Raw genomic sequence first — 288,358 nt, 5'->3', positions numbered from 1 at the left:
GGGCTCATATATAGTATGCAGCATCAGGGGCTCAAGTACAGTATGCAGCATCAGGGGGATCATATACAGTATGCAGCATCAGGGGCTCATGTACAGTATGCAGCATCAGGGGGCTCATGTACAGTAATCAGCATCAGGGGATCATATACAGTATGTAGCATCAGGAGCCCCATATACAGTATGCAGCATCAGGGGGCTCATATACAGTATGCAGCATCAGGGGCTCATGTACAGTATGCAGCATCAGGGGGCTCATATACAGTATGCAGCATCAGGGGGCTCATGTACAGTATGCAGCATCAGGAGGCTCATGTACAGTATGCAGCATCAGGGGCTCATATACAGTATGCAGCATCAGGAGCCCAATATACAGTATGCAGCATCAGGGGGCCCATGTACAGTATGCAGTATCAGGGGGCCCATGTACAGTATGCAGCATCAGGGGGCCCATATACAGTATGCAGCATCAGTGGGCCCATGTACAGTATGCAGCATCAGGGGGCTCATATACAGTATGCAGCATCAGGGGCTCATGTACAGTATGCAGCATCAGGGGGCTCATGTACAGTATTCAGCATCAGGGGATCATATACAGTATGTAGCATCAGGGGGCTCATGTACAGTATGCAGCATCAGGAGGCTCATATACAGTATGCAGCATCAGAGGCTCATATACAGTATGCAGCATCAGGGGGCTCATGTACAGTATGCAGCATCAGGGGGCTCATGTACAGTATGCAGCATCAGGAGGCTCATGTACAGTATGCAGCATCAGGAGGCCCATATACAGTATGCAGCATCAGGGGGGCTCATGTACAGTATGCAGCATCAGGGGGTCCATATACAGTATGCAGCATCAGGGGGCCCATATACAGTATGCAGCATCAGGGGGATCATATACAGTATGCAGCATCAGGAGGCTCATGTACAGTATACAGCATCAGGGGGCCCATGTACAGTATGCAGCATCAGGGGGATCATATACAGTATGCAGTATCAGGGGCTCATGTACAGTATGCAGCATTAGGGGGCCCATATACAGTATGCAGCATCAGGGGGCCCATATACAGTATGCAGCATCAGGGGGCTCATATACAGTATGCAGCATCAGGGGGCTCATATACAGTATTCAGCATCAGGAGGCTCATGTACAGTATTCAGCATCAGGGGCTCATGTACAGTATGCAGCATCAGGGGGCTCATGTACAGTATTCAGCATCAGGGGATCATATACAGTATGTAGCATCAGGGGGCTCAAGTACAGTATGCAGCATCAGGAGGCTCATATACAGTATGCAGCATCAGGGGCTCATATACAGTATGCAGCATCAGGAGGCTCATGTACAGTATGCAGCATCAGGAGGCTCATGTACAGTATGCAGCATCAGGGGGCTCATGTACAGTATTCAGCATCAGGAGGCTCATGTACAGTATGCAGCATCAGGAGGCCCATGTACAGTATGCAGCATCAGGAGGCTCATGTACAGTATTCAGCATCAGGAGGCTCATGTACAGTATGCAGCATCAGGAGGCCCATGTACAGTATGCAGGATCAGGAGGCCCATATACAGTATGCAGCATCAGGGGGGCTCATGTACAGTATGCAGCATCAGGGGGTCCATATACAGTATGCAGCATCAGGGGGCCCATATACAGTATGCAGCATCAGGAGGCTCATGTACAGTATGCAGCATCAGGAGGCTCATATACAGTATGCAGCATCAGGGGGGCTCATGTACAGTATGCAGCATCAGGGGGTCCATATACAGTATGCAGCATCAGGGGGATCATATACAGTATGCAGCATCAGGAGGCTCATGTACAGTATACAGCATCAGGGGGCCCATGTACAGTATGCAGCATCAGGGGGATCATATACAGTATGCAGTATCAGGGGCTCATGTACAGTATGCAGCATCAGGAGCCCCATATACAGTATGCAGCATCAGGAGCTCATGTACAGTATGCAGCATCAGGAGGCTCAAATACAGTATGCAGCATCAGAGGGCTCATATACAGTATGCAGCATCAGGGGGCTCATATACAGTATGCAGCATCAGGGGGCTCATGTACAGTATGCAGCATCAGGGGGCTCATGTACAGTATGCAGCATCAGGGGGCTCATATACAGTATACAGCATCAGGAGGCTCATGTACAGTATGCAGCATCAGGGGGCTCATATACAGTATGCAGCATCAGGAGCTCATGTACAGTATGCAGCATCAGGAGGCTCATATACAGTATGCAGCATCAGGGGGCTCATATACAGTATGCAGCATCAGGAGCCCCATATACAGTATGCAGCATCAGAGGGCTCATATACAGTATGCAGCATCAGGGGGCTCATATACAGTATGCAGCATCAGGAGCCCCATATACAGTATGCAGCATCAGGAGGCTCATTTACAGTATACAGCATCAGGAGGCTCATGTACAGTATGCAGCATCAGGGGGCTCATGTACAGTATGCAGCATCAGGGGGCTCATATACAGTATGCAGCATCAGGAGGCTCATATACAGTATGCAGCATCAGGGGGCTCATATACAGTATGCAGCATCAGGGGGCTCATATACAGAATGCAGCATCAGGAGGCTCATGTACAGTATGCAGCATCAGGAGGCTCATATACAGTATGCAGCATCAGGAGCCCCATATACAGTATGCAGCATCAGGGGGCTCATATACAGTATGCAGCATCAGGGGGCTCATATACAGTATGCAGCATCAGGAGCTCATGTACAGTATGCAGCATCAGGAGCTCATATACAGTATGCAGCATCAGGAGCTCATGTACAGTATGCAGCATCAGGAGGCTCATATACAGTATGCAGCATCAGGGGGCTCATATACAGTATGCAGCATCAGGGGGCCCATATACAGTATGCAGCATCAGGGGGCCCATATACAGTATGCAGCATCAGGGGGCTCATATACAGTATGCAGCATCAGGGGGCCCATATACAGTATACAGCATCAGGAGGCTCATGTACAGTATGCAGCATCAGGGGGCTCATATACAGTATGCAGCATCAGGGGGCTCATATACAGTATGCAGCATCAGGGGGCCCATATACAGTATGCAGCATCAGGAGGCTCATGTACAGTATGCAGCATCAGGAGCCCCATATACAGTATGCAGCATCAGGGGGCCCATATACAGTATACAGCATCAGGAGGCTCATGTACAGTATGCAGCATCAGGGGGCTCATATACAGTATGCAGCATCAGGGGGCTCATATACAGTATGCAGCATCAGGGGGCCCATATACAGTATGCAGCATCAGGGGGCTCATATACAGTATGCAGCATCAGTAGCCCCATATACAGTATGCAGCATCAGGGGCTCATGTACAGTATGCAGCATCAGGGGACCATATACAGTATGCAGCATCAGGAGCCCCATATACAGTATACAGCATCAGGAGGCCCATATACAGTATGCAGCATCAGGAGCCCCATATACAGTATGCAGCATCAGGAGGCCCATATACAGTATGCAGCATCAGGGGGCTCATATACAGTATGCAGCATCAGGAGCCCCATATACAGTATGCAGCATCAGGGTCTCATATACAGTATGCAGCATCAGGAGGCTCATGTACAGTATGCAGCATCAGGGGGCCCATGTACAGTATGCAGCATCAGGGGGCTCATATACAGTATGCAGCATCAGGAGGCTCATGTACAGTATGCAGCATCAGGGGGCCCATGTACAGTATGCAGCATCAGGGGGCTCATATACAGTATGCAGCATCAGGGGGCTCATATACAGTATGCAGCATCAGGAGCCCCATATACAGTATGCAGCATCAGGGTCTCATATACAGTATGCAGCTTCAGGAGGCTCATGTACAGTATGCAGCATCAGGAGGCTCATATACAGTATGCAGCATCAGAGGGCTCATGTACAGTATGCAGCATCAGGGGGCTCATGTACAGTATGCAGCATCAGGAGGCTCATATACAGTATGCAGCATTAGGAGGCTCATATACAGTATGCAGCATCAGGGGGCCCATGTACAATATGCAGCATCAGGGGGCTCATATACAGTATGCAGCATCAGGGGGCTCATATACAGTGTGCAGCATCAGGGGCTCATGTACAGTATGCAGCATCAGGAGGCTCATATACAGTATGCAGCATCAGGAGCCCCATATACAGTATGCAGCATCAGGAGCCCCATATACAGTATGCAGCATCAGGGAGCTCATGTACAGTATGCAGCATCAGGGGGCTCATATACAGTATGCAGCATCAGGGGGCTCATATACAGTATGCAGCATCTGGGGGCTCATATACAGTATGCAGCATCAGGAGGCTCATATACAGTATGCAGCATCAGGGGGCTCATATACAGTATGCAGCATCAGGGGGCTCATATACAGTATGCAGCATCATTAGGCTCATATACAGTATGCAGCATCAGGAGGCTTATGTACAGTATGCAGCATCAGGGGGCTCATATACAGTATGCAGCATCAGGGGGCTCATATACAGTATGCAGCATCAGGAGGCTCATATACAGTATACAGCATCAGGGGGCTCATATACAGTATGCAGCATCAGGGGGCCCATGTACAGTATGCAGCATCAGGGGGCTCATGTACAGTATGCAGCATCAGGGGGCTCATGTACAGTATGCAGCATCAGGGGGCTCATGTACAGTATGCAGCATCAGGGGGCCCATGTACAGTATGCAGCATCAGGGGGCTCATGTACAGTATGCAGCATCAGGGGGCTCATGTACAGTATGCAGCATCAGGGGGCTCATGTACAGTATGCAGCATCAGGAGCCCCATATACAGTATGCAGCATCAGGGGGCTCATATACAGTATGCAGCATCAGGAGGCTCATATACAGTATGCAGCATCAGGGGGCTCATATACAGTATGCAGCATCAGGAGGCTCATATACAGTATGCAGCATCAGGGGGCTCATATACAGTATGCAGCATCAGGGGGCTCATATACAGTATGCAGCATCAGGAGGCTCATGTACAGTATGCAGCATCAGGGGGCCCATGTACAGTATGCAGCATCAGGGGGCTCATGTACAGTATGCAGCATCAGGGGGCTCATGTACAGTATGCAGCATCAGGGGGCTCATGTACAGTATGCAGCATCAGGAGCCCCATATACAGTATGCAGCATCAGGAGCCCCATATACAGTATGCAGCATCAGGGGGCTCATGTACAGTATGCAGCATCAGGAGCACCATGTACAGTATGTAGCATCAGGAGGCTCATATACAGTATGCAGCATCAGGGGGCCCATATACAGTATGCAGCATCAGGAGGCCCATATACAGTATGCAGCATCAGGAGGCTCATATACAGTATGCAGCATCAGGGGGCCCATATACAGTATGCAGCATCAGGAGGCTCATGTACAGTATGCAGCATCAGGAGGCCCATATACAGTATGCAGCATCAGGGGGCTCATGTACAGTATGCAGCATCAGGGGGCTCATGTACAGTATGCAGCATCAGGAGGCCCATATACAGTATGCAGCATCAGGGGGCTCATATACAGTATGCAGCATTAGGGGGCTCATATACAGTATGCAGCATCAGGAGGCTCATGTACAGTATGCAGCATCAGGGGGATCATATACAGTATGCAGCATCAGGAGGCTCATGTACAGTATGCAGCATTAGGGGGCCCATATACAGTATGCAGCATCAGAAGGCTCATGTACAGTATGCAGCATCAGGGGGATCATATACAGTATGCAGCATCAGGGGGCCCATATACAGTATTCAGCATTAGGGGGCTCATGTACAGTATGCAGCATCAGGGGGATCATATACAGTATGCAGCATCAGGAGGCTCATGTACAGTATGCAGCATCAGTGGGCTCATGTACAGTATGCAGCATCAGGGGGCTCATATACAGTATTCAGCATTAGGGGGCTCATGTACAGTATGCAGCATCAGGGGGATCATATACAGTATGCAGCATCAGGGGCTCATGTACAGTATGCAGCATCAGGGGCTCATGTACAGTATGCAGCATCAGGAGGCTCATGTACAGTATGCAGCATCAGGGGCTCATGTACAGTATGCAGCATAAGGGGGCTCATGTACAGTATGCAGCATCAGGAGGCTCATGTACAGTATACAGCATCAGGAGGCTCATGTACAGTATGCAGCATCAGGGGCTCATATACAGTATGCAGCATCAGGGGGCCAATATACAGTATGCAGCATCAGGGGGATCATATACAGTATACAGCATCAGGGGGCTCATGTACGGTATGCAGCATCAGGAGGCTCATATACAGTATGCAGCATCAGGGGGCCAATATACAGTATGCAGCATCAGGGGGATCATATACAGTATACAGCATCAGGGGGCTCATGTACAGTATGCAGCATCAGGGGACCCATGTACAGTATGCAGCATCAGGAGGCTCATATACAGTATGCAGCATCAGGGGGCCAATATACAGTATGCAGCATCAGGGGGATCATATACAGTATACAGCATCAGGGGGCTCATGTACAGTATGCAGCATCAGGAGGCTCATGTACAGTATGCAGCATCAGGAGGCTCATGTACAGTATGCAGCATCAGTGGGCTCATGTACAGTATGCATCATCAGGAGGCTCATGTACAGTGTGCAGCATCAGGGGCTCATGTACAGTATGCAGCATCAGGAGGCTCATGTACAGTATGCAGCATCAGGGGCTCATGTACAGTATGCAGCATCAGGAGGCCCATATACAGTATACAGCATCAGGAGGCTCATGTACAGTATGCAGCATCAGGAGGCCCATATACAGTATACAGCATCAGGAGGCTCATGTACAGTATGCAGCATCAGGGGCTCATATACAGTATGCAGCATCAGGGGGCTCATATACAGTATGCAGCATCAGGGGGCTCATGTACAGTATGCAGCATCAGGAGGCTCATGTACAGTATGCAGCATCAGGGGGCTCATATACAGTATGCAGCATCAGGGGGATCATATACAGTGTGCAGCATCAGGAGGCCCATATACAGTATGCAGCATCAGGGGGCTCATATACAGTATGCAGCATCAGGGGGCTCATATACAGTATGCAGCATCAGGGGGCTCATATACAGTATGCATCATCAGGGGGCCCATGCACAGTATGCAGCATCAGGGGGCTCATATACAGTATGCAGCATGAGGGGGCTCATATACAGTATTCAGCATCAGGGGGCCCATATACAGTATGCATCATCAGGAGGCTCATGTACAGTATGCAGCATCAGGAGGCCCATGTACATTATGCAGCATCAGGAGCTCCATGTACAGTATGCAGCATCAGGAGGCCCATATACAGTATGCAGCATCAGGGGGCTCATATACAGTATGCAGCATCAGGGGGCTCATGTACAGTATGCAGCATCAGGAGGCTCATATACAGTATGCAGCATCAGGGGGGCTCATGTACAGTATGCAGCATCAGGGGGTCCATATACAGTATGCAGCATCAGGGGGCCCATATACAGTGTGCAGCATCAGGGGGATCATATACAGTATGCAGCATCAGGAGGCTCATGTACAGTATACAGCATCAGGGGGCCCATGTACAGTATGCAGCATCAGGGGGATCATATACAGTATGCAGTATCAGGGGCTCATGTACAGTATGCAGCATCAGGAGCCCCATATACAGTACGCAGCATCAGGGGGCTCATATACAGTATGCAGCATCAGGAGGCTCATATACAGTATGCAGCATCAGGGGGCTCATATACAGTATGCAGCATCAGTGGGCCCATATACAGTATGCAGCATCAGGGGGCTCATATACAGTATGCAGCATCAGGGGGCTCATATACAGTATGCAGCAGCAGGGGGCTCATATACAGTATGCAGCATCAGGAGCTCATGTACAGTATGCAGCATCAGGAGCTCATATACAGTATGCAGCATCAGGAGCTCATGTACAGTATGCAGCATCAGGAGGCTCATATACAGTATGCAGCATCAGGAGGCCCATATACAGTATGCAGCATCAGAAGCTCATGTACAGTATGCAGCATCAGGGGGCTCATATACAGTATGCATCATCAGGGGGCTCATATACAGTATGCAGCATCAGGGGGCTCATATACAGTATGCAGCATCAGGGGGCCCATATACAGTATGCAGCATCAGGGGGCCCATATACAGTATGCAGCATCAGGAGCTCATATACAGTATGCAGCATCAGGGGGCTCATGTACAGTATGCAGCATCAGGAGGCTCATATACAGTATGCAGCATCAGGAGCTCATGTACAGTATGCAGCATCAGGAGGCTCATATACAGTATGCAGCATCAGGAGGCTCATATACAGTATGCAGCATCAGGGGCTCATATACAGTATGGAGCATCAGGAGCGCCATATACAGTATGCAGTATCAGGGGGCCCATATACAGTATGCAGCATCAGGGGGCCCATGTACTGTATGCAGCATCAGGGGGCTCATATATAGTATGCAGCATCAGGGGCTCAAGTACAGTATGCAGCATCAGGGGGCTCATATACAGTATGCAGCATCAGGGGCTCATGTACAGTATGCAGCATCAGGGGGCTCATGTACAGTATTCAGCATCAGGGGATCATATACAGTATGTAGCATCAGGAGCCCCATATACAGTATGCAGCATCAGGGGGCTCATATACAGTATGCAGCATCAGGGGCTCATGTACAGTATGCAGCATCAGGGGGCTCATATACAGTATGCAGCATCAGGGGCTCATGTACAGTATGCAGCATCAGGAGGCTCATGTACAGTATGCAGCATCAGGGGCTCATATACAGTATGCAGCATCAGGAGCCCAATATACAGTATGCAGCATCAGGGGGCCCATGTACAGTATGCAGTATCAGGGGGCCCATGTACAGTATGCAGCATTAGGGGGCCCATATACAGTATGCAGCATCAGGGGGCCCATGTACAGTATGCAGCATCAGGGGGCTCATATACAGTATGCAGCATCAGGGGCTCATGTACAGTATGCAGCATCAGGGGGCTCATGTACAGTATTCAGCATCAGGGGATCATATACAGTATGTAGCATCAGGGGGCTCATGTACAGTATGCAGCATCAGGGGGCTCATGTACAGTATGCAGCATCAGGAGGCTCATATACAGTATGCAGCATCAGGGGCTCATATACAGTATGCAGCATCAGGGGGCTCATGTACAGTATGCAGCATCAGGGGGGCTCATGTACAGTATGCAGCATCAGGGGGCTCATGTACAGTATGCAGCATCAGGGGGGCTCATGTACAGTATGCAGCATCAGGGGGTCCATATACAGTATGCAGCATCAGGGGGCCCATATACAGTATGCAGCATCAGGGGGATCATATACAGTATGCAGTATCAGGGCTCATGTACAGTATGCAGCATTAGGGGGCCCATGTACTGTATGCAGCATCAGGGGGCTCATATATAGTATGCAGCATCAGGGGCTCAAGTACAGTATGCAGCATCAGGGGGCTCATATACAGTATGCAGCATCAGGGGCTCATATACAGTATTCAGCATCAGGGGATCATATACAGTATGTAGCATCAGGAGCCCCATATACAGTATGCAGCATCAGGGGGCTCATATACAGTATGCAGCATCAGGGGCTCATGTACAGTATGCAGCATCAGGGGGCTCATGTACAGTATGCAGCATCAGGGGGCTCATGTACAGTATTCAGCATCAGGGGATCATATACAGTATGCAGCATCAGGGGCTCATGTACAGTATGCAGCATCAGGGGCTCATATACAGTATGCAGCATCAGGAGCCCAATATACAGTATGCAGCATCAGGGGGCCCATGTACAGTATGCAGTATCAGGGGGCCCATGTACAGTATGCAGCATTAGGGGGCCCATATACAGTATGCAGCATCAGGGGGCCCATGTACAGTATGCAACATTAGGGGGCTCATATACAGTATGCAGCATCAGGGGCTCATGTACAGTATGCAGCATCAGGGGGCTCATGTACAGTATTCAGCATCAGGGGATCATATACAGTATGTAGCATCAGGGGGCTCATGTACAGTATGCAGCATCAGGAGGCTCATATACAGTATGCAGCATCAGGGGCTCATATACAGTATGCAGCATCAGGGGGCTCATGTACAGTATTCAGCATCAGGAGGCTCATGTACAGTATGCAGCATCAGGAGGCCCATGTACAGTATGCAGCATCAGGAGGCCCATATACAGTATGCAGCATCAGGGGGGCTCATGTACAGTATGCAGCATCAGGGGGTCCATATACAGTATGCAGCATCAGGGGGCCCATATACAGTATGCAGCATCAGGGGGATCATATACAGTATGCAGCATCAGGGGCTCATATACAGTATGCAGCATCAGGAGGCTCATGTACAGTATACAGCATCAGGGGGCCCATGTACAGTATGCAGCATCAGGGGGATCATATACAGTATGTAGTATCAGGGGCTCATGTACAGTATGCAGCATCAGGAGCCCCATATACAGTATGCAGCATCAGGAGCTCATGTACAGTATGCAGCATCAGGAGGCTCATATACAGTATGCAGCATCAGAGGGCTCATATACAGTATGCAGCATCAGGGGGCTCATATACAGTATGCAGCATCAGGGGGCTCATATACAGAATGCAGCATCAGGAGGCTCATGTACAGTATGCAGCATCAGGGGGCTCATGTACAGTATGCAGCATCAGGGGGCTCATATACAGTATACAGCATCAGGAGGCTCATGTACAGTATGCAGCATCAGGGGGCTCATGTACAGTATGCAGCATCAGGGGGCTCATATACAGTATGCAGCATCAGGGGGCTCATGTACAGTATGCAGCATCAGGGGGCTCATATACAGTATGCAGCATCAGGGGCTCATGTACAGTATGCAGCATCAGGAGGCTCATGTACAGTATGCAGCATCAGGGGCTCATGTACAGTATGCAGCATAAGGGGGCTCATGTACAGTATGCAGCATCAGGAGGCTCATGTACAGTATACAGCATCAGGAGGCTCATGTACAGTATGCAGCATCAGGGGCTCATATACAGTATGCAGCATCAGGAGGCCCATATACAGTATACAGCATCAGGGGGCTCATGTACAGTATGCAGCATCAGGAGGCTCATGTACAGTATGCAGCATCAGGGGCTCATGTACAGTATGCAGCATCAGGAGGCTCATGTACAGTATGCAACATCAGGAGGCTCATGTACAGTATGCAGCATCAGGGGCTCATGTACAGTATGCAGCATCAGGAGGCTCATGTACAGTATGCAGCATCAGGGGCTCATGTACAGTATGCAGCATCAGGAGGCTCATGTACAGTATGCAGCATCAGGGGCTCATGTACAGTATGCAGCATCAGGAGGCTCATGTACAGTATGCAGCATCAGGGGCTCATGTACAGTATGCAGCATCAGGAGGCCCATATACAGTATACAGCATCAGGAGGCTCATGTACAGTATGCAGCATCAGGAGGCCCATATACAGTATACAGCATCAGGAGGCTCATGTACAGTATGCAGCATCAGGGGCTCATATACAGTATGCAGCATCAGGAGGCCCATATACAGTATACAGCATCAGGAGGCTCATGTACAGTATGCAGCATCAGGGGCTCATATACAGTATGCAGCATCAGGAGGCCCATATACAGTATACAGCATCAGGGGGCTCATATACAGTATGCAGCATCAGGAGGCCCATATACAGTATACAGCATCAGGGGGCTCATATACAGTATGCAGCATCAGGAGGCCCATATACAGTATACAGCATCAGGGGGCTCATATACAGTATGCAGCATCAGGGGGCTCATGTACAGTATGCAGCATCAGGGAGCTCATATACAGTATGCAGCATCAGGGGGCCCATGTACAGTATACAGCATCAGGGGATCATATACAGTATGTAGCATCAGGGGGCTCATGTACAGTATGCAGCATCAGGAGGCTCATATACAGTATGCAGCATCAGGGGCTCATATACAGTATGCAGCATCAGGGGGCTCATGTACAGTATGCAGCATCAGGGGCTCATATACAGTATGCAGCATCAGGGGGCTCATGTACAGTATGCAGCATCAGGGGGCTCATGTACAGTATGCAGCATCAGGAGGCCCATATACAGTATGCAGCATCAGGGGGCTCATATACAGTATGCAGCATCAGGAGGCCCATATACAGTATGCAGCATCAGGGGGCTCATGTACAGTATGCAGCATCAGGGGCTCATATACAGTATGCAGCATCAGGAGGCCCATATACAGTATGCAGCATCAGGGGGCTCATATACAGTATGCAGCATTAGGGGGCTCATGTACAGTATGCAGCATCAGGGGCTCATATACAGTATGCAGCATCAGTAGGCTCATGTACAGTATGCAGCATCAGGAGGCTCATGTACAGTATGCAGCATCAGGAGGCTCATATACAGTATGCAGCATTAGGGGGCCCATATACAGTATGCAGCATCAGAAGGCTCATGTACAGTATGCAGCATCAGGAGGCTCATGTACAGTATGCAGCATCAGGAGGCTCATTTACAGTATGCAGCATCAGGGGGATCATATACAGTATGCAGCATCAGGAGCTCATGTACAGTATGCAGCATCAGGGGGATCATATACAGTATGCAGCATCAGGAGCTCATGTACAGTATGCAGCATCAGGAGCTCATGTACAGTATGCAGCATCAGGAGCCCCATATACAGTATGCAGCATCAGGAGGCTCATGTACAGTATGCAGCATCAGGGGCTCATGTACAGTATGCAGCATCAGGAGGCTCATGTACAGTATGCAGCATCAGGGGCTCATATACAGTATGCAGCATCAGGAGGCTCATGTACAGTATGCAGCATCAGGGGGCCCATGTACAGTATGCAGCATCAGGGGCTCATATACAGTATGCAGCATCAGGAGCCCCATATACAGTATGCAGCATCAGGGGACCATGTACAGTATGCAGCATCAGGAGGCTCATATACAGTATGCAGCATCAGGGGGCTCATGTACAGTATGCAGCATCAGGAGGCTCATGTACAGTATGCAGCATCAGGGGCTCATATACAGTATGCAGCATCAGGAGCCCCATATACAGTATGCAGCATCAGGGGACCATGTACAGTATGCAGCATCAGGAGGCTCATATACAGTATGCAGCATCAAGGGGCTCATGTACAGTATGCAGCATCAGGGGGCTCATATACAGTATGTAGCATCAGGGTCTCATATACAGTATGCAGCATCAGGGGGCTCATGTACAGTATGCAGCATCAGGAGGCCCATATACAGTATGCAGCATCAGGGGGCCCATATACAGTATGCAGCATCAGGAGGCTCATATACAGTATGCAGCATCAGGAGCTCTTATACAGTATGCAGCATCAGGGGGCCCATATACAGTATTCAGCATTAGGGGGCTCATGTACAGTATGCAGCATCAGGGGGCTCATATACAGTATGCAGCATCAGGGGGCTCATATACAGTATGCAGCATCAGGGGGCTCATATACAGTATGTAGCATCAGGGTCTCATATACAGTATGCAGCATCAGGGGGCTCATGTACAGTATGCAGCATCAGGAGGCCCATATACAGTATGCAGCATCAGGGGGCCCATATACAGTATGCAGCATCAGGAGGCTCATATACAGTATGCAGCATCAGGAGCTCTTATACAGTATGCAGCATCAGGGGGCCCATATACAGTATTCAGCATTAGGGGGCTCATGTACAGTATGCAGCATCAGGGGGCCCATATACAGTATTCAGCATTAGGGGGCTCATGTACAGTATTCAGCATTAGGGGGCTCATGTACAGTATGCAGCATCAGGGGGCTCATGTACAGTATTCAGCATTAGGGGGCTCATGTACAGTATGCAGCATCAGGGGATCATATACAGTATGCAGCATCAGGAGGCTCATATACAGTATGCAGCATCAGGAGCCCCATATACAGTATGCAGCATCAGGAGGCCCATATACAGTATGCAGCATCAGGAGCTCTTATACAGTATGCAGCATCAGGGGGCCCATATACAGTATTCAGCATTAGGGGGCTCATGTACAGTATGCAGCATCAGGGGGCTCATATACAGTATGCAGCATCAGGGGGCTCATATACAGTATGCAGCATCAGGAGGCTCATATACAGTATGCAGCATCAGGAGGCTCATGTACAGTATGCAGCATCAGGGGCTCATATACAGTATTCAGCATCAGGAGGCTCATGTACAGTATGCAGCATCAGGAGGCTCATGTACAGTATGCAGCATTAGGGGGCCCATATACAGTATGCAGCATCAGAAGGCTCATGTACAGTATGCAGCATCAGGGGGCTCATGTACAGTATGCAGCATCAGGGGGCCCATATACAGTATGCAGCATCAGAAGGCTCATGTACAGTATGCAGCATCAGGAGCCCCATATACAGTATGCAGCATCAGGAGCTCATATACAGTATGCAGCATCAGGAGGCTCATATACAGTATGCAGCATCAGGGGGCTCATATACAGTATGCAGCTTCAGGAGGCTCATGTACAGTATGCAGCATCAGGGGGCCCATATACAGTATGCAGCATCAGGGGGCTCATGTACAGTATACAGCATCAGGAGGCTCATGTACAGTATTCAGCATCAGGGGGCTCATATACAGTATGCAGCATCAGGAGGCTCATATACAGTATGCAGCATCAGGAGGCTCATGTACAGTATTCAGCATCAGGGGGCTCATATACAGTATGCAGCATCAGGGGGCTCATATACAGTATGCAGCATCAGGGGCTCATATACAGTATGCAGCATCAGGAGGCTCATGTACAGTATGCAGCATCAGGAGGCTCATGTACGGTATGCAGCATCAGGAGGCTCATGTACAGTATTCAGCATCAGGGGGCTCATATACAGTATGCAGCATTAGGGGGCTCATATACAGTATGCAGCATCAGTAGGCTCATGTACAGTATGCAGCATCAGGAGGCTCATGTACAGTATGCAGCATCAGGAGGCTCATGTACAGTATGCAGCATCAGGGGGCTCATATACAGTATGCAGCATCAGGGGGCTCATGTACAGCATGCAGCATCAGGGGCTCATATACAGTATGCAGCATCAGGAGGCTCATGTACAGTATGCAGCATTAGGGGGCCCATATACAGTATGCAGCATCAGAAGGCTCATGTACAGTATGCAGCATCAGGGGGATCATATACAGTATGCAGCATCAGGAGGCCCATATACAGTATTCAGCATTAGGGGGCTCATGTACAGTATGCAGCATCAGGGGGCTAATATACAGTATGCAGCATCAGGGGGCTCATATACAGTATGCAGCATCAGGGGGCTCATATACAGTATTCAGCATTAGGGGGCTCATGTACAGTATGCAGCATCAGGGGGATCATATACAGTATGCAGCATCAGGAGGCCCATATACAGTATTCAGCATTAGGGGGCTCATGTACAGTATGCAGCATTAGGGGGCCCATATACAGTATGCAGCATCAGAAGGCTCATGTACAGTATGCAGCATCAGGGGGCCCATGTACAGTATGCAGCATCAGGGGACCCATATACAGTATTCAGCATTAGGGGGCTCATGTACAGTATGCAGCATCAGGGGGCTCATATACAGTATGCAGCATCAGGGGGCTCATATACAGTAAGCAGCATCAGGGGCTCATATACAGTATGCAGCATCAGGAGGCTCAAGTACAGTATGCAGCATTAGGGGGCCCATATACAGTATGCAGCATCAGGGGGCTCATATACAGTATGCAGAATCAGGGGGATCATATACAGTATGCAGCATCAGGGGGCCCATATACAGTATGCAGCATCAGGAGGCTCATATACAGTATGCAGCATCAGGGGCTCATATACAGTATGCAGCATCAGGAGGCTCATATACAGTATGCAGCATCAGGGGCTCATATACAGTATGCAGCATCAGGAGGCTCATATACAGTATGCAGCATCAGGGGGCTCATATACAGTATGCAGCATCAGGGGGCTCATATACAGTATGCAGCATCAGGGGGGCCATATATAGTATTCAGCATCAGGGGGCCCATATACAGTATGCAGCATCAGGAGGCTCATATACAGTATTCAGCATCAGGGGGCTCATGTACAGTATGCAGCATCAAGGGGCTCATGTACAGTATGCAGCATCAGGGGGCTCATATACAGTATGCAGCATCAGGGGGCCCATATACAGTATGCAGCATCAGGGGGCCCATATACAGTATGCAGCATCAGAGGGCCCATATACAGTATGCAGCATCAGGAGGCTCATATACAGTATGCAGCATCAGGGGGATCATATACAGTATGCAGCATCAGTGGGCTCATATACAGTATGCAGCATCAGGAGGCTCATGTACAGTATGCAGCATCAGGAGCCCCATATACAGTATGCAGCATCAGGAGGCTCATATACAGTATGCAGCATCAGGGGGCCATGTACAGTATGCAGCATCAGGGGGCCCATGTACAGTATGCAGCATCAGGAGGCTCATATACAGTATGCAGCATCAGGGGGCCATGTACAGTATGCAGCATCAGGGGGCCCATGTACAGTATGCAGCATCAGGAGGCTCATGTACAGTATGCAGCATCAGGGGGCCATGTACAGTATGCAGCATCAGGGGGCCCATGTACAGTATGCAGCATCAGGAGGCTCATATACAGTATGCAGCATCAGGGGGCTATGTACAGTATGCAGCATCAGGGGGCCCATGTACAGTATGCAGCATCAGGGGGCTCATATACAGTATGCAGCATCAGGGGGCCCATATACAGTATGCAGCATCAGGGGGCCCATATACAGTATGCAGCATCAGAGGGCCCATATACAGTATGCAGCATCAGGAGGCTCATATACAGTATGCAGCATCAGGGGGATCATATACAGTATGCAGCATCAGTGGGCTCATATACAGTATGCAGCATCAGGAGGCTCATGTACAGTATGCAGCATCAGGAGCCCCATATACAGTATGCAGCATCAGGAGGCTCATATACAGTATGCAGCATCAGGGGGCCATGTACAGTATGCAGCATCAGGGGGCCCATGTACAGTATGCAGCATCAGGAGGCTCATGTACAGTATGCAGCATCAGGGGGCCATGTACAGTATGCAGCATCAGGGGGCCCATGTACAGTATGCAGCATCAGGAGGCTCATGTACAGTATGCAGCATCAGGAGGCTAATGTACAGTATGCAGCATCAGGGGGCCCATATACAGTATACAGCATCAACGAGCCCATATACAGTATGCAGCATCAGGGGGCCCATGTACAGTATGCAGCATCAGGGGGCTCATGTACAGTATGCAGCATCAGGGGGATCATATACAGTATGCAGCATCAGGAGGCCCATATACAGTATTCAGCATTAGGGGGCTCATGTACAGTATGCAGCATCAGGAGGCTCATGTACAGTATGCAGCATCAGGAGGCTCATGTACAGTATGCAGCATCAGGGGGATCATATACAGTATGCAGCATCAGGAGGCCCATATACAGTATTCAGCATTAGGGGGCTCATATACAGTATGCAGCATCAGGGGCTCATATACAGTATACAGCATCAACGAGCCCATATACAGTATGCAGCATCAGGAGCCCCATATACAGTATTCAGCATCAGGGGGCTCATGTACAGTATGCAGCATCAGGGGGCTCATGTACAGTATGCAGCATCAGGGGGCTCATGTACAGTATGCAGCATCAGGGGGCTCATGTACAGTATACAGCATCAGGAGCCCCATATACAGTATGCAGCATCAGGGGGCTCATATACAGTATGCACCATCAGGGGCTCATATACAGTATGCAGCATCAGGAGCCCCATATACAGTATACAGCATCAGGAGGCTCATGTACAGTATGCAGCATCAGGAGCCCCATATACAGTATACAGCATCAGGAGGCTCATGTACAATATGCAGCATCAGGGGGCACATGTACAGTATGCAGCATCAGGAGGCCCATATACAGTATGCAACATCAGGGGGTCCATATACAGTATGCAGCATCAGGGGGCTCATGTACAGTATGCAGCATCAGGAGGCTCATATACAGTATGCAGCATCAGGGGGCTCATGTACAGTATGCAGCATCAGGAGCCCCATATACAGTATTCAGCATTAGGGGGCTCATGTACAGTATGCAGCATCAGGAGCCCCATATACAGTATTCAGCATCAGGGGGCTCATGTACAGTATGCAGCATCAGGAGGCTCATGTACAGTATGCAGCATCAGGGGGCTCACGTACAGTATGCAGCATCAGGAATCTCATGTACAGTATGCAGCATCAGGGGGCTCATATACAGTATGCAGCATCAGGAGGCTCATGTACAGTATGCACCATCAGGGGCTCATATACAGTATGCAGCATCAGGAGCCCCATATACAGTATACAGCATCAGGAGACTCATGTACAGTATGCAGCATCAGGGGGCACATGTACAGTATGCAGCATAAGGAGGCCCATATACAGTATGCAGCATCAGGGGTCCATATACAGTATGCAGCATCAGGAGCCCCATATACAGTATTCAGCATCAGGGGGCTCATGTACAGTATGCAGCATCAGGAGCCCCATATACAGTATGCAGCATCAGGAGGCTCATATACAGTATGCAGCATCAGGGGGCCATGTACAGTATGCAGCATCAGGGGGCCCATGTACAGTATGCAGCATCAGGAGGCTCATATACAGTATGCAGCATCAGGGGGCCATGTACAGTATGCAGCATCAGGGGGCCCATGTACAGTATGCAGCATCAGGAGGCTCATGTACAGTATGCAGCATCAGGAGGCTAATGTACAGTATGCAGCATCAGGGGGCCCATATACAGTATACAGCATCAACGAGCCCATATACAGTATGCAGCATCAGGGGGCCCATGTACAGTATGCAGCATCAGGGGGCTCATGTACAGTATGCAGCATCAGGGGGATCATATACAGTATGCAGCATCAGGAGGCCCATATACAGTATTCAGCATTAGGGGGCTCATGTACAGTATGCAGCATCAGGAGGCTCATGTACAGTATGCAGCATCAGGAGGCTCATGTACAGTATGCAGCATCAGGGGGATCATATACAGTATGCAGCATCAGGAGGCCCATATACAGTATTCAGCATTAGGGGGCTCATATACAGTATGCAGCATCAGGGGCTCATATACAGTATACAGCATCAACGAGCCCATATACAGTATGCAGCATCAGGAGCCCCATATACAGTATTCAGCATCAGGGGGCTCATGTACAGTATGCAGCATCAGGGGGCTCATGTACAGTATGCAGCATCAGGGGGCTCATGTACAGTATGCAGCATCAGGGGGCTCATGTACAGTATACAGCATCAGGAGCCCCATATACAGTATGCAGCATCAGGGGGCTCATATACAGTATGCACCATCAGGGGCTCATATACAGTATGCAGCATCAGGAGCCCCATATACAGTATACAGCATCAGGAGGCTCATGTACAGTATGCAGCATCAGGAGCCCCATATACAGTATACAGCATCAGGAGGCTCATGTACAATATGCAGCATCAGGGGGCACATGTACAGTATGCAGCATCAGGAGGCCCATATACAGTATGCAACATCAGGGGGTCCATATACAGTATGCAGCATCAGGGGGCTCATGTACAGTATGCAGCATCAGGAGGCTCATATACAGTATGCAGCATCAGGGGGCTCATGTACAGTATGCAGCATCAGGAGCCCCATATACAGTATTCAGCATTAGGGGGCTCATGTACAGTATGCAGCATCAGGAGCCCCATATACAGTATTCAGCATCAGGGGGCTCATGTACAGTATGCAGCATCAGGAGGCTCATGTACAGTATGCAGCATCAGGGGGCTCACGTACAGTATGCAGCATCAGGAATCTCATGTACAGTATGCAGCATCAGGGGGCTCATATACAGTATGCAGCATCAGGAGGCTCATGTACAGTATGCACCATCAGGGGCTCATATACAGTATGCAGCATCAGGAGCCCCATATACAGTATACAGCATCAGGAGACTCATGTACAGTATGCAGCATCAGGGGGCACATGTACAGTATGCAGCATAAGGAGGCCCATATACAGTATGCAGCATCAGGGGGTCCATATACAGTATGCAGCATCAGGAGCCCCATATACAGTATACAGCATCAGGAGACTCATGTACAGTATGCAGCATCAGGGGGCACATGTACAGTATGCAGCATCAGCTGGATCATATACAGTATGCAGCATCAGGGGCTCATATACAGTATGCAGCATCAGGGGGCCCATATACAGTATGTAGCATCAGGAGCCCATGTACAGTATGCAGCATCAGGGGGATCATATACAGTATGCAGCATCAGCTGGATCATATACAGTATGCAGCATCAGGGGCTCATATACAGTATGCAGCATCAGGGGGATCATATACAGTATGCAGCATCAGGGGCTCATATACAGTATGCAGCATCAGGGGGATCATATACAGTATGCAGCATCAGGGGCCCATGTACAGTATGCAGCATCAGGGGCTCATGTACAGTATGCAGCATCAGGGGGATCATATACAGTATGCAGCATCAGGAGGCCCATATACAGTATGCAGCATCAGGGGGATCATATACAGTATGCAGCATCAGGGGCCCATGTACAGTATGCAGCATCAGGGGTCATGTACAGTATGCAGCATCAGGGGGATCATATACAGTATGCAGCATCAGGAGCCCCATATACAGTATGCAGCATCAGGAGCCCCATATACAGTATGCAGCATCAGGAGGCCCATATACAGTATGCAGCATCAGGGGGCTCATATACATTATGCAGCATCAGTGGGCTCATATACAGTATGCAGCATCAGGAGCCCCATATACAGTATGCAGCATCAGGGGACTCATATACATTATGCAGCATCAGCGGGATCATATACAGTATGCAGCATCAGGGGCTCATATACAGTATGCAGCATCAGGGGGATCATATACAGTATGCAGCATCAGGGGGATCATATACAGTATGCAGCATCAGCTGGATCATATACAGTATGCAGCATCAGGGGCTCATATACAGTATGCAGCATCAGGGGGATCATATACAGTATGCAGCATCAGGGGGATCATATACAGTATGCAGCATCAGCTGGATCATATACAGTATGCAGCATCAGGGGCTCATATACAGTATGCAGCATCAGGGGGATCATATACAGTATGCAGCATCAGGGGGATCATATACAGTATGCAGCATCAGGGGGATCATATACAGTATGCAGCATCAGGGGCCCATGTACAGTATGCAGCATCAGGGGCTCATGTACAGTATGCAGCATCAGGGGGCTTATGTACAGTATTCAACATCAGGGGGCCCATATACAGTATTCAGCATCAGGGGGCCCATATACAGTATGCAGCATCAGGGGGCCCATATACAGTATTCAGCATCAGGGGGCCCATATACAGTATGCAGCATCAGGGGCTCATGTACAGTATGCAGCATCAGGAGGCTCATGTACAGTATGCAGCATCAGGGGGATCATATACAATATGCAGCATCAGGGAGCTCATGTACAGTATGCAGCATCAGGGGGATCATATACAGTATGCAGCATCAGGGGTCTCATGTACAGTATGCAGCATCAGGGGGCTCATGTACAGTATGCAGCATCAGGGAGCTCATGTACAGTATGCAGCATCAGGGGGCTCATGTACAGTATGCAGCATCAGGGGGCTCATATACAGTATGCACCATCAGGAGGCCCATATACAGTATGCAGCATCAGGAGGCTCATGTACAGTATGCAGCATCAGTGGGCTCATATACAGTATGCAGCATCAGGGGGATCATATACAGTATGCAGCATCAGGGGGCTCATATACAGTATGCAGCATCAGAGGGCCATGTACAGTATGCAGCATCAGGAGCCCCATATACAGTATGCAGCATCAGGAGCCCCATATACAGTATTCAGCATCAGGAGGCTCATGTACAGTATGCAGCATCAGGGGGCCCATATACAGTATGCAGCATCAGGGTCTCATATACAGTATGCAGCATCAAGGGGCTCATTTACAGTATGCAGCATCAGGGGGATCATATACAGTATGCAGCATCAGGAGCCCCATATACAGTATGCAGCATCAGGGGACCCATGTACAGTATGCAGCATCAGGGGGCCCATATACAGTATACAGCATCAGGGGCTCATATACAGTATGCAGCATCAGGGGGATCATATACAGTATGCAGCATCAGGGGCCCATGTACAGTATGCAGCATCAGTGGGCTCATATACAGTATGCAGCATCAGGAGCCCCATATACAGTATTCAGCATCGGGGGGCTCATGTACAGTATGCAGCATCAGGGGGCTCATGTACAGTATGCAGCATCAGGGGGCTCATATACAGTATGCAGCATCAGGGGGATCATGTACAGTATGCAGCATCAGGGGGCTCATGTACAGTATGCAGCATCAGGGGCCCATATACAGTATGCAGCATCAGGGGCCCATATACAGTATGCAGCATCAGGGGGCTCATATACAGTATGCAGCATCAGGGGGCTCATGTACAGTATGCAGCATCAGGGGACCATATACAGTATGCAGCATCAGGGGGATCATATACAGTATGCAGCATCAGGGGGCTCATATACAGTATGCAGCATCAGGGGGATCATATACAGTATGCAGCATCAGGGGGCCCATGTACAGTATGCAGCATCAGGAGGCTCATGTACAGTATGCAGCATCAGGAGGCCCATATACAGTATGCAGCATCAGGGGCTCATATACAGTATGCAGCATCAGGAGGCTCATGTACAGTATGCAGCATCAGGGGGCCCATATACAGTATGCAGCATCAGGGGGCCCATATACAGTATGCAGCATCAGGAGCCCCATATACAGTATGCAGCATCAGGAGGCCCATATACAGTATGCAGCATCAGGGGGCCCATATACAGTATGCAGCATCAGGAGCCCCATATACAGTATGCAGCATCAGGGGGCCCATATACAGTATGCAGCATCAGGGGGCCCATGTACAGTATGCAGCATCAGGAGGGCCATGTACAGTATGCAGCATCAGGGGGCCCATATACAGTATGCAGCATCAGGAGCCCCATATACAGTATGCACCATCAGGGGTCCCATGTACAGTATGCAGCATTAGGGGGATCATGTACTGTATGCAGCATCAGGGGGCTCATGTACAGTATGTGACGCGCCCCTGGGCCTGTGTCGCGCTGCGTTGCGCACGTGGGAGCTTACCCGGAGCCGGATCTGTTGAGGGTTGTAGTCTCGTGGCGGTGATCCGGTCCGTGCCCAGGGAGTCAGACTAAGTGGCGCTGTTTTAGCGGTAGATGTTGGACGACTACGCCACCCGTTGAGTGCAGCCAGGGAGCTGCTGCTGCAGGGCAGACCGCTGAGGCCGGTGGTAGGATTGTGCAGCGTGATAGTATAACCCCCAACGGGAGGGGTATGGCCTCAGGGCAGCCGACGTAGATGATGGGGGTAGCAGGAACCACTCGGAGACGGTACTGTGTAGTTCAGGGTCTTTACTGGTGACAAAGATAGACCCTCCCGGAGTACTGGCTAGCGATTGGGGCCTGGTCAGTCCTTGAGCAGATGGGATCTCCCCTGGCCAGGCAAAGTTGTAGGCCTCCCAAACTAACGATACTCTTCTGGCTACCTTGCTAGAGGCGGGTATAAGTAGCCCACGTCCCTGAGTGTACCGTGTGGTGCTCACCCGTATGGCCGGTGACTCGGGGCCTTCTAGTAGCTTCCGCTCCACGACGGCGGTGCTGGTCCCATGCGTGTGACCGTGCCTTCGGGTTTCTGGGCCAGAGGACCTGCAATCCCCTGCCGGTCGGTTTCTGCTGCTGGATAGGAGTTAGTCCCCACAGCCTCGGACTCTGGGTCCGGTGATAGCTTCCCAGTCAGGGCGAGCTCTGCAGCTGCCAGCCCCTGACTCCTTGTAACACTGCTCCCACAGAGCTCCTGTTGTTTCTTCCTATATTTGCTTCTTTTCTCTGCTTCTTCTCTACTCACTAACCCTGCCTCAGCCCTAGGTTTATATAGGGGAAGTTCTTCCCCTCCCAGGACTGGGCAGGAGGTGTGGCATGCATAGGATCCCTGACCAAGAGACCTCCCACCTGCTCTCAGACATAACATGGCTGTTACTGTGGAAACCAGACCCCTGGGGTGCCACATTCCCCCCTAGTGAAATTTAGTACTCCGGGACTAAACATATTTTAGAAAAACATAACAAGATATAACAATAACAATACAATAAAGAAACACATAAAGGTGGTCACGGCATGTCCGTAACCATGTGCATTCTTTGAAGAAAGCAAGGTGTCCATTTCACCAAAACAGGGAGACGTAACCAGGTAGGGGTCTGTCCTGCCCCGAGTCCTTAACAGTCTTTAGTCCGTCCTGGGTTACGCTCCAACTATGTACACAGGATTCCCGGTAAATCCACCAAAGACTCCTATAAACAACTAGAAACACATAATTATACACAAGCAACAAGAAAAACAGGTAACCACAAATAAAACAATTTATACACTTCAAATCCTCCAACGTGTGGGTAACTGGCCTCTAGTGGCCCTAGTGGACCTACGGAGCTGACTGTCTGGCCCTGAACTACAGGGTGTAGGAGCTGTTAAGGGTAAACTGGGCAGCGGTCTACGGGCCCTTTGGCTCACTAGGGATATGGCAGGCTCACTGCAAGCAGAGGGTTGATCCTCCTGGTCTGCTGGTGTGGGGTCTTCTGCCTCCTGGACCGGCTGTTCTTCCAGCTCTACCTGTTGCTCCGTAGGTGCTTGGGATGCTGGTTGGAGGAAGGTGAGTACGGGTACCACAACTGCACCATTGACTTGAGTCCAAGACCGAGGGAAGTCTCCGAGCACAGTACTAACCATATCTTCCCTTTCCTCTACGGGTCGATGGTCTTCTTGTTCCTCTTCAGGGTTCCGTAGCTGTTCAGGACACTTCTTCAGGTGATCCCGGGATACAATGGCTGTGGTCTCCCCTCCGTCTTTACTGATGGTACAGACCTTCGGGTTGTCGTGGCTTGAGGGCAGTACGGTGTACGGGTCCTTCTCCCACTGGTCGTCCAACTTGTGGAGCCGTCTTTTTCTCCTCAAGACCTGCTCTCCGGGTACCAGGGGAACAGCGGGAGCATACTGGTTGTAAGTTTTCTCTTGTCTTTCCCTAGCCTGACAGAGACTTCGCTCCACGCTCTCCTGTACTCTCCGGTACTGCTGCTGCCTCTCTGTGTCCCAGTCTGCTTCTGGTGAAGTGTCCTCGGGTGTCAGGACTCCCATTTCCAGGTCAACAGGTAACTTACCAGGTCTCGCCCTCATTAGGTAAGCCGGGGTACAGTTGGTGGAACCTACCGGTATGTGGTTGTATAGGTCCACCAGATCGGGCAGCTTCTCAGGCCACAGACTGCGTTCTTCCAGGGGCAACGTTTTCAGAAGATCCATTACCACCTGGTTCATTTTCTCACAAAGTCCATTAGTTTGCGGATGATAGGGTGTCGTCCTTATCTTCCGGCAGCCATACAGAGTGCAGAATTCTTGGAAGACCTCCGCTTCAAAGGCAGGTCCCTGGTCTGTCAACACTTGGTCCGGGTACCCGTGTGGACGGCAGAAATGCTGCTGGAAGGCTCTAGCTGCTGTTCGAGCTGTTAAGTCCTTGACGGGGACGACAACCAAGAACCGGGAGTAGTGATCCACGATGGTTAGTGCGTAGACGTAGCCACTTCTGCTTGGGGTCAGTTTTACATGATCCAAGGCTACCAGTTCCAACGGCTGCCGGGTGACGATGGACTGCAGGGGAGTCTTCTGGCTGGCACGGTCCTTCCTTCTTAGGTTGCACGGGCCACAGTCTCTGCACCACCTCTCGATGGTTCCCCTCATGCCTACCCAGTGGAACCGCTCGCGCAGCAGGAACTCCAGCTTCTTCCATCCGAAGTGTCCAGCCCCGTCGTGGTATGCCTCCATCACCATGGCTGCGTCTCTTCGTGGCACCACTACTTGCCAGATTAGTTCATGCGTCCGGGAGTTAACCATTCTGCGGCACAACTTCCCCTTGTAAAGGAACAGTCGACTCTTCTCAGCCCACAGTTGCTTGGCTTCCTCCGGAGCGTCTGGGTCAAGGCGAGCCTCTGGCCGAGTCAGCATCTCCTTCACCAGTCGGACGGCAGGGTCACTGTCTTGCGTTTCCTCCCAGTTGTAGTGAGGCAAGGGGTTAAACGTAGCGGCTTGCTTACTCCTTACCCGGTGGGAATACTGGATAGTCCCATGCCGGTGGAACGCGGGGAGTTCGACTTCTTCCAGTCCCTCTGGATCTTCTCCTACGTCCGGTAGGTTTGGCATCCTGGACAGGGCGTCCGCGTTGGTATTGGAGCGTCCTGCCCGGTATTTGATGGTGAACTCGTAGTTGGACAGGCGGGCCATCCATCTCTGCTCTAGGGCACCGAGTCTTGCCGTGTCCAGGTGTGTCAACGGGTTGTTATCCGTGTACACGACGAACCGGGAAGAAGTGAGGTAGTGCTTAAAGCGTTCGGTGACTGCCCACACCACTGCCAGGAACTCCAGCTTAAATGAGCTGTAATTCTCAGGGTTTCTCTCGGTGGGTCGCAGTTTTCGGCTGGCGTAAGCGATTACTCGTTCTTTCCCCTGCTGGATCTGGGACAGCACGGCTCCTAGCCCGATGTTACTTGCGTCGGTGTAGAGGATAAAGGGCTGGCTGTAATCCGGGTACGCCAGGATTTCATCCCCCGTGAGGGCCATCTTCAGCTGGCGGAACGACTCCTCTTCCAACTTCTCCCATCTGAAGGGCGGCTTCTGGTTCTTGGCTTTCCGGGACTGGCCTATCAGGAGGTCCTGCATAGGAGCTGCCTTTTTGGTGAAACCGGGGATGAACCTGCGGTAGTAGCCTACCAACCCGAGGAACTGCCGCACTTCCTTTACACTGGAGGGACTTGGCCATTCCTTAATTGCGGTGATCTTATCAGGGTCGGGAGCCACTCCGTCAGCGCTCACCACGTGTCCCAGGTACTGCACCTTTGGTTTCAGGAGGTGACACTTGGAGGGTTTCACCTTTAGGCCGTAGCTTGCCAGAGCTTCGAACACTTCCGCCAGGTGTTTCAGGTGGTCCTCATAAGTCTTAGAATATACGATGACATCGTCCAGGTACAACAGGACCGTCTCGAAGTTTCTATGGCCCAGACAGCACTCCATTAATCGTTGGAAGGTTCCTGGTGCGTTGCAGAGTCCGAACGGCATGCAGGTAAACTCGCTAAGTCCCATCGGGGTGGTGAATGCGGTCTTCTCCCGGTCCGCCTCTGCTACAGGAACCTGCCAGTACCCACTAGTGAGATCCAAGGTAGAGAAGAAGTTAGCAGATCTTAAAGCAGCCAAAGACTCCTCTATCCTTGGTAAGGGGTACGCATCCTTGTGTGTGATACGGTTGATTTTCCAGTAATCTACACACATCCTCATGGTGTTGTCTTTCTTTTTGACTAAGACTAGTGGAGCTGCCCAGGGGCTACAGCTATCCCTGATCACCCCAGCCTCCTTCATGTCTCTAAGCATTCCCTTGGCGTGTTGGTAGTGTGCAGGGGGTACGGGTCGATACCTCTCTTTTATGGGAGGATGGTCTCCCGTGGGGATGTGGTGTTCTACCCCCTTGACTCGCCCGAAGTCTAACGGGTGTTTACTAAACACTCTCTCGTACTCTTGAACCACCCGATAGACTCCCTGTTTCTGATGTGAGGGAGTGAAGTCAGTACCCAAATGTAGTTGCTGACACCAGTCCTCCATTGTTTTCTTAGAGCCGTTACCTTCCTCCGGGTGAGATGGAGGCAAGGGTTCCACAGATTGTATAGCATTTTGGTTAATGGTATATAATTTGGCTAGCGTGGCATACCGGGGCAGGTACACTTCCCTCTTCCCGATATTGATTATGCGAACGGGCACCCTCCCATGGCATACATTAACCACCCCCCGTGCTGTCAAGATGGTGGGCCTACTGTCTGAGTAAACTGGTTCTACCATTGCCTGGTAATCTCTACCTCTCAGACCAATAGCTGCCCGGCACCAAATCATCATTTCACTTTTTGGGGGCATGGCAATAGGGAAAGGGTCACACATTCTCACGCTACCAATCTCACCGCCGGAGAGTTCCACCTGTTGCCGTCGCATCAGTGCCCGGATCTCTTTTTGGAGCACTCGCTGCTCGCCGGAGCTGGCGTTCTTGGCAACCTGCTGTAAAAGGAAAATCACCTCTGCAAGACAATTTTCAATTACATTAGTTCCTAGAGTTATCTTTGGGTGACTCTCGTGTTTGTCAATGTCTACAATGATCAGTCCCTGTGCTGCCAGTTCAACTCTACCAATTTTAATGGTCACCTCTTTAAATCCGATCTGTGGCACGGGCTGACCATTGCTGGCGATGATACTCAAGTCGTCGTCAGGGTAGCGGGTAATATCCGAGTCATTCCAGTACTGCTTGAAGAGCACGTACGGGATGGTGGTGACCTGTGACCCGGTGTCCAGTAGGGCACTCATAGGAATGCCATCCAGTACCACAGGCAAGACTGGACGTCCTCCCACATATTTGTCGCGCCAGTTCGATGGGCCTGATGATCTTTTTCCTAGGGGTTGGCCCTCTACCCTAGGTTGTGCCAGTTTAAAGGACAGTACCTTGCCATATGTCCGGGTTGATTACAGCGGCGGCAGATGGGTCGTCCGTCCTCGTTGTATCGGTCGCTGGGTCTTCCTCTGGCCGGTGGGGTCCTCCTTGGTCGACACCACGGGATGTCCTCCGGTCCGGATGCCAGCTGGATCTTCCTTGGAGTGGAAACCTGTAAAGACTGCACAGTTCGGGTTAGCGCAGCAACGCTTTTAGCTAGCTCTTGGACCTGATGGTGCAGGTCTGGAGCCGAGTCATTGTTCAAAGCCTGCGCATCAGCTCCCACAGGCCCTGCCGACAAGGGCGCCGCCTCCTGGTGGTAGGTGGTAGTGGGGCGTCTGTGGGTCACAACGCCACCTGGTGCCGGTTCTCGGAGCACCCGGATGGCTCTGTCCTTGAACTGTGCAAATCCCAGATGAGGGTCCTGTAAGGCCATTGCCCGCAACTGGGTTCGGTGGGCATTGCAATATAAACCCTCTATAAATTGTTCAGTTAACAGCCTGTCCTCGTCTCCCACGCCGTCAGGGTCGGTCTGCTTAATGGCTCTCAGGGCCTCTTGTAGGTTCAGGGCATAGTCCCTTATACTCTCATGTGCCCGCTGTTTGCACCCGTAGAATCTAAGCTTGATCTCGGCTGAGGTGCGGGTATCAAAGGTGTCCCTCAGCCGGGTTAGTATCCCTGCGACAGTCCTCCCCCCAGGTGGCCAGGACTTTACCTCCCTTTGGGCTGCCCCGGTTAATTGGGCCACCAGGATGCTTACTTTTTGCTCTTCTGTGAGGGGGTACACCTGGAAGAGGCTATCCAGTTTTTCTCTAAAGTCCTGCAGGGTATGTGACTCCCCTGAGTACTGGGGTAGCCAGGCTGCTCCCGGGATATAGGGCATGGTGAAAGGCATGACCGCAACAGCGGTGGCGCTGGCGGGGGTTGGAGCGGTGTAGCTCTCCTCCGTATCCGACATCCTTCTCCCCCCTAGTGGACCGTGGCCTACCTTGCGATGATCCTCTTCCGTAGGCCGCGGCTCCGCAGTGGATCGTCAGGGTTGAGGACCTTCCGTCGCGCTCCTGTGACGTCGGCGTCTGCTGGGCTCCTTCCAGGACCTTACGCAACGTCCGGACGTGAGGCGGGGCTTCAGTTCTCGTGCGTTTTCGGAGTCCACGCCCCTCTTCTTACCGCGCGGCGTCCTCAAGATGGCGTCCAATGGCGGGAAAACTCCACGGATGGCGGGAAGAAGGCCGAAGATGGCGCCGGATGGCGGGAAAACTCCACCGATGGCGGGAAGAAAGCGGAAGATGGCGCCGGATGGCGGGAATCTTCACCACGGGTAAGTTTTCACAGTCTTTTTCAGGCACGCAGTACCCGGTGGTTGCGGGCACGAGATCCTGCCGACTACGCCAAAAGATGACGCGCCCCTGGGCCTGTGTCGCGCTGCGTTGCGCACGCGGGAGCTTACCCGGAGCCGGATCTGTTGAGGGTTGTAGTCTCGTGGCGGTGATCCGGTCCGTGCCCAGGGAGTCAGACTAAGTGGCGCTGTTTTAGCGGTAGATGTTGGACGACTACGCCACCCGTTGAGTGCAGCCAGGGAGCTGCTGCTGCAGGGCAGACCGCTGAGGCCGGTGGTAGGATTGTGCAGCGTGATAGTATAACCCCCAACGGGAGGGGTATGGCCTCAGGGCAGCCGACGTAGATCATGGGGGTAGCAGGAACCACTCGGAGACGGTACTGTGTAGTTCAGGGTCTTTACTGGTGACAAAGATAGACCCTCCCGGAGTACTGGCTAGCGATTGGGGCCTGGTCAGTCCTTGAGCAGATGGGATCTCCCCTGGCCAGGCGGAGTTGTAGACCTCCCAAACTAACGATACTCTTCTGGCTACCTTGCTAGAGGCGGGTATAAGTAGCCCACGTCCCTGAGTGTACCGTGTGGTGCTCACCCGTATGGCCGGTGACTCGGGGCCTTCTAGTAGCTTCCGCTCCACGACGGCGGTGCTGGTCCCACGCGTGTGACCGTGCCTTCGGGTTTCTGGGCCAGAGGACCTGCAATCCCCTGCCGGTCGGTTTCTGCTGCTGGATAGGAGTTAGTCCCCACAGCCTCGGACTCCGGGTCCGGTGATAGCTTCCCAGTCAGGGCGAGCTCTGCAGCTGCCAGCCCCTGACTCCTTGTAACACTGCTCCCACAGAGCTCCTGTTGTTTCTTCCTATATTTGCTTCTTTTCTCTGCTTCTTCTCTACTCACTAACCCTGCCTCAGCCCTAGGTTTATATAGGGGAAGTTCTTCCCCTCCCAGGACTGGGCAGGAGGTGTGGCATGCACAGGATCCCTGACCAAGAGACCTCCCACCTGCTCTCAGACATAACATGGCTGTTACTGTGGAAACCAGACCTCTGGGGTGCCACATATGCAGCATCAGGGGGCTCATGTACAGTATGCAGCATCAGGGGGCTCATGTACAGTATGCAGCATCAGGGGCTCATGTACAGTATGCAGCATCAGGAGACCCATATACAGTATGCAGCATCAGGGGTCCATATACAGTATGCAGCATCAGGAGCCCCATATACAGTATACAGCATCAGGGGGATCATATACAGTATGCAGCATCAGGGGGATCATATACAGTGTGCAGCATCAGGGGGCCCATGTACAGTATGCAGCATCAGGAGGCTCGTGTACAGTATGCAGCATCAGGGGACCCATATACAGTATGCAGCATCAGGAGGCTCATGTACAGTATGCAGCATCAGGAGGCTCATGTACAGTATGCAGCATCAGGAGGCTCATGTACAGTATGCAGCATCAGGGGGCTCATGTACAGTATGCAGCATCAGGGGGCCCATGTACAGTATGCAGCATCAGGAGGCTCATGTACAGTATGCAGCATCAGGGGGCTCATGTACAGTATGCAGCATCAGGGGGCTCATATACAGTATGCAGCATCAGGGGGCTCATGTACAGTATGCAGCATCAGGGGGCCCATGTACAGTATGCAGCATCAGGAGGGCCATGTACAGTATGCAGCATCAGGGGGCCCATATACAGTATGCAGCATCAGGAGCTCATATACTGCATACAGCATCAGGAGCCCCATATACAGTATGCACCATCAGGGGGCCCATGTACAGTATGCAGCATCAGGGGGATCATGTACAGTATGCAGCATCAGGGGGCTCATGTACAGTATGCAGCATCAGGGGGCTCATGTACAGTATGCAGCATCAGGGGGCTCATGTACAGTATGCAGCATCAGGGGCTCATGTACAGTATGCAGCATCAGGAGACCCATATACAGTATGCAGCATCAGGAGCCCCATATACAGTATACAGCATCAGGGGGCTCATATACAGTATGCAGCATCAGGGGGCTCATATACAGTATGCAGCATCAGGGGGCTCATGTACAGTATGCAGCATCAGGAGGCTCATGTACAGTATGCAGCATCAGGGGGCTCATATACAATATGCAGCATCAGGGGGCTCATGTACAGTATGCAGCATCGGGGGGCTCATATACAGTATGCAGCATCAGGAGGCTCATGTACAGTATGCAGCATCAGGGGGCTCATGTACAGTATGCAGCATCAGGGGGCTCATATACAGTATGCAGCATCAGGAGGCTCATGTACAGTATGCAGCATCAGGGGGCTCATGTACAGTATGCAGCATCAGGGGGCTCATGTACAGTATGCAGCATCAGGGGGCTCATGTACAGTATTCAGCATCAGGGGGCTCATGTTCAGTATGCAGCATCGGGGGGCTCATATACAGTATGCAGCATCAGGAGGCTCATGTACAGTATGCAGCATCAGGGGGCTCATGTACAGTATGCAGCATCAGGGGGCTCATATACAGTATGCAGCATCAGGAGGCTCATGTACAGTATGCAGCATCAGGGGGCTCATATACAGTATGCAGCATCAGGGGGCTCATGTACAGTATGCAGCATCAGGAGCCCCATATACAGTATACAGCATCAGGAGACTCATATACAGTATGCAGCATCAGGAGGCTCATATACAGTATGCAGCATCAGGGGCTCATGTACAGTATGCAGCATCAGGGGCTCATGTACAGTATGCAGCATCAGGGGGATCATATACAGTATGCAGCATCAGGGGGCTCATATACAGTATGCAGCATCAGGGGCTCATGTACAGTATGCAGCATCAGGGGGATCATATACAGTATGCAGCATCAGGGGCTCATGTACAGTATGCAGCATCAGGAGCTCCATGTACAGTATGCAGCATCAGGGGGCTCATGTACAGTATACAGCATCAGGGGGCTCATGTACAGTATGCAGCATCAGGAGGCCCATATACAGTATGCAGCATCAGGAGGCTCATATACAGTATGCAGCATCAGGGGGCTCATATACAGTATGCAGCATCAAGGGGCTCATATACAGTATTCAGCATCAGGGGACCCATATACAGTATGCAGCACCAGGGGGCTCATATACAGTATGCAGCATCAGGGGGCCCATGTACAGTATGCAGCATCAGGGGGTCCATATACAGTATGCAGGATCAGGGGGCTCATATACAGTATGCAGCATCAGGGGGCTCATATACAGTATGCAGCATCAGGAGGCCCATATACAGTATGCAGCATCAGGGGGATCATATACATTATGCAGCATCAGGGGGCTCATGTACAGTATGCAGCATCATGGGCTCATGTACAGTATGCAGCATCAGGGGCTCATAGACAGTATGCAGCATCAGGGGGCCAGTGTACAGTATGCAGCATCAGGAGGCCCATGTACAGTATGCAGCATCAGGGGGTCCATATACAGTATGCAGCATCAGGAGGCCCATGTACAGTATGCAGCATCAGGGGCTCATGTACAGTATGCAGCATCAGGAGGCCCATATACAGTATGCAGCATCAGGGGGCTCATATACAGTATGCAGCATCAGGGGCTCATGTACAGTATGCAGCATCAGGGGGCTCATGTACAGTATGCAGCATCAGGAGGCTCATATACAGTATGCAGCATCAGGGGGTCCATATACAGTATGCAGCATCAGGAGGCTCATGTACAGTATGCAGCATCAGGGGGCTCATGTACAGTATGCAGCATCAGGAGGCTCATATACAGTATGCAGCATCAGGAGGCTCATGTACAGTATTCAGCATCAGGGGGCTCATGTACAGTATGCAGCATCAGGAGCCCCATATACAGTATACAGCATCAGGAGGCTCATGTACAGTATGCAGCATCAGGAGCCTCATATACAGTATGCAGCATCAGGAGGCTCATATACAGTATGCAGCATCAGGAGGCTCATGTACAGTATGCAGCATCAGGAGCTCATGTACAGTATGCAGCATCAGGGGGATCATGTACAGTATGCAGCATCAGGAGGCTCATGTACAGTATGCAGCATCAGGGGGCTCATATACAGTATGCAGCATCAGGGGGCCCATATACAGTATGCAGCATCAGGAGGCTCATGTACAGTATGCAGCATCAGGAGGCTCATGTACAGTATGCAGCATCAGGAGGCTCATGTACAGTATGCAGCATCAGGAGGCTCATGTACAGTATGCAGCATCAGGAGGCTCATATACAGTATGCAGCATCAGGAGGCTCATGTACAGTATTCAGCATCAGGGGGCTCATGTACAGTATGCAGCATCAGGAGCCCCATATACAGTATACAGCATCAGGAGGCTCATGTACAGTATGCAGCATCAGGAGCCTCATATACAGTATGCAGCATCAGGAGGCTCATGTACAGTATGCAGCATCAGGAGCTCATGTACAGTATGCAGCATCAGGGGGATCATGTACAGTATGCAGCATCAGGAGGCTCATGTACAGTATGCAGCATCAGGGGGCTCATATACAGTATGCAGCATCAGGGGGCCCATATACAGTATGCAGCATCAGGAGGCTCATATACAGTATGCAGCATCAGGGGCTCATGTACAGTATGCAGCATCAGGGGGCTCATATACAGTATGCAGCATCAGGAGGCTCATGTACAGTATGCAGCATCAGGAGGCTCATGTACAGTATGCAGCATCAGGGGGCTCATATACAGTATGCAGCATGAGGGGGCCCATATACAGTATGCAGCATCAGGAGGCTCATATACAGTATGCAGCATCAGGGGGCTCATATACAGTATGCAGCATCAGGAGGCTCATGTACAGTATGCAGCATCAGGAGCCCCATATACAGTATACAGCATCAGGAGGCTCATATACAGTATACAGCATCAGGAGGCTCATGTACAGTATGCAGCATCAGGGGGCTCATGTACAGTATGCAGCATCAGGAGCCCCATATACAGTATACAGCATCAGGAGGCTCATATACAGTATACATCATCAGGGGCTCATGTACAGTATGCAGCATCAGGGGGCTCATATACAGTATACAGCATCAGGGGCTCATATACAGTATGCAGCATCAGGGGGCTCATGTACAGTATGCAGCATCAGGAGACTCATGTACAGTATACAGCATCAGGGGGCTCATATACAGTATGCAGCATCAGGAGGCTCATATACAGTATGCAGCATCAGGGGGATCATGTACAGTATACAGCATCAGGAGCCCCATATACAGTATGCAGCATCAGGAGGCTCATGTACAGTATGCAGCATCAGGGGGCTCATATACAGTATGCAGCATCAGGAGGCTCATATACAGTATGCAGCATCAGGAGGCTCATGTACAGTATGCAGCATCAGGGGGATCATGTACAGTATACAGCATCAGGGGGCTCATATACAGTATGCAGCATCAGGGGGCTCATATACAGTAAGCAGCATCAGGGGACCCATGTACAGTATGCAGCATCAGGGGGCACATGTACAGTATGCAGCATCAGGGGGCCCATATACAGTATACAGCATCAGGGGGCTCATGTACAGGATGCAGCATCAGGGGGCCCATATACAGTATACAGCATCAGGGGGCTCATATACAGTATGCAGCATCAGGGGGCTCATATACAGTATGCAGCATCAGGGGGCTCATATACAGTATGCAGCATCAGGAGGCTCATATACAGTATGCAGCATCAGGGGGCTCATATACAGTATGCAGCATCAGGAGGCCCATATACAGTATGCAGCATCAGGGGGCTCATGTACAGTATGCAGCATCAGGAGGCTCATGTACAGTATGCAGCATCAGGAGGCCCATATACAGTATGCAGCATCAGGTGGCTCATGTACAGTATGCAGCATCAGGGGGCCCATATACAGTATGCAGCATCAGGGAGCCCAAATACAGTATACAGCATCAGGGGGCTCATGTACATTATGCAGAATCAGGGGGCTCATGTACAGTATACAGCATCAGGGGGTTCATGTACAGTATGCAGCATCAGAGGCTCATGTACAGTATGCAGCATCAGGGGCTCATGTACAGTATGAAGCATCAGGAGGCTCATGTACAGTATGCAGCATCAGGGGCTCATGTACAGTATGCAGCATCAGGGGGATCATATACAGTATGCAGCATCAGGGAGCCCATATACAGTATACAGCATCAGGGGGCTCATGTACAGTATGCAGCATCAGGGGCTCATGTACAGTATGCAGCATCAGGGGCTCATGTACAGTATGCAGCATCAGGGGGCTCATGTACAGTATGCAGCATCAGGAGCCCCATATACAGTATACAGCATCAGGGGGCTCATGTACAGTATGCAGCATCAGGGGCTCATGTACAGTATGCAGCATCAGGAGCTCCATGTACAGTATGCAGCATCAGGAGCCCCATATACAGTATGCAGCATCAGGAGGCTCATGTACAGTATGCAGCATCAGGGGGCTCATGTACAGTATGCAGCATCAGGGGGCTCATATACAGTATGCAGCATCAGGGGCTCATATACAGTATTCAGCATCAGGAGCCCCATATACAGTATGCAGCATCAGGGGGCTCATATACAGTATGTAGCATCAGGAGCCCCATATACAGTATGCAGCATCAGGGGGCTCATATACAGTATGCAGCATCAGGAGGCTCATATACAGTATGCAGCATCAGGGGGCCCATATACAGTATGCAGCATCAGGGGGCTCATGTACAGTATGCAGCATCAGGGGGCTCATATACAGTATGCAGCATCAGAAGCCCCATATACAGTATGCAGCATCAGGGGGCTCATATACAGTATGTAGCATCAGGAGCCCCATATACAGTATGCAGCATCAGGGGGCTCATATACAGTATGCAGCATCAGGAGCCTCATATACAGTATGCAGCATCAGGGGGCCCATATACAGTATGCAGCATCAGGGGGCTCATGTACAGTATGCAGCATCAGGGGGCTCATATACAGTATGCAGCATCAGGAGCCCCATATACAGTATGCAGCATCAGGGGGCTCATATACAGTATGCAGCATCAGGGGGCTCATATACAGTATGCAGCATCAGGGGGTCCATATACAGTATGCAGCATCAGGGGGATCATATACAGTATGCAGCATCAGGAGGCCCATGTACAGTATGCAGCATCAGGGGGATCATATACAGTATGCAGCATCAGGGGCCCATGTACAGTATGCAGCATCAGGGGGCTCATGTACAGTATGCATCATCAGGGGGCTCATATGCAGTATGCAGCATCAGGGGCTCATATACAGTATGCAGCATCAGGGGGCTCATATACAGTATGCAGCATCAGGGGCTCATGTACAGTATGCAGCATCAGGGGGCTCATATACAGTATGTAGCATCAGGGGGCCCATGTATAGTATACAGCATCAGGGGGTCCATATACAGTATGCAGCATCAGGGGGATCATATACAGTATGCAGCATCAGGGGTCCATGTACAGTATGCAGCATCAGGAGGCTCATGTACAGTATGCTGCATCAAGAGGCTCATGTACAGTATGCAGCATCAGGGGGCCCATATACAGTATTCAGCATCAGGAGCCCCATATACAGTATTCAGCATCAGGGGGCTCATATACAGTATGCAGCATTAGGAGCCCCATATACAGTATGCAGCATCGGGGGGCTCATATACAGTATGCTGCATCAGGAGCCCCATATACAGTATGCAGCATCAGTGGGCTCATATACAGTATGCAGCATCAGGAGCCCCATATACAGTATGCAGCATCAGGGGGCTCATATACAGTATGCAGCATCAGGGGGCTCATATACAGTATGCAGCATCAGGGGGCTCATGTACAGTATGCATCATCAGGGGGCTCATATACAGTATGCAGCATCAGGGGCTCATATACAGTATGCAGCATCAGGGGGCTCATATACAGTATGCAGCATCAGGGGGCTCATATACAGTATGCAGCATCAGGGGCTCATATACAGTATGCAGCATCAGGAGGCTCATATACAGTATGCAGCATCAGGAGCCCCATATACAGTATGCAGCATCAGTGGGCTCATATACAGTATGCAGCATCAGGAGCCCCATATACAGTATGCAGCATCAGTGGGCTCATATACAGTATGCAGCATCAGGAGCCCCATATACAGTATGCAGCATCAGGGGGCTCATATACAGTATGCAGCATCAGGAGGCCCATGTACAGTATGCAGCATCAGGGGGCTCATATACAGTATGCAGCATCAGGGGGCTCATGTACAGTATGCATCATCAGGGGGCTCATATACATTATGCAGCATCAGGGGCTCATATACAGTATGCAGCATCAGGAGCCCCATATACAGTATTCAGCATCAGGAGGCTCATATACAGTATGCAGCATCAGGGGGCCCATATACAGTATTCAGCATCAGGGGGCTCATGTACAGTACGCAGCATCAGGAGCCCCATATACAGTATTCAGCATCAGGAGGCTCATGTACAGTATGCAGCATCAGGGGACCCATATACAGTATGCAGCATCAGGAGCCCCATATACAGTATGCAGCATCAGGGGGCCCATATACAGTATTCAGCATCAGGGGGCCCATATACAGTATGCAGCATCAGGGGGCCCATATACAGTATTCAGCATCAGGGGGCTCATGTACAGTATGCAGCATCAGGGGGCTCATATACAGTATGCAGCATCAGGAGGCTCATATACAGTATGCAGCATCAGGGGGCTCATATACAGTATTCAGTATCAGGGGGCTCATGCACAGTATGCAGCATCAGGGGGCCCATATACAGTATTCAGCATCAGGGGGCTCATGCACAGTATGCAGCATCAGGGGGCCATGTACAGTATGCAGCATCAGGGGGCTCATATACAGTATGCAGCATCAGGGGGCTCATATACAGTATGCAGCATCAGGGGGCTCATATACAGTATGCAGCATCAGGAGGCTCATGTACAGTATGCAGCATCAGGGGGCTCATATACAGTATGCAGCATCAGGGGGCTCATATACAGTATGCAGCATCAGGAGGCTCATGTACAGTATGCAGCATCAGCGGGCTCATGCACAGTATGCAGCATCAGGGGGCCATGTACAGTATGCAGCATCAGGAGGCTCATGTACAGTATGCAGCATCAGGAGCCCCATATACAGTATGCAGCATCAGGGGGATCATATACAGTATGCAGCTTCAGGGGGCTCATATACAGTATGCAGCATCAGGAGCCCCATATACAGTATGCAGCATCAGGGGGCCCATATACAGTATGCAGCATCGGGGGGCTCATATACAGTATGCAGCATCGGGGGGCTCATATACAGTATGCAGCATCAGGGGGATCATATACAGTATGCAGCATCAGGGGGCTCATATACAGTATGCAGCATCAGGAGCCCCATATACAGTATGCAGCATCAGGGGGCCCATATACAGTATGCAGCATCGGGGGGCTCATATACAGTATGCAGCATCAGGAGGCTCATGTACAGTATGCAGCATCAGGGGGCCCATGTACAGTATGCAGGATCAGGGGGCTCATGTACAGTATGCAGCATCAGGGGGCTCATATACAGTATGCAGCATCATGAGGCTCATGTACAGTATACAGCATCAGGGGCCCATATACAGTATGCAGCATCAGGAGCCCCATATACAGTATGCAGCATCAGGGGGCTCATGTACAGTATGCAGCATCAGGGGGCTCATATACAGTATGCAGCATCAGGGGGCCCATATACAGTATGCAGCATCAGGAGGCTCATGTACAGTATGCAGCATCAGGGGGCCCATGTACAGTATGCAGCATCAGGGGGCTCATGTACAGTATGCAGCATCAGGAGCCCCATATACAGTATGCAGCATCAGGGGCTCATGTACAGTATGCAGCATCAGGGGGCTCATATACAGTATGCAGCATCAGGGGGCTCATATACAGTATTCAGTATCAGGGGGCTCATGCACAGTATGCAGCATCAGGTGGCCCATATACAGTATTCAGCATCAGGGGGCTCATGCACAGTATGCAGCATCAGGGGGCCATGTACAGTATGCAGCATCAGGGGGCTCATATACAGTATGCAGCATCAGGGGGCTCATATACAGTATGCAGCATCAGGAGCCCCATGTACAGTATGCAGCATCAGGGGGATCATATACAGTATGCAGCATCAGGAGGCTCATGTACAGTATGCAGCATCAGGGGGCTCATGTACAGTATGCAGCATCAGCGGGCTCATGCACAGTATGCAGCATCAGGGGGCCATGTACAGTATGCAGCATCAGGAGGCTCATGTACAGTATGCAGCATCAGGAGCCCCATATACAGTATGCAGCATCAGGGGGATCATATACAGTATGCAGCATCAGGGGGCTCATATACAGTATGCAGCATCAGGGGGCTCATGTACAGTATGCATCATCAGGGGGCTCATATACATTATGCAGCATCAGGGGCTCATATACAGTATGCAGCATCAGGAGCCCCATATACAGTATTCAGCATCAGGAGGCTCATATACAGTATGCAGCATCAGGGGGCCCATATACAGTATTCAGCATCAGGGGGCTCATGTACAGTATGCAGCATCAGGAGCCCCATATACAGTATTCAGCATCAGGGGGCTCATGTACAGTATGCAGCATCAGGGGACCCATATACAGTATGCAGCATCAGGAGCCCCATATACAGTATGCAGCATCAGGGGGCCCATATACAGTATTCAGCATCAGGGGGCCCATATACAGTATGCAGCATCAGGGGGCCCATATACAGTATTCAGCATCAGGGGGCTCATGTACAGTATGCAGCATCAGGGGGCTCATATACAGTATGCAGCATCAGGAGGCTCATATACAGTATGCAGCATCAGGGGGCTCATATACAGTATTCAGTATCAGGGGGCTCATGCACAGTATGCAGCATCAGGGGGCCCATATACAGTATTCAGCATCAGGGGGCTCATGCACAGTATGCAGCATCAGGGGGCCATGTACAGTATGCAGCATCAGGGGGCTCATATACAGTATGCAGCATCAGGGGGCTCATATACAGTATGCAGCATCAGGGGGCTCATATACAGTATGCAGCATCAGGAGGCTCATGTACAGTATGCAGCATCAGGGGGCTCATATACAGTATGCAGCATCAGGGGTCTCATATACAGTATGCAGCATCAGGAGGCTCATGTACAGTATGCAGCATCAGGGGGCCATGTACAGTATGCAGCATCAGGAGGCTCATGTACAGTATGCAGCATCAGGAGCCCCATATACAGTATGCAGCATCAGGGGGATCATATACAGTATGCAGCTTCAGGGGGCTCATATACAGTATGCAGCATCAGGAGCCCCATATACAGTATGCAGCATCAGGGGGCCCATATACAGTATGCAGCATCGGGGGGCTCATATACAGTATGCAGCATCGGGGGGCTCATATACAGTATGCAGCATCAGGGGGATCATATACAGTATGCAGCATCAGGGGGCTCATATACAGTATGCAGCATCAGGAGCCCCATATACAGTATGCAGCATCAGGGGGCCCATATACAGTATGCAGCATCGGGGGGCTCATATACAGTATGCAGCATCAGGAGGCTCATGTACAGTATGCAGCATCAGGGGGCCCATGTACAGTATGCAGCATCAGGGGGCTCATGTACAGTATGCAGCATCAGGGGGCTCATATACAGTATGCAGCATCATGAGGCTCATGTACAGTATACAGCATCAGGGGCCCATATACAGTATGCAGCATCAGGAGCCCCATATACAGTATGCAGCATCAGGGGGCTCATGTACAGTATGCAGCATCAGGGGGCTCATATACAGTATGCAGCATCAGGGGGCCCATATACAGTATGCAGCATCAGGAGGCTCATGTACAGTATGCAGCATCAGGGGGCCCATGTACAGTATGCAGCATCAGGGGGCTCATGTACAGTATGCAGCATCAGGAGCCCCATATACAGTATGCAGCATCAGGGGCTCATGTACAGTATGCAGCATCAGGGGGCTCATATACAGTATGCAGCATCAGGGGGCTCATATACAGTATTCAGTATCAGGGGGCTCATGCACAGTATGCAGCATCAGGGGGCCCATATACAGTATTCAGCATCAGGGGGCTCATGCACAGTATGCAGCATCAGGGGGCCATGTACAGTATGCAGCATCAGGGGGCTCATATACAGTATGCAGCATCAGGGGGCTCATATACAGTATGCAGCATCAGGAGCCCCATGTACAGTATGCAGCATCAGGGGGATCATATACAGTATGCAGCATCAGGAGGCTCATGTACAGTATGCAGCATCAGGGGGCTCATGTACAGTATGCAGCATCAGCGGGCTCATGCACAGTATGCAGCATCAGGGGGCCATGTACAGTATGCAGCATCAGGAGGCTCATGTACAGTATGCAGCATCAGGAGCCCCATATACAGTATGCAGCATCAGGGGGATCATATACAGTATGCAGCATCAGGGGGCTCATATACAGTATGCAGCATCAGGAGCCCCATATACAGTATGCAGCATCAGGGGGCTCATATACAGTATGCAGCATCAGGAGGCCCATATACAGTATGCAGCATCAGGGGGCTCATATACAGTATGCAGCATCAGGAGGCCCATATACAGTATGAAGCATCAGGAGGCCCATATACAGTATGCAGCATCAGTGGGCTCATGTACAGTATGCAGCATCAGGAGGCTCATATACAGTATGCAGCATCAGGGGGCTCATATACAGTATGCAGCATCGGGGGGCTCATATACAGTATGCAGCATCGGGGGGCTCATATACAGTATGCAGCATCAGGAGGCTCATATACAGTATGTAGCATCAGGGGGCACATATACAGTATGCAGCATCAGGAGCCCCATATACAGTATGCAGCATCAGGAGGCTCATATACAGTATGCAGCATCAGGGGGCTCATATACAGTATTCAGCATCAGGGGGCTCATATACAGTATGTAGCATCAGGGGGCTCATATACAGTATGCAGCATCAGGAGCCCCATATACAGTATGCAGCATCAGGAGGCTCATATACAGTATGCAGCATCAGGGGCTCATGTACAGTATTCAGCATCAGGGGGCTCATGTACAGTATTCAGCATCAGGGGGCTCATGTACAGTATTCAGCATCAGGGGCTCATATACAGTATGCAGCATCAGGAGCCCCATATACCGTATGCAGCATCAGGAGCCCCATATACAGTATGCAGCATCAGGGGCCCCATATACAATATGCAGCATCATGGGGCTCATATACAGTATGCAGCATCAGGGGGCTCATATACAGTATGCAGCATCAGGAGGCTCATGTACAGTATGCAGCATCAGGAGGCTCATGTACAGTATGCAGCATCAGGGGGCCCATATACAGTATGCAGCATCAGGGGGCTCATATACAGTATGCAGCATCAGGGGGATCATATACAGTATGCAGCATCAGGAGGCTCATATACAGTATGCAGCATCAGGGGGCCCATATACAGTATGCAGCATCAGGGGCTCATGTACAGTATTCAGCATCAGGGGGCTCATGTACAGTATGCAGCATCAGGGGGCTCATGTACAGTATGCAGCATCAGGGGCCCATATACAGTATGCAGCATCAGGAGGCTCATATACAGTATGCAGCATCAGGAGGCTCATATACAGTATGCAGCATCAGGAGGCTCATATACAGTATGCAGCATCAGGGGGCTCATATACAGTATGCAGCATCAGGGGCTCATGTACAGTATGCAGCATCAGGAGGCCCATATACAGTATGCAGCATCAGGAGGCCCATATACAGTATGCAGCATCAGGAGGCTCATGTACAGTATGCAGCATCAGGGGGCTCATATACAGTATGCAGCATCAGGGGCTCATGTACAGTATGCAGCATCAGGGGGCTCATGTACAGTATACAGCATCAGAGGCTCATGTACAGTATGCAGCATCAGGAGGCTCATGTACAGTATACAGCATCAGGAGCCCCATATACAGTATGCAGCATCAGGGGGCTCATGTACAGTATACAGAATCAGGGGCCCATATACAGTATGCAGCATCAGGAGCCCCATATACAGTATGCAGCATCAGGAGGCTCATGTACAGTATGCAGCATCAGGGGGCCCATGTACAGTATGCAGCATCAGGGGGCTCATGTACAGTATGCAGCATCAGGGGGCTCATATACAGTATGCAGCATCAGGAGGCTCATGTACAGTATACAGCATCAGGGGCCCATATACAGTATGCAGCATCAGGAGCCCCATATACAGTATGCAGCATCAGGAGGCTCATGTACAGTATGCAGCATCAGGGGGCCCATGTACAGTATGCAGCATCAGGGGGCTCATGTACAGTATGCAGCATCAGGAGCCCCATATACAGTATGCAGCATCAGGGGCTCATGTACAGTATGCAGCATCAGGGGGCTCATATACAGTATGCAGCATCAGGGGGCTCATATACAGTATTAAGCATCAGGGGGCCCATGTACAGTATGCAGCATCAGGGGGCTCATATACAGTATGCAGCATCAGGGCACTCATATACAGTATGCAGCATCAGGAGCCCCATATACAGTATGCAGCATCAGGAGGCTCATGTACAGTATGCAGCATCAGGGGGCTCATATACAGTATGCAGCATCAGGGGGCCCATGTACAGTATGCAGCATCAGGGGGCTCATGTACAGTATGCAGCATCAGGAGCCCCATATACAGTATGCAGCATCAGGGGCTCATGTACAGTATGGAGCATCAGGGGGCCCATATACAGTATGCAGCATCAGGAGGCTCATGTACAGTATGCAGCATCAGGGGCTCATGTACAGTATGCAGCATCAGGAGCCCCATATACAGTATGCAGCATCAGGAGGCTCATGTACAGTATGCAGCATCAGGGGCTCATGTACAGTATGCAGCATCAGGGGGCCCATATACAGTATGCAGCATCAGGAGGCTCATGTACAGTATGCAGCATCAGGGGCTCATGTACAGTATGCAGCATCAGGGGGACCATATACAGTATGCAGCATCAGGGGGCTCATGTACAGTATGCAGCATCAGGAGCCCCATATACAGTATGCAGCATCAGGGGGCTCATATACAGTATGCAGCATCAGGAGCCCCATATACAGTATGCAGCATCAGGGGGCTCATATACAGTATGCAGCATCAGGAGGCTCATGTACAGTATGCACCACCAGGAGCCCCATATACTGTATGCAGCATCAGGGGCTCATGTACAGTATGCAGCATCAGGGGGCCCATATACAGTATGCAGCATCAGGAGGCTCATGTACAGTATGCAGCATCAGGAGCCCCATATACAGTATGCAGCATCAGGGGGCTCATATACAGTATGCAGCATCAGGGGGCTCATGTACAGTATGCAGCATCAGGAGCCCCATATACAGTATGCAGCATCAGGGGGCCCATATACAGTATGCAGCATCAGGGGGCTCATGTACAGTATGCAGCATAAGGAGCCCCATATACAGTATGCAGCATCAGGGGGCTCATATACAGTATGCAGCATCAGGGGGCTCATATACAGTATGCAGCATCAGGGGGCTCATATACAGTATGCAGCATCAGGGGGCTCATGTACAGTATGCAGCATCAGGAGCCCCATATACAGTATGCAGCATCAGGGGGCTCATGTACAGTATGCAGCATCAGGGGGCTCAAATACAGTATGCAGCATCAGGAGGCTCATATACAGTATGCAGCATCAGGGGGCTCATATACAGTATGCAGCATCAGGGGGCTCATATACAGTATGCAGCATCAGGGGGCTCATGTACAGTATGCAGCATCAGCGGGCTCATATACAGTATGCAGCATCAGGGGGCTCATGTACAGTATGCAGCATCAGGGGGCTCATGTACAGTATGCAGCATCAGGGGGCTCAAATACAGTATGCAGCATCAGGAGGCTCATATACAGTATGCAGCATGAGGGGGCTCAAATACAGTATGCAGCATCAGGAGGCTCATATACAGTATGCAGCATCAGGGGGCCCATATACAGTATTCAGCATCAGCGGGCTCATATACAGTATGCAGCATCTGGGGGCTCATATACAGTATGCAGCATCAGGAGGCTCATATACAGTATGCAGCATCAGGAGTCACATGTACAGTATGCAGCATCAGGAGGCCCATATACAGTATGCAGCATCAGGGGGCTCATGTACAGTATGCAGCATCAGGGGGCTCATGTACAGTATGCAGCATCAGGAGGCTCATGTACAGTATGCAGCATCAGGGGGCCCATGTACAATATGCAGCATCAGGGGGGGCTATATACAGTATACAGCATCAGGGGGTCCATATACAGTATGCAGCATCAGGAGGCTCATGTACAGTATGCAGCATCAGGGGGCCCATATACAGTATGCAGCATCAGGAGGCTCATATACAGTATGCAGCATCAGGGGGCCCATGTACAATATGCAGCATCAGGGGGGGCTATATACAGTATACAGCATCAGGGGGTCCATATACAGTATGCAGCATCAGGGGGCCCAAATACAGTATACAGCATCAGGAGGCTCATGTACAGTATGCAGCATCAGGGGGCTCATATACAGTATGCAGCATCAGGGGGCTCATATACAGTATGCAGCATCAGGGGGCTCATATACAGTATGCAGCATCAGGAGGCTCATGTACAGTATGCAGCATCAGGAGGCTCATGTACAGTATGCAGCATCAGGAGCCCCATATACAGTATGCAGCATCAGGGGGCCCATATACAGTATACAGCATCAGGAGGCTCATGTACAGTATGCAGCATCAGGGGGCTCATATACAGTATGCAGCATCAAGGGGCTCATATACAGTATGCAGCATCAGGGGGCCCATATACAGTATGCAGCATCAGGGGGCCCATATACAGTATGCAGCATCAGGGGGCTCATATACAGTATGCAGCATCAGGAGCCCCATATACAGTATGCAGCATCAGGGGCTCATGTACAGTATGCAGCATCAGGAGGCTCATATACAGTATGCAGCATCAGGGGGCCCATATACAGTATGCAGCATCAGGGGCTCATGTACAGTATTCAGCATCAGGGGGCTCATGTACAGTATGCAGCATCAGGGGGCTCATGTACAGTATGCAGCATCAGGAGCCCCATATACAGTATGCAGCATCAGGAGGCTCATGTACAGTATGCAGCATCAGGGGGCCCATATACAGTATGCAGCATCAGGAGGCTCATGTACAGTATGCAGCATCAGGGGGCCCATATACAGTATGCAGCGTCAGGGTCTCATATACAGTATGCAGCATCAGGAGCCCCATATACAGTATGCAGCATCAGGAGGCTCATGTACAGTATGCAGCATCAGGGGGCCCATATACAGTATGCAGCATCAGGAGGCTCATGTACAGTATTCAGCATCAGGGGGCTCATGTACAGTATGCAGCATCAGGGGGCTCATGTACAGTATGCAACATCAGGAGCCCCATATACAGTATGCAGCATCAGGAGGCTCATGTACAGTATGCAGCATCAGGGGGCCCATATACAGTATGCAGCATCAGGAGGCTCATGTACAGTATGCAGCATCAGGGGGCCCATATACAGTATGCAGCGTTAGGGTCTCATATACAGTATGCAGCATCAGGAGCCCCATATACAGTATGCAGCATCAGGGGGCTCATGTACAGTATGCAGCATCAGGGAGCCCATGTACAGTATGCAGCATCAGTAGACCCATATACAGTATGCAGCATCAGGGGCTCATGTACAGTATGCAGCATCAGGGGGCCCATGTACTGTATGCAGCATCAGGGGGCTCATGTACAGTATGCAGTATCAGGAGGCTCATATACAGTATGCAGCATCAGGAGCCCCATATACAGTATGCAGCATCAGGGGGCTCATATACAGTATGCAGCATCAGGGGGCACATGTACAGTATGCAGCATCAGGGGGCTCATATACAGTATGCAGCATCAGGAGGCTCATGTACAGTATGCAGCATCAGGAGCCCCATATACAGTATGCAGCATCAGGAGGCCCATATACAGTATGCAGCATCAGGGGGCACATGTACAGTATGCAGCATCAGGGGGCTCATATACAGTATGCAGCATCAGGAGGCTCATGTACAGTATGCAGCATCAGGGGGCCCATGTACAGTATGCAGCATCAGGGGGCTCATGTACAGTATGCAGCATCAGGAGCCCCATATACAGTATGCAGCATCAGGGGGCACATGTACAGTATGCAGCATCAGGGGGCTCATATACAGTATGCAGCATCAGGAGGCTCATGTACAGTATGCAGCATCAGGGGGCCCATGTACAGTATGCAGCATCAGGGGGCTCATATACAGTATGCAGCATCAGGGGCTCATGTACAGTATGCAGCATCAGGGGGCCCATATACAGTATGCAGCATCAGGGGGCCCATATACAGTATGCAGCATCAGGGGCTCATGTACAATATGCAGCATCAGGGGGCCCATATACAGTATGCAGCATCAGGGGGCTCATGTACAGTATGCAGCATCAGGGGGCTCATATACAGTATGCGGCATCAGGGGGCTCATATACAGTATGCAGCATCAGGGGGCTCATGTACAGTATGCAGCATCAGGGGGCTCATATACAGTATGCAGCATCAGGGGGCTCATGTACAGTATGCAGCATCAAGAGCCCCATATACAGTATGCAGCATCAGGGGGCTCATGTACAGTATGCAGCATCAGGAGCCCCATATACAGTATGCAGCATCAGGGGGCTCATGTACAGTATGCAGCATCAGGGGGCTCATATACAGTATGCAGCATCAGGGGGCTCATATACAGTATGCAGCATCAGGAGCCCCATATACAGTATGCAGCATCAGGGGGCTCATGTACAGTATGCAGCATCAAGGGGCTCATATACAGTATGCAGCATCAGGGGGCTCATATACAGTATGCAGCATCAGGGGGCCCATATACAGTATGCAGCATCAGGGGGCTCATATACAGTATGCAGCATCAGGGGGTTCATGTACAGTATGCAGCATCAGGGGGCTCATATACAGTATTCAGCATCAGGGGGCTCATATACAGTATGCAGCATCAGGAGCCCCATATACAGTATGCAGCATCAGGGGGCTCATGTACAGTATGCAGCATCAGGGGGCTCATATACAGTATGTAGCATCAGGGGGCTCATGTACAGTATGCAGCATCAGGAGGCTCATATACAGTATGCAGCATCAGGAGCCCCATATACAGTATGCAGCATCAGGGGGATCATATACAGTATGCAGCATCAGGGGGCTCATGTACAGTATGCAGCATCAGGGGGATCATATACAGTATGCAGCATCAGGAGGCTCATGTACAGTATGCAGCATCAGGAGCCCCATATACAGTATGCAGCATCAGTGGGATCATATACAGTATGCAGCATCAGGGGGATCATATACAGTATGCAGCATCAGGGGGCTCATGTACAGTATGCAGCATCAGTAGCCCCATATACAGTATGCAGCATCAGGGGGATCATATACAGTATGCAGCATCAGGAGCCCCATATACAGTATACAGCATCAGGAGGCTCATGTACAGTGTGCATCATCAGGGGCCCATGTACAGTATGCAGCATCAGTTGGCTCATATACAGTATGCAGCATCAGGAGCCCCATATACAGTATGCAGCATCAGGAGGCTCATATACAGTATGCAGCATCAGGGGGCCCATGTACAGTATGCAGCATCAGGAGGCTCATGTACAGTATGCAGCATCAGGAGGCTCATGTACAGTATGCAGCATCAGGAGGCTCATGTACAGTATGCAGCATCTGGGGACCGATATACAGTATACAGCATCAGGAGGCTCATATACAGTATGCAGCATCAGGAGGCCCATACACAGTATGCAGCATCAGGGGCTCATGTACAGTATGGAGCATCAGGGGGCCCATATACAGTATGCAGCATCAGGAGGCTCATGTACAGTATGCAGCATCAGGAGCCCCATATACAGTATGCAGCATCAGGAGCCCCATATACAGTATGCAGCATCAGGGGGCTCATGTACAGTATGCAGCATCAGGAGGCTCATGTACAGTATGCAGCATCAGGGGCTCATGTACAGTATGCAGCATCAGGAGGCCCATATACAGTATGCAGCATCAGGGGCTCATGTACAGTATGGAGCATCAGGGGGCCCATATACAGTATGCAGCATCAGGAGGCTCATGTACAGTATGCAGCATCAGGAGCCCCATATACAGTATGCAGCATCAGGGGGCTCATGTACAGTATGCAGCATCAGGGGGCTCATGTACAGTATGCAGCATCAGGAGGCTCATGTACAGTATGCAGCATCAGGGGGCTCATGTACAGTATGCAGCATCAGGAGGCTCATGTACAGTATGCAGCATCAGGAGCCCCATATACAGTATGCAGCATCAGGGGGCTCATGTACAGTATGCAGCATCAGGTGGCTCATATACAGTATGCAGCATCAGGAGGCTCATATACAGTATGCAGCATCAGGAGCCCCATATACAGTATGCAGCATCAGGGGGCTCATGTACAGTATGCAGCATCAGGAGGCTCATGTACAGTATACAGCATCAGGGGGCTCATGTACAGTATACAGCATCAGGGGGCTCATATACAGTATGCAGCATCAGGGGGCTCATATACAGTATGCAGCATCAGGGGGCTCATGTACAGTATGCAGCATCAGGGGGCTCATATACAGTATACAGCATCAGGGGGCTCATATACAGTATGCAGCATCAGGGGGCCCATAAACAGTATGCAGCATCAGGGGTCCCATGTACAGTATGCAGCATCAGGAGGCCCATATACAGTATGCAGCATCAGGAGCCCCATATGCAGTATGCAGCATCAGGGGGCTCATGTACAGTATGCAGCATCAGGAGGCTCATGTACAGTATGCAGCATCAGGGGGCTCATATACAGTATGCAGCATCAGGAGCCCCATATACAGTATGCAGCATCAGGGGGCTCATATACAGTATGCAGCATCAGGAGGCTCATGTACAGTATGCAGCATCAGGAGGCTCATGTACAGTATGCAGCATCAGGGGGATCATATACAGTATGCAGCATCAGGGGGCTCATATACAGTATGCAGCATCAGGAGCTCCATGTACAGTATGGAACATCAGGGGGCCCATATACAGTATGCAGCATCAGGGGGCCCATATACAGTATGCAGCATCAGGGGCTCATGTACAATATGCAGCATCAGGGGGCCCATATACAGTATGCAGCATCAGGGGGCTCATGTACAGTATGCAGCATCAGGATCCCCATATACAGTATGCAGCATCAGGGGGCTCATGTACAGTATGCAGCATCAAGAGCCACATATACAGTATGCAGCATCAGGGGGCTCATGTACAGTATGCAGCTTCAGGAGCCCCATATACAGTATGCAGCATCAGGGGGCTCATGTACAGTATGCAGCATCAGGGGGCCCATATACAGTATGCAGCATCAGGAGGCTCATATACAGTATGCAGCATCAGGAGGCTCATATACAGTATGCAGCATCAGGGGGCTCATGTACAGTATGCAGCATCAGGGGGCTCATATACAGTATGCAGCATCAGGAGGCTCATATACAGTATGCAGCATCAGGGGCCCATATACAGTATGCAGCATCAGGGGGCTCATATACAGTATGCAGCATCAGGGGGTTCATGTACAGTATGCAGCATCAGTGGCTCATATACAGTATGCAGCATCAGGGGGCTCATATACAGTATGCAGCATCAGGAGGCTCATGTACAGTATGCAGCATCAGGGGGCTCATGTACAGTATGCAGCATCAGGAGGCTCATATACAGTATGCAGCATCAGGAGCCCCATATACAGTATGCAGCATCAGGGGGCTCATATACAGTATGCAGCATCAGGAGGCTCATGTACAGTATGCAGCATCAGGAGCCCCATATACAGTATGCAGCATCAGGGGGATCATATACAGTATGCAGCATCAGGGGGCTCATATACAGTATGCAGCATCAGGGGGCTCATATACAGTATGCAGCATCAGGGGGCTCATGTACAGTATGCAGCATCAGGGGGCTCATATACATTATGCAGCATCAGGGGGCTCATGTACAGTATGCAGCATCAAGAGCCCCATATACAGTATGCAGCATCAGGGGGCTCATGTACAGTATGCAGCATCAGGAGCCCCATATACAGTATGCAGCATCAGGGGGCTCATGTACAGTATGCAGCATCAGGGGGCTCATATACAGTATGCAGCATCAGGGGGCTCATATACAGTATGCAGCATCAGGAGCCCCATATACAGTATGCAGCATCAGGGGGCTCATGTACAGTATGCAGCATCAAGGGGCTCATATACAGTATGCAGCATCAGGGGGCTCATATACAGTATGCAGCATCAGGGGGCCCATATACAGTATGCAGCATCAGGGGGCTCATATACAGTATGCAGCATCAGGGGGTTCATGTACAGTATGCAGCATCAGGGGGCTCATATACAGTATTCAGCATCAGGGGGCTCATATACAGTATGCAGCATCAGGAGCCCCATATACAGTATGCAGCATCAGGGGGCTCATGTACAGTATGCAGCATCAGGGGGCTCATATACAGTATGTAGCATCAGGGGGCTCATGTACAGTATGCAGCATCAGGAGGCTCATATACAGTATGCAGCATCAGGAGCCCCATATACAGTATGCAGCATCAGGGGGATCATATACAGTATGCAGCATCAGGGGGCTCATGTACAGTATGCAGCATCAGGGGCTCATGTACAGTATGCAGCATCAGGGGCTCATGTACAGTATGCAGCTTCAGGAGCCCCATATACAGTATGCAGCATCAGGGGGCTCATGTACAGTATGCAGCATCAGGGGGCTCATGTACAGTATGCAGCATCAGGGGGCCCATGTACAGTATGCAGCATCAGGGGGCTCATATACAGTATGCAGCATCAGGAGCCCCATATACAGTATGCAGCATCAGGGGGCTCATGTACAGTATGCAGCATCAGGAGGCTCATGTACAGTATGCAGCATCAGGGGGCTCATGTACAGTATGCAGCATCAGGGGCTCATATATAGTATGCAGCATCAGGGGGGCCATGTACAGTATGCAGCATCAGGGGCTCATGTACAGTATGCAGCATCAGGGGACCCATATACAGTATTCAGCATCAGGGGGCTCATATACAGTATGCAGCATCAGGGGGTCCATATACAGTATGCAGCATCAGGAGGCTCATGTACAGTATGCAGCATCAGGAGGCTCATATACAGTATGCAGCATCGGGGGGATCATATACAGTATGCAGCATCAGGGGGCTCATATACAGTATGCAGCATCAGGGGCTCATGTACAGTATGCAGCATCAGGAGGCTCATGTACAGTATGCAGCATCAGGAGGCTCATATACAGTATGCAGCATCAGGGGCTCATGTACAGTATGGAGCATCAGGGGGCCCATATACAGTATGCAGCATCAGGAGGCTCATGTACAGTATGCAGCATCAGGAGCCCCATATACAGTATGCAGCATCAGGAGCCCCATATACAGTATGCAGCATCAGGGGGCTCATGTACAGTATGCAGCATCAGGAGGCTCATATACAGTATGCAGCATCAGGAGGCTCATATACAGTATGCAGCATCAGGAGCTCATATACAGTATGCAGCATCAGGAGCCCCATATACAGTATGCAGCATCAGGAGTCCCATATACAGTATGCAGCATCAGGGGGCTCATGTACAGTATTCAGCATCAGGGGGCTCATATACAGTATGCAGCATCAGGGGGCCCATATACAGTATGCAGCATCAGGAGGCTCATATACAGTATGCAGCATCAGGAGCCCCATATACAGTAAGCAGCATCAGGAGACCCATATACAGTATGCAGCATCAGGGGGCTCATGTACAGTATGCAGCATCAGGAGGCTCATGTACAGTATGCAGCATCAGGAGGCTCATATACAGTATGCAGCATCAGGGGGCCCATATACAGAATGCAGCATCAGGGGGCTCATGTACAGTATGCAGCATCAGGGGGCGCATGTACAGTATGCAGCATCAGGGGGCTCATATACAGTATGCAGCATCATGGGGCCCATATACAGTATTCAGCATCAGGGGGCCCATATACAGTATACAGCATCAGGGGGCCCATATACAGTATACAGCATCAGGGGGCTCATATACAGTATGCAGCATCAGGGGGCTCATGCACAGTATGTAGCATCAGGGGGCCCATATACAGTATGCAGCATCAGGGGGCTCATGTACAGTATGCAGCATCAGGAGCCCCATATACAGTATGCAGCATCAGGGGGCTCATATACAGTATGCAGCATCAGGGGCTCATGTACAGTATGCAGCATCAGGAGCCCCATATACAGTATGCAGCATCAGGGGGCTCATGTACAGTATGCAGCATCAGGAGCCCCATATACAGTATGCAGCATCAGGGGGCTCATGTACAGTATGCAGCATCAGGGGGCTCATATACAGTATGCAGCATCAGGAGGCTCATATACAGTATGCAGCATCAGGGGGCCCATATACAGTATTCAGCATCAGGGGGCTCATATACAGTATGCAGCATCAGGGGCTCATATACAGTATGCAGCATCAGGAGCCCCATATACAGTATGCAGCATCAGGGGGCTCATGTACAGTATGCAGCATCAGGAGGCTCATATACAATATGCAGCATCAGGAGCCCCATATACAGTATGCAGCATCAGGAGCCCCATATACAGTATGCAGCATCAGGGGCTCATATACAGTATGCAGCATCAGGAGGCTCATATACAATATGCAGCATCAGGAGCCCCATATACAGTATGCAGCATCAGGGGGCTCATGTACAGTATGCAGCATCAGGGGGCCCATATACAGTATGCAGCATCAGGGGGATCATATACAGTATACAGCATCAGGGGGCTCATATACAGTATGCAGCATCAGGAGCCCCATATACAGTATGCAGCATCAGGAGGCTCATGTACAGTATGTACATCAGGGGGCCCATATACAGTATGCAGCATCAGGGGGGTCATATACAGTATGCAGCATCAGGGAACCCATATACAGTATGCAGCATCAGGGGGCTCATGTACAGTATGCAGCATCAGGGGGCCCATATACAGTATGCAGCACCAGGGAACCCATATACAGTATGCAGCATCAGGGGGCTCATGTACAGTATGCAGCATCAGGGGGCTCATATACAGTATGCAGCATCAGGGGGCTCATATACAGTATGCAGCACCAGGCAACCCATATACAGTATGCAGCATCAGGGGGCTCATGTACAGTATGCAGCATCAGGGGGCTCATATACAGTATGCAGCATCAGGGGGCTCATATACAGTATGCAGCACCAGGGAACCCATATACAGTATGCAGCATCAGGGGGCTCATGTACAGTATGCAGCATCAGGAGGCTCATATACAGTATGCAGCATCAGGAGGCTCATATACAGTATGCAGCATCAGGGGGCTCATACACAGTATGCAGCATCAGGGGGCCCATATACAGTATGCAGCATCAGGGGGCTCATATACAGTATGCAGCATCAGGGGGCCCATATACAGTATACAGCATCAGGAGGCTCATGTACAGTATGCAGCATCAGGGGGCTCATATACAGTATGCAGCATCAGGGGGCTCATATACAGTATGCAGCATCAGGGGGCCCATATACAGTATGCAGCATCAGGAGGCTCATGTACAGTATGCAGCATCAGGAGCCCCATATACAGTATGCAGCATCAGGGGGCCCATATACAGTATACAGCATCAGGAGGCTCATGTACAGTATGCAGCATCAGGGGGCTCATGTACAGTATGCAGCATCAGGGGGCTCATATACAGTATGCAGCATCAGGGGGCCCATATACAGTATGCAGCATCAGGGGGCCCATATACAGTATGCAGCATCAGGGGGCTCATATACAGTATGCAGCATCAGGAGCCCCATATACAGTATGCAGCATCAGGTGCTCATGTACAGTATGCAGCATCAGGGGGCCCATATACAGTATGCAGCATCAGGGGCTCATGTACAGTATTCAGCATCAGGGGGCTCATGTACAGTATGCAGCATCAGGGGGCTCATGTACAGTATGCAGCATCAGGAGCCCCATATACAGTATGCAGCATCAGGAGGCTCATGTACAGTATGCAGCATCAGGGGGCTCATGTACAGTATGCAGCATCAGGAGGCTCATGTACAGTATGCAGCATCAGGGGGCCCATATACAGTATGCAGCATCAGGGGCTCATGTACAGTATTCAGAATCAGGGGGCTCATGTACAGTATGCAGCATCAGGGGGCTCATGTACAGTATGCAGCATCAGGAGCCCCATATACAGTATGCAGCATCAGGAGGCTCATGTACAGTATGCAGCATCAGGGGGCTCATGTACAGTATGCAGCATCAGGAGGCTCATGTACAGTATGCAGCATCAGGGGGCTCATGTACAGTATGCAGCATCAGGAGGCTCATGTACAGTATGCAGCATCAGGGGGCCCATGTACAGTATGCAGCATCAGGGGGCCCATGTACAGTATGCAGCATCAGGAGGCTCATGTACAGTATGCAGCATCAGGGGGCCCATATACAGTATGCAGCGTCAGGGTCTCATATACAGTATGCAGCATCAGGAGCCCCATATTCAGTATGCAGCATCAGGAGGCTCATGTACAGTATGCAGCATCAGGGGGCCCATATACAGTATGCAGCATCAGGAGGCTCATGTACAGTATTCAGCATCAGGGGGCTCATGTACAGTATGCAGCATCAGGGGACTCATGTACAGTATGCAGCATCAGGAGCCCCATATACAGTATGCAGCATCAGGAGGCTCATGTACAGTATGCAGCATCAGGGGGCCCATATACAGTATGCAGCATCAGGAGGCTCATGTACAGTATGCAGCATCAGGGGGCCCATATACAGTATGCAGCGTCAGGGTCTCATATACAGTATGCAGCATCAGGAGCCCCATATACAGTATGCAGCATCAGGGGGCTCATGTACAGTATGCAGCATCAGGGGGCTCATATACAGTATGCAGCATCAGGAGGCTCATGTACAGTATGCAGCATCAGGGGGCCCATGTACAGTATGCAGCATCAGGGGGCTCATGTACAGTATACAGCATCAGGGGGCCCATGTACTGTATGCAGCATCAGGAGACCCATATACAGTATGCAGCATCAGGGGCTCATGTACAGTATGCAGCATCAGGGGGCCCATGTACTGTATGCAGCATCAGGGGGCTCATGTACAGTATGCAGTATCAGGAGGCTCATATACAGTATGCAGCATCAGGAGCCCCATATACAGTATGCAGCATCAGGGGCTCATGTACAGTATGCAGCATCAGGGGGCTCATATACAGTATTAAGCATCAGGGGGCCAATGTACAGTATGCAGCATCAGGGGGCTCATATACAGTATGCAGCATCAGGAGGCTCATGTACAGTATGCAGCATCAGGGGGCCCATGTACAGTATGCAGCATCAGGGGGCTCATGTACAGTATGCAGCATCAGGAGCCCCATATACAGTATGCAGCATCAGGGGCTCATGTACAGTATGCAGCATCAGGGGGCCCATATACAGTATGCAGCATCAGGGGGCTCATGTACAGTATGCAGCATCAGGGGGCCCATATACAGTATGCAGCATCAGGGGCTCATGTACAATATGCAGCATCAGGGGGCCCATATACAGTATGCAGCATCAGGGGGCTCATGTACAGTATGCAGCATCAGGATCCCCATATACAGTATGCAGCATCAGGGGGCTCATATACAGTATGCAGCATCAGGGGGCTCATGTACAGTATGCAGCATCAAGAGCCCCATATACAGTATGCAGCATCAGGGGGCTCATGTACAGTATGCAGCATCAGGAGCCCCATATACAGTATGCAGCATCAGGGGGCTCATATACAGTATGCAGCATCAGGAGGCTCATGTACAGTATGCAGCATCAGGGGGCCCATATACAGTATGCAGCATCAGGGGGCTCATATACAGTATGCAGCATCAGGGGGTTCATGTACAGTATGCAGCATCAGTGGCTCATATACAGTATGCAGCATCAGGAGGCTCATGTACAGTATGCAGCATCAGGGGGCTCATGTACAGTATGCAGCATCAGGAGCTCATGTACAGTATGCAGCATCAGGGGGCTCATGTACAGGATGCAGCATCAGGGGGCTCATATACAGTATGCAGCATCAGGAGGCTCATATACAGTATGCAGCATCAGGGGGCTCATGTACAGGATGCAGCATCAGGGGGCCCATATACAGTATTCAGCATCAGGAGGCTCATGTACAGGATGCAGCATCAGGGGGCTCATATACAGTATTCAGCATCAGGGGGCTCATGTACAGTATGCAGCATCAGGGGCTCATGTACAGTATGCAGCATCAGGAGGCTCATGTACAGTATGCAGCATCAGGGGGCTCATATACAGTATGCAGCATCAGGGGGCTCATGTACAGTATGCAGTATCAGGGGGCTCATATACAGTATGAAGCATCAGGGGGCCCATGTACAATATGCAGCATCAGGGAGGGCTATATACAGTATACAGCATCAGGGGGTCCATATACAGTATTCAGCATCAGGGGGCTCATGTACAGTATGCAGCATCAGGAGCCCCATATACAGTATGCAGCATCAGGGGACCCATATACAGTATTCAGCATCAGGGGGCTCATGTACAGTATGCAGCATCAGGGGCCCATGTACAGTATGCAGCATCAGGGGGATCATATACAGTATGCAGCATCAGGGGGATCATATACAGTATGCAGCATCAGGGGGCTCATATACAGTATGCAGCATCAGGGGGCTCATGTACAGTATGCAGCATCAGGAGACCCATATACAGTATGCAGCATCAGGGGCTCATGTACAGTATGCAGCATCAGGGGGCCCATGTACTGTATGCAGCATCAGGGGCTCATGTACAGTATGCAGCATCAGGGGGCTCATATACAGTATTAAGCATCAGGGGGCCAATGTACAGTATGCAGCATCAGGGGGCTCATATACAGTATGCAGCATCAGGAGGCTCATGTACAGTATGCAGCATCAGGGGGCCCATGTACAGTATGCAGCATCAGGGGGCTCATGTACAGTATGCAGCATCAGGAGCCCCATATACAGTATGCAGCATCAGGGGCTCATGTACAGTATGCAGCATCAGGGGGCTCATATACAGTATGCAGCATCAGGAGGCTCATGTACAGTATGCAGCATCAGGGGGCCCATGTACAGTATGCAGCATCAGGGGGCTCATGTACAGTATACAGCATCAGGGGGCCCATGTACTGTATGCAGCATCAGGAGACCCATATACAGTATGCAGCATCAGGGGCTCATGTACAGTATGCAGCATCAGGGGGCCCATGTACTGTATGCAGCATCAGGGGGCTCATGTACAGTATGCAGTATCAGGAGGCTCATATACAGTATGCAGCATCAGGAGCCCCATATACAGTATGCAGCATCAGGGGCTCATGTACAGTATGCAGCATCAGGGGGCTCATATACAGTATTAAGCATCAGGGGGCCAATGTACAGTATGCAGCATCAGGGGGCTCATATACAGTATGCAGCATCAGGAGGCTCATGTACAGTATGCAGCATCAGGGGGCCCATGTACAGTATGCAGCATCAGGGGGCTCATGTACAGTATGCAGCATCAGGAGCCCCATATACAGTATGCAGCATCAGGGGCTCATGTACAGTATGCAGCATCAGGGGGCCCATATACAGTATGCAGCATCAGGGGGCTCATGTACAGTATGCAGCATCAGGGGGCCCATATACAGTATGCAGCATCAGGGGCTCATGTACAATATGCAGCATCAGGGGGCCCATATACAGTATGCAGCATCAGGGGGCTCATGTACAGTATGCAGCATCAGGATCCCCATATACAGTATGCAGCATCAGGGGGCTCATATACAGTATGCAGCATCAGGGGGCTCATGTACAGTATGCAGCATCAAGAGCCCCATATACAGTATGCAGCATCAGGGGGCTCATGTACAGTATGCAGCATCAGGAGCCCCATATACAGTATGCAGCATCAGGGGGCTCATATACAGTATGCAGCATCAGGAGGCTCATGTACAGTATGCAGCATCAGGGGGCCCATATACAGTATGCAGCATCAGGGGGCTCATATACAGTATGCAGCATCAGGGGGTTCATGTACAGTATGCAGCATCAGTGGCTCATATACAGTATGCAGCATCAGGAGGCTCATGTACAGTATGCAGCATCAGGGGGCTCATGTACAGTATGCAGCATCAGGAGCTCATGTACAGTATGCAGCATCAGGGGGCTCATGTACAGGATGCAGCATCAGAGGGCTCATATACAGTATGCAGCATCAGGAGGCTCATATACAGTATGCAGCATCAGGGGGCTCATGTACAGGATGCAGCATCAGGGGGCCCATATACAGTATTCAGCATCAGGAGGCTCATGTACAGGATGCAGCATCAGGGGGCTCATATACAGTATTCAGCATCAGGGGGCTCATGTACAGTATGCAGCATCAGGGGCTCATGTACAGTATGCAGCATCAGGAGGCTCATGTACAGTATGCAGCATCAGGGGGCTCATATACAGTATGCAGCATCAGGGGGCTCATGTACAGTATGCAGTATCAGGGGGCTCATATACAGTATGAAGCATCAGGGGGCCCATGTACAATATGCAGCATCAGGGGGGGCTATATACAGTATACAGCATCAGGGGGTCCATATACAGTATTCAGCATCAGGGGGCTCATGTACAGTATGCAGCATCAGGAGCCCCATATACAGTATGCAGCATCAGGGGACCCATATACAGTATTCAGCATCAGGGGGCTCATGTACAGTATGCAGCATCAGGGGCCCATGTACAGTATGCAGCATCAGGGGGATCATATACAGTATGCAGCATCAGGGGGATCATATACAGTATGCAGCATCAGGGGGCTCATATACAGTATGCAGCATCAGGGGGCTCATGTACAGTATGCAGCATCAGGAGACCCATATACAGTATGCAGCATCAGGGGCTCATGTACAGTATGCAGCATCAGGGGGCCCATGTACTGTATGCAGCATCAGGGGCTCATGTACAGTATGCAGCATCAGGGGGCTCATATACAGTATTAAGCATCAGGGGGCCAATGTACAGTATGCAGCATCAGGGGGCTCATATACAGTATGCAGCATCAGGAGGCTCATGTACAGTATGCAGCATCAGGGGGCCCATGTACAGTATGCAGCATCAGGGGGCTCATGTACAGTATGCAGCATCAGGAGCCCCATATACAGTATGCAGCATCAGGGGCTCATGTACAGTATGCAGCATCAGGGGGCTCATATACAGTATGCAGCATCAGGAGGCTCATGTACAGTATGCAGCATCAGGGGGCCCATGTACAGTATGCAGCATCAGGGGGCTCATGTACAGTATACAGCATCAGGGGGCCCATGTACTGTATGCAGCATCAGGAGACCCATATACAGTATGCAGCATCAGGGGCTCATGTACAGTATGCAGCATCAGGGGGCCCATGTACTGTATGCAGCATCAGGGGGCTCATGTACAGTATGCAGTATCAGGAGGCTCATATACAGTATGCAGCATCAGGAGCCCCATATACAGTATGCAGCATCAGGGGCTCATGTACAGTATGCAGCATCAGGGGGCTCATATACAGTATTAAGCATCAGGGGGCCAATGTACAGTATGCAGCATCAGGGGGCTCATATACAGTATGCAGCATCAGGAGGCTCATGTACAGTATGCAGCATCAGGGGGCCCATGTACAGTATGCAGCATCAGGGGGCTCATGTACAGTATGCAGCATCAGGAGCCCCATATACAGTATGCAGCATCAGGGGCTCATGTACAGTATGCAGCATCAGGGGGCCCATATACAGTATGCAGCATCAGGGGGCTCATGTACAGTATGCAGCATCAGGGGGCCCATATACAGTATGCAGCATCAGGGGCTCATGTACAATATGCAGCATCAGGGGGCCCATATACAGTATGCAGCATCAGGGGGCTCATGTACAGTATGCAGCATCAGGATCCCCATATACAGTATGCAGCATCAGGGGGCTCATATACAGTATGCAGCATCAGGGGGCTCATGTACAGTATGCAGCATCAAGAGCCCCATATACAGTATGCAGCATCAGGGGGCTCATGTACAGTATGCAGCATCAGGAGCCCCATATACAGTATGCAGCATCAGGGGGCTCATATACAGTATGCAGCATCAGGAGGCTCATGTACAGCATGCAGCATCAGGGGGCCCATATACAGTATGCAGCATCAGGGGGCTCATATACAGTATTGAGCATCAGGGGGTTCATGTACAGTATGCAGCATCAGTGGCTCATATACAGTATGCAGCATCAGGAGGCCCATATACAGTATGCAGCATCAGGAGGCTCATGTACAGTATGTACATCAGGGGGCCCATATACAGTATGCAGCATCAGGGGGGTCATATACAGTATGCAGCATCAGGGAACCCATATACAGTATGCAGCATCAGGGGGCTCATGTACAGTATGCAGCATCAGGGGGCCCATATACAGTATGCAGCACCAGGGAACCCATATACAGTATGCAGCATCAGGGGGCTCATGTACAGTATGCAGCACCAGGGAACCCATATACAGTATGCAGCATCAGGGGGCTCATGTACAGTATGCAGCATCAGGGGGCTCATATACAGTATGCAGCACCAGGGAACCCATATACAGTATGCAGCATCAGGGGGCTCATGTACAGTATGCAGCACCAGGGAACCCATATACAGTATGCAGCATCAGGGGGCTCATGTACAGTATGCAGCATCAGGGGGCCCATATACAGTATGCAGCACCAGGGAACCCATATACAGTATGCAGCATCAGGGGGCCCATATACAGTATGCAGCACCAGGGAACCCATATACAGTATGCAGCATCAGGGGGCTCATGTACAGTATGCAGCATCAGGGGGCTCATATACAGTATGCAGCATCAGGGGGCTCATATACAGTATGCAGCACCAGGCAACCCATATACAGTATGCAGCATCAGGGGGCTCATGTACAGTATGCAGCATCAGGGGGCTCATATACAGTATGCAGCATCAGGGGGCTCATATACAGTATGCAGCACCAGGGAACCCATATACAGTATGCAGCATCAGGGGGCTCATGTACAGTATGCAGCATCAGGAGGCTCATATACAGTATGCAGCATCAGGAGGCTCATATACAGTATGCAGCATCAGGGGGCTCATACACAGTATGCAGCATCAGGGGGCCCATATACAGTATGCAGCATCAGGGGGCTCATATACAGTATGCAGCATCAGGGGGCCCATATACAGTATACAGCATCAGGAGGCTCATGTACAGTATGCAGCATCAGGGGGCTCATATACAGTATGCAGCATCAGGGGGCTCATGTACAGTATGCAGCATCAGGAGCCCCATATACAGTATGCAGCATCAGGGGGCCCATATACAGTATACAGCATCAGGAGGCTCATGTACAGTATGCAGCATCAGGGGGCTCATGTACAGTATGCAGCATCAGGGGGCTCATATACAGTATGCAGCATCAGGGGGCCCATATACAGTATGCAGCATCAGGGGGCCCATATACAGTATGCAGCATCAGGGGGCTCATATACAGTATGCAGCATCAGGAGCCCCATATACAGTATGCAGCATCAGGTGCTCATGTACAGTATGCAGCATCAGGAGGCTCATATACAGTATGCAGCATCAGGGGGCCCATATACAGTATGCAGCATCAGGGGCTCATGTACAGTATTCAGCATCAGGGGGCTCATGTACAGTATGCAGCATCAGGGGGCTCATGTACAGTATGCAGCATCAGGAGCCCCATATACAGTATGCAGCATCAGGAGGCTCATGTACAGTATGCAGCATCAGGGGGCCCATGTACAGTATGCAGCATCAGGAGGCTCATGTACAGTATGCAGCATCAGGGGGCCCATATACAGTATGCAGCGTCAGGGTCTCATATACAGTATGCAGCATCAGGAGCCCCATATTCAGTATGCAGCATCAGGAGGCTCATGTACAGTATGCAGCATCAGGGGGCCCATATACAGTATGCAGCATCAGGAGGCTCATGTACAGTATTCAGCATCAGGGGGCTCATGTACAGTATGCAGCATCAGGGGGCTCATGTACAGTATGCAGCATCAGGAGCCCCATATACAGTATGCAGCATCAGGAGGCTCATGTACAGTATGCAGCATCAGGGGGCCCATATACAGTATGCAGCATCAGGAGGCTCATGTACAGTATGCAGCATCAGGGGGCCCATATACAGTATGCAGCGTCAGGGTCTCATATACAGTATGCAGCATCAGGAGCCCCATATACAGTATGCAGCATCAGGGGGCTCATGTACAGTATGCAGCATCAGGGGGCTCATATACAGTATGCAGCATCAGGAGGCTCATGTACAGTATGCAGCATCAGGGGGCCCATGTACAGTATGCAGCATCAGGGGGCTCATGTACAGTATACAGCATCAGGGGGCCCATGTACTGTATGCAGCATCAGGAGACCCATATACAGTATGCAGCATCAGGGGCTCATGTACAGTATGCAGCATCAGGGGGCCCATGTACTGTATGCAGCATCAGGGGGCTCATGTACAGTATGCAGTATCAGGAGGCTCATATACAGTATGCAGCATCAGGAGCCCCATATACAGTATGCAGCATCAGGGGCTCATGTACAGTATGCAGCATCAGGGGGCTCATATACAGTATTAAGCATCAGGGGGCCAATGTACAGTATGCAGCATCAGGGGGCTCATATACAGTATGCAGCATCAGGAGGCTCATGTACAGTATGCAGCATCAGGGGGCCCATGTACAGTATGCAGCATCAGGGGGCTCATGTACAGTATGCAGCATCAGGAGCCCCATATACAGTATGCAGCATCAGGGGCTCATGTACAGTATGCAGCATCAGGGGGCCCATATACAGTATGCAGCATCAGGGGGCTCATGTACAGTATGCAGCATCAGGGGGCCCATATACAGTATGCAGCATCAGGGGCTCATGTACAATATGCAGCATCAGGGGGCCCATATACAGTATGCAGCATCAGGGGGCTCATGTACAGTATGCAGCATCAGGATCCCCATATACAGTATGCAGCATCAGGGGGCTCATATACAGTATGCAGCATCAGGGGGCTCATGTACAGTATGCAGCATCAAGAGCCCCATATACAGTATGCAGCATCAGGGGGCTCATGTACAGTATGCAGCATCAGGAGCCCCATATACAGTATGCAGCATCAGGGGGCTCATATACAGTATGCAGCATCAGGAGGCTCATGTACAGTATGCAGCATCAGGGGGCCCATATACAGTATGCAGCATCAGGGGGCTCATATACAGTATGCAGCATCAGGGGGTTCATGTACAGTATGCAGCATCAGTGGCTCATATACAGTATGCAGCATCAGGAGGCTCATGTACAGTATGCAGCATCAGGGGGCTCATGTACAGTATGCAGCATCAGGAGCTCATGTACAGTATGCAACATCAGGGGGCTCATGTACAGGATGCAGCATCAGGGGGCTCATATACAGTATGCAGCATCAGGAGGCTCATATACAGTATGCAGCATCAGGGGGCTCATGTACAGGATGCAGCATCAGGGGGCCCATATACAGTATTCAGCATCAGGAGGCTCATGTACAGGATGCAGCATCAGGGGGCTCATATACAGTATTCAGCATCAGGGGGCTCATGTACAGTATGCAGCATGAGGGGCTCATGTACAGTATGCAGCATCAGGAGGCTCATGTACAGTATGCAGCATCAGGGGGCTCATATACAGTATGCAGCATCAGGGGGCTCATGTACAGTATGCAGTATCAGGGGGCTCATATACAGTATGAAGCATCAGGGGGCCCATGTACAATATGCAGCATCAGGGGGGGCTATATACAGTATACAGCATCAGGGGGTCCATATACAGTATTCAGCATCAGGGGGCTCATGTACAGTATGCAGCATCAGGAGCCCCATATACAGTATGCAGCATCAGGGGACCCATATACAGTATTCAGCATCAGGGGGCTCATGTACAGTATGCAGCATCAGGGGCCCATGTACAGTATGCAGCATCAGGGGGATCATATACAGTATGCAGCATCAGGGGGATCATATACAGTATGCAGCATCAGGGGGCTCATATACAGTATGCAGCATCAGGGGGCTCATGTACAGTATGCAGCATCAGGAGACCCATATACAGTATGCAGCATCAGGGGCTCTTGTACAGTATGCAGCATCAGGGGGCCCATGTACTGTATGCAGCATCAGGGGCTCATGTACAGTATGCAGCATCAGGGGGCTCATATACAGTATTAAGCATCAGGGGGCCAATGTACAGTATGCAGCATCAGGGGGCTCATATACAGTATGCAGCATCAGGAGGCTCATGTACAGTATGCAGCATCAGGGGGCCCATGTACAGTATGCAGAATCAGGGGGCTCATGTACAGTATGCAGCATCAGGAGCCCCATATACAGTATGCAGCATCAGGGGCTCATGTACAGTATGCAGCATCAGGGGGCTCATATACAGTATGCAGCATCAGGAGGCTCATGTACAGTATGCAGCATCAGGGGGCTCATGTACAGTATACAGCATCAGGGGGCCCATGTACTGTATGCAGCATCAGGAGACCCATATACAGTATGCAGCATCAGGGGCTCATGTACAGTATGCAGCATCAGGGGGCCCATGTACTGTATGCAGCATCAGGGGGCTCATGTACAGTATGCAGTATCAGGAGGCTCATATACAGTATGCAGCATCAGGAGCCCCATATACAGTATGCAGTATCAGGGGCTCATGTACAGTATGCAGCATCAGGGGGCTCATATACAGTATTAAGCATCAGGGGGCCAATGTACAGTATGCAGCATCAGGGGGCTCATATACAGTATGCAGCATCAGGAGGCTCATGTACAGTATGCAGCATCAGGGGGCCCATGTACAGTATGCAGCATCAGGGGGCTCATGTACAGTATGCAGCATCAGGAGCCCCATATACAGTATGCAGCATCAGGGGCTCATGTACAGTATGCAGCATCAGGGGGCCCATATACAGTATGCAGCATCAGGGGGCTCATGTACAGTATGCAGCATCAGGGGGCCCATATACAGTATGCAGCATCAGGGGCTCATGTACAATATGCAGCATCAGGGGGCCCATATACAGTATGCAGCATCAGGGGGCTCATGTACAGTATGCAGCATCAGGATCCCCATATACAGTATGCAGCATCAGGGGGCTCATATACAGTATGCAGCATCAGGGGGCTCATGTACAGTATGCAGCATCAAGAGCCCCATATACAGTATGCAGCATCAGGGGGCTCATGTACAGTATGCAGCATCAGGAGCCCCATATACAGTATGCAGCATCAGGGGGCTCATATACAGTATGCAGCATCAGGAGGCTCATGTACAGCATGCAGCATCAGGGGGCCCATATACAGTATGCAGCATCAGGGGGCTCATATACAGTATTGAGCATCAGGGGGTTCATGTACAGTATGCAGCATCAGTGGCTCATATACAGTATGCAGCATCAGGAGGCTCATGTACAGTATGCAGCATCAGGAGGCTCATGTACAGTATGCAGCATCAGGAGCTCATGTACAGTATGCAGCATCAGGAGGCTCATGTACAGGATGCAGCATCAGGGGGCTCATATACAGTATGCAGCATCAGGAGGCTCATATACAGTATGCAGCATCAGGGGGCTCATGTACAGGATGCAGCATCAGGGGGCCCATATACAGTATTCAGCATCAGGAGGCTCATGTACAGGTTGCAGCATCAGGGGGCTCATATACAGTATTCAGCATCAGGGGGCTCATGTACAGTATGCAGCATCAGGGGCTCATGTACAGTATGCAGCATCAGGAGGCTCATGTACAGTATGCAGCATCAGGGGGCTCATATACAGTATGCAGCATCAGGGGGCTCATGTACAGTATGCAGTATCAGGGGGCTCATATACAGTATGCAGCATCAGGGGGCCCATGTACAATATGCAGCATCAGGGGGGGCTATATACAGTATACAGCATCAGGGGGTCCATATACAGTATTCAGCATCAGGGGGCTCATGTACAGTATGCAGCATCAGGAGCCCCATATACAGTATGTAGCATCAGGGGACCCATATACAGTATTCAGCATCAGGGGGCTCATGTACAGTATGCAGCATCAGGGGCCCATGTACAGTATGCAGCATCAGGGGGATCATATACAGTATGCAGCATCAGGGGGATCATATACAGTATGCAGCATCAGGGGGCTCATATACAGTATGCAGCATCAGGGGGCTCATGTACAGTATGCAGCATCAGGAGACCCATATACAGTATGCAGCATCAGGGGCTCATGTACAGTATGCAGCATCAGGGGGCCCATGTACTGTATGCAGCATCAGGGGCTCATGTACAGTATGCAGCATCAGGGGGCTCATATACAGTATTAAGCATCAGGGGGCCAATGTACAGTATGCAGCATCAGGGGGCTCATATACAGTATGCAGCATCAGGAGGCTCATGTACAGTATGCAGCATCAGGGGGCCCATGTACAGTATGCAGCATCAGGGGGCTCATGTACAGTATGCAGCATCAGGAGCCCCATATACAGTATGCAGCATCAGGGGCTCATGTACAGTATGCAGCATCAGGGGGCCCATATACAGTATGCAGCATCAGGGGGCTCATGTACAGTATGCAGCATCAGGGGGCCCATATACAGTATGCAGCATCAGGGGCTCATGTACAATATGCAGCATCAGGGGGCCCATATACAGTATGCAGCATCAGGGGGCTCATGTACAGTATGCAGCATCAGGATCCCCATATACAGTATGCAGCATCAGGGGGCTCATATACAGTATGCAGCATCAGGGGGCTCATGTACAGTATGCAGCATCAAGAGCCCCATATACAGTATGCAGCATCAGGGGGCTCATGTACAGTATGCAGCATCAGGAGCCCCATATACAGTATGCAGCATCAGGGGGCTCATGTACAGTATGCAGCATCAGGGGGCTCATATACAGTATGCAGCATCAGGAGGCTCATATACAGTATGCAGCATCAGGGGGCCCATATACAGTATGCAGCATCAGGGGGCTCATATACAGTATGCAGCATCAGGGGGTTCATGTACAGTATGCAGCATCAGTGGCTCATATACAGTATGCAGCATCAGGGGGCTCATGTACAGTATGCAGCATCAGGAGCTCATGTACAGTATGCAGCATCAGGAGGCTAATGTACAGGATGCAGCATCAGGGGGCTCATATACAGTATGCAGCATCAGGAGGCTCATATACAGTATGCAGCATCAGGGGGCTCATGTACAGGATGCAGCATCAGGGGGCCCATATACAGTATTCAGCATCAGGAGGCTCATGTACAGGATGCAGCATCAGGAGGCTCATATACAGTATTCAGCATCAGGGGGCTCATGTACAGTATGCAGCATCAGGGGCTCATGTACAGTATGCAGCATCAGGAGGCTCATGTACAGTATGCAGCATCAGGGGGCTCATGTACAGTATGCAGTATCAGGGGGCTCATATACAGTATGCAGCATCAGGGGGCCCATGTACAATATGCAGCATCAGGGGGGGCTATATACAGTATACAGCATCAGGGGGTCCATATACAGTATTCAGCATCAGGGGGCTCATGTACAGTATGCAGCATCAGGAGCCCCATATACAGTATGCAGCATCAGGGGACCCATATACAGTATTCAGCATCAGGGGGCTCATGTACAGTATGCAGCATCAGGGGCCCATGTACAGTATGCAGCATCAGGGGGATCATATACAGTATGCAGCATCAGGGGGATCATATACAGTATGCAGCATCAGGGGGCTCATATACAGTATGCAGCATCAGGGGGATCATATACAGTATGTAGCATCAGGGGGCTCATGTACAGTATGCAGCATCAGGGGGCTCATATACAGTATGCAGCATCAGGGGACCATGTACAGTATCCAGCATCAGGGGGCTCATATACAGTATGCAGCATCAGGAGCCCCATATACAGTATGCAGCATCAGGGGGATCATATACAGTATGCAGCATCAGGGGGCTCATGTACAGTATGCAGCATCAGGAGCCCCATATACAGTATGCAGCACCAGGGGGCTCATATACAGTATGCAGCATCAGGGGGCTCATATACAGTATGCAGCATCAGGGGGATCATATACAGTATGCAGCATCAGGGGGCTCATGTACAGTATGCAGCATCAGGAGCCCCATATACAGTATGCAGCATCAGGGGGATCATATACAGTATGCAGCATCAGGGGGCCCATATACAGTATGCAGCATCAGGGGGCTCATATACAGTATGCAGCATCAGGGGGCTCATGTACAGTATGCAGCATCAGGGGGATCATATACAGTATGCAGCATCAGGGGGCTCATGTACAGTATGCAGCATCAGGAGCCCCATATACAGTATGCAGCATCAGGGGGATCATATACAGTATGTAGCATCAGGGGGCTCATGTACAGTATGCAGCATCAGGAGCCCCATATAAAGTATGCAGCATCAGGGGGATCATATACAGTATGCAGCATCAGGGGGATCATATACAGTATGCAGCATCAGGGGGCTCATGTACAGTATGCAGCATCAGGAGCCCCATATACAGTATGCAGCATCAGGGGGATCATATACAGTATGCAGCATCAGGAGCCCCATATACAGTATACAGCATCAGGAGGCTCATGTACAGTATGCATCATCAGGGGCCCATGTACAGTATGCAGCATCAGGAGGCTCATATACAGTATGCAGCATCAGTGGGCTCATATACAGTATGCAGCATCAGGAGCCCCATATACAGTATGCAGCATCAGGGGGCTCATGTACAGTATGCAGCATCAGGAGGCTCATGTACAGTATGCAGCATCAGGAGGCCCATATACAGTATGCAGCATCAGGGGGTCCATATACAGTATGCAGCATCAGGAGGCCCATATACAGTATGCAGCATCAGGAGCCCCATATACAGTATGCAGCATCAGTTGGCCCATATACAGTATGCAGCATCAGGGGGCTCATGTACAGTATTCAGCATCAGGGGGCTCATATACAGTATGCAGCATCAGGAGGCTCATGTACAGTATGCAGCATCAGGGGGCTCATATACAGTATGCAGCATCAGGGGGTCCATATACAGTATGCAGCATCAGGAGGCCCATATACAGTATGCAGCATCAGGGGGCTCATATACAGTATGCAGCATCAGGAGCTCCATATACAGTATGCAGCATCAGGGGGCTCATATACAGTATGCAGCATCAGGAGCTCCATATACAGTATGCAGCATCAGGAGCCCCATATACAGTATGCAGGATCAGGGGGCTCAAATACAGTATGCAGCATCAGGAGGCCCATATACAGTATGCAGCATCAGGGGGATCATATACAGTATGCAGCATCAGGGGGCTCATGTCCAGTATGCAGCATCAGGAGGCTCATGTACAGTATGCAGCATCAGGGGGCTCATATACAGTATGCAGCATCAGGAGCTCCATGTACAGTATTCAGCATCAGGGGGCTCATGTACAGTATGCAGCATCAGGGGGCTCATGTACAGTATGCAGCATCAGGAGGCCCATATACAGTATGCAGCATCAGGAGGCCCATATACAGTATTCAGCATTAGGGGGCTCATGTACAGTATGCAGCATCAGGAGCCCCATATACAGTATGCAGCATCAGGGGGCTCATGTCCAGTATGCAGCATCAGGAGGCTCATGTACAGTATGCAGCATCAGGGGGCTCATATACAGTATGCAGCATCAGGGGGCTCATGTACAGTATGCAGCATCAGGAGGCCCATATACAGTATGCAGCATCAGGGGGATCATATACAGTATGCAGCATCAGGAGGCCCATATACAGTATGCAGCATCAGGGGGCTCATATACAGTATGCAGCATCAGGGGGCTCATGTCCAGTATGCAGCATCAGGAGGCTCATGTACAGTATGCAGCATCAGGAGGCTCATGTACAGTATGCAGCATCAGGGGGCTCATATACAGTATGCAGCATCAGGGGGCTCATATACAGTATTCAGCATCAGGAGGCTCATGTACAGTATACAGCATCAGGAGGCTCATGTACAGTATGCAGCATCAGGAGGCTCATGTACAGTATTCAGCATCAGGAGGCTCATGTACAGTATGCAGCATCAGGGGGCTCATGTCCAGTATGCAGCATCAGGAGCTCATGTACAGTATGCAGCATCAGGAGGCTCATGTACAGTATGCAGCATCAGGAGGCTCATGTACAGTATGCAGCATCAGGAGGCTCATATACAGTATGCAGCATCAGGGGGATCATATACAGTATGCAGCATCAGGGGGATCATATACAGTATGCAGCATCAGGGGGCTCATATACAGTATGCAGCATCAGGAGGCTCATGTACAGTATGCAGCATCAGGGGGCTCATGTACAGTATGCAGCATCAGGAGGCTCATGTACAGTATGCAGCATCAGGAGGCCCATATACAGTATGCAGCATCAGGGGGATCATATACAGTATGCAGCATCAGGGGGCTCATGTCCAGTATGCAGCATCAGGAGGCTCATATACAGTATGCAGCATCAGGGGGCCCATGTACAGTATGCAGCATCAGGAGGCTCATGTACAGTATGCAGCATCAGGAGCCCCATATACAGTATGCAGCATCAGGGGGCCCATATACAGTATACAGCATCAGGAGGCTCATGTACAGTATGCAGCATCAGGGGGCTCATGTACAGTATGCAGCATCAGGGGGCTCATATACAGTATGCAGCATCAGGGGGCCCATATACAGTATGCAGCATCAGGGGGCCCATATACAGTATGCAGCATCAGGAGCCCCATATACAGTATGCAGCATCAGGAGCCCCATATACAGTATGCAGCATCAGGTGCTCATGTACAGTATGCAGCATCAGGAGGCTCATATACAGTATGCAGCATCAGGGGGCCCATATACAGTATGCAGCATCAGGGGCTCATGTACAGTATTCAGCATCAGGGGGCTCATGTACAGTATGCAGCATCAGGGGGCTCATGTACAGTATGCAGCATCAGGAGCCCCATATACAGTATGCAGCATCAGGAGGCTCATGTACAGTATGCAGCATCAGGGGGCCCATGTACAGTATGCAGCATCAGGAGGCTCATGTACAGTATGCAGCATCAGGGGGCCCATATACAGTATGCAGCGTCAGGGTCTCATATACAGTATGCAGCATCAGGAGCCCCATATACAGTATGCAGCATCAGGAGGCTCATGTACAGTATGCAGCATCAGGGGGCCCATATACAGTATGCAGCATCAGGAGGCTCATGTACAGTATTCAGCATCAGGGGGCTCATGTACAGTATGCAGCATCAGGGGGCTCATGTACAGTATGCAGCATCAGGAGCCCCATATACAGTATGCAGCATCAGGAGGCTCATGTACAGTATGCAGCATCAGGGGGCCCATATACAGTATGCAGCATCAGGAGGCTCATGTACAGTATGCAGCATCAGGGGGCCCATATACAGTATGCAGCGTCAGGGTCTCATATACAGTATGCAGCATCAGGAGCCCCATATACAGTATGCAGCATCAGGGGGCTCATGTACAGTATGCAGCATCAGGGGTCTCATATACAGTATGCAGCATCAGGAGGCTCATGTACAGTATGCAGCATCAGGGGGCCCATGTACAGTATGCAGCATCAGGGGGCTCATGTACAGTATGCAGCATCAGGAGACCCATATACAGTATGCAGCATCAGGGGCTCATGTACAGTATGCAGCATCAGGGGGCCCATGTACTGTATGCAGCATCAGGGGCTCATGTACAGTATGCAGCATCAGGGGGCTCATATACAGTATTAAGCATCAGGGGGCCAATGTACAGTATGCAGCATCAGGAGGCTCATGTACAGTATGCAGCATCAGGGGGCTCATGTACAGTATGCAGCATCAGGAGCCCCATATACAGTATGCAGCATCAGGGGCTTATGTACAGTATGCAGCATCAGGGGGCCCATATACAGTATGCAGCATCAGGGGGCTCATGTACAGTATGCAGCATCAGGGGGCCCATATACAGTATGCAGCATCAGGGGCTCATGTACAATATGCAGCATCAGGGGGCCCATATACAGTATGCAGCATCAGGGGGCTCATGTACAGTATGCAGCATCAGGATCCCCATATACAGTATGCAGCATCAGGGGGCTCATATACAGTATGCAGCATCAGGGGGCTCATGTACAGTATGCAGCATCAAGAGCCCCATATACAGTATGCAGCATCAGGGGGCTCATGTACAGTATGCAGCATCAGGAGCCCCATATACAGTATGCAGCATCAGGGGGCTCATGTACAGTATGCAGCATCAGGGGGCTCATATACAGTATGCAGCATCAGGAGGCTCATATACAGTATGCAGCATCAGGGGGCCCATATACAGTATGCAGCATCAGGGGGCTCATATACAGTATGCAGCATCAGGGGGTTCATGTACAGTATGCAGCATCAGTGGCTCATATACAGTATGCAGCATCAGGAGGCTCATATACAGTATGCAGCATCAGGGGGCTCATATACAGTATGCAGCATCAGGAGGCTCATATACAGTATGCAGCATCAGGAGGCTCATATACAGTATGCAGCATCAGGGGGCTCATGTACAGGATGCAGCATCAGGGGGCTCATGTACAGTATGCAGCATCAGGAGGCTCATATACAGTATGCAGCATCAGGAGGCTCATATACAGTATGCAGCATCAGGGGGCTCATGTACAGGATGCAGCATCAGGGGGCCCATATACAGTATTCAGCATCAGGAGGCTCATATACAGTATGCAGCATCAGGGGGCTCATGTACAGGATGCAGCATCAGGGGGCCCATATACAGTATTCAGCATCAGGAGGCTCATGTACAGGATGCAGCATCAGGGGGCCCATATACAGTATTCAGCATCAGGAGGCTCATGTACAGGATGCAGCATCAGGGGGCCCATATACAGTATTCAGCATCAGGAGGCTCATGTACAGTATGCAGCATCAGGAGGCTCATATACAGTATGCAGCATCAGGAGGCTCATATACAGTATGCAGCATCAGGGGGCTCATGTACAGGATGCAGCATCAGGGGGCCCATATACAGTATTCAGCATCAGGAGGCTCATGTACAGGATGCAGCATCAGGGGGCTCATATACAGTATTCAGCATCAGGGGGCTCATGTACAGTATGCAGCATCAGGGGCTCATGTACAGTATGCAGCATCAGGGGGCTCATGTACAGTATGCAGCATCAGGGGGCCCATGTACAATATGCAGCATCAGGGGGGGCTATATACAGTATACAGCATCAGGGGGTCCATATACAGTATTCAGCATCAGGGGGCTCATGTACAGTATGCAACATCAGGAGCCCCATATACAGTATGCAGCATCAGGGGACCCATATACAGTATTCAGCATCAGGGGGCTCATGTACAGTATGCAGCATCAGGGGCCCATGTACAGTATGCAGCATCAGGGGGATCATATACAGTATGCAGCATCAGGGGGATCATATACAGTATGCAGTATCAGGGGGCTCATATACAGTATGCAGCATCAGGGGGCCCATGTACAATATGCAGCATCAGGGGGGGCTATATACAGTATACAGCATCAGGGGGTCCATATACAGTATTCAGCATCAGGGGGCTCATGTACAGTATGCAGCATCAGGAGCCCCATATACAGTATGCAGCATCAGGGGACCCATATACAGTATTCAGCATCAGGGGGCTCATGTACAGTATGCAGCATCAGGGGCCCATGTACAATATGCAGCATCAGGGGGATCATATACAGTATGCAGCATCAGGGGGATCATATACAGTATGCAGCATCAGGGGGATCATATACAGTATGTGACGCGCCCCCTGGGACATATTCCTTTTTGAGGGGAATACCCGGCACCGGATCAGATGGGGGGTTGTAGTCTCCGAGCGGCTGTGACCCGGCCCCGTGCCCAGGGCGTCAAGCTCAGTGTGATGTGTCAGTTCTACAGATGTTACTAAAGTTCTTTTGTGTCGACTACGCCACCCGTTGTGATGCGGTCACTGTGGCCGCCGCTGCAGCAGGGTCCGCTGAGGCTGATGGTGGGTGCGCAGCTTGGTGAGATATCCCCCAACGGGAGGGGTATAGCCTCAGAGGGGACAGGCGCAGAGGATGGGGGTTGTGGTGGTGTAGTGCAGACGGCAGTGAAGACAGAGTCGGGTTGTGCAGTTAAGGGTGTTTACTTACTGCAGATGTTGTACCGGTCACTCCAGCTGCTAGTGACCACCCGAGCCGTGCTGCGTCCACCAGGTCCTGGATCCAGCCAACCCCCAAACAAGTCCGGAGCGTGGCCCTGAGCTCTCCCTCTGTCCTTTCTTCAGCCGTCCCCACCAGTGATCCACCTAGGTCCAGCTCCCTCGGGCCTTCTGTTGGGACACCCTTGGCCCTGGGTTCCCTGACCCTTCATGTGGTGTGCCTTCGGGGTGAATGTGGTGGGTGACCGTGACAGACACTGCCCACGGTCTCCGGTCTCTGGCTGGGGATTGTTTTTACCCCCACCAGTTTGGGTTCCGGTACCCTTTTGCTGACTCCTCACCCGGTGCTCTGATTTGGGTTCTTGGGTCCCTTCTCTTCTGTGCTCTGGGTCTTTCTCTTTTCTCCTCTCTCACTCTGGGTCTTGGTCTTTCTTCTCTCCTCTCCTAACTTGTTTTCTGCAGCTGATCCTCTCTGCATCTGACTCTCTGCGTCTGACCCTGATTCTAGTTGGTGCCCACCTTATATATCCCTCTATGTGTGAGCTCAGGTGACCAGCACCCAATGAGCTCCTAACTTTACCCAGGCTGCTCCCCCTATCTGCCCCTACACTACATGGGATGTACCACCCCCCTCCCACTCCAGCCAGGAACAGACTCGGTCGTACCTGCACATTTCTAAGTGGGAGTACCGTCGGTCTGTTCCTCGGAAATGGGATGTATGTAGTGCATGCAGCCTACCGAGCTCAGTCCCACACTCCATCCTTACCCGGGAGTGGAATATCACACCTCTGGGTTGAGGTGCAATACCCCTGTAGCAGCCGAATCCTCAGGGTGCTACATTCCCCCCTGGTAAATCACAGCACGTCCTCGGGCTGTAAAGACAAAAACACCAAAACATACAAAATTTTTCATATAAACATAATAAAACATATAAAACATTATATATATAAAACTTTTCATGTAAACATTCTCGTCGTCTCTTGTTTCAGGTTCCTCCTCCGGCCACTGTGCAACGTGTGTCCGGGAAAAAGTGCGACAGTCTCTTAGAAAAACTGGTTTTCTATAAAACCGGTAGGGGGCGCTTTAGGACGCGCAACTATATACAGGGGAAGTTGGCCGCTCTCAGTCCTCGGCCAGGTAGAGGGAAGGGAATGGCTGCTCACAGTCCTCAGCCTGTAGGATGAAGGGGTTAACGGGTAAACAGTTCACTGGTCCCAACGGGGACTATTTTAGCAGCAACGGTTCACTGTGCCCCGACGGGCAACTATATACAGTCTCTATTCCCGTCCTCAACGACGGCTCCCTCCTGCTTTTTCTTGATATGGTGTTGCTTCAGACCCGTCCGGGTCCTCTGGCTCCTCCTCCCCGTACCGCAACTCCTCCTCCGTCAAGCGGTGTACGTGGAGGGCGTAAGGTCCTTTGGCACACTTGTGCCGGGTGAAAGTGACCTCGTCTCCGACGTAGAGGTCACGGCCTTTGTGACCTTCCGGCAGGTGGGACTCGACGTCTCTGCGGGTCACAAAAACGTCACCGCGGTTGTTACGGTCCCGAATAAAGCCCCACCCATGCTGCGGGTTGAACTTTATCACCGTCCCGATGGTGCGGGGACAGTGCGCTGCACGGGGGTTCCTCCTAGTCCGGCTCTTCTGCTCCGCGCTCCGGATTTGGGCCTGTTGTTCTCTGACCCGCCTCTCCTCCCGTTCTCTCGCAAACTCTGCTAGCTGCTGACGACAACACTCAGTACGTTCAGCGGCGACTGCCCGAGTTTCCTGAGTGAACCCCATTAGATCTTCACCGGTGGGGTCCCACTCAAACTGCGCTTCCGCTAGCGGGGGCGAGATCCGTGCCACGGGCTTCGGAGCCGGAATCAGGGGTTCATCCAGGGGTCTTAGTCTCTGCTGCCGTTCCAGCTCATGGTATCCTTCGGGCCAGATGAAGGGCCGCCCGTCCGGCCATGTGAGCTGGCTGAACAAGTCCTCCCCCAGGTGTGGCACCCTTGGTTTTACGGGCGCGGGCGCGGTGGTGGTGGCGCCCGGGTTGCCCAGGCCTTGCGGCCAGGCCTGGGGCACCTGGAAGGTGAAGGGCACCGTTAGGACGGCGGCGCCCTGGGCTACCTGGCCTTGCGGCCAGGCCGGAGGCTCCGCGGAGGTAGGGGGCGCTGTTGGTGATGCGGCGCCCGGGGGTACTAGGCCTTGCGACCAGGCTGGTGGTATTTCCTGCTTTGTCACGCTCCGGGTCGAGGCGCGTGACGTCACAGGGGTCGCTGCGGCGGCTTCCGGTCGGGGCCTAGTCCATGGCGGTGACATGGCGGCTACGGGCACAGCAGGGGGACTTTCGGGCTCTGCGACGGGGAGCTGGGGCAGGTAAGCGGTGTCACGGCTTGGGGTATAGGCGTCCCCTTTACCTGCCTCCATGCGTTCGACTCCCTTCTCGGCGCCGTCTCCGGCCTTGGGTCCTCCCGCGCCATCCTCAGAGGCGGTCTGCTTCCTCTTCCAGGGTAGCGTGCTCCGTTGACTGGTCTCTGCTTGCTGGGTCATCTCCCGGCTCCACTCCGTCAGTATCTCACGCTGTACCCGGGCCATCCTCCGTGCGAGGCCCTCCAGGGCAGTTTGTGCACACTCCCGGTCTCGGGGGAGCTGCGCTAAGATCTCCGCTAGACCTAGCGGGGTTGTGGACTCTAGCAGGCTCCTGACCATCGGGTCGGTGCTGCTCTGCTCTTCTTCCGGCAGGCTCCTGGCCAGCGGGCCGGTGCTGCTCTGCCCTCCTTCCTCGGTCTCTAGCAGACTCCTGGCCAGCGGGCCGGTGCTGTTCTGCTTTCTCTCCATCTCCGGGTGAGCTCCTCCGCTACTCCTCGTTAGACCTCTTGCCTCCGGGTGCGCTCGCTCTAGACTGCTCCAAGCGACACCCATCTTTTCTCTTCTCTTTCGTCTCCTCCCACTTCGAGGGCGGTCCCGGGGCAACTCGGTGACTGTCAGCTCCAGGGGCAGTTCTTTCACGCTGACAGACACCTCCAGCATCACAGTCTCTGTTGGTGGGGGCGGTTTCCACTTTTGGCGCCATTTTCTGTCCTGGCCCACGATGGGAGGTGGCCTCTTGCCCTCCTTTGGCACGCCCATAATGGCGTCCGCTGCTCTTCCAAGGCGGGAAATCTGCGGTTTTGGCGGGAAGCGTCGCCCAGTGGCGGGAAACTCTGCAGATGGCGGGAACAAGCTGGAAATGGCGGACAATCGGCGGGAAACGACTGGTGATGGAGTCCGATGGCGTGGACCCTCCGGAACCGGCGGGAGACTTCTTTCTGAGGTAAACTTGCACTTTTCTTCAGGCACGCAGTACCCGGGTGTTGCGGGCACGTAATCCTGCCGACTACGCCAATGTTGACGCGCCCCCTGGGACATATTCCTTTTTGAGGGGAATACCCGGCACCGGATCAGATGGGGGGTTGTAGTCTCCGAGCGGCTGTGACCCGGCCCCGTGCCCAGGGCGTCAAGCTCAGTGTGATGTGGCAGTTCTACAGATGTTACTAAAGTTCTTTTGTGTCGACTACGCCACCCGTTGTGATGCGGTCACTGTGGCCGCCGCTGCAGCAGGGTCCGCTGAGGCTGATGGTGGGTGCGCAGCTTGGTGAGATATCCCCCAACGGGAGGGGTATAGCCTCAGAGGGGACAGGCGCAGAGGATGGGGGTTGTGGTGGTGTAGTGCAGACGGCAGTGAAGACAGAGTCGGGTTGTGCAGTTAAGGGTGTTTACTTACTGCAGATGTTGTACCGGTCACTCCAGCTGCTAGTGACCACCCGAGCCGTGCTGCGTCCACCAGGTCCTGGATCCAGCCAACCCCCAAACAAGTCCGGAGCGTGGCCCTGAGCTCTCCCTCTGTCCTTTCTTCAGCCGTCCCCACCAGTGATCCACCTAGGTCCAGCTCCCTCGGGCCTTCTGTTGGGACACCCTTGGCCCTGGGTTCCCTGACCCTTCATGTGGTGTGCCTTCGGGGTGAATGTGGTGGGTGACCGTGACAGACACTGCCCACGGTCTCCGGTCTCTGGCTGGGGATTGTTTTTACCCCCACCAGTTTGGGTTCCGGTACCCTTTTGCTGACTCCTCACCCGGTGCTCTGATTTGGGTTCTTGGGTCCCTTCTCTTCTGTGCTCTGGGTCTTTCTCTTTTCTCCTCTCTCACTCTGGGTCTTGGTCTTTCTTCTCTCCTCTCCTAACTTGTTTTCTGCAGCTGATCCTCTCTGCATCTGACTCTCTGCGTCTGACCCTGATTCTAGTTGGTGCCCACCTTATATATCCCTCTATGTGTGAGCTCAGGTGACCAGCACCCAATGAGCTCCTAACTTTACCCAGGCTGCTCCCCCTATCTGCCCCTACACTACATGGGATGTACCACCCCCCTCCCACTCCAGCCAGGAACAGACTCGGTCGTACCTGCACATTTCTAAGTGGGAGTACCGTCGGTCTGTTCCTCGGAAATGGGATGTATGTAGTGCATGCAGCCTACCGAGCTCAGTCCCACACTCCATCCTTACCCGGGAGTGGAATATCACACCTCTGGGTTGAGGTGCAATACCCCTGTAGCAGCCGAATCCTCAGGGTGCTACATATGCAGCATCAGGGGAATCATATACAGTATATAGCATCAGGGGGCTCATGTACAGTATGCAGCATCAGGGGGCTCATATACAGTATGCAGCATCAGGGGACCATGTACAGTATCCAGCATCAGGGGGCTCATATACAGTATGCAGCATCAGGAGCCCCATATACAGTATGCAGCATCAGGGGGATCATATACAGTATGCAGCATCTAGGGGCTCATGTACAGTATGCAGCATCAGGAGCCCCATATACAGTATGCAGCACCAGGGGGCTCATATACAGTATGCAGCATCAGGGGGCTCATATACAGTATGCAGCATCAGGGGGATCATATACAGTATGCAGCATCAGGGGGCTCATGTACAGTATGCAGCATCAGGAGCCCCATATACAGTATGCAGCATCAGGGGGATCATATACAGTATGCAGCATCAGGGGGCTCATATACAGTATGCAGCATCAGGGGGATCATATACAGTATGCAGCATCAGGGGGCTCATGTACAGTATGCAGCATCAGGAGCCCCATATACAGTATGCAGCATCAGGGGGATCATATACAGTATGTAGCATCAGGGGGCTCATGTACAGTATGCAGCATCAGGAGCCCCATATAAAGTATGCAGCATCAGGGGATCATATACAGTATGCAGCATCAGGGGGATCATATACAGTATGCAGCATCAGGGGGCTCATGTACAGTATGCAGCATCAGGAGCCCCATATACAGTATGCAGCATCAGGGGGATCATATACAGTATGCAGCATCAGGAGCCCCATATACAGTATACAGCATCAGGAGGCTCATGTACAGTATGCAGCATCAGGAGGCTCATATACAGTATGCAGCATCAGGGGGCCCATATACAGTATGCAGCATCAGGGGGCTCATGTACAGTATGCATCATCAGGGGCCCATGTACAGTATGCAGCATCAGGAGGCTCATATACAGTATGCAGCATCAGTGGGCTCATATACAGTATGCAGCATCAGGAGCCCCATATACAGTATGCAGCATCAGGGGGCTCATGTACAGTATGCAGCATCAGGAGGCTCATGTACAGTATGCAGCATCAGGAGGCCCATATACAGTATGCAGCATCAGGGGGTCCATATACAGTATGCAGCATCAGGAGGCCCATATACAGTATGCAGCATCAGGAGGCTCATGTACAGTATGCAGCATCAGGGGGCTCATATACAGTATGCAGCATCAGTTGGCCCATATACAGTATGCAGCATCAGGGGGCTCATGTACAGTATTCAGCATCAGGGGGCTCATATACAGTATGCAGCATCAGGAGGCTCATGTACAGTATGCAGCATCAGGGGGCTCATATACAGTATGCAGCATCAGGGGGCTCATATACAGTATGCAGCATCAGGGGGTCCATATACAGTATGCAGCATCAGGAGGCCCATATACAGTATGCAGCATCAGGGGGCTCATATACAGTATGCAGCATCAGGAGCTCCATATACAGTATGCAGCATCAGGGGGCCCATATACAGTATGCAGCATCAGGAGCTCCATATACAGTATGCAGCATCAGGAGCCCCATATACAGTATGCAGGATCAGGGGGCTCAAATACAGTATGCAGCATCAGGAGGCCCATATACAGTATGCAGCATCAGGGGGATCATATACAGTATGCAGCATCAGGGGGCTCATGTCCAGTATGCAGCATCAGGAGGCTCATGTACAGTATGCAGCATCAGGAGGCTCATGTACAGTATGCAGCATCAGGGGGCTCATGTACAGTATGCAGCATCAGGAGGCTCATGTACAGTATGCAGCATCAGGGGCCCATATACAGTATGCAGCATCAGGGGGATCATATACAGTATGCAGCATCAGGGGGTCCATATACAGTATGCAGCATCAGGAGGCCCATATACAGTATGCAGCATCAGGGGGCTCATGTACAGTATGCAGCATCAGGAGGCTCATGTACAGTATGCAGCATCAGGAGCCCCATATACAGTATGCAGCATCAGGGGGATCATATACAGTATGCAGCATCAGGGGGTCCATATACAGTATGCAGCATCAGGAGGCCCATATACAGTATGCATCATCAGGGGGCTCATATACAGTATGCAGCATCAGGAGCTCCATATACAGTATGCAGCATCAGGGGGCCCATATACAGTATGCAGCATCAGGAGCTCCATATACAGTATGCAGCATCAGGAGCCCCATATACAGTATGCAGGATCAGGGGGCTCAAATACAGTATGCAGCATCAGGAGGCCCATATACAGTATGCAGCATCAGGGGGATCATATACAGTATGCAGCATCAGGGGGCTCATGTCCAGTATGCAGCATCAGGAGGCTCATGTACAGTATGCAGCATCAGGGGGCTCATGTACAGTGTGCAGCATCAGGAGGCTCATGTACAGTATGCAGCATCAGGAGCCCCATATACAGTATGCAGCATCAGGGGGATCATATACAGTATGCAGCATCAGGGGGCTCATGTCCAGTATGCAGCATCAGGAGGCTCATGTACAGTATGCAGCATCAGGGGGCTCATATACAGTATGCAGCATCAGGAGCTCCATGTACAGTATTCAGCATCAGGGGGCTCATGTACAGTATGCAGCATCAGGAGGCTCATGTACAGTATGCACCATCAGGAGGCCCATATACAGTATGCAGCATCAGGGGGATCATATACAGTATGCAGCATCAGGGGGCTCATGTCCAGTATGCAGCATCAGGAGGCTCATGTACAGTATGCAGCATCAGGGGGCTCATATACAGTATGCAGCATCAGGAGCTCCATGTACAGTATTCAGCATCAGGGGGCTCATGTACAGTATGCAGCATCAGGAGGCTCATGTACAGTATGCAGCATCAGGGGCCCATATACAGTATGCAGCATCAGGAGGCTCATGTACAGTATGCAGCATCAGGGGACCATGTACAGTATGCAGCATCAGGAGGCTCATGTACAGTATGCAGCATCAGGGGGTCCATATACAGTATGCAGCATCAGGAGGCTCATGTACAGTATGCAGCATATGGGAGCTCATGTGCAGTATGCAGCATCAGGGGGCTCATATACATTATGCAGCATCAGGAGCTCCATGTACAGTATTCAGCATCAGGGGGCTCATGTACAGTATGCAGCATCAGGAGGCTCATGTACAGTATGCAGCATCAGGGGGCTCATGTACAGTATGCAGCATCAGGAGGCTCATGTACAGTATGTGACTCGCCCCCTGGGCCTGTGCTGCTGCTGCTGTGCAGGGGGAATATCCGGAGCCGGATCGCTGGGGGTTGTAGTTCTCCGTGGCGGTGACCCGGTCCGTGCCCAGGGTGGTCAAACCAGTAGCAGTCTATTTGTATGGTAATAAGTGTCCGACTACGCCACCCGTGGATTGTGGTCAGTGGGGACCGCCGCTGCGCTGCAGACCGCTGAGGCTGATGTTGTTTGCTCAGCTGAGTATGGGATGACTCCCCACGGGAGAAGTATTGCCTCAGGGCAGCTAATGTGGAAGATGATGGGAGTGATGGTGTGAGGGTCCCAGTGCTAATGGTGCAGGAGCGGCAAGGAACCACAGAGACGTGAGGTGCAGTTCAGGGTCTTTACTGATGGTACAAGGCAGACCCTCCCGGGAGTACTGGCTAGTATAAGGAGCCTGGTCAGTCTGCGAGCAAGCAGGAGTTCCCCTGGCCAGGTGGAGTTGTAGGCCTCCCCGTTAACCTGCACTCTTCCTGGCTACCTTGCTGTCAGTGGTTACAAGTAGCCCACGTCCCTGAGTATACCGTGTGGTGCTCACCCATATGGCTGGTGACTTGGGGCCTTCTGTTAGCCTCCGCTCCTGGATGGCGGCGCTGGTCCCTTCTCTGTGACTGAGCCTCCGGGCTTCTATGGCCAGAGGACCTGGAATCCCCTGCCGGCTGGTTTCTGCTGCTGGGTGTAGATCAGTCCCCACAGCCTCGGACTCCTGTGTCCGGTTTTAGTGTCTTCGTCCAGGGCGAGCTCTGCTCAGCTCCAGCCCCTGGACTTCTGCTACTGCTCCTCCAGAGCTCCTGATCTCACTTTCCCTCTCCAGACTCTGACTGCTCTAATCCCGCCCCAGACCCAGTTTATAAGGGCAGATTCCTCCCCTCCCAGGTCTGGGCGGACCGTGTTGCATGCTTAGGGATCCTGACCAGAGAAACCTCCCACTTGCTCTCAGACATAATATCTCTATTACTGCAGGCAACCAGACCCCTGGGGTGTCGCATTCCCCCCTAGTAAATTTTAGTACTCCGGGACTAAACACATTTTTGAAGAAACATAAATACAAGGTATAACAATAACAAGACAACATATTTACAAGAAGCTTTAGTCTGTAGAGGTCACGGCGTTTCCGTGACCGGGTGTCCATATCACCCAAGGTGAAGTTTATGAAACAAAGGGGTGTCCATGTCACCCAACAAGGCAAAGTCTTGGCACAGAATAGGGGACCTGTCCAAAGCAAACCCCTTGCGTTGTCCTTGGACGTGGCTGCAAGGCTAGAGCTAGCTACTTTGGGCCGCAAGTAGGCCACGCCAGACAGGTTTTCTCTTCTGCGACCGTCTTCGCAAGAGGCACCAAGGTGCAACTATCTACAAAACTGTTCCGGTTATCCAGCGTCCATAACCTGTTAGTCCAAATAAATCTGCAGGGTAACTGAGAAACATAATTAGTAACAGGCAACACACATAAACCATAAACATTTTTCAATAAACAGTCAACTTTACAGTGCATTGGTTTAGATTCTCCAGCGAGCGGGCATCTGACCTCTAGTGACCCTAGTGGACCTACGGAGCTCACTAACTGGTTCTGCACTACAGGGTGTAGGAGGTGTTATGGGCAAGCTGGGCAGCTTTCTGCGCACTCTTTGGCTCACTAGGGGCACGGCAGGCTCACTACTAGCAGAGGGTTGATCCTCCTGTACTGCTGGTGTGGACTCTTCTGCCTCTTGGGCCGGCTGCTCTTCCAGCTCTACTGGTTCCTCTGTAGGCACTTGCGGGGCTGGCTGGAGAAAGGTGAGGACGGGTACCACGACAGCGCCGTTTACTTGTGTCCAACACCGGGGGAAGTCTCCGAGTACGGTACTGATCATTTCTTCCCTTTCCTCTGCGGGTTGAGGGTTTTCTTGATCTTCTTCAGGGCTTTGCAGCTGCTCGGGACACTTCTTCAGGTGGTCTCTGGAGACAATGGCTGTGGTTTCTCCTCCATCCTTACTGATTACGCAGATTTTTGGGTTCTCATGGCTTGATGGCAGTACGGTGTACGGGTCCTTCTCCCACTGGTCGTCCAACTTGTGGAGCCGCCTCTTCCTCTTCAAGACCTGCTCTCCAGGTACCAGGGGAACAGCGGGAGCATACTGGTTATAAGCCTTCTCTTGCCTTTCTCTAGCTTGAGACAGACTTCGCTCGACGCTCTCCTGTACTTTCCGATACTGCTGCTGCCGTTCTGTATCCCAGTCTGCCTCTGGCGAGGTGTCCTCAGGCGTCAGGACTCCCATATCCAGGTCAATAGGCAGCTTACCAGGTCTTGCTCTCATTAGGTAAGCCGGGGTACAGTTGGTGGAACCTACAGGGATGTGGTTATACAGGTCCACCAGATCGGGCAGTTTCTCAGGCCACAGACTGCGTTCTTCCAGGGGCAATGTTTTTAGCAGATCTATCACCACCTGGTTCATCTTCTCGCAGAGTCCATTGGTTTGAGGGTGATAGGGCGTTGTTCTTATCTTCTTGCAGCCATACAGGTTGCAGAACTCCTGGAAGACCTCCTCTTCGAAGGCTGGTCCTTGGTCTGTCAACACTTGGTCCGGGTACCCGTGTGGACGGCAGAAGTGCTGCTGGAAGGCTCTAGCTGCTGTTTGAGCCGTTAAGTCCTTGACCGGGACCACCACCAGGAACCGGGAGTAATGATCTACGATTGTGAGGGCGTAGACATACCCAGATCTGCTTGGAGCCAGTTTCACATGGTCCAGGGCTACCAGTTCCAGTGGCTGTCTGGTGATGATGGGCTGCAGGGGGGTCTTCTGGCTGGCATGGTCTTTTCTTCTCAGGTGGCACGGGCCACAGTCTCTGCACCACCTCTCGATGGCTCCTCTCATGCCTACCCAGTAGAACCGTTCACGCAACAAGAACTCCAGTTTCTTCCATCCGAAGTGTCCTGCTCCGTTGTGGTATGCCTCCAGAACCATAGCCGCGTCTCGTCTTGGGACCACTACCTGCCAGGTCAACTCATGTGTTCGAGAGTTAACCATTCTCCGGCACAGCTTTTCCCTGTAGAGGAACAGCTTACTTTTCTCCTTCCACAGTTGCTTGGTCTCCTCCGGAGCGTCTGGGTCAAGACAGGCATCGGCTTGGGTCAGCATTTCCTTCACCAAATGGACTGCGGGATCACTGTCTTGCGTCTCCGCCCAGTTGTAGTGGGGCAAGGGATTGAATGTCATGGAGCGCCTGTCCTTCACACGGTGGGAATACAGGGTAATCCCATGACGGTGGAACGCAGGGAGCTCAACTTCTTCCAGATCTTTTGGATCTTCCCCTACGTCCGGTAAGTTCGGCATTCTAGACAGGGCATCCGCGTTGGCATTTGATCGTCCTGCCCGGTATTTGATGGTGAATTCAAAGTTGGACAGGCGGGCCATCCATCTCTGTTCCAGGGCACCGAGCCTTGCAGTGTCCAGGTGTGTCAACGGGTTGTTATCCGTGTACACGGTGAATTTGGAGGAGGCAAGGTAATGCTTGAAACGTTCGGTCACTGCCCACACTACTGCCAGGAACTCCAGCTTGAATGAGCTATAATTCTCAGGGTTCCTCTCCGTGGGCCGTAGCTTTCGGCTGGCGTAAGCGATTACCCGTTCTTTCCCCTGCTGGATCTGGGACAGTACGGCTCCTAGCCCGATGTTGCTTGCGTCCGTGTGGAGGATAAAGGGCTGGCTGTAGTCTGGATATGCCAGGATTTCATCCCCCGTGAGGGCCATCTTCAGCTGGCAAAAGGACTCCTCTTCCAGCTTTTCCCACCTGAAGGGCGGCTTCTGGTTTTTGGCTTTCCGAGATTGACCTATCAGGAGGTCCTGCATAGGGGCTGCCATTTTGGTGAAACCGGGAATGAATCTTCGGTAGTAGCCTACCAACCCGAGGAACTGCCGCACTTCCTTTATGCTGGAGGGTCTTGGCCAGTCCTTAATCACGGTGATCTTATCAGGGTCAGGAGCCACTCCGTCAGCACTCACCACGTGTCCCAGGTATTGCACCTTTGGTTTCAGGAGGTGACACTTGGAGGGTTTCACCTTTAGGCCGTAGTTTGCCAGAGCTTCGAACACTTCTGCCAGGTGTTTCAGGTGGTCCTCGTAGGTCTTGGAATAGACGATGACATCGTCCAGGTATAACAGGACCGTCTCGAAGTTCCGGTGTCCTAGACAGCATTCCATCAACCGTTGTAAGGTTCCTGGTGCGTTGCAGAGCCCGAACGGCATACAGTTAAATTCGCTGAGACCCATCGGGGTGGTGAATGCGGTCTTCTCCCGGTCCGCCTCTGCTACAGGAACCTGCCAGTACCCGCTAGTGAGGTCCAAAGTAGAGAAGAAGTTAGCAGATTTAAATGCAGCTAAGGACTCTTCTATCCTTGGTAACGGGTACGCATCTTTGTGTGTGATACGGTTGACCTTCCTGTAGTCTACACACATTCTCATGGTGTTGTCTTTCTTTTTCACTAAGACTAGTGGAGCTGCCCAGGGGCTACAGCTGTCCCTGATTACCCCAGCCTCCTTCATGTCTCTAAGCATCCCCTTGGCGTGTTGGTAGTGTGCAGGGGGTACAGGTCGGTATCTCTCCTTTATGGGAGGATGGTCTCCCGTGGGGATGTGGTGTTCTTCCCCCTTTACTCGCCCGAAGTCTAGCGGGTGTTTACTAAACACTCTCTAGTACTCTCGAACCACCCGATAGACTCCCTGTTTCTGGTGTGAGGGAGTGGAGTCAGTACCCAAATGCAGTTGCTGACACCAGTCCTCCATTGGTTTCTTAGAGCCGTTACCTTCCTCTGGTTGAGATGGAGGCAAGGGTTCCACGGCCTGTACAGAATTCTGGTTTATGGTGAACAATTTGGCTAGCGTGGCATACCGGGGCAGGTGCACTTCTCTCTCCCCGATATTTATGATGCGAACGGGCACCCTCCCATGGCGTACATCGACCACCCCCCGTGCTGTCAAAATGGTGGGCCTACTGTCTGAGTAGACGGGTTCTACCATTGCTTGGTAGTCTCTACCTCTTAGACCAATAGCTGCCCGGCACCAAATCATCATCTCACTTTGGGGGGCATGGCAATAGGGAACGGGTCACACATTCTCACGCTACCTATCTCACCACCAGATAGTTCCACCTGTTGCCGCTTCATCAGTGCCCGGATCTCTTTTTGGAGCACACGCTGCTGGCTGGAACTGGCGTTCTTGGCAACCTGCTGTAAAATGAGAATCACCTCTGCAAGACAATTTTCAATCACATTAGTTCCCAAGGTTATTCTAGGGTGACTCTCATGACGGTCTATGTCCACTATTATCAGTCCTTGTGCCGCCAGTTCGACTTTACCGATCTTAATGGTCACCTCTTTGAATCCCACCTGCGGCACGGGCTGACCATTGCTGGCGATGATACTCAGGTCGTCATCTGGGTAGCGGGTTATGTCCGAGTCATTCCAGTACTGCTTGAAGAGCACGTACGGGATGGTGGTCACCTGTGACCCAGTGTCTAGTAGGGCACTCATAGGAATGCCATCCAGTACCACAGGCAAGATTGGACGTCCCCCTACGTATTTATCACGCCAGATTGATGGGCCTGATGGTCTTATGCCTGGGGGTTGGCCCTCTACCCCAGGTTGTGCCCTTTTAAATGACAGTACCTTGCCACATGTCTGGGTTGATTGCAGCGGCGGCAGATGGGTCGTCCGTCCTCGTTGTATCTGTCGCTGGGTCTTCCTCTGGACGGTGGGGTCCTCCTCAGTCGGCGCCACGGGACGTCCTCCGGTCCGGAGGCCAGCTGGATCTTTCCTGGAGAAGAGACCTGTAAAGACTGCACAGTTCTGGTTAGCGCGGCAACGCTCTTAGTCAGCTCTTGGACCTGATGGTGCAGGTCTGTAGCCGGGTCACTGTTTAAAGCCTGCGCATCAGCTCCCACAGGCCCTGCAGACAAGGGCGCTGTCTCCTGGTGGTAAGTGATAGCAGGGTGCCTGTGGGTCACAGCGCCACCTGGTGCCGGTTCTCGGAGCACCCGGATGGCTCTGTCCTTGAACTGTGCAAAGTCCAGGTCAGGGTCCTGTAAGGCCATTGCCCGCAACTGGGTTCTATGGGCATTGCACAGTAGACCCTCAATAAATTGTTCAGTCAACAGCTTATCTTCATTTCCCACGCTGTCAGGGTCTGCCTGCTTAATGGCTCTCAGGGCCTCTTGTAGGTTTAGAGCATGGTCTCTTATACTCTCATGTGCCCGTTGTTTGCACCCATAAAATCTTAGTTTTATTTCGGCTGAGGTGCGGGTGTCAAATGTGTCTTTCAGCCGGGTTAGTATGTCTCTGACAGTCCTCTTCCTCCCAGGTGGCCAGGACTTTACCTCCCTTTGGGCTGCCCCGATTAATTGGGCCACCAGGATGCTCACTTTTTGCTCTTCTGTGAGGGGGTACACCTGGAAGAGGCTATCCAGTCTTTCTCTATAGTCATTTAGGGTATGTGACTCCCCTGAGTACTGGGGTAGCCAGGTTGCCCCCGGGATATAGGGCATGGTGAATGGCACGACTGCTGCAGTGGTTGCGCTGGCGGTGGCTGTGGCAGTGGAGCTCCCCTCGGTATCCGGCATCCTCCTCCCCCCTAGTGGACCGTGGCCTAACTTGCGATGCTCTTCTTCCGTAGGCCGCGGCTCCGCAGTCGATCGTCGGGGTTGAGGACCTGGCGTCGCGCTCCGATGACGTCAGCGTCGCTCTTCCTCCCTTCCAGGACCTTGCGCAGCGTCAGAGCGTGGGGCGGAGCGTGGGGCGGAGCTTCGGATCTCGCGCGCTTTCGGCGTCCACGCCCCTCTTCTTCCCGTGCGGCGTCCCGAAGATGGCGTCCGAAGGCGGGAAGCAGCTGCGGATGGCGGGAAGAAGGCAGAAGACGGCGGGAAACGCTCCAAGATGGCGTCTGATGGCGGGAATCGGCTCCGGATGGTGGGAAACGACTCCGGACGGCGGGAAACTTCACCACAGGTAAGTATAAAAGTCTCTTTTTCAGGCACGCAGTACCCGGTGGTTGCGGGCACGAAATCCTGCCGACTACGCCAAAGTTGACTCGCCCCCTGGGCCTGTGCTGCTGCTGCTGTGGAGGGGGAATACCCGGAGCCGGATCGCTGGGGGTTGTAGTTCTCCGTGGCGGTGACCCGGTCCGTGCCCAGGGTGGTCAAACCAGTGGCAGTCTATTTGTATGGTAATAAGTGTCCGACTACGCCACCCGTGGATTGCGGTCAGTGGGGACCGCCGCTGCGCTGCAGACCGCTGAGGCTGATGTTGTTTGCGCAGCTGAGTATGGGATGACTCCCCACGGGAGAAGTATTGCCTCAGGGCAGCTAATGTGGAAGATGATGGGAGTGATGGTGTGAGGGTCCCAGTGCTAATGGTGCAGGAGCGGCAAGGAACCACAGAGACGTGAGGTGCAGTTCAGGGTCTTTACTGATGGTACAAGGCAGACCCTCCCGGGAGTACTGGCTAGTATAAGGGGCCTGGTCAGTCTGCGAGCAAGCAGGAGTTCCCCTGGCCAGGTGGAGTTGTAGGCCTCCCCGTTAATCTGCACTCTTCCTGGCTACCTTGCTGTCAGCGGTTACAAGTAGCCCACGTCCCTGAGTATACCGTGTGGTGCTCACCCGTATGGCTGGTGACTTGGGGCCTTCTGTTAGCCTCCGCTCCTGGATGGCGGCGCTGGTCCCTTCTCTGTGACTGAGCCTCCGGGCTTCTATGGCCAGAGGACCTGGAATCCCCTGCCGGCTAGTTTCTGCTGCTGGGTGTATATCAGTCCCCACAGCCTCGGACTCCTGTGTCCGGTTTTAGTGTCTTCGTCCAGGGCGAGCTCTGCTCAGCTCCAGCCCCTGGACTTCTGCTACTGCTCCTCCAGAGCTCCTGATCTCACTTTCTCTCTCCAGACTCTGACTGCTCTAATCCTGCCCCAGACCCAGTTTATAAGGGCAGATTCCTCCCCTCCCAGGTCTGGGAGGCCGTGTTGCATGCTTAGGGATCCTGACCAGAGAAACCTCCCACTTGCTCTCAGACATAATATCTCTATTACTGCGGCAACCAGACCCCTGGGGTGTCGCATATGCAGCATCAGGGGGCTCATGTACAGTATGCAGCATCAGGAGGCTCATGTACAGTATTCAGCATCAGGGGGCTCATATACAGTATGCAGCATCAGGAGGCTCATGTACAGTATGCAGCATCAGGGGGCTCATGTACAGTATGCAGCATCAGGAGGCTCATGTACAGTATGCAGCATCAGGGGGCTCATATACAGTATGCAGCATCAGGAGCTCCATGTACAGTATGCAGCATCAGGGGGCTCATGTACAGTATACAGCATCAGGAGCCTCATATACAGTATGCAGCATCAGGGGACCCATGTACAGTATGCAGCATCAGGGGGCTCATGTACAGTATGCAGCATCAGGGGGCCCATGTACAGTATGCAGCATCAGGAGGCTCATGTACAGTATGCAGCATCAGGGGGCCCATATACAGTATGCAGCATCAGGAGCCTCATATACAGTATGCAGCATCAGGGGACCCATGTACAGTATGCAGCATCAGGAGCCTCATATACAGTATGCAGCATCAGGGGACCCATGTACAGTATGCAGCATCAGGAGGCTCATGTACAGTATGCATCAGGGGGCTCATGTACAGTATGCAGCATCAGGGGGCCCATGTACAGTATGCAGCATCAGGGGGATCATATACAGTATGCAGCATCAGGGGCTCATATACAGTATGCAGCATCAGGAGGCCCATATACAGTATGCAGCATCAGGAGGCTCATTTACAGTATGCAGCTTCCGGAGCTCCATATACAGTATGCAGCATCAGGGGGTCCATATACAGTATGCAGCATCAGGGGGCCCATGTACAGTATGCAGCATCAGGGGGCTCATGTACAGTATTCAGCATCAGGAGGCTCATGTACAGTATGCAGCATCAGGGGGCTCATGTACAGTATTCAGCATCAGGAGGCTCATGTACAGTATGCAGCAACAGGAGCCCCATATACAGAATGCAGCATCAGGGGGCTCATGTACAGGATGCAGCATCAGGAGGCTCATATACAGTATGCAGCATCAGGGGGCTCATATACAGTATGCAGCATCAGGGGGCTCATGTACAGTATGCAGCATCAGGAGGCTCATGTACAGTATGCAGCATCAGGAGCCTCATATACAGTATGCAGCATCAGGGGGCCCATGTACAGTATACAGCATCAGGGCCCCATGTAGAGTATGCAGCATCAGGGGGCCCATGTACAGTATTCAGCATCAGGGGGCTTATGTACAGTATGCAGCATCAGGGGGCTCATATACAGTATGCAGCATCAGGGGGCTCATGTACAGTATGCAGCATCAGGGGGCTCATATACAGTATGCAGCATCAGGAGCCCCATATACAGTATGCAGCATCAGGGGGCTCATATACAGTATGCAGCATCAGGAGCCCCATATACAGTATGCAGCATCAGGAGGCTCATATACAGTATGCAGCATCAGGAGGCTCATGTACAGTATGCAGCATCAGGAGCCCCATATACAGTATGCAGCATCAGGGGGCTCATATACAGTATGCAGCATCAGGAGCCCCATATACAGTATGCAGCATCAGGAGCCTCATATACAGAATGCAGCATCAGGGGGATCATATACAGTATGCAGCATCAGGAGGCTCATGTACAGTATGCAGCATCAGGGGGCCCATATACAGTATGCAGCATCAGGGTCTCATATACAGTATGCAGCATCAGGAGGCTCATATACAGTATGCAGCATCAGGAGGCTCATATACAGTATGCAGCATCAGGGGGTCCATATACAGTATGCAGCATCAGGAGCCCCATATACAGTATGCAGCATCAGGGGGCTCATATACAGTATGCAGCATCAGGGGGCCCATGTACAGTATGCAGCATCAGGAGCCCCATATACAGTATGCAGCATCAGGAGGCTTATGTACAGTATGCAGCATCAGGAGCCCCATATACAGTATGCAGCATCAGGAGGCTCATGTACAGTATGCAGCATCAGGAGCCCCATATACAGTATGCAGCATCAGGAGCCCCATATACAGTATGCAGCATCAGGAGGCTCATATACAGTATGCAGCATCAGGAGCCCCATATACAGTATGCAGCATCAGGGGGTCCATATACAGTATGCAGCATCAGGGGGCCCATGTACAGTATGCAGCATCAGGAGGCTCATGTACAGTATGCAGCATCAGGGGGCCCATATACAGTATGCAGCGTCAGGAGGCCCATATACAGTATGCAGCATCAGGAGGCTCATATACAGTATGCAGCATCAGGAGGCCCATATACAGTATGCAGCATCAGGAGCTCATGTACAGTATGCAGCATCAGGAGGCTCATATACAGTATGCAGCATCAGGAGGCCCATATACAGTATACAGCATCAGGGGCTCATGTACAGTATGCAGCATCAGGAGGCTCATATACAGTATGCAGCATCAGGAGGCCCATATACAGTATACAGCATCAGGGGCTCATATACAGTATGCAGCATCAGGGAGCCCATATACAGTATGCAGCATCAGGGGGCCCATATACAGTATGCAGCATCAGGAGGCTCATATACAGTATGCAGCATCAGGATTCTCATATACAGTATGCAGCATCAGGGGGCCCATATACAGTATACAGCATCAGGGGCTCATATACAGTATGCAGCATCAGGATTCTCATATACAGTATGCAGCATCAGGAGGCCCATATACAGTATACAGCATCAGGGGCTCATATACAGTATGCAGCATCAGAGAGCCCATATACAGTATGCAGCATCAGGGGGCCCATATACAGTATGCAGCATCAGGGGGCTCATGTACAGTATGAAGCATCAGGGGGCTCATGTACAGTATGCAGCATCAGGGGGCTCATATACAGTATGCAGCATCAGGAGGCTCATGTACAGTATGCAGCATCAGGAGGCTCATATACAGTATGCAGCATCAGGGGGCTCATATACAGTATACAGCATCAGGGGGCTCATATACAGTATGCAGCATCAGGGGGGCCATATACAGTATGCAGCATCAGGGGGCTCATATACAGTATACAGCATCAGGGGGCCCGTGTACAGTATGCAGCATCAGGAGCCCCATATACAGTATACAGCATCAGGGGGATCATATACAGTATGCAGCATCAGGGGGCCCATGTACAGTATGCAGCACCAGGGGGATCATATACAGTATGCAGCATCAGGGGGCTCATGTACAGTATGCAGCATCAGGAGGCTCATATACAGTATGCAGCATCAGGAGCCCCATATACAGTATGCAGCATCAGGAGCCCCATATACAGTATGCAGCATCAGGAGGGCCATGTACAGTATGCAATATCAGGAGGCCCATATACAGTATGCAGCATCAGGAGGCTCATTTACAGTATGCAGCATCAGGGGGCTCATATACAGTATGCAGCATCAGGAGCCCCATATACAGTATGCAGCATCAGGAGCCCCATATACAGTATGCAGCATCAGGAGGGCCATGTACAGTATGCAATATCAGGAGGCCCATATACAGTATGCAGCATCAGGGGGCTCATATACAGTATGCAGCATCAGGAGGCTCATATACAGTATGCAGCATCAGGAGCCCCATATACAGTATGCAGCATCAGGAGGCTCATGTACAGTATGCAGCATCAGGAGCCCCATATACAGTATGCAGCATCAGGAGCCCCATATACAGTATGCAGCATCAGGAGGGCCATGTACAGTATGCAATATCAGGAGGCCCATATACAGTATGCAGCATCAGGGGGCTCATATACAGTATGCAGCATCAGGAGGCTCATATACAGTATGCAGCATCAGGGTCTCATATACAGTATGCAGCATCAGGAGGCTCATGTACAGTATGCAGCATCAGGAGGGCCATATACAGTATGCAGCATCAGGGTCTCATATACAGTATGCAGCATCAGGAGGCTCATGTACAGTATGCAGCATCAGGAGGGCCATATACAGTATGCAGCATCAGGGTCTCATGTACAGTATGCAGCATCAAGGGGCTCATATACAGTATGCAGCATCAGGAGCTCTTATACAGTATGCAGCATCAGGGGGCCCATATACAGTATGCAGCATCAGGGGGCACATGTACAGTATGCAGCATCAGGAGGCTCATGTACAGTATACAGCATCAGGGGGCTCATGTACAGTATGCAGCATCAGGGGGCCCATATACAGTATGCAGCATCAGGGGGCTCATGTACAGTATGCAGCATCAGGAGGCTCATGTACAGTATGCAGCATCAGGGGGCTCATGTACAGTATGCAGCATCAGGAGCCAAATATACAGTATGCAGCATCAGGAGGCTCATATACAGTATGCAGCATCAAGGGGCTCATGTACAGTATGCAGCATCAGGAGGGCCATATACAGTATGCAGCATCAGGAGCTCATGTACAGTATGCAGCATCAGGGGGCTCATGTACAGTATGCAGCATCAAGGGGCTCATGTACAGTATGCAGCATCAGGAGGGCCATATACAGTATGCAGCATCAGGAGCTCATGTACAGTATGCAGCATCAGGGGGCTCATATACAGTATACAGCATCAGGAGGCTCATGTACAGTATGCAGCATCAAGGGGCTCATGTACAGTATGCAGCATCAGGAGGCTCATATACAGTATACAGCATCAGGAGGCTCATGTACAGTATGCAGCATCAAGGGGCTCATGTACAGTATGCAGCATCAGGAGGGCCATATACAGTATGCAGCATCAGGAGGCTCATGTACAGTATGCAGCATCAAGGGGCTCATATACAGTATGCAGCATCAGGAGCTCTTATACAGTATGCATCATCAGGGGGCCCATATACAGTATGCAGCATCAGGGGGCTCATGTACAGTATACAGCATCAGGGGGCTCATGTACAGTATGCAGCATCAGGAGGCTCATGTACAGTATACAGCATCAGGGGGCTCATGTACAGTATACAGTATCAGGGGGCTCATATACAGTATGCAGCATCAGGAGCCCCATATACAGTATACAGCATCAGGAGGCTCATATACAGTATGCAGCATCAGGGGCTCATGTACAGTATACAGCATCAGGGGGCCCATATACAGTATGCAGCATCAGGAGGCTCATGTACAGTATGCAGCATCAGGGGGCTCATGTACAGTATGCAGCATCAGGAGGGCCATATACAGTATGCAGCATCAAGGGGCACATATACAGTATGCAGCATCAGGGGACCCATATACAGTATGCAGCATCAGGGGCTCATGTACAGTATACAGCATCAGGGGGCCCATATACAGTATGCAGCATCAGGAGGCTCATGTACAGTATGCAGCATCAGGGGGCTCATGTACAGTATGCAGCATCAGGAGGGCCATATACAGTATGCAGCATCAAGGGGCCCATATACAGTATGCAGCATCAGGGGACCCATATACAGAATGCAGCATCAGGGGGCTCATATACAGTATGCAGCATCAGGGGGCTCATGTACAGTATGCAGCATCAGGAGCCCCATATACAGTATGCAGCATCAGGGGCTCATGTACAGTATGCAGCATCAGGAGCCCCATATACAGTATGCAGCATCAGGGGGCTCATGTACAGTATGCAGCATCAGGAGCCCCATATACAGTATGCATCATCAGGTGGTCCATATACAGTATGCAGCATCAGGAGGCCCATATACAGTATGCAGCATCAGGGGGCTCATGTACAGTATGCAGCATCAGGAGCCCCATATACAGTATGCAGCATCAGGGGCTCATGTACAGTATGCAGCATCAGGGGCTCATATACAGTATGCAGCATCAGGGGCTCATGTACATTATGCAGCATCAGGGGCTCATATACAGTATGCAGCATCAGGGGGCTCATGTACAGTATGCAGCATCAGGAGGCTCATGTACAGTATGCAGCATCAGGGGCTCATATACAGTATGCAGCATCAGGGGCTCATATACAGTATGCAGCATCAGGGGCTCATGTACATTATGCAGCATCAGGGGCTCATATACAGTATGCAGCATCAGGGGCTCATATACAGTATGCAGCATCAGGGGCTCATGTACATTATGCAGCATCAGGGGGATCATATACAGTATACAGCATCAGGGGCTCATATACAGTATGCAGCATCAGGGGGCTCATGTACAGTATGCAGCATCAGGGGGCTCATATACAGTATGCAGCATCAGGGGGCTCATGTACAGTATGCAGCATCAGGGGCTCATATACAGTATGCAGCATCAGGGGCTCATGTACAGTATGCAGCATCAGGGGACCCATATACAGTATTGTTATGCCAAGTTTTTAACACTAAGGTTCGGATACGGCTTTAAAGAAGGCAACCCTTAGCGATATAACGCAATTTTATTTATAATAGTTGATTTAAAAGGTAAAATACATAATTAAAGGAATAGTATGATATGATGATATTGCATACACTTTTGTATATGTTATAATACAAAGGTTAAGTACATATATATATATATATATATATATATATACTCACTTCGTCACCATGGAGCTTTTAAACATCATCCGTCTGGAACATTAGAGAAGCAATTTCACCAAGACAGAGAGACCCCTGGAAGTCTTCACAACACTGCATGGGCAGGTACATACAACACTACACATCAGTGCAGGTATAACTTATGGCTTCTGTCTGTATCATGTTTCCAGTGACTTTTATAAGGTTTAGACAATGGAAGCATAAAACTGGTTAATGTTTATAAGTATGAGTCGTCGATAATACAGAATTGGCCAGGTTCTGTAATCTCGAGAAGTTTACCTATAAACATTGTTTTAGACAATAGATCTGTGTATTTCTCTTGGAACATAATGGTAAGTGTACACACATTATCTGAATCAGTATTTTGGTTACAATAACACTATTTGTCAAAGCAAATATAACACTGGTCACTTGTGTACAAATCAGGATAATGAATCTTTGAAACACACAACTTCATAGACCATAGAACAATTAACATTGTCTTACTGCATTGACACCTACTGTAGCAAACACTTTGTGGATAGCATGCATCAAGGACAGTTCATGTGAAAGAACTACTTTATCAGTATCAGAGCATATCAATGATATTACACTGCAGTATATTGCAATATATTCCACACTTGGTCTAATGACCACACTTTATCGAAGCATATAAACAATATGTTACAATATGTAGGCTATAAGATATCCATATTTTTATTAACAATACAAGTATGCAGCACCAGGGGGCACATGTACAGTATGCAGCATCAGGGGGCCCATATACAGTATGCAGCATCAGGGGGTCCATATACAGTATGCAGCATCAGGAGGCTCATGTACAGTATGCAGCATCAGGGGGCCCATATACAGTATGCAGCATCAGGAGCCCCATATACAGTATGCAACATCAGGGGGCCCGTGTACAGTATGCAGCGTCAGGGGGCCCATATACAGTATACAGCATCAGGAGCCTCATGTACAGTATGCAGTGACGCGCCACCTGGGCCGTGGGGTACCCGGAGCCGGGCCTATAGATGCTGGGGGTTGTAGTCACCGTGGCAGTTACCCGGTCTGTGACCCAGGTGGTCAATCTAAGGGTAGTTTATGTATATTTGTTATGTATAGTCCAACTACGCCACCTGTGGTATGCGGTTATTGAGAACCACCGCTGCGGAGCAGTCCGCTGAAGCTGGTCGTATGTGCAGCAAGGTGAGGTAACTCCCCACAGGAAGAGTGGAGCTTCAGGGCAGCGTGTATGGATGATGTTGGTGGTAGTGTAAGGTATCAGTAATGACAAAACGCAGTCTTTGCAGTGCAGTCCCAGGATCTTTACTGTTGGCAATTATATGGGCCCCAACGGGAGTACCGGCTAGTGATGAGGGCCTGATCAGTCTGGGAACAATCCTAGAGTCCTCCTGGCCAGGTGAAGTTGTAGGCCTGCCGTTCTGACTTTACTCTTTGGCTGTCCCGCTTATACTCGTGTGGTAGCCCCCGTCCCTGAGTGTAATGTGCTGCGCTCACCCGTATGGCTGGCGACTCGGGCTTTGTGTATTCCTCGCTCCTCGGTAGCGGTACGGGTCCCTTCGTGTGGCTGAGCCTCCGGGCTTCTGTTGGACCAGGAGACCTGCAATCTCCTGCTCTGCGGTATCTTCTGCTGGGTATGCAATCCCCACAGCCTCGGACTCCGGCGTCCGGTCCTCTGTGAATACTATCCAGGACGAGCTAACTCCAGCTCCAGTCCCTGGCTCTTTACTCCTTCGTGTCCACAACTCGACTCCTCATACTGAACTCTAGACTCCGACTCTCTAACCCAGCCTCCAGATCCAGTTATAAAGGGCAGGATCCTCCCCTTTCTGGTCTGGGGCAGGAGGTGTTGCATGTAATGTGTTCCTGACCAGGAAACTCCTGTTTTGCTCCCAGACATGGTATTACTACCACTGTCGCAACCAGACCCTCTGGGGTGCCACATTCCCCCGTAGTAAATTTCAGTACTCCGGGACTGAGCATATTTTACAACAATATAACAGATAACAATAAACAATAGCAATAACAATACATGAACATATTTACAGGCATTACAGTCCTTATAGGTCACGGTATCATCCGTAACCAGGTGTCCATTTCACCCAACAAGGTGCAGTTGTAGAATGGGGGACCTGTCCAAAACAAACCCCAAAGTTGGCCTTGGGCATTGCTGAAGGGCTTAGGCAGTCCCGTTGAACCACAAGTGGGGCCACGCCAGACAAGTTTTTGTTCCGTGGTCTGTTGCAAAGGGGGCACTTTATAGGTGCAACTATTTACAGGGTAAGTTTTTGGTTACTCACTGTCCATAACCTGAAAGTCTTTGAACCCTGTCGGGTAACTGGAAAAACATAATTAGTACACACATATAAAACATTTGCAATACTACAGTTATAGGTTACATCTAAATCCTCCAGCGAGCAGGGATTTGACCTCTGGTGCTTCTGGTAGATCTACGTAACACACTGTCTATCCGTGTTCTACCTTGGTCCCCTGTATTTACCCCTGGTGTGGTGGGTTCAATGTTCACCACACTACAGGTGTTTTGAGGTGTCTCCGGTAGGTTGGGCAGCTCCCTATGGATCCTTTGGCTTAAGGTGGGTACGACAGGTTCGCTACTAGCAGAGGGGTGATTCTCCTGGTCTGCTGATGAGGAATCTTCTGTCTCTGGGGCCAATGGTTCTTCCAACTCTACTGGGACTTCTACAGCTCCCTGAGGGGCTGGTTGGAGAAATGTAAGGACTGGCACAACAATGGCATTATTCACCTGCGTCCATGACCGGGGAAATTCTCTGAGTACTGTGCTGACCATTTCTTCCACTTCCTCTGCGGTTGAGGGATATCTTGGCCTTCTTCAGCATGCTGTAGCTGCTCGGGACATTTCTTCAGGTGGTCTCTGGAAACTGTTGCTGTCGTTTCTCCTCCATCCTTACTTATGAGGTACACCTTGGTGTTATCATGCCTTGATGGTAGAATGGTGTACGGCTCTTTTTCCCGCTGGTCATCCAATTTATGGATCCGCCTTTTTCTCTTTAGGACTTGCTCACCAGGTGACAAGGGGGCAGCAGGTGCATGTTGATTGTAAGTCCTCTCTTGCCTTTCTCTTGCTTGGGACAGACTTCTTTCAGCACTTTCCTGTACCTTACGGTATTGCTGTGGCCACTTAGTATCCCAATCCGCATCTGGTGAGGCGTCCTCTGGTGTCAGAACTCCCATATCTAGATCGATGGCCAGCTTACCAGGTCTTGCTCTCATCAGGTAAACAGGTGTGCAGTTGGTGGAATTCACTGGGATGTGATTGCAGAGATCCACCAGGTCCGGCAACTTTTCTGGCCACAGGCTGCGTTCCTCCAGGGGCAACGTCTTCAGTAGGTCTATCACCACCTGATTCATCTTTTCACACATCCCGTTGGTCTGGGGATGATAAGGCGTTGTACGGATCTTCTTACAGCCGTACAGGTTGCAGAATTCCTGGAATACTTCTGCTTCGAAGGCCGGACCTTGGTCAGTTAGCACACATGCTGGGTAACAATGCGGGCGGCAGAAGTGCTGTTGGAAGGCTCTGGCTGCTGTCTGAGCCATTTGGTCCTTGACTGGCACTACTACCAGGAACCGGGAGTAGTGGTCTACGATGGTGAGAGCGTATACATAGCCTGACCTGCTCGGGGATAGCTTCACATGGTCCAGGGCTACCAGTTCGAGTGGCTGCTTGGTGATGATGGGCTGCAGGGGAGCCCTCTAGCTGTCACGGTCTTTTCTTCTCAGGTTGCATGGTCCGCATTCTCGACACCAACTCTCGACTGCTTTCCTCATGCCAACCCAATAGAACCGTTCACGTAGCAGGACTTCCAGCTTCTTCCATCCAAAATGACCCGCTCCATCGTGGTACGCTTCCAGGACCATAGACGCATCTCGCCTCGGGACTACCACCTGCCAGACCAGCTCATGTGTTCGGGAGTTGACAGTTCTTCAACACAGCTTCCCTTCATAAATGAACAGCTTGCTCTTTTCTTTCCACAGCTGTTTGGTCTCTTCTGGAGCATCTGAATCAGGGTATGAGTCAGCTTGTGTCAGCAACTCTTTGACTAGGCGAACAGCCAGGTCACTGTCTTGTGTTTCTGCCCATCCATGGTGGGGCAATGGATTGAACGTGGCTTCTCTGTTGGCAGAGCACCTGTTCTTCACACAATGGGAGCACTGCTTTATCCCATGGTGGTGGAACGCGGGGATTTCTATCTCTTCCAGCTCCTCTTGGTTTTCTCCCCTGTCTGGCAAGTTAGGCATTCTGGACAGCGCATCTGCGTTTGCATTCTTGTACCCAGCCCGGTACTTGATGTTGAATTCGTAATTAGACAGTCGGGCCATCCATCTTTGTTCCAGGGCACCAAGTTTTGCAGTGTCCAGGTGAGTCAGCGGGTTATTATCCGTGTACACAGTGTATTTGGACGAGGTGAGATAATGTTTGAAGCGCTCAGTCACAGCCCAGACGATGGCAAGGAACTCCAACTTGAAGAAGCTGTAGTTTTCTGGGTTTCTTTCTGTGGGCCGGAGCTTCCTGCTGGCATAGGCTATCACCCTTTCTCTGCCTTGCTGGATCTGGGACAGCACCGCTCCTAGTCCCACGTTGCTCGCGTCCGTGTGAAGGATGAAGGGTTGGCCATAATCAGGGTAGGCCAGGACCTCGTCTCCTGTTAGGGTCATCTTCAACCTGGTGAAGGACTCATGTTCCAGCTTGTCCTATTTGAATGGTGGTTTCTGGTTCTTGGCCTTCCTGGACTGGCCTATCAGGAGGTCCTGCATGGGCGCCGCCATCTTGGTGAAGCCTGGTATAAACCTTCGGTAGTAGCCTACCAACCCGAGGAACCGCCGCACTTCTTTGATCGTGGAAGGTCTCAGCCAGTCCTTGATTACGGTGATCTTGTTGGGGTCTGGTGCTACACCGTCAGCGCTCACCACATGTCCTAAGTACTGTACTTTGGGCTTTAGCAGGTGGCACTTAGACGGCTTCACCTTCAGGCCAAAGCCAGCCAGGGCTTCAAACACTTCCGCCAGGTGCTTCAGATGATCCTCATATGTCTTGGAGTATACTATGACGTCATCCAGGTACAGCAGGACTGTCTCGAAATTCTTATGCCCTAGACAGCACTCCATCAACCGCTGGAAGGTTCCTGGGGCGTTGCAGAGCCCGAATGGCATGCAGTTGAACTCGCTGAGGACCATCAGGGTGGTGAATGCGGTCTTTTCCTTATCTGCCTCTGCTACAGGAACCTGCCAATACCCACTAGTAAGATCCAAAGTAGAGAAATAATTAGGAGATTTTAACGCAGCCAGTGACTCCTCTCTCCTGGGTAGCAGGTATGCATCTTTATGTGTTATGCGGTTAATTTGCCTGTAGTCTACACACATTCTCATTGTGCCATCCTTTTTCTTTACAAGAACTAATGGAGCTGCCCAGGGGCTACAACTGTCTCTTATTACCCCTGTCTCCTTCATCTCTCGCAACATCCCTTTGGCATTTTGGTAGTGTGCTGGCGATACAGGCCGGTACCTTTCTTTAATGGGTGGATGGTCTCCCGTGAGGATATGGTGTTGAACCCCCTTTACCTGCCCGAAGTCGAGTGGGTGTTTACTGAAGACCCTTTCATACTCTTGGACCACCCGGTATACTCCTTGTTTTTGGTGTTGAGGGATGGAGTCAGTGCCCACATGCAGCTTCTGACACCAGAACTCTATCTGTCCCTCAGAGCCATTACCCTCCGCCTGGTTGGATGGAGGTAAGGGTTCCACTGTTTTTATAGCATTTTGATTGACGGTAAATAGCTTGGCTAGGGTGGCATACCGGGGCAAATGGACTTCTTTTTCCCCAATGTTCAGGATGCGGACTGGCACTCACTCATGGCGGACAACAACCACCCCCCTGGCTGTCAAAATGGTGGGCCTACTGTCAGAGTAGACGGGCTCTACCAGGGCCAGGTAATCTCTATCCCGGAGACCGATTGCTGCCCGGCACCATATCAGCATTTCACTTCTTGGGGGCATGGCAATAGAGAATGGGTCACTCATTCTGACACTGCCAATTTCACCACCAGACAGTTCTACCTGTTGTCTTTTCATCAGGGCTCTGATCTCTCTTTGTAGAGCCCGCTCCTGGCTGGAACTGGTGGTCTCCGCAACCTGCTGTAACAAGACAATTATTTCTGCGAAACAATTTTCAATGACATTAGTGCCTAAGGTTATCATGGGATGACTTTCTTGGCGATCAATGTCGATAATAATCAGTCCTTGTGCTGGCAGTTCGACTTTGCCAACCTTTATGGTCACTTCTTTGTACCCCACCTGAGGTACAGGTTGACCATTACTAGCATAAATACTCAAATGTTCGTCTGGACGACGGGTAATGTCCGAATCTGTCCAGTACTGTTTGAAAAGAATGTAGGGGATGGTGGACACCTGAGACCCAGTGTCCAGCAACGCACTCATTGGAAAGCCGTCCAGCACGATAGGTAGGACTGGTCGTCCTCCCACATATTTGTCTCACCAGCTTGATGGGCCTGGTGGTCTTACACCTGGGGGTTGGCGCTCTGCCCCAGGTTTTGCTCGTTTAAATGACAGTACCTTGCATAATATCCTGGCTGGTTGCAGCGGCGGCAGATGGGTTGTCCGTCCTCGTCGTAGCGGTCGCTGTTCCTCCCTCTGGATGGTGGAATCCTCTACTGTCGGCGCCACGGGACGTCCTCCGGACTGGAAGCCAGCTGGATCTTTCCTTTGGGATACACCTGCAAGGACTGCACAGTTTTGGTTAGCGCAGCTACACTTTTAGTTAACTCTTGGACCTGATGGTGCAGGTCTGTAGACGGGGCATTGTCTAGAGTCTGTGCACCACCTCCTGGTGGTAGGTGATAGCTGGGCGCCGGTGAGCTGTAGCGCCACCTGGTGCTGGTTCCCGTAGCACCCAGATGGCCCTGTCCTTAAATTGAGCAAAGTCCAAGTCAGGGTTTTGCAGAGCCATTATGCGCAGCTGGGTTCGGTGGGCGCTGGACAGTAAACCCTCAATCAATTGCTCAGTTAACAGTCTGTTTTCATCACGCACACTGTCAGGGTCTACCTGTTTGATGGCCCTCAGCGCCTCCTGCATGTTTAAAGCATAGTCCCGTACACTGTCCTGTGCCCGTTGTTTGCACCCTTAAAACTTAATCTTTATCTCTGCCGCAGTACGGGTGTCAAAAGTGTCCTTTAGGGGGCCAGTATCTCTTTTATAGTCCCTTTTTCTCTGGCTGACCAGGATTTTACTTCTCTCTGGGCTGCACCAATCAATTGGCCTACAAGGATGCTCACTTTCTGCTCCCCAGACAGGGGGTATACTTTAAATAAACTGCTTAGTCTCTCCTTGAAGTCACTCAGGGTGTGCGACTCTCCTGAGTACTGGGACAACCACGCCGCCCTCGGTATATATGGCATGGAGAATGGCATTACCGCGGCAGCGGCCGCGCCGGTGGTTGAAGTTCCCTCCATATCGGGCGTCTTCCTCCCCCCTAGTGAACCGTGGCCTACCTTCCTTCTCTTTTCTTCTGTAGGCCGCAGTTCCGCAGGCGATGGTCTCTGTCAAGGACCTGGCGTCGCACGCGTCTGACGTCAGCGTTCGCTGTGGCTCCTTCCAGGACCTGGCGATGCGTCCGTGCATGGGGCGGGGCTTTGGAGTTCACGCGTTTCCAGCGATCACACCACTCTTCTTCCCGCGCGGCGACTCAAAAATGGCGGACAACGGCGGGAAAACGGCGGCAAATGGCGGGAAATCTTCACCATGTAACACAGTCTGTGAAGGAGTGCAGAACTCGGTGGTAGCGGGCACGAAATCCTGCCGACTATGCCAAAGTTGACGCGCCCCCTGAGCCGTGGGGTACCCGGAACCGGGCCTGTAGATGCTGGGGGTTGTAGTCACCCGGTCCGTGACCCAGGTGGTCAATCTAAGGGTAGTTTATGTACATCTGTTATGTATAGTAAGACTACGCCACCTGTGGAATGCGGTTATTGGGAATCGCCGCTGCGGAGCAGTCCGCTGAAGCTGGTGGTATGTGCAGCAAGGTGATGTAACTCCCCAAAGGAAGAGTGGAGCTTCAGGGCAGCGTGTATGGATGATGATGATGGTAGTGTAAGGTATCAGTAAAGACAACACGGAGTCTTTGCAGTGCAGTCCCAGGGTCTTTACTGTTGGCAATTATATGGGCCCCAACGAGAGTACCGGCTAGTGATGAGGGCCTGATCAGTCTGGGAACAATCCTAGAGTCTTCCTTGCCAGGTGAAGTTGTAAGCCTGCCATTCTGACTATACTCTTTGGCTATCCCGCTTATAGTCGTGTGGTAGCACACGTCCCTGAGTGTAACGTGCTGCACTCACCCGTATGGCTGGCCACTCCGGCCTTGTGTATTCCTCGCTCCTCGGTGGCGGTACGGGTCCCTTCGTGTGGCTGAGCCTCCAGGCTTCTGTTGGGCCTGGAGACCTGCAATCTCCTGCCCTGTGGTATCTGCTGCTGGGTATGCAATCCCCACAGCCTCGGACTCCGGCGTCCGGTCCTCTGTGAATACTATCCAGGATGAGCTAACTCCAGCTCCAGTCCTTGGCTCTTTACTCCTTCGTATCCAACTTGACTCCACACACTGAACTCTAGACTCCGACTCTCTAATACCGCCTCCAGATCCAGTTATAAAGGGCAGGATCCTCCCCTTTCTGGTCTGGGGCAGGAGGTGTTGTATGTAATGTCTTCTTGACCAGGAAACTCCTGCTTTGCTCCCAGACATGGTATTACAATCACTGTGGCAACCAGACCCTCTGGGGTGCCACAGCAGCATCAGGGGACCCATGTACAGTATGCAGCATCAGGGGGCCCATATACAGTACGCAGCATCAGGGGGCTCATATACAGTATTCAGCATCAGGGGGCCCATATACAGTATGCAGCATCAGGAGCCCCATATATAGTATGCAGCATCAGGGGACCCATGTACAGTATGCAGCATCAGGGGGCCCATATACAGTATACAGCATCAGGGGGCCCATGTACAGTATGCAGCATCAGGAGGCCCATATACATTATACAGCATCAGGAGCCTCATGTACAGTATGCAACATCAGGGGGCCCATATACAGTATGAAGCATCAGGGGGCCCTTGTACAGTATAGCAGCATCAGGGGGCCCATATACAGTATACAGCATCAGGAGCCTCATGCACAGTATGCAGCATCAGGGGGCCCATATACAGTATGCAGCATCAGGAGCCTCATATATAGTATGCAGCATCAGGGGGCCCATATACATTATAGAGCATCAGGGGGCTCATGTACATTAAGCAGCATCAGAGGTCTCATATACAGTATGCAGCATCAGGGAGCTCAAGTACAGTATGCAGCATCAGGGGGATCATATACAGTATGCAGCATCAGGGGGCTCATGTACAGTATGCAGCACCAGGGGGCTTATAAACAGTATGCAGCATTATGGGGCCCATATACTGTATACAGCATCAGGGGGCTCATATACAGTATGCAGCGTCAGGGGGCTCATAAACAGTATGCAGCATCATGGGGCCCATATACTGTATACAGCATCAGGGGGCTCATATACAGTATGCAGCGTCAGGAGCCTCATATACAGTATGCAGCATCAGGGGGCCCATATACAGTATGGAGCATCAGGGGTCTCATGTACATTAAGCAGCATCAGGGGTCTCATATACAGTATGCAGCATCAGGGGACTCATGTACAGTATGCAGCATCAGGGGGCTCATATACAGTATGCAGCATCATGGGGCCCATATACAGTATGCAGCATCAGGGGCTCATGTACAGTATGCAGCATCAGAGGGCCCATATACAGTATGCAGCATCAGGGGGCTCATGTACAGTATGCAGCATCAGGAGGCCCATATACAGTATGCAGCATCAGGGGACCCATGTACAGTATGCAGCATCAGGGGGCTCATATACTGAATACAGCATCAGTGGGCTGCTATACAGTATGCAGCGTCAAGGGGCTCATGTACAGTATGCAGCATCAGGGGGCTCATATACAGTATTCAGCATCAGGGGGCCCATATACAGTATGCAGCATCAGGAGCCCCATATACAGTATGCAGCATCAGGGGACCCATGTACAGTATGCAGCATCAGGGGGCCCATATACAGTACGCAGCATCAGGGGGCTCATATACAGTATTCAGCATCAGGGGGCCCATATACAGTATGCAGCATCAGGAGCCCCATATACAGTATGCAGCATCAGGGGACCCATGTACAGTATGCAGCATCAGGGGGCCCATATACAGTATACAGCATCAGGGGGCCCATGTACAGTATGCAGCATCAGGGGGCCCATATACAGTATGAAGCATCAGGGGGCCCTTGTACAGTATAGCAGCATCAGGGGGCCCATATACAGTATGCAGCATCAGGAGCCTCATGCACAGTATGCAGCATCAGGGGGCCCATATACAGTATGCAGCATCAGGGGGCTCATATACAGTATGCAGCATCAGGAGGCTCATATACAGTATGCAGCATCAGGAGCCCCATATACAGTATGCAGCATCAGGGGGCCCATATACAGTATGCAGCATCAGGGGGCTCATGTACAGTATGCAGCATCAGGGGCTCATATACAGTATGCAGCATCAGGAGGCTCATATACAGTATGCAGCATCAGGAGGCTCATGTACAGTATGCAGCATCAGGAGGCCCATATACAGTATGCAGCATCAGGGGGCTCATATACATTATGCAGCATCAGGGTCTCATATACAGTATGCAGCATGAAGGGGCTCATATACAGTATGCAGCATCAGGAGCCCCATATACAGTATGCAGCATCAGGGGGCTCATATACAGTATGCAGCATCAGGAGCCCCATATACAGTATGCAGCATCAGGGGGCCCATATACAGTATGCAGCATCAGGGGGCTCATATACAGTATGCAGCATCAGGAGCCCCATATACAGTATGCAGCATCAGGGGGCTCATGTACAGTATGCAGCATCAGGGGATCATATACAGTATGTAGCATCAGGGGGCTCATATACAGTATGCAGCATCAGGAGCCCAATATACAGTATGCAGCATCAGGGGGCCCATATACAGTATGCAGCATCAGGGGGCTCATATACAGTATGCAGCATCAGGAGCCCCATATACAGTATGCAGCATCAGGGGCCCATATACAGTATGCAGCATCAGGGGGCTCATGTACAGTATGCAGCATCAGGGGGCTCATGTACAGTATGCAGCATCAGGGGACACATATACAGTATATGTGACACCCCAGGGGTCTGGTTGCCAGAGTGATAGAGATATTACATCTGAGAGCAGGTGGGAGGTCTCTTGGTCAGGGATTCTATGCATGCCACACCTCCTGCCCAGTCCTGGGAGGGGAAGAACTTCCCCTATAAAAACCTAGGGCTGAGGCAGGGTTAGTGAGTAGAGAAGAAGTAGAGACAGAGAAGAGAAGCAGCATAGGAAGAAACAACAGGAGCTCTGTGGGAGCAGTGTTACGAGGAGTCAGGGGCTGGCAGCTGCAGAGCTCGCCCTGACTGAGAAGTTATCACCGGACCCGGAGTCCGAGGCTGTGGGGACTAACTCCTATCCAGCAGCAGAAACCGACCGGCAGGGGATTGCAGGTCCTCTGGCCCAGAAACCCGAAGGCACGGTCACACGCGTGGGACCAGCACCGCCGTCGTGGAGCGGAAGCTACTAGAAGGCCCCGAGTCACCGGCCATACGGGTGAGCACCACACGGTACACTCAGGGACGTGGGCTACTTATACCCGCCTCTAGCAAGGTAGCCAGAAGAGTATCGTTAGTTTGGGAGGCCTACAACTCCGCCTGGCCAGGGGAGATCCCATCTGCTCAAGGACTGACCAGGCCCCAATCGCTAGCCAGTACTCCGGGAGGGTCTATCTTTGTCACCAGTAAAGACCCTGAACTACACAGTACCGTCTCCGAGTGGTTCCTGCTACCCCCATCATCCACGTCGGCTGCCCTGAGGCCATACCCCTCCCGTTGGGGGTTATACTATCACGCTGCACAATCCTACCACCGGCCTCAGCGGTCTGCCCTGCAGCAGCAGCTCCCTGGCTGCACTCAACGGGTGGCGTAGTCGTCCAACATCTACCGCTAAAACAGCGCCACTTAGTCTGACTCCCTGGGCACGGACGGGATCACCGCCACGAGACTACAACCCTCAACAGATCCGGCTCCGGGTAAGCTCCCGCGTGCGCAACGCAGCGCGACACAGGCCCAGGGGTGCGTCAACTTTTGGCGTAGTCGGCAGGATCTCGTGCCCGCAACCACCTGGTACTGCGTGCCTGAAAAAGACTGTTCAAACTTACCTGTGGTGAAGATTCCCGCCATCCGGCGCCATCTTCCGCTTCCTTCCCGCCATCGGTGGAGTTTTCCCGCCATCCGGCGCCATCTTCAGCCTTCTTCCCGCCACACGTGGAGTTTTCCCGCCATTGGACGCCATCTTGAGGACGCCGCACGGGAAGAAGAGGGGCGTGGACTCCGAAAGCGCGCGAGAACTGAAGCCCCGCCTCACGTCCAGACGTTGCGTAAGGTCCTGGAAGGAGCCCAGCAGACGCCGATGTCACAAGAGCGCGACGGATGGTCCTCAACCCTGACGATCCACTGCGGAGCCGCGGCCTACGGAAGAGGATCATCGCAAGGTAGGCCACGGTCCACTAGGGGGGAGAAGGATGTCGGATACGGAGGAGAGCTTCACCGCTTCAACCCCCGCCAGCGCCACCGCTGTTGCGATCATGCCTTTCACCATGCCCTATATCCCGGGGGCAGCCTGGCTACCCCAGTACTCAGGGGAGTCACATACCCTGCATGACTTTAGAGAAAAGCTGGATAGCCTCTTCCAGGTGTACCCCCTCACAGAGGAGCAAAAAGTGAGCATCCTGGTGGCCCAATTAACCGGGGCAGCCCAAAGGGAGGTAAAGTCCTGGCCACCTGGGGGGAGGACTGTCGCAGGGATACTAACCCGGCAGAGGGACACCTTTGATACCCGCACCTCAGCCGAGATCAAGCTTAGATTCTACGGGTGCAAACAGCGGGCACATGAGAGTATAAGGGACTATGCCCTGAACCTACAAGAGGCCCTGAGAGCCATTAAGCAGACCGACCCTGACGGCGTGGGAGACGAGGACAGGCTGTTGACTGAACAATTTATAGAGGGTTTATATTGCAATGCCCACCGAACCCAGTTGCGGGCAATGGCCTTACAGGACCCTCATCTGGGATTTGCACAGTTCAAGGACAGAGCCATCCGGGTGCTCCGAGAACCGGCACCAGGTGGCGTTGTGACCCACAAACGCCCCACTACCACTTACCACCAGGAGGCGGCGCCCTTGTCGGCAGGGCCTGTGGGAGCTGATGCGCAGGCTTTGAACAATGACCCGGCTCCAGACCTGCACCATCAGGTCCAAGAGCTAGCTAAAAGCGTTGCTGCGCTAACCCGAACTTTGCAGTCTTTACAGGTTTCCACTCCAGGGAAGATCCAGCTGGCATCCGGACCGGAGGACATCCCGTGGCGTCGACCAAGGAGGACCCCACCGGCCAGAGGAAGACCCAGCGACCGATACAACGAGGACGGACGACCCATCTGCCGCCGCTGCAATCAACCCGGACATATGGCAAGGTACTGTCCTTTAAACTGGCACAACCTGGGGTAGAGGGCCAACCCCCAGGAAAAAGATCACCAGGCCTATCGAACTGGCGCGACAAATATGTGGGAGGACGTCCAGTCTTACCCGTGGTACTGGATGGCATTCCTATGAGTGCCCTACTGGACACCGGGTCACAGGTCACCACCATCCCGTACGTGCTCTTCAAGCAGTACTGGAATGACTCGGATATCACCCGCTACCCTGACGACGACTTGAGTATCATCGCCAGCAATGGTCAGCCCGTGCCACAGATTGGATTTAAAGAGGTGACCATTAAAATCGGTAGAGTCGAATTGGCAGCACAGGGACTGATCATTGTAGACATTGACAAACACGAGAGTCACCCAAAGATAACTCTAGGAACTAATGTAATTGAAAATTGTCTTGCAGAGGTGATTTTCCTTTTACAGCAGGTTGCCAAGAACGCCAGCTCCGGCCAGCAGCGAGTGCTCCAGAAAGAGATCCGGGCACTGATGCGACGGCAACAGCTAGAACTCTCCGGTGGTGAGATTGGTAGCGTGCGAATGTGTGACCCTTTCCCTATTGCCATGCCCCCGAAAAGTGAAATGATGATTTGGTGCCGGGCAGCTATTGGTCTGAGAGGTAGAGATTACCAGGCAATGGTAGAACCAGTTTACTCAGACAGTAGGCCCACCATTTTGACAGCACGGGGGGTGGTCAATGTACGCCATGGGAGGGTGCCCGTTCGCATAATAAATATCGGGAAGAGGGAAGTGTACCTGCCCCGGTTTGCCACGCTAGCCAAATTGTATACCATCAATCAAGATTCCATACAGTCCGTAGAACCCTTGCCTCCATCTTCCCCGGAGGAAGGTAACGTCTCTAAGAAAACAATGGAGGACTGGTGTCAGCAACTACATTTGGGTACTGACTCCACTCCCTCACATCAGAAACAGGGAGTCTATTGGGTGGTTCAAGAGTACGAGAGAGTGTTTAGTAAACACCCGTTAGACTTCGGGCGAGTCAAGGGGGTAGAGCACCACATCCCCACGGGAGACCATCCTCCCATAAAAGAGAGGTATCGACCCGTACCCCCTGCACACTACCAACACGCCAAGGGGATGCTTAGAGACATGAAGGAGGCTGGGGTGATCAGGGATAGCTGTAGCCCCTGGGCAGCTCCACTAGTCTTAGTCAAAAAGAAAGACAACACCATGAGGATGTGTGTAGATTACCGGAAAATCAACCGTATCACACACAAGGATGCGTACCCCTTACCAAGGATAGAGCAGTCTTTGGCTGCTTTAAGATCTGCTAACTTCTTCTCTACCTTGGATCTCACTAGTGGGTACTGGCAGGTTCCTGTAGCAGAGGCGGACCGGGAGAAGACCGCATTCACCACCCCGATGGGACTTAGCGAGTTTACCTGCATGCCGTTCGGACTCTGCAACGCACCAGGAACCTTCCAACGATTAATGGAGTGCTGTCTGGGCCACAGAAACTTCGAGACGGTCCTGTTGTACCTGGACGATGTCATCGTATATTCTAAGACTTATGAGGACCACCTGAAACACCTGGCGGAAGTGTTCGAAGCTCTGGCAAGCTACGGCCTAAAGGTGAAACCCTCCAAGTGTCACCTCCTGAAACCAAAGGTGCAGTACCTGGGACACGTGGTGAGCGCTGACGGAGTGGCTCCCGACCCTGATAAGATCACCGCAATTAAGGAATGGCCAAGTCCCTCCAGTGTAAAGGAAGTGCGGCAGTTCCTCGGGTTGGTAGGCTACTACCGCAGGTTCATCCCCGGTTTCACCAAAAAGGCAGCTCCTATACAGGACCTCCTGATAGGCCAGTCCCGGAAGGCCAAGAACCAGAAGCCGCCCTTCAGATGGGAGAAGTTGGAAGAAGAGTCCTTCCGCCAGCTGAAGATGGCCCTCACGGGGGATGAAATCCTGGCGTACCCGGATTACAGCCAGCCCTTTATCCTCTACACCGACGCAAGTAACATCGGGCTAGGAGCCGTGCTGTCCCAGATCCAGCAGGGGAAAGAACGAGTAATCGCTTACGCCAGCCGAAAACTGCGACCCACCGAGAGAAACCCTGAGAATTACAGCTCATTTAAGCTAGAGTTCCTGGCAGTGGTGTGGGCAGTCACCGAACGCTTTAAGCACTACCTCGCTTCTTCCCGGTTCGTCGTGTACACGGATAACAACCCGTTGACACACCTGGACACGGCAAGACTCGGTGCCCTAGAGCAGAGATGGATGGCCCGCCTGTCCAACTACGAGTTCACCATCAAATACCGGGCAGGACGCTCCAATACCAACGCGGACGCCCTGTCCAGGATGCCAAACCTACCGGACGTAGGAGAAGATCCAGAGAAGATCCAGAGGGACTGGAAGAAGTCGAACTCTCCGCGTTTCACCGTCATGGGACTATCCAGTATTCCCATCGGGTAAGGAGTAAGCAAGGCGCTACGCTTAACCCCTTACCTCACTACAACTGGGCGGAAAAGCAAGACAGTGACCCTGCCGTCCGGCTGGTGAAGGAGATGCTGACTCGGCCAGAGGCTCGCCTTGACCCAGACGCTCCGGAGGAAGCCAAGCAACTGTGGGCTGAGAAGAGTCCTTTACAAGGGGAAGTTGTGCCGCAGAATGGTTAACTCCCGGACGCATGAACTAATCTGGCAAGTAGTGGTGCCACGAAGAGACGCAGCCATGGTGATGGAGGCATACCACGACGGGGCTGGACACTTCGGATGGAAGAAGCTGGAGTTCCTGCTGCGCGAGCGGTTCCACTGGGTAGGCATGAGGGGACCCATCGAGAGGTGGTGCAGAGACTGTGGCCCGTGCAACCTAAGAAGGAAGGACCGTGCCAGCCAGAAGACTCCCCTGCAGTCCATCGTCACCCGGCAGCCGTTGGAACTGGTAGCCTTGGATCATGTAAAACTGACCCCAAGCAGAAGTGGCTACGTCTACGCACTAACCATCGTGGATCACTACTCCCGGTTCTTGGTTGTCGTCCCCGTCAAGGACTTAACAGCTCGAACAGCAGCGAGAGCCTTCCAGCAGCATTTCTGCCGTCCACACGGGTACCCGGACCAAGTGTTGACAGACCAGGGACCTGCCTTTGAAGCGGAGGTCTTCCAAGAATTCTGCACTCTGTATGGCTGCCGGAAGATAAGGACGACACCCTATCATCCGCAAACTAATGGACTTTGTGAGAAAATGAACCAGGTGGTAATGGATCTTCTGAAAACGTTGCCCCTGGAAGAACGCAGTCTGTGGCCTGAGAAGCTGCCCGATCTGGTGGACCTATACAACCACATCCCGGTAGGTTCCACCAACTGTACCCCGGCTTACCTAATGAGGGCGAGACCTGGTAAGTTACCTGTTGACCTGGAAATGGGAGTCCTGACACCCGAGGACACTTCACCAGAAGCAGACTGGGACACAGAGAGGCAGCAGCAGTACCGGAGAGTACAGGAGAGCGTGGAGTGAAGTCTCTGTCAGGCTAGGGAACGACAAGAGAAAACTTACAACCAGTATGCTCCCGCTGTTCCCCTGGTACCCGGAGAGCAGGTCTTGAAGAGAAAAAGACGGCTCCACAAGTTGGACGACCAGTGGGAGAAGGACCCGTACACCGTACTGCCCTCAAGCCACGACAACCCAAAGGTCTGTACCATCAGTAAAGACGGAGGGGAAACCACAACCATTGTATCCCGGGATCACCTGAAGAAGTGTCCCGAACAGCTACGGAACCCTGAAGAGGAACAAGAAGACCCTCGACCCGTAGAGGAAAGGGAAGACATGGTTAGTACTGTGCTCGGAGACTTCCCTCGGTCTTGGACTCAAGTCAATGGCGCAGTTGTGGTACCCGTACTCACCTTCCTCCAACCAGCATCCCAAGCACCTACGGAGCGACAGGTAGAGCTGGAAGAGCAGCCGGTCCAGGAGGCAGAAGACTCCATACAAGCAGAACAGGAGGATCAACCCTCTGCTTATAGTGAGCCTGCCGTACCCCTAGTGAGCCAAAGAGCCGGTAGACAGCTGCCCAGTTTACCCTTGACAGCTCCTACACCCTGTAGTTCAGGGCTAGACAGTCAGCTCCGTAGGTCCACTAGGGCCACTAGAGGCCAGTTACCCGCACGTTGGAGGATTTGAAATGTATAAATTGTTTTATTTGTGGTTACCTGTTTTTCTTGTTGCTTGTGTATAATTATGTGTTTCTAGTTGTTTATAGGAGTCTTTGGTGGATTTACCGGGAATCCTGTGTACATAGTTGGAGCGTAACCCAGGACGGACTAAAGACTGTTAAGGACTCGGGGCAGGACAGACCCCTACCTGGTTACGTCTCCCTGTTTTGGTGAAATGGACACCTTGCTTTCTTCAAAGACTGCACCCGGTTACGGACATGCCGTGACCACCTTTATGTGTTTCTTTATTGTATTGTTATTGTTATATCTTGTTATGTTTTTCTAAAATATGTTTAGTCCCGGAGTACTAAATTTCACTAGGGGGGAATGTGACACCCCAGGGGTCTGGTTGCCACAGTGATAGAGATATTACGTCTGAGAGCAGGTGGGAGGTCTCTTGGTCAGGGATTCTATGCATGCCACACCTCCTGCCCAGTCCTGGGAGGGGAAGAACTTCCCCTATAAAAACCTAGGGCTGAGGCAGGGTTAGTGAGTAGAGAAGAAGTAAAGAAAGAGAAGCAGCATAGGAAGAAACAACAGGAGCTCTGTGGGAGCAGTGTTACGAGGAGTCAGGGGCTGGCAGCTGCAGAGCTCGCCCTGACTGAGAAGTTATCACCGGACCCGGAGTCCGAGGCTGTGGGGACTAACTCCTATCCAGCAGCAGAAACCGACCGGCAGGGGATTGCAGGTCCTCTGGCCCAGAAACCCGAAGGCACGGTCACACGCGTGGGACCAGCACCGCCGTCGTGGAGCGGAAGCTACTAGAAGGCCCCGAGTCACCGGCCATACGGGTGAGCACCACACGGTACACTCAGGGACGTGGGCTACTTATACCCGCCTCTAGCAAGGTAGCCAGAAGAGTATCGTTAGTTTGGGAGGCCTACAACTCCGCCTGGCCAGGGGAGATCCCATCTGCTCAAGGACTGACCAGGCCCCAATCGTTAGCCAGTACTCCGGGAGGGTCTATCTTTGTCACCAGTAAAGACCCTGAACTACACAGTACCGTCTCCGAGTGGTTCCTGCTACCCCCATCATCCACGTCGGCTGCCCTGAGGCCATACCCCTCCCGTTGGGGGTTATACTATCACGCTGCACAATCCTACCACCGGCCTCAGCGGTCTGCCCTGCAGCAGCAGCTCCCTGGCTGCACTCAACGGGTGGCGTAGTCGTCCAACATCTACCGCTAAAACAGCGTCACTTAGTCTGACTCCCTGGGCACGGACGGGATCACCGCCACGAGACTACAACCCTCAACAGGTCCGGCTCCGGGTAAGCTCCCGCGTGCGCAACGCAGCGCGACACAGGCCAAGGGGTGGTCATATACAGCATCAGTAGCCTCATGCACAGTATGCAGCATCAGGGGGCCCATATACAGTATGGAGCATCAGGGGGCCCATATACAGTATGCAGCATCAGGGGGCTCATATACAGTATGCAGCATCAGGGGGCTTATATACAGTATGCAGCATCAGGAGCCCCATATACAGTGTGCAGCATCAGGAGCCCCATATACAGTATGCAGCATCAGGGGGCCCATATACAGTATGCAGCATCAGGGGGCTCATATACAGTATGCAGCATCAGGAGCCCCATATACAGTATGCAGCATCAGGGGCCCATATACAGTATGCAGCATCAGGGGACTCATGTACAGTATGCAGCATCAGGGGGCTCATGTACAGTATGCAGCATCAGGGGACACATATACAGTATACAGCATCAGGAGCCTCATGCACAGTATGCAGCATCAGGAGGCTCATATACAGTATGCAGCATCAGGGGGCTCATGTACAGTATTCAGCATCAGGGGGCCCATATACAGTATGCAGCATCAGGGGGCCCATATACAGTATGCAGCATCAGGAGCCCCATATACAGTATGCAGCATCAGGAGCCTCATGCACAGTATGCAGCACCAGGGGGCCCATATACAGTATGCAGCATCAGGAGCCCCATATACAGTATGCAGCATCAGGAGGCTCATGTACAGTATGCAGCATCAGAGGGCCCATATACAGTATGCAGCATCAGGAGGCTCATGTACAGTATGCAGCATCAGGAGCCCCATATAGAGTATGCAGCATCAGGGGGCTCATATACAGTATGCAGCATCAGGAGCCCCATATACAGTATGTAGCATCAGGGGGCTCATGTACAGTATGCAGCATCAGGAGGCCCATATACAGTATGCAGCATGAGGGGACCCATGTACAGTATGCAGCATCAGGGGGCCCATATACAGTACGCAGCATCAGGGGGCTCATATACAGTATTCAGCATCAGGGGGCCCATATACAGTATGCAGCATCAGGAGCCCCATATACAGTATGCAGCATCAGGGGACCCATGTACAGTATGCAGCATCAGGGGGCCCATATACAGTATACAGCATCAGGGGTCCCATGTACAGTATGCAGCATCAGGGGGCCCATATACAGTATGAAGCATCAGGGGGCCCTTGTACAGTATAGCAGCATCAGGGGGCCCATATACAGTATGCAGCATCAGGAGCCTCATGCACAGTATGCAGCATCAGGGGGCCCATATACAGTATGCAGCATCAGGGGGCTCATATACAGTATGCAGCATCAGGAGGCTCATATACAGTATGCAGCATCAGGAGCCCCATATACAGTATGCAGCATCAGGGGGCCCATATACAGTATGCAGCATCGGGGGGCTCATGTACAGTATGCAGCATCAGGGGCTCATATACAGTATGCAGCATCAGGAGGCTCATATACAGTATGTAGCATCAGGGGGCTCATATACAGTATGCAGCATCAGGAGCCCCATATACAGTATGCAGCATCAGGGGGCCCATATACAGTATGCAGCATCAGGGGGCTCATATACAGTATGCAGCATCAGGAGCCCCATATACAGTATGCAGCATCAGGGGGCTCATGTACAGTATGCAGCATCAGGGGCTCATATACAGTATGCAGCATCAGGAGGCTCATATACAGTATGTAGCATCAGGGGGCTCATATACAGTATGCAGCATCAGGAGCCCCATATACAGTATGCAGCATCAGGGGGCCCATATACAGTATGCAGCATCAGGGGGCTCATATACAGTATGCAGCATCAGGAGCCCCATATACAGTATGCAGCATCAGGGGGCCCATATACAGTATGCAGCATCAGGGGGCTCATATACAGTATGCAGCATCAGGGGGCTCATATACAGTATGCAGCATCAGGGGGCCCATATACAGTATGTAGCATCAGGGGGCCCATATACAGTATGCAGCATCAGGGGGCTCATATACAGTATGCAGCATCAGGGGGCTCATATACAGTATGCAGCATCAGGGGGCTCATATACAGTATGTAGCATCAGGGGGCCCATATACAGTATGCAGCATCAGGGGGCTCATATACAGTATGCAGCATCAGGGGGCCCATATACAGTATGTAGCATCAGGGGGCTCATATACAGTATGCAGCATCAGGAGCCCCATATACAGTATGCAGCATCAGGGGGCCCATATACAGTATGCAGCATCAGGGGGCTCATATACAGTATGCAGCATCAGGAGCCCCATATACAGTATACAGCATCAGGGGGCTCATGTACAGTATGCAGCATCAGGGGATCATATACAGTATGTAGCATCAGGGGGCTCATATACAGTAGGCAGCATCAGGAGCCCCATATACAGTATGCAGCATCAGGGGGCCCATATACAGTATGCAGCATCAGGGGGCTCATATACAGTATGCAGCATCAGGAGCCCCATATACAGTATGCAGCATCAGGGGCCCATATACAGTATGCAGCATCAGGGGGCTCATGTACAGTATGCAGCATCAGGGGGCCCATGTACAGTATGCAGCATCAGGGGGCCCATATACAGTATGCAGCATCAGGGGGGTCATATACAGTATGCAGCATCAGGGGGCTCATATACAGTATGCAGCATCAGGAGCCCCATATACAGTATGCAGCATCAGGAGGCTCATATACAGTATGCAGCATCAGGGGGCTCATATACAGTATGCAGCATCAGGAGGCCCATATACAGTATGCAGCATCAGGAGGCTCATATACAGTATGCAGCATCAGGAGCTCATATACAGTATGCAGCATCAGGGGGCTCATGTACAGTATGCAGCATCAGGGGGCTCATGTACAGTATGCAGCATCAGGGGGCTCATATACAGTATGCAGCATCAGGAGGCCCATATACAGTATGCAGCATCAGGAGGCTCATATACAGTATGCAGCATCAGGAGGCCCATATACAGTATGCAGCATCAGGAGGCTCATATACAGTATGCAGCATCAGGGGGCTCATATACAGTATGCAGCATCAGGGGGCTCATATACAGTATGCAGCATCAGGAGCCCCATATACAGTATGCAGCATCAAGGGGCCCATATACAGTATGCAGCATCAGGGGGCTCATATACAGTATGCAGCATCAGGAGCCCCATATACAGTATGCAGCATCAGGGGCCCATATACAGTATGCAGCATCAGGGGGCTCATGTACAGTATGCAGCATCAGGAGGCTCATGTACAGTATACAGCATCAGAGGTCTCATATACAGTATGCAGCATCAGGGGGCTCATATACAGTATGCAGTATCAGGGGCTCATAAACAGTATGCAGCATCAGGAGCCCCATATACAGTATGTAGCATAAGGGGGCCCATATACTGTATACAGCATCAGGGGGCTCATATACAGTATGCAGCGTCAGGGGGCTCATGTACAGTATGCAGCATCAGGGGACTCATGTACAGTATGCAGCATCAGGGGACTCATGTACAGTATGCAGCATCAGGGGGCTATGTACAGTATTCAGCATCAGGGGGCTCATATACAGTATGCAGCATCAGGAGCCTCATATACAGTATGCAGCATCAGGGGACTCATGTACAGTATGCAGCATCAGGGGGCCCATGTACAGTATGCAGCATCAGGGGGCCCATATACAGTATGCAGCATCAGGGGGCCCATATACAGTATGCAGCATCAGGGGGGCCATATACAGTATGCAGCATCAGGGGGCTCATATACAGTATACAGCATCAGGGGGCTCATGTACAGTATGCAGCATCAGGGGATCATATACAGTATGTAGCATCAGGGGGCTCATGTACAGTATGCAGCATCAGGGGGCCCATGTACAGTATGCAGCATCAGGGGGCTCATATACAGTATGCAGCATCAGGAGCCCCATATACAGTATGCAGCATCAAGGGGCCCATATACAGTATGCAGCATCAGGGGGCTCATATACAGTATGCAGCATCAGGAGCCCCATATACAGTATGCAGCATCAGGGGCCCATATACAGTATGCAGCATCAGGGGTCTCATGTACAGTATGCAGCATCAGGAGGCTCATGTACAGTATACAGCATCAGAGGTCTCATATACAGTATGCAGCATCAGGGGGCTCATGTACAGTATGCAGCATCAGAGGGCTCATAAACAGTATGCAGCATCAGGAGCCCCATATACAGTATGCAGCATAAGGGGGCCCATATACTGTATACAGCATCAGGGGGCTCATATACAGTATGCAGCGTCAGGGGGCTCATGTACAGTATGCAGCATCAGGGGACTCATGTACAGTATGCAGCATCAGGGGACTCATGTACAGTATGCAGCATCAGGGGGCCCATGTACAGTATTCAGCATCAGGGGGCTCATATACAGTATGCAGCATCAGGAGCCTCATATACAGTATGCAGCATCAGGGGACTCATGTACAGTATGCAGCATCAGGGGGCCCATGTACAGTATGCAGCATCAGGGGGCCCATATACAGTATGCAGCATCAGGGGGCCCATATACAGTATGCAGCATCAGGGGGGGCATATACAGTATGCAGCATCAGGGGGCTCATGTACAGTATGCAGCATCAGGGGGCCCATATACAGTATGCAGCATCAGGGGGGCCATATACAGTATGCAGCATCAGGGGTTTCATATACAGTATGCAGCATCAGGGGGCTCATGTACAGTATGCAGCATCAGGGGGCCCATATACAGTATGCAGCATCAGGGGGCCCATATACAGTATGCAGCATCAGGGGGCTCATGTACAGTATGCAGCATCAGGAGGCCCATATACAGTATGCAGCATCAGGGGGCTCATGTACAGTATGCAGCATCAGGGGACCCATGTACAGTATGCAGCATCAGGAGGCTCATGTACAGTATGCAGCATCAGGGGACCCATGTACAGTATGCAGCATCAGGTGGCCCATATACAGTATGCAGCATCAGGGGGGCCATATACAGTATGCAGCATCAGGGGGCTCATATACAGTATGCAGCATCAGGGGCTCATATACAGTATGCAGCATCAGGGGGATCATATACAGTATGCAGCATCAGGGGCTCATATACAGTATGCAGCATCAGGTGGCTCATGTACAGTATGCAGCATCAGGAGGCTCATGTACAGTATGCAGCATCAGGGGGCCCATATACAGTATGCAGCATCAGGGGGCTCATATACAGTATGCAGCATCAGGGGGCTCATGTACAGTATGCAGCATCAGGAGGCCCATATACAGTATGCAGCATCAGGGGACCCATGTACAGTATGCAGCATCAGGGGGCTCATGTACAGTATGCAGCATCAGGAGGCTCATGTACAGTATGCAGCATCAGGGGGCCCATAGACAGTATGCAGCATCAGGGGGCCCATATACAGTATGCAGCATCAGGGGGCTCATATACAGTATGCAGCATCAGGAGCCCCATATACAGTATGCAGCATCAGGGGCCCATATACAGTATGCAGCATCAGGGGGCTCATGTACAGTATGCAGCATCAGGGGGCCCATGTACAGTATGCAGCATCAGGGGGCCCATATACAGTATGCAGCATCAGGGGGGTCATATACAATATGCAGCATCAGGAGGCTCATGTACAGTATGCAGCATCAGGGGGCCCATAGACAGTATGCTGCATCAGGGGGCCCATATACAGTATGCAGCATCAGGGGGCTCATATACAGTATGCAGCATCAGGAGCCCCATATACAGTATGCAGCATCAGGGGCCCATATACAGTATGCAGCATCAGGGGGCTCATGTACAGTATGCAGCATCAGGGGGCCCATGTACAGTATGCAGCATCAGGGGGCTCATATACAGTATGCAGCATCAGGAGCCCCATATACAGTATGCAGCATCAAGGGGCCCATATACAGTATGCAGCATCAGGGGGCTCATATACAGTATGCAGCATCAGGAGCCCCATATACAGTATGCAGCATCAGGGGCCCATATACAGTATGCAGCATCAGGGGGCTCATGTACAGTATGCAGCATCAGGAGGCTCATGTACAGTATACAGCATCAGAGGTCTCATATACAGTATGCAGCATCAGGGGGCTCATGTACAGTATGCAGCATCAGAGGGCTCATAAACAGTATGCAGCATCAGGAGCCCCATATACAGTATGCAGCATAAGGGGGCCCATATACTGTATACAGCATCAGGGGGCTCATATACAGTATGCAGCGTCAGGGGGCTCATGTACAGTATGCAGCATCAGGGGACTCATGTACAGTATGCAGCATCAGGGGACTCATGTACAGTATGCAGCATCAGGGGGCCCATGTACAGTATTCAGCATCAGGGGGCTCATATACAGTATGCAGCATCAGGAGCCTCATATACAGTATGCAGCATCAGGGGACTCATGTACAGTATGCAGCATCAGGGGGCCCATGTACAGTATGCAGCATCAGGGGGCCCATATACAGTATGCAGCATCAGGGGGCCCATATACAGTATGCAGCATCAGGGGGGCCATATACAGTATGCAGCATCAGGGGGCTTATGTACAGTATGCAGCATCAGGGGACTCATGTACAGTATGCAGCATCAGGGGGCCCATATACAGTATGCAGCATCAGGGGGGCCATATACAGTATGCAGCATCAGGGGTTTCATATACAGTATGCAGCATCAGGGGGCTCATGTACAGTATGCAGCATCAGGGGGCCCATATACAGTATGCAGCATCAGGGGGCCCATATACAGTATGCAGCATCAGGGGGCTCATGTACAGTATGCAGCATCAGGAGGCCCATATACAGTATGCAGCATCAGGGGGCTCATGTACAGTATGCAGCATCAGGGGACCCATGTACAGTATGCAGCATCAGGAGGCTCATGTACAGTATGCAGCATCAGGGGACCCATGTACAGTATGCAGCATCAGGTGGCCCATATACAGTATGCAGCATCAGGGGGGCCATATACAGTATGCAGCATCAGGGGGCTCATATACAGTATGCAGCATCAGGGGCTCATATACAGTATGCAGCATCAGGGGGATCATATACAGTATGCAGCATCAGGGGCTCATATACAGTATGCAGCATCAGGTGGCTCATGTACAGTATGCAGCATCAGGAGGCTCATGTACAGTATGCAGCATCAGGGGGCCCATATACAGTATGCAGCATCAGGGGGCTCATATACAGTATGCAGCATCAGGGGGCTCATGTACAGTATGCAGCATCAGGAGGCCCATATACAGTATGCAGCATCAGGGGACCCATGTACAGTATGCAGCATCAGGGGGCTCATGTACAGTATGCAGCATCAGGAGGCTCATGTACAGTATGCAGCATCAGGGGGCCCATAGACAGTATGCAGCATCAGGGGGCCCATATACAGTATGCAGCATCAGGGGGCTCATGTACAGTATGCAGCATCAGGAGGCCCATATACAGTATGCAGCATCAGTGGACCCATGTACAGTATGCAGCATCAGGGGGCTCATGTACAGTATGCGGCATCAGGGGGCTCATATAGAGTAGGCAGCATCAGGGGGCCCATATACAGTATTCCGCATCAGGGGGCCCATGTACAGTATGAATCAGGGGGCCCATGTAGAGAATAAAGCATCAGGGGGTTAATATAGAGTATGCAGCATCAGTGGGCTTATGTACAATATTCAGCATCAGGGGGCCCATATAAAGTATGTGTAGTGAGCTGGCCGGCTCTGGCTGTTCTGTGATAATTGATTTAGAGCCTGTTACAGAAGTGATTACACAGGATGATGTTGCCACCTTGTGGCCAGAGGTTGCACCTGCGCAGGGTGTGATGACAGAGAAAAAGACTGAGCCTCCTGTGTCCCGCCATAGAGAGTCACGTGACCAAAGTGGGAAGCAGGAAAAAGCGCGCGCAGAGTCTGCTGTGGTCTGTGAAAAGAGCCAGGACGGTGTGCAGGCCCTCGTGTGTGGCACAGGAGAGACTCTCAACGTGATTTCTTCTATCTAACACCATATCCTCGGAGCCTTTCCCAGCTCCTGCACTGCTGAAGGATTCAGCTGTTACTCTCCCTGCTACTGGAGTGTGGACTACATAAGGGGACCCACCAGAGCTTCTACCCGGATCAGAGAGACTGTAAGCGGGACCTCTGGCGAGAGGCCGAAGTACCCCTTCCTTTCTTTCCACGAATTATGCTGTTCCTGTTTTTTTTTCCGGCTGGGACGCCCTCCTGCAAAGACAGACAGGCCTGCGACGGGGGACACATCCTTCTGGAGTAAAGGACTGGTAACGTGTGAGTAGGGACAGTGAGGGTCAGCTTATCAGTACACGTTATTACTGTGCATATTTACGGTTGTCATTTATTGTTTTTCTTTGCTGTGTTAAAAATGTATACGAGTAAAGATACGGTTATCAAGATAGAGTCTGTGTGTGGGGATCTTGCTGGGCCAGATCATAGATACCAATGCGCGGCCTTGCCCGCGGTCACTTCATCTGGCGTAGTCGGCAGGATCTGTGACCAGCAAGATTCCCACCCAGGCCACGTGTACAGTCAGAAAGCCCCGCCGGTGTCTATTGTGAATCAGGTCAGGAAATTTGGCGGACGAAACTACCCTGTACCAGAGTGGGCGGAACAAGTCCGGATACTGGGGGAAATGTATAATATTGACCCTAAGACCTTGGCAGAAATGGCGGTACTGATGCTAGAGGGGGAGGCATGGACGACAGTCAGACTGGAGACGGTCAGGGGCCAGCGTACAGTAGATGATTTGGTGCGGGTGCTGGAGAACACCTATGGGCCGACCACATACCAGGGAACACTGCGACACATGTTCTTTAGACGGACGCAGCTTGAATGGGAGGATATTCCCCAATATACGAACGCCCTTCAGGTACTCCTTGAACAAACCTGTGGAAAAGGGGAGCAACTAGCTGATATGGCTTCTCGTGACCTGGTACTGAGAGACCAATTTGTAATAGGACTGAGAGACCAGTATCTTAACCGCACGTTACAGGACTTGATCCGGATGATGCCGGCTCTTACTTTTGCTGAAGTCAAACAGGAAGCCATAGAACGTTCAAGGGGACCCATCATGGATGTGGGGATTCAAGGTGCTGCGTGCAGATCCATATCTGACATTAAAAATCCGAACAGTGACACGGAAGACCTGAAACAGATGGTAGCAGACTTACAGAGACAGATATTACAGTTAACATTAGACCGACAGGGAGACCAGCGAAGACAGCCTAGTCGTCCCATGGGACAGTGTTGGTCATGCGGTGATCCTCGCCATAGGGCAAATCGTTGTCCTCAACACTTCCCTCCGCAACAACCTCCGTCGCACCAACGAACAAACCCTCAGTCACCCCAGCGAAGGGAATTTCGATCAGACCAGCGAATGGAACCCCAGCCATATCCACAAGCAGAGCTACCACGCCGGGCCTCACCACAATGGCCGCCGTTAAACTAGACACCCCTGCAGCTGAGGCTCGCGCAGCAGGGGAGGCCAAGGAGAGGGGTGTGGAAAAACAGAGCCGATGGCGGAGTGCTCTTGCCGCGAATAGCCCGACACTTGAAGTTGTCCTGGAAGGAATTGCCGTACAGGGACTGATGGACACCGGGTCACAAGTGATCACGATCTCTGAACAGTTTTACGAAAATTACCTCAAACCAAGAACTGCTCGTGACCCAGACACCGCCATTAAGATTATTGCGGCTAATAATCTATCCATTCCAGTGACCGGAGTTGCTTGGATGGACACAAAGGCCTGCGGACAGGACTTAGGGAAACGAGGGATCGTCATCGTCAAGGAAGGTTTCGGCTCCGAGACCCCAGTGATAGTTGGAATGAACATCTTGAAAGACCTGGATCTTATGCTGTTGACAAGAAAAGGACCCAAATACTGGCAGAAAGTCACCAAACATAAGCCGACTCATCTGGCGTTCCAGCGCGTAATCCGGACCGTTGGACTTCAACAGATGGCAGAGGAACAACTACCCCTAGCCGCCATTACGGTGCCACGCCGTACCCGGATTACTTTGCCCGCTGAAAAAGAGACAGTCATTTCCTTACCCCTTAACACCCACCGACAACTTGAGGGGGTTGAAGTGTTGATCGAGCCGAGGACCCCAAGTGGGGGTAAGCTAAACCCACTAGTTGCTCGCACTCTAGTCGTCGTGAGGAACGGGAGAGTCCCTGTCAGGCTAAACAACACCGCAGACGTAGGCCTAGCCCTTGAAGCCGGCACTCAACTTGCCCGGGTATATGCTCTACCCATGGAAGTGAATCCCATTGGGCCCCTAGAATTCACCCCGTCTACAGAAGGCGACTGGACGGTAACCGTCTCAGCCATAAACGCTCAAGTAGACGATGAAGACATTGGGCGAAAACTACGGGAAAAAGTGCAGCTAGATACGTCTCAGTACACCAAACAAGAAGTGTCTCAAGTAGAGGAACTCCTGCGGGAACACCAAGACTCCTTTTCAAAGCATGACACAGACTTTGGGTGTACCACCAGTATCCAGCACGAGATACCCACGGGCGATACCCCCCCTATCCGCGAGAGGTACCGGCAGATACCACCCCAGCAATACCAGGAGGTGAAAAGCCTGTTAGAATCTATGCTACACGCCGGAGTGATACGTGAAAGCCAGAGCCCGTGGGCTGCACCCGTGGTGATAGTCAAAAAGAAAGATGGTTCCCTAAGGTTTTGCGTGGACTACCGTAGGCTGAACGCTTGCACTATCCGGGACTCATATCCACTTCCTCGGATCGAAGAGTCACTGACCGCCCTGAAGAAGGCCAAATATTTTTCGTCCCTAGACCTGGCCAGTGGATATTGGCAGGTTCCAATGAGTGAGAAGGACAGGGAAAAGACCGCCTTCATCCTTCCCATGGGCCTGTATGAGTTCGACCGGATGCCGTTCGGCTTGAATAACGCACCGGGGACCTTTCAGAGACTAATGGAACGCTGTCGGGGGGACTTCAACTTTGAGAGTTTACTCTGATATACCTTGACGACATCGTGGTATACTCCACCACCTTTGAAGATCATCTTCACAAGCTTGGCCAAGTGTTCCAGCGCTTGAGGCGACACGGCTTGAAGTTGAAGCCCAGCAAGTGCCATCTGTTCCAGCAGGAAATCGACTACTTGGGTCACCGGATCTCGGCCGAAGGCGTCCAGCCCTCTCCGGAGAAGATAGCAGCCGTTCAAGAGTGGCCGCAGCCAACTACCGTCAAAGAAGTCCGGGCTTTTCTGGGGCTAGCAGGCTACTACTGTCGGTTTGTCAAGGACTTTGCTCGGCTTGCTGAACCACTGCATGAGGTTCTCCGAGGGACCGCGAACAGCCCCAGAGGATGACGCATCAGTTGGGGGCCTGACCGAGAAAAATCCTTTCAGGCACTTAAGGCTGCTCTAACATCACCCCCTGTTCTGGCATATGCAGACTACACATTACCGTTTCAGTTGCACACCGACGCCAGCCTTCAAGGTCTAGGGGCGGTCCTCTCTCAAGTTCAAGATAATAAAGAACGTGTGATAGCCTATGCCAGTAGGTCTCTCCGTGACACCGAAAAGAATCCCGTCAACTACAGCTCCTTCCGCTTGGAACTCTTGGCTCTGACTTGGGCTATGACGGAGAAATTTGCCGGCTATCTGACAGGAGCGGAGGTGCTGGTCATGACGGACAACAATCCTCTTGCCCACCTAGAGAATGCCAAACTAGGGGCAATGGAACAGCGCTGGATGGCCAGGCTCTCTAGATTCCAGTACAAAATTAAATACAGAGCGGGGAATGAGAATCAGAATGCGGACAGCCTGTCTAGAGTGACATCATCCCCGCCAGTGGGGGACCGGGATGAAGAGTTGGAGGAAGATGAGATGCCTGACTTTGCCTGACTCGCAAAGCAAATAGAAGATAGCCGCCAGTATGCGGTAGGAGGGATTGAAGCCGTAGTGGGATCTCCCCTGTCCCAGCAAGAATGGGCCAAGCTTCAAGATCGAGATCCCGAGCACGTCTTACTGAAACAGTATGTGAATAAACAAGAGAAACCGCCCTCCGAAGTGTGAGCCCGACTATCGACCGGAGCCTTGGCTCTGCTTGCCCAGTGGGATCGGCTGATCGTGAAAGATGGAGTCCTGTGTTGCAGGGCCCTTTGATCCCATATGCTGGAGGAGTGTTTGCAGATTGTCGTCCCGGTGCAGTTGGCCAATGAGATGGTGGGCGAAGCTCACAGGAGGAACAGCCACTTCGGCATAGACAAGACCCTCCGGTGGACCCAGCAGTTCATTTTTTGTCCGGGGCTCCGTAAGTTGGTTGAAAACGTCTGTCAAGCATGCCGTACCTGTGAATTCCACAAGTCCGCGGAGCAGCGTACCCCCGTCCAGACTATTAAGACGTCGAGGCCCCTCGAGCTGTTGATGGTGGACTATCTGTTGATCGGAACGGCGAATAGTGGCTACCAGTACTGTCTGGTGATGGTGGACCACTTCACGAAATTCGCTGTCGCTGTTGCTACCAAGGATCAGACTGCTGAATCAGCTGCACAGGCTATCTGTCAGCAATTCGTTCGGGTCTACGGGTGTCCGGAGCGGCTACACTCTGATCAGGGGACTTGTTTCGAAGGGTGAGTCATTGAAGAACTCCAACGGATGTATGGAATCAAGAAGTCCAGGACCACCCCTTACCATCCACAAGGGAATGGCGCATGTGAACGCTTTAACCGGACCCTCTTACAACTGATCCGGACTTTGGCTGAAGACAAAAAGCCCGACTGGCCTCGATTCCTCCCGGAACTGCTGTGGGCCTATAATGATCAGGTCCATTCCGTCACCGGATACACCCCATACACCCTTCTCTTTGGCCGTCCAGGCAAAGACATCCATGAGTTGCAACTGTCTAGCTCCGAAGAAGATACCTGTGGCACCTATCCTTCCTGGCTACAAACACACCGCCAGAGAATGGAGACTGTCTACCGGCTAGAAGGCCGATAAATTCAGGATCAAGTGCACGCTGACCCACTTCCAGTACAAGAAGACCCACTGAATGTAGGTCAACTGGTCCTAGTCCGAATAAAGAAGCCACAAGGGAAACTCCGGCCCAAGTGGGAGACCGAAGTCTATCGAGTAATTGGACAGCCGTACCCCGGTGGCTCCGTCTATCGAGTGCAGGGCGAAGACAGCGGCAGCATCCGAACTTTGCACCGTAATATGTTGCGCCCCTGCCGTTCCCAGCCTGACTCCCCTACTGTGATACCTAGAGAGATGGATATCACTAATACTGTCGGAGACACTGACCCCGGGGATGTAGAGACTGAATGTATGCCTACCCCTGTTCGTCCGACTGACGCACTTGAACCGATTACCTCCTCTACTGACATGTCGACTGGGAAAGAGAGTGGGGTGACTGATAGGAGAGAGGGGATCCAACCCGTTAGGTGGACAATGAGGACCACTGCAGGGGTACCTCCAGGACAGACCTACAGAGACCAATATGTGTGGCCCTCTTCCCAGCCGCCACCCTGTCACATCCACAGCCATCGCCGCCCTGGAGCCGGTCGTTGGCAGGGACTGCCAACCTTTGAGTGGGGGGGCGTGTAGTGAGCTGGCCGGCTCTGGCTGTTCTGTGATAATTGATATAGAGCCTGTTACAGAAGTGATTACACAGGATGATGTTGCCACCTTGTGGCCAGAGGTTGCACCTGCGCAGGGTGTGATGACAGAGAAAAAGACTGAGCCTCCAGTGTCCCGCCCTAGAGAGTCACGTGACCAAAGTGGGAAGCAGGAAAAAGCGTGCGAAGAGTCTGCTGTGGTCTGTGAAAAGAGCCAGGACGGTGTGCAGGCCCTCGTGTGTGGCGCAGGAGAGACTCTCAACGTCATTTCTTCTATCTGACACCATATCCTCGGAGCCTTCCCCAGCTTCTGCACTGCTGAAGGATTCAGCTGTTACACTCCCTGCTACTGGAGTGTGGACTACATAAGGGGACCCACCAGAGCTTCTATCCGGATCAGAGAGACTGTAAGCGGGACCTCTGGCGAGAGGCCGAAGTACCCCTTCCTTTCTTTCCGAGAATTCTGCTGTTCCTGTTTTTTTTCCGGCTGGGACGCCCTCCTGCAAAGACAGACAGGCCTGCGACGGGGGACACATCCTTCTGGAGTAAAGGACTGGTAACGTGTGAGTAGGGACAGTGAGGGTCAGCTTATCAGTACACGTTATTACTGTGCATATTTACGGTTGTCATTTATTGTTTTTCTTTGCTGTGTTAAAAATGTATACGAGTAAAGATACGGTTATCAAGGTAGTGTCTGTGTGTGGGGATCTTGCTGGGCCAGATCATAGATACCAATGCGCGGCCTTGCCCGCGGTCACTTCATCTGCATCATCAGTGGGCTCATATACAGTATGCATCATCAGGGGGCTCATATACAGTATGCAGCATCAGGGGGTTCATATACAGTATGCATCATCAGGGGGCTCATGTACAGTATGCATCATCAGGGGGCTCATGTACAGTATGCAGCATCAGTGGGCTCATATACAGTATGCATCATCAGGGGGCTCATATACAGTATGCATCATCAGGGGGCTCATATACAGTATGCATCATCAGGGGGTTCATATACAGTATGCATCATCAGGGGGCTCATGTACAGTATGCAGCATCAGGGGGCTCATATACAGTATGCATCATCAGGGGGCTCATATACAGTATGCATCATCAAGGGGCTCATGTACAGTATGCAGCATCAGGGGGCTCATATACAGTATGCAGCATCAGGGGGCTCATATACAGTATGCATCATCAGGGGGTTCATATACAGTATGCAGCATCAGGGGGTTCATAAACAGTATGCATCATCAGGGGGCTCATGTACAGTATGCAGCATCAGGAGGCTCATATACAGTATGCAGCATCAGGAGGCTCATGTACAGTATTCAGCATCAGGGGGCCCATATACAACATGCAGGGCATCAGGGGGCCCATATACAGTATGCAGCATTAAGGGGCCCATGTAAAATATGCAGCATCAGGGGGCCCATATACAGTATGCAGCATCAGCGGGCTTATATACAGTATGCAGCCTTAGGGGGCTCATATACGGTATCCAGAGCATCAGGAGCCCCATATACAGTATGCAGCATCATGAGGCTCATATACAGTATGCAGCATCAGGGGGCTCATTTTCAATATGCAGAGCATCAGGAGCCCCATATACAGTATGCAGCATCAGGGGGCTCATATACAGTATGCAGCATCAGGGGGCTCATGTACAATATGCAGCATCAGGGGCTCATAAACAGTATGCAGCATCAGGGGACCTATATAGAGTATGCAGCATCAGGGGACCCATGTACAGTATGCAGCATCAGGGGGCTCATGTACAGTATGCAGCATCAGGAGCCCCATATACAGTATGCAGCATCAGGAGCCCCATATACAGTATGCAGCATCAGGAGGCTCATATATAGTATGCAGCATCAGGAGGCTCATGTACAGTATGCAGCATCAGGGGGCCCATATATAGTATGCAGCATCAGGGGGCCCATATATAGTATGCAGCATCAGGGGGCCCATATATAGTATGCAGCATCAGGGGGCCCATATACAGTATGCAGCATCAGGAGGCTCATATACAGTATGCAGCATCAGGGGGCTCATGTACAGTATGCAGCATCAGGGGGCTCATGTACAGTATGCAGCATCAGGGGGCCAATATATTGTATACAGCATCATGAGCCCCATATACAGTATGCAGCATCAGGCGCCCCATATACAGTATGCAGCATCAGGAGCCCATGTACAGTATGCAGCATCAGGGGGCTCATATACAGTATGCAACATCAAGGGGTTCATATACAATATGCAGCATCAGGAGCCCCATATACAGTATGCAGCATCAGGGGGCTCATGTACAGTATGCAGCATCAGGGGCCCCATATACAGTATTCAGCATCAGGGGGCCCATATACAGTATGCAGCATCAGGGGGCCCATGTACAGTATGCAGCATCAGGGGGCCCATATACAGTATGCAGCATCAGGAGCTCCATATACAGTATGCAGCATCAGGGGGCCTATATACAGTATGTAGTGTAGCACCCCGAGGACTCGGCTGCTACAGGGGTATTGCACCTCACTCCAGAGGTGTGGTATTCCACTCCCGGGTAAGGATGGAGGGTGGGACTGAGCTCAGCTAGTTGCTTGCACTACACTCATCCCATTGCCGGGGGACAGAACAACGGTACTCCCACCAGATAGATGTGCAGGTACGACAGCGTCTGTCCCTGGCTGGAGTGGGAGGGGGGGAGGAACATCCCAGTAGTGTAGGGGCAGATAGGGGAGGGACTCTGGGCATAGAGCTAGGAGCCCATTGGGTGCTAGTCACCTGGGCTCACACATAGAGGGAGTATATATGGTGGGCACCATCTTAGGACAGGGTCAGTCAGTCTGAGGAGAAGCAGAACAGAGGAGCTCAGCCAGGATGGCTGACAGGGAGCTGTGGCTCCCGCTGGGCCCAGCTCCAGGGCCAGGCCTGAAGTGGAGAGGAGGAGGAAGAAAGGCCCAGAGACACAAGACAAGAGGGAACCCTGAGATCCCAGAATTAAGCCAGAAGGGTGAAGGGTTGGCGGAAACGGGTACCTGAACCCAAACTGGTGGAGGCTAATGATCCTCAGCCAGGAACCGGAGGTCGTGGTCAAGTTTTGCCACGACCCTCACCACATCCACCAGAAAGGCACACCACGAATAGGGTCAGGAAAGCCAGAGAAGGTTTTACCATCAAGAGGCCCGAGGGAGCCGGACAAAGGTGGATCCCTGGTGGGAACGGCCAGCAGAGAGAGAGAGAGAAGGGAGCTCAGGACCACGCTCCGGAACTGCCTGGGGGTTAGCCGAGTCCCGCACCTGGTGAACGCAGTACGGCTCGGGTGGTCACTCCCGGCCGAAGTGACTAAAGCAACATCAGTGAGTAAACACCCTGAAACTGCATCATACGTTTCTGAGTCTCCTTGCTGCACTATCACTACCTCCATCATCCACATCTGCTGCCCTGAGGCCATACCCCTCCCGTTGGGGGTTATACCATCTACGCTGCACAATCATATCACCGGCCTCAGCGGACTGTCCTGCAGCGGCAGCCTCATAGCTGCATTCAACGGGTGGCGTAGTCGTACAACATCTACTGTTAAATATACTGCCGTCCAGTTTGACTCCCTGGGCACGGACCGGGTCACCGCCACGAGACTACTACCCCCATCTGATCCGGCTCCGGGTAAGCCCCCGTGCGCGCGATGCCGCACGACACAGCAGGCCCAGGGGCGCGTCAACTTTGGCGTAGTCGGCAGGATCACATGCCCGCCACCACCGGGTACTGCGTGCCTGAAGAAAAGTTCACAGTTACCGTAAGAAGAAGTCTCCCGCCAATTCCAGAGGGTCCCCGCCATCGGACGCCATCTCGGATCGTTTCCCGCCGTTTGCCCGCTATCTGCAGCCTTTTCCCGCCATCCACGGAGTTTCCCGCCATTAGGAGACGATTCCCGCCATCTGAGATGATTTCCCGCCCTGGCAGAGCGGACGCCATTATGGGCGTGCCAGAGGGTGGCAAGAGACGACCTCCCATCGTGGGCCTGGTCCCAGAAGAGCGCCAAAAGCAAAGACCGCCCCCACCAGCAGAGACTGCAATGATAGAGATGTCCATCAGGGTGGGGGGTCTGCCCCTGGAACTGACAATCACCAAGTTGCCCCAGGACCGCCCTCAGTATGGGCGGATCAAGAACAAAAGAGAGAGGATGGGTGCAGCCTGGAGGAGTTTGGAGAGAACGCACCCGGAGATGGAGGGAGAGTCAGGCAGCACCGACCCTGTGGTCAGGAGCCTGTTGCAGGCCACCACCCCCGAAGGCCTGGTGGAGATTCTGGCACAGCTCCCTAAAGATCGGGAGCATGCACAGACTGCGCTGGAGGGCTTGGCTCGGAGGATGGCCCGAGTGCAGCGGGAGGTACTGGCCGAGTGGAGCAGAGAAATGGCCCTGCAGGCTGGAACCCGCCAGCAAAGGACACCACCCGCAACGAGGAGCACGCCTGCCCCTGAAGAGGATGCAGAAGGGACAGAGGCCGGAGACGACGCAGTGGAAGGAGCTGAGGAGGAAGCAGGTAAAGGGGACATCACTACCCCAAGCCCAGAAGCCGAAAGCCTGCCCCAGTTCCCCGTCGCAGACCCCGAAGTCCCACTGATCGATCCCGTTGCTGCACCGCCACCGCTCCAAACTAGGCCTCAAGCGGCAGGAGCCGCGACCACGCCCCCTGTGACGTCACGCGCCTCAATTCAGAGCGCGGCCAAGCAGGAAACGCGACCGGCCTGGTCGCAGGGCCGAGTACCCCCGGGCGCCGCAGTTCCAATAGCGCCCTCTACCTCCACCAAGCCGCTGGCCTGGTCGCAAGGCCGAGTGCCCCCGGGTGCCGCCGTCTCCACAGTGCCCTTCACCTTTAGATTGCCACCGGCCTGGTCGCAAGGCCTGGTGAATCCGGGCGCAGTTGCCCCCATCGCGCCCTCAACCTCCACCGTGCTACCCTTGGGTGAAGACCTGTTCGCCCAGCACACTTGCCCGGATGGGCAGCCCTTTGAGTGGCCACAGGAGTACCTCAATCCCCGACTCCGGAAGGAAAGGCCCCTGTGTGAGCCCCTGATCTCGGCTCCGGCGCCCGCCAAGATCACCCCTCTCCCGTTGGAGGAGGCGCAGTTCGAATGGGACCCCACCGGTGAAAACCTAATGGGGTTCACCCAGGAGACCCGGGCGGCCGCAGCCCAGCGTGCGGAGTGCTGCCGACAACAGCTAGAGGTCTTCGACAGAGAACGGCGAGAGAGGCGGGTCCGCGAGGAGCGGCTGCAGGTCCAGAGTGCGGAGCAGAAAAGCCGGACCAGACGAGACCGCCGTGCGGCCCACGGTCCCCGCGCCACCAGGACTGTAATCAAGTTCCAACTGGAGCACGGCTGGGGCTTTATCCGGGATCACAAAACCCCCGGCGACGTCTTTGTCACCCGCAGGGATGTCGAGTCTCATCTGCCGGAGGGACACCGTGGTCGTGACCTTTACCTGGGTGACGAGGTCACTTTCACCCGGCATCAGTGTGCCAAAGAACCGTATGCCCTTCATGTACACCGGTTGACGGAGGAAGAGCTGCGGTATGAGGAGGATCAAGAGGACCCGGACGGGTTTGAAGATTACCCTCAGAAAGGAGCAGGAGGACGCCGTTACTGAAGTACGGTAAAGAGTACTGCATAAAGTTACCCGTTAGGGTACAAGGACTGCTGCTAATTAAAATATGGTCCCCGTTGGGACTAGTGTGAACTGTTTGTCTGTGTGTCCCTACCCCCTACCAGGCTGAGGACTGTGAGCAGCCATTCCCCTATTCCTACTGACCGAGGACTGAGAGCGGTCGTTCTTTCCCTCTACCTGGCCGAGGACTGAGAGCGGCCATACCCTTGTAAATAGTTGCGCTTCCTAAGGCGCCCCCTACCGGTTTTATAGAAGGACTGTTTTTCTTCCAATGACTGTGGCACTTTACCTGGTCACAAGTGCACCGTGGCCAGAGGCTCAAGAACATTTATATAAAAGAGTTTAATATGAAAAAGTTTATATTGCTAGAATCTGATAATGTTTATAATGTTTTATATGTTCGTGTATGTTTTGCAAAAGTTTGTATGTTTTGGTATGTTTATTTCTTTTACAGCCCGAGGACGTGCTGTGATTTACCAGGGGGGAATGTAGCACCCCGAGGACTCGGCTGCTACAGGGGTATTGCACCTCACTCCAGAGGTGTGGTATTCCACTCCCGGGTAAGGATGGAGGGTGGGACTGAGCTCAGCTAGTTGCTTGCACTACACTCATCCCATTTCCGGGGGACAGAACAACGGTACTCCCACCAGATAGATGTGCAGGTACGACAGCGTCTGTCCCTGGCTGGAGTGGGAGGGGGGGAGGAACATCCCAGTAGTGTAGGGGCAGATAGGGGAGGGACTCTGGGCATAGAGCTAGGAGCCCATTGGGTGCTAGTCACCTGGGCTCACACATAGAGGGAGTATATATGGTGGGCACCATCTTAGGACAGGGTCAGTCAGTCTGAGGAGAAGCAGAGCAGAGGAGCTCAGCCAGGAGGGCTGACAGGGAGCTGTGGCTCCGGCTGGGCCCAGCTCCAGGGCCAGGCCTGAAGTGGAGAGGAGGAGGAAGAAAGGCCCAGAGACACAAGACAAGAGGGGACCCTGAGATCCCAGAATTAAGCCAGAAGGGTGAAGGGTTGGCGGAAACGGGTACCGGAACCCAAAATGGTGGAGGCTAATGATCCTCAGCCAGGAACCGGAGGTCGTGGTCAAGTTTTGCCACGACCCTCACCACATCCACCAGAAAGGCACACCACGAATAGGGTCAGGAAAGCCAGAGAAGGTTTTACCATCAAGAGGCCCGAGGGAGCCGGACAAAGGTGGATCCCTGGTGGGAACGGCCAGCAGAGAGAGAGAGAGAAGGGAGCTCAGGACCACGCTCCGGAACTGCCTGGGGGTTAGCCGAGTCCCGCACCTGGTGAACGCAGTACGGCTCGGGTGGTCACTCCCGGCCGAAGTGACTAAAGCAACATCAGTGAGTAAACACCCTGAAACTGCATCATACGTTTCTGAGTCTCCTTGCTGCACTATCACTACCTCCATCATCCACATCTGCTGCCCTGAGGCCATACCCCTCCTGTTGGGGGTTATACCATCTACGCTGCACAATCATATCACTGGCCTCAGCGGACTGTCCTGCAGCGGCAGCCTCATAGCTGCATTCAACGGGTGGCGTAGTCGTACAACATCTACTGTTAAATATACTGCCGTCCAGTTTGACTCCCTGGGCACGGACCGGGTCACCGCCACGAGACTACTACCCCCATCTGATCCGGCTCCGGGTAAGCCCCCGTGCGCGCGATGCCGCACGACACAGCAGGCCCAGGGGCGCGTCAGTAGCATCAGGGGGCCATGTACAGTATGCAGCATCAGGTGGCCCATATACAGTATGCAGCATCAGGGGGCCCATGTACAGTATGCAGCATCAGGGGGCCCATGTACAGTATGCAGCATCAGGAGCCCCATATACAGTATGCAGCATCAGGGGGCCTATATACAGTATTCAGCATCAGGGGGCCCATATACAGTATGCAGCATCAGGGGGCCCATGTACAGTATGCAGCATCAGGGGGCCCATATACAGTATGCAGCATCAGGAGCCCCATATACAGTATGCAGCATCAGGGGGCCTATATACAGTATGTAGCATCAGGGGGCCCATGCACAGTATTCAGCATCAGGGGGCTCATGCACAGTATGCAGCATCAGGGGGCTCATATACAGTATGCAGCATCAGGGGGCTCATATACAGTATGCAGCATCAGGGGGCTCATGCACAGTATGCAGCATCAGGAGGCTCTTGTACAGTATTCAGCATCAGGGGGCCCATATACAGTATGCAGCATCAGGGGGATCATATACAGTATGCAGCATCAGGAGGCTCATATACAGTATGCAGCATCAGGGGGATCATATACAGTATGCAGCATCAGGAGGCTCATATACAGTATGCAGCATCAGGGGGCTCATGTACAGTATGCAGCATCAGGGGGCACATGTACAGTATGCAGCATCAGGGGGCTCATATACAGTATGCAGCATCAGGGGGCTCATATACAGTTTGCAGGGCATCAGGGGGCCCATATACAGTATGCAGCATTTTGGGGCCCATGTAAAGTATGCAGCATCAGGGGGCCCATATACAGTTTACAGCATCAGGGGGCTCATATACAGTATGCAGCCTCAGGAGGCCCATATAGAGTATGCAGCATCAGGGGGCTCATATACAGTATGCAGCATCAGGGGGCCCATATACAGTATGCAGCATCAGGGGGCTCATATACGGTATGCAGCATCAGTGGGCTCATATACAGTATGCAGCATTAGGGGGCTCATGTACAGTATGAAGCATCAGGGGGTCCATATACAGTATGCAGCATCAGGGGGCCCATATACAGTATGCACCATCAGGGGGTCCATATAGAGTTTGCAGCATCAGGGGGCTCATATGTAGTATACAGCATCAGGGGGCTCATATACAGTATGCAGCATCAGGGGGCCCATGTACAGTATGCAGCATCAGGGGGCCCATGTACAGTATGCAGCATCAGGGGGCTCATATTCAGTATGCAGCATCAGGGGCCATGTACAGTATGCAGCATTAGGGGGCCCATGTACAGTATTTAGCATCAGGAGCCCCATATACAGTATGCAGTATCAGGGGGCCAATATACTGTATACAGCATCATGAGCCTCATATATTGTATGCAGCATCAGGAGCCCCATATACAGTATGCAGCATCAGGGGGCCCATGTACATTATGAATCAGGGAGCCCATGTACAGCATGTAGCATCAGGGGTTCCATATACAGTATGCACAATCAAGGGACTCATATACAGTATGCAGCATCAGGGGGCTCATGTACAGTATGCAGCATCAAGGGGTTCATATACAATATGCAGCATCAAGGGGTTCATATACAGTATGCAGCATCAGGGGGCCAATATACACTATACAACATCAGGCAGCACATATACAGTATGCAGCATCAGGGGGGTCATATACTTTATGCAGCATTTTATGTGGCCCATATACTGTGAACAGCATGGTATGGGTGCCCTTTTACTGTGTGCAGCATCAGGGTGCCCATATACAGTATGCAGCATCAGGAGGCTCATATACAGTATGCAGCATCAAGGGGCCCAAATACAATATGCATCAGGGGGCCCATATGCAGTATGCAGCCTCAAGGGGCTCCTATATAGTATGCAGCATCAGCGTTGCCATATACAGTATGCAGCATCAGGGGGCCCATATACAGTGTGCAGCATCAAGGGGCCCATATACAGTATGCAACATTAGGGGGCCAATATACAGTATGCAGCATAAGGGGGGCCATATACAGTGTGCAGCATTTTATGGGGCCTATATTCTGTGTGCAACATATTATGTGGTCCCATATACTGTGTGCAGCATCTTATGGGGGCCCATTATATACTGTGTGCAGCATTGTATCCGGGCCCATTATATACTGTGTCCAGTATCATATGGGGGCCCATAATTCTGTATGGAGGACTATGTGGGGGCCATTATACTGTATGGAGGATTGTGGTGAGCCCATTGTACTATATGGCCCCTATTATATGTATGGAGGACTATATGGGGTCCATTATACTGTATAGAGGACTATGTGGGGCTATTGTACTGTATGAAGGACTACGTGGGGCCCATTATACTGTATGGTACTGTATATTATTCGGTCACTATGAGGTGGTAATATGTGGTCTGGTCTTGGTGTGGCAGCATTTGTTCCTTGTATGTGGTATTATTCAGTCACTGTGGTGCTAATACCTGGTCTGGTCATGGTGTGACGGTATTAATCGCCTGTATGTGGTGGTATTCGGTCACTATGTGGTGGTAATATGTGGTCTGGTCACAGTGTGGCGGTATTTGTTCCTTGTATGTGGTATTATTTGTCTTGGTATAGTGGATTGTATTGTGTATGGTGGCCATTTGTTCTCTCTGATATCGATAAGGGGAAGATTCTTTGTTTCCAGTAGAGATTAATTACCTGAACGTTTAAGCCCTCCCTGTTCTGTGACTATTACACAGAAGAAAATATACACTTAGAGAGGTTCTTTGGTGAAAACAAGTAATCACCTATCCTGAGGCCCCGTTCACACATTCAGTAGGTGGTCAGTATTTTGCATCCATATTTGTTTTACAATAGGTTTTGTTGTTATTAATAGGAATTAACAGGAATTAACAGCAATCAAAAACAGGGTAATTGTAGTAGGGATAATCAGGAAAAGGGAGGTGAAACATGGAAAGGGAGAAACATTGGGTATTGGGTAGTGGGCTAAATGGGGATGGGGCAAACAAGGGGAGGGGAAGAAGTTGAATCGACCAATGATGATATTTTTAAGAAAATGTCAAGTATAAACCAATGACAATGGTAACAACAAAAAAGGAAATATAACAGTTCGAGAGAGTTATACAGTATCGTAAATGGTTACAATGTTTGTAATGCAGGTGTTATGATTTACCAGGGATAAGAGAGACATAGGGAAATTTGGCTGTCCAAAATGTCCCATTTTTTTGAAAATGTAGGCACATTATTGTTAATAATGGCGAATCTATATTTGTAGGTTCTATGTTGGTTCATTTTCTCAATCAATTCTTCTAATGAGGGGATAGTTGATTTTTTCCAGTTAAATGCCAGGATGTTTTTGCAGACCAAAAATAGATGAATTATGATGGATCTTTCAGAAAAATTGAGGGATTCTAAACCTATAGATAATAATGCTGCTTGGGGAGAAAGAATAATGGGTTTATCCAGAAGGTCGTTTATCAGAATGGCTATCTGGGCCCACAGGTTGTGAATTTTAGGGCAGCTCCAGAAGAGATGCATAAGATCTCCTCTAAGCCCACAGTTTCTCCAACACAGGGGATTATTGTTGGGCTTTATGTGGTGAAGCCTAATGGGAGTGTAGTACCACCTCGAGATAAGCTTGAAATATGCTTCTTGAAGTGGCATTGAGATATTTGAAGCTTGTGTATAGGATATCGCATTTTCTCATTGGTCACGGTGAAAGGTATTTTTCAGATCTGTTTCCCAACGTGACATGTAATGGTTTTTATTGAATGACAGATCATTATTGAATCCATTATAGATATGCCGTAGGCTCCAGAAAATTTTATGAGACGGGTTACAAATGAGGTTTGCCAAAGTCTCAGAAACTAAAAGTTTACCTGAAATAAATTTAAGTGTAATTTCTTTTATATGGGAGTAATGAAAGAAATCAGATGAAGATAAGTTGAATTTAGTTTTAATGCATCTAAAGGGTATAATATTAGGGCCCTCATATAGATCTCCTAGTTTTCTCAGACCTTTATTTTCCCAGTGGTCTGGGATCGAAGAATCGTATAGAGAGGACACAAATGATGTTGGGAAATTTTTGATGATTATAGACTTGCCTAGGTTAGAATCTTTTGGAAGGTTTTTCTCCCTCTGCTTTGCAAGATTTTTCCAGGCCCAGATGGTCGCATGGAAAATAGGGTGAGATGGGTCATGCGTAGTTTTTTGGAAAAGGTGTTTAAATAGCAGTTCACGGGGAGGGGAATTATTGTTCAAGGTTGTTTCCAGGATAGTCCAAGCTGGTGGGTTTGTTGAATTAAACCAGTTGGCGCTTTGTTTTATGAGGTTCGCTAAGTAGTATGCGGATATGTTGGGTAAGCTAAGTCCACCGTTAATTTTGTTTTTATATAAGGTATTGGTGGAGATTCTGGCTCTTTTATTGTCCCAGATGTAAGAGTTTATTTGGTTTTGAATTTTTTGAATAAGTACATGGGGAATGATTAAAGGGAGGTTACGGAAGATGTAGAGGATTTTTGGTAAGATGAACATTTTAGCCATGAGTATTTTGCCCCACCATGAAAGATCACGTTTGCCAAAGTTTATTAATTCTTTGTGGATGATGTCGTTGATTTATTCTAGGTTGGAAGAAACAATAGAATTTAATTTTTTGCAGATAGTGATCCCTAGATAAGTTATGCTTTTTTTGGCCCAGCTGAAAGATGTGTTTTAGAGCATGTGTTTAGAGATGTGTTTTAGAGCATTTTTTGAAAGTTGGTCTAAGTTAAAGGGTAGTAGCTTTGATTTCTCATTGTTAATTTTGAAGTAAGAAATTAGTGAAAATGAATCCAGTAATTCCGAAACTTCCCTCACCGAATTTATTGGGTCTAGTAATGATAACATTATGTCATCGCGAAGAGGCTTATTTTAAATTGGCGGGATGGGGTGGGGATTCCTTTGATTTTGGGGTTCTCTCTAATTTTTTGGGCCAATGGTTCCATGGCTAGGGCAAAGAGTAGGGGGGAAAGAGGGCAGCCCTGTATGGTAAAATTTGAGATGGGAATTGAGTTGGATAATTGGTTGTTCACATAGATTTTAGCTTGGGGATTGGAGTAGAGGGCCATAATTGAGGAAAGGAAATGGTTATTAAAGCCGAATTTGATAAGTGACTGTCTTAGGTATACCCAGTTTAGCCTATCAAAGGCTTTTTAGGCATCTAACGCTAATAAGGTGGCTGAGAGTTTTGAGGTGTTGATTATTTTTATGATATTTAATAGTCTTCTAGTACCATCAGTAGCTTGTCTGCCACCAACGAAGCCAATCTGGTCGTCGTTGATGAGTTGCGGGAGGATATCTGATAGACGGTGAGCTAGAATCTTTGAATAAATTTTAATGTCCGTGTTTATTAGGGAAATGGGCCTATAATTTTTGATGTTGTCTTGGTCTCCTTTCGACTTAGGGATTAGGGTGATGGTCGCTTCTAACATCTCTGGTGGAAAGGATCCCATAGATGATGCAGAGTTGAAGATTTTGGTGAGGTATGGGGAAAGATGTTGATTAAAGACCTTATAATATTCGTTGATGAACCCATCTGGTCCCGGTGCCTTGAAAAGTTTCAGTTGCTTAATAGTGTTTGTTGTTTCTAGAGTGGTAAAAGGCCGATTTAGTAACTCAAGATCCAGAGGGTTCAGTTTCGGGAGTTTAACAGATGAGAGGAAATTGTTGATTGTTTCAGTACTTGGTTGAGGGATTAAAGGATCTAGGTTGATATTGTATAGCTTTTTATAGAAAGTTGCAAATTGGTTGGCGATGTCTTTGGGATGATGGTAAGTTACACCATTTTCTGCCTTGATTTTATCAATCCTATTGATGATTCTTCTTTGTTTAATATAAAGAGCCATGAAACGGGTGGGTTTGTTCAATGCAGCGTATTGATTAAATTTGGAATTTTTGATAACTGTGTCGAAGGAAGTAGAGATTTCCGATCTCAATTCCACTCTTAGGTCTAATAATTCCTTTTGGATTGTCGGGGAGGGAGAGGGGAGATTAGTTTGAACTGATTCCTTTTCTCTAATTAATTTTTGGAGTTTATTTATTTTTGATCTGCTTTCTTTTTTCTCTAAGGATGAGATTTGCATTAAAATTCTGCGAAGGACGGCTTTGTGGGCACACTAGCTTGTGAATGGATTGATTAAATCAGGAGTATCATTCTCTTTAAAATAGTTGATGATAGCTTTTTCGATTATGGTTTTATTTTGGAGTGTGGATGAGGGAATATTTTCACTTCCACAAAAACTTATCTCTTAGGAGAGGGCCTAGGGAGAATTCGCCTATAAGGGGGGTGTGATCTGAAATAGATTTATAATTTATGGAAATATTGGTAAACTTAGTAGAGAGATAACATCCAACAGGATTAAATCAATCCTGGATGCTGACTGATGGGCGTCAGAAAAGTGAGAGAATTCTTTAAACGTCGTATTTAGACATCTGAATACGTCAAAGAGTTCTTTTTTCAATAGCCAATTGTTCAATGTGGCATATAAATGCCGGTTGGGGGAGGAAGAGTCAAGATGTCCGTCCGGTACTATGTTAAAATCTCCTAGGAGAACTAACTCACCCTTTCTGACTTTTTCAACCTTTTCCAAAATTTTATTCAAAAAAGCTATTTGTTTTTTATTAGGGGCATATACATTTGCAATAGTGCATTCGTGGTTATTAATTTTGCAAACCAGAATGTGATATCTGCCTTTTGGATCTTTATATTCCTCTATTAGTTCAAATGGGATAGAGTTTTTTATAATTGTTGCTACACCGGCTTTTTTACAATCGTTAATGGATTAAAAAATGTAGGGGTAATTTTTATGACTAAATTTGGGGTGCTTCCCTTCGGCAAATCTGGTTTCCTGAATGCATGCGACATCCACTTTGAGGTGATTTAACTCCTTCCAGAGAGAAAATCTTTTATTCGGGCTGTTCAGACCCCTAACATTATAAGTGACAATCTTCATAGACATTATTGAAGTTAACAGATGAGGTGTTACAAGAAGAGTAGAAGATTGATTGATTCAACAAACCTTTAAATCAGTTCGAATTAGCTAGAGTACAGAACAAATGTGCACAACCTGTATTAGTTTAGAAGTATATCACACGTAATTTAAGCAATATAAAACAGAGTATGGAATGGGAAATAGTTACAAAATTTCCGAATTTCTCTCGAACAAAAGACAAAACAAAATCTTCCTGAAGGAACCTTCACCGATAAGTTTCTCTTTCCATTTTGGGGGGAAAAAATTGTGGTACAAGACCGTAAAGGCTATACATAGAGAAGAACAAGAAAATACATTTGGATATATTGTGTTGACAACCTGGATCAAAATGAGTATATTAAAGTAGTCAAATGACTCGACAGTTATGCAATTAGCAAATACAATATTGTGTATTTTATCATTATATACCCTGTAGAATTTTACTCTAAAAGGGTATGTGGGAGAGTATGGAGGAGGACCCGCATAGAAGACCAATTAATGTTCAACGATTGGGTGGTTTTGTTTCCCTGCGTGGGTTATCCTTTAAGGAGGCAAAAAATTTAAGGCCTTCTTCTGGATCAGATATGGGGATTGTTTTTCCCTTGCAAAGTACTAGTAGTCTCACAGGGAATCCCCACCTGTATTGGATGCCTATGTCTCTTAGGGTATTTGTGGTTTCTTTGAATGCTCTCCTTGCATCCATGGTCTCTTTTGAGAAATCTGCAAAAATTTTTAGTTGTGAGTAAGGATAGGGGAATATTTTCTCTTCCCTAATGTAGTTCAGTATTTTTTCATTGGTACTGAAAAAATGCATTCTCATTATTGTATCTCTGGGTAGATCCGGGGAGATGGACGCTGGACGGAATAGTCGGTGAATTCTGTCAATAATGAGTTCCTGCTCTGATAGGGATGGAATAGCCTGTTTAAATAAGTTTTTAGCGTATGTAGAGAGATTGGAAGGTGATACATTTTCGGGGATGCCCCTAATTTTTAAATTATTTCTCCGGCTCCTGTCTTCTAGATCTGCCACTTTCAATTTAAGTCTCTTAAGTTCAGTTTTAATGTCCTGATTTTCGGAGGTGAGAGTTTCGGTTCTCTCTTCAACTACGCTAAGCCTCTTAGCGTTCTCCTCAAGTTTGTGACCAAAAGTATCCAGGGTGGATTGGATTGTTTCCACCTGTTTTTTGAAGCCAAGCTTCATATTCTTGTCTATTGTTTTGGTCAAGTTGTCTAAGTATGACCCAAAGTCACTAATGTCTGAGGTATGGGGAGTACTGTAGATTGTTTTGATGCTATATTCAGCTCTGAATCATGGGGTGGAGGGGACGAGTCTTTTTTGAGGCGTCTCCTTTCAGGACTCGGGTTAGGGGATATGTCTAGAAATTCGTCCTCAGAGTCTTCTGAGAGGAGTATATTTTTATTACCCCAATCCCCTGGTTCTCTTCTTTTAGAGGAGATAGAGAGATCCATTTCTTCTTCTCCCTTGTTGGTTATTTGTGTGTTAGAGACGAGCGCGGGATTAGTGGTTCTCTGGGGTTTTGGTGATGTTTCACTTTTAGTAGGTTTGTTGGTGGAGACGGTTGTTTTAGAATTTTTTGAGTTTGGGTAGTCATCCGTTCTTTTAAGGGGTGACCTCGATTTAATGGGACTAATGATGTTGGGAGAATCTTCCAAGGGATTAGAGTCAGAAAAACAGTGGAGGGTTTTTTCTTTTGAGGTTTTTGTTTTAGCGGCTAAGTCCGAGAGCTTCTGTGAGTTCCTCGTTTTAGAGGCCATTTCTGGAGTTTTAATTTTTAGGCGATGGAGTATAATGAAACTGAGCAAGAGTCTGAAAATAGGCTAGAACCACAGCTTATTGGCGGCAACAGATAATTAGTGCTAACTATTAAGAGATAGGTAGGGCTCAATTATTAAACAGACCCTTAGAAGTGTTTAAGAAGAGGTTTGTATATTAGAAGAGTTTAGGGAGTGAAGTATTATGCAACACATATAATGCAGCTATATTTTCCAAGTTATGGAGTGCCTGAAAAGGAATGGTACAGGTTAACAGCTTAAGCACTTATGACAAGCATTTAGTTGCGCATAAAAAATGCAGGAAATACAGGTGATGACTTTCACTTGAAAGTTATAGGAGACAAGATAAAGGGTAGATATCAGTCTCTCAAATATAAATGAGCTCGAAGGATTACTCCTTCATTATTGTCAATTAAAGTTTATTAGTTTCTAGGTTTTCTTGCTGGGAGGCCAGTGAAGGAGAGCTTTCAGCAGTAGATAGACCCGTCTTCCGTGGTGGATATTTAAAGTTATGTTGTCTCAGTATCTATGAGTTGGATCAGGGTATAGTCAGCCTCCTACCCTGAATCAGAGCTGGTCACAGCCAGGGAAGTACAGGTGAAGCGCAGAGGAATCCTCACATAGGGGTACAGAGGATATTGTCAATTTGTGCAAGAACAGGAGGCTGAGCTTTGCAGAATATGCTGTCAGTTGCAGGGCTCAGTGGTGTTGTTGTCCCAAAGGAGGCCGTTTACTAACCAACAGGACCTCACTGTGCTCTAACAACTTTCCAAGGGAAGGTGATATTTGAGAGGGTACAGTTTTATTGGGTGGGTGCCAACCTTCTCCTGAGTTGTTTGCCTCCACTACCCTTACGTGATGGACAGCTGAGTCCGGTCCTCGGTGTCTCTTAAATGAGTGAGGGAGCCTCCGATTTGCAGATCTCCCTGCCAATTAGAGAGCAGGGCAGAGAGTCCTGAGTGACCCACGTTGGGCTATATTAAGGCTCAGTAAGGAGCGGTGACCAGGGTGAGCGGTGCTCCTGCGCGCAGCTAATTGACTTCCCCCTTAAAGCTCCTGGATCACGTCTGTATTATAGCGGGTACAGGGCATCCGCAGCATTCCCCCACTGACACCTGGTCTCTGCGTCCTTTACAGGGTCCGCTGGTGTTCAGTTATTAGAGCCCACAGTCACCGCCAGCTCACCACAGAGTCCTGAGTGATCCCCGTCGCGTTGTGTCAAGGCTCAGTGCGGAGCGATGACGGAGGTGAGCGGTGCTCCTGCGCGCAGCTGAGTGACTTTCCCTGTTAAAGTTCCTGGATCATGTCTGTGTTATAGGGCGCTCCTCCACTGACACCGGGTCTCTGTGTCTTTTGCAGGGTCCGCTGGTGTTTAGTTATTGGAGCCGGCCTGGCCCGCAGTCACCGCCAGCTCACCACAGCAGGGTCGTGCGAAGCTACAGCAGGAAAAGGAGGATTGCGTACACGCGACCAGCCGCCTCCAGGACCCAGCTGTGCTACCCCACAGACACAAGGTAAGGGCTTGTTATTACCTTGGTAGACCTTGGTGGCATTTTTTGGAAGCTTGTGGGTTATGCCTGGTCTCCTTCACCAGAGCCTATGTTCCTCTTCAGAGCTTTAGGAGTCCGCGTTCCTCCGCAAGTAGCGCAGGTTAGTTGTTTCATGGGTCCTTGGGTCCGCGGGTTTTCAGGGGGCTGCAGTCCCCCCACTTTTAGGAGAGGTCTTGTCTCCGATCACAAATAAGTGGAAAGGGAGTATGTAGTCCGGAGATCCGGTGACATGGAGTTTTCTCTGCGGGTTGCAGATGGCTACAGGCCTGCAGGCCTATGTCGCAGCTGTGGGAAGCTCAGGGCGACCCCCCAGCTCTCTCATGGAGTTTCTCCTGAACTGCTGGGTTCCGATATGTCCTCTTGGTCTCAAATTGATCTTGAAGAGATAAGGAATGTGTCCATATAGAGTTTTAAGGAAAATTCTTATATAATGCTTATAAAGTTGCTTTTAAAGGCTAAGCCTGTACGGAGCTCAGGATTATGCTGCCTGCATGTCCTGTGCCTTGGCTACGCCCCCTCACATCCATATTTGTAAGCCAAAACCAGCACTAGGTGATAAATACAGAAGTGGTGATGAGTTTCTAATCTACTTTTCCTCTGATTGTTCCACTCCTGGTTTTGGCTTACAAATACTGATGTAAAATACTAGGATAAGTGATAAGTAGTGTTGAGCGAGCACTAAAATGCTCGGGTGCTCGAAGCTCGGGCCAAGCTCACCGTGATGCTCGGGTGCTCGACCCGAACAACGAGCCCAATGTTAGTCTATGGGAGACCCGAGCATTTTTGCGGCGGCACCCCTGGCAGTCTGTAGAAAGCCTAAAAAGTGCCCAAAACAATAGTGACAGTGCTCAAATGACATGGGGACAGCATGGGGATCGCCCCAGGAAGCATTTCTGACCCCCTGGTCACTGCCATCAACAACGTGGTCAGAGGTATTAAGCCACTTTTACGGGCTCACAATAAAACGTTCAAAAATGAAACTGAAACTGTTTTTCTGTGAAATATGTTAAGGAACTTCCTTTCCAGGGTAAAGACTTGTGTATAAGGTAAAATAAATAACCAAAAACAAAAATACTCCTCCACACCTTGGGCTATGTTCACAAGTAGCATTTTTTATGCGTTTTTGCACTTTTGTATTGCTTTCAACCGTGACAAATGCATTCACTGGGAAATGTAATTTTAACATTTTACAACCTTATCTGGCCATGTGCTGTGTGACACATGCATACAGTGCTGAAAAGACATGGGAACAGCATGGGGAAGACCCCTGGAAGCATTTCTGACTCCCAGGTCACTGCCTAAAAGTGTGCCCATCAGAAGTGATCCTTGCCGCATCAGAAGATGCAGACTTGCAACTATCCCCGTGCAAGTCCTTGTCCCAGGGCAGTGTTCAATTGTACCTCCCCCATTCCTTGCAATGCAAGCGCAAGTATGCAGCCTGCCACCCACCCACCCCCAGGCTGCAATACCATACTGCTTGCTTGCTTGCACTTGAAATTGGGCCTTTTAGGCACGTGGAGGCGGAATCTGGCCACCACGTCATGGCTGCGTCGGCGGCCAGGTATCCATACTTAGTCCCCAGCCGCCCTGCGGCCGGGTGTCCATACTCAGTCCCCAGCCGCCCGGCGGCCAGGTGTCCACGCTTGGTCCCCAGTCACCAGGGGGCAGCCTGGTGTCCATACTCGGTCTCCAGCCGCCCCACGGCCGGGTGCCAACACACGGTCCCCAGCCGCCCCTATTTGTCCCAGTGCGCCTTATACACAAGCGCGCGTACCAAAACATTACCGGTGTCCTCCCCAGTGCATTTAGTGGGAAGGACAGCCTAATCACAAACATGTAGACAAGTGAATGTGGCCAGGGATGGTCCATCTCACTGACGCCTTCACACTGGGTTAATATTGTGGAAGCCGGTACACAGTTGGACACTGGGATGCAACACGTCCTCCAGACATAGAGGATTGCGGGTCCTGGGTCAATCAGGCTTCAACACAAAGTTCAGAAAGTAGACAGCAGCAGTGGTTGACCTCCTTCACAACGAGTAAATTATTCATGATCATGAGGCCATCCATTTCCTTAGCTTTCTGTTCCTTGGAATGCAAGCGCATGTATGTAGTAGCGGCTAGGCCTGAGGTTGTCAGCGTTTTGGCGCATATCCTACCTCCTCCGAGGATTGCTGGATGTTTTCCTGCTACTATCCCAGTTCTATGACTCCCGTTAAAACAAAGCTTCAGGTGATGAATGGTGGATGAGGTGGTGACAAAGGAGAAAGAGCAGGAGGAACAAGGGCCATTCACATCAATATCAGGCCAGTCAACCACACATGTCTTGTAGGATATGTTTCTGTACCAAAAGGAGCGGTTCGGCTTCACAGTTATAGGGCATACAGTGAGTGCAATGCCTACCAAAAAATTTGAGGCACTCCAATGCCCCTTGGAAATGATATGGAGGTCAGAGGGCCTTAACTAAACCGTTTTTTCCATTTATAGCAACTGGGTCTCCTGTACACTGTTGGCCTAAGCAGTGAATGAAAGGCATTCCAAAAATTATGAGGAACTGCAATGCCCCTTGAAACAGACGTGGATTACAGCATACTAAAAACCTTCTACCCATTATTGGGGAGTGGGTCTCCCTTAGTGTTCGCCTATGCATTGAAAAGCAAAAATTAGGCTGACTAAAATTAGGAGGAAATGCAATGCCCGTTGGAAGAGTCGTGGAGGTTAGAGGTAATTAAAAACAACATTTCAATGCCCCTACGAAGAGCTGTGGAGTTCAGAGTGGTTTAACAAGACGGTTTTAATGCCCCTTAGAAGAGACGTGGGGGTCACAGTAGCTTAACAAGACGGTTTTAATGCCCCTTGGAAGAGTGGTGGAGGTCGCAGCGGAATAGAAAGACAATATCAATGCCCCTTGGAAGAGTGGTGGAGGTTATAGTGGAATAAAAAGACAATATCAATACCCCGTGGAAGAGACGTGGAGGTCACAGTAGCTTAACAAGATGGTTTTAATGCCCCTTGGAAGAGTGGTGGAGGTCGAAGTGGAAAAAAAAGACAATATCAATGACCCTTGGAAGAGACGTGGAGGTCACAGTAGGTTAACAAGACGATTTTAATGCCCCTTACAAGAGCCATGCAGTAAAGCATATTAAAAACATTATTCCCATTAATGGGGAATGGGTCTCCCATAGTCTTTGCATATGCCTTCCAAGCAAACGCTGCCAAAAATTAGAACGGAGGAACTTGCAATGCCCCTTACAAGAGCCATGCAATACAGCATATTAAAAACATTATTCCCATTATTGGGGAGTGGGTCTCCCATAGTCTTTGCCTATGCTTTCCAAGGAAAAGCTGCCAAAAATTAGGACGGAGGAACTTGCAATGCCCCTTACAAGAGCCATGCAGTACAGCATATTAAAAACATTATTCCCATTATTGGGGAGTGGGTCTCCCATAGTCTTTGCCTATGCCTTCCAAGCAAAAGCTGCCAAAAATTAGGACGGAGGAACTTGCAATGCCCCTTACAAGAGCCATGCAATACAGCATATTAAAAACAGTATTCCCATTATTGGGGAGTGGGTCTCCCACAGTTCTTGCCTATGCCTTCTAAGCAAAAGCTGCCAAAAATTAGGACGGAGGAACTTGCAATGCTGGCAACACGGACCACGGTCACCCTGGTGGTATAGTGGTGGTGGAGGCTGAGGATAAGGAGAAGAGCAAAAAACAGCCGAAATGAGGAAGCGTATACCCATGTGTGGGTGTGAAGCGGTGCATGGGAATACACCTCCCGAAATAACACAGTGGATTTGACTTTACGTTACTCTGCTGTCATTTGGTGGTGATGAGCAGTCTGGCCCAATCCAGCCCTTGTTCATTTTGATAAGGGTCAGCTTGTCAGCATTGTCAGTTGACAGGCGAATGCGCTTATCAGTTATAATTTCCCCAGTGGCACTAAAAACACGCTCCGATAACACGCTAGCGGCAGGGCAGGCCAGGACCTCCAAGGCGTACAGAGCGAGTTCATTCCAAGTGTCCAGCTTGGATACCCAATAATTAAAAGGCACAGAGGAATCACGGAGGACGCTGGTACGGTCTGCAAGGTACTCCCTCACCATCTTTTGAAACTTTCCACTCCTTGTGAGAGTACCCCGCGCCTCAGGGCCTGTAAGCTGGGCGGGTCTCAGAACACTGTTCCAGAACATTGACAGTGTTCCCCTGCCTCTGCTGTATTGGAGTTACGTCTCTCTCACCTGTACGCCTTGGTTGGGCAACGAACTGTGACCTCTGCCGCTAGCGTGTTCAGATGGGAATTTTTTTAACAGTTCTGCAGCAAGGGCCTTCTGGTACTGACTCATTTTTGTAGACCTCTCCACCTCAGGAATAAGAGAGTGAAAGTTCTCCTTGTACTGGGGGTCTAAAAGTGTCACCAACCAGTAATGACTGTCACCCAATATTTTGACAACGCGAGGGTCACAGTTAAGACAGTGTAACATAAAGTCAGCCATGCGTGCCAGACTGGTAACGGGCAAGACTTCCGTGTCCTCACCAAGATGACAACTGACCATGCTCTCCTCCTCCTCCCCCCTGTCCTCAGGCCACCCACGCTGAACCGACGGTATGACAGTTGTACAGGTACTACCATCTAAAGCGCATGATACCAGCTCCTGTTCTTCATCCTCCTCCTCCTCCTCTCCCTCATTGTCCCCTAATGCACGTTGGGATGAGAGGAAGCTGGGCTGTGTGTAATCGCCCGCTACGGCTTCTTGATTCATCTTATCATACTCTGGCTGCAATGCCTCCTCTTTAATTCTCTGCAGAGAGCGTTGCAAAAGACAGACAAGTGGGATGCTGACGCTAATAATGGTGTCATCGCCACTCACCATCTTGGTGGACTCCGCAAAGTTTGTCAGGATGGTACATATGTCAGACATCCAGGTCCACTCCTGAGGCCTTATGTGTGGAGTCTGACCTGAATATCGACGGCCTTGTTGCAGCTGGTACTCCACAACTGTTCTCTTCTGCTCACAAATCCTTTCCAACATGTGGAGGGTAGAGTTCCAACGTGTGGGGACATCACACACCAGTCGGTGTGCCAGAAGCTGCAAACGCTGCTGCAACACAGCAAGGGCGGCGGAAGCTTTAGCCGACTTCCGAAAATGAGCTGACAGGCGGTGTACTTTGACGAGCAGATCTGGCAACTCAGTGTACGATTTAAGAAACCCCTGAACCACGAGGTTAAGCACATGAGCCAGGCATGGTACGTGTGTGATCTCACCTCGCCTCAAAGCTGCCACCAGGTTACGGCCATTGTCACACATGACCATGGCTGGATGTAGATTCAGCAGTCTCAGCCACAGATCTGCCTGCTCTTTCACAGTTGTCCACAACTCACAAGCAGTGTGAGGTTTATCACCTAAGCTTATGAGTTTCAGCACAGCCTATTGCCACTTGGCTGAGGCAGTACTGCAGTGCTTCCAGCTTTTAACTAATGTGGTGATTTCTGAGATGGACGCTGAACATGAGGAGGAGGAGAAGGATGATGCGCAGGAGCTGTACACTGTGGGGGCAACTCTGACTGACATAGGGCCTGTAATCCTCAGTGTGCGGAGGATGTGTTCCGTCCCAAGGTCCGACTAGGTCCCGGCTTCCACTATGTTTACCCAGTGTGCCGTCAGGGAGATGTACCGTCCCTGGCCACAAGCACTTGTCCACATGTCCGTTGTCAGGTGGACTCTCCCAGTAACTGCATTGTTGAGTGCACGGCTGATGTTTTGGGACACATGCTTGTGTAGTGCGGGGATGGCACACCGGGCAAAATAGTGTCGGCTGGGGACTGAGTACCGAGGGACGGCCACCATTTCCAATGCAAGCAGTCGTGAAATGTGCGAATTTAGGACTGTGGCCTGTGGGGCGTTGGCTGCGAATTTGCGCTTTCGTTCAAAGGTCTGGGATATGGACAATTGAACGCAGCGGTGGGACGTGGACGTGGATGTTGATGCTGTTTCTTGAGAAACTGCCATAACAAGTGAAGACTGAGATGAGGGGGCATCTTTGCATGCAGTATGGACAGGGGATTGCCTAGCACGCACAACACGGGGTTCTCTTACACGCACAACAGCAGAAGAAGCAGTGGTGACACCCGCTGACACTGGTCGTTGATCCTGGGGTTCGCCCCACAAACTCGGGTGCTTTGCTGACATGTGCCTGGTCATGCTGGCGGTGGTTTGGCTGGTAGTTTTGTCACCCCTGCTGATGCTGGCCTGGCAGGTGGTACAAATGGCCTTTTTGGGGTTATCAGCAGAGTCTTTAAAAAAATTCCAGACTCTGGAAGACCTACTGGTTGTTCTGGCAACGTCCCTCGTGTTGGTGTTACAGGGAACGGTTGCCCGCCTTCTGTCTGCGGCCACCACACTGCTTCTTCCTGCCTGTTGGGGTACTCTGCCTCCCCTCCCTGTGTGCTGCTGGCCTCACTCTGCGTGTCCTGCTGCCACGTTGGGTCAGTTACTAGATCATCCACCACCTCCTCTTCTTCCACTTCCGCACCATGGTCCTCATCCTCACTTCGTGGCAATTGTGTCTCGTCATCGTCCACCTCTTGTGACAAATTGCCAGCGTCGCCTTCCTGTGGTCGTGGCTGTTCAAATATTTGGCCATCGCTACATGGGATCTCTTCTTCCACCACTTCAAGCGGAGCAGGCGAGGGGCTCAAATCTGGAAATGAACCAGTGAACAGCTCTTCAGAGTGTCCAACTGTGGGATCAGTTGCTGTCTGACGACACTCGGCATGGTGGGAGGAAGGAGCATCAGGGTGAGGAGGAGTATGCAGTCGAGATTCACGGCTACTAAGACTTGACCGTGTGGAAGACAGACTGGAGGTGGTGGTGCCCAGATGACTGGAAGTATTATCTGCTATTCAATTAATAACCTGTTCACACTGATCAGTTCGCAATAGTGGTGTTGTTGTGTGCTTCCATAGTAATTCGGTCAAGAAGTGGGAGCGAGAAGATGTGGCTGTTGGTTGTGGCACATTTTCACCTTGGCCACGGCCCCGTCCTCACCAAAACGTCCAGTTCCACGTCCCTTGCCACGCGCCTTGCCCATTGTAAATGAAGTAAAATAGATTACACTCACACCATCAATGGCAAAAGGGTAATAAAAAGGAGATTAGAACCGTGGAAGAGGAAAACCACAGTTCTAGTTCTCTGGCCTACACCAGAATCTTTTAAACAGATATATTTGTGTCTGAACAGTCAGCGAGACACTCAAACTGTTTTTTTTTATGTAAAAAGGGCAAAAAGGTGGATTACACCCAGATTTGAACCATGGAAGAGGAAAACCACAGTTTTATTTCTTTGACCTACACCAGAATCTTTTAAACAGATATATTTGTGTCTGAACAGTCAATGAGACACTTAAACTGTTTTTTTTATGTAAAAAAGGCAAAAAGGTGGATTACACCCAGATTTGAACCATGGAAGAGGAAAACCACAGTTCTATTTCTCTGGCCTACCCCAGAATCTTTTAAACAGATATATTTGTGTCTGAACAGTCAGCGAGACACTCAAACTGTTTTTTTTTAATGTAAAAAAGGCAAAAAGGTGGATTACACCCAGATTTGAACCATGGAAGAGGAAAACCACAGTTCTATTTCTCTGGCCTACACCAGAATCTTTTAAACAGATATATTTGTGTCTGAACACCCACAGACACACTCAATTTTTTTTTTTGGGGGGGGGGGAATACCAAAAGGTTAATAAGACGGGTATTTGTACAGTCTGACTGAGGAAAAAAAAAAAGAAGAGGATTTAGATGAAAAAAAAAAGGATTTTTCCTGGCCCCTAAGACCTGGGGCTAAGTCTAGCAGCAGCACACAGGACTGTAATGCAGTGTTTGTTGGTATAACAACTGCATCTCCTATACAGCCTGCCTGCCTGCCTGCCTGATATCTGGGATGGATATTAGTCCCCAGAAGGACTGTTTGTTTGATTTTGCAGCCTTTAGAGACCCTACACTACCTATTTCGCAGTATATATCTCTCCCTAGCTCAGCAGCACTCTCCCTGCACTGTCTGATCTGGAGTGACTGTGTCCAAGATGGCGGCGCCCAGTTTTAAATACTCGAGGTGACGCTGTGTGGCCAGCCAATCACTGTAATGCCCACAACCAACATGGCTGCGGCATTACAGTGACTGGCTGGCAATCCCTGCATGTTCATTGGCTCTGTAAAGAACGCAAAACATGCAGGGCGAAGACCCGAGCTCCCACCCGAGTAACCCGAAAATGCTCGGTGCTCGCCGAATATCCCAAGTAGTGAGATGCTCAGGCGAGTACCGAGCAGTGTCGAGCATGCTCGCTCAACACTAGTAATAAGTTATTGATTGGTGGGGGTCCGACTGCTGGAACCTGCACTGATCAGCAGAATGTTTAACTTTTATCCTCATTAGTATGGAGTGGCATATACGACTCGACCACTGATCCATTCATTCCCTAAGGGGCTGCACTTGGCTTTTTCTGGAAGCCCCCAAAGAGGATGAATGGAACTCTGGTCAGACATCCCACCTGCCTTTCCATTTTAAAATAGGGATAAAAGTGTCCTGTCAGGGACAAAAGTACCCCATTCTTCCGATTGGTGCAGTTTCCAATGGTCGGAATCCACAGATCAATAAGTTATATCCTACCTAACCTGTAAATCGGTGATAACTTGTTTTCATCAAAGAACCCTTTAATGCAAACTACCTTAATTGTACATCCCAGTTATAGTGGTGCACAGTAGATGTGCAGGAGCCGCCTGTGTTTTGTCACTATAATGAAGATAACGGCTAACAGGTGTTTGCATATAGCTGTAGGGTGGGCCCCAAGAGTCAATTCCTCCTGTTGGCCCCAGACTCCCCAGTCCGACCCCTCATGCACCCATAGGTTTATATGGGTGTGTGCGATCCGAATCCTGTATGCAATCGCAGCATGCTTTGATTTTTTCCATTCCAATCACGATTCGATTGGAGCTGAAAAAAACCCGCCACTTTGCACACCATCATAGGATTAAATTGGTACGAATGCAATCCGATTTTTTATCAGATTGCATTCGTCCAATTTAATCGCAAGTGAGAGAGAGCCCTTAGGGTACTTGTAACTGTGATCGTCTGATCATTTGTGCTATTCATATCTTTGCATTAGCACTGGTATGTATAGAGAAAATCATAAACTCTCATGAACAGCAGCTAAACACTGGTTTCACAGGAGGATCATAATGACAGGCACAGGGGTGTTCAGCAGACTTGTCATGGCAACCCATTGGTGCTCCGCTATCACATTAAGGGACTGCCGATGATCATGCTGGAGCGTGTTAAATGCTGCTGTCAGAGATTGACAGCGGGATTTAACAGGTTAAAAGGTTAACTGTTAGAGGCACATGACCGGTTATTAAATCAGCCGTCATGTGCCAGGATAAATCAGGCTCTGTGTGCAAGCCTTCATCAAAGTCAGGGAGCCAGGATATGACATACTAGTACATCATATGTTGGTAAAGAGTTAACTCTTGGATTGTGTTAACTCTTCTAATGGTATCTGTATCCTTTGGATGCAAATGCTCTTAACAATGGTGACAGAGAAGAGAGCCATCTGCTCACTTCTTCACTACTTAGTACGGAAGGCTGTAGGCTGCTTCAGGCCTGTTGACTGTTGGAAATTGGTGCAACGAAAGGAACATCACGTGGCATTGCATTGGCCAAGAGCTTCCTCATTACAGTGAGGAGCTTATACCAGAAGCTGAGATGTGTATACATGCTCGTAAGTAAGGGGTGTGCTGTTTAGCAGGATAGGACTATGTATATGTGGCGCCCCTGAGGGTTCGGTCGCCACAGAGGTACTGCATCTCAACCAGAGGTGTGGTATCTCACTCTCAGGTAAGGCAGGAGTACAGCTCAGGACCCTAACACCTGCATCCAACACATACCTGCAGTGGGGGTAGGGCGATATTTCTCCTAAGGGAGAGCACAGTCCTGGTTCCCTAGCTGGGGAGCAGGAACTATGTAGTGGGTGTGGGTGGAGGAAGTAGCTTAGGGGAGCACATGAGAGGAAGGTATAAAAAGGGAAGCCATCTTAAAAAGAGAGTTCAGTTCAGTCTGAGGAGAGAGAGAAAAGAGTCTACAGTGAGAGGAGTGGAGCAGGGCTCTGCAGGAGCTCTGCTCAGGCAGAGGGCCTGAGGAGAGGCCCAGGACTGAAGGAAGAGGAGAGGGAGCAGGAAGGGCTCCAGGAATGGAAGAAGGGATCCCAGGGGTACGGGCAGTGCTGGAGGCCACCCGTACGCCCCAATCTACCAGGAGGTGGAGGGGTCAGGCCACACAAAGGGGACCGGTCCCTCAACTAGCAGAGAACTTTAAGACTCAACTAGAAACCGGAGGCTGCAGTATTTCAAGTCCTGCAGCCAACAGTCCATATCAGTCTCACCAAGAAGGTATCTGTATAGGACCCAGGGGACGGAACAGACGTCGCCCGACAAGGCCCGCAGGTACCGGATTGGGACACTAGGTATGAGGTACAGGGAGACAGCCAGAAAGAGGACACAGAAGGGGGTCCTGCTAAGTACTCCGGAGATATCTGAGGGTGGACTGAACCCCCCCCCTGAGTAAGCGCAGCACGACGAGGGAAGTTACACTGGTACCTGTAACTTGGACTGCAATAACCGTGAGTAAAGACCCTGAGGACTGCATCCCATTGTCTCAGTGATTATTGCTGCGCTATCAAACCCCTGCACTACAACGCCCAACACAACCTCTCCTATCTACACTGCCCTCGATCTAAGCTCTACCTGTGGAGAGCCACACCATCCCTGCTGCGGTAACATCAGCTCCAGAGGACCTGCTCCGCAGCGGCTGCTCCCTTGGCCGCATACCACAGGTGGAGTCACGAACATTTGTACAAAATTCCCCTGTAAATAATAATACCCTTTTTATTGACCGCCCTGGGTCATGGACCAGGTCACCGCCACTGTGACATCTCCCCCAGCATCTCCCGGCCCGGCACCGAGTACCCCACGGCCCAGGGGGTGCTTCATATTTGGCGTTACAAACAGGATATGAGCCCACCCATTATCACCGGGTATTGTGCGCCTAAAGACTGTGTTTTCTACTCAATGTGGTGCCCGCCCCAGAAGAACGTGTGCCATTATGTGCGAGCCAAAAGACAACCAGAAACCGCCTCCCATCGTGGGCCGGGTTCCAGAATGGCGCCATAAGTGAATCCCGCCCCGAGCAACAGTGACCATGTATGTGGATGTGTCTGTCAAGCTGGGGGGGGCCATCCCAAAGTGTGTCCGACGGCAAGTTGCCATGGAAACGCCCCCGAAAGGGGAAAGGAGAGAAGAAACCTGGGAGACAGGGTGTGGTCTCCAAGAGTCCAGACAGACCGCACCCGGAGGGCAAGATGGAGAGTCAGGAGCCAGCTCCCATCCGTGGTCTGCAACAGGCGGCAAGGCCTCTTACCTTGGAGGAGGCCACGGCAGAGCTATCCCTAGAGGATACTGAATTCCTCCAGGTGGAAATCCAGGAGCTGGGAAGGATAATGGAGAGGGCTCAGCAGGACGCCATCGCCGGCTGGAGAAAGGAGCTGCTGGAGAAGCTGATGATCCGGCAGCAGCCAGCGCTGCACTCCACCAGCAGCGCTCCAGCCCTGGAGGAACCTGAACGGAGCCAGGAGGCAGAGGATGGCACAAGCGTGGCCGCGGGAGCAGGTAAGGAGAGACTCCCTGTCCCGGGCGCTGAGAGTGCTAGCCTGCTCCTGGGCTCCCCGGCGGAACCTCTGATCCCGGGCTCCTGCTCCACCGACCTACTCCTGGACCTACTCTTGGGCTCCCCAGCGGAACCTCCAACCCCGGGCGCCTGCTCTACCGATCCGCTGCCCAGTCCCCAGGCGGATTCTTCCGTCCCGGACACCTGCTACGCAGATTGGCTCACGGACCCCCTGGTGTAAATCCCACACCTGGGAGCTTGCTCCGTCGACCTTCTCCTGGGCCCCCTACTGGAGCCACCTGCCCCCGCGCCTGAGTGGATCTATGGAGACACTGGCTATGACTGGTCCGCCCGATATGCGGACCAGCAAGGACCCTCGCTCGCACCTGTGCCTGCACCCCCGGTTACCTGCCCAGGAGGAGAAGAGTTCCGGTGGGATAACCGGGGAGGGGACCTCATGGGGTTCCCATGGGAAATGCTAGCCCAGGCCCTCCGGAGGGAAGAGCACTGCAGGAGGGAGCTCCGGCAGCTGGAGTGGGAACGTCATGACCGACAGGTGAGGTGGGAAAAGATGGAGGCCCGGAACCGGGCCCGACAAGCCAGCACTACCACCCCTAGTCCCCGTCTGGAGGGGATTGTTTTTAAGTTCGACCTAAACGCGGGGTGGGGCTTTGTGAGGGAACCGCATACAGACAGGGATGTGTTTGTAAACCGGCGGGATGTGGAACCCCATCTCCAACAGGGGCATCCCGGTCGAAATCTGTATCCTGGTGACCATGTCACATTTACCAGGCACAAGGGCGAGCGCGGCTGGTATGCCCTGCAAGTATACTGCATGGTAAAGAATGGAGACCTGCCCCTGCAGCCCCAGGCGGAAGACCCGGCTGGGTCAGCCTGCAAAAATCAGGAATTTCCTCCCCGGAGGGAACCTCATTGCTAAACTATTTGCTCTAAAAGCTGCTTGTATATAGTTCCCTGGAAAGGTATGGCAGAGATACTGCAAGTTTGACAGATTTATGTGTGTGTTTATTTGATTACCCAAATGGCTGCATACCACAGGTGGCATCATGAACATTTGTACATAATTCCCCTGTAAATAATAATACCCTTTTTATTGACCACCCTGGGTCATGGACCGGGTCACCGCCACTGTGACATCTCCCTCAGCATCTCCCGGCCGGGCACCGAGTACCCCACGGCCCAGAGGGCGCGTCATATTGATGACATGAAAGGAAATATTTAGTGAATGATCGGGCTAACGGGCTTTAAGGTGTGTTATACTGCAGGATGAGCCTGTATATAGAGAGGCCGAGGGATGTGATACACTGCAGGTGCAGTATACAGGGTACTAAAAGGTTTAATATACTAAAAGATGGGGCTGTGTATAAAGGGGCTGAAGAGAGAGAGATATACTACATAATGGATATATGACTGTACAGTATCTAGGGATTGAGAGGAGGAATAAACTGAATTATGGGGATGAGTGGAGTGATATTCTGCAGGATGGGGCTGTTTACAGGGGACTTAAAGTTGTGATATACTGCAGGATGGAATGGTCTATAGAGGGGCTTAAAAGAGTGATATGCAGCAGGATGGAACAGTCTATAGAGAATCTGAAAGGAATAAAATATTGATGAATGGGAATATCTATAGAGGAGTCGAAATTAGATATATTGTTAGGCATTGGCTTATCAAAAGAAGTACCAGTTAAAATTTAAACTTTATTTCAAGTTTTAAAAAACACCCAATAGAAACTATAAAATATTTAGTGCCCAACCAAGCACAGTATAATCAAAATGGCTAAGAGAAAATGCCAGACACAAGATATATATATAACTGAAAGGAGAAAGTGAGTTTCACACCCAATACAAAATAGACTCAGTGGAAGAGGACTAGAACTTTATGGCACTACCTGTCGGAAGCAGCAATCCTACAAGTCTAAGGAGAAACGTTACCCCTTAGATCTCAGTCCAAAATCTATTATTTAGCCAAATCAGATCTCATACTTTGCACTGACGAGGGGCAATACCCTGAAACACAGTGTCTGCAAATTGAGATTCTGATTTTATCCTAAGTCATATTGCAAGACTCGTTAAAGGGTCAATATTGACTAGTAGGATCACTGCTTCCGACAGGTGGTGATATAGAGTTCTAGTCCTTTTCCTTTCTGAAGAGGCAATTTGTACGATTAATATGAAGTGCAATATGTCACAAAAAAACAACCTCAGAATCACTAGGACTCATTGAAGCGTTCCAGAGTTATAACCTCATACAGCACAGATAAGAAATATTTGCAGATAATCTCCGCTGCTGGTATTCCATATAATAAATCTAACTCCTTTATTCAGTCAACACGTTTCGAAGTACTACAGACTTCTTCATCAGGACAATGCTTTTCTGTCCTGATGAAGAAGTCTGTAGTACTTTGAAACGCGTTGACTGAATAATGAATAGATGCATATACTTTCGGTCTGGAGTTGGATTTATTATATGAAATACCAGCAGCGGAGATGATCTGCAAATCCTTCTAATCTGTGTTTTCCCGATCTAATGACTCGTTGGTCCTGCAGCAGCTGGATTTATAAGTGATTGAAAGGTTGTGTATACACAACTAAATCAGGTTAGTATAACCTTAATTAAACACCTCTATCTCCCTTGGATAAAACCTTATTGCGCTGTCTTTTTCCTCCTAGTTTTATTGTGAACCTCATCAAGCGACACTGGTCAGGAAAATGAAAACAGACTTTGAGGAGTTAATTTAATGTATTCATTTGCTATCTTGTATTCTCAACAGATTCATTTAATCCCTCTGGTGCAAGAGTAGATAATTTAAATATCCAATAGGATTTCCGGTTAACTAATTTCCGTAATCTAATTGATATGTGGTAGAGAATTTGTTTTATTATGATCAGACGTAAATTCATAGAGTTATTATGTTTGTGCTCCATTATGAAGTGTCTCGGTAATCTATTATTAATAATGCCATTATTGATATTGTATCTATGCTTATTAGTTATGCACCTAATAGATCATATTGTTCTCCCTACATATTGAAGATTGCAGTCGCACTCCAATAGATTTATAACAAAGGATGTGCTGGAAAGGATGAAGTCTGGAAAGTCTCTTTAGTAATCATTGATTGGAAGGTTGAGCAGCCATGTTTGATGATAAAGCAACATTTACACTTAATTGCCACAGCGATAACAACCTTTAAGATCTGGAAAGAGGGAAGGCTATTACTGCATTTTTGGGGAATTGTTTTCATTTATTCTCAATCAGACTTGGGGCTAAATGATTATTTTATTTAAATTCATATTACGTCTGAATATAATATTGGGTTTGGTAGGAAGAACATCATATACAACAAGATCACTTAATAATGGACTAGTATTTACAAAAAATTTTTCAGATATTTCAAAAGAAAATGTCTGCAAAGGGTTAGTTTATGCACAAATTCATTAAGGTCCAAAAATAGTACAAAAGTATCAACTTGAGTTGTGGGGTAGAAGGAAAGACCCTTGACAAGTAGCTTATTTCTCCTTCTGTGAACCTACAGTGGGTACGGAAAGTATTCAGACCCCTTTACATTTTTCACTCTTTGTTTCGTTGCAGCCATTTGGTAAATTCTAAAAAGATTGTTTTTTTTCTCATTAATGTACACTCTGCTCCCCATCTTGACTGAAAAAAACAGAAATGTAGAAATATATGCAAATTTATTAAAAAAGAAAAACTGAAATATCACATGGTCATAAGTATTCAGACTATTTGCTCAGAATTGAGTAGAAGCACCCTTTTGAGCTAGTACAGCCATAAGTCCTCTTGGGAATGATGCAACAAGTGTTTCACATCTGGATTTGGGGATCCTCTGCCATTCTTCCTTGCAGATCCTCTCCAGGTTCGTCAGGTTGGATGGTGAACGTTGGTGGACAGCCATTTTCAGGTCTCTCCAGTGATGCTCAATTGGGTTTAGGTCAGGCCTCTGGCTGGGCCAGTCAAGAATGGTCACAGAGTTGTTCTGAAGCCACTCCTTTGTTATTTTAGCTGTGTGCTTAGGGTCATTGTCTTGTTAGAAGGTGAACCTTTGGCCAAGTCTGAGGTCTAGAGCACTTTGGAAGAGGTTTTCATCCAGGATATCTCTGTACATGGGGGGGCATTTATTCATATAGCATTTATGTATACTTTATCGAAGTGCCATAGTTTATCAAAGTGCCACGGCAGTTAGATATGGCAGTTCTAATATTCATCTTTCTTCTCTTCTTACAGGTATATACAGTACAGACCAAAAGTTTGGACACACCTTCTCATTTAAAGATTTTTCTGTATTTTCTTGACTATGAAAATTGTACATTCACACTGAAGGTATCAAAACTATGAATTAATACATGTGGAATTATATACTTAACAAAAAAAGTGTGAAACAACTGAAAATATGTCTTATATTCTAGGTTCTTCAAAGTAGCCACCTTTTGCTTTGATGGCTGCTTTGCACACTCTTGGCATTCTCTTGATGAGCTTCAAGAGGTAGTCACCGGAAATGGTCTTCCAACAATCTTGAAGGAGTTCCCAGAGATGCTTAGCACTTGTTGGCCCTTTTGACTTCACTCTGCGGTGTAGCTCACCCCAAACCATCTCGATTGGGTTCAGGTCTGGTGACTGTGGAGGCCAGGTCATCTGGCGTAGCACCCCATCACTCTCCCTCTTGGTCAAATAGCCCTTACACAGCCTGGAGGTGTGTTTGGGGTCATTGTCCTGTTGAAAAATAAATGATGGTCAAACTAAACGCAAACAGGATGGAATAGCATGCCGCTGCAAGATGCTGTGGTAGCCATGCAGGTTCAGTATGCCTTCAATTTGAATAAATCCCCAACAGTGTCACCAGCAAAGCACCCCCACACCATCACACCTCTTCCTCCATGCTTCACGGTGGGAACCAGGCATGTAGAGTCCATCCGTTCACCTTTTCTGCGTCGCACAAAGACACAGTGGTTGGAACCAAAGAACTCAAATTTGGACTCATCAGACCAAAGCACAGATTTCCACTGGTCTAATGTCCATTCCTTGTGTTCTTTAGCCCAAACAAGTCTCTTCTGCTTGTTGCCTGTCCTTAGCAACTATTTTACCATGAAGGCCTGGTGCACAAAGTCTCCTCTTAACAGTTGTTGAAGAGATGTGTCTGCTGCTAGAACTCTGTGTGGCATTGACCTGGTCTCTAATCTGAGCTGCTGTTAACCTGCGATTTCTGAGGCTGGTGACTCGGATAAACTTATCCTCAGAAGCAGAAGTGACTCTTGGTCTTCCTTTCCTGGGGCGGTCCTCATGTGAGCCAGTTTCTTTGTAGCGCTTGATGGTTTTTGCAACTGCACTTGGGGACACTTTCAAAGTTTTCCCAATTTTTCAATTTTTCGCACTGACTGACCTTCATTTCTTAAAGTAATGATGACCACTCGTTTTTCTTTACTTAGCTGCGTTTTTCTTGCCATAATACAAATTCTAACAGTCTATCCAGTAGGACTATCAGCTGTGTATCCACCAGACTTCTGCACAACACAACTAATGGTCCCAACCCCAATTATAAGGCAAGAAATCCCACTTATTAAACCTGACAGTGCACACCTGTGAAGTGAAAACCATTTCCGGTGACTACCTCTTGAAGCTCATAAAGAGAATGTCAAGAGTGTGCAAAGCAGTCATCAAAGCAAAAGGTGGCTACTTTGAAGAACCTAGAATATAAGACATATTTTCAGTTGTTTCACACTTTTTTGTTAAGTATATAATTCCACATGTGTTAATTCATAGTTTTGATGCATTCAGTGTGAATGTACAATTTTCATTGTCATGAAAATACAGAAAAATCTTTAAATAAGAAGGTGTGTCCAAACCTTTGGTCTGTACTGTACGCGCTATTAACACCCAGAAATTTATGAAAAAGTTGCAATCATCATTGGCCCCAATCTCCTCCCTCTCATGTCCCGACTCTGCATTGAAGCATTATAACAAAATATTTCTATGCCTCCTGGATGAAGCCGCACCTCCTAAACAAAGAACAATTCGGCATTGACGGTGACAACCCTGGCACACGCCTCAAACACGTCTTCTCCAGAGGTGCTTGAGGTGCGCTGAATGGCTGTGGAGAAAATCTAATCTGCCCGAAGATTTCCTCCATTATAAATTTATGCTGAAAACATATAACTCTGCCCTTCACCTCTCCAAACAAACCTACTTTAACAATCTCATCATCTCATTTTCCAATATTCCTAAACACCTCTTTGACACGTTTTATTCTCTCCTCAATCAAACAGCACAGGCCCCAACCACCGACCTCAGCGCTGACGATCTGGCCAATTATTTCAAAGAAAAAATTGACCATATCAGACAGGAAATTTTCTCCCAATCCCCAAACGTTATGCATGCTCTCCCCTGCCACATTGTATCTTGCTCACTTTCTGACTTCAAACCTGTCACGAAAGATGAAGTGATCAGACTTCGTGCATCTTCTCGCCCTACTACCTGCACCAGTGACCCTATTCCCTCACATCTCCTTCAGTCCCTTTCTCCAGCTGTCACCACTCATCTAACTAAAATTTTCAACCTCTCCCTCTCATCTGGTATCTTTCCCTCTACTTTTAAACACGCAAGCATACATTTAAATGTTCAGTCCTGTTTTTTGTCTCTGTTTTGTGTTTGGAGAGGCAAGGTCTCCATACTGTACAGCCATAGCTCAGGAGGGAGCTAAAGACTGGACATAACCTGTGTGGGCAAAGTGCACACACATATATGGACTGTGCTATAGTTTATCTTTTGTTTTGTTGTTTTGCCAAGTAAGGCTGTGTTTATTTTGCTGGAATGCAGAGCTTTATGCTGTTAATAAAGCCTGCAAAGAAAACCCGGGTTCCTGAGTCTACTTCCGGAAGTGGCCGAGTGAGTCATCCAGTTGCAGCAAAAGCAGAATCAACAGGAGCAATAAAAGCACCAGCAGGAGTAGCAACAGCAGATACAGCTTCTGGTGGACGCCATCCAGGGCAGAGCAACTGCCCCATGCTCATGACCGACTGTTGAGTCCCACGTCAGGAAGGAGGTAAGACGGGCCATGCAAAATATAATCCCGGGGGAAGATGTAGAAGCCTTTCTAACAGTCTTTGAGAGGGTGGCTGATTGGGAGAGACTTCCTCCAGAACAGTGGGCAGAGGTTCTGGTGCCATATTTGTCGGGTGAACCCCAAAAGGCATATTATGACTTGGCACTGCAGGATGCCAAGGAATACACCAACCTAAAGACAGTGAATATGGCGGTGAGAGCCCAATGAGTCCACCACTGGGCGTATGCCAGTGACAAGACACCTCGCTCGCAGATGTTTGACCTACTGTATCTCATTCAGAAGTGGTTGCAGCCACTCCTGCCCAGATGGCTGAGCGGGTGGTGATTGATAGATTCGTGCACTCCCTTCCCAAGTCGGTACAGATTTGGGTTGCCCAGGGAAATCCCCAGAAAGGTGATGACTTCATTGGCCTGGTAGAGAGGTATCAGGTGGTTGAGAAATCCCTCGGGAAACCGGATATAGTCACTTCTCCATACTGGGGTACCCAAAAGGGGGCGGGTTCACCACAGAAGGGGTCTAGAGCCACCACTGGGGGGCGTCCCACCCCCACTGGAGGTGCCACAAGGACTGTTGTTAAAGATATAGTCTGCTGTGGTGTAACAACCCTGGACACGTAGTCGTCAGGTGTCCCCTGAGCCCATGGACTATAGCCTAGGAAGACGGGGTTCCTATTATGCTTATGCAACTGGCAGTGCGGACTGTTGACTTGGCGAGAGGCCGCAGACATGTGCCGTATCCATTAATGGAGTAAAGGTTCTTGGATTGTTAGACTCTGGGAGTTTGGTGATATTAATCAGAGCTACTCTTACCCACCAGTTGATCCCTTCCAAAACAGTGGGCATTTGATGCATTCATGGCGACACCAAGGACTATCCCGTGGCCACAGTGACAGTGGGAACAGACTGTGGCACCCAGTCAAACGACGTCAAGGTGGTTAAGGACCTGATACATCCCGTCATACTGGGCCTTGATTTTTCTTTATTTTGGCACTTATGGGGGAAGGGAACCAGACTATGTAGCATCTGAAAAAGCCAGATCGCTGGAGAAGAACCCCCGACGAAGTCACAAGTGGATGAGTTCCCACTGTGCGTCCTTGCCGGCGATGAGGGCGAGATGGTGACCGAGGAGGCCAACCTTCCTGAGTTAGATGTGTCTGGAGAAAACTTTGGTATTGCTCAAGTTCGGGACCTGACCTTAAAGGGGGCATTGGAGCAGGTTACTGTATGTAATGGGGTTGCCCAAGAGCCGGGGGCCGATACCAAGTTCCCCCACTTTGCAGTTCAGAAGGAGTTGCTGTATCGGGTGGTTAAACTAAGGGGCGGTGAGACAGTGGAACAGCTGTTAGTGCCAGGACCATACCGACGGAGGGTACTGGATATGACACACTCACATATTCTGAGGGGACACCTAGGGGTGGAAAAAACTCAGGAGAGAATAGTGAGGAGGTTTTATTGGCCAGTATGTTACCGAGAGATCTTAAACTATTGTAGGTCCTGCCCCACCTGACAGATAACCGCGCCCACCTCCCACTTCCGTAGCCCCTTAGTTCCACTACCTGTTATAGAAGTTCCCTTTGAGAGGATTGCCATTGACCTTGTGGGCCCCTTAGTTAAATCGGCCCGTGACCACCAATATATCTTGGTCATAATGGACTATGCGACCTGGTACCCCGAAGCGGTACCCTTAAGGAACTCGTCCAGTAGGAGCATAGCTCGGGAACATGTCTACATCTTTGCCAGGACTAGAATTCCGAAGGAAATCCTAGCGAACCAAGGAACTCTATTCATGAGCAAGGTGATGAAGGAGCTGTGTAAAGTGCTTCGAATGGCCTGGTGGAGTGCTTTAATACGACTCTGAAAGCAATGCTAAAAAAGGTCATCGAAAAGGATGGTCGAGACTGGGACTACCTGCTTCCGTTTCTATTGTTTTCTGTCAGGGAAGTTCCCCAAGCCTCCACTGGCTTCTCTCTGTTTAAGCTTCTGTATGGTCGGCATCCAAGGGGTTTCCTAGATATAGCCAAGGAAACCTGGGAGACCGAGGTCACCACCCACCGGAGCATCATCGAACATGTCGCCCCATTACAGGAGAGAATGGCAAAAGTGATGCCCATAGTGAAGGATCATCTCCTCCGGGTGCAGGAAGCCCAGGCGAGGGTGTATAACTGGTCGGCAAGTCTGAGAGAGTTCCGAAAGTAAATTCCTGGCCAAGTGGCAAGGTCTGTATTAGGTGGTGGAGAAACTCAGTGAAGTGAGCTACCAAGTCCACCAGCCTGGCCGAAGAAAGCTGCACCAAGTATACCATGTAAACTTGCTCAAGCCGTGGCGGGATTGGGAACTGGTGGAAACTCCTTGCCTGGGAGCCGCTCCCGTAAGCAAGGTGGAAGAGGTCACTATAGCAGAGACTCTATCGCCAGCCCAGAAGCATCAATGTAGAGAACTACTACAGCGAAATTGGGAGTTGTTCTCAGAGTTTCCGGGGCATTCTCAGGTGGTAGAGCATGATGTACTGACGGAGACACATGTAATAGTGAATCTGAAGCCGTACTGGATTCCGGAAGCACGCCGGAAGGTGATCTCTGACGAGGTAAAGAGGATGCTAGACCTCGGGATGATAGAGGAGTCAAAGAGTGGGTTTTCGAGCCCAATCGTCCTCGTGCCAAAACCCAATGGAGACTGGAGGTTTTATAATGACTACCGCCGGCTGAATGAGATGTCCAAGTGTGATGCGTACCTGATGCCCCGTGTCGACAAACTCATCGAGAGGCTTGGATCGGCAAGGTACATCACCACTCTTGGCCTGATGAAGGGCTACTGGCAGATCCCCATGTCCCAGACGGCCAAGGAGAAGACAGCTTTCTCGACACCTGATAGGTGCTTTCAATATACTCGGATGCCGTTTGGACTACAGGGGGCACCAGCCACCTTCAAGAGGGCTATGGATCGTATCCTAGCCCCACATAAGAAGTATGCCGCATCCTATCTTGATGATATTGTAGTCTTTAGCCTAGACTGAGCTAGTCATCTACCTAAGCTACAGGTCATTCTTGATGCTCTAAGGAATTCAGATTTACTATAAATCTGAAAAAATGTGCTGTCGGAAAAGAGGAGGCCAAGTACTTGGGCTATGTCATCGGAAGAGGCAAAATAAAGCTGCAAGTAAATAAAGTGGAGGCAATCCAGACCTGGCCGAAACTGCTCTCCAAGAAGCAAGTGAGAGTGTTCCTGGGAATGGTGGAATATTACTGGCGGTTTATCCCAAATTTTGCCATGAGGGCTGCGCCACTGACGGATCTCGTAAAAGGCACTAGATCAACCATGGTGAAGTGGACGAAGGAAACAGTGACCGCGTTTCAACTGTTGAAGTCAGCACTGTGTAAACAGCCGGTCCTGGTCGCACCAGACTTCAAAAAAGAGTTTGTGGTCCAGACAGACACTTCAGAGGTTGGTCTAGGAGCCGTACTCTCTCAAGAGATAAATGGGGAAGAGCATTCCATTCTCTATCTGAGTCAGAAGCTTTCGTCCTGTGAGAAAAACTATGCAATAGTAGAAAAAGAGTGTTTAGCTATAAAGTGGGCCGTAGATACACTAAGATACTACCTACTAGGCCGGAAGTTTTAGTTGGTGTCAGACTATGCCCGGTTGAGATGGTTGAGGGAAAAGAGGGGTAAAAATGCCAGGGTAACTAGATGGTTCCAAGCTCTTCAGGACTTCAACTTTCACGTAGAGCATAGGCCCGGGAAGTTACACGGGAACGCTGATGCCCTTTCTAGAATTCCCTGTCTGGAACTGGAAGGTGCTCAAACCTCCGGCTTTGGGCAGAGGGGGGGAATATGTGACAGAGTCACTGGTATGGTTTATGAGGTATGTGTCACACAGGTTGCTAGCTTGTGTGAACTGAAACCAATAGACTTTCTGCCAGCATATTATATGCTGGAGGGTTAACTCACTTAAAGTGTGTGGTTTTAGGGGAATGACATTGAGATGGGAGGGAAAAACATTCCCCATACCTCCACCTCAGGGTGTGGCTAAGCAACGTTTAAATGTTCAGTCCTGTTTTTTTTCCTCTGTGTTGTGTTTGGAGAGGCAAGGTCTCCAGACTGGACAGCTATAGCTCAGGAGGGAGCTGAAGGTTGGACATAACCTGTGTGGGCAAACCGCACACACATATATGGTCTCTGCTACAGTTTATCTTTTGTTTTGTTGTTTTGCCAAGTAAGGCTGTGTTTTATTTTGCTGGAGTGCAGAGCTTTATGCTGTTAATAAAGCCTGCAAAGAAAACCCATTTTCCTGAGTCTACTTCCGGAAGTGGCTGAGCGAGTCATTGTGCCACAACTGCTTTAACAAAAAAGGTGCCCGCTGTACTCCCAAGAACGCTACTGATCTGTGCGATGCTTCTATGTGGAGTCTAAAAAAAGTGCAGATACTTTATTAAGTGCAGAATCAAAGCTTTTCTGTACTCTAAAGAGCACATTAAAAATGCGGCTGCACATTTGCACTAGAAATGCATAAAATAAGGAGAAAAGATTGTTGTTGTGTAGTTTGGTGCAGACATCTGCAGAAAACTAAAAACAAAGTATTTCTGCAACGTGTGAACACAGCCTTACAGACATACAAAAAAGACGGATGTCGTATAGTGAAGCAACATAAAGGTGAGAAAGTTCTGGCGGCTCTGACTGTAAATGAGGGAACAAAAAATAATCCACAGGTCCCAACTACAGATGAGCAGGACGCACAGATGACGTCGCGCTGCCCTGGGTGATCAAAAGCCACGACAGGGATGCCAGAAGATAAGAGATTCACAGCCTCTTGTACAGCCACCATTTAACACTGATCTGGATGCTGGACTGGAGACTTGTGAATCCATCCGCTCATCTCTAGTCCCAACTGTCCTGGATGCAGCGGACAGTCCTGGATTTGGGTCTGAACCCTGCAGTCTCGGGCGTCTGCTGAATTTCCCTCACTGCCAGCACCCTTCAGTCTCGGGCATCTGCTGAATTTCCCTCACTGCCAGCACCCTTCTGACAACTCCTCCTGCAGGGGAAGAAATATAATGGTAAATGGGAATCGATTGGGGTGTAGCCATGGGCGTGGCCAAAATCTGCTATGCTACGTGCAACGCACGTCGCATGATGTGTCCCTCTTTCTTTTCTGCATAAATTGAGAGGTATGCAACAGTGTTGTGCCAACACTTTAGTAAGTGCCTACTCGGAGCAGTTTTGAAGTGTCTCTTAAAGAAGAGGCCTTTTCTCCTAACTAAACATTTATAAAGTTATTTATATATGCACATACAGTACAGACCAAAAGTTTGGACACACCTTCTCATTTAAAGATTTTACTGCATTGTCATGACTATGAAAATTGTACATTCACACTGAAGGCATCAAAACTATGAATTAACACATGTGGAATTATATACTTAACAAAAAAGTGTGAAACAACTGAAAATATGTCTTATATTCTAGGTTCTTAAAAGTAGGCACCTTTTGCTTTGATGACTGCTTTGCACACTCTTGGCATTCTCTTGATGAGCTTCAAGAGGTAGTCACCGGAAATGGTCTTCCAACAATCTTGAAGGCGTTCCCAGAGATGCTTAGCACTTGTTGGCCCTTTTGCCTTTTGTCTTGTGACTGTGGAGGCCAGGTCATTTGGCGTAGCACCCCATCACTCTCCTTCTTGGTCAAATTGCCCTTACACAGCCTGGAGGTGTGTTTGGGGTCATTGTCCTGTTGAAAAATAAATGATGGTCCAACTAATCGCAAACCGGATGGAATAGCATGCCGCTGCAAGATGCTGTGGTAGCCATGCTGGTTCAGTATGGCTTTGTGGCACCCCAGGGGTCTGGTTGCCACAGTAATAGAAATATTACGTCTGAGAGCAAGTGTGAGGTTTCTCTGGTCAGGAGCCCTTAAGCATGCAACACTTCTGCCCAGACCTGGGAGGGGAGGAATCTGCCCTTATAAACTGGGTCTGGGGCGGGATTAGTGATTCAGAGCCTGGAGAGGGAAAGTTACAGCAGGAGCTCTGTAGGAGCTAGGAGCAGAAGACCAGGGGCTGGAAGCTAAGCAGAGATATAGTTCCCCCTGGCAGAAGAATCTGATATCCACCCAGCAGCAGAAACCAGCCAGCAGGGGATTCCAGGTCCTCTGGCCATAGAAGTCCAGAGGCTCAGTCACAAGGAAGGGACCAGCACCGCTATCCAGGAGCGGAGGCTAACAGAAGGCCCCAAGTCACCAGCCATACTGGTGAGCACCACACGGTATACTCAGGGATGTGGGCTACTTCTACCCGCTTACAACAAGGTAGCCAGAAAGAGTGCAGATAGACGGGGAGGCTTACAACTCCACCTGGCCAGGGGAACTCCTGTTTGCTCGCAGACTGACCAGGCCCCTTACGCTAGCCAGTACTCCCGGGAGGGTCTGCCTTAATATCAACAGTAAAGACCCTGAACTGCACTGCAAAGACTCTGAGTCGTTCCTGCTTCATCGCCGCACCAGCGCTACTAGTGCTGGGACTCCCGTGCACTATCACCCTCACCATCAACTACACTGCCCTGGGGCTGCACTCTTCCCGTGGGGAGTCACACTACCTAAGCTGCATACACCATCAGCCCCAGCGGTCTGCCTTGCAGCGGCGGTCCGCACTGACCGCACTCCACGGGTGGCGTAGTCGGACATTAAACCACAAAAACCCCATAAATAGACTGCCACTGGTTTGACCACCCTGAGCCACTGACCGGGTCACCGCCACATGGAGACTACAACCCCCAGCATCCCACAAAAGGCCCGGTTCCGTGTTCCCCACGCGGCCCAGGGGACGAGTCAACTTTGGCGTAGTCGGCAGGAATTTGTGCCCGCAACCACCGGGTACTGCGTGCCTGAAAAAGACCTTGTACTTACCTGAGAGAAGGTTCCCGCCATACGGAGCAGGTTCCCGCCATCCGCAGCTGTTTTCCCGCCATCTGCAGTCGGTTTCCCGCCATCGGACGCCATCTTCAGGACGCCGCGCAGGAAGAAGAGCGGCGTGGATGCCGAAAGCGCACGAGACTCGAAGCTCCGCCCCACGCACCGACGCTGCGCAAGGTCCTGGAAGAGAGAAAGAGCGACGCTGACGTCATCGGAGTGCGACGCTAGGTCCTCTACCCCGACGATTGACTGCGGAGCCGCGGCCTACGGAGGAAGATCATCGCAAGGTAGGCCACGGTCCACTAGGGGGGAAAGGGGATGTCGGATACAGAGGGGAGCTCCACCGCCACAGCCACCGCCAGCGCAACCGCTGCTGCGGTCATGCCATTCACCATGCCCTATATCCCGGGGGCAACCTTGCTACCCCAGTACTCAGGGGAGTCACATACCCTAAGTGACTTTAGGGAGAGACTGGACAGCCTCTTCCAGGTATACCCCCTCACAGAAGAGCAAAAAGTAAGCATCCTGGTGGCCCAGTTAATCGGGGCAGCCCAAAGGGAGGTAAAGTCCTGGCCACCTGGGAAGAAGAGGACTGTCAGAGAGATACTAGCCCATCTGAAAGACACGTTTGATACCCGCACCTCAGCTGAAATAAAACTCGGATTTTACGGGTGCAAACAGCGGGCACATGAAAGTATAAGAGACTATGCTCTAAACTTACAAGAGGCCCTGAGAGCCATTAAACAGGCAGACCCTGACAGCGTGCGGAATGCAGATGAACTGTTAACTGAGCAATTCATAGAGGGTCTGCTGTCCAACGCCTACCGAACCCAGTTACGTGCAATGGCCTTGCAGAACCCTGGTTTAGACTTTGCAACGTTCAAAGACAGGGCCATCCGGGTGCTCCGAGAACCGGCACCGGGTAGCACTGTAACCCACCGGCGCCCTGCTATTACTTATCACCAGGAGGCGGCGCCCTTGTCTGCAGGGCCTGTGGGAGCTGATGCGCAGGCTTTGGATAACAACCCGGCTACAGACCTGCACCATCAGGTCCAAGAGCTAACCAAAAGCGTAGCCGCGCTAACCAGAACTGTGCAGTCTTTGCAGGTCTCCCCTCCAGGAAAGATCCAGCTGGCATCTGGACCGGAGGACGTCCCGTGGCACCAACAGAGGAGGATCCCAACGTCCAGAGGAAGACCCAGTGACTGAAACAACGAGGACGGACGACCCATCTGCTGCCGCTGCAATCAACCCGGACATATGGCAAGGTACTGTCATTTAAACGGGCACAACCTGGGGTAGAGGGCCAACCCCCAGGCATGAGATCATCAGGCCCATCGAACTGGCGTGATAAATATGTAGGGGGACGTCCGGTCTTGCCTGTGGTACTGGATGGCATTCCTATGAGTGCCCTACTGGACACCGGGTCGCAGGTGACTACCATCCCGTACGTGCTGTTTAAGCGGTACTGGAATGACTCGGACATAACCCGCTACCCAGATGACGACCTGAGTATCATCGCCAGGAATGGTCAGCCCGTGCCGCAGGTTGGATTCAAAGAGGTGACCATTAAGATCGGTAAAGTCGAACTGGCGGCACAAGGACTGATTATTGTGGACATTGACCATCATGAGAGTCACCTTAGAATAACCTTGAGAACTAACGTGATTGAAAATTGTCTTGCAGAGGTGATTCTCATTTTACAGCAGGTTGCCATGAACGCCAGTTCCAGCCAGCAGCGTGTTCTCCAAAAAGAGATCCGGGCGCTGATGAAACGGCAACAAGTGGAACTATCTGGTTGTGAGATTGGTAGCGTGAGGATGTGTGACCCTTTCCCTATTACCATGCCCCCAAAAAGTGAGATGATGATCTGGTGCCAGGCAGCTATTGGTCTGAGAGGTAGAGACTACCAAGCAATGGTAGAACCCGTCTACTCAGACAGTAGGCCCACCATTTTGACAGCACGGGGGGTGGTCGATGTACGCCATGGGAGGGTGCCCGTCTGCATCATAAATATCGGGGAGAGAGAAGTATACCTGCCCCGGTATGCCACGCTAGCCAAATTGTTCACCATAAACCAAAATTCTGTAAAGGCCGTAGAACCCTTGCCTCCATCTCAACCAGAGGAAGGTAACGGCTCTAAGAAACAAATGGAGGACTGGTGTCAGCAACTGCATTTCGGTACTGACTCCACTCCCTCACACCAAAAACAGGGAGTCTACCGGGTGGTTCAGGAGTACGAAAGAGTCTTTAGTAAACACCCGCTAGACTTCGGGCGAGTAAAGGGGGTAGAACATCACATCCCCACAGGAGACCATCCGCCCATAAAGGAAAGATACCGACCTGTGCCCCCTGCACACTATCAGCATGTAAAGAGGACGTTGCGAGACATGAAGGAGGCTGGGGTAATCTGGGATAGCTGTAGCCCCTGGGCAGCTCCACTAGTTCTAGTGAAAAAGAAGGACAACACAATGAGAATGTGTGTAGACTACAGAAAGGTCAACCGTATCACACACAAAGATGCGTACCCGTTACCTAGAATAGAAGAATCTTTAGCTGCATTAAAATCCGCTAACTTCTTCTCCACTTTGGATCTTACTAGCGGGTACTGGAAGGTTCCTGTAGCAGAGGCAGACAAGGAGAAGACCGCATTCACCACCCCGATGGGTCTCAGCGAATTTAACTGTATGCCGTTCGGGCTCTGCAACGCACCAGGAACCTTCCAGCGGTTGATGGAATGCTGTCTGGGACACCGGAATTTCGAGACGGTCCTGTTATACCTGGACGATGTCATCATTTATTCCAAGACCTACGAGGACCATATGAAACACCTGGCAGAAGTGTTTGACGCCCTGGCAAGCTACGTCCTAAAGGTGAAACCCTCCAAGTGTCACCTCCTGAAACCAAAGGTGCAGTACCTGGGACACGTGGTGAGTGCTGACGGAGTGGCTCCCGACCCCGATAAGATCACCGTGATGAAAGACTGGCCAAGACCCTCCAGCATAAAGGAAGTGCAGCAGTTCCTCGGGTTGATAGGCTACTACCGAAGATTCATTCCCGGTTTCACCAAAATGGCAGCCCCTATGCAGGACCTCCTGATAGGTCAATCCCGGAAAGCCAAAAACCAGAAGCCACCCTTCAGGTGGGAAAAGCTGGAAGAGGAGTCCTTCTGCCAGCTGAAGATGGCCCTCACGGGGGATGAAATCCTGGCATACCCTGACTACAGCCAGCCCTTTATCCTCCACACGGACGCAAGCAACATCGGGCTAGGAGCCGTACTGTCCCAGATCCAGCAGGGGAAAGAACAGGTGATCGCTTACGCCAGCCGAAAACTACGGCCCACGGAGAGAAACCCTGAGAATTATAGCTCATTCAAGCTAGAGTTCCTGGCAGTGTTGTGGGCAGTGACCGAACGTTTCAAGCATTACCTGGCCTCTTCCAAGTTCACCGTGTACATGGATAACAACCCGTTGACACACCTGGACACTGCAAGGCTTGGTGCCCTGGAGCAGAGATGGATGGCCCGCCTGTCCAACTATGAATTCACCATCAAATACCGGGCGGGACGCTCAAATGCCAACGCGGATGCCCTGTCTAGAATGCCAAACTTACCGGACGTAGGGGAAGATCCAGAAGATCTGGAAGAAGTCGAGCTCCCTGCGTTCCACCGTCATGGGATTACCCTGTATTCCCACCGTGTGAAGGACAGGCGCACTGCTACGTTCAATCCCTTGCCCCACTACAGCTGGGCGGAAACGCAAGACAGTGAACCCGCAGTCCGTCTGGTGAAGGAAATGCTGACACAGGCCGATGCCCGTCTTGATCCAGACGCTCTGGAGGAGACCAAGCAACTGTGGAAGGAGAAAAGTAAGCTGTTTCTCTACAGGGAGAAGCTTTGCCGAAGAATGGTTAACTCTCGAACACATGAGCTGACCTGGCAGGTAGTGGTCCCAAGACGAGACGCAGCTATGGTTCTGGCATACCACAACGGAGCAGGACATTTCTGATGGAAGAAGCTGGAGTTCTTGTTGCGTGAACGGTTCTACTGGGTAGGCATGAGAGGAGCCATCGAGAGGTGGTGCAGAGACTGTGGCCCGTGCAACCTAAGAAGAAAGGACCGTGGCAGCCAGAAGACTCCCCTGCAGCCCATCATCACCAGGCAGCCACTGGAACTGGTAGCCCTGGACCATGTGAAACTGGCTCCAAGCAAATCTGAGTACGTCTACGCCCTCACAATCGTCGATCACTACTCCCGGTTCCTGGTGGTGGTCCCTGTCAAGGACTTAATGCCTCAAACAGCAGCTAGAGCCTTCCAGCAGCACTTCTGCCGTCCACACAGGTATCCGGAGCAAGTCTTGACGGACCAAGGACCAGCCTTCGAAGCGGAGGTCTTCCAGGAGTTCAGCAACCTGTATGGCTGCAAGAAGATAAGAACAACACCCTATCACCCGCAGACCAATGGACTATTTGAGAAGATGAACCAGGTGGTGATAGACTTGCTAAAAACGTTGCCCCTGGAAGAACGCAGTCTGTGGCCTGAAAAACTGCCCGATTTGGTGGACTTGTACAATCACATCCCTGTAGGTTCCACCAACTGTACCCCGGCTTACCTAATGAGAGCAAGACCTGGTAAGCTGCCTATTGACCTGGATATGTGTAGTGCCGGCGTCCCTGCCCTCTGCTAGGCAGGGACGCTGTTCCCCTCACCGCTCTGCTCCGTGCCCGGCGTCCCTCTCCCGCTCTGCTGGCAGCGTGCGCTCCTTCCCGGCCACTGTGCTTAGGGCGCGCGCGCGCACTCTTCCTCCCTCTTAAAGGAGCCGCGCGCGCCGTCCTAAGGAGTCCCCGGCCAATGGCCGGAGGACTTTACCATATATAAGGCACCTCCTCCAAAATGGAGGTGCCCGAGCAATGTTGTTTGCACCTGTGTCTCACCTGTGCTTCAGCCCTCAGGTCCCGTTGCCAGTTACCTGCCAGTTACCTGCCAGATTCCTGCCTGATTACTTGCTACCTGCCTGCTAGTCTGAGGTCCGACGGTCTGCCTTACTAATCCTGTCAGTCTGTCTAAGGACCAGCCTGCCCGCTCACCTGGGAGCGCACATCAGCTACCTGCCTGCTTGCCTGAGGTCCGACGGTCTGCCTTCCAACTCCTGTCAGTCTGTCTATGGACCAGCTTGCCCGCTCACCTGGGAGCGCACATCTGCTACCTGCCTGCTAGCCTACCTGGAGGCTCCGCCGTCACGTGCTGTGACCACCTGCCTGTCCAGAGACTCCTGCCCGCTCACCTGGGAGCGCTCATCTGCTACCTGTCTGCTTGCCTACCCGGAGGCTCTGCCGTCACGTGCTGTGACCACCCGCCTGTCCAGAGACTTCTGCCCGCTCACCTGGGAGCGCTCATCTGCTACCTGTCTGCTTGCCTACCCGGAGGCTCTGCCGTCACGTGCTGTGACCACCCGCCTGTCCAGAGACTTCTGCCCGCTCACCTGGGAGCGCTCATCTGTCGCCTGTCCGCTGGTCTTCCTGGAGGCTCCGCCGTCACTTGCTGTGACCACCCGTTCATCCAGAGACTCTCGCCTGCTCACCTGGAAGCTCACGTCTATCTTCAGCCGCCACAGGTCGTACCAACCCTATACCTAGAGACTGCCCCGGTCACTTGCCGTGACCTCCAGCCCGTTCACTCAGAGACTGTCCCGTTCACTCAGAGACTGTCCCGTTCACCTGCTGAGACTTCCAGCCCGTCTTCCCTGGTCGCCACCCGCTCCCTTACAAGGACCGCCCCCTTGTATAGTAGCTCAGAGGTTCCGCCTCCCAGACCCGTTACAGTTTGCTCGGGCCATGGAACCCGGTGGCACCCAAGCTCCCTCGCTCTCGGACCTGTGTCATGAACTGTCCCGTCAAAGGTCCCAACAGGAGTCCATTCTGGGTCACCTGCGGAATGTCAATACTCGCCTGGACACTCTGACTGCTCCACCAGCAACCTCCGCCAGTGCCATGTCTCGCAATCCGGCAGTTCCACTGCCCACTAATACCATGGTATCTTACCCCGGACCCCGGCTTTCTGTACCTCCTCGCTTCGGAGGCGACTCCGCCCAGGCTCGGGGCTTCATAAATCAGTGCACCCTGCACTTTGAACTATTATCTCACCAGTTTAACTCCGACCGGGCCAAAATTGCATTCATCATGTCCCATCTCACCGGGGAGGCCCTGGCCTGGCTAAACCCTCTATGGGAGAGAGGAGACCCCTGGTATCCAACTTGCCTGCTTTTCTCACGGCTTTCCGGAAAGTCTTCGACGAACCCGGACGGAAGACCTCATCCGCATCATCTCTGCTACGCCTCCGTCAGGAAAGTCTCACCGTGGGCCAATATGCCATACGGTTCCGTACCCTTGCCTCGGAGCTGGCCTGGGATAACGACGCTCTGGTTTCCGTCTTCTGGGAGGGTCTGTCCGGCCGTATTAAAGATGAGCTTGCCGGTCGGGACATTCCTACCACTCTCGATGATTTAATAACTCTTGCCACCCGGATTGACCTACGGTTCCAGGAGCGTGCCAGAGAGGTCACCCGTGAGAGGAGATTACCACGTCTAGCTCCTACTTCTCAGAAACCCGTCACTCCTTCTGTCTCTTACCAGGTACACTCTCCTGAGCCTATGCAGGTCGACCAGACCAAGATGGTCAAGACCCGTCAGGACTTACGCCGTGCCGAGGGGACCTGCTTCTACTGTGGCAGTAAGGAGCACCGGATCCGTGCCTGCCCGGAGAGGTCGGGAAACGCCTGTGTCTAGGTTCGCTCAGAGAGGTCCACCTAGACAAGAATAAATCCTCTCCATCCCTGCTGTTGTCAGTTTCAATCGTCTACGGGGAGAACCGTTATTTCGAACTAGCCCAACTTGACTCTGGAGCAGCCGGGAATCTTATCTCACAGTCCCTGGTAGAGAAATACCGCATCCCCACCAAACCTCTGGCTGTACCCTTGTCTGTTGCTGCCGTGGATGGGGGGCTCTTACCACGCCCCATCCAACTCATCACCGAATCCATTACTCTGCAGGTGGGAATGCTGCATTCTGAGAGTATCTCCTTTCATGTTCTGCCTGGACTCTCTCACGCCCTCCTGCTAGGTCTACCTTGGCTCCAGAGACATGCACCCGTTCTTGACTGGCAGACCGGAGAAGTCCTTCGCTGGGGACAGGGCTGCCATAAGACCTGTCTGGTTCCCGTCCATCCCGTCCGTCCTTCTCCTACCCCAGCTAATCTACCTGGACTTCCGATCCCTTATTGGTCTTATGCTGATGTCTTTAATAAAAAGGAAGCAGAGACACTACCCCCTCATAGACCATACGACTGCCCTATCGACTTGTTACCTGGTACTTCTCCTCCCCGTGGGCGTATTTATCCATTATCCGCTGCTGAGACCCGCTCGATGTCCGAATATATTGAGGAGAATCTGGCCAGGGGATTCATCCGGAAATCTACCTCCCCGGCGGGAGCAGGCTTCTTTTTCGTCAAAAAGAAGGACGGCTCTCTCCGTCCCTGTATAGACTATAGAGGCCTTAACCAGATCACGGTGAAGAATAAGTACCCCCTTCCGCTCATTCCGGAGTTATTTGATCGTCTGAGGGGGGCTAGAATCTTCACCAAACTAGACCTCCGTGGGGCGTACAACCTGGTTCGTATCCGTCAGGGGGATGAATGGAAGACGGCATTCAACACCCGGGACGGCCACTATGAATATCTGGTAATGCCCTTTGGCCTCTGTAACGCTCCTGCCGTCTTTCAAGAGTTGGTCAATGACATCTTCCGGGACCTTCTCTACTCCTGCGTAGTGGTGTACCTGGACGACATCTTGGTCTTCTCTCCGGATCTCCAGACTCACCGGAGGGACGTTCGTCAGGTCCTGCTCAGGCTCAGGCAGAACCATCTCTACACTAAATATGAGAAGTGCCTCTTTGAGCAGACCTCGCTTCCGTTTCTGGGCTACATTATCTCTCAGACCGGCCTACAAATGGATCCTGAGAGACTGTCTGCCATCGAGAAATGGCCCCGACCGGAGGGGTTGAAGGCCATTCAGCGATTCCTGGGCTTCGCCAACTACTACCGCCTCTTCATACCACACTTCTCTTCCCGGACTGCCCCAATTTCCGCGCTCACGCGTAAGGGTACTAATCCCAAAGAGTGGCCGCCCGAAGCAGAGGAGGCCTTTCTTTCCCTAAAACAGGCCTTCTCTTCCGCCCCGGTGCTGCATCGCCCGGACGGCAACAAGCAGTTCTTCCTGGAAGTTGACGCCTCCTCCTCTGGAGCCGGAGCGGTACTTACTCAAAAATCATCTTCCGGGAGAATGGTAACTTGTGGCTTCTTCTCCAAACTCTTCTCCTCTTCTGAGCGCAACTATTCCATAGGAGACCGAGAGTTATTGGCCATCAAGCTGGCGTTGGAGGAGTGGCGTTACCTACTTGAGGGGGCTCTTCATCCGGTAATAATTTACACTGACCACAAGAACTTGGCTTACCTCCAGCATGCCCAGAGACTTAACCCGCGCCAAGCCCGGTGGTCCTTGTTTTTTGCTCGCTTTGATTTTGTTCTTCATTTTCGCCCGGCTGACAAAAACGTCAAAGCAGACGCCTTGTCCCGATCCTTTCTGGTGTCCGATCTCGAGGAAGAACCTAAACATATCATCGATCCCGCCAGAGTAATGCAGGTGGCTCCCGTGAGTCTAAATCGTCTCCCTCCCGGTAAGACGTTTGTTTCAGTACCTGATCGGGAGAAGATCCTACACTGGGGCCATTCGTCTAAGCTAGCTGGCCACGCCGGTCAGAAAAAGACCCTCCAGCTTATTGCCCGGCACTATTGGTGGCCTACCCTGCACAAGGACGTAATAGACTTTGTTTCTGCCTGTGTGTCCTGCGCCCGCAACAAAGTCCCGAGACATCTGCCAGCCGGACGCCTCCTTCCGCTTCCTGTGCCTGCTGCCCCCTGGCAGCATATTGCTATGGACTTCATAACTGATCTCCCCGTCTCTGTCGGTTGTACGGTCATTTGGGTGGTCGCTGACCGCTTTTCCAAGATGGCTCACTTTATTCCCCTGCCAGGCCTCCCGTCTGCACCCGAGCTGGCTAAAGACTTTATCCGCCATATCTTCCGTCTTCATGGCCTGCCCCTCCACATCGTGTCGGATCGTGGGGTACAGTTCACCTCACGTTTCTGGAGAGCCACTTGTAAACTACTAGACGTCACCCTGGACTTCTCCTCCGCTTACCACCCACAGTCCAATGGTCAAGTGGAGCGGATCAATCAGAACCTGACCAGTTACCTCCGGCACTTCGTTAATGCCCACCATTCTGACTGGGTGGATCTCCTACCATGGGCCGAGTTCTCTTATAATAATCACGAGAGCGAATCCTCCTCCAAATCCCCGTTTTTTGTAGTTTTCGGTCAGCATCCTCGGATTCCTTTTCCTGTCTCCACCTCTGTGGACAACCCGGCTGCAGAATCTCTCGTTAGCAAATTTTCCTCCATATGGGAGAGTACCCGGTCCGCACTCCTTCTGTCATCCGAGCGTATGAAAAGACACGCTGACAAAAAACGCCTGGATCCTCCACAATTTCGTCCAGGAGATAAGGTCTGGCTCTCATCTAAATATGTTCGACTCAAGATACCTTCTTACAAGTTAGGGCCTCGGTTCATCGGTCCTCTGGAGGTCATCAGTCAGATCAACCCGGTGGCCTATAAATTGAAACTCCCGGCCAACTTACGGATCCCTAACTCCTTCCATGTATCTCTCCTCAAACCCGTGGTGCTTAACTCTTTTTCCAAGTCTACAGGTACGCCTCCTGCTCCGGTTTCCGCTGAGGACGAGTTTGAGGTAGAGAACATTCTTGCTACCAAAAGGGTAAGAGGGAAGACCTTTTTTCTGGTAGATTGGAAGGGGTTTGGTCCTGAGGAGAGAACGTGGGAGCCCCGGGAGAACATCCATGCCCCTCTCATCCTTGCTAAATTTCTGTCTGGCCTAAAAAAGGGGGGGCCTAAAGGGGGGGGTACTGTAGTGCCGGCGTCCCTGCCCTCTGCTAGGCAGGGACGCTGTTCCCCTCACCGCTCTGCTCCGTGCCCGGCGTCCCTCTCCCGCTCTGCTGGCAGCGCGCGCTCCTTCCCGGCCACTGTGCTTAGGGCGCGCGCGCTCTTCCTCCCTCTTAAAGGGTCCGCGCGCGCCGTCCTAAGGAGTCCCCGGCCAATGGCCGGAGGACTTTACCATATATAAGGCACCTCCTCCAAAATGGAGGTGCCCGAGCAATGTTGTTTGCACCTGTGTCTCACCTGTGCTTCAGCCCTCAGGTCCCGTTGCCAGTTACCTGCCAGTTACCTACCAGATTCCTGCCTGATTACTTGCTACCTGCCTGCTAGTCTGAGGTCCGACGGTCTGCCTTACTAATCCTGTCAGTCTGTCTAAGGACCAGCCTGCCCGCTCACCTGGGAGCGCACATCAGCTACCTGCCTGCTTGCCTGAGGTCCGACGGTCTGCCTTCCAACTCCTGTCAGTCTGTCTATGGACCAGCTTGCCCGCTCACCTGGGAGCGCACATCTGCTACCTGCCTGCTAGCCTACCTGGAGGCTCCACCGTCACGTGCTGTGACCACCTGCCTGTCCAGAGACTCCTGCCCGCTCACCTGGGAGCGCTCATCTGCTACCTGTCTGCTTGCCTACCCGGAGGCTCTGCCGTCACGTGCTGTGACCACCCGCCTGTCCAGAGACTTCTGCCCGCTCACCTGGGAGCGCTCATCTGCTACCTGTCTGCTTGCCTACCCGGAGGCTCTGCCGTCACGTGCTGTGACCACCCGCCTGTCCAGAGACTTCTGCCCGCTCACCTGGGAGCGCTCATCTGTCGCCTGTCCGCTGGTCTTCCTGGAGGCTCCGCCGTCACTTGCTGTGACCACCCGTTCATCCAGAGACTCTCGCCTGCTCACCTGGAAGCTCACGTCTATCTTCAGACGCCACAGGTCGTACCAACCCTATACCTAGAGACTGCCCCGGTCACTTGCCGTGACCTCCAGCCCGTTCACTCAGAGACTGTCCCGTTCACTCAGAGACTGTCCCGTTCACCTGCTGAGACTTCCAGCCCGTCTTCCCTGGTCGCCACCCGCTCCCTTACAAGGACCGCCCCCTTGTATAGTAGCTCAGAGGTTCCGCCTCCCAGACCCGTTACAATATGGGAGTCCTGACACCTGAGGACACCTCGCAAGAGGCAGACTGGGATACAGAATGGCAGCAGCAGTATCGGAAAGTACAGGAGAGCGTCGAGCGGAGTCTGCCTCAAGCAAGAGAAAGGCAAGAGAAGACTTATAACCAGTATGCTCCCACTGTTCCCCTGGTACCTGGAGAGCAGGTCTTGAAGAGAAAGAGGTGGCTCCACAAGTTGGATGACCAGTGGGAGAAGGACCCGTACACCGTACTGCCGTCAAGCCATGAGAACCCAAAAGTCTGCGTAATCAGTAAGGATGGAGGAGAGACCACAGCCATTGTCTCCAGAGACCACCTGAAGAAGTGTCCCGAGCAGCTGCAAAGCCCTGATGATGATCAAGAAAACCCTCAACCCGCAGAGGAAAGTTAAGAAATGATCAGCACCGTACTTGGAGACTTTCCCCAGTCTTGGACACAAGTAAACAACGCTATAGTGGTACCCGGCCTCACCTTTCTCCAGCCAGTCCCTCAAGGACCTACAGAGGAACAGGTAGAGCTGGAAGAGAAGCCGGCCCAGGAGGCAGAAGAATCCATACCAGCAGACCAGGAGAATCAACCCTCTGCTAGTAGTGAGCCTGCCGTGCCCCTAGTGAGCCACAAAGTACCAAGACAGCTGCCCAGCTTACCCGTGACACCTCCTACACCCTGTAGTGCAGAACCAGCTAGTGAGTTGCGTAGATCCTCTAGAAGCACTAGAGGTCAGATGCCCGCTCGCTGGAGAATCTAAACTAATGCACTGTGAATTTATCTGTTTAACTGTTTATGGTTTATGTTTGACGCCTGTTACTAATTATGTTTCTCTAGTTACCCTTCAGATTTATTTGGACTGACAGGTTATGGATGCTGAATAACCGGAACTACTTGTAGATAGTTGCACCTTGGTGCCTCTTGCGAAGATGGCCGCGGAAGAGAAAACCTGTCTGGCGTGACCTCCTTGCGGCCCAAAGTAGCTAGCCTCAGCCTTGCAGCCACGCCCAGGGCCAACGCTTGGGGTTTGCTTTGAACAGGTCCCCTACTCTCTGCCAAGACTTCATCATAATGTGTGACATGGACACCCGGTCACGGACACGCCGTGACCTCTACAGACTAAAGCTACTTGTATATATGTTATTGTATTATTGTTTATACCCTGTTATTATGTTTTGAAAATGTGTTTAGTCCCGGAGTACTAAAATTTACTAGGGGGGAATGTGGCACCCCAGGGGTCTGGTTGCCACAGTAATAGAAATATTACGTCTGAGAGCAAGTGGGAGGTTTCTCTGGTCAGAAGCCCTTAAGCATGCAACACTTCTGCCCAGACCTTGGGAGGGGAGGAATCTGCCCTTATAAACTGGATCTGGGGCAGGATTAGTGAGTCAGAGCCTGGAGAGGGAAAGTTACAGCAGGAGCTATGTAGGAGCTAGGAGCAGAAGACCAGGGGCTGGAAGCTAAGCAGAGATATAGTTCGCCCTGGCAGAAGAATCTGATAACCGGACACCGGAGTCCGAGGCTGTGGGGACTGATATCCACCCAGCAGCAGAAACCAGCCGGCAGGGGATTCCAGGTCCTCTGGCCATAGAAGCCCGGAGGCTCAGTCACAAGGAAGGGACCAGCACCGCTATCCTGGAGCGGAGGCTAACAGAAGGCCCCAAGTCACCAGCCATACGGGTGAGCACCACACGGTATACTCAGGGACGTGGGCTACTTCTACCCGCTTACAGCAAGGTAGCCAGAAAGAGTGCAGATAGACGGGGAGGCCTACAACTCCACCTGGCCAGGGGAACTCCTGTTTGCTCGCAGACTGACCAGGCCCCTTATGCTAGCCAGTACTCCCGGGATGGTCTGCCTTAATATCAACAGTAAAGACCCTGAACTGCACTGCAAAGACTCTGAGTCGTTCCTGCTTCATCGCCGCACCAGCACTACTATTGCTGGGACTACCGTGCACTATCACCCTCACCATCAACTACACTGCCCTGGGGCTGCACTCTTCCCATGGGGAGTCACACTACCTAAGCTGCATACACCATCAGCCCCAGCGGTCCGCCTTGCAGCGGCGGTCCGCACTGACTGCACTCCACGGGTGGCCTAGTCGGACATTAAACCACAAAACCCCATAAATAGACTGCCACTGGTTTGACCACCCTGAGCAACGGACCGGGTTCCCCACGCGGCCCAGGGGGCGAGTCACCTTCAATTTTGAATAAATCCCCAACAGTATCACCAGCAAAGCACCCCCACACCATCACACCTCCTCCTCCATGCTTCACAGTGAGGACCAGGCATGTAGAGTCCATCCGGTCACCTTTTCTGCATCGCACAAAGACACGGTGGTTGGAACCAAAGATCTCAAATTTGGACTCATCAGACCAAAGCACAGATTTCCACTGGTCTAATATCCACCCCTTGTGTTCTTTAGCCCAAACAAGTCTCTTCTGCTTGTTGCCTGTCCTTAGCAGTGGTTTCCTAGCAGCTATTTTACCATTAAGGCCTGCTGAACAAAGTCACCTCTTAACAGTTGTTGTAGAGATGTGTCTGCTGCTAGAACTCTGTGTGGCATTGACCTGGTCTCTAATCTAAGCTGCTGTTAACCTGTGATTTCTGAGGCTGGTGACTCGGATAAACTTATCCTCAGAAGCAGAGGTGACTCTTGGTCTTCCTTTCCTGGGGCTGTCCTCATGTGAGCCAGTTTCTTTGTAGCGCTTGATGGTTTTTGCAACTGCACTTGGGGACACTTTCAAAGTTTTCCCAATTTTTCGCACTGACTGACCTTCATTTCTTAAAGTAATGATGGCCACTCGTTTTTCTTTACTTAGCTGCATTTTTCTTGCCATAATACAAATTATAACAGTCTATTCAGTAGGACTATCAGCTGTGTATCCACCTGACTTCTGCACAACACAACTGATGGTCCCAACCCCATTTATAAGGCAAGAAATCCCACTTATTAAACCTGACAGGGCACACCTGTGAAGTGAAAACCATTTACAGTGACTACCTCTTGAAGCTCATCAAGAGAATGCCAAGAGTGTGCTAAGCAATCATCAAAGAAAAAGGTGGCTACTTTGAAGAACCTAGAATATAAGTCATATTTTCAGTTGTTTCACACTTTTTTGTTAAGTATATAATTCCACATGTGTTAATTCATAGTTTTGATGCCTTCAGTGTGAATGTACTTTTTTCATAGTCATGAAAATACAGAAAAATCTTTAAATGAGAAGGTGTGTCCAAACTTTTGGTCTGTACTGTATATATTTAAATGTAATATGGTGTCGGTATGTCCTCAGGCTGAAGTAGAAGGGTCCTTGCTAGGTTGTGTCCCGAATAATCACAAACGGTGACTTGAATCTCTTAGAGAATGCCAATCTCTCTAACACAGAGCTTCTCTAAGTCCTTTGAGATAGAGCTTCACAAGCCCTAGCCCAAGATGCTGTGTCCTTTGTTGTCCTCCCCGAGGCATTTCATGTCAAGCCAAAACAATACATCTCAGAGTCACAAAAAACAGATCCAGGGTTGCACCGCTCTATCCAAACCTTTTTTCCATTGATTCGTAGCTTTACTCAGTCCTTCAACTCCCCTAGCAACTGTCACCAACTGCCAAACCCCATGCTGCAACTCCAGATTCTCCGCTGCACTCTACTGGCCAGATCATATATTACATCACAAATCTCCAACAATACAGTAAACTGATTAACCCTTACACATTACTAACAAATAAAGTTGCACTCAGTAATGCTATAGCATGTAAACATGAAAAAAAAACATCTAAAATGAAGATAGCCTTGTTGTTGACCATACAGAGAAGCTCACATGTCTTCTAGCTGCATCACACAGGAAAGATGACAAATCTTGCCTCATAAACAATGGAATGAAAAGGGATAAAAAATGAATTTGTTTCTCATATTACGCTATCACCTCCAGCAGGGGCAAATCTAGATTTTAGTGGACAAAACTTCAGTTTGGCTTCCCCTCCTATACAAAGGTTAGGCCGAAAGGAATGGTCATGTCACAGTCTCGGTGCAGCCTCAACACATTTTTAATTTGTTAATAGACTGCACTCACACGAGGCATTGGTGTTACAATATTTTTCTGCATTAGCAGCCTAGTGTTTTTTACATTGAATTTTGAAAACAAAAAAAAAACGGCAAATCGATACTACCCAAAATACCAATAGTAGTGACAAAACCAATTATATTGACAATACTGTCAGTACTGACAAAACCAACAATATCGACAGTATTTACAATACCAACTGTACAGTTAATACCAATAATGCCAGCAAAACCAAATATACTAGTAAACCAACAATACATACAATACTTAGAGTACCAGCAATACAGAAACTATTAAATGATTTCAATTTTTGCAAGAGACAAGAATAACAGCAACATTTATTAGAGTTTTCTGGAAGTTTTAAAAAGAAGTATATCGAAAGAAAATGTAAATAAAAAGTAAGCATTTCTCACCTCATTCTCTTCTACTCCTGTATGGAACAAAACAGCTGAGGCCTATAAATATCAGCAGCGATCATGATGGAAGTACACGGGAACAATGATTGATGATGAGTACCAGAGTATCCAGTGCTGGAGGCAGGATTCTAATAGGAAAGTAATGATAATTTTTTTCAATTATCATATTTCCTACTTTCAAAATGCTTCTGCCTTCAGGCTCAGTTAGTTTTAAAACATGAAGTGAGTATTACTTAACAGTGCTGCAACCAATCAATGGGAAAGGGAGCCCAGACACTGGGGAAAGGGGGAAGTGGAGACCTCCTAGTCTGGCCTAGTGTCACCATGTCTCAACTGTCTTCCCTATATTGCCTCTTCAGCAATCGCCGCAAGCGTGCCTCGCCCTGTCTTTCCTTGGCGTATGGCTAAGACTAGGGATGGGAGGAGATGAGCACTAGTCGATTTCCATTAAACTCTATAGACAACAAAGGTAGACAAACAGGGGGAGAATGCTTAGCATTAGACGACTCTAGACCAATGCGAACTTGGCCTCAATCTCCAGATAGGACGAAGTTACTGACGGAGGTTATTTTATAGGGACCAACAAACCTAGGTCCCAGCTTCCAAGAAAGAACTTTCAATCTTAAAATCCTGGTAGACAACCACATAAAGTCTTTTACATTCAGGTCCGGACCTGGCAAGCATTTTCTGTCAGCCATACATTTATACCTGTCTCCCATGATCTTTAAATTACTCAGAACACCCAGCCATACGGAGGAGAGCAACAAATCAAACCGTTCCTCCTCAGGAACTCCTGAAGCTCCTCCCCCACTAAAGGTACTAAACTGTGGGTGATAACCGTATGCACCGAAGAATGGTGATCGGCCAGTGGCTTCTTGCCGATGATTATTAATGACAAATCCTGCCAGCGGCAAGTAGGATGCCCAATCCTCCTGATTTTCGGAGATAGGTCTCCAAGTTCTGATTGACACGCTCGGTCTGACCATTCGACTGAGTGTGGCAGACAGAGGAAAAGGACAGCTGCGCCCCCAGTCGAGAACAGAATGCCTTCCAGAACTTGGAAACAAACTGGGTCCCCCAATCTGACACCATCTAAGAGGGAACCCCGTGAAGCTTCACAATCTCATTTATGAACACTTGAGCAAGTGTGTTGGCATTTGGAAGTTCAGGCAATGCGACAAAGTGAACCATTTTACTGAACCTATCTACTACCACCAAAACCACTGTTTTGCCTGCAGAAACCGGTAGGTCAGTAATAAATTCCATGGACAAGTGTGTCCATGGCCTACTAGGGATAGGTAGCGGAAGAAGAGTACCAGACGGACGGGTATGCGAAACCTTACAATGCGCGCAAATACTACAAGCAGATACATGTTCAATCACATCCCGATTAAATGCCGGCCACCAAAAATGACAAGAGAGGAGGTCCGCGGTTGCCTTACCACCTGGATTCCCAGCAAGCACAGAGTTATGATGTTCTTTACTTTGCTGCACAGATCAAATGGTACAAATAACTTTCCTGAAGGGCAGGAGGCAGGGGGGTCCCCCTGTGCCTGCAAGACCTCACCCTCCAGTTCAGGATAAAGTGCCGAAATGAATACCCCTTTCTGTAATATCAGGGCAGGGTTCTCATGGTCACCACCACCATGGAAGCTCTGGGACAAAGCATCAGCCATGACATTTTTGACCCCTGGATGAAAAGTGACAACAAGATTGAACCTAGTAAAAAAACAGGGACCATCTGGCTTGTCTAGGGTTGAGACGTTTAGCTGACTGGAGATATGACAGGCTCTTATGGCCAGTAATAACAGTAATAGGATGGACAGCCCCCGCCAACCAATGTCGCCATTCCTCGACGCCAATTTGATCGCCAAAAGTTCCCTATTACACACGTCATAATTTCTATCAGCCGAAGACAATTTTTTAGAAAAGAAGGCGCATGGACGCCATTTATCAGGGGACGAACCCTGAGACAACACTGCCCCAACCCCAACATCAGACGCATCAACCTCCACAATAAAGGGTTGAGAAACATTGGATTGACTGAGTATAGCTGCAGTGACAAAATGATTCTTTAAGGAAGAAAAAGCTTGGAGGGAAGCATAAGACCATTTGGAAAAGTCAGACTCCTTCTTAGTCATGTCAGTAAAGGGTTTTACAATAGCAGAGTAATTATGGATGAATTTGAGATAAACATTAGTAAAGCCCAGAAAACGTAGAGCTCTCAGGTTCTCAGGATGTTCCCAGTCAAGGACTGCACGGATCTTCTCGGGATCCATCCGAAAACCTGAAGTACTCTAAAAACTGCACCTCCTGAACAGCGATAACACATTTTTCAAGTTTGGCATAAAGTTTGTTATCCCTTAATATCTGGAGCACCTGCTTAACATGCCCCTGATAAGTTTCAAAATGATGTGAGTAAACCAAAATATCGTCCAGATAGACCACCACAAACGTCCGCACCAAATGATGGAAAATATCATTTATGAAATGCTGGAAAAAAACCAAAAGGCATAACCGGGGTATTGCATTCTGTTTTCCATTCTCCCCCTTCTCTGATTCTAACCAGGTTGTAAGCTCCCCTTAAATACAACTTGGAGAATACCTTAGCTCCCACAACCTGACTGAGCAAATCAGGAATCAGAGGAAGAGGGTATAGATCACGGATGGTAATTTGATTTAATTCCTGGAAATGTAAAGAGGGACGTAGACCGCCATCTTTTTTCTTCACTAAGAAGAACCTTGCTGCCACGGGCAAAGATGAGGGTCTGATATGTCCCTTCTCCAGACTTTCCACAATGAAATTCTTCATGGCTTGTCTCTCAGGGCCTGAAAGATTATACAGTCTGGACTTCAGTAGTTTAGCTTCGGGGGTCAGGTTAATAGGACAGTCATGAGCATGATGAAGAGGCAAATCCTGACTCCCCCTCTCAGAAAAAATGTCCTCAAACCAGACAGAAAAGAAGGTAAAATTTCCATAGAGACAGTAGCAAGGGAAATTTCTAAATAGTTCTCATGGCAGTAATCTCCTCATTCAATAATCTCCCCAGTTTGCCAATCCACCAGCGGATTATGTTTAACAAGCCAAAGTATACCCAAGATAATCAGTGTGAGAAGATTGTCCAGAACATAGCAAGGAATTATTTCACAATGTACTGACCCCACCCTCAGTTTTACATTATGCACAATCTGAGTAAATGCTTTCTGTGCAAGTGGCGCTGAGTCAATGGCAAAGATGGAAATAGGTTCAGCTAAAGCGCAGCAAGCAAGACCATGAGTTTTCACAAACTCAGAATTAGTGTGGAGCGAATTTGCTCGGCGAATGTTCTAAAGTTTCAAATTTAGCACGAATATGGCACATTCGGATTCGTGGTCGGAAAGGCGAGCAAAATTTGTTAAAATCGGAAATTGTACGACGAATAAGCACGGGAATGTGAATACGGGGCAACCACAGCGTTTTGAACAGTTTTGCTAGCATAGTGCAAGTGTATGTTGAGCGGGGAGATGTGGTAGATGAGTGTGGGGGCTGTGGAGAGCTCAGAACAAGTCATATCAGCGGCGTGCACTTTTTTTTTTTTCCGGTAGGCGGTAACTTTAAGTCAAGAAAGCGCGGCCAGCCAATCACAGCGCAGGAAGCATCCACACAGTCCAGACAAAAGGGCTTGTGTAATTGGCTTCTGAAATCACATGTCCTCCCTATATCCGTATATAAAAAGCGGCCATGTTCCCTCAGCGCCATTCTATCCATGTAACTGCTGGGGAGACAGACGCAGCTCAGTGTGCTCATGTGTAATGACAAATATTAGTTAGCTAGATGGGCGCTTGCGTGGAAGTCAGATAGTGTAGACAATTCCTGGCCTGTGTACCTGTGCAATTGATGGTGCAGCACATTTTTTGTTTTCTTGTGCAAGTACTGAGATTCTGACAAAAAGAGCAGGGTCCATGTCATAGAACAGTGTTGTGCACCGCTGGTATTCAGCTCCTGTCATGAGTAGACCTTCAATCTATTTTTGCACTTGCTAATGTGATCAAGCAAGCAAGCACAGCCCACCATTTCATTTTGTGGGGTTGAAATTCTGCTCTATGCAGAGCTTCTGATTGCAGAGCACAAAAAAACATTTTTTCTGTTGCTAATGTGATAGTACAAACTGTGTTAGCCCAGTTTTTCCTTTTTTGGGTGGGTGAAATGCAGCTGTACACACAGTAAAACAAATATATTTTTTTTGTTGGCAGGCAGAGTCCACAAAAATTTTGTTTGTGTTGCAAACGTGATCCAGTTTGCTAAAAGCCAGATACTATTTTAGTGGCATTGAACTTCTGCTAGTTTCAGAGTAAGAAAATACATTTTTTTCTCTTGCTAGGCACAGTCCAAAAAATATTTTTTCCTGTGACAAACGTGATACATAGTGATGAGTGAGTGTATTCGTTACTATTAGCGATTTGCACGGATAATACAGTATTCGGGTTACTCGCTATATTGCAAGTATTTGTGTATTCGCCTCGCTATATTGTCCAACCTTACAGTTTTGGCGCCTCCTTTGCAGCCACTAAACATGCTGGGCTTCTTAACCAATCACAGTAATGCCGCAGACATCTTGGTTGTGGTATTACTGTGATTGGCTGGCCGCCCAGCGCCATGGGGTCTATTTATGCCCTGTCGCCGCCATTTTGTGCACATTACGTCCGGAGCCTGCATTCTACAAGCATAGGGAGAGATCGCTGAGCTGCTAGGGAGAGTGTTTAGGCCTCTTGATAAAACAAAACCCTTTTAAGGGCTACCTGCAGTGTATACTAACGTCACTCCCTTCCCATAAAAACCCATTTCCTTCCTGCGTCAACCATGACTCCGCCCATAGGGCTAATTTTTACAAACTTTATGCACATTGTGCTGTGGAGAAACCAGGACAGTATTCCTACTCCAGACTAACAACTATTTGTGATTGGAGGACCTTGTGATGGTGGCTTCCTGCATCAACCTTGACTCAGCCCATTGGGCTAATTTTTACTCACCCTATGCACATTGTACAATGGACAATCCAGGACAGAATTCCTACTCCAGCCTAACTACTATTTGTGATTGGAGGCCCTTGGGATGGTGGCTTCCTGCGTCAACCATGACTCAGCCCATGGGGCTAATTCTTACAAGCCCTATGCACATTGTGCAGTGGACAAATCTGGAGTGTACAGTGGTCCTACCGAACTAATATTTGTCATTGGAGGCCCTTGTCACAGGTTGGGCCACATTGTGATTGAGATAGGGGATACATATGTAATGCAGGTGCCAGAATGCAACGCACAGAGACACAAGGCAGGGACAGTCGGAGATGATTATAGACAGTTTATGTATATATAAAACAGGTATTTTGAACAAGGGTATTGAACGGTAATTTGAAATATTAGCAAAATACGAAGTCTCTCAAAGTAATCTGGTGCACCCAGTCAGGGGAGTCGCCACGTCAGTTCTTTATCTCTGTATATGGCTCTAGCGGGGAACATCGGTTATTCCCCCTAGGCCGCAAGTCTTTTCCGGACAAAATCAATTAAAGCAAGTTTAGCTTCTTCCGCCCCAACTGTTCCCCTCCCAACCTGAGTACTTAAACCCAACTGGCCGTGGTACCGTGAGTAGAAATGACGGCCCTGTTCACGTATGCAGCTCTTCTGCTTTCACTGGCGTGATTTTCCTGGCTCAGCAGTCTCTCAACTGCTCTCTTCCTGGCCATTGGAGGCAGTCTCTCAAGCCGGGGATAGGGGGGTCCAGACCTCGTCTGTCGGCGGGCGACGTCGGGTTTCGCGAACTCACTCAGCACCGCAAGCAGGTTCCGACTCTCCTCAGTAGGTACAGCACTCGGGTCACATCTGTGAGGGATCCGGAGCCTATCCACCGGCGCCCGGCTGTGGCACCTCACAGGCCTCCGGCTTAGGCCTGCCACGCGGGGCTTCTCAGCATGCAGCGAGCACGTCTGCTCCTCTCAACTGCTTGGCGCCAAAAAAACTCCTCAGGCTTGGCGCGCTGGCCTCTTATCTCCAGGAACTCCTTCCTGGAAGTCACCTGACTGGGTCCAGCGTCTAAATCTGCTCTCCCTTCAACTTCTCTTGTATATCTTGGTTCCGCTTGACTGTGTCTGGCCAGCAGATGGCAGTCTCTCTCCATCTTTGAAGCATCATGTAAGAGTTCCCTTAAAGGCTCTCTCGCCTCTACTACACATATTCAATAGAAATGTACTGTCAGTCACCCTATTTGGCAAAAAAACATGCCTGGCTTGTGCCACATTGTGACTGAGATAGTGTAAATTTCTATTGAATAGCGTGAAGCTGCCAAGATGCCATTCATCACTAGTTTTGCCATATTTCAGAGCTGCAACGTTACTGGAGTATCAAAAAGCACAAAGTGTGCGATACTCAGGGACATGGCCAAGGTAAGGAAGGCTGCAAAACGACCACCTGATGTTTCAAAGGTTTTATGGACTGATGAAATGAGAGTGACTCTTGATGTGCCAGATGGATGGGCCAGAGGCTGGATCAGTAAAGGGCAGAGAGATCCACTCCAATTCAGAAGCCAGCAAGGTGGAGGTGGGGTACTGGTATGGGCTGGTATCATCAAAGATGAACTTGTGGGACCTTTTCGGGTTGAGGATGGAGTGAAGCTCAATTCCCAGACCTACTGCCAGTTCCTGGAAGACAACTTCTTCAAGCAGTGGTACAGGAAGAAGTCGGTATCGTTCAAGAAAAAGATGATTTTCATGCAGGACAATGCTCCATCACATGCATCCAACTACTCCACAGCGTGGCTGGCCAGTAAAGGTCTAAAAGAAGAAAAAATAATAACATGGCCCCCTTGTTCACCTGATCTGAACCCCATAGAGAACCTGTGGTCCATCATAAAATGTGAGATCTACAGGGAGGGAAAACAGTACACCTCTCGGAACAGTGTCTGGGAGGCTGTGGTGGCTGCTGCACACAATGTTGATCGAAAACAGATCAAGCAACTGACAATCTATGGATAGAAGGCTGTTGAGTGTCATCATAAAGAAAGGTGGCTATACTGATCACTAATTTTTTTTTGTTTTGTTTTTGCATGTCAGAAATGTTTATTTCTAAATTTTGTGCACTGATATTAGTTTACCTGGTAAAAATAAACAAGTGAGATGGGATTATATTTGGTTTTTATTAAGTTGCCTAATAATTCAGCACAGTAATAGTTACCTGCACAAACAGATATCCTCCTAAGCGAAATCTAAAAAAATCCCACTTCAACTTCCAAAAATATTAAGCTTGGATATTTATGAGTCTTTTGGGTTGATTGAGAACATAGTTGTTGATCAATAATAAAAATAATCCTCTAAAATACAACTTGCCTAATAATTCTGCACACAGTGTACAGGCCTCATCCACAGTAAAAATATACTTTCTTCTGTTACTAATGTGAGAGAACAGGGGACATCTCAGTTTGAAATTGTTTGTAGAATATCTCGTATGTTATATCGGCCTCATCCACACTAAAAAATTTCTTTCATCTGTTAGTAACGTTATACAGCAGGCCATATCTTATCTTGTCATTTAGTGTCGCTGAAATTCAGGTGTGTGCAGAGCAGTTGCAGAGGAAAAAAACAATTTTTTCTTTACTTAATAGCGTGCTACTACCATGGTATCTGAGCATGAGTGGGAAAAAGAGAGGTCGTGGTGGAAGGAAGGATTGGTGTTCAAGGTATACGTGGAGTAGGTAGTAATGTTAGTGAAAGCACTAGTGAACTAACACAAACAGGTCCTATCCAAAGAAAACTGACAACTTCTGTTACTGGACGGCCTGCTCCACTCCCTTTCTTTGGCAGCCACACAGCAATGTGCCTTGTTGATAAGGGCCAGAAAAAGCAGGTGCTCCAGTGGATGGCAAGCTCTGCTTCAAGTGCCCTCTTCTTATTCCAAATCAACATCACACACAGTACAGTCCACAGAGGTGGCACCCCAATTACCCATACTTCACAAAAGTCCAACTGCCTAACTGACTGTAGCAAATCACAGATGGGCGAGTCTCTAAAACTGTTTACCCATTCTATACCATGGACCCAGAAATATACTCCAAACAGTCACAGGGTCAAGAGGAGGAAATCATCTGCACCGATGCCCAAAATATTTTTAGCTTGGATTCGGGGCGGGACAAAGTAAGGTCCGAGCAGATTCCTGACCCTCGTCGCCAGACGTTAACCGCAGGGGAGGGAGGTGATCCCGATGAGACTCAGATACCTGAGGCTAATGCGGACTGTACTGTGCTGTCAGGGCAACAAGTGGAGAAGGGTCACTGAGAGGGAGAGGAATGGGATAACAGATTGGATGATGAAGAGGTTGAAGATCCTACTTGGTGTGAACCCAGAGTCATGCAGCTGAGTAGCTCATCTGAGGAGGTGGACAAGGAAGACGAGGAGGTTACATTTCACCATACAGTGCAGGCATGGAGTGACGCAAGCACAAGGAGCAGTGCATCCTTAGCCACAACCGTGGCTGTGGCCAGCAGCGGTCATGGGTCTGCAGCTTGCAGGGGCAGCAAGGGTTGCCTAGCATGGGCCTTTTTTGTCACCGCAAAGTATGAGCCAACTCACGTTATCTGCAAACTTTGCGATAAAAAACTCAGTATGGGGAAAAACTGCAATAATTTGACTACGACAAGCATGAACTTTCACATGCTCAAACAACATGCATTACACTGGGAATCTCACCGCGCTGAAATGCGGACTAGCAGACCTCAACAACCATCAGCTGCCCCATCAAATGCATCCGCTGCTTCTTCCTCCTCCTCTGTTACCGTGCCAAGTATTGTCATGCAGAAACTCCGGTTCTTTACCCGCTCCAGTCAGACTGAGTGACAGCCCGTCAGCTGTAATGGAAGCAGATACGTCTGCTGTGCTTGTTTCACCGAGCACACCGCATGTTTCTTAATCCACCGTAACATCTCAGCCTGCACCTCACTCATGGTCCAACAGTTTGTCCGGTTCACCATACTCCGCCCTCTCTCAGCAACTTAGCCAGCCCTCAGTCCTGCAGTTGTGGTCACGTAAAAGATTGATTCATCCTACGCATGACAAAGCTAAGAGGTTGAACTCCACCATCTCCAAACTGTTTGCCACGGAGATTCTGCCTTTCCGCCGGGTAGATACAGACGGTTTCCTAAAGCTGATGGCCGTCGCAGTCCCCAGTACCAGTTTCCCAGTCACCTTTACTTCTCTAAGAAAGCTGTGCCTGCGCTACACAAGGATGTCGCAGAAAACATCACCCATTCTTTCTCTAAATCTACGTCTGTCAGGGTGCATTTTACCACAGAGACCTGGACTAGTAAGCATGGCCAAAGGCATTACATCTCACTGACTGGGCACTGGGTGACTCTGGTGGCTGTGGGGGCAGGTGGGGAATGGGCTGCTCCACAAATCTTAGAATCCCCAAGGCTTGCAGAAGAAACCTCTGTATTTCCCACTTCCTCCACTGCTTCTGCGTCCTCCACCTACTCTAGGGCCTCCACCTGCACACTCAACCTCTGCCTTAATGAGACACGCGTTCCAAGGATGCAGAGCGAATCCACACCACTTCCATACTGCACAGTCAGGGCTCACTGCAATCGGGTAGTCTTAAAATTAATATGCCTTGGAGATCTCAGTCATACAGGTGATGAGTTGTGGGCAGCTCTCCGGGCTCAGTTTGAGCAATGGCTGTCTTCTGCTGAACCTAGACCCAGGGAAGGCCATGTGCAATAATGGTATGAACCTGTTAGCGGCCCTAGGCCAAGGCAAGCTCACGCATGTGCCTTGCATGGCTCACGTCCTCAACCTGGTTCAATAGAAAATAATCCAATTCTATAGTGGCCGTGCTCCCCGAGGTAATGATTTTAAAACTTCTTGTCCACAAATAAAATGTATTGCTCAAGCATACGAATGTAAAAAAATGGATACAACGCATTTCAGTGGAAACAACCGCCTTCCTCAGGTATCATTCGTATGCTTGAGCAATAAATTTTATTTGTGGACAAGAAGTTTTTAAAATAATTACTACCGGGAGCGTGGCAACTATAGAATTGGATTATTTTACCTTTATGCCTGTAGGAATCCGTGGCAGGATACAACACAGGATCAATTTGAGGCGAGCAGCAGACCTGGACTAAAGCCCTAAGCGTGAGGAAGAATCATATGCTTAAAGTTTTTGTGGCAAGAGTTGAGTGCATAAAACTTCATCAAGAGGGCACCAGAGATTTACATTGGTAACACGCTGAGATTGGCGCTACATGTTTGTTTTTTATATATACCCTACAGGGAATCACCTGTCCTCAACCTGGTGGTACAGCAATTTCTCAGCCACTATCCTCGCCTGGATGAGATGTTTTGCAAAGTACGGAAAGCTGTGTGCTCACTTCCGCCGTTCGCATCCCTCATGTCATAGGTCTTTGTCCGTGCCAGTTAACAGGTGATCTGCGATGTGCCGATGTGGTGGAATTCCACTCTGCACATGTTGCAGCAACCGTGGCAGCAGCAACGAGCTCTGTCGCAGTATGTCATGTCGTATAGCCTGGGCCAAAGCAGTACAGTCGTGGGGCATATCACGTTTACGGAGTAGAAACAGATTAAGGACCTCTGCACCCTTCTGAAAAGTTTTGAAATGGCTACTAAACTGGTTAGCGCTGATGATGCCATCATCAGCATCACTATTCCTGTCATCTACATTCTGGAGCTAACTTTGAATAACCTGCGGCAGAAGATGGTGGTCCCAGAAGAAGAGGAGGATGCGGAAGGGGTGAGAATGTCTCAAAGTTCCAGACTCTCATCACACAGGTGGATTCCAAGTAATGGTGAATTTCTGCAATCGAGGGGGTTTGGTGATATCAAGCAAACTTTTAGTGAAGGTGCAAGAGCTGAGGAAGTAATGAGGAGGAAGAGGTGATGGGCAAGCAGCTGTCAGAGGATGAAGAGGATAATCATCCCCTCTTGGTTGAACGTGGTTGGCAGGAGCGGACTCCATCTGCTGGGTTTGCTGTACTGGAAGAGGTGTGGGTCTTATTTACACTATTCCTACTGTAGTGGAATTGATTACACTTTGCTGGTGTCTGCCACAAATTTCTGTAAATGTGGAGTATCCTGATTGGGTCTCCATTGGGTTTGACTGTAGTGGAAGAGTTGTCGGTCACCATTATACTAGCTCTACTCTAGTGTAATTAATTCATTGGTGCAGATATTGTTGTCATAGGGGTACACAAGATATAATCAAAATTGGTTTTCTTAGTACTTGGTATATAAAGCAGACTATATTTCATTTTTTTATTTTTTGGTACTGATAATGTTCTCCATAAAAGGGGTACACATTAGTAATGAGAGAGCACTAAATGTGCTCAACTTAGTGGTTCACCGATTTCTCAAAACCTACCCAGATCTGCCACAGCGGCTTGTGAAAATACAACGCGTGTGTGCCCATTTGAGAAAGTCAGTTATAGCTTCCGCCACCCTGGCAGTGCTATAGCAGCATTTGCAGCTTCCAGCTCACTGACTATTGTGCGATGTCACCACATGTTGGAAATTTAATGTGTTTTGGCAGCTTTTGGGCCCATTTGTAGGTGTTGTAGATGCATTTTTTTGGTCCCCCCAATGACTCCTATTCAGGAATGTTCGTCAAATGTTCGAGGAACAAATTCGGCGAATGTCTATTTCTTTGGCAAACTTTTTTGAAACGAACATTGAAATGTTCGCTCATCTCTACTCAGCATCAACCATGCTGACTCCGGCTCAACTGTCAAACACAGAAATTTTCTCGATTTTTCTCTCTATCAACACCTCAGCTGTCAGGACAAAGTGGGAACAGCAGTTTGGCCACAAATGCATCCCTCGTTTATCCAACTCCAGACTACCAAGAGTTAATCGAGTCTCCTTTTGTTTAGGAATTGAAGCACAGATCCCAACAAAATGTCCCTTTTTCCCACAAAAAAGACATAATCCTTTTTTCTTGCGAATCTCTGGGGAGAAGGTGGTCTCACCCATCTGTCCATCCCAGAGCCGTCTATCAAGACGTATGGCCAAAGACATGGCAGTCTCCAAGGACTGAGGGGTTTCATACACTGCCAAGGCATCTTTCAACCTTTCAGTAAGCCCCTCACAAAATTGACTTTTAAGAGCAGAGTCATTCCATTTGGAATCTGTTGCCCTTCTACAGAATTCTGAACTGCATGTTTCCACTACCCGATTCCCCTACTGAAGATGACATAGCCTAGACTCAGCCAAGGCGACTCGGTCAGAGTCATTATAGATGAGGGCCAGAGCTCTGAAAAACCCCTCCACAGACTTGAGACAAATACCGAGTCCTGCAGTAACGAAATACCAACCCGTTGCTCTTCATTACCGGAGGAGTAAGGACGAAGTTTGAAATACAATTTGCATTCCTCCTAAAAAACTAAAAACCTTGCCCCTACCTCCTGAAAACCTGTCCCGAAGGGCAACCTTGGGTTCAGGCTGGACAGGCCTACCTGCAGAGACCCCCACATTGGAAACCTGTAACCGTTGATGCCATACCAAGGGAGAAAAAAAAAAAAAAGGTGCACGCCCAAAAACAAACGGAGAAAAAAAACCCGCATTGTCAGTTTTTTGCTTTTGTTTCCTTTTCAAAATGTGCTTGGCTGGCTATAATGCCACGCCAAGTGTGGGAAAGACTTAGTGCAACACAGAGGGAAGAGAGAAAGGGAGCCCAGACAGTAGGGAAAAGGCGAAGTGGAGACCTCCTAGTCTGGTCTAGTGTCACCCTGTCTCAACTACCGTCCCTATATTGCCTCTTCAGCAATCGTCACACTTGTGCCTCGCCCTGTCTTTCCCTGGCATATGGCTACGGCTAGGGATGGGAGGAGATGAGCACTAGTCAATCTCCACTAAACTCTAAAGACCACAAGGGTAGACCAACAGGGGGAGAATGCTTAGCTCTAGATGACTCTAGACAAATGTAAACTTGGCCCCAAGCTCCAGAGAGGACGAAGTACTGCTCTTGCTAAGCCTTCACAAGTAGAAATGAATATAGCCAGCACCTCTCACTCAAACACACCAGGTATATATACACACAGGCCAGTGTGCTAATTGCCAGAGGGAGGTAGAAGCTAGGTCCAAGAGACAGCCTCTCATCTAAGAGGATTAGTGTTGAGCCACCCCCGTAGTGTTCGAGTTCGGTTCGGTTCGTCGAACACCCGTGTGTTCGCCGAACTGTTCGTCGAACACCTTCGAACACCGTTAAAACCAATGGCAGGCAAACAAAAACACATAGAAACACATAGAAAACACCTTCAAAGGTGTCCAAAAGCTGACAAACTGCTCAGAAGACATAACTAACACATGGAAAAGTGACAAGTACATATAGTCATGCGAAAATAAAAGAGGTGGAGGAGTAAAAGGAGGGGGAGACACAGATATAGGCATGTCATGCCCTTCTAAAATCCAAAAAGTGAGAAGCCGACACGGCCAGTCCGCTCCTGCCCGTGCCACCTCCGTGTCGCCGGGTTTGTGCCAGAGCCGCGGTGAACCCTGCGGCCAGCTCCCCTCTCCCAATACTGGTGCCTGTCCGCTGGTGGGTCGAGCGAGCCCCCCTGTGGTGGAGGCAGCTCTAAGCTTTTTAATTTAAATTGTCTCTCTAATTTGAATGAATACACTTTAAATCCATTTACAAGGATCTATTGGAGGGCAAGTCTCATGCCAGCAGCCGCGTAATTCCAGCTCCAGTAGCGTCCACTAAAGCTGCTGCAGTTAAAAAGCTTTTATAAGGATCGAGCTCGGCTGTCCACCGCAAGGCATCCTACTGCCAGTCCCAGCCCCTATGCCTTGGGGTGCCTCCTGATGCTCTTCACTAAGTATCCCATGGTCCCGAAGCATTTCCTTTGAAAAAATTAAGTGTCTAAACTACAGGTGGTGTAGCTTGCTTAACAGCCGGGATAATCCGCTGACTAGCAGACACTGCTACTAGGCACAAAGTATTTCCTGGGCTAGATGCAGTTAAAAATTTGTAATTAGATACTCTCGTTGGATGCTGAGAAAGCATTCCATAGAGTCTCCTGGCACGCCATATATGATTCTCTTAAAAAGCTTGGGGTAGGGGTCTAGGGGACCCTTTTATAGCCAAAATCACGGCCCTGTATCGCAATACGTCACCTAGGCTGAAGATAAATGGAACTGTAGCACCCTGAGGGCTCGGTTGCTACAGACGTATTGCACCTCACCCAGAGGTGTGATATCTCACTCTCAGGTAAGGATGGAGTGTGGATCAGGACCCGACATCTGCATGCATTACACCACATTGCCGTGGGGCAGGGCGACCAATATGCCCCTGAGATGGGCACGACAGTCCCTGTCCCTGGCTGGAGTGGGGGGAGGGAACACTGAGGAAGGGGAACCCTGTAGTGCAGGAACAGGGAGGAAGCAGTTCCTGGGTGCATTGAGAAGGGAGTATAAAAGGTGGGCACCATCTTAGTTCAGTGCAGAGAAGTCTGAGCAGAAGTGGCAGGGAGCAGGGGCTCTGCATGAGCTCTGCTCCGGAGGCGGGCCTAGTAACAGAGGCCCAGGCCTGGAAGAGGGAGAAGGAAGGAAGAGGAGCGGAGAAGGCTCCAGGAACGAGGAATGAAGGGATCCCAGGGGTGCGGACGGGCGAGTCGCCACCGCACGCCCGAATCCACCTCCGTGGAGGGGTCAGGCCAAAGGGGGAGACCGGTCCCCGAACTAGTGGAGGCAGGAAACGACCCTCAGCTAGAAACCGGAGGCTCTGACATTTTATGTGGCGCAGCCCCTCGCTACACCCGCTAGGAAGGCACCACATAGGGTCAGGGAAACTGGCGCCAAGTTTACCAAGAGGAGGCCCGAGGCAGCCGGACAGAAGTGTTGGTAAGAAAGGCCAGACAAAGGACACACAAAGGGGGTCCTGTGAAGTGCTCCAAAGTTATCTGGGAGTTGTCTGAGCCCCTCACCTGGTGAGCACAGTACGACGTGGGCAGCCGTTACCTGCAGACGTGGTCTGGATAATAAGAACTGTGAGTAAAGGCCCTGGACTGCATCACTGACTCCGTGTCGTTACTGCTGCTGCCCTGCACCATCACCCCCATCCTCCGCATACACTGCCCTGAGGCTATACTCCTCCCGTGGGGAGTTATGCTACGCTCTGCTGCACCCACAACACCAGCCTCAGCGGTCTGCCCTGTAGCGGCGGTTCACTCTGACCGCAATCCACGGGTGGCGTAGTCGGACATTTAAACATCAAAACCACATAAATAGTTCCGCCACTGGTTTGACCGCCCTGAGCCACGGAACCGGGTCGCCGCCACGAAGACTACAACCACCAGCATCCACCAAAAAGGGTCCGGCTCCGGGTGTCCCAAGGCCCAGGGGGTGCGTCAGAACATTTTCATCACCTTTCACAATCACCAATGGGACAAGGCAGGGATGTCCTCTGTCCCCTCTCTTATACATCCTAGTGACGGAGCACCTGCTCTCATCAATTCGCCATAACCCCAATATTAGGTGGATTGAGGTGGGAGGCACCGAGTACAAGTGCTCTCTATTTGCTGATGATGTCCTAGTATATATCACTCAATCACATATATCCATCCCTGCTGTTATGGCTGAAATAGATCACTTTGTTACATGGTAAAATTTTAAAATCAATGCAGCGAAGTCTGAGGCCCTCGATGTCTCCCTCCCCAAATCCATATAGGATTCCATCCAGTCCAACTTTCCCTTTGCCTGGCCCTCACAGGGTATCAAATACTTAGGAATTCCTATTCATAGAGACCTCTCCCATCTATGTTATCTTAATTTTGGGCCCTCTATTGAACAATTCCATACAGACCACGGTTGGCAAGTTAGAACTGTAAGATTCACTACGTGAACCGCTGGTGTTTTGTGGAAAAGCACATGTACACCGCGTTCCAAATTATTATGCAAAAAGTGTTTAGGAGTGATAAGGGAAGAATTTGTTTGTTTGTCAGTTAAACTCATTGATGGTGATGTGTGTCAGGGCTCTTTATATCACTGTAAGCAATTGCAGACACCTGTGCTAATTAGTTTGGCAGGTGTGTCCAATGAAAGGCAAGACTACTTAAGAAGGCTCTCTCACATTATTAAGCAGCCTACATTTTCTGCCAAAATGGGAAAGAAAAAGGATGTGTCGGCTGCTGAGAAGCAACAAATTGTGGAGTGTTTAGGTCAAGGCATGACTACAATCAACATTGTGCGATGATCAGGATGAAGTGTCTTGGCAATCAAGAAGTATGTAGCTGATTCACAGTACACACGTGTGCGTGCTGATAAGGGCAAATTGAGGACTCTTTCCTACAGGCAATTACGTCAGGTTGAAAGAGCAGCGGCCAAAAAGCCTTGTCATAGCAGCAGACAAGTTTTTGAAGCTGCTTGTGCCTCCAACGTCCCCCGAACAACAAGATGCAGGGTCCTTCAGAGGTTTGCAGCTGTGCATACGCCATCCTGTCGACCTCCTCTATCCACTTCACACAAGCAGAAACGGCTCCAGTGGGCCAAACATTACATGAAGACTGATTTCAAAACTGTTTTGTTCACGGATGAGTGCCGTGCAGCGCTCGATGGTCCAGATGGATGGAGTGGAGGATGGCTGGTTGATGGACACCCCACGCAAACACGGCTACAGCGCCAACAAGGAGGAGGTGGAGTAATGTTTTGGGCTGGAATCATGGGGAGAGAGATTGTCGGCCCCTTTAGGATCCCTGAAGGCGCTAAAGATGAACTCCATAATGTATGTGAATTTTCTCAAACAGCACTTCCTGCCATGGTTCAAGAAGAAGAACCGTGTATTTCACAGCAAGATCATTTTTCTGCATGATAATGCACCATCTCATGCTGCACATAAAACATCTGCATCTCTGGCTGATATGGGCATAAAAGGGGACAAACTTATGGAGTGACCCCCATGCTCCCCTGACCTCTACCCCATTCAGAACCTTTGGAGCATCATTAAAAGGAGTGTCTATGATGGCGGGAGGCAGTTCACATCTAAGCAACAGCTCTGGGAGGGTATTCTGTCCTCATGCAAAACAATTGAAGCAGAAACCATCCAAAACCTGACAAATTCAATGGACGAGAGAGTTCAGAAGCTCCTTTCGAACAAGGGGTCCTATGTGAAAATGTAACATCACCTAGAATAAAGTTTTGAGTTGAAAACTGTTTGATTTCAGTTTCTAACAACCTGCTAATGCTTATAATTTCAAAAATGACCATTTTTTTGGTCTTTATTAAAATGAAAAGGTTGATCGAAAAGTTTGGGGGATCTAAGAGTGTGGCAACCCAGTAGTCATGATTACTTAGAATTCTGACAATATGAGGGTCATGCTGCAGGTAGTGCAGCAAGAAGGCACTTATGTGTCTTGCGCATCTCGGAGCCCCAAAATTATTTTCCGGGCTAGATGCAGCTAAAAATTATTTTTAATTTTAAATCTGGTGGAGCTTATTATAGATGGCCTAATAGGATCAGTGCTGCACACTGCTACAAAGCCCAAATTATTTTCCAGTCAAGATACAGATAAACATGATTAGTAATTTGAAAGCTTAAAACGTTTGGTAGGGTGATTTTAACCAATCATCAAGCTTTTACTCTCCCCAGGATGACACAGGGGTAGAAAAGTCGTTTCGGATCCATGATTTGTTCATCTTTATGAACGTGAGTCTGTCTACATTATCAGTGGAGAGCCGCGTGCGCTTATCTGTCAGCACACCACCAGCAGCGCTGAACACACGTTCAGACAGAACGCTGGCTGCGGGGCATGACAAGATCTCCAAGGCGTAAGTGGCTAGCTCCGGCCATTTATCCAGATTGGAAGCCCAAAAAGAGCAAGGGTCCAGTGACACAGTCGTGGCTTCAATGTTTACTTGGAGATACTCCTGTACCATCGTCTCTAGGCGTTGACTATGTGTCAGACTTCTTGTCTCCTGTGGCCTTGCAAAGGATGGGCTAAAAAAGTGGTGAGATGATTCCGCAAAATTGATGTTACCACCAGATACTGTGGTTCTGTTACGGTTTGAGTGCTGAACACTTGACGGTCCCACGGTTGGCAAGTTGGAACTGTGAGATTCACTACGTGCACCACTGGTGTTTTGTGGAAAAGCACATGTAAGATTCTGCAACAGGCTCTGCTGATACTCCTGCATGCGTGCATCCCTTTCTATGGCAGGAATAATTTCTGCAAATTTACTTTTGTACCGGGGATCTAACAGTGTGGCAACCCAGTAGTCAGGATTATTTCTAATTCTCACAATTCGAGGGTCATGTTGCAGGTAGTGCAGCAAGAAGGCACTCATGTGTGTTGCGCATCCAGGAGCACCAAGTCCCTGTTGTGTTGGTGGCGAGGTAACAATCATGCTTCCTTCCTCTGTCCTCTCCCCCCAACCTCGCACAACAGAAATGTGATCAAGGTCTCCCTCATCTGATGAGTCTTCCATCAGTTCGTCCTCCACTTCTTCCTGGGCTCCTGCACCTTCCTCACTAGTTTGGCTGCTACCATGCGCCCTGGTAAAACCATCTCCCCCACCCTCACATGCCTGCCGCCTTGGTGCTGCCGACCTTCTGGACCTTGCAGATGTTAGCCCTTCCGCATACAACTCCTCCTCCTCTACTTCCTCCACCTCCTCTTGTGCCACCACCTGACTCCGAATTCTGTTTAACATGTGCTCCAGCATGTAAATCACCGGAATAGTCATGCTGATAATGGCATCGTCAGCACTAAACATCTTCGTCGCCATTTCAAAACTGTGCAGAAGGGTGCATAGGTCCCTGATCTGAGACCACTCCTCCAGCGTGATTTGCCCCACCTCTGAATCTCGTTGGCCCAGGCTATACGTCAGAACGTATTGCACCAGGGCTTTTCGGTGCTGCCACAGTCGCTGCAACATGTGCAGAGTTGAATTCCACCGGGTAGGCACATCGCATTTTAGCCGGTGAAGTGGCAGGCCCAACGACTTCTGTAGAAATGTAAGTCGCTGAGCTGCGGGATGCGAACGGCGGAAGTGAGCACACAGCGACCGTGCCCTCTGCAGAAGGCCATCTAGTCTGGGATAGTGGGCTAAAAATTGCTGGACAACCAGGTTCAACACGTGAGCCATACAAGGCACGTGTGTGACATTGCCCCGGCGAAGGGCCGCACCCAGGTTTGCAGCATTGTCGCACACGGCCTTCCCTGGTTTCAGGTCCAGTGGAGACAACCATTCATGAAATTGGTTCTCCAGAGCTGACCACAACTCCTCAGCTGTGTGACTCACATTTCCCAGACATTTCAATGTAAAAACCGCCTGATGACGTTGAGCCCTACTGCCAGCATAGTAAGGAGGTGTGCAGGATCCCTTCTGCGCAGTTAGAAAGCTTGTGGCATGACCAGACAGGCTTTGGGTGCAGGTGGAAGACCGAGAGGAGGTTGAGGAGGCAGAAGCAGTGGAGGAACTTTGACATAAAGAAAATTGACGCACAACTCGTGGGGACGGCAAGACTTGGACAGCAGCCCCTTGTCCTGCTGTCACCATAGTTACCCAGTGCCCAGTCAGCGACATGTAACGCCCCTGTCCATGCCTACTCGTCCAAGTGTCTGTGGTGAAATGCACCCTGTCACACACAGAGTTTCTCAAAGAAGCGGTGATGTTGTGTGCGACATGCTGGTGGAGCGCAGGCACACCTTTCTTTGAGAAGTAGTGCCGACTGGGCATCTGGTACTGGGGCACTGCGACGGACATAAGGTCTCGAAAATCCTCTGTGTCCACCAGGCGGAAAGGCAGCATTTCTGTAGCCAAGAGCTTGCAGATGGTGAAATTCAACCTCTTAGCTTTCTCATGGCTAGGAGGAAATGGTCTTTTACTTGTCCACATCTGAGGGACCGAGGGCTGGCTATTGTGCTTAGACGGGGTTGATAAGGGTGTCCCCGGCAAACTGCCGGTCTGTGAGGAAGATGCAGGCGGACATGTTAGGTTGCCTTGATCCAAAGGTGGTGCTATCGATGTCGGACAGCGCTCAACACCAGCTGGTGTTACCACCTCCAAAGAAAATGATGACCTGCCAATCACGCTGGCTGTTGCGGGTAAAGAGGTGGCAGGTCTGCGCCCCAAAACAGGTGTGACTGCTGTCCCCCCAGTCACAGAGGATGAAGAGGCCGCGGATGCACAAGATATGGCAGACTGTGGTTGGCCCGGCCGGCTAGGCCGCATTGTAGCACACTGAGCTTCCCACTGCAACTTATGCTTCATGTCCATGTGCCGGTTCATGCATGAAGTACTCAAACTATGTATTTTTTGGCCTCTACTTAGCTTTTGCTGACAAATGTTACAGATAACACGAGTTGGGTCATCTTTATCGATCTGAAAAAATGCCCAGGCTATGCAAGGCTTAGCACCCATGCGACCTGAAGAGCCACCACGACTTGTGGTGAGAGGCAGAGTTGTGTTTGAGGATGCAGTTGTTGACGTGCTTCCAGTACTACGTCTCTGTCCAGGAAGGCGCAACCTGACCTCGTCGTCACTAGCATCTTCCTCCACCTCCTCTGCTGACCTCATCTCTTGGCTGACTGTGGGTTGACAGTAAGTGGGATCTCCGACCTCATCATCATCACCCTGTGCGTTATCACACCCGTCGTCCTCAGAGCCAACCTGTTCCTGCCCTGACAAAAAACTAAAGTTGTCGCTCCAATCAGGTATTTGAGTCTTATCATCGTCTTCCTCATTGTCTCCACCAACAGGAGTTACAGTTTGGGAATGAGGGTCTACATTATGGTCAGAACCTTCTGCGTCTGGTCCTGGATCCGACTCATAAAGATTCTGGGCATCAGTGCAGATCATTTCCTCGTCTGGATTCACAGAAGCGCTGGAGTCGACCTCTGATTCCCAGGCTATAGTATGAGTAAACAGCTCTGCAGACTCAACCATCTGTTCTACCTCATACTCAGACGGGCAGCTGGAGATTTGGGAGCTGTGAGGAAGCAAGTGCGATTTGGGTGACACCTTTGAGGACTGGAGTATTTGTGATGTTGTGGAGGAGAGCCCACTTAAAGGAGCACTTGATATCCATTGAAGCACCTGCTGTTTTTGTGCCTCATCTGGAATTTGTAGCGATTGGCGTGGCCGTAAGAAAGGGATCTTATCACATTGTCCGCTAAAAGAAGTAGACATTTTAGTTTGGCTGGAAGATGGTCTTTCTTCTGCAGATGTTACTGTTGCTTTAACACCTACCCCACGGACACAACCTTTTTTCCCCTTCCGAACACGCCTATTCCCCTTTCCACCAGCAGCAGGCCTTTTTCCACTCATTTTGGTGGTTAACTAATTCACAACTCTGGAGTTGTTTGCACAAAAAAACAATGGATGGTAACCGAGCAGAGCTGAGTGGCCAAACTGTGGTATTAGGCCAAAACTATTGGCTGGGTTAGATGCAGAAAAAAATTATTTTGAATTTGCAACTTGATGGAGGTCATTATAGATGGACTAATACAACAAGTCCCACACACAGCTAGAAGCCCAAATATTTTTTCAGAGGTACTGTAGATGCAGATAAAAATTAGTTTTAATTTGCAACCTGATGGAGGTCAGTATAGATGGATTAATAGAACAAGACCCACACACAGCTAGAAGCCCAATATTTTTTCAGAGGTAGATGCAGAAAAAAATATATTCAGTTTGCAACCGGATGGAGGTCAGTATAGATGGACTAATACAACAAGTCCCACACACAGCTAGAAGCCCAAATATTTTTTCAGAGGTACTGTAGATGCAGATAAAAATTAGTTTTAATTTGCAACCTGATGGAGGTCAGTATAGATGGACTAATAGAGAAAGTCCGACACACTACTAGAAGGCCAAATATTTTTTCAGAGCTAGATGCAGAAAAAAATTATATTCAGTTTGCAACCTGATGGAGGTCAGTATAGATGGATTAATAGAACAAGACCCACACACAGCTAGAAGCCCAATATTTTTTCAGAGGTAGATGCAGAAAAAAATATATTCAGTTTGCAACCGGATGGAGGTCAGTATAGATGGACTAATACAACAAGTCCCACACACAGCTAGAAGCCCAATATTTTTTCAGAGGTAGATGCAGAAAAAAATATATTCAGTTTGCAACCTGTTGGAGGTCAGTATAGATAGATTAATAGAACAAGACCCACACACAGCTAGAAGCCCAAATATTTTTTCAGAGGTACTGTAGATGCAGATAAAAATTATTTTTAATTTGCAACCTGATGGAGGTCAGTATAGATGGACTAATAGAGAAAGTCCGACACACTACTAGAAGGCCAAATATTTTTTCAGAGCTAGATGCAGAAAAAAATTATATTCAGTTTGCAACCTGATGGAGGTCAGTATAGATGGATTAATACAACAAGTCCCACACACAGCTAGAAGCCCAATATTTTTTCAGAGGTAGATGCAGAAAAAATTATATTCAGTTTGCAACCTGATGGAGGTCAGTATAGATGGATTAATAGAACAAGACCCACACACAGCTAGAAGCCCAATATTTTTTCAGAGGTAGATGCAGAAAAAAATATATTCAGTTTGCAACCGGATGGAGGTCAGTATAGATGGATTAATAGAACAAGACCCACACACAGCTAGAAGCCCAAATATTTTTTCAGAGGTACTGTAGATGCAGATAAAAATTAGTTTTAATTTTCAACCTGATGGAGGTCAGTATAGATGGACTAATAGAGAAAGTCCGACACACTACTAGAAGGCCAAATATTTTTTCAGAGCTAGATGCAGAAAAAAATTATATTCAGTTTGCAACCTGATGGAGGTCAGTATAGATGGATTAATACAACAAGTCCCACACACAGCTAGAAGCCCAATATTTTTTCAGAGGTAGATGCAGAAAAAATTATATTCAGTTTGCAACCTGATGGAGGTCAGCATAGATGGATTAATAGAACAAGACCCACACACAGCTAGAAGCCCAATATTTTTTCAGAGGTAGATGCAGAAAAAAATATATTCAGTTTGCAACCTGATGGAGGTCAGTATAGATGGATTAATAGAACAAGACCCACACACAGCTAGAAGCCCAATATTTTTTCAGAGGTAGATGCAGAAAAAAATATATTCAGTTTGCAACCTGATGGAGGTCAGTATAGATGGATTAATAGAACAAGACCCACACACAGCTAGAAGCCCAATATTTTTTCAGAGGTAGATGCAGAAAAAAATATATTCAGTTTGCAACCGGATGGAGGTCAGTATAGATGGACTAATACAACAAGTCCCACACACAGCTAGAAGCCCAATATTTTTTCAGAGGTAGATGCAGAAAAAAATATATTCAGTTTGCAACCTGATGGAGGTCAGTATAGATGGATTAATAGAACAAGACCCACACACAGCTAGAAGCCCAATATTTTTTCAGAGGTAGATGCAGAAAAAAATATATTCAGTTTGCAACCTGATGGAGGTCAGTATAGATGGACTAATAGAATGATGCTATGCCCAAAAGATTTTACTTCACTAGGTGCAGTAAAAAAATTGGTATTCTATACACAGGTGGTATATCTTGCAACACAGATAGGCTACTCCACTGACTAACACACTCTGCAATAGGCCAAAAAGGATTAGCTTTGCTAGATTCAGCCAAATGCTGTGAAAAAAACTTGCACAGCACTGGCACAGACCTGCCTGGCAAAAACTGATAGGAACTGATGTAACCTAGTCCTGAAAAGGACTCCAATTACAATTAGTCTTTACTCCCACAATCTATCTATTTAAGAGCACAGACCTGCCTGATAAAAGTCGTAAGAAATGCTGTAACCTAGTCCTTAAAAAGACTGCAATCACAACTATTACCTACTCCCAAGCTATCTGTATATTTGTGCGAAAATTGGCTTGAAATTAACAAGGTATAGCGCACACAGCAACAGCGGTGCCGTCTAACACGCAGCTGCAGCAGTGAGAAAATGGTGGCGACGGGGAAAATGGCTTGGTCTTATAGGGCAAGGACATGTGACATACACTGCCAATGACACATGCCCTTGCTTGTGTGAAAAAAAGCACTTCGCTCCGTGTGTGCGCTGCTGATAGGCTGACAGATTGCACCTCCCCACTGCAAATGCGGGAAAGAGAAAAAAAATGGAGATCTTCATTGTTCCTGCAGAGATCCATCCCCTGCCCCTCCCCCCACCGACGCTGTACACTCAAACTGCGTATTAACATTAATTTTCACCATTACTGAGAAAAAATCCAGTTATGATTTTGGTGCACGAACAGTTATCGAACATAACCTCGAACAGCCGAATTTTTATCAAATTGTTCGTGTTCGTCGAACGGCTCGAACGCCGCCCAAAACAGCTCGAATTTGAGATTGGCGAACAGTTCGAGTAGAACAACGCTCATCTCTAAAGAGGATGTCTGTAAACAATTGCAGGGTGACTGTCACCTCTGATACACCCGTGACACTGTGCCCATGTGGGCAGCACAAGACACTCAAAGCTGATTCTCTGCAGCACTGTTGAGATGGTGTTACCACTGCAGTCAAGCAACAGAGATTGTAAAGGACATATTGATACTCATGCTAGAGAAACTCCATTTTGTCTGCTCGCTTTAAAATCATGTTATTATCACTCCTTGCATAACATACATTCTTTCTTTCTCTTCCCATAGAACTTATCTCACACTTATCTCACACAAAATAGCAAATGGGGTTCAATGCCGATAAATGTAAGGTCATGCACATGGGAAAGAAAAACAGCAGTCACCCATACATATTAAATGGGAAACCGTTGGGGAAATCTGACATGGAGAAGAACCTGGGCGTCTTGGTTAATAGCAAATTAAATTGGAGTGCCCAGTGTCAGGCAACAGCTGCGAAGGCAAATAGAGTCATGGCATGCATCAGAAGAGGAATAGGGGCATATGATGAGAACATTGTTCTTCCTCTGTATAAAGCGCTGGTAAGGCTGCACTTGGAATATTGTGCACAGTTCTGGGCTCCGGTGCTCAGGAAAGACATATTGGAGCTAGAGAGGGTACAAAGGAGGGCGACTAAGGTAATAAAGGGAATGGAGGGACTATAATACCCAGAGAGGTTGTCAAAATTAGGCCTATTTACGTTGGAAAAGAGAAGGCTTAGGGGAGACCTCATAAACATGTATAAATACATCAGGGGGCAGTACAGAGATCTCTCCCATGACCTGTTTATACCAAGGATGGTGACAAAGACGAGGGGGCACACTATGCGTCTGGAGGAAAGGAGGTTCCTGCTCCAGCATAGAAGGGGATTCTTTACGGTCAGAGCCGTGAGACTCTGGAACTCTCCGGGAGAGGAAGTGGTGATGTCCTCCTCACTTAAAGAGTTCAAGAGAGGCCTGTACGCCTTTCTTGAGAACAATAAAATTACATCTTATGCTTAGTTAATTAATCCAGGGATTTAATCTGACTGCCAGATTGGTGTCGGGAAGTGAATTTTTCCTCAATGATGTAAATTGGCCTATACCGCATGGTTTTTTGTTGCCTTCCCCTGGATCAATGCTGCGGAATAGCTGCAGTGCACAAGAAATAGGCTGAACTGGATGGACGCTTGTCTTTTTTTCGGCCTTATAAACTATGCAACTATGTAACACTAACCTTTTCTCAAGAGAACATTTTGTCAGACACTCTTATCTAACTTGTTTAGGCCAGGTTTGACCTTTTAAAATTTCTATAGTGCTTCAAACTGACAATGATAATATGACCATATATGTGTTTCCGAAATAATTGTACTAACATCAGTTAGCCTATAGTATTGTAGTATGGCTGTAGAGTTGATTGGCTATTTGATATACTCAAAACAATATAAAATGCTAAGCAAAATAAACGGGATCCTCCCAATACAGAACATTGCTTTTCTGTGGATTGCAATCAACATAATAATTTGACACTCACTTGGTCAACCATGAAGGGTTATTGCCCTCACTTAACAGTTGGTGCCGTGACTCGGATCCCTAACCAGGGACGCCCCTCCACCTCTGGACGTCCACAAAGAGAGACTTGCTCTCAGCCTCCCCCACTGGAATTGGGACTGATCATCCCCACAAAAAGCCACGGTAAGGGCACAAGTTCTTTACTAGTGACACTGACCGTTTGGCGTGGTTTCCACGTGGTGTGTGGTTGTTTGCAGTATCTCCGGACGTCCTGGTTGGATGTAGTCAAAGGTGAGACTATAAGGGGTGTAGTCTGTGAGCGAAATATGCTCTCATCTATGCCTTCCGAACTCCAAATTAATAAGATTTGTTTTACGAGCGCTCGGGAAATCAGTACAGCACAGCCAGGAATGGTGTACTAGAAAAAGACTTCTGCTTTATTAACACATGTGACACTTTAAATAGGGTCAGAGACAAAGGAATAGTTACCTATGACCTATGAACCAATAGTAACCATAGGGGAGTGAACAGTAATGTGAAACCTCACTGCCCCTCAGTGTTACCTGATGACCATTACATAAGAGTGAAGACAAAATGGATACCACAGACAAACAAGATGGATTCTTTTCTCTCACATTTCCCCCCTTTTGTGACCAATTATGGCATCTCAGTAGGTATATAGGAGCGCGCTAGTCGCGTCCTCGGGACTTTCCTACCTGCTTCGCCTCAGTTCCCTACCTAAACACCTATAATTGTATCACAACAATGGATCTTTTCTTGTTTGGAGTCCATAGTATACAATCAGGGGTTTTGTGACATGGTTTTCCTTACATATAAACCTGAGTAACTTAGGTGTAACATACATCAGAGCTTTTACGGCTACATATATCAACAAGCAGAATAATAATAATTGCATACATGTATAATCCCTGAGAGCCCCCCACCTAGACCTTTGAACCAATTAGTGGGATTCAGGAAAGAGAATGTTTCTCCCCACCAGGAGTCCTTGTTTGCGTGATGTTCCTATAACCACTTATCCCTTATCTCGGTTATCTTCTGTATATCAGTCCTAACCTGGAGATTTCCCATAACGTCCATGTAATGACAACATGCGGGACCGATGATCTGACACATCCCTCCATAGCGTTCAGGAGGTCCAGCACTATGGTGTGTTGTCAGTGACTACAATCAGCTGCTTCTGTATTATATTAGATGCATTAAGGACACCAAGCACCTGGAATATCTAGTCATCTAGATAATCAGTTGCCTCTACTAGCTTATCCCACATCTGCGTTATGGACGGGTAAATCAATACGCTGCTCACAATTTTATTTGCCACCCCCATTTCTACAAGATGAGGTTTGCCATTGGGTCTGGGATTGTCTGCAGCTCGTTTATATAATGTGTGTAGAGGGATTGCTTTAACATTTACTCTGGTGTGAGGCGCTATAAAGGTTGATGGGGTCAGGAAGGCCGGTGTGCAGACCCCTGTGAAGATATTAGGTAACCACTTGTAGGCCTGATGTCCACATACAATGTACAAACTCTCCGGTGCTCCCATAACAGTGTTATTGAATAGACTAGTAATCTATTTAGACAACAAGATGGAGCTTAATATGTCTATAATCTCTTCCTAATACTGAGTGTCATTTGACAAAGTACCTGATATCAGTCTTTCCAAGGTGACGTTTACACAGTGAAGCTCAGGATTAAGCGTGGCATCGACCACTACACACTGTGTGATGTTGGTACAGACCCGTTACACTCAGAATGCTGTAGAGAAAGCGACGTCTCTGGATCTTATCTGGATGCAGCTGCAAGAGGTGAAGTTCGGATAACAGGAGAGGTCAGCACGACTAGAAGCCCAAGGCATTCCTGTCTGTCTTAGAGGCAGACCACTCCTGTTGAACAACAACCACGGCTCTGTCACCCGTGCAGCTACAGGCAAACCTACAGCTCTCTTTCCTGTTGTTATCTAGCTTAGTGGGAAAAGTGCGGTTATTCAAATAGAACATTTCTTTCAGTCACTGGAATGGCTTAATAAGGCATAGTATTGGAGCTCACAGGACTGTGAGTGCAAATCCAACAGTCTTTTGCTAATGTACTCGTGTCCATGTCTTTTAAAAGTACTTGGTGATGTCTAATGAATTTATTATCTCAGTCATCATTCAGAACTTCATTTAATGTCTCTGCTAGAGGCAATGCCACCACTATCCCCATTAGAACTGGTAAAATGGTCATCATTCTGCTGGTGGAGTGACTTGTTTACAGTGGCTGGCGTGTATCCAAGTGGATTTTCCCTCAAGCTTCACCGAAGTTGCTGTGGTCAGAAGAACTTGGAATGGCCCATCAAATCTTGGATCAAGGCTTTTTCTGATGTGTCTTTTTAGGACCACCCAGTCTCCAGGCTTGAGATCATGTGCTCCAGACACTGATTCAGGGTCTGGAATGGAAGAATACACCTCTTTATGCACTGTTTAGGGGATTATGCAAGGCTGGCACATAGCTAGTCAGGCTGTCATTCTGCATCTGAAGTGATTGTGGGAAATATAACCCTGTTCTTGGTACTGAACCAAAAAGTATCTCATATGGATTGAGACCTGTTCTTATACTTGGAGTGTACCTTATTGAGAAAAGAGCTAGAGGCAAGCATTAGGTCCATGGTTTGCCGGTTTCCTCTTTTGCCTTCTGAATCTTTAACTTTAAGGTCCCATTCAGTCTTTCTACCTTCCCACTACTATGTGGATGGTAAGGTGTGTGTAAACCCTGCTCAATTCCCAAAGACTTTAAGATCTCTCTCATGATCTGTCCAGTGAAATGCGTACCTCTATCACTTTCAATCACTTCAGGAACCCAAATCTACATACCACCTCATTCATGAGTTTTTGAGCAGTAATCTTTACTGTCGCTTTCAGCACCGAATATGCCTCAGGCCAACCTGAAAAGAGATGAACACACACAAGCACAAACTCATATACCCCTACTCATGGTAGTTGTATATAGTCAATCTGCAATCTCTGGAATGGTAGAGTGGACGAGGGGTGTGTTTCTGTGGGATCTTCACAGCTTTCCCTACGTTGTTGTGCACACGTCATACAAGACTGCGTGTGCCTGACCGCCTGGGTACTGGACCCTGGCACCACCCATACCTTGTCTACCAAAGCACACATAGCTGTTTTTGACAAATGTGTTAGTCCATGGGTTACCTGTGCCGTCACTGAGTAAAGAGCTGACGGCAGGCAGAGCTTACTGCCCTTTTTCCACAAACCTTCCTCAGTCAGCTGGGCTCCCTGCGCCTCCACTCCTTCTTTTCTTGTTGAACCGCCTGTTTCTGCAGGGATTTAAGAATATCAGGAGTGACAGGTGCCAGTGAGGTCACGGTCTGTACCACTGCTAAACTCTCAACTCTCGGCCTCTTTACTGCTTCCTTGGCGGCAGAATCCGCACAAGCATTTCCTCTGGCTTCATTGGTGTCAGCTCGAGTGTGAGCTTTTATCTTCACCACGCCAAGCTTAGTTGGTAACAGGAGAGCCTTCATCAGGGCCCTTATGCTCTCTGTGGTTTATAGGTTTTTCTTGTGACTTTAGGCAAGATCTACTATCTGCATACACATTGGCAGTCTTACCCTCTGCCGCTCTACACACCTCAGTGAGTGCCCTCAGCTCTGCCTCCTGTGTCGATAGGTGAGGAGGGAGTAGTTCAGCTTTTATTACCTCATGTTGTGTGATCACAGCGTATCCAGTATAGAACCAACCAACATCTTGGCATTTGGATCCATCTACAAAAAAATTCAAAATTTGCATTAGCAATGGGTTCAGCTGAGACATATTTAAACCCTGCCGTCTCTTGCTACATCAGAGCTACACAATCATGGGGTTTATGTATTTGAGCCTATTTCCTCCTCTGTCAGAGAATGTAAAAATAGTTCATTTTCCCCATCTTTCCCCCCTTTTGAATCCAATGGCAGAAGCGTAACTGGATTCAAAACTGCCCATCATTTGAGGTCTACATTTGGGGGAATGAGGAGGGCACACTGAAGACAAAGTTGCTGGGTCATTGAAATGTGCCTAGGATGTACCTGACTGAGGCCTCCATGAATGTCATGTTGAGTGCAAAGTGTGACTTTGTAATCAATAACTATTTCTGTGGCCTTTTCAATCACGGCTTGAACCGCAGAAATGGCTGTAACACAAGAGGGTGCCCCCCTGGCACCAGGATCCAGCCTAGCTGAGTAGCAGGCCACTGGTCTTTGTAGTTTTCCCGTGTTTTTGGGCAATGCAACCTACTGTATTGTGACCTTTCTTTCCTCTGTGAAATGTCTGGTGTATTGTGACATGCCATGTCCTAAGAAGACTATCTTCTGGTGATAAACCTGTGGTTTCTTTTTATAGGCCTTACATGCACGTTCTGCTAGTGAGCACAAAAGTGAGATAGACGACTCCTGACATGAGACTTGATCAGGACAAAGTAATAAATCGTCCACATACTCTGAAGCATCACAACCTCCAAACATGGAGGAGTCAACAAATTTTCAAAATGAGAAAACATTGCAAAAGTAGACATTATCGGTGAATTCTGAGCACCTTGTGATAGCACTATCCTTGTAAATTGTTTATGACCAAGGAAAAATAAATAAATAAAACAAATAAATACCGGCAGTCTGAGTGCAGAGGTATGGAAAAGAACGCATTTTCTAAGTAAATCACCATAAAATGCTTTGATGATTTCTCAAAGAAAAACATCAATTGCATACAGACCCGGCTGCCCAGTATCTATTAAGGAAAAAACAAAAATTTAAAAATGTGCCTGGAGTTCATTTTAATCATTGAAATAGAACCTCTAAAATTTGAATTTCTGTCATTATAATTTTTATCTAGTGGTTTTCAATAATTAGGATGAAGGGAAAAAGTCATTCCCAGCTATCTGCTATGTGAGTGGGGGCTGCTGCATTCAAGTCTTCCCCCACCTTTTTCTATGCTAAAGAAAAAAAACTTACTTTCTTTGTTCTGCAAGTTTGGATCAACTCTTGCTCCACCCCTTTGGCTACTTGTAGCAAATCCTTTGGGTCCTTCCCCCTCCACTCTGGGTGCGCTTTTACAAGTCCCTCTCTAATTGGTTTCTTTAACCCATCCACAAAAGCATCGCCCAATATACGTATATTAAGAGTGTCCCCTGGAAAATATCCCATATCTGTCCAAGTCATCTGTAAAAGGGCAAAATATTTTTCTACAGCTTCATCTTTCTCCTGAGTTACATCATTTAAAGATATAGATTGTCCTCTCTATTTTGTCAATGCCCAACGCTGCAACATCTTACAATAGTCTTCCCCTGACTCTAATGTCTGTAAATATTCTGTTCCAGGTTTGTCAATCAGATAGTCTTTTGACGGTCCTGTCTCTTGCTTTATAATGTGTGCAGTCACATCTCCTCCTTTTGCGTCTGCTAACGATTCTAAATCCTGCCATGTACAGTTGTATGTAACCTGTATCTGCTGAATTGGTCTAGAGAAAGGAACTGACTTCTCGTCAGGGTCAGGAAGTTGTTTCATCACCTTGTGAGGGGGGCCATGCCTCATGTGTGAGGAGTACTGGTGTTGGTATGTAGAGTATCCCCCTTCTCACTGCTCTCTTCCCCCTCCCCATCCCATGTAATTAGCTCTGGGGGAGGAGGTGTACTATCAGCTACCACATGCGTCTTTGTTATAACTCAATAGGAGCATTTGGGGAATTTAATTTAGATTTAGTTATCTTGCAATTTGAACAGTTATTTTTCTAACCCCAATACTGTACATGTCCACCGTCCTGGTCCATTATAAGGAGGAGGTACTGATGATTCTGTCTCATTAAGTCCATTCAGTCCATTGTCAAAAGCACTCACACAATACTTTTACTTATAGTGCTTTTCTTACACTTTCTGCACTAATTACTTCCAGAGCCAACATTCTTTACCTGCTCAGCCTTCTCCCTGAACACATACAGATCAGACCCCCCTGTGGGGAATTTCAGTCATTTCAACATTCTTTTACTATGGCATCCTTGCCTTCACGTTATCTGCACATTCTTCTTTTTGCTGTCTTTCCACTGGGTTTCTGTCTCCATTTACTCGACAAGTTTCCCATACTTGCCTCAAAATCAGTGCTAGCACAATATCAACAATAGGCACAAAGCCAAGGGTCCAATAGGCAGGCACACAGCCACAGATCCTATTATTCTGTACAGTAGTCCGTCACAAAGCCACAAATACTACAATACAGCCCGTAAATGGTCCATAAGACACCCCTCTGGTGAGATGATCAGTCTCATCAGCCAAACAAGATTCAGCAACACAGCAATCCTCTAAGTATAAGTACCACTATATCACACTCATACACTGATCAGATCACATGCACACAGTTCAAAAAGGCATAGGTAACTCTTCCCAGTTCTTGGACTAGACTATTAATTGCAAAATTAACTCACCCGGATTGGAGGTGACCAGCTCGCAGTAAAAGTGAAATACAATTGTAAGAATAAGCTTCTTACCTTATGCTGCAGCGTTTGAATTCACTTTTACTGGAGAGTCCTCCTCACTCTAGATCCGGATGGTATAATGCACGTCTAGTCCCGGGACTTTTCGGCACCAAATTCTGTGAGCGAAATATGCTCTCCTCTATGCCTTCCGAACTCCAAATTAATAAGAAAAAATAAGAAATCAGTACAACACAGCCAGGAATGGTGTACTAGAAAAAGACTTCTGCTTTATTAACACATGTGACACTTTAAATAGGGTCAGAGACAAAGGAATAGTTCCCTATGACCTATGAACCAATAGTAACCATAGGGGAGTGAACAGCAATGTGAAACCTCAATGCCCCTCAGTGTTACCTGATGACCATTACATAAGAGTGAAGACAAAATGGATACCACAGACAAACAAGATGGATTCTTTTCTCTCACAAGTCCCATTAGGGGTCTGATATTATTTAACTTCAAAGCAGTATCACCTCGGATTGACAAGTGAATATTGTGTGAATCTTCCCTTCTTTAACTTCCAACAAAGATTCTTAGAAAAGACTGGACATTGTTAGTTAGTTAGTTAGTAGGACACGCCACTAGATATACATATATCGAGTGTCCGGAGCAGTTAGCAGGTAGCAGGTAGCAGTTAGCAGTTAGCAGGTAGCAGGTAGTTCACTAAGTACCCTATATTTATTATGCAACTTTGCTTTACATTTATATATAATGATGGTAGGGTATGAGATATATTTTTGTCTTTTGTCTTTTGTAGGTTTTGCTTCTTTTTGCTAGTGTGAACATGCTCCTAATTCTTGCATGTCTACCATCTTAGACCTCAGTTCACATTGCTTGGTTTTTTATCTTGTTTGCATTCTGTGCAATTTAAGGGTGTGGCATCCCCTTTGTTGAGCTGACTGGTATATATGTAGCTTACCACGGGCCTGGGTGGTCTGGAGTTGGGACCCGGTCCTATTTGTCTACCCTTTTATATGCATTACTTCAACTTTGATATACAGTAAGGTTTTTAATATAGGCAGTATAGGTACCGTCCCAATTTAGGGTCACCTTGCCGCTGGTGGGACGGCTTGTATACTTTTTTTGATCATAAATAGTTCACTAAGTACCCTATATTTATTATGCAACTTTGCTTTACATTTATATATAATGATGGTAGGGTATGAGATATATTTTTGTCTTTTGTCTTTTGTAGGTTTTGCTTCTTTTTGCTAGTGTGAACATGCTCCTAATTCTTGCATGTCTACCATCTTAGACCTCAGTTCACATTGCTTGGTTTTTTATCTTGTTTGCATTCTGTGCAATTTAAGGGTGTGGCATCCCCTTTGTTGAGCTGACTGGTATATATGTAGCTTACCACGGGCCTGGGTGGTCTGGAGTTGGGACCCAGTCCTATTTGTCTACCCTTTTATATGCATTACTTCAACTTTGATATACAGTAAGGTTTTTAATATAGGCAGTATAGGTACCGTCCCAATTTAGGGTCACCTTGCCGCTGGTGGGACGGCTTGTATACTTTTTTTGATCAAAAATAGTTCACTAAGTACCCTATATTTATTATGCAACTTTGCTTTACATTTATATATAATGATGGTAGGGTATGAGATATATTTTTGTCTTTTGTCTTTTGTAGGTTTTGCTTCTTTTTGCTAGTGTGAACATGCTTCTAATTCTTGCATGTCTACCATCTTAGACCTCAGTTCACATTGCTTGGTTTTTTATCTTGTTTGCATTCTGTGCAATTTAAGGGTGTGGCATCCCCTTTGTTGAGCTGACTGGTATATATGTAGCTTACCACGGGCCTGGGTGGTCTGGAGTTGGGACCCGGTCCTATTTGTCTACCCTTTTATATGCATTACTTCAACTTTGATATACAGTAAGGTTTTTAATATAGGCAGTATAGGTACCGTCCCAATTTAGGGTCACCTTGCCGCTGGTGGGACGGCTTGTATACTTTTTTTGATCAAAAATAGTTCACTAAGTACCCTATATTTATTATGCAACTTTGCTTTACATTTATATATAATGATGGTAGGGTATGAGATATATTTTTGTTTTTTGTCTTTTGTAGGTTTTGCTTCTTTTTGCTAGTGTGAACATGCTCCTAATTCTTGCATGTCTACCATCTTAGACCTCAGTTCACATTGCCTGGTTTTTTGTCTTGTTTGCATTCTGTGCAATTTAAGGGTGTGGCATCCCCTTTGTTGAGCTGACTGGTATATATGTAGCTTACCACGGGCCTGGGTGGTCTGGAGTTGGGACCCGGTCCTATTTGTCTACCCTTTTATATGCATTACTTCAACTTTGATATACAGTAAGATTTTTAATATAGGCAGTATAGGTACCGTCCCAATTTAGGGTCACCTTGCCGCTGGTGGGACGGCTTGTATACTTTTTTTGATCAAAAATAGTTCACTAAGTACCCTATATTTATTATGCAACTTTGCTTTACATTTATATATAATGATGGTAGGGTATGAGATATATTTTTGTCTTTTGTCTTTTGTAGGTTTTGCTTCTTTTTGCTAGTGTGAACATGCTCCTAATTCTTGCATGTCTACCATCTTAGACCTCAGTTCACATTGCTTGGTTTTTTATCTTGTTTGCATTCTGTGCAATTTAAGGGTGTGGCATCCCCTTTGTTGAGCTGACTGGTATATATGTAGCTTACCACGGGCCTGGGTGGTCTGGAGTTGGGACCCGGTCCTATTTGTCTACCCTTTTATATGCATTACTTCAACTTTGATATACAGTAAGGTTTTTAATATAGGCAGTATAGGTACCGTCCCAATTTAGGGTCACCTTGCCGCTGGTGGGACGGCTTGTATACTTTTTTTGATCAAAAATAGTTCACTAAGTACCCTATATTTATTATGCAACTTTGCTTTACATTTATATATAATGATGGTAGGGTATGAGATATATTTTTGTCTTTTGTCTTTTGTAGGGTTTGCTTCTTTTTGCTAGTGTGAACATGCTCCTAATTCTTGCATGTCTACCATCTTAGACCTCAGTTCACATTGCTTGGTTTTTTAGCAGGTAGCAGGTAGTAGTGGAACAGCTGGGAGCTCTGTCCAGGCTCCGCTGTGCACAAGAATTAAGAATCTTTGTTGGTTGTGAAGTGGCAGTAGTGATTAATCAATGTTTCCGTGGAGCAGAAAGAATTTTGTCTCCCCTGCAGGAGGAGGAGGATGTGATGAATATCATGATCAGTCTTGAGAAGGAAAAAGATAATTTAGGAATGCAAGAATGCACCAAAAGTGTTACACTTTCCTGAGGAGGGGAGGAGGCTTCAGCCTGTGTTGTGGGATGAAGGCATCCGGAAGCAAAAGGGTAGATTAGTTGACTGTGGATTGTTGGAAGACGCTGAGAAGTTTGAGAAGTTTAGGAAAGTGGCACATGAGATTTGTGATGAAGGATATTTTGAAAAAGTACAGGAGGAAGTACTTATGTGTCCACAATACAAATCTAAAGCCCCTAAAGAAGCATCTCCCACAAATGTAGCAGTACCCCAGCCTCTGAATCCGGAAACTGAGCAATTTATACCTTAAGAGATTAAATACCCTGCACTTCCCACTGAGAGCCAGCCACCATCATATAACCCAGATGGTTGGCTCTGTAATGTGTGTTGGGTCTCTAATTCAGGATGGCGCAAGACGTGCTTTAATTGTGGAGCACGTAAACCCGGTGTGGTAGCACCAACCTGCCCATTACTTAACATAGACGGGGGGTATTATAAACCACTACCCCCACCTGCCCCTGCCATGGTCCATACTTCATTCAGAGAGACCCAGGGTCCTCTGAACTCTTCCCTATCCACCCTCTCCCAAACTGGGGAAATAGAACATGGACGCGAGTATCAGGAAGTGGCGTCTGTTTTACTGAATAGTCCATCAAATTTCTCCGCTATACTGAGAATAGGCATGGGGAGTATACCACAACAGCAGGTTGGAATCATTGTAAACGCAGCAAATGCGAAACTGCAGCATTGGTGGGGGCTAGCTGCAGAGATATGTCGTATTGGGGAACCTACAATGCAAGCTGCATCTAATGATTACATCCGTGACCATGGTCTGTTAATTTACCCAGGTCCCAACACCTGCTTAAAGAAACAATCCAAAACACCCTGGCATACGCATCACAGCTTCATGCCGCCCCAACCCTATCCCTGCCATTCATTTCCACTGGTATCTTTGGACACCCAAAAGAGGTTGCCGCCAAAATAATAGTCGGGGCTATAAAGCAGTGTATTGCCATGCATCCAACTAAACTGAGAGAGATAAGACTCTTGGCCATCGACAGGGATCTTGTTGATTATGCTGCTCAGTTAATCAAACCCGATATCTGGTCTCCTCCAGTATTCCTCTACCTCCAAGATCTCGCCACAATCAGTACAATGGTAATTGCTGCACCCGCAGTACCCATAGCACAGTATTCCCCCTTGCTCCCCCCTCCTCCTCCCTTACAGCCCCACTATTACCCCATGGTGGTACCTGATGAGCAAGTAATGTATTCCGAGAGAAGACTAGTAGTGAAGTCCCATCTTCAGTGTTGGAGGTGTCGCCGAGCAGGACACTTCCAAAGGGACTGTCACACCCCTGCTGGTCAGTGCACCACACAAGTCCCCGTATTCAGAAATAGGACACGACACCCGGCCCACGGGACTTGTCAGAGTCTGCCATCATAATGCCCATAATCACCCCTGGGCTCTGTTCATCTGTAGTTCTCCCAGTGGGAGGGAATCCATCCGGTAAAGTTCATGGTAGACACTGGGGCGGCCAACTCCATTTTAAAATCAATCCACTGAACTGACCCAGTCCAATTTTCTAACGACAATCTAATATTGATCGGTGTAGATGGCAGACATAACAAACACACTTTCACCAAACCTATTCCAATTGGCCTATTTCCAGAAGTAATGGCATATTCCCGATCTGCCCGGTAAATCTTTTAGGAGCAGACCTCTTGTCTAAATTCCGATCCCGAATCCAATTCCATGACAATGGTCAGATGATCCTTACTTTAAAAGATCCAAACTCTGATGCACACATAGAGGAGGTCTGCATCTTACAGGCACTACCCACAGTTATGATTAACATATCAGATACCAATGGAATGTTGAAATGTTGGAAAGTAGTGAATACATGTGAGGAAAGGTTGCGCTGAATTTGTATGTAAATATGTGGAGGAACTTAAATGGTTAACTGAAATATGCGCGCTGCCAGATAAGCGCCCAGTTACAGCTGCTAGTATAGCAAAACGGCCTTGGCTTGATACAGAGCAAAGGGAAAAAAAGGTGAATGGAGGAGAAAAATGCAAACAATAAGGGAGAGACGCTATGTTATGTGTATTACAAAGATACTGCTCTCCGATAATGGCGGAGTAATGACTTATTGGAAATGTTCTAATTGTGGCCAGCAGAATCCATTGTCAGCAGATTATTGTGTTGCATGTCACGTGCCCCGTCCAGGAGACACACCCCTTGCCACTACCCAAGCCACTCCTAGTGCCCCATCCTCATCTGTTATACCTACAGTATAGACCAAAAGTTTGGACACACCTTCTCATTTAACCCTCCGTCACATACAATATCGGTTCTAACGAGTTCACATACAATGTGACTGTCCGGCGCAGGCTAGAAAAATACCTATAATATCTAATGTTTGCAATTTCAGTGCTCTAAAAGTGATCAGTGACCTTCATAGGGATGTAATAAAAGAGACTACACATAATCAGGTGAAAAAAAAACCCATTTACTTAACATAAAACTAATAACTCTGAAATACAAACATTTCAAAACTCCCGCCAAATAGTCCCCAGTTCGACTCTGTCAAAAAACTCTACAAAGAAAATTTATGGAAACAAACTTAATTTTAAGGTACCTTAAGTACTATTAAACACATATTCAATCAGAATTAGATCCTGAAGTTTCCCCAGAAAAATTACACTTGCAGAGCAAAGAGCAAGAATTACACATCATTTTTGCATGTGTCAGGCAGATTGCATTATGACATTTGTGACATTCATAATTAGAAAGCATTCTGATTCCGCTTTCCGTGGTGCAGGTGGTGCATCTCCTTCTTTTGGGAGGTGGTGCAGGTGGTGAATTTTCACTATCATCTTCTGGGCGGAATCTTTTGAGCTGAACTTGAAGGCGAGAGGGGATACCGATTGTTTTCATACTTCTCCTGCGTAGCTCTCCAAGCACTAGTTCATGGGCCAATTTTTTCAGATGATAGAATCATCTACGGAGTGGTTCAAGCTTGTTTTCAAGGTAAATGACTTGTGAATTTATACCACCCAAATTCAACATAGCAAAAAATATGACCATTGGCCAGCGTTTGGTGTTTCTGCTGACGTTGAAAGTTGAGCACATCTGATCAGCTGTATCAACACCCCCTTTGGTTGCATTATAAAATGTAATTATCTCCAGTTTTTTTTGTGCCTCAGTCCCAGGATCGATGGCATCATCATCATGAAGTGTTGATAGAATAAGTACAATTTTTTTTGCTTGTGGTACATAGGAAACCAAAACCTTTCCATTATCGAATGCAAACATAATGCTGTACTGTTGTCTCCCTTTCACACATACAAACTGTGTAGGCAATTCTTTTTTATTTTTTATTACAGTTCCGACATATGAAAGCTTCTGCATTTTCAGATAATCAATCAGATCATAATTTGAAAACCAATTGTCAGCTGTTATATTGCGACCCGATTACAACATCACTGGGTTTGTTGCTGACACAGTAAGGACCTTCTGGTTGTTTTCCTGCATAAACTTCCAGGTTGTAAGTGTAGGTCTTACTGGTATCAACAAGGGCATACATTTTTATTCCATATTTCTTAGGCTTTGATGGAATATATTGACGAAAGGCACATCTACCACGAAAACCAGGGAGCATTTCGTCAATAGTGAGATTCTCCCCAGGGCAATAGCTTTTTTTACAGTTTTCAACAAATTTTTGGAATATATCATGAATTGGAGCAAGTCGGTCATGTGTTTTACGTTCGGTTCGGGTAGTTCTGTCGTCAAACCGAAGGCAACGAATTAGAAGCTTGAATCTGTTTATGGACATAACAAGGCCAAATTTTTCAACTCCATCCCCATCTTTAATCCAAAGTTCCTCCAAACTTTGTCTATTTGCCCTATAAGCTCCTGCAAGGTATAATAATCCAATAAAAGCACGCAGTTCAATTTCATCTGTGGCCTTGATGGTTCTGTTGCAGATGAACTTGTCCTTTATAATGTCTATATATTGGTTGGTATATGTGACAATAGAGTCCAGAATGTCATCTGTGAATAAACTATTCCAGCATTCAACTGCAGTTTTTGCATTACTTGCAGTTCCTATAACTGCAGGAAGGTGAGTAATAATGTTTTGAGGTTCCTTACGTTTTTTCTGGAATGGCTTCTTGTTCCATTGGGTTTTTTTTATCTTTTCCCATATAATAAGATTCTACATCTTCATCCTCATCACTGTCACCATCTTGTTCTGTTTCAGAATCCACTTCACATACTTTCACCTCATCATGAGAATCAATCTCACTTTCCTCTCCTAAATCCTCATTCAGTGTGGGGTCTGCATCATCTAACAGCATGTTTGTTACTTCCTCAACATCAAGGTTTTTTTTATAAATTGTACATTTTCCTCTCCATTTCAGCAGATAATCTGAAGCAAGAGAAGGAATATGTGTTATGGAACTACTGTATATGCCTGAGCAGCACACTTTCTTTTTTAATCTGCCTTATTTCTATGAAATATCCTCACACTTTGTGCTATACATTCATAAAACAAGCTAAATAAACAATTGTGATGAATAAAAACATAAAATACCAACCTTATTGAGTGTGACGTGTTCACATACAATGAGCCTGAGAGATTAGCGCAGTTATATCTGTCCTCCTGAAGCTCTGCAATCCAACTGTGGTATGAGGTTTCACAGAGCTGCTAGAGACAGGAGACTACCTGGAGGGAGAGGATTTCCTCACAATCTGGTGAGGAAGGAGAAATGAAAGTAAAAGAGATGTGCCTGTCAGGCCTATTGTATGTGACGGAGAGTTAAAGATTTTTCTGTATTTTCATGACTTTGAAAATTGTACATTCACACTGAAGGCATCAAAACTATGAATTAACACATGTGGAATTATATACTTAAAAAGTGTGAAACAACTGAAAATATGTGTTATATTCTAGGTTCTTCAAAGTAGCCACCTTTTGCTTTGATGACTGCTTTGCACACGCTTGGCTTTCTCTTGATGAGCTTCAAGAGGTAGTCACCGGAAATAGTCTTCCAACAATCTTGAAGGAGTTGCCAGAGATGCTTAGCACTTGTTGGCCCTTTTGCCTTCACTCTGCGGTCCCGCTCACCCCAAACCATCTAGATTGGATTCAGGTCTGGTGACTGTGGAGGCCAGGTCATCTGGCGTAGCACCCCATCACTCTCCTTCTTGGTCAAATAGCCCTTACACAGCCTGGAGGTGTGTTTGGGGTCATTGTCCGGTTGAAAAATAAATGATGGTCCAACTAAATGCAAACCGGATGGAATAGCATGCCGCTGCAAGATGCTGTGGTAGCCATGCTGGTTCAGTATGCCTTTAATTTTGAATTAATCCCCAACAGTGTCACCATCAAAGCACCCCCACACCATCACACCTCCTCCTCCTCCTTGCTTCACGGTGGGAACCAGGCATGTAGAGTCCATCCGTTCACCTTTTCTGCGTCGAACAAAGACACGGTGGTTGGAACCAAAGATCTCAAATTTGGACTCATCAGACCAAAGGACAGATTTCCACTGGTCTAATGTCCATTCGTTGTGTTCTTTAGCCCAAACAAGTCTCTTCTGCTTGTTGCCTGTCCTTAGCAGTGGTTTGCTGGCAGCCATTTTACCATGAAGTTCTGCTGCACAAAGTCTCCTCTTAACAGTTGTTGTAGAGATGTGCCTGCTGCTAGAACTCTGTGTGGCATTGACCTGGTCTCTAATCTGAGCAGCTGTTACCCTGCGATTTCAGAGGCTGGTGACTCGGATAAATTTATCCTTAGAAGCAGAGGTGACTCTTGGTCTTCCTTTCCCGGGGCGGTCCTCATGTGAGCCAGTTTCTTTGTAGCGCTTGATGGTTTTTGCAACTGCACTTGGGGACACTTTCAAAGTTTTACCAATTTTTCGGACTGACTGACCTTCATTTCATAAAGTAATGATGGCCACTCGCTTTTCTTTACTTAGCTGCTTTTTTCTTGCCATAATACAAATTCTAACAGTCTATTCAGTAGGACTATCAGCTGTGTATCCACCTGACTTCTGCACAACACAACTGATGGTCCCAACCCCATTTATAAGGCAAGAAATCCCACTTATTAAACCTGACAAGGCACACCTGTGAAGTGAAAACAAATTCCGGTGACTACCTCTTGAAGCTCATCAAGAGAATGCCAAGAGTGTGCAAAGCAGTGATCAAAGCAAAAGGTGGCTACTTTGAAGAACCTAGAATATAAGACATATTTTCAGTTATTTCACACTTTTTTGTTAAGTATATAATTCCACATGTGTTAATTCATAGTTTTGATGCCTTCAGTGTGAATGTACAATTTTCATAGCCATGAAAATACAGAAAAATCTTTAAATGAGAAGGTGTGTCCAAACTTTTGGTCTGTACTGTATGTCCTCCCAAAGTTCCAACCCTTCCTGCAGCGGCCATGTTGCTACACCAATTGCATCACCTCCAGCCTCTGACCACATGTCCCTTTGCTAGTGGCCATCTTGGTGCACCCTTCCTGTAGTATGCTTCCTTCTGGTGGTAGCCATCTTAGCAGACCCAGAATACAGGCCGCAATACACACTACACCCAGAATCCCAGAATGTGTAGGAGGAAGATCATCATGATCAGTGTGTGACAGAGCATTATATGTGTTTATGTAAATTAATTTTCTAGATGGTCATATATCCTTAAGCTTCTAATAGATGCACATACACGTTGTCTGGTTTACAGTAATTGATTTAGCAAACGTTTTTTTTTTTTTTTTTTATTAACATTCCTCTACACAAAGACTGTCAGTTTCTGTTTGCATTTACATATCAGGGCAGGCAAATGACTTGGACGGTGCGGTGGTCATGCCGCAGACTGCGCAAAATAGCCCTAATCAGTTTGCAAAGAACATGTCTAGCTGTCTGCTTCCGTGGCAGCTGGACAACTCTGAGATAGTGCTATTGCTATTACAATATGTGGATGATCTTCTTTTGTGTGCCCCCCCCACGGAGCAAATGTCCATCAGGGCGAGTGTTAGTCTCCTCAAGCATCTAGCAAAACTGAATTGTCGAGTCTCAGCCTCGAAGCTTCAGTTTTGCCTTGGTCAAGTGGTCTTCTTAGGCCATTGCCTTACTCAGGGTGCCAGACATCTCACAGAAGAAAGTAAAACGGCCATCTACCAGCAACCAATCCCAAAAGATCCTATAGAGCTGCAACGGTTCCTCGGACTATGTACACATTGCAGACAATGGATCCCAAACGCCTCACGTCTGATGCAGCCCTTATATGACGCATTTAAAGAAGACAGGCACTCTGGCTGATGTAAACAACAAGGACTACCAAGAACAGCTGCAACAAGCCTTTGAGCAACTAAAGTCAAGGAAAATGACAGCCCCTGCCCTTGGGAATCCGGACTGTGCTCAACCTTTCCATTTGTATGTTTCTGATACAGGAGGCATAAAGCCGGGGTACTCACACAGATACACTGTACAAAGCAGTGCCCAGTCGGTTATTACCCAGCGCATCTCTCCCCCAGCTGTCTACGAGCGGTTTATGCCACACAGCAACCTAAACATCTGTCCACACAGAGACACCTGCGGTTGCAGTGTTCGTTGATGTTGACAGAAAATGTGAAATTTCATCAGTGCACCACCATCAACCCAGCTACCCTACTACCAGCACCTGAAGGAGAGGGGAAAGAGGCTCCACGCATGATTGTCTGGAACAAATTACTGCGGAGTCAACTCCACTTGTTCTAGTGGGGGAAGTACCCTTGGATGACCCAGAACTTACGTTATATACGGATGGATCCAGATATGCTGACACCTCTGGCAGGTTTCATACTGGATATGCTGTGACAACTGAAGATACATTGGTAGAGGCTGCAGCCTTACCTCCCAGTATGTCAGCACAGGAAGCAGAGCTCAAAGTTCTGACTTCAGGTTCTCCTGTGAAAAATGCTGAAAACGTCAGACAATTGATGGAAGTGGTGCAACTACCAAGACAGTTGGCTGTCGTAAAGGTAAAAGCTCATACCCAACCAGCCAGATGCCTCTGAAGCAAGAGGTAATACACTTGCTGATCTCCATGCTAAGCGAGCAGCTCTTCTTCTAACATCCATGTCCGTGGCTTTTACGTGGCAACAGGCCAAACAGCTAAATTCCGTGCCAAGCCAGGATCAACCTGCAGAAGAGCATAAACCGGTCCCTCCAATCACAAAGCTACGCTCCACACGCTCTACGCTCTAAAGAAGAACGCCAGTCGTGGAAGGAGGCGAGTGCTAAATTAATAGATGGGCTATGGAAGAAGAAACAACTGTACTGTTTGCCTCGACTCCTGTATCCAGCCGTTGCAGCCTGGGCCCATGGACTGCTTAGTGGTAGTAAATATGTTTTCCAATTGGCTAGAAGCATTCGCCGTTCCAAACATGACTGCCAAGACTACCGCCAAGAAGCTGGTCTCTGAAGTTGTTTGCCGGTATGGAGTCCCAGAAGTTATCAAAAGTGATCAAGGACCAGCCTTTCCCTCATGCGTATATCAAGAAATACTTACCATGATTGGATCAACAGTGACATTACATACTCCTTACCATCCACAGTCAAGTGGCAAGGTGGAGAGATTGAATGGCACACTGAAAAGGCAGTTAACCAAAATGATGCAGGAGACTACGGCCCAGTTGCCTGAGCTTCTTCCCATTGCACCATGTCACATACGCACCACACCCATAGGGAAACACAAACTGTCACCCTATGAGATACTGTTTGGGTCACAACCAGCCATAGCTAGATTTACCCCACAACAATTATCAGAAGAAACAGATTATGTTGTGTAATATGTGATTCAGCTTACCAAAGCCTTAACTAACACCCATGCGTTAGTATCATCTTCTATTCCAGATCCAGCTGATGCAGAAGGTTGTCATATCTTCAGGCCTGGAGATTATGTGTATGTAAAGAGGCATGTTCGGAAACACGGACTAGAACCATTGTATGACGGACCATACCAAGTGCTCCTGACAATCCCAACAGCTGAGATATTTTATGATAATATATATGGTTAAACTAGTCAATACCTGGAATAGCCTACAACAGAGTACTTTAATAATAAGTTCATTACTCACCATCAAATTTTGGTACAAGAATTAAGACAATTAGAAAACAACCAGATCAGTGACTGTTGGATATGTACTCACTCACCAGTTTCAGCCGCTAGTATGCCCTTTCTGGCGGTCCATCCCAAACTGTCATTATTGGAAAGATACATTCATAATCACTCATGGGTACATGCAAATCTGTTTATAAAAGGCACCAATGACACGTTATAAAATATCTGGTAACGTCCCTTGTAATGAATTTTCTGAATATAAACCTAGTAATCCAACATGTCGTAATCCAAATGTTGGATATTGTAGCCCCCTGGGACAAATGCCTTCATGGTGTATGTTATCAAATAACACAGTTTTTATTGATTTGGTGCATAAATTAGTATTACAGCACTCTGCTTTATGGGATGGATTTACCATCAGCCACATATTGGATCTGTGGGAATAATGCGTACAAATGGCTCCCAGTCGGAGTAGGGGGGACTTGTACATTGGCCCGGTTAACTTCAGCCACTTATCTTATTCCCTATAGTAAAGAAGATTTGAGAACAATCCCTCTTCATACCATTTATAAACTTGCCAAGGACAAGACCCCACGCCCATCAGGAAGACCTCATTTAGTACAAATGAGTATACCAGATAAGATAGTTAGTGGAAGTCACTGATAGAGATGAGCGGTGTTCGACTAGAACTGTTCGCCAATCTCAAATTCGAGCTGTTTTGGGCGGTGTTCGAGTCGTTCGACGAACCCGAACGATTTGCAAAAAATTCGGCTGTTCGAAGTTATGTTCGATAACTGTTCGTGCACCAAAAGCGTGTCCTGCATGTCTGGCGCTATTTAGAGCACCAATCATGCAGGGATTGTCTGCCACTCACTGTAATGCCACAGCCATGGTGGTTGTGGCATTACAGTGATTGCCCAAATCGATGGGAACAGTGCTCACAGTGAAACATGAAAAGCCGGCAATTCAGCAGCGGCATACACCGGTACCTGACAATTTAGAACAGAAAGAATAGAGAATCACACATAGATTAGATAGATAGAAACATGTCAGTCACATATACATGAAGTACAGTGACAGTGTTGCTTACTGTACTTGTCATTTAGTCTAAAAGATTTATTAAAAAACATAATAGTGTTTTCATGCACCGTCTCTTTTAAAAAGCCGGCCGGCATTTCAACAGCGGTACCTGACAATTTATAACAGAAAGAATAGAGCATCACACATAGATTAGATAGATAGAAACATGTCAGTCACATATATATGAAGTACAGTGATAGTGTTGGTTACTGTACTTGTCATTTAGTGTTAAAATACAGGATTTATTTAAAAAAAAATTGGCGTGGGATTCCCCGTAATTTTAGTCTCTAGCGGAGGTTAAGCAGACGGCTGGGGCAGATGTTTAAAGCCTGGGAAGGGGGTAATACCCATGGAGCTTCCCAGGCTACTGATATCAGCCCCCAGCTGAATACCTAGCCTTTACTAGCTATTAAAATGGGGGACCCCCCCAAAAAAATGACATGGGGTCCCCCCTATTTAAATAGCTAGCAAAGGCTAGGCTGACAGCTGGGGGCTGATATTAATAGCCCAGGAAGGGTGCCATGAATATTGGCCCCCTCCCAGGCTAGAAACACCAGCCGTCAGCCGCCCCAGAAATGGCGCATCCATAGGATGTGCCAATTCTGGCACTTAGCCTCGCTCTTCCCACTGCCCTGTAGCGGTGGCAGTGGGGTAATAGGGCTGGGGTTGATGTCAGCTTATAATGCCAGCTGACATCAAGCCCAGGTTAGTAGTGGAGAGGCGTCTATAAGACACCCCCATTACTAACCCCATAGTCAAAGTTAAAAAAAAACACAAACACCCAGAATAAAGTCCTTTAATTGAAATAAAGACACAATTCTTTATTGTTCTAAATTAAACCATACTTACCATCACGCCCATTCCAGCTGAAGCCAACGATCTACTGCAATAAAAGAAAAATAATAAAGCAACATCATCCTTACCTTTCCATGGTCCCCACGACAGCTTCAGCTCTGCTACATCGAGATGACAGGCTGGACCACAGCAGACCGCTGCCATCCAGCTTAGAATGGTAGAGTTGGAAGGGACCTCCTGGGTCATCTGGTCCAACCCCCTGCTCAAAGCAGGATTCACTAGATCATCTCAGACAGATGTCTGTCCAGCCTCTGTTTGAAGACGTCCATTGAAGGGGAACTCACCACCTCTCGTGGCAGCCTGTTCCACTCATTAATCACCCTGTCAAAAAGTTTTTTCTAATATCTAATCTGTGTCTCCTCCCATTTAGTTTCATCCCATTGCTTCTAGTCTTTCCTTGTGCAAATGAGAATAAAGATGATCCTTCTACAATGTGACAGCCCTTGACATATTTGTAGACAGCTATTAAGTCTCCTCTCAGTCTTCTTTTTTGCAAGCTAAACATTCCCAAATCCTGCAACCGTTCCTCATAGGACATGGTTTGCAGACCAGTCACCATTCTGGTCGCTCTTCTCTGAACTTGCTCCAGTTTGTCGATGTCTTTTTTAAAATGTGGTGCCCAAAACTGTACACAGTATTCCAGATGAGGTCTGACCAAAGAGGAGTAAAGACCGATAATGACTTCACGTGATCTAGATTGTATGCTTCTGTTAATACATCCCAGAATTGTATTTGCCTTTTTTGCTGCTGCATCACACTGTTGACTCATGTTCAGTCTATGATCTATTAGTATACCTAAGTCTTTTTCACATGTACTGTTGCTTAGCTCTATTCCTCCCATTCTGTATATGCTTTTTTCATTTTTATTGCCCAGATGTAGTACTTTGCATTTTTCCCTGTTAAAAACCATTCTGTTGGTTGCTGCCCACTGCTCCAGTTTATTTTTTGAATCCTCTCTCTCTCTTCTCTAGTATTAGCTATCCCTCCTAGCTTTGTGTCATCAGCAAATTTAATCAGTTTACCCTCAATTCCTTCATCTAAATCATTGATAAAGATGTTGAACAATACAGGTCCCAGGACGGAGCCCTGTGGTACCCCACTTGAGACATTCATCCAGCTGGATGTGAAGCCATTTACAACCACCCTTTGAGTCCGATCACTAAGCCAGTTATGAATCCACCTAACAGTTGCCTGGTCCATTGCATACTTGGTCATTTTTTCAATAAGGATGATGTGAGATACTTTGTCAAATGCTTTGCTGAAGTCAAGATATACTATATCTACAGCATTTCCCTGATCCACCCAGTCAGTGATTCTGTCATAGAAGGAAATTAAGTTAGTCTGACATGACTTGTTAGTTACAAACCCATGCTGACTCTGGTTAATCACTTCATTCTTATCCATGTACTTACATACATGTTGTTTAATAATTTGTTCAAAGATCTTTCCTGGTATAGAAGTCAGACTCACCGGCCTATAGTTCCCTGGGTCCACCTTCTTCCCCTTTTTGAAGATAGGAACAACATTTGCTCTTCTCCAGTCTTCTGGGACTTCTCCTGTTCTCCAAGAATTTTCAAAGATTATGGAGAGTGGTTCTAAAATTTCTTCTACAATCTCCTTCAGTACTCTGGGGTGTAATTCATCTGGACCTGGAGACTTGAACTCATTTATGTTAGCTAAATATTCCCTCACAATCTTTCTGTTTACTGATAACTTGGATTCCTCTATTCCTTTAAAAGGACAGTGAAGATCAGTTGATGTTACATTTTCTTTCTGAGAGAAAACAGATGCAAAATAGGAATTAAAAAGTTCGGCCTTCTCAGCATCCTCTCTTACCATTTCTCCATTTTCATCCTGTAAAAATCCTATAGCATCTTTGACTTTTCTTTTACTTTTGACATACCCCCAAAATCCTTTTTTATTGCTTTTGACATCTCTTGCAAGCCTTAATTCATTGTCAGCTTTAGCTAACCTGATACGTGCCCTACAGGATCTGCAGACTGCATTATAATCTTCTTTAGATATGCCTCCCTCTTTCCATTTAATAAACATTTCTTTCTTTCTTTTTAGCATGTGTTTAAGTTCTGTGTTCATCCATCCTGGTTTCCTTAAATGCTTCCCATTCTTCCTACTTTTCGGGATTGTTAACGATTGTGCTTTGAGAATCTCATTTTTAAAAATTTCCCATCCTTCCTGGACATTTTTGTCCTTAAGGACATCCAGCCATTGGATCCCCCCTATTCTCTTTCTGAGTCTCTTAAAATCTGCCTTTCTAAAATCTAACCTTGAAGTTTGAGTCTTCACATGTCTTCCTCCTCTAGTTATCCAAAATTCTATAATAGCATGATCGCTGCCTCCTAGGGTCCCAGCCACCTTTACCTCCTCAACCATTTCCTCCCTGTTTATAAGGATTAGATCCAAAGTAGCAGATCCCCTTGTTTTCTCCCCTACCTTTTGGAAGATAAAGTTGTCAGCAAGAGAGGATAAGAATTTGCTTGACCTGTTAGTTTTACTTGAGAGAGATTCCCAACAAATGTCTGGATAGTTGAAATCTCCCATGACCACTACGTCATATTTTTTGGAGAACTTGGTCATTTGATACATAAAGAGTTCATCCATATCTTCAGCTTGCCCAGGTGGCCTGTAGTAAATGCCTACAATGGTGTCCTTTCCGTTGTTCTCTCCTTGTATTCTTACCCAAACAGTTTCCACAGAACTCCCAGTCTCTGAAGCTTCAATCTCTGTGCAGATATACGCTTTTCTAACATACAATGCAACACCTCCTCCTCGTTTATCAAGTCTGTTTCTTGCAAATAAGTTGTATCCTTTTAGCCTTTTATTCCAATCATGTGCATCGTCCCACCAAGTTTCAGTGATTCCAATGACATCATATTCCTTTTCCTGCATTAGTAGTTCCAATTCTCCTTGTTTGTTGCCCATGCTTTGTGCATTTGTATAAAAACATTTTAGTTTGTGATTGGTTTCTCTTCCTCCCATATTTTTATTATTTAGATTTTTTTGTCTTTGTTCTTCTTTTCCACTTCCAGTAGCAGAGATCTCAATAGTATTTGTCAGCTGTATGGCTTTTTCTGGCCTTTTGCTTCCCTTCCCACATTGTTCTAGTTTAAAGCTCTTCTGATGAGTGTAGCAAGGCGACTTCCAAATACATGTTTTCCAGTCTTCGTAAGGTGCACCCCATCTCTAGCAAGTAGTCCATCGTATAGGTAATTCATTCCGTGATCCAGAAATCCAAATCCTTGTTGACGGCACCATCGACGTAGCCAGTTGTTCACCTGTAGAATCTTATTCCACCTCATTGTTCCATGGCCATCCACTGGGAGGATGGATGAGAAGACCACCTGCGCTCCCAATTCTTTCACTTTCTTGCCTAAGTCTTCAAAGTCACTGCAGATGGTTTCCAGGTCCTTTCTTGCGGTGTCATTTGTCCCCACATGTATTAGCAGGAATGGGTAGTGATCTGTAGGTCTGAAGAGTCTTGATATCCTGTCAGACACATCTTTAATTTTTGCTCCTGGAAGACAGCACATTTCTCTTGAGGTTATGTCTGGTCTGCAGATAGCGGCCTCTGTTCCTCTTAACAGGGAATCCCCCATGACCACCACTCTCCGTTTTTTCTTCACAACATTCTTCTTTCTCCATCCAGGAGGATTCTGAGGGCTTACAAGGTTATTCATTGCTGGCAAAGTCTTATCTTGCTGTATTTCTTCATGGTTCTCCTGTGTGAGAGCCTGGTACTGGTTCCTGAGCAGTATGGGTGCTGACTGCCTCTCGATCCTCCTGCTTCTGTGGGTCACATGCTTCCATTCCTCTGTTTCCTCAGGTGCAGTTCGAATTTCTTCTCTTTCTGAATCATGAAGAGATAATTCTGCTCTGTCTAAGAACTCTTCACCTTCCTTAATGATTTTCAAGGTAGTTAACCTCTCTTCTAGATTTCGCAACTTTTCCTCCAACAGGGACACAAGCTTGCATTTCTGGCATGTGAAGTCTGGCTTTTCCACTGGCAAGTCTGTGAACATGTAGCAGGATATGCAGCTCACCAAATGGCTCCTGGACTCTTCCATGTTCTTATTGTTAATGTTCTGAAAACAGTGAAAAAAGCTTAAAAAAAAAGCTTCAAAATGCGCGCGCCTACCGGCGCGCGGTTTACCGATGTTCTCTTTTCAGCTCCAACAGCCAAAATCCAGTGTTCTTTGAGCTTGCGGAGACTCTTCACTTACCCCAAAATGCAGTGGGAATATGCAAATTATCTCCTCAGGACTCCTCCCCTGGTTTACTGATGTCCTCTTTTCAGCTCCAACAGCCAAAATCCAGTGTTCTTTGAGCTCGCGGAGACTCTTCACTTACCCCAAAATGCAGTGGGAATATGCAAATTATCTCCTCAGGACTCCTCCCCTGGTTTACTGATGTCCTCTTTTCAGCTCCAACAGCCAAAATCCAGTGTTCTTTGAGCTCGCGGAGACTCTTCACTTACCCCAAAATGCAGTGGGAATATGCAAATTATCTCCTCAGGACTCCTCCCCTGGAGGCTTGCCATGCCGCACACACTGAGAAGCGCAGGCATGCTTGCGCTCCTCAGTGTCTCGCTGTGACGGCATCCAGATGAGCCGAGATGTCCAATGAACTCGGCTCACTTCATGCACGTCACTGACAGCATTGGAAAATTCTTCTGCAGTCAGCGCTTCAGCGTGAGAATTCTCCCACGCTGTCAGTGACGTGCATGAGGTGAGCTGAGTTCATTGGACATGAACTCACCTCATGCACGTCACTGACAGCGTGGGAAACTTCTCACGCTGAAGCGCTGAGTGCAGGAGAATTTTCCCACGCTGTCAGTGACGTACATGAGGTGAGCTGAGTTAATTGGACATGAGCTCACCTCATGCACGTCACTGACAGCGTGGGAAACTTCTCACGCTGAAGCGCTGAGTGCAGGAGAATTTTCCCACGCTGTCAGTGACGTGCATGAGGTGAGCTGAGTTCATTGGACATGACTTCGGCTCATCTTTATGCCGTCACAGCCAGACACTGAGGAGCGCAAGCATGCCTGCGCTTCTCAGTGTGTGCGGCATGGCAAGCTGGATGGCAGCGTTCTGCTGCGGTCCAGCCTGTCATCTCGATGTAGCAGAGCTGGAGCTGTCCTGGGAACCATCGAAAGGTAAGGATGATGTTGCTTTATTATTTTTCTTTTATTGCAGGAGATCGTTGGCTTCAGCTGGAATAGGCGTGATCGTAAGTATGGTTTAATTTAGAACAATAAAGAATTGTGTGTTTATTTCAATTAAAGGACTTTATTCTGGGTGTTTCTGTTTTTTTTTAACTTTGACTATGGGGTTAGTAATGGGGGTGTCTTATAGACGCTTCTCCATTACTAACCTGGGCTTGATGTCAGCTGGCATTATAAGCTGACATCAACCCCAACCCTATTACCCCACTGCCACCGCTACAGGGCAGTGGGAAGAGCGAGGCTAAGTGCCAGAATTGGTGCATCCTATGGATGCGCCATTTCTGGGACGGCTGACGGCTGGTGATTCTAGCCTGGGAGGGGGCCAATATTCATGGCACCCTTCCTGGGCTATTAATATCAGCCCCCAGTTGTCTGCCTAGCCTTTGCTAGCTATTAAAATAGGGGGGACCCCACGTAATTTTTTTGGGGGGGTCCCCCATTTTAATAGCTAGTAAAGGCTAGGTATTCAGCTGGGGGCTGATATCAGTAGCCTGGGAAGCTCCATGGGTATTACCCCCTTCCTAGGCTTCAAACATCTGCCCCAGCCGTCTGCTTAACCTCCGCTAGAGACTTTAATTACGGGGAACCCCACGCCAATTTTTTTCCTTTATTTTAACACTAAATGACAAGTACAGTAAGCAACACTGTCACTGTACTTACTATATATGTGACTGACATGATTCTATCTATCTAATATATGTGTGAAGCTCTATTCTTTCTGTTCTAAATTGTCGGGTACCGCTGCAGAATTGCCGGCCGGCTTTTTTAAAGAGACGGTGCCTGAAAACACTAATATTTTTTTTAATAAATCCTTTACACTAAATGACAAGTACAGTAACCAACACTGTCACTGTACTTCTTATATATGTGACTGACATGTTTCTATCTATCTAATCTATGTGTGATGCTCTATTCCCTCTTGTCTAAATTGTCGGGTACTGGTGTATGCCGCTGCTGAATTGCCAGCCGGCTTTTTTAAAGAGAGCGTCTTCTGAGCAGTTTTTCAGCTTTTTGACACATTTGAAGGTGTTTTCTATGTGTTTCTATGTGTTTTTGTTTGCCTGCCATTGGTTTTAACGGTGTTCTAAGGTGTTCGACGAACAGTTCGACGAACATTTCCTCGAACATCCCGGTGTTCGACGAACCGAACCGAACCCGAACACTACGGGCGTGGCTCAACACTAGTCACTGATTACTTAGATGACCCGATTTAGAATATTTTGGAAGTAATTAATACTACTGTTGCAGTGCAGAATCAACTTATCATAGTAGCTAATCAACATACCTTAGTGCTGGCCTTTTTGACAGCAGCTCAAGAAGGGATGTGTCAGGTTATAGGCCCAGCCTGCCAGCCTGTTGTCACTATATTGACCCCGACTCTAATATACAATTAAAGACAAAAATGGAAGACATTAGGAAACTCAGGGAAAAGTATAACAAACATAATGAATTGACCAGAGAGTGTTGCATATTGTTGCTTGCTTGTTAATATATGTTTTACTAAAACTAGTCTTTTATTGTATTCCATTTTGCATGAGGAAAGCCTGCCAGTCATCAGAGAGCAAGGAGGACGCTGCCAACCAACATCCATGCTACTATACACGGACATGTAACCAGTATTGAGGACCTGGATGACAAGGGAATGATGACCTTTACCCACTTGCCCCGACCAACCTCAGATCTGAGCTTATGATTATATCAACTAACAAGGGGGGTGTCACGGGTGTGTCGCCACGAAGATCGTCACGATTACACAGCCTGACTTCTCGCAGCTGACTTTTTGGTGCTTTGTGTTTTTCGGCAGTGAGGGAGTTAATTCTCTCTCTCTCTGTGCTAGACGAGGTCCAGCCTCGCCCAGCTGCAATCAATTCTGCTGTAGTGAGACTCCTTCAAATGCCTGCTGGTCTGTTAGGGAAGTGTCGGTGAAAGCATTTCATGCAGACTAACAGAGCGGATCGTGGTATTTGGAGTTTCAGAGATAAGTGTATTCGGAGAGTTTTTTCCCTTCCTCGCTTTATCATTTATCTCCTTTCCCGTTGGTGTTCCCTCTGTTGTAGTTGTGTAGTTTTTGTATGCAAGGTGGTTTTGTTTTTTCCCTTGTACTGTCTCGTTCGTCTAAGTACTGTGTGTTGGCATATTATTACTTGTCCCCTTTTGTTGTGATCGGGGTCCTTCTCAGGACTAGATTACTTAGGTGCAGGGATCCTCAGGAGGTAGGGGTTACGCTGGCGGCCTGGACCTCTGTACCTTTAACAGTACCTCCAGGTTGAGGGATTAGTCAGGGCCCCAGCTTAGGGTCAGCTTAGGCCCCCTACCTCCAGTATACAGAGACAGCGTGACATTTTCACCGACCACTTAGTTTTTCTCCAGCTACCATGGATCCAGTAGCCGGTCTAGCTCGGCAGTTGCAGAGTTTGTCCATGGAGCTGGCGGACGTTAGGTCCAAGGTTTTGTATCCTCAGGAGCAAGCCGGACCAGAACCTAAAGTAGCTCTCCCTGACAGGTTCACTGGGGGGCGGGACAAGTTTTTTGTTTTCCGGGAGGCATGCAAGTTGTACTTTCGGCTGCGGCCTCGGTCATCGGGGAGTGAAGAACAAAGGGTGGGAATTGTCATCTCGCTCCTACAAGGGGACCCACAATCTTGGGCGTTCTCTCTTTCCCCGGGCTCCCCGGCTCTCCAGTCAGTGGATAGGTTTTTCGCTGCTCTGGGACTCGTATATGATGACCCAGATCGGATCTCCCTTGCTGAGTCTAAGTTACGTAGGATCCAGCAGGGAGATCGTCCGGCGGAGGAATTCTGTTCGGAGTTCCGTAGGTGGGCCACGGACACCCAGTGGAATGACCCGGCTCTTAGGAGCCAGTTTTGTCAAGGTTTATCCGACAAATTACAGGATGTGTTGGCACAGTATGACTCTCCCGCGTCACTAGAAGCCGCTATGGCCCTTGTTATTCGCGTTGACAGACGGCTTCGGGAGAGGTGCGGGATAACTCTACCCCCTGTGATGACTCCACCTCCTACAAGGTCCCCTCATATGGTGGTTCCCCTGGTCAGTCCAGAGGAGCCTATGCAATTAGGAGGGACATCATTTCGGGGGAGGGGACCGGTGGTGCGCCATAAGACAGGAAGGTGTTTCTTCTGCGGGAGAAAGGGACATTTTATTGGGGGGTGTCCATCCCGTCCCTTGCAGAGTGAAGAGTCGTCGGAAAACTGTTGATCCCAGGTTGTGTGGTGGACGGCAATCTGGGAGTAGGTATTTCGTCCCTAGGTTCGTCTCAGTTTCTCGTACCGGCAGAGGTGGTGGTGGTTTCGGCAGTATGCTCTGAGCTGGAGGAGGAGGTATTGGAGGCTCAGGGGGACGCCCCTGTTGGACCTCCGGGGAGACTGTTTGTTCCAGATCAGTTGCGACAAAAGGTGATCGAGGCACACCATAACTCAGTTTTTGCAGGACACCCGGGGAGTAGAGCAACTGTGGATCTCCTCTCGCGTCGGTTTTGGTGGCCTAACTTACATAAGGAGGTGGTAACTTTTGTCGCGTCCTGTGGGGTTTGTGCGCGCTCTAAGACCTCACATACCCGTCCTTCTGGGGCCCTCTTACCTTTGAAGATCCCGGAGCGTCCTTGGACTCATCTGTCTATGGACTTTATTACGGACCTCCCTCCGTCTTCGGGTAAAACGGTCATACTCGTTGTAGTGGACAGGTTCAGCAAGATGGCACATTTTATCACTCTTCCGGCTCTCCCTAATGCTAAAACTCTTGCGCAGGTGTTCATTGGGGAGATTGTGAGGCTTCACGGGGTACCCTCCGAGGTGGTGTCTGATCGGGGGTCTCAGTTTGTGTCCAAGTTCTGGAAGGCGTTTTGTGCACGGCGGGGGATGCATTTGTCGTTCTCATCGGCTTTTCATCCTCAGACCAATGGTCAGACGGAACGTATGAACCAGAGCTTGGAGACATATCTCCGGTGTTTTGTGTCAGAGAACCAGGAGGACTGGGCTTCTTTCTTACCTCTGGCAGAGTTTGCTCTTAATAATAGGCGGAGCGAGTCCACTGGTAAGTCCCCGTTTTTTGGGGCATATGGTTTTCACCCCCAGTTTTGTACTTTCAGTAGGGGGGGCTCTTCGGGGGTTCCTGAGGAGGAACGATTTTCCTCATCACTCGCTTCAGTATGGAGAGGGGTGCTGAAGAATCTGAATACTATGGGGAACCGATACTAACGTATGGCTGATAGGAGGAGAGTGTCTGGTCCGGACCTAAGTGTGAACGATCGGGTATGGTTGTCTACCAGGAATATAAAACTTAAGGTTCCCTCCTGGAAACTGGGTCCCAGGTTCATCGGGCCGTACAGAATCAGTTCTATTATTAATCCGGTGGCATTCCGTCTTGACCTCCCCCCTACGTTTAAAATTCACAACGTGTTCCACAGATCGTTGCTTAAGAGGTATGTGGCGCCGGTGGTACCGTCACCTTTACCTCCCCCTCCAGTAGTGGTCAAGGGTAACTTGGAGTTCCAGGTATCGAGGGTCATCGATTCACGCTTTAATCGCCGGTCCCTTCAGTACCTGGTTCATTGGAAAGGGTATGGTCCTGAGGAGAGGATGTGGGTTCCTGCGTCAGATATTAACGCAGACCGATTAGTTCGGGCCTTCCACACGACTCACCCGGATAAACCTGGCCCTGAGGGTCCGGAGGCCCCTCGTAGAAGGGGGGGTACTGTCACGGGTGTGTCGCCACGAAGATCGTCACGATTACACAGCCTGACTTCTCGCAGCTGACTTTTTGGTGCTTTGTGTTTTTTGGCAGTGAGGGAGTTAATTCTCTCTCTCTCTGTGCTAGACGAGGTCCAGCCTCGCCCAGCTGCAATCAATGCTGCTGTAGTGAGACTCCTTCAAATGCCTGCTGGTCTGTTAGGGAAGTGTCGGTGAAAGCATTTCATGCAGACTAACAGAGCGGATCGTGGTATTTGGAGTTTCAGAGATAAGTGTATTCGGAGAGTTTTTTCCCTTCCTCGCTTTATCATTTATCTCCTTTCCCGTTGGTGTTCCCTCTGTTGTAGTTGTGTAGTTTTTGTATGCAAGGTGGTTTTGGTTTTTCCCTTGTACTGTCTCGTTCGTCTAAGTACTGTGTGTTGGCATATTATTACTTGTCCCCTTTTGTTGTGATCGGGGTCCTTCTCAGGACTAGATTACTTAGGTGCAGGGATCCTTAGGAGGTAGGGGTTACGCTGGCGGCCTGGACCTCTGTACCTTTAACAGTGCCTCCAGGTTGAGGGATTAGTCAGGGCCCCAGCTTAGGGTCAGCTTAGGCCCCCTACCTCCAGTATACAGAGACAGCGTGACAGGGGGATGGACATGCCGCGACAGCCTCAACTGGTAACAAGGGCACTAATTGAGTGAAGACCAATGTCCCTCAGGCTCAAAGCATGACCCTGGGATAGCACCCCTATTGTTGATAATAACATAATTTTTAGGGGGGAATGTAAAGGACATATTGATACTCATGCTAGAGAAACTCCATTTTGTCTGCTCGCTTTAAAATCATGATATTATCACTCCTTGCATAACATACATTCTTTCTTTCTCTTCCCATAGAACTTATCTCACACTAACCTTTTCTCAAGAGAACATTTTGTCAGACACTCTTATCTAACTTGTTTAGGCCAGGTTTGACCTTGTAAAATTTCCATAGTGCTTCAAACTAACAATGATAATATGACCATATATGTGTTTCCGAAATAATTGTACTAACATCAGTTAGCCTATAGTATTGCAGTATGGCTGTAGAGTTGATTGGCTATTTGATATACTCAAAACAATATAAAATGCAAAGCAAAATAAATGGGATCAGAGATTCTTTGAATCCTCCCAATACAGAACATTGTTTTTCTGTGGATTGCAATCAACATAATAATTTGACACTCACTTGGTCAACCGTGAAGGGTTATTGCCCTCCCTTAACAGTATCAGGACAGCAGCAGAAAAACAGCACTGGACCTGGGAAGCGAAAGTAAAAGTCAGTTTGTTTTTTTCAATCTAACTGAGCTTGCAGAAATTTTTTTTTTGAAAGCGTACAACCCCTTGAAACCTGGACAAGGACCTGGCAAGTGCACCATTCAACCCCATAAACTCGCATGCTGTCTACCTCCCCTTAGCTTTATTGACAGAGCTTGCTGTCAGCAGGTAGCTGATGCAGAGACAAGAAAGGAGACCAAGCCTGCATTGACACTGGCAGCAACTTTTCTGTGCAAGTGAACACTGTCCATGATGCTTAGGAACATGCAGCATGCAAATTAAGGGGTCTCAGCTGCTGCCCTTCTCTCTGTTGATTGGCCGCAGCATAATCACTGGCCTCAGCCATTAAACTAAGTGCTTGGCTGCAGCGCTGTTGTTGTTTTTCCTAGGTAACTGAGCCTGTTGGCAGAAGCGTTTTGAAAGTCGAGAATCACTTTATAGGGGAATCCCAGCTGCAGCAAAATTTTGGCAAAGTAGCTTGCCAAATCCTACTGCTTACCCTCAATTCCTTATAATTTCTTCTTTCCCACCCACACCCTCAATTCATTAGAATTTCATCTCTCTCCCTTCCCCAACCTTAATTCATTACAATTTCCTCTTTCCCTCCTCCTACCCATGATCCATTGTAATTTCCTCTGTCTCACCGTCATTTCATTCAGTTTATTTTAAAAAAAAAACAGGTTTTTAATACTTACCTCTCCATATGATCTTTTTCAGCTCCACTTCTTCTTGTGGCCAGCACATACATGCTGGCGTGATGAGATCATCGGCACCAGTAAATCACAGAAAAGGCGACGGTCGCTTGAGTTGTGCTGACATTCTGTCTTGTCAGCAGCAGAGCTTCAGGAAAGTTTCCTGCCCGCAGATCTGTGCTGCCAATTGTGGCACACAAAACATTATAATGAGGGCAATCTGACCATGGATCGCCTATAGCCCTTGGTCCCGGGTGGTAGCCAAGATTGCCCTCATTATAATCTGCCTATGAACAGAAATTCCAACAACACAGAAAGCGACTATCATTATTCCTTTCAGTTCCATAGTTTCAAGTTGGACTGTTCAATAAACCACAAGCTGAAACATTTTTTTTATTAGCTGTCACATCTCGAATAATATCAAACTCTTCAAACACCTGCCAATGAAGTTCATTAATATTATGCCGGCACACATAAAAGTGCTTGGGTGTATCTCCAAACTTACATATATTTTTAAATGTTGTCACTTAATCTAATATGTGACCTAAGTCTAATAGTACATTTGTGTTCATTCAGTCATATTTCATTGTAGGGAAAGAGGAGGGCTGTATAGGGCCAGAATCTAGAACTATAGGATTTATACTATTTGCTGTATTTTATTAAGAGTGGCCTTGTTTCTCATTCTTTCTACTGTACATTTTTTCTACTCTGGTGAGTGGAGATAAATTGAATTAATCTTTATCGATGTGAGTTTAATTTGGGCTTTAATGGGCATATATACAGTCATATGAAAAAGTTTGGGCACCCCTATTAATCTTAAGCTTAATGTTTTAAAAAAATTGGTGTTTTTGCAGCAGCTATTTCAGTTTGATATATGTAATAACTGTTGGACACAGTAATGTTTCTGCCTTGAAATGAGGTTTATTGTACCAACAGAAAATGTGCAATCTGCATTCAAACAAAATTTGACAGGTGCATAAGTATGGGCACCTCACCAGAAAAGTGACATTAATATTTAGTAGATCCTCCTTTTGCAAAAATAACAGCCTCTAGTCGCTTCCTGTAGCTTTTAATGAGTTCCTGGATCCTGGATGAAGGTATTTTTGACCATTCCTCTTTACGAAACAATTCCAGTTCTGTTAAGTTTGATGGTCGCCGAGCATGGACAGCCCTCTTCAAATGATCCCACAGATGTTCAATGATATTCAGGTCTGGGGACTGGGATGGCCATTCCAGAACATTGTAATTGTTCCTCTGCATGAATGCCTGAGTAGATTTGGAGCGGTGTTTTGGATCATTGTCTTGCTGAAAGATCCATCCCCTGTGTAAATTCAACTTTATCACTGATTCTTGAACATTATTGCCAAGAATCTGCTGATACTGAGTGGAATCCATTCGTCCCTCAACTTTAACAAGATTCCCAGTGCCGGCATTGGCCACACAGCCCCAAAGCATGATGGAACCTCCACCAAATTTTACTGTGGGTAGCAAGTGTTTTTCTTGGAATGCTGTGTTTTTTTGCCGCCATGCATAACGCCTTTTTGTATGACCAAACAACTCAATCTTGGTTTCATCAGTCCACAGGACCTTCTTCCAAAATGAAATTGGCTTCTCCAAATGTGCTTTTGCATACCTCAGCCGACTCTGTTTGTGGCGTGCTTGCAGAAACGGCTTCTTTCGCATCACTCTCCCATACAGCTTCTCCTTGTGCAAAGTGCGTTGTATAGTTGACCGATGCACAGTGACACCATCTGCAGCAAGTTGATGCTGCAGCTCTCTGGAGGTGGTCTGAGGATTGTCCTTGACTGATCTCACCATTCTTCTTCTCTGCCTTTCTGATGTTTTTCTTGGCCTGCCACTTCTGGCCTTAACAAGAACTGTCCCTGTGTTCTTCCATTTCCTTACTATGTTCCTCACAGTGGAAACTGACAGGTTAAATCGCTGAGACAGCTTTTTGTATCCTTCCCCTGAACAACTATGTTTAATAATCTTTGTTTACAGATCATTTGACAGTTGTTTTGAGGAGCCATGATGTCACTCTTCAGAGGAGATTCAAACAGGAGAACAACTTGCAAGAGGCCACTTTAAGTAGCTTTTCTCATGATTGCATACACCTGGCTATGAAGTTCAAAGCTCAATGAGGTTACAAAACCAAAAAAAGCGCTTTAGTAAGTCAGTAAAAAGTAGGTAGGAGTATTTAAAACAAGAAAATGATAAGGGTGCCCATACTTATGCACCTGTCAAATTTTGTTTGAATGCAGATTGCACATTTTCTGTTAGTACAATAAACCTCATTTCAAGGCAGAAACATTACTGTGTCCAACAGTTATTACATATATCAAACTGAAATAGCTGTTGCAAAAACACCAATTTTTATAAAACATTAAGCTTAAGATTAATAGGGGTGCCCAAACTTTTTCATATGACTGTATTAATGAATAAGCTGCACCATACAAAGTTGTATTTTCATGTATTTGTAAGTCTTTAATTTTTCACCTGTGGATAATCTCTACGGCTGAATTTTATTCATACTTTTTAATAAAAGTTACATTTTAAGAGAGAAAAAAAAATTCTGTATTGGTGATTACTCACTGGTAAAAATGGTAGGAATTTTTAATATATCCAGAAAATTTACACCTCAAATACTTCTGCCAAAAATTCCCAGTCACCTTCTCATCCAACAAACCTTCTTTGACAGCTGGTGAAAATGTCACATAAATTTAACATTTCTACAAAAAGTAATTTGGCAGATGAAGAAAAGAGAAGTCTCCCCACAACTTATTGTTGTTACCAGGAAATCCTATTAAAATGATGAATGTTTTTACAAACCTTCTTCTTTGACAAGGATAAAATCTCAGCAGGGTGTCCTCTGAAAACAGGCTTTAACTGCTGTGCAGAATGTACAATGTGAATTCTACAATGACACCTTCAATGTTTAACATGTATTAAAGGCAATCTGAAACAAGGAGGAATAATCTCCTCAACATATTAAACAGCTTCCATTTTATGACCTTGTGATGTGATAATCCTTATTCTTCACCTCATGAATTACAAAGTGCCATATCTAAGTTTACTCATTTGCTTCAGGATTTATAACAGCGCTTGGAGGGGAGGCCATTGAGTGAAGCTGATCTGAAAATCGTCGAGACGGAGCACAGTACTTAAAACAGCCATGTAATTATGATAAATCCAGATGAATTGATCATACAGTGAACTGCACGTACTGTATGTGTGATAAGTAACCTTAGAGGGTCATTTACAGTTTCAAAAATTTCAGAATTTTTTTCTCTTTCAGAAAACGAATTTCATTGTTAATTTACCCTATTAGGAATTTCTTAATAAATAGAAAGTGTCCTCTGTTTAGGATACTAATAGCTTGAAAAATGTGCAGATCAATCACAAAAAGTATCTCTTGGTATCGTGTTCTCCATTAAACATATGAACACGCACTATACAATAATTCATCTCTCCTGTGGAAACACTGGAGGGAACATGAATTCTTACTGTCAGATTTCCCCAAAGATTAACACTGATCCCTGGGGGAAATGCCCCATACATATATTAGGTAGCTTTCAGATAAATGATCGTTCACGGACAGCTATCTACCCTGATTCTCTACTTACAAAGAAATGCTCAGCCAAGTACTCCTGTGTGCTATATGAAAAAGCTGCTGCCACACTCCTCTGACAGCGCATTATCTGTAAGGAGAACAAAAGGAGTAGCCATTGAAATTCAGCACACCTGATCCTTCTCTCACTGACATTATCATCATGAAAACTCTGGGAGGCCATAAAGCAGAATACACTGCCTGCTGGTCGATCTTAAGGTTAGGAAAAATCTAATATATTTGGGAGTCTAAAAAGCAGACGATCACTTTGTGTAGTGCATTTATTGAAGAAATCATTCTAAGGGCACATTCAGACATCAGAGTAAATTGGTCGAAAATCATACCACAATGCACAGACTGGCTACAGGTCTCCTGACCAGAGCATGACGGCTTCATGTTTTTCTATGAGGCTGTCAAGCTCGTGTCGAGGTCAGTTGGTGCATTGCAGTTCAATCTCAGACCGATTTACATGGACATCTGAATACGCCCTAACAAGTAGTGATTTTCCAAAGTAGAGAGCCCCTTAAAATTGAGCTTCTGAAATTAAACCCTTCTCGCTGAAGTCAGTTCTCTCATTGCTGACCAGCTCAAATTTTTCAAATCTGACAAGGTCTTTGGAATGCTTTTACATATTCCAGAGATTCTAAGATTGTTTTTAATACTTTGTAGTTTATGTTCATAGTAAATTCAGATCGATAAAATTTGCTTTTATTATTGTAAATATTGAACATTTGGCAGAAATGTAGAAAAACTCTGAATTGTCAAACTTAGAATTTTTATGCTATTAAAACAGATACTACATAAAATAGTTTACTTCAGTTTATGTTTACTTCTATGTATGTTTACTTTTTTTAAATGATTTTTTTTAGGATGTTAGAAGGGTTAAAATTTTAGCAGCATTTTATCATTTTTTCAATGAAATTTCATAAACCCATTCTTATGGATCACTTCATCGTTGAAATTACTTTTAGGGTTTGATATATTAGAAAACCATCAAACAAGATGGGTTTTCTTAACCACAGGTATTTCACAGGAATAATTACAAATTGGAATGAAAAAATGAAAAATTTAAATTTTTGGATGAAAATGAATAATTTTTAATTTCCACAAGGCTAATAGAAAAAAATGGACTGTACAATTTGTTTAGCAATTTTCCCTGAGTACGCCAAAACCTTAACTGGATACAAGCTACTGTTTGGGCTCACTTTATAGAAGGGAAGTAGAATTATTTGAATTTTAGAGCACAATATTGGCTAGTTTAGATTGTAGATGCAACATTGCATTGGACGAGTCCCTGATATGCAAAAAGTGCATGCCAAAACCGACTCCATTTTAGAAAATATACCCCTCATGGAATTCATTTCACGGTGCTGTAAGTATCTTGGACACAGGTGCTTCATAAAGGTTTATGACATCGATAAGGGAAAAATTTAAATTTTCATTTTTGCCATGAAATTATAGATTTATCCCCCAATTTTTAATGTGCTCAAGGGTAACAGGAGAAAACAGACCTCTAAATTTGTTTTCCAATTTCTCCAGGAACATCTACAGTGTGAAATACAAGCAAAAGGGTAACAATTAGTGATGAGCGAGCATGCTCGCTACTGCTCGGTGCTCGCCCAAGCATCTCACTGCTCGAGATGCTCAATTACTGTATTGCCACAACCAACATGGCTGCGGCTCTACAGTGTGTGGCAGACAATCCCTGCATGTTGATTGGCACTTTAAAGAGTGCCAAATAAGCAGGGAGGGGAACTGAGCTCCCGCCGAGCAACCCCAGGAATACTCGGCGATAGCTTGGGTCCCCTCCCTGCATGTTTGGCGCTCTTTAGAGCACCAATCAACATGCAGGGATTGTCTGCCACACACTGTAAAGCCGCAGCCATGTTGGTTGTGGCATTACAGTGATTGGCTGGCGTCACAGTGTCATCAGGTCTATATCAGACCTGGCGCCGCCATGCTCGTCACAGTCACTCCGGAATCAGACAGTGTAGGGAGAGGTGCTGCTGAGCTAGGGAGAGATTTGCTTGTTTTTAGTTAGTGTAGGTATACCAGACTATTTTAGAGACACATATTAATCTTAACTAACAGTCCTTCTGTCTAAAAATAGTTACCTACAGAGCAGCTATTTAAAACTGTAGTTTGTCCGTTACATGGTTCATATATAATTGCGCTGAAAATATTTCCATTTCTGGCCTTCATTTAAATTTTGTTGCAGTTTGTCAGTGAACTGATTGACACGAGGTCGGCGCTGTTAAAAATAGTTACCTACAGGCCAGCTATTTAAAACTGTGGTTTGTCTGTCACACTGATCACATATAAGTTCGCACCAAATTCAGCCATTTGTAGTGAGCGTGGAAGATGTTGTCCTCCATTTAAAATGGGCAAGGCACATGGTAAGGGATGGGGAACTGGACATAATGGTGATGGTGATGGTGCATGCAGGGGCCGAGGCCGTGGGCAAGCTGAAATTGTGCCACAACAAACACCCACATCTTTTCACTCAACTTTCCTGTCCCAATTAATAGGGGACTGCAGAACACCACTAGTGAACACAAAGCAGTGTGAAAAGGTTATTGGTAGGATAGCAGATAATGTTTCCAGTCACTTAGCCACCACCACCACCACCCTGTCTTCCACATGGTCAAGTCTCAGTAGCCGTGAGTCTGGACTGCATATTCCTCACCCTGATCCTCCTTTCCCCCACCATGCCGAGTGCTCAGAAGAGCTGTTCACTTTTTCATTTGTAGATTCGGGCCTCTCGCCTGATCCACTTGAAGCGGGGCAAGAGGAGATCACATGTAGCGATGACAAAATATTTGTGCAGCCACGGCCATATGAAGGCGATGGTGGGAAAGTGTCACAAGAGGTGGACTATGATGAGACACAATTGCCAGAAAGTCAAGAGGAGGACCAGGGTGCGGAAGTGGAAGACGAGGTGGTGGATGATATAGTAACTGAAACAACCTGACAGGAGGACATGCAGAGCGAGGACAGCAGCACACAGGGGGAGGGAGGCAGAGCACCCCAACAGGCAGGAAGAAGCAGTGTGGTGGCCTCAGACAGAAGGCGGGCAACCATTCACCGTAACACCAACACGACAGACTTTGCCAGTACAACTGTTAGGTCTTCCCGAGTCTAGTTGTTTTTTAAAGACTCTGCCGATAACCCCAAAAGGCCATTTGAACCACCTGCCAGGCCAGCATCAGCAGGAGTAGCAAAACTATCATCCTGACCACCACCAGCATGATCAGGCACATGGCAGCAAAGCACCCGACTTTGTGGGCCAAACCCCAGGGTCCAGGAACAGTGTCTGCGGGTGACACCACTCCTTCTTCCGCTGTTGTGCGTGCAAGCCAATCCCCTGTCCATAGTGCATGCGAAGATGCCTCCTGCCCTGCACCTGTCGTTGCACACTCTCAACTAACACCATCAGCAAGAACATCCTTGTCTCAGCACAGCGTTCAGTGTCCATACCAAAGTCCTTGGAATGCAAGCGCAAATATGCAGCCAACGCCCCACAGGCCACACTCCTAAAATCCCACATTTCACGACTGCTTGTGCTCGAAATGTTGCCTTTTAGGCTCATGGAGACGGAGACTTTCCACAACCTGATGGTCATCCATCGGTACTCGGTCCCAGCCGCCACTATTTCTCCAGGTGTGCCGTCCCCCCATTACTAAAGCACGTGTCCAACAACATTAGCCATGCCCTCAACGATGCAGTTACAGGGAAAGTCCACCTAACCACGGACACATGGACAAGTGCTTGTGGGCAGGGATGGTACATCTCGCTGACGGCACACTAGGTTAACACAGTGGAAGCCGTGACCCAGTCAGACCTTGGGACAGAGCACATCCTTCCGACGCCGAGGATTGCGGGCCCTAGGTCAATCAGGGTTGCCCCCACAGTCTACAGCTCCTGCTAATCATCCTCCTCAGCCTCCTCCTCCTCTTCAGCCTCCATCTCCGAAATGACCACATCAGCCACTAGCTGGGAGCACTGCGGCACTGCCTCGGCCAAGCGACCACAGGCTGTACTGAAGCTAATATGCTTGGGTGACAAACCGCACAATGCTGAAGAGTTTAGGATAGCTCTGAAAGAGCAGGCAGATCTGTGGCTGAAACCGCTGAATCTACAGCCAGGCATGGTCATGTGTGACAATGGCCGGAACCTGGTGGCGGCTCTGAGGCGAGATGAGCTCACACACATACCATGCCTGGCCCATGTGCTTAACCTTGTGATTCAGCGGTTTTTCAAAAGCTACCTGGAGCTGCCAGATCTGCTTGTCAAAGTACGCCACCTGTGTGCCCAATTTAGAAAGTCAGCTACAGATTCCGCCGCCCTTGTCGTGCTTCAGCAGCGTTTGTAGCTTCAGGCTCACAGACTGGTGTGTGATGTCCCCACGCATTGATACTCTACACTGCAGATGTTTGGAAGGATTTGTGGGCAGAAGAGGGCAATTGTTGACTACCAGCATCAACAAGGCCGTCGGTATTCAGTTCAGACTCCATACATAAGACCTCAGGAGTGGGCGTGGATGTCAGACATATGTACCATCCTCCAAAACTTTGAAGACTCCACCAAGATGGTGAGTGGCAATGATGCCATAATTAGCATCACCTTCTTGCTTCTCTGTCTTCTGAAACGCTCTCTGCTCACAATCAAAGAGGATGCATTGCAGGCGAAGCATGATGAGATGGAGCAAGGAACTATACAGGGTGATTACACACAGCCCAGCCTCATCTCATCATAACGTGGATTGGGTGACAATGAGGAAGCGGAAGAGGAGGAAGAACAGGAGCTAGTTTCATGCGCTATAGACGGTACTACTTGCACAACTGTCATACAGTCTGTTCAGCGTGGATGGCCTGAGGACAGGGAGGAGGAGGAGGAGAGCATGGTCAGTCATCCTCTTGGTGAGGACACAGAAGTCTTGCCAGTTAGCAGTCTGGCACGCATGGCTGAGTTTATGTTACGTTGCCTTTTCAGTGACCCTCACGTTCTCAAAATTTTGGATGACAGTCATTACTGGTTGGTGACACTTCTAGGAGAACTTAATATCTCTTATTCCTGAGGCAGACAGGTCTACAAAAATGGGGCAGTACCAGAAGGCCCTTGTTGCGGAACTATTAAAAAAACTCCCATCTGAAAATGCTGGCGGTAGAGGTCACAGTTTGTTGGACAACCAAGGAGTACAGCCGAGAGAGACATAACACCAATCCAGCAGAGGCAGAGGAAAAATGTCAAAGTTCCTGGAGAGTTTTTTCAGCCCCTCCCATCGCACAGGCCCTGAGGTACTCTCACAAGGAGTGCAAAGTTTGGGAAGATGCTGAGGGAGTACCCTGCTGACCTTACCAACGTCCTCCTTGATTCCTCTGTGCCTTATAATTATTGGGTATCCAAGCTGGACATGTGGAATGAACTGGTTCTCTACGCCTTGGAGGTCCTGGCCTGCCCTGCCGCCAGCATTTTATCAGAGCAGGTTTTTAGTGCCGCTGGTGGAATTATAACTGATAAGCGCATCCACCTGTCAACTGAAAATGCTGACAGGCTGACTCTTATAAAAATGAACAAGGGCCGGATTGGGCCAGACTTATCAACACCACCGAATGATAGCAGCGTAACATAAATTCAAATCCAGCGTCTTTTTTTGGGAGGTCTATTCCCATGCACCTTTTCACACCCACACATGGGTATACGCTTCCTGATTTTGGCTATTTGCTCTTGTCCTCCTCCTTCTCCTCATCCTCATCCTCCGCCACCATATCACCAGGGTGACCGTGGTCCATGATGCTAGACCCACATAATTTTTTTAAAGGGTGTTTATGATGCCCGTAAAAATGTTTTTATACAGTATGTTCATGTACATCCCCAGTGGTAAATGTTTGTCAGCCCATACACTTAGTGCATGAGCATTACAAGTATAGGAGACCCGCTCATTTCTAATGGAAACATTTTTTTATGAGGCCCTCCTCCACGTCTCTTCCAAAGTGCATTGGAGTGCTTCCCAATTTTTGGCAGCCCTTGCATTCACTGCATAGGCCAACACAATGGGAAACCCACTTCCTAATAATGGGAACATTGTTTTCAGGAGGCCTTCTGACCTACATGTCTCTTCCAAGGGGCAATGGAGTGCCTCCAAATTTTTGGCAACCCTTGCATTCACTGCATAGGCAAACACAATGGGAGACCCACTTCCTAATAATGGGAACTTTTTTTTCAGGAGGCCCTCCTCTACATCTCTTCCAAGGAGCATTGGAGTAGGTCCAAATTTTTGGTAGCCCTTGCATTCACTACATAGGCAAACAGTATGGGAGACCCACTTCCTGATAATGGGAACATTGTTTTCAGGAGGCCCTCCTCTAAGTCTCTTCAATGGGGTATTGGGGTGCGTCCAAATTTTGGGCAGACCTGCCACTCACTGCATATGCAATAACAGTATAGGAGACCCACTCTTTAATAATGGGAACAACAAAGCATAGCTGGCTGATAGCTCTCTAAGAATAGCGAGGGCCGATTGCTGGCCATTTAAGAATAGTAAAGGCCGCCTGATGGCCCTATTAAAATAGGCTTTGTGACCTTCAGAGTCCCTCCTTCATAAATGAAACAGGATGTGTCTGATCATGTCTTACACACCACATGGCCAGATAAGGCTGTAAAATGTTAAAATTACATTTCCCAGTGAATGCATTTGTCACGGTTGAAAGCAATGCAAAAGTGCAAAAACTCATCAAAAACACTATGTGTGAACATAGCCCATGGTGTGGAGAAGTATTTTTGCTTTTGGTTATTTATTTTGCTTTATATACAAGTCACTACCCTGGAAAGGATGTTCCTTAACATATTTCCCAGGAAAATCGATTTTGATTTAGTTTTTGCATGTTTTATTGTGAGTCCGTAAAAGTGGCGTAATACCTCTGACAACATTGTTGACAGCAGTGACCTGGGAGTCAGAAATGCTTCCAGGGGTCTTCCCCATGCTGTTCCCATGCCATTTGATCACTATTCCAATCGATTTGGGCAATTTTTAGGCCCTCTGCAGACCACCGGGAGGAGCCGCCTGAAAAATGCTCAAGTTTCCCATAGACTTACATTGGGTTCGTTGCTCGGGTCGAGCACCCGAGCATTCCAATTTTGCTCAACACGAGCAACAAGCACCCGAGCATTTTATTGCTCGCCCATCACTAGTAACAATGTTTTGAACTTTTGACTTTCAGGCTCCATATCTCAGTCGTAATGTGAGCAAGTTGTACACCAGGTTTTCATGGCAAATTTCAGCAGCTGTTCCCCCTAGTGTTTAAAAGTGGAAATATCAAACCTTTTTAAATTATATTTCATATTTTACTTCACAAATGATAATATTGTTTTAAAAAATGAAAACATTAATACTTTACATTTTTTCAGCTGTTGAAAAAACATTTGTTTTGATGGCACTTATCTTTAAAGGGAATCTGTCGTCAGGCTTTTTGCTATGTAATTTGAAGACAGCATGAGATAGGGGTTAAAACACAGATTTTAACGATGTGTTAGGTTGTGTGCTGTTGCTTACTTACACAGAAAAGTTTTACCACCTGGTGGTTATCACTGCTCTGACTAGAGTAGCATGTGCATGTTATTCCTCTCCTGTGATAAGCAGCTCACTTTCAATAGACAATGTAAATACAGAGCATAGTGTTAATGGGGGCAGCCTTCTCAGGTCTGCTGCATTCCCTTTCTAAATCTAGAACTCTGTGTCAGAATGGCTGCACCAAGCAAACTAAGTGATATATGGTTGGATTCAGCATCTCTTTGTCTACATTATGCTGCTCTCAGCTGAGGTAGCAAAAACCTGCTGACATATTCCCTTTAAAGGTGTACACACCTATAATGGTATCGTTCTTTTCACTAATTCTATTTAATCTTCTGTACTTTGCTTCGAGCAATATCCCAGTCATGTGAGATGAGAGAGACTGGATACTTTCCCGATGTATGTGTAATAATGTTAGATAATTTCTTTGTATTGATGCCAGGACCTCGGTAAAAGCGGGCAATTCCTAAGACTGGCAACACTTAAATCTGAATGACATCAGTCTAGATTGTGAGAATAAATCTATTCACTAGAACACTTTCTGTATGGAAGTACGTAAATGTTTGAAAATTCAAAGTTATAAAGAACCCTCATGAATATAATTTCTTCCTTTATAGATACAGAACATATGTAAGAAAAAGCGAAAGAACAGAAAATACAATCTCTTGTAAAATGAAAACTTATCATTATTCCAAGCAAGTAATCATCTCCCGCACAGATTAGATGTAGCAGGATTTGCCTGATCTTTTTAGATGTAATCTGCTTACAGTTCCACACACTTATCATTTTCCAAACTATTAATCATTTTGTAGCATCACAAGTGGAAACAGTGTATATCTTCTTTTTAGTGTAATATTTAAGATTAATCTCCCAGAATTATTTTGTAATACATAAAGTCATTTCAATAAAAGCCAACTATGTCTAAAGGGGTTTTCTACTTATAAAATGTTTTAAGGCTTATGTAAAATAACAAAATAAAAAAAGTACTTACCCTCCACAGGTCCAGCATCAACTCTTCACTTCTACTTCTATCTAGTTTTGGCAGCAGAGCTGACATCATGTCGGCAACTCACATTACCTCTGCAGCAAGCCACTGAAGGTGGTATGAGCCCCCGAGCTCAATGATTAGCTGCATCGGTGATGTGTGCTGATGACATGACTTCACAGCAGCTACCAAAACACTGAGACAGAAGCAGCTACAGAAAACTGGCGCTCTATCTGGGGAGAGTGAGTACTATCTGATTTTTCTATTTTACATGAGTTCAATCATTTGTGACCAATAGTGATGAGTGAACGTGCTCGCCACTGCTCGGTACTCTCCCGAAAATCACTGTGCTCGACAAGCTCGGCGCTCGGCGAGTATTTCCGGGTTGCTCAGGTAGGAACTCGGGTCCCCTCCTTGCATGTTTGGCGCTCTTTAGAGATCCAATGAACATGCAAGGATTGCCTGCCATGCACTGTAATGCCGTAGCCATGTTGGTTGTGGCATTACAGTGATTGGCTGGCCACACAGCGTCATCAGGTCTATATGCTCATCACAGTGTACCCCGGAAGTAGACAGAGCAGGGAGAGGTGCTGCTGCGTCAGGGAGAGATTTGCTTCTTTATAGTTAGTATAGGTATTCCACAATATATATATATATATATATAGCCATCTGAACTAACAGTCCTTCTGAGGAGTAATCCAGCTGCATATTTTCAGTGGTGATAGCAGAAATTAGGCAGGCAGGCAGGGTATGTGGCAGACTGCAGTGCATATAGTGCAGGAGAGTCTATTGAACATCCTGTTAGTATAGGTATTCCACAACATGTATATATATATATATATATATATATATATATATATATATATATATGTGTATGTACAGTACAGACCAAAAGTTTGGACACACATTCTCATTTAAAGATTTTTCTGTATCTTCATGACTATGAAAATTGTACATTCACACTGAAGGCATCAAAACTATGAATTAACGCATGTGGAATTATATACTTAACAAAAAAGTGTGAAACAACTGAAAATATGTCTTATATTCTAGGTTCTTCAAAGTAGCCACCTTTTGCTTTGATGACTGCTTTGCACACTCTTGGCATTCTCTTGATGAACTTCAAGAGGTAGTCACCGGAAATGGTCTTCCAACAATCTTGAAGGAGTTGCCAGAGATGCTTAGCACTTGTTGGACCTTTTGCCTTCACTCTGCGGTCCAGCTCACCCCAAACCATCTCGATTGGGTTCAGGTCTGGTGGCTGTGGAGGCCAGGTCATCTGGCGTAGCACCCCATCTCTCTCCTTCTTGTACAAATAGCCCTTACACAGCCGGGAGGTGTGTTTGGGGTCATTGTCCTGTTGACAAATAAATGATGGTCCAACTAAACGCAAACCGGATGGAATAGCATGCCGCTGCAAGATGCTGTGGTAGCCATGCTGGTTCAGAATGCCTTCAATTTTGAATGAATCCCCAACAGTGTAACCAGCAAAGCACCCCCACACCATCACACCTCCTTCTCCATGCTTCACAGTGGGAACCAGGCATGTAGAGTTCATCCGTTCACCTTTTCTACGTCGCACAAAGACACGGCGGTTGGAACCAAAGATCTCAAATTTGGACTCATCAGGCAAAAGCACAGATTTCCACTGGTCTAATGTCCATTCCTTGTGTTCTTTAGCCCAAGCAAGTATCTTCTGCTTGTCGCCTGTCCTTAGCAGTGGTTTCCTAGCAGCTATTTTACCATGAAGGCCTGCTGAACAAAGTTTCCTCGTAACAGTTGTTGAAGAGATGTGTCTGCTGCTAGAAGTCTGTGAGGCATTGACATGGTCTCTAATATGAGCTGCTGCAACCTGTGATTTCTAAGGCTAGTGACTCAGATGAACTTATTCTCAGAAGCAGAGGTGACTCTTTGTCTTCCTTTCCTGGGGCGGTCCTCATGTGAGCCAGTTTCTTTGAAGCGCTTGATAGTTTTTGCAACTGCATTTGGGGACACTTTCAAAGTTTGCCCAATTTTTCGCACTGACTGACTTTCATTTCTTAAAGTAATGATGGCCACTCGTTTTTCTTTACTTAGGTTCTTTTTTCTTGCCATAATACAAATTCTAACAGTCTATTCAGTAGGACTATCAGCTGTGTATCCACCAGACTTCTGCACAACACAACTGATGGTCCCAACCCCATTTATAAGGCAAGAAATCCCACTTATTAGACCTGACAGGGCACACCTGTGAAGTGAAAAGCATTTCCGGTGACTACCTCTTGAAGTTCATCAAGAGAATGCCAAGAGTGTGCAAAGCAGTCAACAAAGCAAAAGGTGGCTACTTTGAAGAACCTAGAATATAAGACATATTTTCGTTTGTTTCACACGTTTTTGTTAAGTATATAATTCCACATGTGTTAATTCATAGTTTTGATGCCTTCAGTGTGAATGTACAATTTTCATAGTCATGAAAATATAGAAAAATCTTTAAATGAGAAGGTGTGTCCAAACTTTTGGTCTGTACTGTATATATATATATATATATATATATATATATATATATACATGTATATATATATATCCATCTGGACTAACAGTCCCTCTGAGGACTAATCCAGCTGCATATAATCAATGCTAGGCAGGCAGGCAGTGTATGATACAGTACAAGAGGGTCCATTGAACATCCTGTCTGCTGCTGCTGTAATAATTACAGATATTTGTAGACATAGCCCCAGATATCAGGGGCCAGAGCAATTCTTTTTTAATCTTAATCCTGGTTATTTGCTTAAAAAGCAATCCAGAGTACACCATTTTTCTGCTCCATGTGCTTGTTCTCATTGCAGAATAAAGCCAGATCTGTTGCATATTTCAGCAATAAAAATCCAGAAATTTAAACTGAACATGGAAAATATTGGCCTCCTTTTCCATACTGTTGCTTTGTGTCGGTCAAGCTATTCACACTTGGTGTCTGTGAATAATAGTATTAGTAAATTACAGGCCTTCTATTTAAAACCGTTGTTCTCTGTCAGACATATCACCTATAAGACTGTTCCAAAATTAGCCATTTCTTCCATTTCCATTTCGTTGCAGTGAGTCGGTCAAACTATTCACACTAGGTCTCTGTGTGGAATAGTATTATTAAATTAAAGGCCTGCTATTTAAAACAGTGGTTCTCTGTCAGACATATCACATATAACTGCGTTCCAAAACCGGCCATTTCTAGTGAATGTGGAAAATATTGTCCTCCATTAAAAATGGGCAAGGTGCGTGGCAAGGGACAGGGATGTGGACGTGATGATGATGGTGCATGCAGAGACCGAGGCTGAGGACGTGGCCATGGGCAAGCTGAAATTGTGCCACAACAAACACCCACATCTTGTCGCTCAACTTTCCTGTCCCAATTACTAGGGGACCGCAGAACACCAATATTGAACACAGAGCAGTGTCAAAAGGTTATTGGTTGGATAGCAGATAATGCTTCCAGTCACTTTGCCACCACCACCCTGTCTTCCACACGGTCAAGTCTCAGTAGCCATGAGTCTGGACCACATATTCCTCACCCTGATCCTCCTTCCTCCCACCATGCCGAGTGCCCAGAGACAACTGATCATACACTTGGACACTCCGAAGAGCTGTTCACTTTTCCATTTGTAGATTCGGGCCTCTCGCCCGGCCAACTTCAAGCGAGTCAAGAGGAGAACGCGTGTATTGATGCCCAAATATTGGAGCAGCCACGGTCACATGAAGGCGACGGTGGGAAAGAGCAATTACTGTCGCAAGACGTGGATGACGATGATGATGAGACACAATTGCCAGAAAGTCAGGAGGAGGACCAGGGTGCGGAAGTGGAAGATGAGGTGGTGGATGATATAGTAAATGACCCAACCTGACAGGGGGACATACAGAGCGAGAGCAGCAGCACACAGGGGGAGGGAGGCATAGCACCACAACAAGCGGGAAGAAGCAGTGTGGTGGCCGCAGACACAAGGTGGGAAAGCGTTCCTTGTAATGCCAACATAATGGAAATTGCTAGTACAACTATTAGGTCTTACCGAGTCTGGTTATTTTTTAAAGACTCTGCAGATAACCCCAAAAAGGCCATTTGCACCACCTGCCAGGCCAGCATCTGCATGGATAGCAACACTAACAGCCTGGCTACCACCAAACAGTGAAATCTGGAATTTGATTGTTTTTGTTAGGGCTTGCATCAGTTCATGTAAAGAACATGCCTACAATTGTGAACATTTGATTTTCTTTTTATTGTGAAGCAAACATCAAATAGGACAAAATAACTGAGAACTTCAGTGTGCATAAATATTCACCCCCCTAAAGTCAGTACTTTGGACAGTTTTTTTTTGGGCAATTACAGCTGCAAAGTGTTTTGGAAAAGTCTATATGAGCTTTCAACATTTTGCCACTGAAATTTTTGCCCATTCTTCAAGGCAAAACTGCTCCAACTCTTTCAAGTTAGATGGTTTCCTGATGAACAGCAATCTTCAAGACTGACCACAGATTCTCAATTGAATTATGGTCTGGGCTGTGACTAGGCCACTCCAAAACATTTACACATTTCTCCTAAAACACTTGAGTGTTGCTTTAGCAGTATACTTTTGGACATTATCTTGTTGGAAAGTGAACCTATGTCCCAGTCTCAATTCACTGACAGACTGAGACAGGTTTTGCTCAAGAATATCCCTGTATTTCGCACCATCTATCTTCCCCTGAACTTGGAATATTTTCCGTGCACCTACTGCCGAAAAACATCCCACACAGCATTATGCTGCCACTACCATGTTTCACTGTGGAGATGGTGTTCTTAGGGTGAAGAGCTATGTTGGTTTGGCGCCAGATATAGCATTTTCCTTAGTAGCCAAAAAGTTATATTTTCCTCTCACACACCACAGCACCTTCCTCCATATATTTTTTGGAGGCTTTTTTCTTCCCACTCTTCCATAAAGGCCACTTCTATGGAGTGTACGGCTTCCTGTGGTCGTATGGACAGTTACTTCAGTCTCTGCGTGGCAATTCTGCATTTCCTTAAGGTTATCTTTTGTCCCTGTGCTGCCTTTATTGGCAGGTTTGTATTGGTACCATGTTCTTTCCATTTGATGATAATGGATTTGAAGGTGCTTTGGGGGATCATCAGAGATTGGGATATTTTTTATAACTCAACCCTGACTTGTACTTCTCAACAACTTTGTCTCTGACTTGTTTGGTAATTTCCTTGGTTTTCATGGTGTAATTTGGTTAGTGGTGTCTCTTGCTTAATGCTGTTTCAGCCTCTGTGGCCTTTCAGAAAAGGTGTGTATATACCGACAGACCATGTGACACTTATATTGCACACAGGTGGACTTCCTTTCACTAAGCATGTGACTTATGAAGGTAATTGCTTGCACAACAAATTTTTAGGGTATTCATAGCAAAAGGGGTGAATACATATGCACATGCCAATTTTTAGTTATTTAATACATTCAATTTATTCCTATATTTTTCTCACTTCACTAACTTAGACTTTTTAGTGCTGATGCATCACACAAAAATCGGATTACAAAAATATTTAAACACAGGTCATTATGTAACAAAATAGGTAAAAAGCCAAGTGGGTGAATATTTTTGCAAACCACTGTACACCTCCGATTCCAGCACATTGAATATATGTATATACCACCCATACTTTCACTGCCAGCTCTGATATAACAAAAGAGCCACTAGCTGCCACCACCAATCGTTTATAAAGGCCGATTGGACACTTGTTACAGGTAGCATATAGTTTCCGGGATGCAGTTTACAGAGCAAGAGCTACAGAGCTGTTAAATTTATATATTTAATCCAGAAAGATACGCAGTGTTTATAAAAAATATACAAAATGATACAAAATGGATTCAAACAATACAATATAGACAATTACAGAAAATAAAAAGGAATAACGAAAGAGAATAACTAAACCATGGTGTCAGAGAAATGGCTCAGAGCTTAGCGGAGGGAGGAACTCCAGGAAAACTGACAGAACCTACAGCAAGCTGCACCTTCCAAGGATGGACAAATGACTCAGACCCAAATATTGCTTTTTATTAGCTCGAAGTTACATCCACATAACTTCCCTTGTTGAGCTCATGTGCGGGCAGATTGTGGGATGTGTTGGGTCTGTTAGAATTTTATGAGATCCCCAACTTACAGGATATCTTTGCCCCTGAAGGTTCCGAATGGTAGATACTTATGTCTTATTTCTTATCATGATTTTACCGTTACATAGAGATCAAACATGTCCTGGTTCACATAATCTATCAGACCCGTTATTAAGTTGAAGGTGTTCTAGTGGCCCCACAGAGATGTGAGTGAATGCATTATGTCTGTCCCTTTGCTACGATGCTGAAAATCTATACACAATAAATATTGAATTGATCCAAGCCACAATATTCATCACTGACCTCCAGAGACAAAAAACCTATGATCCGACTTTGATGAGGTGGAGAGTTACTTCTGAAGGTGTTAGATTTTTTGCTTTTCTGCTTCTTGAATACACAAATCCCAGTCTGGGTGACTGTTTCCCACAATAGACCTCTGTAGTAACTACCTGGTCACTGCAGGACTCTCTGCTTCAAATGTTGTTTTAATTAGTTTCTCTCTCCCTATCCCAAATGTTCAATGTGAGGGCTACTTCAAAAGGAGTTTAAAGTGTAATTTCTTTATCAATTCTGGAGAGGTCTTATGGATTTTAGTTTTCTTCTATGACCGTCCTTAAAAGCAATCCCCACTAAGAACAATGTTAGAAGCGGACATTGTTCTTTGCAGACATCGCAGTGAGTTGCAGGTTGTATTGAAGCTAAGGAAAAGCAACAGTAATCAAAGCATCTATTATGGAGAGTGTGAAAAAGCTTGCGTGTGTGATTTGTTTTTAAAGAAACACTCCAATCCAAAAAATGTTATTACAATCATATTATGTGACACTGTACACTTAAAATTTCTCATTTTGCACTTCTACCCAGTTAATTATTCTCTTTTTCATATATCTATCACATCACGTGACTAGCTGCATTTTCCTAAGCTCTATGTAGAAATAGGAAGTCTCTTTTCCCTTCATAAGTCATCATTGAAACAGACCCTGGAATTGGGAGCAGCGGAGCAGCTGGGACAGGAGTTACAGAAGGGGGTGACTTTCTCCATAGAGAAAAAAAAAAAAAATTAACTGGGTAGAAAGGCAAAATGAGCAATTGTAAGTAAACTGTTCTTTTGAATATGATGATTGCAATGAGCTGGGTTACAGTTTGAAGGCAGGGCGGAAGTAAGAGAGCCAGAGAGGCTAGTCCTGTTGTGGCACACCCCAACATATTTGCTAACTTGACAAATGGGGGGATTTTCAGTACAGGTATAGGACTGCTGCAGCAAGACACATCCTCTGAAAGTCGTGGAGTGTTTGGTACAGTAAGTGGGGAAATAGGAGCACAAGGCAGGCCACACAGGTGTTGCTAGGGGGAACTCCATTATTAGGGGAAGAAATAGGGCAATCTGTCACAAATACATGGATTTCCAAATGGTGTGTTTTCTCACTGGCGCTCGAGTTTGACACATTGCTGATTGGGTTGCCAGATTACTGGGAGGGGCAGATGATAACCCAGTGGTCATGGTGCTAGTTAGCATCACTGACTATGTTAGAGGTAAGTGGAAGGTCCTTAAAGATGATTTCAGGGAATTAGGCTGTAATCTTAAAGCAAGGTCCTTTAAGGTAGCATATTCTGAAATACTACCTGTACCATGTGCTATGCTAGAGAGGCTGCGGAAGATTAGGTAGGTGAAGAAATGACTCAGGAATTGAGGAGTTGGTGTAATAAGGGAGGTTTTGGGTTTCTGTACAACTGGGCTGACTTCTTTGCTGGCTATAGGCTCTATGCTAGGGATGGACTGCACCTCAATGGGGAGGGTGAAGCTGGCTGGGGGGGAAATGGCTAGAAGGTTGAAGGAGTGTTTAAATGAGGGGAGGAATTTACTGTACAGCAGGGGAAGATAGTAACCTGGGCATAAGTAATGAAATTGGAGGTTGCATGGGGGATGGGTTAAGACAGTCAATTCATTATGTAGGAATGAAGGTACAGAGAAATACATTAAGTGCATGTACACTAATGCCAGAAGTTTCACTAACAAGATGGAAGAATTAGAATTAATATTGTTGGGAAAAAAAGTATAATATTGTGGTGATAACAGAGATATGGCTAGATGAAAATTATGATTGGGCTGTTAAATTACAAGGCTATACATGACCATAAAAATAAGTGAGGAGAGTTTGTTTGTATGTAAAATCTTCCATAAACCCATCCTACGTGATAATATATGTGAGGTTGATGAAGATGTAGAGTTCCTGTGGGTGAAGATAAGGAGAGGGAGACAGAATAATAAAATACTGATAGGGGTTTGTTATACGTCTCCAAATATAATGGAAGTGGCAAAAAATATTCAAAAATATTCTTCAACTGTATAAACCGTAGGAAACTCAAAATGATAGTGCTTGCCCCCCTGAAAAATATTGTTGGTGAAAAGGTGAAAGATGATGAGAGAAAGATCAATCTGCTAAATGCTTTTTTCGCTACAGTATTTACACAAGAAAATCCCATGACAGACGTGAACAGGGATAGTGATGGGCGGACCTGTGCAAACATCTAAAAAAAAGTTTGATTTGGGTACCAGAACGGTACCCAAACTCGAACCTGGACACAGACCCCATTCATATGAATGGAGGGACTGAACATCCATGGTTTCCTATGCTGTCATCTGCGAGACAGCACAGGAAACACAGGCTCTGATCGATGATAAGATTGTTATTGCCTGTCAGAGCTCTGCGGGCTCAGCCTGTCAGATGATAGCGTGAGCCCGCAGCTGTGACTGTGACCAGCGGTAAAAACCTTACCACTGGTCACAGGCATTGGCTGATGAGAGACTACTACTCCCATCAACCTACACATAACATAATATTCCACCCACCATTAAGTTTGAGAGGAACAAGAGTATTTTACTAAGAACATTTTTTTTATTGAAACAATTTAAAAATGTATTATGACACGCCCCCTGGGCCGTGGGATACTCGGCAGCCGGGCCTCTGTGGATGCCGGTGGGGGATATCATGGTAGCTGGCCCGGTCCGTGACCCAGGGCGGTCAGTAAAAAGGGGGGTATTTATAAGGGATTTAAAGTGTTTGTGACACCACCTGTGGAGTGCGGCTAAGGGGTGCCGCCGCTGCGCAGCAGTCCTCTGGAGCTGGTGTTACGGCAGCGGGGATGGTGTGGCTCTCCACAGGTAGAGCTAGCTCCAGGGCAGGGTGGGGTGTAATGGATGGTGGTGCAGGGGAGAGACGGCAGGAAGGTCCCGGAGGAAAGACGGACACTCACACGGGGGTAAGCTTCAGTACCTTTACTGGTGATGGTGCAGGCACGGTCCAGGGTACTCCGGGCGAAGGGCACACTTTTGGGCTCTCCCCAGTGAGCAGGTATAGGGACTCCTTTACTCGCTAAGCTTCTGACCTGCCTGGAGCTAGGCCTAGCTTGGTTACTGTCTCTCTTTGCACCTGCTGACCTGGTGGTAGGGCCTTCTCTTGGAGATCACTCTCCCTGGACGCTGGGGCCTCCGTCACTCCTAGTCCTGTTACTGTAATCAGCGTTTGGTGAACCTGGGTCCTGAAGTCCTCCAGGGGTTCTGGTGGTTCCTACTGGGTGTAAAGGGTCCCTGTAGGCGCGGACCTGGTGTTCGGTATATATCTCGGGGTGAGCCTAGTATGCTCCTCTGCCCCCTCGTTACTTCTTCCTTCTCCTCTCGCCTTCGGCCCACTCCGGGCCCTCACTAGGCCTTCTCATTTGCTGTAGGCTTTGGCTCGCCTAAGCACAGCAGCCAGCTTGCTGCTTCTTCGCTGCTCTCTGAGCGTCAGCACGCTCCCAGACTCTCTCTCAGTCTGACTCTAAACGCTAACCGAGCTGCATGGCTCCACCCTCCCTATATATATCCCTAACGGGCTCCCTCTGGTGGTCTAAGGTGGTAGGGTGGAGGTGTTTGAATGTGTGAGGGCCCCTTGTGGAGAAGTCCATCCATGCACCCTTCTGGGTCCTGTGGCACTAATGCGCCACATCTACATAAAATAAAATAAAGTGCATACCATGTAAAGCGAGGATTGAATACACCAATAAGCTTAAATGATCAAAATGCCACTTCAGGTCCCATTAAGAAGAGGAGAACAGCCACTGAAATCATTCTAAAGTGCAGTGCAAGTAAACCAATGAATAGAAAAGTGCTCATGTGCATATCAAGCTACAATTTGAGCCTTTTAAACTGATCACTCCGCAACTCTAATACTAATCAGTGCAACCTGTCTGGTGTGCCAATATTAGCTTAACGACAACTCTCTCAATCTTCGTCTCACATATAAGTATAGTAAGACTATGACCGATTTCTTGGATGTGACGGTGAGGCGTGATGAATTTGGCATGTTACAAACTGATCTCTACCGCAAAGAAACATCAGTCAATGCGGTGCTTCAAGTCTCATCGTCACATCCTCCACACATTAGGGCAGTACCTACCAGACAGTTTCTTCGGATCCGCCACATTTGTTCCTCCGATTTGGATTTTGAGAGGAGGGCGGCGGACTTGAAGGACCGTTTCCGTGAGCGTGGGTATAGCAATCGGGCTATAAAACATGCTTATAATAGGGCTAGGAATTCTAAACGTTACGATTTGGTTTATATGGTGAAGTGCAGGCCACAAATAATACAGTGAGAATGATTACACAATATCATTCACATTGGGATCTCATGAAAAAGTGTATCAGCAAATATTGGCCAATTATGTAAGTTGATAAGACATTAAAACAATACTTACCACTACAGCCAAGCTTTGCTGTGTGAGGGGTGTGTGGAGAATGTCTGCTCCACTCCCCTATGGAACTGTACTGTTTTAATAATCTTGTGTATGTTTGAGTCATCTGAAAAACTGTTGTTTTCAGGTACGGCCATTAGATGGCAGCAGAGATACTGCTTAAGATTACATTACCCTTATGGTAGTCGAGGCACATACAGGGTTAACTGGTTTGGGGCCCGCCCTTAGTGAGTGAGGGAACACTGGGAGTTTAGTTTCAGCCATTTTAGTTAAGTTGAGTGAGAGACAGTGATTAAGGACCTGTCAGGAGGACACAGGAACCAGTACAACAGAAGGGTGTGTGTGGGAGCCAGTGTAAAAGGAAGCAAGTGTTCTCAAAAAAACTACAGTGGTGACAGTGTTCTCCCAGACACAGGCAAGTTGGGGGACTTACAGTGAGGAAGAGTCCTTTGAGGAACCTTTCTAAGACAGGTGGCGGGAACGACCCTATTGCTGGATAGGCCGGGGTGATGCAGTCAGATGGATGGAGACAGTGAGGTCTGGGCACGAATAGGAAGAAGATAGTGGGAGAAGCTCCCTTACTTCTGTTCACGAGGAAAGATTGTTCTGAGTGCAATTCCACGGCGAAACACATTGACCCGGGTGGCGCTACATTGGTAATATGGAGAACCCATGCCTAGATTGTGAATTATCAGTAACATTTGCCACAAGTATTGTGCCGTCACCAGAAACCACCAAGAACGTGCCTCTGCTTGGTGCAGAAGTGAATAAGTGTAATTCCTGCTATCCTTTGTATACTGATAGTTTGACAAGTAAAATAGACTTGGCTTTTATCAAACTGTCCGGTGTCCTCCTTCTGAAGGCTGAAAGATTCGACACCCGGGACGGAGGGTCAGAAGTGAGTATTGAGGCTCCCTCCACAGAATCACCACAGCCCACATACACCCAGGGATTCTCAGAGTCCCCATTGTCTGTAGCGGGCCAGGGTGGAGATCCAAACACTGAAACTGACATGCCACTCGCCAGCGACTACCACCCTGCCCACCGTTACAGTTGCACGACGGAGTTAGAATCTGAGAGACATTTTGGTGCAGAGCCATTATAGTCGTAATGATCAACGTATGCTATGCTCTACCCAAAGTCGTGGTCCCAGATGGGGGTGCCAACCTTGTGGAAGATGTGTAGCATGCCCTAATATAAAGCATGCTACGACCTTCCAATCCTCAGATGGACTTAAGGAGTATAAAATTACCCAAACTATCAACTGCTCGACAAGGGCAATAATATATTATGCCAAATGTTCCTGCTCCAAAATTTAAGGGGGATTAACCACTCGACCTTTAAAGGTCAGAGTGAGTGAACATATAAGGGACATTCTATCTGCAAGGGACACTGTGGAGACAGAGGAGCTCTGTACACTACCAAGACATTTCAAACAATTTCATAAATGTGACCCCAAGGATTATGAGTGAGGGACATAGACCGGATTGTGTTGGGTCCGCGTGGAGGTCAGATCACCTGCTTACTAAAATGGTTAGAAACAAAATGGATTTGGACCTTACAAACCTTAAATCCAGATGATTTGAATGAACATATGAGTTTTGCTCCATTTCTTTGAGAAGAACAATTAGAAATAGTATATTTTTCGTTCTCCATTCATTCCCTTCCATTTTTTTTTAAATTTTTCATTGTTTTTATTCTTTTTATCCTTATTTGTTGCTTAAAGTTATTTGTTGTTTCGTTTTATTTTAGAAGAGCATATGTAGCGCCCCGAGGATTCGGTCGCTACAGAGGTATTGCATCTCACCCAGAGGTGTGATATCTCACTTCCAGGTAAGGATGGAGTGTGGCTCAGGACCCTAATACCCACATGCACTACACCACATTTCTGGGGGACAGGGCGACAATGCTCCCAAGAGTGAGCACAACTGCCCCTGTCCCTGGCTGGAGTGGGGGCAGGGAACACCTAGGAAGGGGGAACCCGGTAGTGTGTGGGTGGGGAGAGTAGATCCCGGGTGCACTGGATAGGGAAGTATATATGGTGGGCACAATCTTGGAGTCAGAAGAAAAGAAGTAGAAAGTGAGAGAGAAGGAGGCTGGGAGCAGGGGCTCTGCATGGGCTCTGCTCTGCAGGCAGGCCAAGTCTTAAGGCCTGGGCCTGGAGGAGAAGGAAGGAAGGGAGAGGAACGGAGGAGGCTCCAGGAGTGGAGTGAAGGGACCCCAGGGGTGCGGACCGGCCAGCCGCCACCGCACACCCGCCGCTACCAGAGTAGGGGTGTCAGGCCAAGAAAGGGAACCGGATACCTCATCTAGTGGAGGAGAGCAACTACCCTCAGCTAGTAACCGGAGGCCGTGGCATTGTACGTGCACGGCCCCTCACTACAGCCGTTAGGAAGGCACCATACAGGACCCAGGGAAACGGAACATACGTTTGCCCGCCAAGGCCTGAGGCAGCTGGACAGAAATGTGGTCAATTGTGGGGTATGACAGGCCAGAAAAAGGACACACGAAGGGGGTCCTGAAAAGCTTTCCAAAGGTACCTGGGAGTTGGCTGGGCCCCTCACCTGGTGAGCACAGCACGACATGGGCAGCCATTACCTGCAGAAGTGGCTTGGAGTGTAAAACTGTGAGTAAAGACCCTGGACTGCATCACTGGACCTGAGTCATTACTGTTGCTCCCGCGCACCATCACCCCCACCATCTGCACTCACTGCCCTGAGGCTATACTCCTCCCGTGGGGAGTTATACTACCCTCTGCTGAGCACACAACATCAGCCTCAGCGGTCTGCCCCACAGTGGCGGTTCTCAGTGACCGCAATCCACGGGTGGCGTAGTCGGACATTTAAGCATTACAAAAACCAAAGAAACAGATCCGCCACTGGTTTGACCACCCTGAGCCACGGGACTGGGTGGCCGCCACAGAGACTACAACCCCCAGCATTACACAGAGACCCGGCTCCGGGTATTCCCCTACACACACGGCCCAGGGGGCGCGTCACATACATATATACAGCGATAGATGGTCCATTTTCCCGCCATGTGGAATATACAGCTGGTTATGTTGGGAGGTGGATTTATGAAAAATCCTCTTTGGATGTTATCTACATGAGAAGTGGGATGTCCGATATGTTCTGTTTCATCTGGACCATATGGACCTATGACGGATGTACAGACTTGGGAATTTCTGTGAAACGTCATGTAGATGTGTACTTTTCCTTGTGATGTCTCCTTTTTCCTTGGTTTGATGTGAATTGTATGTCTTATATATACACTGCTCAAAAAAATAAAGGGAACACTCAAATAACACATCCTAGATCTGAATGAATGAAATATTCTCATTGAAAACTTTGTTCTGTACAAAGTTGAATGTGCTGACAACAAAATCACACTAAAATCATCAATGGATTAGTCTATGGGAGACTCGAGCATTTTTGCGGTGGCACCCCCGGGAGTCTTTTAAAAGCCTAACAAGTGCCCAAAACGATAGTGACAGTGCTCAAATGACATGGGGACAGCATAGGGATCGCCCAGGAAGCATTTCTGACCCCCAGGTCACTGCTGTCAACAACGTGGTCAGAGGTATTAAGCCACTTTTACAGGCTCACAATAAAACGAAAGTGAAACTTTTTTCCTGTGAAATATGTTACGGAACATCCTTTCCAGGGAAAAGACTTGTGTATAAGTTAAAATAAATGACCAAAAACAAAAATACTCCTCCACACCTTCGGCTATGTTCACAAGTAGCATTTTTTATGCGTTTTTGCACTTTTGTATTGCTTTCAACTATCACAAATGCATTCACCGGGAAATGTAATTTTAACATTTTACAACCTTATAAGGCCATGTGCTGTGTGACACATGCATAAAGTGCTGAAAAGACATGGGAACAGCATGGGGAAGACCCCTGGAAGCATCTCTGACTCCCAGGTCACTGTCTAAAAGTGTGCCCAACATAAGTGATCCTTGCCGCATCAGAAGATACAGACTTGCAACTATCCCCATGCAAGTTCTAGTCCCAGGGCAGTGTTCAATTGTACCTCCCCCATTCCTTGCAATACAAGCGCAAGTATGCAGCCTGCCACCCACCCACCCCCAGGCTGCAATACCATACTGCTTGCTTGCTTGAACTTGAAATTGGGCCTTTTAGGCATGTGGAGGCGGAATCTGGCCACCACGTCATGGCTGTGTTGGCGGCCTGGAATCCATACTCAGTCCCCAGCCGCCCGGCGGCCGGGTGTCCATACTCAGTCCCCAGCCGCCCCGCGGCCGAGTGTCCACACGGTCCCCAGCCGCCTGGGGGCAGTCGGGTGTCCATAAACGGTCCCCAGCCGCCCCCATTTCTCCTTGGAACATCCCCCCACACACTTTTCTTAGCCCGGCCTGCTTTAGGCAGCATTGGACGAGCCCACCAGAGAACCAGACTCCTCCGGTGGATCCTGACTTCTCCATCGGTGGAGTTGAGAGTGCCAAGGCGAGGAGCATGATGATGATGACAGAAGTTAGCATCTGCTATGTTTTCTTTTAATGCAAGTGTAAGTGTGCAGCCTGCCACCCACCCACCCCCAGACTGCAATTCCATACTGCTAGCTTGCACTTGAAATGGGGCCTTTTAGTTTAGAGGAGGCCGAAGCTGGCCACTACCTCATGGCTGCTTCGGCAGCGAGGTATCCATACTCAGTCCCCAGCCGCCCCTATTTGTCCTGGTGTGCCTTATACATAAGATTAAGCGCGTATACCAAAACATTACCTGTGCCCTCCCCAGTGCATTTAGTGAGGAGAGCCTATTCCGCTGTAGTGTGTGCATGCCAAACCCCTGTTCATGGTACATGCGAAGATGCCTCCCACCTTGCACCTGTCGTTGCAGACTTGCAACTATCCCCATTCAAGTCCTTGTCCCAGGGCAGTGTTCAATTGTACCTCTCCCATTCCTTGCAATGCAAGCGCAAGTATGCAGCCTGCCACCCACCCCCAGGCTGCAATACCATACTGCTTGCTTGCTTGCACTTTAAATTGGGCCTTTTAGGCATGTGGAGGCGGAATCTGGCCACCACGCCATGGCTGTGTCGGCGGCCTGGTATCCATACTCAGTCCCCAGCCGCCTAGTGGCCGGGTGTCCCCGCTTGCTCCCCAGCCTCCAGGGGGTGGCCGGGTGTCCATACTCGGTCCCCAGCCACCCCTATTTGTACCGGTAACCTTTCCCACACTTTTCTTAGCCTGGCCTGCTTTAGGGCAGCATTGGCCGAGCCCACCGGACTATCAGACTCCTCCGGTGGGCCCTGGCTTCTCCATCAGGGGAGTTGAGAGTGCCAAGGTGAGGAGCATGATGAGGATGATAGAAGTTAGCATCTGCTTTGTTTTGTTGTAATGCAAGCGCATGTATGTAGTAGCGGCTAGGCCTGAGGAGGTCAGCGTTTTGGCGCATATCCTACCTCCTCCAAGGATTGCTAGATGTTTTCCTGCTACTATCCAAGTTCTATGACTCCCATTAAAACAAAGCTTCAGGTGATAAATGATGGATGAGGTAGTGGCAAAGGAGAAAGAGCAGGACAAACAGGGACCATTCACATCAATATCAGGCCAGTCAACCAGATATGTCTTGTAGGATATGTTTCTGTAACAAAATGAGCGGTTCGGCTACACAGTTATAGGGCATACAGTGAGTGCAATGCCTACCAAAAATTTTGAGGCACTCCAATGCCCCTTGGAAATGACATGGAGGTCAGAGGGCGTTAACTAAACCTTTTTTTCCATTTATAGCAACTGTGTCTCCTGTGCACTGTTGGCCTAAGAAGTGAATGGAAGGCTTTCCAAAAATTATGAGGTACTGCAATGCCCCTTACAAGAGCCATGTGTGGCACCCCAGGGGTCTGGTCACCACAGTAATAGAGATTACGTCGGAGAGCAAGTGGGAGGTTTCCTGGTCAGGATCCCTTAAACATGCAACATCCTCCTGCCCCAGTCCTGGGAGGGGAGAATTCTGCCCTTATAAACTGGATCTGGGGTGGGGTTGAGTGAGTCAGAGAACAGAGAACAGTCAGAGTCAGAGTGAGAGCAAGGGAAAGCAACAGCAAGGAGCTCTGTAGGAGCTAGGAGCTAAAGACGAGGGGCTGGAAGCTGAGCAGAGCTCGCCCTGGCAGAAGACAATAGGAACCGGACACAGGAGTCCGAAGCTGTGAGGACTTATATATCCAGCAGCAGAAACCAGCCGGCAGGGGATTTCAGGTCCTCTGGCCATAGAAGCCCGGAGGCTCAGTCACAAGGAATGGACCAGCACCGCCGTCGTGGAGCGGAGGCTAACAGAACGCCCCAAGTCACCAGCCATACGGGTGAGCACTACACGGTACACTCAGGGACGTGGGCTACTTCTACCCGCTTACAGCAAGGTAGCCAGGAAGAGTGCAGACAGACGGGGAGGCCTACAACTCCACCTGGCCAGGGGAACTCCTGCTTGCTCACAGACTGACCAGGCCTCTTATGCTAGCCAGTACTCCCGGGAGGGTCTACCTTATAATCATCAGTAAAGACCCTGAACTGCACTGCAAAGACTCTGAGTCATTCCTGCTGCGCTCGTGCACCATCACCCCCATCATCCACACTCACTGACCTGAGGCTATACTCCTCCCGAGGGGAGTTATCCCATTTTATGCTGCGCACACAACACCAGCCTCAGCGGTCTGCCTCGCAGCGGTGGTACTCCCTGACCGCAATCCACGGGTGGCGCAGTCGGACAATTAACCTCAAAACCTAAGAAAGATTGCCACTGGTTTGACCAGCCTGAGCCACGGCACCGGGTATCCCACACACGTGTACACACGGCCCAGGGGGAGCTTCACATGCAGTACAGCATATTACAAACATAAGTCCCATTATTGGGGAGTGGGTGTCCCATAGTATTTGCTTATGCCTTGCAAGCAAAAGCTGCCAAAAATTAGGATGTAGCAACTTGCAATGCCCCTTACAAGAGCCATGCAGTACAGCATATTACAAACATAAGTCCCAATATTGGGGAGTGGGTCTCCCATAATATTTGCTTATGCTTTCCCAGCAAAAGCTACCAAAAATTAGGATGGAGCAACTTGCGATGCCCCTTACAAGAGCCATGCAGTACAGCATATTACAAACATAAGTCCCATTATTGGGGAGTGGGTGTCCCATAGTATTTGCTTATGCTTTCCCAGCAAAAGCTGCCAAAAATTAGGACGGAGCAACTTGCAATGCCCCTTACAAGAGCCATGCAGTACAGCATATTACAAACATATGTCCCATTATTGGGGAGTGGGTCTCCCATAGTATTTGCTTATGCTTTCCCAGCAAAAGCTGCCAAAAATTAGGACGGGGCAACTTGCAATGCCCCTTTCAAGAGCCATGCAGTACAGCATATTACAAACATAAGTCCCATTATTGGGGAGTGGGTGTCCCATGGCATTTGCTTATGCTTTCCCAGCAAAAGCTGCCAAAAATTATGACAGAGGAACTTGCAATGCTGGCACCCTGGTGGTATAGTGGTGGTGGAGGCTGAGGATAAGGAGAAGAAGATTAAACAGCCGAAACGAGGAAGAGTGTACCCATGTGTGGGTGTGACGCGGTGCATGTGAATACACCTCCCGAAATAACACAGTGGATTTGACTTTATGTTACTCTGCTGTCATTTGGTGGTGATGAGAAGTCTGGCCCAATCCAGCCCTTGTTCATTTTGATAAGGGTCAGTTTGTCAGCATTGTCAGTTGACAGGCGAGTGCACTTATCAGTTATAATTCCCCCAGCGGCACTAAAAACACGCTCCGATAACACGCTAGCAGCAGGGCAGGCCAGGACCTCCAAAGCGTACAGAGCGAGTTCATTCCAAGTGTCCAGCTTGGATGCCCAATAATTAAAAGGCACAGAGGAATCACGGAGGACGCTGGTACGATCGGCAAGGTACTCCCTCACCATCTTTTGAAACTTTCCACTCCTTGTGAGAGTACCCCGCGCCTCAGGGCCTGTAAGCTGGGCGGGTGTCAGAAAACTGTCCCAGAACGTTGACAGTGTTCCCCTGCCTCTGCTGGATTGGAGTTGCATCTCTCTCGCCTGTACGCCTTGGTTGGGCAACGAACTGTGACCTCTGCCGCTAGCGTGTTCAGATGGGAATTTTTTTAAGAGTTCTGCAGCAAGGGCCTTCTGGTATTGCCCCATTTTTGTAGACCTCTCCACCTCAGGAATAATAGAGTGAAAGTTCTCCTTGTAGCGGGGGTCTACAAGTGTCACTAACCAGTAATGACTGTCACCCAACATTTTGACAACGCGAGGGTCACGGTTAAGGCAGCGTAACATAAAGTCAGCCATGCGTGCCAGACTGGTAACGGGCAAGATTTCCGTGTCCTCACCAAGATGACGACTGACCATGCTCTCCTCCTCCTCCTCCTCTTCCTCCTCCCCCCTGTCCTCAGGCCACCCACGCTGAACCGACGGTATGACACTTGTACAGGTACTACCGTCTACAACGCATGATAGCAGCTCCTGTTCTTCCTCCTCCTCCTCCTCCTCTCCCTCATTGTCCCCCAATGCACGTTGGGATGAGATGAGGCTGGGCTGTGTGTAATCGCCTGCTACGGCTTCTTGATCCATCTCATCATACTCTGGCTGCAATGCCTCCTCTTTAATTCTCTGCAGAGAGCGTTGCAAAAGACAGACAAGTGGGATGATGACACTAATGATGGCGTCATCGCCACTCACCATCTTGGTGGCCTCCTCAAAGCTTGTCAGGATGGTACATATTTCAGACATCCAGGTCCACTCCTGACGTCTTATGTGTGGAGTCTGACCTGAATATCGACGGCCTTGTTGCAGCTGGTACTCCACAACTGCTCTCTTCTGCTCACAAATCCTTTGCAACATGTGGAGGGTAGAGTTCCAACGTGTGGGGACATCACACACCAGTCGGTGTGACGGAAGCTGCAAACGCTGCTGCAACACAGCAAGGGCGGTGGAAGCTGTAGCCGACTTGCGAAAATGAGCTGACAGGCGGCGTACTTTCACGAGCAGATCTGGCAACTCGGGGTACGATTTAAGAAACCGCTGAACCACGAGGTTAAGCACATGAGCCAGGCATGGTACGTGTGTGATCTCACCTCGCCTCAGAGCCGCCACCAGGTTACGGCCATTGTCACACACGACCATGCCGGGATGTAGGTTCAGCGATCTCAGCCACAGATCTGCCTGCTCTTTCACAGCTGTCCACAACTCACAAGCAGTGTGAGGTTTATCACCTAAGCTTATGAGTTTCAGCACAGCCTGTTGCCGCTTCGCGGAGGCAGTACTGCAATGCTTCCAGCTTGTAACTGATGTGGTGATATCTGAGATGGAGGCTGAACATGAGGAGGAGGAGGAGGAGGAGGATGCGCAGGAGCTGTACACTGTGGGAGCAACTCTGACAGACATAGGGTCCGCAATCCTCGGTGTGGGGAGGATGTGTTCCGTCCCAAGGTCCGACTTGGGCCCGGCTTCCACTATGTTTACCCAGTGTGCCGTCAGAGAGATGTACCATCCCTGGCCACAAGCACTTGTCCACGTGTCCGTTGTCAGGTGGACTCTCCCAGTAACTGCGTTGTTAAGGGCACGGCAGATGCTTTGGGACACGTGCTTGTGTAGTGCGGGGATGGCACACCGGGCAAAATAGTGTCGGCTGGGGACCGAGTACCGAGGGACGGCCACCGCCGTAAGATTGCGGAAGGATTCCGTCTCCACCAGCCTAAAAGGCAGCATTTCCAATGCAAGCAGTCGTGAAATGTGCGAATTTAGGACTGTGGCCTGTGGGGCTTTAGCTGCGAATTTCCGCTTTCGTTCAAAGGTCTGGGATATGGACAATTGAACGCTGCGGTGGTACATGGACGTGGACGTTGATGCTGTTTCTTGAGAAACTGCCATAAAAAGTGAAGACTGAGAGGAGGGGGCATCTTTACATGCAGTATGGACAGGGGATTGCCTTGCACACACAACAGGGGGTTCTATTGCACGCACAACAGTAGAAGAAGCAGTGGTGTCACCCGCTGACACTGGTCGTGGACCCTGGGTTTCGCCCCACAAAGTCGGGTGCTTTGCTGCCATGTGCCTGATCAGGCTGGTGGTGGTCAGGCTGGTAGTTTTGTCACCCCTGCTAATGTTGGCAAGGCAGGTGGAACATATGGCCTTTTTGGAGTTATCAGCCTTTAAAAAAATTCCAGACTCTGGAAGACCTACCGCTTGTACTGGCAACATCCCTCGTGTTGGTGTTCCGGGGAACGGTTGCCTGCCTTCTGTCTGCTGCCACCACACTGCTTCTTCCTGCCTGTTGGGGTACTCTGCCTCCCTCCCCCTGTGTGCTGCTGGCCTCACTCTGCATGTCCTCCTTCCACGTTGGGTCAGTTACTAGATCATCCACCTCCTCCTCCTCTTCCACTTGCGCACCACGATCCTCCTCCTCACTTCCTGGCAATTGTGTCTCGTCATCGTCCACCTCTTGTGACAGATTGCCAACGTCGACTTCCTGTGGCCGTGGCTGTTCAAATATTTGGGCATCGCAACATGGGATCTCCTCTTCCACCACTTCAAGCATATCAGGCGAGGGGCCCAAATATGGAAATGGACCAGTGAACAGCTCTTCAGAGTGTCCAAGTGTGGGATCACTTGCTGTCTGACGACACTCGGCATGGTGGGGGGAAGGAGCATCAGGGTGAGGAGGAGTATGCGGTCGAGACTCACGGCTACTAAGAGTTGACCGTGTGGAAGACAGACCGGAGGTGGTGGTGCCCAGGTAACTGGAAGTATTGTCTGCTATCCAATTAATAACCTGTTCACATTGATCAGTTCTCAATACTGGTGTTGTTCTGTGCTTCTCTAGTAATTCAGTCAAGAAGTGGGAGCGAGGAGATGTGGCTGTTGGTTGTGGCACATTTTCACCTTGGCCACGGCCCCGTCCTCTGCACGAACCATCACCAGAACGTCCACTTCCACGTCCCTTGCCACGCGCCTTGCGCATTGTAAATGAAGTAAAATAGCTTACACTTGCACTATCAATGGAAAAAGGGTAATAAAGAGTAGATTAGAACAGTGGAAGAGGAAAACCACAGTTATTGTTTACTGGGATATACCACACTTTTTTAAATAGAGATATTTGCGGCTGAACAGTGAGCGACACACTCAAACTGCTTTTTTTATCAGATACCAAAGGCCCAACACTGGATAGTACAGCGATTTGACCCGTGGAACTGCGAAACCACACTGGGATGTCGGGCCTACACAAGACTATTTTCAACAGATATATTTTTGTGTCACAACAGTCAGGAGACACTACTGTTTTTCTTTATGGAAAAAACTACCAAAACCTGAATAATAGAGATTTTTTACCGTGGAACAGCAAAACCACAGTTATAATTTACGGGTGTATACCAGGCTTTTTAAAATATATATATATTTGCGGCTGAACAGTGAGCGACACACTCAAACTGTTTTTTTTAGATACAAATGGCCCAAAAGTGGATAATACAGAGGTTTGTACCGTGGAACTGCAGAACCACACTTGTATTTCTCGGGCCTACACCAGACAATTTTCAACAGATATATTTGTGTCTGAAAAATCAGGGAGACACTATTTTTTTATTACAGCAAAAAATTCAAAAAGCAGGATAATAGAAATTTTTTACCGTGGAACAGCAAAAGCACACTTCTGTCTCTCTGGCCTACACCAGACTATTTTCAACAGATATATTTGTGTCTGAAAAATCAGGGAGACACTATTGTTATTTTTATACAGCAAAAAATGCCAAAAACAGGATAATAGAGATGTTTTACCGTGGAACATCAAAACCACAGTAATAATTTACTGGTGTATACCAGGCTTTTTAAAATATATATATATTTGCGGCTGAACAGTTGAGTGACACACTCAAACTGTTTTTTTTAGATACAAATGGCCCAAAAGTGGATAATACAGAGGTTTGTACCGTGGAACTGTAAAACCACACTTGTATTTCTCGGGCCTACACCAGACTATTTTCAACAGATATATTTGTGTCTGAAATATCAGGGAGAAACTATTTTTTTTTTTACAGCAAAAAATGCAAAAAGCAGGATAATAGAGATTTTTTACTGTGGAACAGCAAAAGCACACTTCTGTCTCTCTGGCCTACTCCAGACTATTTTCAACAGATATATTTGTGTCTGAAAAATCAGGGAGACACTATTATTATTTTTATACAGCAAAAAATGCCAAAAACAGGATAATAGAGATGTTTTACCGTGGAACATCAAAACCACAGTAATAATTTACTGGTGTATACCAGGCTTTTTAAAATATATATATATTTGCGGCTGAACTTTCTCGGGCCTACACCAGACTATTTTCAACAGATATATTTGTGTCTGAAAAATCAGGGAGACACTATTTTTTTTTTTTTTTACAGCAAAAAATGCAAAAAGCAGGATAATAGAGATTTTTTACCGTGGAACAGCAAAAGCACACTTCTGTCTCTCTGGCCTTCACCAGACTATTTTCAACAGATATATTTGTGTCTGAAAAATCAGGGAGACACTATTATTATTTTTATACAGCAAAAAATGCCAAAAACAGGATAATAGAGATGTTTTACCGTGGAACATCAAAACGACAGTAATAATTTACTGGTGTATACCAGGCTTTTTAAAATATATATATATTTGCGGCTGAACAGTGAGCGACACACTCAAACTGTTTTTTTTAGATACAAATGGCCCAAAAGTGGATAATACAGAGGTTTGTACCGTGGAACTGCAAAACCACACTTGTATTTCTCTGGCCTACACCAGACTAGTTTCAACAGATATATTTGTGTCTGAAAAATCAGGGAGACACTATTTTTTATTACAGCAAAAAATGCAAAAAGCAGGATAATAGAAATTTTTTACCGTGGAACAGCAAAAGCACACTTCTGTCTCTCTGGCCTACACCAGACTATTTTCAACAGATATATTTGTGTCTGAAAAATCAGGGAGACACTTTTTTTTTTTTTTTTACAGCAAAAAATGCAAAAAGCAGGATAATAGAGATTTTTTACCGTGGAACAGCAAAAGCACACTTCTGTCTCTCTGGCCTACACCAGACTATTTTCAACAGATATATTTGTGTCTGAAAAATCAGGGAGACACTATTATTATTTTTATACAGCAAAAAATGCCAAAAACAGGATAATAGAGATGTTTTACCGTGGAACATCAAAACCACAGTAATAATTTACTGGTGTATACCAGGCTTTTTAAAATATATATATATTTGCGGCTGAACAGTGAGCGACACACTCAAACTGTTTTTTTTAGATACAAATGGCCCATAGAACTGCAAAACCACACTTCTATTTCTCTGGCCTACAGCAGACTATTTTCAAAAGATATATTTGTGTCTGAAAAATCAGAGGCACACTTTTTTTTTTTTGTGGGGGGGGGGGGGGACACCAAAAGGTTAAAAAGATGGGTATTTGTACATTGTGAAGGAGGAAAAAAAAAAGACGATTTAGATAAAAAAAAAGGATTTTTCCTGGCCCCCGGACCTGGAGCTAAGTCCAGCAATTTCAGCAACAGGAGCAGCACACAGGACTGTAATGCAGCGTTTGCTGGTATAACCACTGCGTCTCCTATACAGCCTGCCTGCCTGCCTGCCTGATATACCTGGGATGGATATTAGTCCTGAGAAGGACTGTTTGTTTGATCTGGCAGCCTTTACAGACCCTACACTAACTATTTTGCAGGATATATCTCTCCCTAAATCAGCAGCGCTGTCCCTACACTGTCTGATCCGGAGCGACTGTGTCCAAGATGGCGGCGCCCGGGTTTAAATACTCGAGGTGACGCTGTGCGGCCAGCCAATCACTGTAATGCCCACAAACAACATGGCTGCGGCATTACAGTGACTGGCTGGCAATCCCTGCATGTTCATTGGCTCTGTAAAGAGCGCCAAACATGCAGGGCGGAGACCCAAGCTCCCGCCCGAGTAACCCGGAAATGCTCGGTGCTCGCCGAACATCCCGAGTAGCGTGATGCTCGGGCGAGTTCCGAGCAGTGTCGAGCATGTTCGCTCAACACTAAAGGTGAACCTTCGGCCAAATCGGAGGTCCAGAGCACTCTGGAAGAGGTTTTCATCCAGGATATCTCTGTACTTGGCCGCATTCATGTTTCCTTCAGTTGCAACCAGTCATCCTGTCCATGCAGCTGAAAAACTCCTCCATAGTATGATGTTGCAACCACCATGTTTCACTGTTGGGATTGTATTGCGCAGGTGATGAGCAGTGCCTGGTTTTCTCCACACATACCGCTTAGAATTATCACAAAAAAGTTCAATCTTCGTCTCATCAGACCAGAGAATCTTATTTCTCATAGTCTGGGAGACCTTCATGTGCTTTTTAGCAAACTCTATGCGGGCTTTCAGCTGTTTTGCACTGAGGAGATGCTTCTGTCGGGCCACTCTGCCATAAAGGCCTGACTGGTGGAAGGCTGCAATCTCCCTACTGCATCTCTGCAGCTCAGCCACAGTGATCTTGGGGTTCTTCTTTACCTCTCTCACCAAGGCTTTTCTCCTACAATTGCTCAGTTTGTCTGGACCGCCAGGTTTAGGAAGACTTCTGGTGGTCCCAAACTTCTTCCATTTAAGGATTATGGAGGCCACTGTGGTCTTAGGAACCTTGAGTAATGCAGAAATTCTTTTGTAACCTTGGCCAGATCTGTGTTTTGCCACAATTCTGTTTCTGAGCTCCTTGGGCAGTTCCTTTGAGCTCATGATCCTCATTTGGTCTGACTTGCACTGTGAGCTGTGAGGTCTTATATAGACAGGTGTATGCCTTTCCAAATCAAGTCCTATCAGTTTAATTAAACATAGCTGGACTCCAATGAAGGAGTAGAACCATCTCAAGGAGGATCACAAGGAAATGGACAGTATTTGACTTAAATATGAGTGTCTGAGAAAAGGGTCTGAATACTTATGACCATGTGATATTTCAGTTTTTCTCTTTTAATAAATTTGCAAATATTTCTACATTTCTGTTCATTTTCAGTCAAGATGGGGTGCAGAGTGTACTTTAATGAGAAAAAAATGAGCTTTTTAGAATTTACCAAATGGCTGCAATGAAACAAAGAGTGAAATATGTAAAAGGAGTCTGAATACTTTCCGTACCCACTGTATATCCTGATAACTATGGGACATTGCATATGAAGTATATGTATGAGATATACTGCTTGTGTTTACATAGGTATGATCCACATCTGACTATGGAATGTTGATAGTTACACATACTTTTCAAGAAGGTTCCTGGATTGGCCATAGGATAATAGCCCAATTTTTCATATTTTATCTCCTTACCTATATAACATGTGATGCTGTCTCATGGGAGGTTGGGCGCAAGGTCGCGCTGCCACACGGGGACGCTCATCCATCACTGTATCTTCCGAGATCATCGCTCTGGTCACGTGCCAGGCCCTACGCTCACGTGCACACGAGAGTGTGTTGTGACTGGGGACGTGGCTGGACTGGGGGTACGGCTTGTCTGTTAGGGTGAGGTAATCATCTTTCCTTGTAGTCCGATAAGGGCATAGACCCTATTACGTTTGTAAATGAGAAGAAATGTTTGAAAAAGAAAGCTATTCAATGGGAGATGGGAGGTTGCAATGCAGATATAGGGGTGTGCCTGGAAGATTAACATATGACACATCCACTGCGTATGAATATGCATACCATGTCCTGCCCTGAGCCTCTATATGAGTCTGTATTGATGACAATTATCAGCTTCCTCATGTGCAGTAATTTGCTGATTGGTGGTTTTTCAGTATATATGGCTGCTCTTATCAGTATAATTTTAACCCCAGAAGAAGGCGCAGGCCAAAACATACGTCGGGTGGTTTTGGGACCTGGGATTGGCACCACATCCTTGTAAAGGTATCACTTTGGATTGCCTGATATATTTTTGGTCCCATATGGTTTATGGGCC

This window comes from Phyllobates terribilis, unplaced genomic scaffold (assembly GCF_046119375.1).
Source record: "Phyllobates terribilis strain yellow unplaced genomic scaffold, ASM4611937v1 Scaffold_2__4_contigs__length_985480577, whole genome shotgun sequence".
NCBI lineage: Eukaryota > Metazoa > Chordata > Amphibia > Anura > Dendrobatidae > Phyllobates > Phyllobates terribilis.
This window is presented reverse-complemented; position numbering follows the sequence as displayed.